The sequence below is a fragment of the Epinephelus lanceolatus genome, chromosome 6 (genome assembly GCF_041903045.1).
Source record: "Epinephelus lanceolatus isolate andai-2023 chromosome 6, ASM4190304v1, whole genome shotgun sequence".
NCBI classification, from domain to species: Eukaryota; Metazoa; Chordata; class Actinopteri; order Perciformes; family Serranidae; genus Epinephelus; species Epinephelus lanceolatus.
The window spans coordinates 29,579,687-29,837,659 of record NC_135739.1 but is presented as its reverse complement, the minus strand read 5'-3'; the positions used below and the strand labels follow the sequence as shown (position 1 = coordinate 29,837,659).

Here is a 257,973-nt window from a genome sequence, read left to right as displayed (position 1 = left end):
AGGTGTCATTCAGGGACTACTTCTTCTACGTCCCAACCCTCACCTAGAATCATAAAATTTGGGTAGTGACAGAAAGAATGAGATCATGGATACAAGCTTATAAAAATGAGTTTTCTCTGTAGGGTGGCTGGGCTCAGCAGTAGAGGTAGGGTGAGGAGCTTGGAGTAGAGCCACTGCTCCTTTGCATCAAAAGGGGCCAGTTGAGGTGGTTCGGGCATCTGATCAGGATGCTTCCTGTTAGAGGTGTTTTTGGCATTTCCAATTGGTAGGAGGCCCTGGAGGAGCTGGAAAGCGTTGCTGGGGATAGGGATGTTTGAAGTACTTTGCTCAGCCTGCTGTCCTCAACAACGGCCCCAGAAGAGCGGATGAAAATGGATGGATGGATGATTGGTAACTCAGTAAGACGTACAGTACTGTACACAAATGATTTGGTAATCTTCTGCCCATATAGTGCCGGCCTACAACAGTTGTAAAGAAGACAGATAATTAGTATTTCTATTTAGCATTTCTCTTAAAGTGTAATGAGAATAAATATCTTGGTCATTATATTGTCAATGATTTATCTGATGACAAAGAATCTACAGACAGTGAGAAAAAAGATCTTTTCCCTTTTTAGAGCAATGTACATACATATATAGTATTTATTATATCGTATTTTGGTATATAGATGATTGTTTTCATGTGGTACACTATGGACCTTTCTCTGTGTCTTTAGTACAGTCATTATATTATAATAAAGTCATTATATATACAAAAACTTTTTTTGAAATACGTATTTTTTAAAAGAAAAGGTCTGATATCAGTGTCTTTATTTAAACATGAGAATACAGTATTGTTGCCTAAAAATTAACTTGAAAGTTTGCAAATCGCCTCCACTCCTGAGAGATGACAAATCAACAGTACTGATTACAATTATGAAATTTTGGGGAAGTAGTCCCTGAATGATACTCATTATCTCCCACCTGTTGTCCCAATTACCAACTTAGGACAAACCCATAAATGAAAGTACAAAAAAGGGTCATGAAGCAAGGCTGAAAACTGTCTTTTCAAGTTTTTTTATTAAATCAATCAATCAATCAATCAATCAATCAATCAATTTTATTTATAAAGCCCAATATCACAAATCACAATTTGCCTCACAGGGCTTTACAGCATACGACATCCCTCTGTCCTTTGGACCCTCACAGCAGATAAGGAAAAACTCCCCAAAAAAACCCTTTAACGGGGGAAAAAAACGGTAGAAACCTCAGGAAGAGCAACTGAGGAGGGATCCCTCTTCCAGGACAGACAGACGTGCAATAGATGTGGTACAGAACAGATCAACATAATAAATTAACAGTAATCCGTATGACACAATAAGACAGAAAGAGAGAGAGAGAGAGAGAGAGAGAGAGAGAGAGAGAGAGAGATGCAGGACAGACGGTAATGACAGCCTTAAGTTTCCACTTTTGCATGTTTGAAGATTCCAACCCTTTTTCTTCAAGCACTCAAGCATTTTGTTTATAAGTGCATTTTAAGATTTTCTCATCAACACATCCCTTTCCTCTTGTTGGTCTTGTTGGATCAGTGAACTGGTTCTGTTTAGATGTGACACTCCACACTCCATAAACCAGCAAGATATGATAAACCATAAAGCTACTATAAGTAACCACAACAACACACATTTGCTTTACATAATTTCAGTGCTAATCTGTACATACTTACTTCGCATCATAGCTAGTTGTGTTTTTTTAATGTAGTGAAAATATGTTCATCATCTCAAAACCTTAGAAAAGAAAGAAATTATACGCTGGTTAAGTAGATGAATTCACAAAAGCATGTGTCATATGTGCATATAACTCTTCTCAACTGCAGTATTCTTCTGTCACCTTGTGGCTGCAAGAAGCAAATACATCAGATTGACAGTATGATGCTGTGTGGTGACACTTGATTAAAGTTCTGTCTCTTAATTTAGTTGTTCCCAACTGATGGATCATGGTCCAAAAGCAGGTCATGTGTCCATTCTGAATGGACAACAAGTGACTTGTAAACTTGCAAAGTTTGTAAAGAAAGCAAAGTGAATTTCTAGACAGAGCTTTTATTTTGATGTGCTGTTTCTTGCTGTAAAGACAGTGACTCAGGAACAGCTACTTGACAGAGACAGCAAACTAGCTCGATGACATGACCAAAAGCAAGCATGACACTGAATGTACTGTATGATAGTGTGTGGTCCTTGAACTATTGATTAAGGAGAAATATGGACCCCTGGACTGGACCAGTTGGGAACCACTGGTTTAAGAAGAGTATAATACCCACATATTGTCTGGAACAAGTCAACAACAATAGTCTCTGCTGTCGATTAAAGCTACAGTTGGTAACTTTAAAGAAAAATAACTTTGTGTCATATTTGCTTAAACTGTCACTATATTTTGAAAAAATTACATGAGACAGTCTATGAAAAAAAGAAAATCCCTTCCCTCCTGTTCTGTCTATTGCTTAATGGCAATCATTAGAATCGATGGCTGTCAATCATGTCAATCACAGCTCGTGAACGATGGTCAAACTGTCAAACTAGGCAGAGCTGATCAAGCATGAATTAAGTTTATTCTACTGCATAGCTTATTTCTCTCTTCAAATGTTTTCAGAAACATATCTTAGTGTAATGTGTAGCTGGAAAAAATTATAAAGATTGTGACCCAGTCTGTGACACAGCCTGGCTCTTGGGCCATGACAGCTGAGACACACCATTATGAAGGATTAAGCAAAGTGATTTTTGAACAAAAGTAACTGAATTTGCAATGATAATGAAAAAGATCACAAGGATTGGGATGTGAATGTCAGTGGGATCAGTAATGTGGGAATGTTGTAGACTGCACAAAATAAGCATCATCTTATTATCATCATCACTCATCTTATTATGATTATGATTATGTTTCATCACGTGAAGTGTTTTAAAGGCACCTTGAAGGAAAATTTCATTGCACGTTCAACTAGAAACTATGGATGACTTTAAGTGAATGTCTGTCAAGGGCATAAAGTGGGGGTGGGGAGGCAATTCTGGCCCCCTTGCTTCGGCATTCACTTTGATCTCAGCTACACACCTGTAAAATACATTAATTGACTACATCTTGCACGGCAAAGTTGATATACTGACAAATTCTGTCCACAGATAGACAGACAGACATATAAACTCCTGGCAAAATACTCAAAATGGTTTCTGTGGTAGTTCTTGCAACAAGAGATGTCTCCAGAACTACATTTCACCATGATCTTATACACACACACACACACACACACACACACACATACAGAGAGAGAGAGACTCACAAAGTGAAAACAATACCAGCTGTCATGACATTGTAGTGGCTGGTGAGAAGTGTAACATTCGCTTCAGTTCATTTTTACAGCCTCACAGAGGGTGTTCATTATCTGAAAAACTGAAGAGGTCACTTCATAGTATCCATGAATTATTTAATCATTAGAAATTATGAATAACAAATGAATATAAAACATACTGCATGTAGATGTTCCAACTACTGTACACTGGAACAAATTCCCTCTGCAGTTTAATGTAAGCTTTTATATGTAATTGATTGTGTATTAGATAGAGAATCTGACTTAAGGCTGTTCTTGACTTTTACCGCAGTGGCAGTTGACAAAGATATCTAAAATGTGTAGGCTAACAACATTGATTCATTCTCATGAGACGTTTAAATCAAAGTACCCTTTGGTGTAAATGACAAAATTTGTCTACATGTGACTTTTCTTATAGTACACAGGGAAATAGTAAATTTTTTTAAAGGGTTTCCTGTTATGTTAAAGGAACCAGCCACGCAACAAACTAAATCGTGGCTAATCTAAAAATTCAGCGACAGGCCCATACACTCCATATGACATTATAAATTGACATTATGAGGGTGTAGGCAGTGGCGTAATGTAACTAAGTAATAATACTTTGTTACAGTAATTCAGTATTTTTGAGAGTGTCTATACTTGAGTATTAATATTTCTATACTTACTCCACTATGTTTCCGAAATGAAATGTATATTTTTGCTCCAATACATTTCCCCTGAGCATCTTTATTTCTTACTACAAAATAGGGGGAAAAAAGGAGGAAGGAAGGGACGAACAGATGAATGAATGGGAGGCAAGGAAAAACTGGATATATAATGTAGGCTCTATTTTTAAGGTGGCGTCCATTTGAAGAAGACAAACTCCATAACTCTTAAACTTCTGACTGCTTGCTGTTTTATTAACAGAATTTACTTACCTACTTTACATACTTTATTACATTTAATAATATAAAAATACTTCTATTGCTAAAGTTCAGTAAATATCAGATATTGTCAGTCTTTTATTCGGTTACTATTCTAATAGGTGACTTTAACTTCTGCCAAAGTGATTTCCTGGAAAGATGTCACTACTTTTACTCCAGTACAGCTTTCAGGTACTTCATCCTCGGCTGAGTGTAGGAGTATAAATCCATCCGTGATCATTCAGTGTGTCTCACAGATGTATTTGCATTCTGCAGCCACAAGGAGACAGAAAAGCACCACTTATGGAGCTTGGTAGGTCAGCTTTTTTCAGTGATGTTGAGGGAGCTGTATCCTTAAAGGCCCTCTTTGCTGGGTCTCTTGTATTTGCCGTAGAAGGACATGATGATGCAGAGAGCTGCTGGTTTTGGAAAAGAGAGATTTGAAAGCACAGAGGCCACGCTGGGGTTAGATATGGCAATAGAGAGATGGAAACACCACAGAGAGGGGGAGAAGTCGTGTTTATGGTTACAGTTTGGGAGCTCAGGATTAAATTTTCTGTGCTGAGGTCTTCTGTGAGGTGATAATGACTTCAAGGATCCCAACCTAAAAGCCATCACGCAGGTGCTTCAAATTAACTTGCAGACAAGATTACATCCCACTCACGATCAAAAGGATCCCAAATCAAAAACCAAGCTTCCAGAGTGATGCTATGTCTAGTCAAGTGACCCAGATTCCTCCAGTCCTCAGTACCTGCTTCCTGGTCCGCAAACTTAGCAGCTTAACGCAGGGCCGTGTGATAAGACGGCCTGCAGGAGAAATGCAGCACATGTGAAAGTTCTTTGGTGCTCTGCTGATCTCTCAGCTGTGACAAATTAGCATCACCGAGGAAAGATTGAGCTCCAACCAAACACTTTGCCGTAAACAAATACAAGTATGTGGGAAATGCAGTAATCTCATTCTTAAGACTGAGCTTTTGCTCATTAGCGGGTAAACGAGTGACTTTGGTGAAAGAGTAAGATTACGCATATTAACTTAAATGTTCCTTTTGAAGTACGAGCTGCTGAATGTTTCTGGCACAAATGATTTTGTACAATGCCATGAGCTTTGCCATAACCCAAAAAGATTTATACTGTAGAGGCTTGGGATGCTAATGAGTAGAGAACATAACTGTGAAATGTTCCCACAAAACTCTCATTTCTCACTGAATATTTTGTCCTCATGGTCATCTGGGATGTTAACTGCTAAGCTGCATTAGGTGCAGTTGTGCTGCTACCCCGTCTCCCCTGGGATCTCTGCAAGGGATGTGAGGACTTCATCAGAGTCTCCCTCGGCATATAGCTGAGTAGATAATGGCTGAATTTTCATTTTTGGGTGCACTATCCCTTTAAGTAATCAACATCTCAACTTCAAGCTCCATGAAGCTCTAATGGCCATTGTTATAAAAGTAAAATGTTCATTGTAGTTATGACAAAGAAAACAAATGCCGGATAAGCGGAGGACGACGAGACGAGACGAGACGAGACGAGACGAGACAAGACAAAGAAAACAAATGCTAATAAGTGACAGAAACGTGTTATGGCATCATACAGTAATCTATGCATGATTATATTAATAAGAACTTAACTTAATTATATTAAATTTAATTATTTCTCCATCTTTTTCTCTCCCCTGGTCCTCGTCCCTGTCTCCGCCTGGATCCATCCATCTGGCGAAGGCAGCGCCGCACCTCCCAGGAAATATCTCTCTGGTTTTGCAACTTTCTTTGCAAACAAACCTGAATGTCCTGCCTGATTTATCTTCTGGATGCTGTTGTCATCTGGAAGTGATTGAATCACCTCTGGGTTGTGGAGGAAGGAGGTGGGATGTGGAAAAACGAAGAGAAAACAACCGAGGAGGCAAAGAGGACGGTTTGGAAGAGGAGTGGAAAGGAAATGCTGATTCACAGCTCTGCTGCAAAGCAAGCTTTGCTTTTTAAATGACCATGCCAGTGGCTTTGCATGTTTTAACTACAGACAACAAATTATGTCACACAATTAAACATTATACTGTGTTCTAGGTATTTGGGTGTGCTTTTTCTACTATCCCAGGAATTCACTGGTTTCCATTCATTTAACCGTATCAAAATGGTGTGAAATTCTGTTTCTGACTACTTGATAAATCCAATAAATATTCACCCTCCTTTTGGCCCTGATTTTGCTATACACTGTGCCTTGAGGGAAATTGCTAGTTCTAAAACTGTTAAATGCTCTTCTACTCTTTGCACAAGCGTTTTCTTTCTGCCATTCGACGAGAGGCATGTAATGTACATTGGTTAATCAGATTTTTTTTTGCCAAAACAGCTGGCTCCATCTGGAAATAAGGTTGAGGAAAGCAATTAGTGCACCCAAAAAAGGAAAGAAAGAGCCAAGGGAAACTGCAGAGTTAAGTGATATATTTCTGTTCTTTCAAGTGACACCTCTCACATTGCACATTGTCATTTGAATAACTGGTAATGTGAAAATACTGATTAGTGCAGCTTTAAAGGGATAATTCAGATTTTTTTCTGAAGTGGGGTTGTATGGGGTACTCATCCATAGACAGTATATTTAATGCAGTAGATGTCAGTTGGCATGCCCCCAGTTTGGAGAAGCAGGCTGGAGTCTGACATGGAAGCTAAGCAATCTGCTGCTCTGGAGGGGGTCAGCAGCGAACCGTATTTTAGCCGCCTGAAAAAGTCCTGCCTAAAAAGATCTGTATCCGTTTAAATGAAGGCTATATTAAGAATATTTTCACTGCTTTACCTCGCTGTCAGACAGTGATTTCCGATGGGTAAATGAAGCTGTTACATTGCTTTCTTCAAAGCCAGACTCCATTGAGAAAGACAGTGATTTAACGTTGCTGAACACATGAGCTGCTGGTCTACCAACTGCTTCAGACATTTGTTGTTGTTGTTGTTGTTGTTGTTGTTGTTGTTGTTTGTGTCATTGTGTGATTTCAGCTTTTCAAAGATTTAGTTCGGAGTCACCAAAGTCACATGATAACACAAACTAACTGATTAAACCAAACTAACTGATTAAACCAAACCAAACCAGTAGCCCCTGTGTTCAGCGAGATAAAATTGCTGTTTTTGTCAACGGAGTCTGGCGGCTTTGGCAAAAGCATAGATGGGGAACTGAAGCTATTAACTGTTTCTCCATTGGAACAAGCTGACGAAAAAGTAAAGCACTGAAAATGTGCTTAATATAGCATACACCTAAACTGATAATGATTTTTTTAGGTGGCTAAAATACGTTATGATGTTGACCCCCTCCACAGCAATGGATTGCTTAGCTTCCATGTCGGACTCCAGCCTGCTTCTTCAAACTTGGGGCATGCTGACTAACATCTACTGTATGTTATACACTTACTATGGATAAGTAACCCATACAACTTCACTTAAAAAAAATCCAAACTATTCCTTTAACGGCTACATCTTTGAAACACACTGGTGTGGTCCTTTGAGAAAGATCAAGATGGTATCAGCAGCCCAAGAGAGGTTGTCACTGGTTAGCTGTGGTTATCCACCACAGTATGAAAACATCCATTATTGCTGGTATATGTATAATTTACCTAAATCTTCTCCACTCTCCCAAAACATAATGGTTAGAATCAGTGAATTTGTGTAAACCAAACCAGATGTGCTGAAAAGTCACCATGTTTCTCATCCACTGGCGCTCCATAAAACATTTAGCCTATTTATAACACACTACCGTTACTGTGGTACATGTGTTCCAGTGATTATGGTGAATTCCCACCCCTGCCATCAGCAAACTGACAGCTTGACCTAAATGATAAGTGTGGGTGTCTGTCTCGACGTCACTGATCATGCTCCGACTCTTGCCATCAGCCCTGCTAATGTGAGTCAGGAGAAAGACTTAGCAGCTTGACATTGTAAATCCTTCATTGATCGCCTGGCATTAATTCGCGCAGCAATCGTGAAGGGCTTTAGCTACTGATGTTTATCCACGTCGAGCTTTGAAGGTCTTAACATCTGGGGTAAAGGTCAGATTGTGGCAAGTTCACTGCAAAACTCCACAGCCACAAAGGAAATGAGGAAAATCCGCCTTAGCTGGTTTGGAGCTGCATGAGCACGCTGCCTTTGGCTGTGCTCCCTCTTTTAAGAAACAGAGGGTAAGAAAAGAGAAACTTGGTTTGGTTGCCAGGCATCCCAGCACGCTGTGAGTTGGATAGATTTGGTTCCGTGGAAATGAAAAGCCTCTCTCTCTGTAATCTGAGTTTAACTGCAGCTCAGTTGTAGGGAAATCGATGTCATTAAGATTCATGAGGAGAAGTTGAGACAAAGAGAGGGAGAGAGGAAAAACAGAGAATGAAAAATATGAAAGAAACCACAGTGGAAAGGCTTTGGGAAAAAATGTACGAGGTAAAAGTATTTATAGCAGCAGGTGGAACAGAGCAGAGCAAACAGACAGGGAAAAAAACATGTAGACAGAAGCTGTGCTGACCCTTGGGGCCCTCTCATGAGGCCCTTTCTGTGCTGGAGGCCTCTGAAAGGATTTGGGAAGACATACAGTATTGCTCTCTCACCCCATTTATGTCAGACAGGGTTGTAAATATGAGCTATTTGATGCCTGTTGGATGATCTGTGTCATCAGACACCTGGCAGTATTTCATTGCAGAGCAAGAATTTTCCAGTGATGTGACTCCATGAATAGTTGGGAGCTTTTCATTTTGCAAATCAGGTGTGAGAGAGAAATAAGAGATGAGTGAGAAAGCAAGATTTTTGAGATTTTTATGTTTTGAACTCTTCTCCTACACACAGCCCATCCTCACCCACAAAATAGCCAAAGGGTCTATTCTTGGTTGTCTGTTCACGCAGCTTATTACAACCCATATTTAAGTTTATTGTTCGGCGGTGACCTCTGCAAGGGCAAAGGAGGGAGTCAGGTCATGTAGTATAAAGAGCAAGAAAATCCATCAGGGAGTTGTTTGGGATGGGTGGATGGGTCAAAAACACCACAGGACATTCACCCACCAGTGTTCATGCCCAGTGTGAATCAGGTCGATATGACAAATATTCTTATTTTAACCCAAACCTTGAACCTTATTTTCAAACCTAACCACGTGCTTTTTGTGTGTACAATGTTAACCATGTGTTTAATACTGAGCCCGTTACATTATTACGTGCACCTGTTGCTGGTACTCTCCAACATTTATATGTCATTTAGTCATATCTGTCGTTTTGGGAGTCACTGGCAAACAACCTATTCTGTTAAGGCATAACGATGTGTTGCCTGTACTCATGGATGGATTACTGAGCGGGCCTACCAGGGCCCAAGGGCTCAAAGTGTCACATGGCCCCCAAACCTCAAAGAGACACAAAAAGACCACAAAGAGATACAAAGAAACTGAAAAGAGACACAGAATAATGTCAAAAATGGGCAAAAAATTGACAAAAAGACACAAAGCAACTATGAAAAGACACAAAACAATACTACAAAGCAACACAAATGACCAAAAACAACACAAAATTACTTCAGAAAGACACAAAACAACCACAAGGAGACATTAAATGACTACAAAGAGATGCAAAACCAACACAAAGTCTGTGTGTCTTGCCCCAGTGTAGGAGAGGTGGTGGGGTTCTTTGCATGTCTGTGCCCACAATCAGCTCATGTCTGTGCTGGCTTACAAAGGCAGACACCACAGAAGTAACAACCATAATAGTGAAGCTGAAACAAAAAAAGTGCTAGTTTTAGTTTTCAGTTTTCTGCCTTTACAGGCATTAACAGACGCTTCACTTTGGACAATCCAAAGGGCATTTTGGCCAAGCTTTTAGCATGCCTAGTTTATCTATGTCACTTACTGTTCTTTGTTATGTATTTCAAAACTAAATTTTGACATATTATTATATTATAATATATTAATAACATATTTTATGAGTTGCTCTGTGACTGAAATGACATTGTAAAGCCACTTGTTTTGTCAAGTGGCTATTCAAAAGGAAGTAGGCTATTCTGTTGATTAAGAGGAGTGAAGAGACAAGCATGCTTTGAAAAGTTTAAACGCTTAATGTGCCTCACCGGGGCTGTGTTGGTGTGGTTGAATCAGATTTGATTGATAGTGGCCAAACAACAGTTATTATATTCTGATTCAAGTGTTGCTAAATCCTCACTGGTACATGGAAGTACATGACATCCACTTTGTCTCCTGCCCACTTCAAACCTGCAAGAATAACAATAAAAAAAACACAAATAGAGAAATTATTCATGTGAAATTAGTGTTGTTTTTGGCGGCCTGTTTTAATTTTAGTTTTAGTCTAGTCTTTGTGTCAAACTGTCATTTTAGTTTTTATTAGTTTTAGTCACGTTCATACTCTTTTTTGTCTAGTCAAGTTTCAGTCAACTAAAAGTCTGAACATTTTAGTCTTATTTTAGTCAGAATAATCCATGACTATTTTCGTCTCGTTTTAGTCGACGAAAACTGATGACATTTTAGTCTAGTTTTAGTCAATGAAAATTGTATTTTAGTCTCTTTTTAGTAATGCAATTCTATTATACCCAGTCAATATAGTATAAGTACCTAGTATAGTATAACCAAACCAAAATTTTCTTTTCTAAATTAGCTCCCAGTTAGAGCTAAATATATATTTATTTATACAACAGTTAGTTCCGACCGAGTAATTTGATTGGATGAGAGGCATTCCGTGAGTGCTGATATAGCACGTATATAACGTCACTGGGACTTGTAACAGTAAAATCATGCAGCGGAGGGGTTCCATTCCCCTGAAGGGAGTTGTTTTCCCAGTATTCACCAGCTCATTATTCATTATCCCGCTTATTACATGGCTAATTATCAGTTAAATAAATAATTTGAGACAGAATATTGATTAATTATATGATTTGTATTGATTTATAAATTAAATCGGGAGGAGAGAAAAAAAAACTGCTGGCAACGGCTGAATCTCCTTGTCAGGGCAGCGTCCCTAGCAACGCTGGGCTACATAGCAACGGTCATTACACAATAATATCAGACCTCTGAATGCTACGACTGACCAGTCAGAATACAGCATTTAATAGAGCCGTGTAATAAATATAAATACAGCCGTTAATTAACCAGCTGTCACACTCGCTACATTGACGCAAACTGACACTATAGCGTTACACCAAGAAGATGGATATTTTCCCCAAAATTACATTTGAATTAAATTATGAGAGGTCATCAGGAGAGGATGAGGAAAAGGAAAGCCAGGACTCTTCTGTGCAGACCTCCAGGTGTGTTTGTGTAACATCAGCCGACCTCGACAAACTGGAGAGGAGCAAAAATTAAGCGAACACGGTCTGGAATGATCAATGATCATCTGATGAGGTACTGGTGAGGATGAGGGAGAGTGGAAGCTGAATCCGGCTGTGCCAACATCCAGGTTTGCCAACGTTTCATCAGCCGAACTGGACGAAGTTATACAGTTGCAGATCAATGTAAATACAAAGTAGCTTGTGAGTTCCTGCTGTGTGTGTCACGTTGCCTGGCAACAGACTGGGGGAACTGTTTTCTTTTCGCGGAGCTACATAACATACTTAAATAATTTATTTCATCACCTTTTGTTAACATTTCCTTACTCAGCATTGCTGTTTAAGCTGTTGTTGAACTGTTGTATAAAAGCAATATCACACGAGAGCGAGTGATGTTGTACTGTATATCGTCATGGCTGTAATCTGTCTGCGCAGTGCGACGCACAATACTGCAAAATATTAGGCTAATAATAACGCGACTAAACATTATAACATTATTTCGTCTCGTCTCATTTTGGTCAACGAAAATGAAGAGACATTTTAGCAGAGGTTTTATTTTGTAAACCACATTTAGTCTTGTTTTTATTCGTCAACAATATTGCATTATGTATTTAATTATAGTTATCGTCACATGACCACCATTTACGTTGCATCTCGTCTCGTTTTCGTCAGGTGAGAAAGGTTCGTTGACGACGATATTTTGTCATACTTTTTGTTGACGAAAGCAATACTATGTGAAATAACCAAAACTTTTCTAACTTTGGCAGAAAATTGTGTGTTCTTGAAAAATCCCAGCACTTATAGAAAGGGGTGAAATGTTTTTAGGATTTTAAACCAACCTGGTCTTGCAGAAATATGTCAAATGACCTCTTAACACCACATTCTTCATTACATGGTGGTGGCAGGTATTGTGTTAAAATTGTGTGCCAGCTCCTTATTAAAGACGATGCAATATGTAAAGTAATAGCAGGTGGTCAATGTTTCCGACCTCATAGTATAAAGAGCAAGGAAGCCCACACAGGATGGAGGTCAGGGTGGTGGAAGGGTCAAACAAACACAGGACTTTCACCCAGGAGCCTGCTGTTCATGTCCAGTGTTGACTTCTTTTAACTTAATGAGATTCTTACATCCCATACCTAACAAATGTTGTTATTTTAACCAAAAACAAGAACCCAGTCAAGTTGGTTTGGAACTAAACCCAACTGTGCCACCACCACGTAATGCAGTGTTTAGACATCGTGGTCATTTCACTTTCACAAATACTTGATTGGCATCTCGGTCCAGCTTCTTTACCCTCCCACAAACAGACCCAACTAATAATCTGAGTGCTGTTAAATAGCCGATCTTCTGCAGTTATGTTCAGCCCACTAATTACAGACTACTGTATTACCTCATACAACCTTTCTCCATTGTTGTTTTTTCTGAAGACAGTACAACTGGGTCACCCGAGCTTGATGGTGACAAACAAACATCCACGCTGCAGTTTGCATTGAATGATGCCATCAAAGAGCTCGTCCTCGTCGATTGTGACCCATTGTTCTGCTTGTTTGCAGGACAGAGAGAGAACCATTAGCCCACATATTTATAGGGCACAAACTGACATTCAACCAAAACCATTAACCCAATCATTTGCATGGCATAACCCATTTGTCCACTTGTTTGTGGGAGGAAACGTGAGATGCACATGAATCTTTGAAAGGGACCTGGGGCGGCCTTTTTCCATAAGTGGGTCGGATGAACGAAATGCCTCCAGATCAGTCAGTACGTGTGTCACAAAGCATGCTTGTCTCTGGCTAACAGGGTGAAAGGGGCTCTGCTGAATGGCCCCCTTTTACTCCGACACTCAATTAAGGCCTAATTGGTTTGAGGTCCGCAACAGGCATGTGGCAAGGCGACACCCCGGGCTTCTGTGCACTTGTTCACAATTTTCTGACTGGAAATATTCCTTTGATCTGTGAACAACCAAAGTAGGTCTTAAGCCAAGGGGCTGATAGTCTATTTTCTCTTTGAACATGTGCAGCAGTTTTAGACAATTACTTGGATATGTTTACAGTTCATTTGGCCCACAGATAAAGTAGCTGCTGAGGCTGTGCAGTTACAGTAAGTGCAGATATGGAGCCATATGACTATGGATCCATTCATCTTTGCAAAGTATTTTTATGTCTATGTGAGCACTAAAGAGGGAGTATATGAATGGTGGCATATTTGTGCATGTATATGTGTGTGTGCAAGATATTTCCATGAGCTGTGTCAGCAGTACAGAAGAGCATCTGCATGCTGTCTTGCACTCCCTTAATGCATTACTGGAAAGCTCTGATCACTACACAGGTGTGGTCATGTCAGATACATATTTAGATACTTAAGCCTGCTAAAACTCTCAGTAAAAACAAAACCCTGAAAAAAGCTGATTTTCTGAAAAGTAAAATAATAATAATAGAAATCACATAATCAGTATTCAGCATTGTAGAAAAACTTGCATTTCAGACATTTACTGAATCTGTAAGTCAAACTTTTTGGTCACTGCAAACCCTCATCAGAGGTCTTGGGATTACACTGTCGCTATCTCCAAAATAATTCCCTATTTACAACATAGTGCTGTATATTTACTGTCTGCCATTTTTTCTCTTTTGGGTGTGATATTCACACTTAGGTGCCCTTAAAGAGGAAGGTGTGTACAGGACTTTCTGCAAACAAAATACAGATACATTGTGGGAAAATGATTCCCAAGTATCCAAAATCTCAGTTTACTGCTAACTATACAGTAAACTACTAAGTGTCTGTCGTATGGAGAAAAGCCAAAGAGTGAATGAGGTCGTAGAATGTGTTGCTCAGCCCATACATCACTTAGAGTAACAGTCCTGCAAACACACACAGGTATTTTCACTTATTCTAGCTGATTAGACCTCTGTTCAGGTTAAACTTTGGTGGAGCTACTCATCAAACAGCATGAACTACATAGCCTAAGAATGACAGAAGCATAACTGTCTGGCCTTAACAGGTGCTGATAAGAGTCACGCACCCTCCTCAAAAGAGATCTAATCAGGCAAGATCAATGAAAACACCTGGATGGGTGGACATCCAGTTGAGTAGGGTGTGTTAGCACCTCCCTTGCACAGCTGAATGCACTGATTGCATTGAGAAGCATGAGATACTCCTTCTGATCTGAATGAAGACACAAGCACAAATATATAAACAGATAAAAAATCAGCATTTAGTCATAACAACACTCTTAGAAAACTTTTGGGCCATCGTGGTGGTTTAAGTGGAAACACACAGCTTTCATGCTATTGGATTTCCAAGTGGTATTATTGTTGGTGCCACTGTCGCAAAGACAACTGATTGCTTTCTGTTGTCCTCAGGGCTTTGCAACTACAGTTCTCACAGTTGTTTCAGTTGTTCCTCCATCCGACATTAGGAATAGTAAATGCAAACACATGGCAAACACTTGGTAACTGGGGATGTCTACCATTAGCTACTAGGGAAAACAAATGTGCTATTCTCTTCCTGTTTTGGTTGCTCAGTGATTGTCAGATGTCCTTTGTGCCATAAATTAAGCCTTCATTTTCCTGGGAGATCATACCTGGTGGCAGGTAGAACTGCACAGATTCTATAGCCGTCACACAAAGTGTATTTCCACTTTAAGATGCATACCAAAGTCTACAGTGTTAGGATGGCATCCTCCTCGGCTCATTTCCTCCTGATAATGTTCTCATTTTCCTCTCAAGTAAAGGCACACAACTCCCTAAAAAAATACTTAAATGTCTAATCAAGATGTGTTTATATATGATGTGTTAAAGTGTTTTTTAAGTAAATCCTTTTACAATATTTTAAGGTGTATGATAAAGGAACTTGATTTAAATGGAAATCACCAACATCTCTGACAACAGGAAAACTAAAAACACACATTACATCTGAACATCATTATAAGGATTCTCTAGTCCTACAACCTGACATGCAAAGGGTTCTCGTCATTCAGATATTTTGTTCTAAAGATCTTGTTTTTTCAGTCCCTCACAATTTATGTGCTACGGTAAAATCCCATTCTGTGTGCTTGTTTTCTTATTTAAATTAATCGCAATCCAGCTGCCAATTCTGTTTGCTGACTCTCTTCCCAAGACATACTGTACAGTAACCATACAAAGACATACTGTACAAGTCATCTGCATCACCTGGATTTGTTATATTCTAGGGAATTCTTGCCTTTATTCTGATAGCAGACAGTTTAGACATGACAGGAAATGGGAGAGACCACCACAACACCCCATCTCACGCCATCATTTGGTAATTGCATTATACCCTTTTGATTAGACACAGTGAAAATGCATATATTAACTACTGTTATTACATTTGGTGTGGTTTGGTAGATATTACTAAGTGTGTCTCACATTAAAAAATATTAATAAATTCACATTTTAACCCAGTAACAGTGGATAGATATGATAAAACCTGAGGAAAGTGCAGCTTAGAATAGTCCTTTTGTATTATTTTTGTCTCTGCTGAACTATTCTGTATGCCTCCTCTATACTGTATTCTTGAACAGGTCTGTTTGATCTGACAACACAAGGACCTCAATGTTATATCGACCACTCAAGTGGAATAAGAATGAATCAAGAGTCTTGACTCCTTGGTCAGGGATTACACGGTCAATACTCCATTCAGTCTTCAAACAGACTGGAAGTGATATAACCTTGGGTTGAATTGTCAGTTTCATATCATCTTTTTTTCCCATGTATTTTTTATTTTAATTTGCTGTGACTTGTCCAACCGTTAGTTCGCTGCTGAGACACTTGACACTGGTGACATCTGCCTGAAAACATGTTTAAATCAAAAACCTGTTTAAATCTTGTAGCAGTGAACACAAAATGCCCTCAGTGACAACAACTCGCATGCTGCAACGGGGGAATCCTGCTGAAAAAAACAACACACACACACAAACATGCACACACGCACATGCACACGCAGTCACTCTAACACAAAACAGATGGCTTCGTCCTCAACCATGTTATGAGTTACTTCACCGCAAAATCTTCGAGTAGCCATTGGAAACTCCCAACAACCGTTCCCAAATAGCCTAGCCTCTGCTGACCTTGACCCACGTTAGATCACGTCACTCGGTGGGAACACCGCGGCCTAGATCTGCCCCTTTGTTTGTTTCCCTCAGCGTCCCATAGAGCCTGGGGACCTCTGGAGTAAAAACACAAGACAGTAGCAAGTAGCAATCCGCTCATGGCACATTCCTCTGTCTGGGAACGTCCTAACAAACTGTCACAGGATCCAAGTAGTTGTTGATGTGAGGGGGAGGAGGAAATGATGGCAATAAAATCATGAAGCTACAGTGTGAGAGTGTAGCAAAGAGAGAGTGCTGACATTATAAATCTGCACTCATTTTTAGCAAAAAAGCCTGAATTGCGCAGAAATAACTTCATTGTAGTCAGTGGTGAATAAATCTATGAAATTAGTTATCGTGAGGGCATGAAGAATTTCCTGTTATATACCAAAGCAAAATGTATGATGCAGTAGTCAAGAAGGTGGTCAGCTAATCTGAAGCAGCCACTTTTATAATAGAGCGTATGAAATGACAATGTGAAAACAATAATAAAAGGCCTGCTTGTAGTTATAAACCTGCAGAAAATTATCACATAAATCTGCAGCTCCTCTCAGCTTTACAAGCTTTGCATCACGTTTCAGCTCATTTTTTAGCTGCTGGCTTCACTGTTGTGGTTCACTCTCACCACTTTCATAGCTCTGTTTTCAGCTGAAAAGCTTTAAACAACATCTGTACACGTCTTACTCAGCACCAAATAGCAGACAGACACAGTTAGTGACTAGCTGGTGAACACAGTGGAGCATTTAGCAGCTAAAGATTCAGGGGCTGTTGCACAAAACACCTGACAGTAAGATTTTCCTTAGAGTTCGTGTTAAGGCTTTCTTAAAATAAAATCAGCTACACAAAACCAACCTGGTCTCACTCAGATGTTGGCGAAATATTGAGGTTGGGCAGTGACTTGCAGCGTCAGACACTGATGAAAAAAGCCATGCTTTAAGGTCGGCATGATACACAGCCGGTCACCCTTTTAGTTATATGCTGCTTGGAGATGTCAGGGGAAACGTGGCGGGAAAAGAACGAAAGTTGAGGCATTGAAAGTCCAAGCAGGGCGGGTGGGAGGGGTGGTGGATGTGGGTGGGTCCAACAAACACTGGCCTTCACCCAAGATGGTGTTCACATCCCGTAGGATTATAAAGCCAAACCCTGTTCTTTTTTCCTAAACCCAACCACGTGCTTTTGTTGCCAAAACCCAACCATGTGCGTTAGTTGTTGGAGGGAAAAAAAACCTGACAATTCACTTACTGACATAGTGTGTTTATTCTTAAAGAGACTGTATGTAAACAGTAAATTTCCTGTAAAAACAGAAGTTTAAAAATGAAACAGGCAGAACTTGACATGGCATCCTAGAGTGTCAACAACCAACACACCCAGAGTACCTTGCACAATATGTGACAAGGTCGGTGTGAGAATGTGTTCACAAAACACATATCTTCTTCTTCAGGTTTCCTTAAAATATTCAGTTAAGTATTAAAGGTTGTCTCCTCATCTTGGTCTTATACTTAAGGAATCCCTTAAAGTTGGATACACAGTTGCACAAAAGAGTTAAGGTATCACAAGGTTGAGCGCAAACAAACAAATGGTTATCATGGAAAGTGTATTTAACCACTGTAAAATTTTTCTGTGCAGTAAATGCCTTGACATTTTACTTAACTAAGGAAACCTTCTCAGAGGTTCTGTGCAACACCCTTAACTAAGTCCCTCAGTGTGGGAAAAATTAAGTCATAAGTGTCATTCTTAAGGAAAAAACTTGAGGTGTTTTGTGCAGCTGGCTCCACATATTTCCCTCAGGAGCTGGTAGAGACCAAAAACAGAGATAAAAGAAAGTAAATATTGGATTTACATCCACCAAATAGCATAAAACAGGACTGATGACTGAAATGAATATGTTTTAACACATGCACCATATCAGCTTAGAAGGTGATAATATGTCAGTGTTGCATTTTGTTTGTTTCTGCTGCCCCCAAGTACCCAAAAATATGTTATAGCAGGGTTAAAACAGGCTGTTCTTAAGCATGCTTAATACATTTTCCCATTTAAAGTAATGCACTTAAACTTGGACGTATCTTAGTTAATCATAACCAGTATATTTTGTGAATAAGGTTTGGGAAAGCCGCATCATGTGACCATGTGACAGGAGTGAGGAAGGAGGCAAGTTGGGGTCGTGGATGGGTCACAAAAAAACTAACTTTCCCCAGGACACTAATGTTCAGAACTGTGTGAACATCAAGTGAAGTATGAGTCAATTTAAGGTAATTTGTTTCCATGTTTCTTCTCCTAAACTTAACCACAACAACTTTACTTGCCTAAACCTAACTTCTGTAACTTTATGTCAACAACGTTACTTTACATTAGGTACGCAATTTGATCATTTGTGGGGCGCTAATTCGCTAAATTCGTAAGATATGTAAAGCAAACCATTACATGAGATTAAGATTTACATAAGATGGTTTTCTGACCTTATAATATGAAATATAGAGGAAAGACAGGTTGGATTGTTCCAATGCTTCTTTGCTGAAGAGGTGTTAAACTTTTTAGTTGAAGATTAAATATTTAAACAACACAGATGACCTCATCCCTTCCTTGGAGTCATGACTCATTGAGAGCATAAACAAGAGACGTACTCAGTATTTAAAGTAACTCGCCTCTATAATTATCTTGGTTTTCACTAAATAGGACTAAACTGGTGAACCTCAGGCGCTGAGTGGGTCAGTAGTTCTCTGTATCACTTTGTCTCTTTAACCTCTCCTAACACTATTGCATTCTTCATACCATAGCTGGAGTCATGTGAGATGATTTTCCTCAAGTCCACTGAGGTCACAGACCATGAAGTTGAAATCTTGGATCCCTGGATTGATGTTCATGAAGTCCACATCAAATTGTTTTTCATCTGCTTCAGTAAAGTTCAACTTAGTGAACTCATACTCCTTTTCTCTTTTGGCCAGGCTTCTTTATCCACTTGATACTGAACCATGAAATGAAAACAGGAATGTGACTCGCTCTATAACAGCACACCTTTCCCAATGATTCGAGACGCTACGCTCTTCTGCTCTGTGTGTGCTTTGTATTTTAAACTCCAATCTTCTGTCGCTATTTCAACATCATTCTTTTTTGTCTCGTGTAGTTTTTTTTTTTTTTTTTTTACTGACTCATGCCTTGAAAATCTTTATTTGTGCCCGCTGTGGAGATTTTTGGTCAAAAGACAACACTTGATCTGTGGTTTCCCCTCACACCACACTGAGGCCAAGGGGAGGAGGGCCTGTGGTGTTTTCTTTCCAGTTTGGGAAGACTCAAACTATTTTGAATGGTTGCTGTCAAGACAGTGAGGGGTTCTTAGGAGATTAGTGGTACTGTGTGGCTGCAGTCTGTGGCTCATTATAACCATTATCCTTAACCTGATTGGATGGCTGACAGAATGGAAGAGGTCTGAAGAAGCAGATATGTTTTCATTGGATCTATGCTCCAAGTTTGTTTATGGTGTGTTGTGTTTTATTGGAACTGATACCATCACTATCTGCTGAATGTTAATTAATAATTGACAACAATTAGAGAATTGAACATCTTTTACATTCTTTCATGTTTTTTAGAAATGTATATTGTCAAGTTTTTTTTCCACAAGCACTTAGACATATAATCTGTTGCTCATCTATTCTAATTAACTAACATTTTTTGTATAATTGTTGGGAAATACCGCATGCCTATTTGCTCTCTTGCTAAGAGTTAGATGAGAGGATCAATACCACTCTTTTTGTCTGTTAAATATGAAGCTTGAATCAGCAGATAGCTTAGCATTAAGACGAGGAGCGGGAGGAAACAACCAGACTATATAAAATAATGGATGCATTACCATGACGCTAACCATTGGTTTGTGGACTCACATTTTGAAGCCTCGACTTCAGCATTTTGGTTGTCACCATCTTGGTTTTTTGGAGCCAGAAGTGACTAGCCAGAGGTGACCGAGAGGCTAGCACTGTGAAGGAACAAGGGGTGGATCTGTCTCAGAAGCTGAGGACTCCGTTGGTAGACAGTCTGTCAATTATGCAAAAATAAAGGGGGAAAGGGGAAAATAAGCTATAGAGACAAAAAATATTTTTTGTACCACACTGTTAAAGGGGCAAAAAGCGAAATCGTTTCACCGCTAGGTTTGTTGTTGTGCACTGCCTGTAGACCAAAACAAAGTGTGTCATGACCCACACCTCCCTCTACCTCTGCTCTCCACCCCACCATTTTACAATGCTAATTGCAAATGTTAGCTGGGCTGCCCGGGCTACTCACCTAACACAACCGTAACGCCTGACCCATTGCTGGGACAGAGCCGCTAATAACTCAAGCTCCAGACATTAACCCATGCTACGATTCTAACATTAAATTTAATTGAATCGACATAGCGACATCTGCCTAACGTTACTGTAACACTAATTAAAACAGACATTAGACTTTATGTTGTTACTTAACGTTACCTGTCCAGGAGAAGAAGAGCTAGCTCCGAGTCAGATTGTAGCCCCTTTAGCTCTCGCAGTGCACTCCACCTTGGAAATGCAAGGCTAATGTTAATCCGGGTTCTGTCCCTTTCTTTATCCGACAACTTCTTCGCCAACGACCGTTGTTTCTTTAGAGGTAATGTCAGATCCTAGTCGTCTTCAGGTGAACGTTTCATTCCGCTCTCTGACATTTCGCTTTGAAAATACGCGCTGCCATTGCTCACTGGCTGTAGCTTTTTACAGGGAGGGAGGGCCAAGGGCTCCGAAAGGAGGGAGGAGGCGGCAATTCACATGAACGTACATGAAGGCGCAGCCGGACCGGCTTGTAAACAATGGGCTGGAGATCAACACAGAGAGAGGGTGTGTGACGTCATGCTATACTCCAGATGAAATTACACGTCTAGTTCTTCACATAGCGATTTTTTAATTCCTTCAATCTAGAAATGATGAATCTCTGCTTGTTGCCCCTTTAACATGTTTATTTCTGCTGTAAAGTTGGGCATTTTAACACAAGCCTCTTTGATGATCAATTGCCTTCTGGAGCCTGCCTCAAGTGGCCATTCAATGAACTGCAGTTTTTGCACCTCCATGTTGGCTTCATTTTTCAGCCCCAGAAGTTGCTGTCTGGAAACAACTGGCTTGGCTCTGTCCAAGGGTTAAAAAAAAATTCCACCAACCAGTTCATTTTAAAGGTCCAGTGTGTCAGATTTAGGGGGGTTAAGCAGTGAGGACTGCAGATAGTGACAAGCTGAAACTCCTCCTGGTTACAGTTCAGTGTTCATTTTCAGGAAGTTTTTACCGGGAGGCAAATTATCTGCAGAGGTCTCCTCCTCTCCAAAACATACAGGTCAGTTGATTATTCGTAAAAAGCGGTAAAAATACTGAATAAAGCAGTTTCACTTTACAAATCAGTGTTTCTCCAACCCTGTTTGGCATGTCAGAGACCGGCCCCTAGCTTAGCATAAAGAAATGTGTGCCCCCCTTTTCTCTCTGATAACTTGACATCCAGATGTTCAGGAGGTTTTTACTGGGAGCCAAATGTTCTGCAGATGTCTCTTCTTCTCCAAAACAAATGGATTTTTAAACTGGTAAAAACACTGAGTAAAGCAGTTTCTCGTTAAAAAAAGAAATCAGTGTTTTTCCGACACAACTAAGGTGGCCAATGTGAAAGGGTCTCTTACTCAACAAAACAAATAGATCAGGGGCTTCTAACCATCGTGGTCATTGTGAAAACACAAAACCACAAATGGCCCTATAGAGCCAGTGTTTGGTTTGTCCATTCTGGGATACTGTAGAAACATGGCAGTGCAACATGGCAATCTCATTGGACGAGGACCAGCTCCTTATGTAGATAAAAACAGCTCATTCTAAGGTCATGAAAACACAACAATTCTTGTTTTCAGGTGATTATGCACCAAAGAAAATTTACTTATTATATTATATTCCATTTCTGCCAATATTCCCCCCTAAATCCTACACACTGGACCTTTAATTTTATAACTTAACACATGTATCAGTTTAGTAAAGATACAAACAGACAGAAAAAAAACACAAGTTGTGGTTTTAGGGGGAGTTACTTTCTAGTATCATTTCTTTGCCGGGTGCAGTGTCAGCTGTTTTCAACTGCTCCCAGTCTTTCTGCTAAGCTAAGCTAATTGCCTGCTAGCTCAAGCTTCATATTTACAGTATAGACATGAGAGTGGTATCATATTTTCATGTGACAAGCATTAAGAAAGCAAATAAGTATATTTGCGAACATGTCAAATTATTCTTTTTGTCCATGATTCTCCTTGTCTCTCTTGGGTCCTCCACCCTGTCTTACAGGCAGGAAACCTTTCTCCTTCCCACTGTTTGACTGTGCTTTTACAGCCTGCTCACATTGTTTACATGCACTCCATATACTTACCACCCACTGTGGAAAAAAACACACTCAAGTGGAAATAAAAATACCCTGTCAGGCCTCTGAATAGGACGCAGGTTGAAGCCGTGGCATTTGCATAATCAGTCGATTACCTGGCAGTTAAAATGCTGCTGCTTTTCAGTCTCGCTCAACATCTGCTGGTCTCATGGCTTCTTGTGGTTGTCAGTTGTAAAAGAAAAGTCTCTGCTGACATAGGCGTCAACAACAGCCGCAAACACTTAGCCTGTGTCAATTAGCAGAGCTGTGCATTACCAGACTAAACCACTGTCTCCTGGACTGTGAAAATCAATGGCTGACACTGACACCAGCCTTGAAACACAGCAGTCCATCATCTCAACAGAGCTGCACAATGTCAGTGTGCATGAATGCTTTCCTCGTTTCACTCAGCTCAATACAAGTGTTTAGAGCAGCAATGCAAAGGCTCCCATCCAATATCTAAGTGCCTGTTTCCATTCATTATTTAAACATAACATATTGCAACATTCATGCTAATCAACCCAACTCACCATTTATACATAGATGCTGATTTTAGCTATTGTATTTTTATCAATCAACAGAAAAAAATCATAGAAACAAAGAAACAGGACTGATGATAGTTTCTGAGTGCACTCTTAGCTGTCTTTGGTGACATCATTGTGAAGCTGTTACTTTTATGAGGTGATAAACGCATGAAACACTGCACTGACAGCACCCCACCTGACAACAACAAAGTCACTGGTTGCTGGAGGCATGGGCGGATTATGAGAGAATGTGCCCCTGCACACAGAAACCAGAACCAGTGACTTTGTGGTGGCTTTGCATCTCTTTGTGAGCTTTTTGTGTCATTCTGAGGCTCTTCCTCATCAGTACATGTTAATCTGAGTGACAATTTGCAGGTGAAGGCCAGGCAAGGCCCCTGACACTTTGGGCCCCTGAGCCTGTGTCTGGTAGACAGAGGTCCTGGCCAAATCAGATTGGTGACAGTGGACAGGGAGAAACAGCCACATTCAGTTTAAAGCAGACAAAAGAGGACGACCACACTAAGCACCCTTGACTAATCCACGTCCTGGCTTTCACCCACCCAGAGGGCATCATCACACCCATCCTCCTTACACCAACACCACCTTCTCACCTCCCACCCCCTACCACCACCATTGTCACAGTAATCTGTTAACCCGACCAGCTTATGTTCAGATCTGCCAAAAACACACAAGGGCATCACATCACATCCCCCACCAGCCTCTCCTCCTTTATAATCCAGCCCAGTCCAGTTTTTTTTTTCAGCAGTTCAGTTAGATCACCCAAGGCTGATACTATCTGCCCCCCATCAGAGCAGATCAATCGCATTTCTGCTGAACTGTAACCAGAGGGGTGGGGGGACATGAATAACACTGGATTTATCCACAAACACACACGTGGGATGATGTCAGCTGATTTGAGCGGAGCTGTATTTGAATGGTAAATGTGAGGCTACAGGCAGCAGCTGGTTAGCTTAGCACAGATACTGGAAACAGGGAAACAGCAGCACAATCTGATGTCTTTGAGAGTCAAGTAAGCTCTGTAACAAAATCTCATGTGAATATATAGTTGATTTGCTTTCTCATAATTTGTCATTACTTTTTCACACCTCTGCTTGGCTTGTACCACCCATCCAAACACCATTGCAGACCAATTTCACCACGTCATGTCCACATTTCCCGAAGGCACTGTCCCCCTCCCCAGCAGGACAATGCACCATGCCACACATCAACCTGGCCTCCAAATTCCCAATCTCAATCTGATCAAGCATCTGTGGGCCAGGCAGCTACGGCTCACCGGTAGAGGGAGTCGTCCAGTAATTGGAAGATTCAATCCCCAGCTCCTCCAGTCTGCATGTCGGAGTATCCTTGGGCAAGATACTGAACTCTCAGTTGCTCCCGATGGCGATTCCATCAGTGTGTGTGAGAGTGTGTGAATGGTTACTGAGTAGCAGGTGGGACCAGGTGTGGTAGCCTCGGCCACCAGTGTGTGACTGTGTGTGTGAACGGGTGAATGTAGAAGTGTAAAAAGCAATTTGAGTGGTGAGGTACCGGTACCCCAGAGCTATGTCCCATCGAAGGTGGGGTCTCCTTGGATCAGACTTGGCTCTGTTGAGGCATGGGAACGGGACCTCTGTGGTGTCCGGCACCAGGGCATTGGCAGCGGATACTTTAAGTCATGTGTTTTGCGAGGTGAGGTACAAATACATAGCAAGGATGCTCAATCAGATTGGGATTTGGGGAATTTGGAGGCCAGGCCTTTAGCTCTTTGTGATGTTCCTTGGGCCATTCCTGAGCAGTTTTTGCAGTGTGGCATAGTGCATCATTCTGCTGGAAGGGCACTGCCATCAGGACACGTGGATGACATGTCTCATAGTTCCAAGCAGAGCATCACATTGTGATAAGACGATCAATTTTACTGACTTCACCTGTCAGTGTGAAGTCAATATTGTGGCTGATTGGTGTGCATGTGCTTTAGTTTCCTGACACCAAACTGCTCCTGATGATGATTTTAAAGTAAAAGCTTGAGACAGAAACACGGCCTATGTCTAACCTTACATTTACAAACGCTGTTACAAAGGAGATCTCCAAAAGATGAACTGTGTATATACACATAATGTATACGTATTTATATAGTTCATATTCATCCACCTGGCCTTCCCCAGTTCCATCGAACCGCAGACTCTCCCGTCGTCTTTGGAATTGTTTTTGGGAAATGGCCATTGAGTGCTCTAGTGCTAATGGATCTGTATTGATAAACCTTTGTGGGAGGGCTGAGCCAAGTATTGATTAAAAATCTCCATGAGGTTCACTGAAAGCACTCAGAGTAGTATACATTAAGAGGTCAGGAGAGAAAGGCAGCTGCTGACCAAAAGAGTGCAGGGAGTTTTTAAGTTTATTTGCTTTTTCTCGAGGAAACTGTGATACTGATACAGTGCCAGAGTTTGTCCAAAGGATCAAGAGGTCAACCTGCTGACTAGGACGTTTTCATGAACAACTTTACTGTGATCTCCCTCTTCCTTATTTGAGAAAGGAATAAACACACAAGCAAAAACATTTAAAATATCTTTAATCATTGGATAAGCTCATATAATTTACATACTGCATAATATAATTCTCCACATTGATGACCACAATCAGTTGAACATTTCCACTTTACAAAGAAAAAAACATTTTTCTCTCACATTGCATAACAAAATAATAAAAATGCATCGTACCATGGAAATAAAAACCATTCCACTCACTCAAGCAAAATATCGATTGGACTGATCCAGTGAACTGCAGTCGGTCTCTGTGGCTTTTTATTTTTCAGTCCTCTAAGCTTTGTGTTGCCCAAGTTAAGTTTTGGACCCAGTTCAGAGCCCAGTGTGCTCTCAGTGGGGTTTATTTCAATTCACTTCCATTTCTTTGAGCCGTTTTGGGATGTGAACAAAAACAACACACACACACAGAGGGATAAATAAGATTCAAGGAAAGGAAATGCTTAATGGTGCTCTTCAAGGAGCTGTCAGGTACCAAGAGATCCGCATCAGTCCTGGGATACATTGTGCTTGTGTGTGTTTGTGTATGTATAAGAGGAAGGAAGAAAACAGCAGGACACCGGGAGTGGAAGCTTCCTTTTTAGCTGCATGCTGTGTGCTACGGCGCTCAGTTTGCTGTTTATCCCTCTATTCTGCCTCCAGAGAGGCACAACCAGTCTGTCTTTTAGCTTCTTAAAAATGGCCAAAATGTGGAGGAAAAGGGCTCTTGACAGCATTTCAGGTGGCTAATAGAAAGAGTGGATGAGCTGTGTGCTAATGCTGAACAGAGCAGTAGGGAGTGTGAGACGATGGAAGCAAGACTGGCATCAGCAATGACTACATGTGCAGGGAATTACTGTGCAGAATCAGATTGTTGTGCTGCAATGACAATGAAAAAAGTAAGTTTAGTTTTACCCTGGATAGCTTGTGATTTCTCAGCAACTCTGTTAATTACTTCCTTTAAAAAATCTATTTTTACAATAGAAAACATTTGTTTAGAGCCCAAATTGGCTCCTTGTTGAGTTGTTATGTGGTAAAAATAGAAGAGTTTAAAGGGAGCGGTTGACAGTGTTGTGAGTCCTTGAGAGGATGACATCACAATTACAGTTTGCACTCAGCACCTGGACAAGAAAGATGTACGTTTGAGCTGTCCATGGCAATGAGAAATCTAATATTTTACTTCATTTCATTATTCATTTAACCAGGAAAGCATCACTGGCATTAAAATATTTTCACTGTGAAGAAAGCTTGTCAAAAAGTTTTCAAAAATAATGAACAAATACTTTACTTACTAATACTAATACAGCAGCCATATTAATTCACATTCCCTCAGTCAGCCTGCATGGCTGATTTCTGGTAGCTAATGCATTAAATAGTATTACATTTCTTTGCTGGAGCTTGGCAGATTACAATGAAAATGGGTAACACTTTGGAAAGCACCAGTTATAGTGTTTAAGTAAGTGATGGCTATGTCAGTGGTTAATAAATAATTTACCAGTCCTTTATAGATCACTTACAATCGTTAATTAGGACAAATTTTGGTTCCCGAGGTTATAAAAAATCTCATTGGATGGCGTTAGTCCTTTTTTGTATTTGGTAATAATGCAGTCAGATATTGGTAATCCATCAATCAATGCTCATGGGTGTCTAACCTTCTAAATCCATTTAGTCCACAGTTGTAAATGTTAATAAGCCATTAACAGAAGGTTTATAACTGATCAATAAAACATGAATAAACTGCCTTACTAGGAAGGGGTACCTGAAAATGTGATCAGGATTTATCAGAAATCTCCTATGAAGGAGTTAAACATCATTGTAATGGTTATTATTCAGACTCTGACTGTTAAATGCGTCACCAGTCGTCTCTTTCATCTCATCTGCCCTCATTCAAACAATACTGCCTATTGCCACTAGCTCCGCAGTGAACATTGTTTTATGTGGCAGCTAGAGCTGAAGCCTGCTTGCTCTCATTGTCATGGCAACCGTGTGGATGTCCACTCGTCTATGTAATCATGCTGTTTGTCTTGTTGCCCAGAATAGCTGGAGGGTGCCTGGCACCTGAAGCCAAGGCAAACACACCACGCACTGGGCATCTGATAAATCCTGGACATCATAAAAGAATAGGCCGGTAAGATTTGAGGGAGCGAGCCTGCCAGGCTGTGTTTACCTCCATAACCTCTAAAAAAATGCTGGAAAGCTTTGACTGAAAGGTATTTTCCACCAGCTTGCCAGTTAGTATCACTTCCATTCTCGTCCATGCACAAAGCAGTTATTATCCTTCTTTCAAAAACAATCAGGGCACAAGCTATTTGTCCTGGCATCTAGACTGTCATCACTCATTAAATCTCTGCCAATGAGCAGTTTTAAACATTTTCTAATTTTAAACTGGATCGACTGAAACAACATCTTGTGCTGCAGTGTACCTTCAGAGACACACACTACAGCTTAATGTAATGTGTTTTACAGGTTTGTTCCCAGCACTAAAATGTAGTTGTTGTTTTTTTCCATATGGCTTGGCAAATTTGGAAAGAAAACCACAAACTAGCGGAGCAGACAGTCTCTCTGGCATGCAATGTTGCTTTACAGCCAACACATATGTTAAAAAGGGAAGGAGGTTTCAAATGACTTCATGTCTGTGGCTGGATGATATACCATGGTTGAAATACTTATCCAGCGATGGATAGGGGCTATTCTTTTTGTTTTCAGAGAGATTTAGAGGGAAAGAAAAGGATTTTTTAAAATGTTCCAACTCGTCCAAGAGTTCAAGGTCCAGTCTGAGCACAGTTTTCCTTCCCTGTCTCCAGGACCAGCCTACAGTTGCTGTTTCTGTGGTGCCGGCTTTATGGTGCTGTCTCAAAGCGAGAGGGCATTGTGTGTGCATGATGTGTGTGTTGGCACAGACGGAGCATTTCCATCGAACCAGTGTGGTGGTGGTGGTGGTGGTGGTGGAAAGTAGGGTGAAAAGAAAGGCAGGAGGAGGAGGAAGGAAACACTTCAGTGGCTCAAACAAATGGAGATGCGGAGTATAACATCTTACTGTAGCTGCCTTTAATGATTTTTTTGCACTAAGACCTGGCAGAAGATCGAAGATGGACTGGCTGTAGTTGACTCCAAGTCGACACAGTATAACAACAAGTTGTGTGTTATATATTAATGCAAGCAGTTGACTCTTAACATGGAGGGAAAGAGCCAGATTCAAGCAACAATTGACCGTTCGCCAAACCCTTCTATACACTAGGCACAACAGGCCTGTCAAGTTTCAGATTTCTTCAGATGTTGACGTCTAATAGTGTAAGGGGTGGATTAAAGAGTGTGCTTAATCCATCCCCACTTTAAGGTAAACTCAATCATTAGCATGTCATCTGACAGAGACAGATGTCATTTCAGACAGCAAAATTAGCAGCTGTTGGCTAAAAATGAGAAGCGTCCTTCTGTGTACCTCTGTCTGAAATCAAAGACCCATTTTTCTCAAAACTGACTTAATATTTATTGTTGTGAATCTGCAACATTAACGTTATTAACTGCATAAATGCTAGAAGAAAAAGCTTGGCGGGCATACATAGGGACATAAACTAAAGGGAATGGAGCTTAGCGGACGGTCTATTGGGTTGGTTAAAAAAAAATGTTTTACACATCTTTCTTTAAACACATAAAACATATAAAATAGTAGGCCCAGAACAGGATGGACTAGGGCTGTGTATCAAACCGAATAGACCGATTCAAGGCGTCTTTTGGTTGCTAGGAAACGACATTGCGGTTCCACTTAGGCTTTCAGTCCAGCCACTACAGCATGAAAACAGCATGTGAAACGCCGAACCATAGTCTTCTGCAACTGAAATACACACCGTGGGAAATGGCGTGATTAGTTTTAGGACCTTGCTGCTCAATGACTGGTTATTTTCAGCTCGACAAGATACAGACTTGATGTCACAAATAAAAGTCCATTGCTTCTCTAAAGAAATAAACCAGAGCAAAGTGTCAGACGAAGATCTTGACCCCACTGGTAAACTCCAGAGTCTGTACCGCTCATTTCATGAGCAGTAAGTTTCGCAATATTTTGTAAAATAAAAACAACAAGACAGAAACTCAGCAAACACTAATACAAATGCTCCTCTTCCTCTTTTCAGACTGTTGATAAATGAGCATTAGCTTATTCAAGCTAACAACAGCTATGAATTAAATGAAAAAAACATTTCTGTGTCTTGTCATTTCCATACTCCGTAGCATTGCGAAACTTACTGGTAATGAAATCAGCGCTACAGATCCTGGATTTTCTCGATGGTGTCCACTTCTTTCGTCTGACCGCTGCAACCTACGCTTAGTGCTGGTTTGTTTCTTTAGCGAAGACATGGACCTTTATTTCTGACATCAAGTTTCAGGTCAGGAGGACTATGGTTCAGCGTTTCATATACTGCTTTGGTGTAGTAGTGGCTGGGTGATGACAATGATGTAGGTTCCTACAACCTGATCTCACTCTGAATTCGTCGAAATCCAGCGCTCGGGCAGTGACTTGCGGTGTCAGACACTGACGAAAAAAAGCTGTTCTTTAAAGTCGGCATCGGGTAGGGGGGGAAATGCGGCAGGATAAGAATGAACGTTAAGACAATGAAAGTCCAAGTAGCGCAGGCGGGTAGTGGATTGGTCCAACACCAACTTTCACCCCAGAGAGCGGTGTTCACGTCCCGCAAGATTATGAAGCCAGACCCAGTTCTTTTTTTCCTAAATCTAACCACGTGCTTTTGTTGCCCAAACCCAACCACGTGTGAGTTGTTGGGACAGACCGTCAACAACCAAAGCACCTAGGAGACGTTTCACATCGTATCAGGAATTGGAAGGTCCTTAACCAATTGTCAATATGTGATGAGGTCAGGGTGAGAATGTGTTGTTTCCCAGCAAGTGAAAGACTTCTTGAAATGGTCTATACTCCTTCCTTGGTACTGACTGCGGTATATAATCAGCACTAGAATTGAAGAGTTTCAAACAATTCCCAGCACTAAAAGGAACGATTTGAGATGGTATCCAAGGTAGGAAAGAGGGTAAGTCAGACCTTCTACAATTTTTTTTTTCGTCAAGGTGTAGGCTACTGTAGCATAAAAAGTTATGTACTGATTATGTAATATGTTCTCCTCCGTCTATCAAACGTGTCGCACTGCCCCTGCAGCATTAACATGACAAACTGCAGACTGGTAGGAGATGTAGTGACGCCGTGATGAATGAGCTGAAAACGCTTGAAATCCTTTGGGACTCGTCTATTCTTATCCAGACCTGACAGGCCAGCTGTGCTCAGGCAGGCAGTCGGCATCTGTCTCACGCACACACACACATAACACACACACACATCCTCTCCCTGTCAGTAGTTTTGGAAACTCCTGAAGAACAGACAATAATATTAGACTTTGCTGAGAAGAGGCTGCTTATGTAAGCCACTAGAAAATCTTCAAGAAATATTGCTTTTCGTCTCTGATTATTTTAGGTCCTCCACGCATTTCTAATATTTCACCAATAAAATTCTCAGCACAGGGCATGCAATATCCACCCAGCCAACGTTAACACATTTGCCAGTCAACACTCACATGGCGAGCGCACACAGACTGTTGGTCTAGCCATTTGTACACGCAAGCAAGAGGCCAGGAGGAGGCAAAAATAATAAGCATAGAATGAGTCGAAAAACTCAGATTATCATAACAGCAGTGCAGTCATCTCAGGAGTGTAAAGTACAGGCATATGTAGTTAAGGTTTACACCAATCAGGCACAACATCTGCTTAGAAAAAACCTACACAGGTTACCATAACGGTTAAAGTGAAAAAAAAAAAATTCAGCCATATTCAGTATTTGTCTACAACCAGTCACGACTAGTACCTGATGCACAGAGTAGCTGTATTGCGATTCAGTGAATATACAATATTGCAGATGGTGAATTAAGCACTGAAGGTATTTAGCTCTACAAAGACACAAATGGATACAGTATTTCGCAGTGAGGGAAACTTTTACTAACCTCAGTGCTGATATTTTAATATCTTCTACTTTTTGTTCAGGCAGCTACAAGTTTGGGGAGAAACACGCTCACAGATTTTATCAAAAGGTGTTTAATATGTATGTTTTGTTAATACTTTATCAAGTAATACTGTCTATAACCATCAAGTGCTTGGTTTTATACCATCAGAGACAAAGGGTTTGTACCATAAATTTAATTTGTGACTCAATAGAAGGGGAAAACTTTGGTCTTCCACTAACTTCAGTGCAGCACAATCGACTCTATCAGTGCTGCTAGCAGTGGAGTTGTTCCACCACAGAACATATCAAATTATATTTTAATTATAGATCAAGTTTAAACTCAAATCTTCTAATTTACATTGGTTGATATCAAGCAGTCTGAAAATGTGTCTCAGCTCTCCAGCAGATTGTTTCACTGTGCTTTAGGAAACAAAACAAAAAAAAGAAAAGAAAAGAAATCAGGGAATGCAAAGACCCTGAGAAAAACCATGACACAGGATTTCAAAACTGGTTTTCCTAAGTTTGTGTGAGGCAGCCCAGTTTGGCTAAATGTGGTCAAATCCTGAAATGTGTTTCCACCGTAATACTGACATCAATGTTTAATAGAAAGTTAGTGCAGTCACAGGAGGGAACAACAGGACAGTAATTCTTTGTCTTTCAAACCCAGTGTCTTTCGACAAGGAAAGCCTTGCTATGTGCATTTCACAACAGCAGTTCACTCCTCTTCTTCGATCTGTCAGTGATCTGGTCTTTGATGTCACAGAGGGAGCGTTCAATAGTGGCTTTAGTCCTCTCTGTTATTATCCTTCTTACAAAAACGTCACATCTTCTTGCGACTGCACCCACCGCCAGTGCGCGTCATACTCCAGATGCATTTTGCCGTTCATTTTGCAGGTATCCAACTCAATCTTTCCGTTTTTGTAAGGTTTGAGTTTGGGGCTCTGGCTGGTTCCCAGTTTCTCGTTGAGGCTGGAGCGGGTTGGGCTGCCTGTTTGTGTGACTGGTTTCTCCAGGATACCATTAGCCTTGACGGTATTGTCCTTAGAAACTGGGCTTCCTTTACCTGTCTCTGCAGCCTTGGTCCAGACCGGAGCATCTTGTTTAGGGCTTTCAGACTGGGCTTGCGGAGAGCTGACAGGAGCAGCTGGTTTCCCAGTCCCAGTCCCAGTAATAGCACTGGTAACCCCAGTCCCTGGTCCACTTTTCACCTCCATCCCATTTCCAACCCCATTTCCATTTTCATTTGGCCCAGCCCGATTCCCACTTCCAGTCCCAGTACCAGACCTCACACCTACCCCAGCTGCTGTTACCGTGGCCCCAGGGCCTCCCCCTGTCCGGCCCCCAGCAGTAGCCTCTGACACCAGCGGTGTGGTGGAGCAAATAACCGACTCCGAGCTTGAGGGGCAATACTCATCCATGTCATCCGCCAGGGTGTCCAAGTAGCTGCCGATGGAGATGTTGTCCAGCTTGTCGTTGGGGTCCTGCAGGCTGCTCCAGGAGCCTCTCCAGGAGGTGTCGGGGCCCTCGCCCAGGCTGTACTGGCTGCTGGTTAGGCTGCTGCAGCGGCTTGTCAGCGTGCTGCGCTCCTCCAGCAGCCATTTCACTGCCTCGATGCCTTCATGGACCGCCAACAGCTGCTGCAAGATCTTTACATCCACCGAGCGCAAGTGAGCCTGCGGAGAAATAAAAAAAGGAGATAGGGATGAAATTACAAAGTTTATGACTATTTTCATTATGTTCATGTTTTATGTCTGCAATGGGGAAAAAGTTATACACGAGAACCAGACAAACTATGAACCTGGGAAACCACAAGGACTCTGCAGATATTTACTTTAAGCATTCAGCTTTGGCTCCACAGGCAAGCGCAAACACCATTATAATGCTATTAAACCTTTGCAGGTTACCATAATTGGAAGTAAAGTATAACAGAAGCTGGCGGGCCCAGTATAGGCAGCAACCAATGTGGAAACAAATAAGGTAAAGGTAGAGGGGGAAAAGCTTAGAGATGTAAAGAAAACAGAGAGAGAGAGATGAACGGATGAAGGAGAGGAGAGACAGTTTGGATTAGGCTGTTTAAAAGTGTTAACAGGGAATATTGACTAAAACTAATCCTGCACATGAAACTGTTGAGAGATGGAAATGTGATGCAGTGGAAAATAGCCTATGACACACTTGTAATTAAGTTTAAAAAAACTTTAAAAAAGACTCTAAATTACCTATAAATGCTTCAAAAATACTCAGATGTTGAGTTGGTCATGATGTCATCTGGTATCATAAATAAAGAAATGATTAACCAGAAATAACAGCCACTGGTGTCTTCTAATGTGATGTGTGTGTGGGAGGTTGAAAAAACTAAACGATGAATAAGAGGAAAAAGACGGCTGCGGTCATGGAAAATTCCTCCCTAGAATACATTAGCAGAGGTCTGCGGTGAAGTGCAGGGCCAAGAGGTGATATATGGCACCGACATTCAAAGCTATCCACCCCTCTCTGCAGATAACCAGTCTCTCGCACAGCTTAAGCCTTTAGTCTGTCAGGATCTCAGTTTTCTCCACGTAATAATTTTTTTTCTGTATTACTTTTCCTGTGTCTCACTGTGGCCCCACAGAGTGTCTTTTTTCCTCAAGGCTGCTGTGGCTCTGTTTACTGGAGTCATATTGTGAAATAAATACATTTATAAACAATGGATATTACCAGACTAAATTTGTAAGAGTCCTGCATTTAAAATGTTAGATTAGTAAATCACACATATATATTATTAGAATATTATTGCTGATGCATTTTGTTGGGTACTCTAACCTAAAAAAGGCATATTATTTTATAAGCTTGTTATATGTTTCGTTATAAAATCTTAATTTGTAAGGTACTAAAGCTGACACACAAACATAGGAGAATAAAAAGTACAATATTTCCCTCTTAAATGTAGTGGAACGGAGGTATAAAATGGCATGAAATGAAAATAAGAGTACCTTAAATATATCTTTAAACAGTTGAGTAAATGTGTAAATGTAAATGTACACCACTGTGATTTACAAAACGTATACAAAATATGCAGTGTTATAATGCAACACTAGGTGATATATTCTGTATATAACAGCAGGCCCAGTCATAACAATCACAGTCAGACAAAATACACATACATAACTACACATAAAAACATAACTTTACATGGTTCTTACAGACTGTGTGAGGGGTAATTTCACAACAAAACTCACATAGACGTAGTCAAAAACTGCAGTTTTTGTTAAGGGAAATTGATCTTTGACCTTTGGAGTCTTTGTATACCTATCTTTTTTCCTATATAGGCTCCTTATGACCCTTGAGGTTATATCAATAAAACAGTGGAGTGGAACATATTGATTCCTTCAACCTGCCAAGCTATTTTCTGTTGGTCCTGCATAATGTTTGCATCGATGGGTACACCTATTTTTTATGTCAAAACAAAAACAAAAAGCCCTCTCCATCTCAGTGTCTTTAAGAACCTGAGATTCTTCAGTCTACAAAGAAGCAACTATGTACAGTACAGGGCAAAAGTTTGGACACACCTTCTCATTCAATGCGTTTTCTTTATTTTCATGACTATTTACATTGTAGATTCTCACTGAAGGCATCAAAACTATGAATGAACACATGTGGAGTTATGTACTTAACAAAAAAAGGTGAAATAACTGAAAACATGTTTTATATTCTAGTTTCTTCAAAATAGCCACCCTTTGCTCTGATTACTGCTTTGCACACTCTTGGCATTCTCTCCATGAGCTTCAAGAGGTAGTCACCTGAAATGGTTTTCCAACAGTCTTGAAGGAGTTCCCAGAGGTGTTTAGCACTTGTTGGCCCCTTTGCCTTCACTCTGCGGTCCAGCTCACCCCAAACCATCTCGATTGGGTTCAGGTCCGGTGACTGTGGAGGCCAGGTCATCTGCCGCAGCACTCCATCACTCTCCTTCTTGGTCAAATAGCCCTTACACAGCCTGGAGGTGTGTTTGGGGTCATTGTCCTGTTGAAAAATAAATGATCGTCCAACTAAACGCAAACCGGATGGGATGGCATGTCGCTGCAGGATGCTGTGGTAGCCATGCTGGTTCAGTGTGCCTTCAATTTTGAATAAATCCCCAACAGTGTCACCAGCAAAACACCCCCACACCATCACACCTCCTCCTCCATGCTTCACAGTGGGAACCAGGCATGTGGAATCCATCCGTTCACCTTTTCTGCGTCTCACAAAGACACGGCGGTTGGAACCAAAGATCTCAAATTTGGACTCATCAGACCAAAGCACAGATTTCCACTGGTCTAATGTCCATTCCTTGTGTTTCTTGGCCCAAACAAATCTCTTCAGCTTGTTGCCTCTCCTTAGCAGTGGTTTCCTGGCAGCTATTTGACCATGAAGGCCTGATTCGCGCAGTCTCCTCTTAACAGTTGTTCTAGAGATGGGTCTGCTGCTAGAACTCTGTGTGGCATTCATCTGGTCTCTGATCTGAGCTGCTGTTAACTTGCGATTTCTGAGGCTGGTGACTCGGATGAACTTATCCTCAGAAGCAGAGGTGACTCTTGGTCTTCCTTTCCTGGGTCGGTCCTCATGTGTGCCAGTTTCGTTGTAGCGCTTGATGGTTTTTGCGACTCCACTTGGGGACACATTTAAAGTTTTTGCAATTTTCCGGACTGACTGACCTTCATTTCTTAAAGTAATGATGGCCACTCATTTTTCTTTAGTTAGCTGATTGGTTCTTGCCATAATATGAATTTTAACAGTTGTCCAATAGGGCTGTCGGCTGTGTATTAACCTGACTTCTGCACAACACAACTGATGGTCCCAACCCCATTGATAAAGCAAGAAATTCCACTAATTAACCCTGATAAGGCACACCTGTGAAGTGGAAACCATTTCAGGTGACTACCTCTTGAAGCTCATGGAGAGAATGCCAAGAGTGTGCAAAGCAGTAATCAGAGCAAAGGGTGGCTATTTTGAAGAAACTAGAATATAAAACATGTTTTCAGTTATTTCACCTTTTTTTGTTAAGTACATAACTCCACATGTGTTCATTCATAGTTTTGATGCCTTCAGTGAGAATCTACAATGCAAATAGTCATGAAAATAAAGAAAACACATTGAATGAGAAGGTGTGTCCAAACTTTTGGCCTGTACTGTATGTTCAGAAAATAATCTTGTACCTCATGATGTGAGGTGGCTGACATTTGTTTAAACCAGTCAGCAATGCTGGCCGTTGGGTAAAACCACTGTAGCACATTGGGTGTCTTCCCCTCATCTCTCTCTGTATCAGGCCCACTGTGGTTAAATACTATAGATGGGTGATTTAGATCAGTGGATTCCAAACTGTGGAAACCATTGAGGGTACTGGATACTTTGACCTCTCTAGGCCTTTAAAAATTCATCAAATGATACAAACAGAGAAGGAAAAATCCCCCTTTGGTTGCCCACTGCTCACAATTTATGTCCACTTTCAGGCTATAATCCTTGAGTGGTCACAAGCAGCTTCATTTCAAGGAGATGAAAGTCACAAAGGTTGGTAACCATCAGTTTAGATGATACTGCATCCCCGTGTTGAATATGGTCGGGTTGACTCCTATCACTTACAGCCCATTATGTTAACCATGCCCATGTAATATGGGCCTACACCATCAGCTAAACACTGTTTAGTCTGATTGCCTTGAAACCTTTGAATGGGTTGTTTATGTCACTTGTGAGGACACTGACTTACCAAACCTAAACCATAACCAGTACATGCATAACCCCAACCCTTACCCAAACTTTAACCAAAGCATGACTTTAATTTGAACCAAAAACCAAGTCTTAATCCAGAAATAAACTACATGGTTGAGCTTGTGGGGACTGGGTGTTTGTCCTTAGATGAGAGAGGAGTCCCCATAAGGCTGAAAAACCAACTTTTTCAGGCTACACTTTGACACATGCTAGCATTTACTTTTATCTCACTGGAGCTCTCCGAACAAGCTTAAGCTGTGTTTTGGGAAGGATTGCACTTTCAACTGGCTTGTTTGGACCATAGACTATAAAATAATGGACATAGCCACCATGTCGTCGCCCATTGGTTTGTAGACTCCCCTTTTAAAGCCTCAAGATTGGCATTCCGGCCATCGCCATCTCGGATTTTCGGGGCAAGAAGTGACCCTATTTTGATGAGAGGCTAGAGCTATGGAGAAGCAAGGGGTGGATCTGACTGATAAGCTAAGGACACAATCGGCAGACACTCTCTAACTCTAACCCGTCATGCCCTTAATTATGCATAACTTTAAGCCTTAATAAAATGTAAATGGTTAAGTTCTAAAAAATATCACCCAAATATAGTTGACAAGAAGGGGAAAATTAGCCTAAGAGACCAAAACCATTTTGTACATGTTTATTTCTGCAGTAAAGTTGAGCATTTTAACATAAGTGTCTATGGGGATTGACTGGCTTCATGAGCCAGCCTCAAGTGGCCATTCAAGGAACTGCAGTTTTTGGCACTTTTGCTTTAGCTTCTTTTTGTAGCCCTGGAGGTTTCCGTTTGGTTTTGACAAATGCATCTGCCAAATGAATGTAATGTAACAATGTGACTGTTCACAAAACAGGTATGCACACATAATCTAACATGCTGAACAGACAGCTGGAGCAGCTGAGATGAAGCAGAATGTAAAGAAATGAGCTGTGTGGTCAGTGTGGTGCAGATCTGCTGATGCCAGGCCACACTGTGGGCCAAATCACAACTGGCAGACACAGATCTGACAACAGGAGATGAAGGACAAAAGAATAAAGAGAGTAAGATAAAAGGGAGAAATGGAATAGAGGATCAATATATAGATATCTCTATCTGCTCATTCATCCCATCCCTCCATCTCTACTGTACATGCACACACACATAAAAGCACACATTGCAGGGAGGAGCTGCCAGACAAAGAAGATCAACAACCACAGCTTTCTGTCTGCATGTGTGTGTGTAGCTGTAAACCGGCTGGCATCCCGGGTCACAGTCAGACATTTGGGGTGGGGTTCAGGTTTGAGGTTTGAGGGTTTTTTTAAGCTGGCAGAGACTGAGTGCCTAATGAGGGTGGCAGTAAAAGTAGCTAAATTCATGCTTTCTCTCACACTTGAGAAGGGTACTGTTTGCGGTGGAAACACTAAGGTCTAGGTACAATGTCTGAAGGGTTACTTCTGGTTTCAAAGGTACTGTACCGAAAGTGTTTGGTGGAAAAAGGGCTTCAAGGAAAAATGCCAAACACTCCCTGGCGTCATGACGACTTTCTTTAGAAATTGTGATGAGCAATTTTCAGTTTCAGTTCAGTTGTAAGTTTTGTTACATATTTTGATTTCATTTCATCATTTAATGAACTAATAACGAAATAATTAGTAGTCGCTGTCCTGAAAACAGATTTTCTTCCTCAAAAAGATATCCTGGTGTATCAAATTACACATTTAATCTTAGTTTTTCAATCTTATCACAGTTCCTGAGAAAGAACATTTTCAGTAGATAAATATGGGATAAAAGCAATAATGTAATGACAGGGGAAAACAAGCAGAACTGTAACAGCAATGCTTTATTTCATTTTTAAAATCATCAACCTAGATATCAACACTGTAAAACACAAAGACGATATTACATTGTGTTATGTTATTATGTCCTTTATGCAAATTGTATTTCATAGTTTTTTAATTAAAGATGCTTTCATGTCTATCCTTGTACCAACAGTGGAATCCATCCAGTTTACCTACACGCCAACTGTGTCTTACACTGTGTGTGTTGCTGCTGTTCCAGCAGGAAACGCTTTTATCTTTTCATTATTTCCGGATAGATTATAGCCATTAATTATACGATGAAGTAATGCCAACTCGTTATAGAGAGAACCCATGAAAAAGGTCAAACTGGGGCCAAAAGGTTTTTAATGTGAAACCAGTCAGGATTAGAGCAGAGAGTGGATGTCCTGGACTTTTGCAGCATTGAGGACTGAAAACACACATTAATCATCTTTTCTCATTTTTGTGCCATCAGTACACAGCCGAGCAGATTTCAGTTCTTCAGCTCAGGCATGAGGCCAAGCACCTCCCGGCTGATCCATAGGATTCTGGAGAGCTCATTTTTCTGCCTCTTACATCTGATACAGTGTGTGCACTGCAAATAGTATTCAGCTAAGTATCATTTGTAGTTCAAAATAAATCTGCTGATTGAGTGAGATTTCACTTGTTTTACTTACAGTAGCAGAGGAATCTGCTTTATTCTGACCTGTTTTCATGACACCTATTTCTACTAAAAACACAATACGGATAAATATAATACCATCACATTTCATTCATTATAAGATAAACTAGTCCATGCCCATTGGTAGCTTTGTCACCTTCTACCTATGCCAATCCTCAATGCCTATGTGCAGTTTCACATAGATTGACCACGTCAGTGAGTAGAAAAACGTTGGACAGACAGAATGACTGACTGACAGTTTCCGTGATTATGTACAGCATACCATACCATGACTATGACTTAGTCATACCAAAAATTAGTAGAAAACAAAACATTCGGCCAGCCCTGCGATAGTGTGGCGACCTGTCCAGGGTGTACCCTGCCTCTCGCCCGATGTCAGCTGGGATAGGCTCCAGACCCTCAAGAGGATGAAGCGGTTAGAAGATGAATGAATGAATGAAAAGATTCGGCCACAGGGGGAGCCACAGCGATCTGTTGCATTTTAGCCATTTTTAAGCATTTTTCTGTTGTTATAGCGCCACCCAGTTGCCAATTAGAGTTAAATTCCTCTAGTCACCTTGAGGCGACCTGTTCTACATATATACCAAGTTTAGTAAAAATCAATATGGCGGTTTGGCCTAGATAAGAAATTAGCTCTCTAGCGCCCCCATTTTGTTTGATGGGGTCAATAATGGAGGGGTCCCCTCAGATTATGTGTGGTCATATGCCTACAAAGTTGCGTGGTGATCGGTGAAACCCTTGAGATGTTATACACCTTTATGTGATGAGCCACGCCCTCCGCAATATTCATTGCCTTATAGAAGCTCAGTTTTAGTAAGTTTTCCAACTTTTGCCAAGAGGGAACTTCAGATATTGGTCCCTAGATTATGTTCACCGAGTTTCATGCAGATCGGTCAAACTTCCTAGGAAGAGATCGATTTTTAAGTGTTTTTCAAAAAATTCAAAATGGCGGAAAATCTGTATAACCGGAAGTTATGGGCTCTTGAGGCAAATTTGTTCCTCATGAGGAGAGGCATCTCTGTGCAAAGTTTCATGTCTCTACGACATACGGGGCATGAGATATGCCCATTCAAAGTTTGCAATTTCAATCGGTTGCTATAGCGCCCCCCTTTGGCCAATTGATGTAATATTGCTTCATTCGCATCCTCCCATGACCCTCTACCACTGTGCCAAATTTCACATGGATTGACCAAGTCAGTGAGGAGAAAAACATGGAACAGACACACAGACACACACACACAGACAGAGTTTTCGTCATTATATATTAAGATAAATATGATTATACGACTACATATTGTGTACATTTAAGTCAAAAACGAGTCTACTGATCAAAAACTGATCAGCTTAATGGTAAGCGATGACAGTTGGATGATCATAAATCATTTCAACATCTCATTTATCTGCTTCTTAAACTTTTGTATCACTTTAAAATGTGTATTTTTTAGGAGTTGGGTCAGTGATAAGTCAAAATAAGCAGCCTGAAGTCATCACTTTGGGATCTGGTGACAGGCATTTCCTATTATTTTTGCAATTCAACAGACTAAACAATCAATTTATTTAATCCAAAATTGCACAACAGATAAAGCAACATTGAAAACAAGTGGTTGTGGTGCTTATACGTGTCTAAGAGCATGTACTTGTTGCCTCAGTGTAACACAGCTGAGCTGCAGGAAAAAACATTGGCACAGAATACAAACACCAACAGGAGAAGATGGCTGATGGTAAGACTTCAGTGATCTCCTCTGCATGAGGGAATTTAACTGAAGGTGTGTTTCAGTCCCTGCCTTTGACTGACCTACTTCTGTGTTATTTAAACTAGAAGGAACCTGTGTGAATGTGCCACGACTCCCAAACACATCACAAGTTGCCTTCAACAGCTTCACACCGTGCACTGAGAACATTGTTGGAAAGTTTACTGTTATGGATATTATGTTGGACTTTGGGTTTCTGTCAGATTGTATTTTCCTTGGACACTTTCTTGGACTTTTTGTCCATCAAAATTTGGATTTTGTGGCGGAGCAAATTGTGGTGCAGTGTTTTGGATCACATGTTTGAACATTGGTTTCATCCAGGCAGAGATGGTGATTCAACAATTACACGAGGCACATAAACTGGGGCTGCAGCTGCCGCAAAACGTCTGACTTGTTTTAGATAAAAAGTCTGAACTGATTATTTTTAAACATCAACACGTTGTTTCTCAGATTCACAAGCGTGACTCCAGATGCTCCGTCGTCTTTACTGTTCAAACGTGCAAGATGTTACGAAATGCTGCTTTGTTAACAGATAGTTCTTAGTCATACCTGTTTTTTTAAATAGCACATTGCCTAATAGTAACTCCTTATCTTTAAGTATTAACATGATAAAATTAAGGTCTTATTTTTGTAGTTCTGGCCATCATGTCTAATCTGCAATAATATTTTTGGCTTGTTTACAAGCTGTCTTGGCTGACCGCTTGTGTGTCTTGCCATCTGTCTTCATTATAGCAGTGAACTGTTCAGTTATTTTGGGGAGTGCAATGTTATCATAACCAAAAATGGCTATGAAAATAAAACCCAACTTGTAAAAACACAGAATTGTCCTTAAAGGTTTATTTTAGATGTTATGGTAGGCCAACCTTTCCCTGTCAATATGCAAAATGAAGCAGCAAGGTGAATCTGACCAGATCTCTTTACGGGGGAACGTTTAGTGTAAGAATCATGGAAATCGAATGTCAAACACAGATATAATCATGATACAGAACACTGACTGTGATAACGTATGCACAGCTGAAGCATGATCCGTGATGCAGGCTCTCCCATGTGGGCGAAAACAGCTTCCCAATGTCACACAGCTACCCAACAGACTGCTGAATCACTGCCAGCAGGGACAGCACAAACACACACGCGTTCTCTCGTACACCAGCAAAAAAAAAAAAAAAAACCCACCCGTCTCTTTCTGCACAGTCTCTCTCTCTCTCTCGTGTCCCCTGGTGTCACTGTCTGTCATTTCACCTTCCCAGTCTAACTCTACAGACATACAGCGTCCTTGCAGAGTCCCTACAGTCTCAATGCACAGCAGAAGGCCAGCCCTCCAACTGCTCCATCTGTCTACATTCACCTCTGAATGCTCCCTAAAATATCCGCTCATCCTTGTTTTTCTTATTTTCTCTTTTGTGTTTCTGTATTTGACTGATCAAAGCATCGTTCCACCTGTTTTTTCCTCCCCTTTGTATCATGGTCTCTTCCTCTCTGTTTATTTGCTCTGTTTCATCTTTTCAGATGACCCAGCAGACATGTTTTGGATCGCAACATGCAGGATTTTATTGCTCAGTAGGAGTCAAACCAAATGAAAACAAATGTCTCACAAATGTAAATACCGCCTGGAAACACTCTACCGCTTTTATCCCAAGTAGCAACTTTAAATTTCAAGTATTCAAAATACTTTCTGCTCAATAGCTCAAAGAAGATAAAAAAGTCTCGACCACTGATACTGCCCTTTCCTTACCCTTTGTCTACCTGTTTTAATGAAAGAGGTGTCAACATATGAGTGATGACATATTCCAATGTAAGAAGAAAAAGGAATATTGAACTGCTATTGTTTTGGTTTTCTACAGGATTATCAAACTTTTTTTGTGGTTTTGTTCAGGCACTGAGAGCACTTGGTTTAATGGTGCCTATTATGCTTGGTTTCAGGTTCGTACTTGTATTTTGGGTTTGTACAAGAACATGTGTACATGAATTAATGTTCAAAAAACACTTTATTTTACTCATACTGTCTGTGGTGGAACACCTGTATTCACCTGCTGTCTGAAACGCTGTTTTAGCACCTGTCTCTTTAACACATTCTCACTCTTGTCACATGTCGCTGCTTTATCAGGAGACTTTCATGTCTAAATATGACACAGGTATCTTCAACAACTTCTGTTGGTGAAGTTCTGGGACGCCGTGTCAATTGACGGCTGTTACATGTATTGTGTCTTTTCAAAATACACTTCCATTTTCAGAGGAAATGTATAGTTTCTGCTCGTTGAATGCATACAGTGTTTTTCAAAATGAACTTACATTGGTAAAACACAAAGTGTATTTACGTTTATGAAGTTTATTACATTGTGCAAGATACACCCGTGGTAAGGTTTAGAAATGACTTCATGCTGTGGCTCTACATTCAAATGGGAAGCAAACACCAATCTCGTGGTTGAAAGTCCATTATTGGGCCCATCCACCGCCCCTCCTGCCTGTCCTATACGGACATCCCAGGTCCTTGAATTACGCTGTTGTCCAATGGCATTTTAAAACTGATGTTGTCTTTGGCATTATTAACTGACACCACCCAAAAGCGTAACATACCGCCGGAAAAGGACACCTGCTTTTCGTCAGTGTCTGATGCAGAAATCACTGACCGAGCGGCAGTATTTGATGACTTCAGAATGAGAACGTGTTGGTCTCTTTAAGCCCTCCCGCCCAAAAAAGCCTGGTCTGCTGTGATTGGTCAGCAAGTCCAGGCCTTTTGTATCTCAGCGTCTCTGCACCGTCATTGCAGGGAATGACTGTAATGTTGTTCAGCAGCACTTTCTATCGTGGAAAATCACCAAAATGTTTATAACTGGACAAGTTCCAGCAGGAATCTGATCTGAAATCAAGCAGAAAATAACCTCTGCAACCAAGATGACATGTTTCTCTGATGTAAGCATGTAGCTACATGTAGCAGTGTAGGTTACATAATATAAACAGGTGCGTGGAGCAGATGACCACGTAAAGAAATCTGTCATGAGCAGACATGAGCTTGTTGCGAAAGTAAAAATATCTGTTGGAAGCAGAGTATTCAGAACGGTCTGAAGCCTGAGGTTACAGAGATTACTTTCACATATGTTTACTTCATTATTTGAAACCTTGGCCAGGTTAGGAAATGATCATGGCCATGGTTTATTACTGAAAACGTCACAGGTCACTTGAAGCACAAAACAGTGCATGTTACCTTTATTGAGGTTCCCTTTGATCTTAATTCAAGTATTTTCGGCGAAGCACAATCACCTGCACTGTACGCCCACCTTCCACCCCAAACTCCTTATCACTTACATGCAGTTAAGAAACATAGCGCTTCCTTTACTTCAAAAAACAAACAAAATGTGAACATAATCCATCAACTACATTGCCAATCAAAAACATATTTGAGAACACAAATTTGTAGGGTATTAATACAATTTCATGGAGACAGGGCTGGTAACAACATGTTACGGAGGAATAAAGAGAGCTCAGGTCGTCTGACAATAATTTAATTAGACAGAGTCTGTGAGGAGATAGCCAGTAGCCAGAAAAAAGACTAAGAGATTAAATAGACTAGATTTCGATTCCCTACAGCTCAGCACTCAAAAGCTGACTTTGCAATGTCATTCATCTGCCCAGAGGTGGAAGACAGAGAGCGACAGGGAAAAGCAATGAGAGAGAGAGAAAGGCAGACATGGACAAAAAGGAAGAATGACATACCCCCAGCAGTAACACAGCGTTCAGCCTGTACAGTATGTCTCTCTTTGATGGCTGAAATACAGGTGCTGATCGTGTCTAAAATGCACAAAGCAGCTAGTATACAAAGGGCCTTTAGTGTAGTGTGTGGTTTTAAAGGAGTGTCTCTGTATGCAGTAAATCTCTTTAGATCACAGGAGTCTTCCATTAGACAGCTGGAGACGAATGCACAAGACAGAAGCTTTAAAACTGCTCCCACAGAGATGAACTACAACACTAAAATCATTAATAACATCATTTATCTGACTTCAGCTCACAGTGCCATAAAGTGTTCTCCACCATACTGAGTGATAAACATTGAGAAAGTGTGTGTCTCAACAGTATATAGGGTATATGTTAGCAGACAGCCTAAAGCCTGATATTAGACAGATAAGAAGATCACACAGCCTTTTCACTAATGAGGTACACTGCCCATATGTGTCAGTCATCTCTTTAGATCTCTTCCTTCATATTTCTCTGACATATTGGAAAAACTATGATGAAAAACATTATGTGATGATGCAGCATCATAAACTTAATCAGCAACATTTCTGATGATCAAATGTTTCAACTATTTCCAAAGCAGAAATGTCATTAAAAGATAATCTGGTTACAGCTTATTATATATAAGAATTTACTGCTTCCTCTGTTGAATATCATCTATAAATCCACCTTTCCCTAAGCCCCACCCCATTGTGATGGTCCAACAAGCTGTCAGAGTAAGCATGGAGCCCACACTGTAACTAACTGCACTCCCTGAAGAAATATTATCAGATTTTTGGAGAAAAAGAAACAGTGATTCCAGAGAGAAGCAGACAGAGGGATCTACAGTCTGTGTTTGAAGGATATATCCAGGATGTCAAACTGACTCAGCAGCTGGATGGGCAGCAATCTCCAGAATAAGTCAAACAATGTCAATCTGCACACAATGTGATGACACACAGCTGGTTGAATATCAGCAAAGTTTCCCTGCTTCCCTTCACTGGTTCCTGTACAGCAGGGTTGGCCTTTTATTCAGTGTTATAATCATTAAAAAGCAAAAGCAGCATGTGTATACATTCAGTAGGCTATATCTTCAGTAGCTTGCTAGCTAACCCTACACTTTTCCAACCTCTCCAGGTATCGAGTATCATTAATACACGACGTGCCCCAGGCACAACATTTAGCTCCAAGTCCATAAAACCAGCCTGAAAATGAAAGAAATCTGAAACGATTGCATTAGAGTCCTTGGAGCACAGCTGTGTTGTTGTCGGACCCTGGTCTGAGCCGGCCCAATGGTATGTTATGATAGGTCCGAAAAAGGTGTTTAATGCAGTTTGTTGTTCATGAAACATTTGATTCTGATTCAGAATACTTTATTGATCCCTGGGGGGACACTGGGAGACATTACAGTTGCTCTAGTATTGTATTGTTTTTAACATTTCAAAACCTGCATTGTTTGCATTCATGTTTGCTAAATAGAAGTCTTTGTCTTTCCTGCTTTTTGCTTTTGCATCTCCATGTATTGTGTTGTTACCACCACCAACTGTTGATCTATGAGATCGTGTTAAATCATTGGCTGTGTGTGTCATATCACCACATGCCCAAACCAAATGGCACCAAACAATTGATGGTTGTCAAAATCTCCCCAGGGTACTTTTATGTACTATAAAACTAGACATGCAAAGGGAAAGACCGTGTAGAGCAGCTGCCTTATTTAGCAATAAATTCAGCTCGACTCTCACTTAGTAACGCGGACTGATGAATGTGTTTTTGTCGTGTGAAGTTTACATAAAAGTTTAAGGCATCGTGTTTGTTAACATACATAGTAAGGAGTCTGCTGACAGCTAACAAGAAGCAGAGCGAGGTTTCATTACTGGCGATGACACAGTGAGAACATGGCCCACACACACACACACACACAGATACACACAAATCCTTGATCTTACAGCAGACAGATGCTGCAGCCCACCATCACCATGCTGTGTGGTTACAGATACAGTGCAGTAACAGATGACTGCGGAACACAACACAGACACACTCACACAAATACACAGGAAAAGTGAGAAAAAGCAGCACTTAATATGCTGTGTGTGTGTGTGTGTGTGTGTGTGTCGGGGGGGGGAGGGGGGGGGGTGTCTTATAAGCTTATAATTGGTATGGCAGAAAGTGTTCAGCATCAGAAAACAGTGAGAAAAAAATCCAGGGACTCTGCCAGATTAAGTTTGCGTGCACAAGTGTGTGTGTGCATATAAGCTTTTCCATTTAGCATTACTCTGCAGACACTCTGCACATGCGTTACAGCACATCTTACTAAGCAGAATTCTGATGACAGTGCAATGCTCAGAAGTCCTCTTATGCACTCCCATTACACCACTCTCATAGATGAATGAAGCAACCAAACACACACACTCTCACACACACACACTCACAGAGGAGTAGCACGGCTCTGTGCTGGAAGTTTCACTCCCCTCCAGTTAGGAAGAGGCTCTTTATCACTTCTCTCTTGGTCCTCCCTCCCTTGCACCAGGCCTGATTAATGGCTAAAACTGTTAACAAATCAGTCTGGCACTCTTCTCTCGACAGATTTATAGAAACTCTCTGGATATTTTGTGAATCCAAACCGGCCACGGTGGTCAACTATAACTGACTGACATCGGCGTCCGGAGGTTACAACAATTTATTTCTCTATAACATCGTATCAGTACGAAATGAATAGGCTGATGGATGGAAAGTTTGGAGACTAAATATCAGCCTGTGTCTGGTCAGATTTTGACACACCTGGGAGGGATGTGACAGCTCAACATCTACCTCCACTAGCATGGATGTTAACAGAGATGGAAAGAGTGCCAAACAGTATCTTTAAGCCCACATTCCTAAAGTGCAGTTGATAACATTTCATCAGGAAACACTCCGTTACAGTGGAGAGCACTACTTCCTCTTTAGGACTCTCCAGACTTCTAAAGTGCATCTGGGCTGCAGCATCATGAGCTGCATTACCATACTGCTGGAATGAAATAAGTCTATATCTCTACCACGGGACCAAACCGATAATGTGTTTGTGAATGTAACCAATGTTTTGGAGCAACGCTCTCACTAGACAGCTTGCTCTGGGAGTTTGGTGGCAGTGTGCATGTGCTCTGTGCCACAACCACTGGAATGTATGACATACATGATCACAGAAGGGACAAACAACAACAGTGCATCATTGCTACAGAAATCCACTGTTTGGAGGAGGAGGGGTCCAAGTAAACAAGGAGAGAGACATTTGTTTCATGGAACAATTTTGACCACTGCTCAACAGGAAATAATGTGCTGTCAAAATACAGACCAAAAGAAACAGTCAGATTGCAGTTTGTTTGCTCCTGCATGTGATAATCATTAAAAATGTGTAAGAACAAAGCAGTTTTTCCACATATCACATGAATGACAATAACATGTATTCCAGAGGGATGATGTTCCAATATATCACACTAAAACTAAACGCCAGTATGTACAGAAATTAAGTGGCGTCATAGGTTGACATAGATTGAAGTGTTAACCACCTGACAATAGACAATACATTCATCACACTGCTGCCAGCCTTTGGCAGTCAACTAATTTCCTAGCAACGACATCAATCTGTAGCTGTTGGCATGGTGCAGGAGTAGTTTGAATTACTCACTGAGTATTAAGAGCCTTTAAATGGCAAAAATCAGTGATGCATTTCATACAGTGACATCGATCAAATATATTTTTAATTATTAATGACAGAAGACAGATTTTTGATATCATTATACAGTAATTCTCTGTGTACATTATATAACTGTTTAGATACCTTCATTTATTATGAGACTAATCGCAATTAATGGTGAAAAATACACTTGTTTACTTTCTTGCCAAGAGTTAGATGAGAAGATCGATACCACCCTGTACCACTCTGTCTCCGCTGGTTGCCTGGCAACTTCATGGCGATGACAAGACTCCAGGAAGTCACAACTCCCAGCCAAGAGGTCTGGCACATAACCGCTCATAAAACAACAACTTGTTGTTTCTTCACTTTAGTTCTTGCACAGATTAAACAAACAGGATGCAGCAAGTTAACTGGTGAGCCTTAGATGTGGTGGTGCGCAGAATTTATCACCTTTGGAAAGAGCCAGGCTAGCTGTCTCCCCTGTTTCCAGTCTTTATGCTAAGCTAAGCTATTCAAGAGCTGGTTTTAGCTACATACTGACCATACAGACATGACAGTGATATTGGCCTTCTCATTTAACTTGGCAAAAAAGTCAATAAACTAGATTTTCTAAAATGTTGAACTATTCCTTTAAAGACACAATACTTGAGTATAATACAAATCAGTCCCACTGAGAGTCCCTACAGTAATACTGGTACCACTGTTATGAATAGAGTGCTCCAGGGTTGACGTTTTTCTGTAGGCTCACGGAGAAGTTAGCGCCACCTTGGATTTTTCCACTGGGATTGGGATCAATCCAGAAAATAAGCTCTGTGGCAAGCAAACGTTTATGATACCTACACTCTTTCTTCAACAAGATAATCTTCACAAATAAACACCACTTTTATGATTATTGAAGCCTAAATGCAATCGCAAAAAGCAAAAAGATAACGTTAAGCTGTACACAGACTACACCATGGTTGCCAGGTTTAGCATGATGATGCTCTGTAGTCTCATCTAGCCACATGTTAGTAACCGCCTTTTTTAACACACATAGACGGTGCTTCAAAGTTCAAGAGGGGAGTGTTTACTGACGTATTTTATGTCACAGAACAAACCGTGAAAGTCTTAAGTCTTAAGCTTGCATTAACCATAGACCTTACTTCAAGCATCTAACCAAAAACCTATTGACCGGAGAAAAGAGAAGCAGGAGTGCAGAAATGCTCACTCATTTCCAGGTTTTAGGACTGGGAGCCGCTATGGTAAACATTGGGTCTCAAATGCAGAGAAGAAGTTACAAAAAGACAACAGCGAGTTAGATTTTGCAGGGAGCTCCGATTAGAGTTAGACCAATAAATCATCTAGGCTTATCATATCGGCTGATATCATATCAGTTTATTGCAGACACATTGGTATCAGTGGATATGTTGGGCGATAACAAGAAACTCTGTACAGAAATGCCAAACCAGCTCTGAGGTCATTTAGAGGCAGTGTCACAGTTACACAGTTTGTTCACCAGAGAGCACTGACAAGTTTGTTTGTTTTTTCAAATATGTGACGCTCATGTACCTGATCACAATTCTTTAAAAAATATGGATTAAAAAATCTGAGGGATCATATCAAGATCATTGGTTTATGTTGTGTGTAAAAAATATTGTTATCATGTTTTGCACATTAGCTAAACATCTATTGGTCTTACATATCAATTTAATCATATTCAACATTTGGCTTGCAGTCATATCAGATTCAAATACATTTTTATCATAATTTTTTTACTTTTTTTTTAACAGGTATCTCTTTTCAAAATAATTAATTTTGGTGTTTTCAGTCCTGTATAGTTTTTAATTAATTAGCCTAATCTTTGTAAAACCATATGAGTGTCCTCCATAGTAGCTGCAGAATGCATAGTTTTCATCAGTCCATGAGTCATGATAAACGGATCTGCTGATAAATGTTTAAATATTTACAACAACAGAGGCCAGTGGAGCAGAGCTGGCTCAAATTCTCAATCAATACATCTCAGTTATGATGGTGACTTCATTAAATTCCACATCCTGGAAAACAAGAGTCTGCCACACGTTCAACAGCCTGTGCCACCACGCAAGCACGCGCGCGCGCGCGCGCAAGCACACACACACACACACACACACACACACACACACACACACACTAAAGCCCTCTTACCATCTCCATCTTCAATTTCCTGATCTTTTCATCCAAACTCTTCTTCCCCGTCTCCTTGCTGGTGTCGTGCGCCGTGGCCAGCTTGGCGTCTCCCCGGAGAGAGGAAGCCTCTTCCCGCATCCACCTGAGCAAACCCTCGGGGGTCTTCCGGCCAATTTTCACCTCTATGTCTTTCAGATCTGGGATGGTCTCGCTGGCAGTGCCTTCGTCCATCGTGTTGGTGTGTTTAAACCGAAAAGATCCGCGAGATTACGTCCTTGGAAATTGTTGCCTGTCAAGCTGTGAGAGTCACTTCCTATAGGATTGTATGGCATCCTATGCGCCTCCAGCTGAGAGTGACTGCGCCAGGAGAGAGCAACAACCTGACAGCATCAACACAACATCAACGTGCACAATAATGCTCACAGATACTCTTCATTTAGCTGCATTGCCATCTGCTGTCAAACTGATCCAGCCCTTAGAGACAAACTGATGATCATCAAGTGAAAGCAGAAAAACAAATATCTAATTTTCTGTTTATCTCCCGTGTGTTGTTGGTTCCTCCACAGCGGCAGAGAGAGTCTGATCCCAGGAGTCCAGTGTCCGGGGTATGAGCGCTGCAGGACGGCGGTGTGTCTTGCTGGAGATCCCTACGCTGAGCTACATTGCGCAGATTCCACCTGCATGATGACAGCGACCAGCAGCCGCAGAGTGGGAGAGGAGAGGAGACCCCAGACTGACAAGTCAGCTGCTGTGACATCATACAGCTTCCGGTAAGACTTTCAAAATAAAACTTCAGGAACACGTTGGAGTAATGTGAACTACCAAAATAAAATAGCAACTCTAGCAACCCTAACCCTAACCCTGTTTCTATAGTAGATATACTTACTATGGTAATGGTTGCAAACAGTTCAGGTATTGCAATGTAAGGTTGCAGAAGTAATGAATACTTATATGTACAGATAGAGATTTCTTTTTGTAGAAGGTGCGTAGAAGTAAAAAGGTGTTTACAGGTATACATGAATAAGGTATATTTACTTACAAATATACAGTGGTGGAATGTAACTAAGTACATTTACTCAAGTAATGTACTTAAGCACAAATTTGAGGTACTTACAGTGGTGGGGGAGGTAGGTCATGTACATAAAAGTAGCAATACCACAGTGGAGAAATATTCTGTTACAAGTAAAAGTCCTGAATTCAAGATTTTAAGTCGCTAAAGTAAAATACGCCTGATTATCATCAAACTAACATCAAACAAGTAAAAGTACTCAAGTGGTTATAAAAATACTAGCCCATATCAGAATAATGTATGTTACAATATTAGATCATAATTATTGATCGATTAAAGTATGTGTCATTTTAATGTTGAAGTTGCTAAAGATGGAGCTAAATGGGGGCGTCAGTGGCTTGGTGGTGGAGCAGGCTCCAGGTTCCAGGTTCGATTCCAGCCTGTGGCCCTTTGCTGCATGTCACTCCCTCTCTTTCTCCCCCTGTCTGTCCTATCAATTAAAGGCCCCCAAAAAAATCTTTTTTTAAAAAAAAGAAAAAAGATGGAGCTAAATGTATTACTTCATAGCTTCATAACACAATAATTTGATTTGTTAATTATACTTCGTATTGATGATCTGAAGCTGTAAAGTAAATGGGGCTGCAACTAACGATGACATCTCATTGTCACTTAATCTGTAGATGATTTTCTTAGTTAATCCATGAGTTGTTGGGTCTATAAAGTTTCAGACAATGGTGAAAAATGTTGATCAGTGTTTCCCAAAGCTCAAGATGACGTCCGCAAATGTCTTATTTTGTTCACAACACAAGATTCAGGTTCAGTTTACTGTCATGGAGGATTAAAGAAACCAGAAAATATTCACCTTTGAGAAGCTGGAATCACAAAATTCTGACTTTTTTTTTTTCTTTTGAAAATTTACTCCAATTACTCATTAATTCATTCATATTCCATAACTGAGTCTCCTGTTAGGGGTCATGGGAGGGCATGAGCCTATCCCAGCTGATTACCAAATTAATTTAACAGTTGACAACTAACTGATTATCTATTAATCGTTGTTGCTCTAGTGAATAAACTGATTAAATAAATGTAGTTGAGTAACAAGTGCAATATTTCCTTCTAAAATGTAGTAAAAGTATGAAGTGGCAGAGAAAGGAATTGCTCAGCTAAAGTCCAACTACCTCAAAATTGTACTTAAGTGTAGTATTTAGGTAGATGTAGGCTATAAAGTCAGGCTAGTTTTTAAATTGTGTTTTAAATTTCCTTGACTCCAGAGGCCGCTATGTAGGGATAGCTGCACATTCACAATGCCAAATGCCCAGAGTGTGGGAAAACATGTTGCACCTTTCCTGATTTTCGCTGTGGTTGGCAGAAGTTAGTATATACTATAAACTGAACCATATATTGTAAACCAAACTGCAGGTAAAAAATAATCAGATTTAATGTGGAGTGGTTCTGTGGGGGGGAAATGGCTAACTGTGAAGAGGGAAAACGCTTTTTTGCTTCCCGTGTGTGTTTTTCAGATGGTAACGTTACCTGGTCAAGAACAGGCAGGATCTCAAGCATCTTCCTAAGATACACAAGATATAAGATACTAGTTGCCAATTTTTTCAGAATCAGAAAACTCTAAGTTGATTTCAGATCATTTCATTGCAAATCTGTTTAGATGCAGCACAGTCCCTGTGGGGTGGGATGGATGAAGAGTCTAATCAGTGTAATAAAGTATGACAGATGTCTGTGTTACTAAAGACTATCACATTACTCTCTTTCACACACACACACACGCACACGCACACGCACACTGTGTCTCTTCATGACAACGTTCTCCCAGGCTGCACAGTCTCAGTCCAGGCAAATGTTTCCTCAACAGGCCTGGACCTCCTCATGTGAAACCATGAGCTCTGTAGCTGCCATAACACATCAGGTTAAAAGCTCACAGTTATGCGACTGGTGGGCTGACGTGTTGCACTGGCAACGGTTTGGGGCAACAGAGATTTAAATGTTGTCAGAAAAGTCAATATGGTGTGAGGTATTTTTTCCCCCCTGACATTTTAATTATAGCTAAGGAGAGAAAGCGTTTTAAAACGTGCCATTAAATCTATATCTGAAGATTGTTTTACACACAAATGCTAAGTAACAAAGACAGATGGCTAACAAGGTCTTTAAACATCCCAGTTTTACTGTGTGAAAAAGACATGAAACAAATCACGAAAAGAACTCCATTAGTCATCATTGTCGGTAAGTTTGCTCTGCTAAGGCTTCCTGAAAATGTCCAGTGCTACCGTATATGTCTATAACACAAAGAGACAGTGCAAAGAGACTTTGACTTGTGTAATCTGCAGTCGGAGAAGGCCTCTGGAGAGCTGAAGAGTTGCTTTTTGCTGCGAACACTCACTCAGGGTGCCAGAGAGAGGCTGACTCAGAATGGAAATACAGTTGTAGTCAACGGTGATGAGGTGGCTTGGAAAGGCAGAGAGAGGAGTTTCAACTATAAGCACTAATTACACGTGCAAGTGGGCCTCAGGAGAGTAAGTGATGAAGGGGGAGCAATAAAAAGAGGGGGAGGAGGAGGGTGGACATGTGCATTAAATAACAATATTTTAAAAGCAGGATTCAGGATCTGAAGTGGATTAGGGCTGTCTCTTTCTGATACGGCAGGAGAGCTGCCGAGACTACCAGAGTGAGGCTCCAGTTTCAGATGGAGAACATACAATATAATTTAAACTTAATCTTAAATCCCTCCATTTTTAATATCGCCTTGGACCAGACAAAATAGTGAAGGTGTATCAAAGGCATTAATAAATGGGGGGAGCTCAGTTTAGAGAGAAGGTATAAAGTCTAGATTAATAAGGCTTTCCTGTGATCCTCTGATCCTTTTGTATTTGGTGTCACATCTCGTGAGGGGCCCCATATTTCCTGGCTATGCTCCTGTCAATGTAAATGTAAAGTCTCTGCAGAGAAGGATTTCAAAGATCTTTGATGTTTGGGTTGCCATCTTTGCTTTTACTCTTTCTGTTCATGATATACCAGGTAACTTTTCCATTCTCATCCCTGACTCTTTGTATATTATTCTTCATCAGTTACACACTCTCCTTTTGCGCCAGGAATTAAGACAGACACCAAAAGTAGGTTACCAAGGGGTTAGTTTGAAAGCTAAAAGGACCTTTATCAGTATTTGGAACACATATCCTAATCCCACTTTACAGGGAGTGTTGCAAAGGCTGCAGGGATTATTAGGGGTCAACATCTTTCCCATAATACCTTTGTTTTGCTACTTGGCATCTGGGATGTAATATCAGCTAAACTGGAGCCTTTTTAAGCAAAATGCTGTTTAAATTCTGTTTTTGGCTGGGAGGGCGCACAGCCACACAAACAAGCATCTGTAATCATTATGTTACCATGCAATCAGCCTGGTATCCACGATGGCCACCATGGCAACGGTTGTCGAGAGGAGAAAATTTTCAGATTTCTGTACACCCACATAGTACAAATGGAAAAGGCTGCCCACGATGAGGCTGTACTAAATACACATTTATGCAACTCTGCCTAGGTGTATCAGCTCTGTTCATACCCGACTGAGGCATGTGTGTGTGGGTTTGCATGCTCTTTCAATATTTCTGTGGGTTTTGCCCCAGGTGATTCAGTTTCTGACCACATCAAGAACCAGCGTGCTTGGTATTAGAAGTATTTCTTTCATTAACCTGTGGGCAGATGATCTAGTGCTTCCAGCTGTGAACCGTTCGTGCAGACTTCTTCCTTTTCAGACAGGACTGCTGTTTTCCATTGAACTGTTCAAAAAAAAACTGGGCCTCCTCTACCTCTGAGTAACTGTCTGATTAATCTAACATCATCCTGTCCCTGTCCCTCCAAACTGTACCCCCTGTCCAACTCTGGACTGTGATGAACAGCCATCAGATGTTTAAAGTCCCCCTCCTCTCAAAAATGAGTTTTCCTTATTGGTATTTCATGTTGATGTTTGTGCAGAATGATGCATGTGCTGGTTTTGACACGCATTTATCTGCTGTAAAGGGAAAGTTTCCATGTGCTCACCTTAACTATCAGGTTAAGACTAGTACAAATGAACAGGGATTTGTGACATCACAGCTAGTTTGGAAGTCAATCACAGCCCAGTATGCTACTAACACAATGGAAACTTGAAACCTTCAATGTGCACACACGCTAAGAATGGACTTTTCAGTGATGCAGGAGACATTATATCATATCCCATTTCTGCTGATATATTCCCCTTACCCACACTGGACTTTTAATTATTGAACACAAGACAAGTATGTTTTCTTTAGTTTACTGTATAATCACCTGAAAAAAAGAATTGTTGTGTTTTCGTACCTTAGAATGAGCCATTTATATCTACACAGGGAGCAGGTCCTTGTCTACAGAGATCTCCATGCTGTACTGCCATGTTTCTCCAGTAGCCCAGAACGGCCAAACCAAACACTGGCTCTAGATGGGGCCATTCATGTCTTTTGGCATTTTTGCATCAGCCATAGTAGTTCACAGCCCCTCCATGAAAAGAGCAATGGAAAAACACAGATTTATTTTAAAGTAAATCTGTTGAATTCAGTGTTTTTACCGGTTTAAATCACTGGGTCAGTTTGTTTTGGAGATGAGGAGACCTCTGTAGATAATTCAGCTCCCGGTCAAAACCTGAACAAAGCTCACTGAAGGAATTCTAACCAAGAGAAGGTTGAGCTGGTTGCAATCTGCAGTCCTCACAGCTAGATGCCATTACGTAAATCACCCTAAATCTTACACACTTTAGCTTTTGATGATTTTTGAGAGACAAGGCTGGGAAAAGAGAACATATGAGACACAAACTATCATTCAAATCTGAGTATTTTTCAATTTCTTAAACATGTCTTGAGGAAATCTTTCAGTTTTACGTATTTAACTTAAGTGTGTTTGTAACATTGTGTGTGTGTGTGTGTGTGTGTGTGTGTGTGTGTGTGTGTGTGTGAAAGTACGACTGATAACTGTGTATATGCTGATTGGAGAGCTGCCAGGGTGCAAGTTTTTAATTGTATGCAAATATGCTCGTGACATTTTTATCTGATGACAATTCATTCTTTGAATCTTTGAATACTGACTAACAGTACTTCCTGGGACTACCCCTCTGAACGTGTTTTATATTGGTCTTATTACATCTAAGTTGCACTTACTATAATCCTCCTGGACTTTGTTTGTAATTGATTTGTTCCCACCTGCGGGTGTTATTGCTCCCCAGCTGTCAGAGCAGGGCTGATCTCTCTTTGAATTATCTCTCCAATGGTCTCTTGTGTGCTGAGGCTCTGTGGGCTTCTTCCCTGTCTTGTTAGAGAGCTTTCATTTGCTTGGGAACCACTTTTGATGTGGGCCTGTGAAGCCCATTGAGACATTGCATGTGATAGTGGGTTTAAAACACTTAACACCCTCTCCTCTTTGTTCCACTGGTTCATCATGATGCGAGTTTACCCTCTGGTGGAAGAGTTTGGATTTGTATGCAAAAGCATTTTAAAACAAAAATATGCTTATCATGTGTTTGTCTGATTTTCTAAGATAGTATTGTAACCTGCAAGATCACAAGGTTTTACAGTTAATGTTTGCTTTTGTTAAATGCTTGCAGGGTATCTGCATAATGCCTTCAGGTGTTTTAGAGTTTCTGTCAACAGCTCATCATACAGCTGCATGCAAATTTTGATGAAATGAAAGGTCATGTAAAATAAAGTTTCACTGAGTTCCCTTCAGTGTTTTCCCACTCACATTGATCCTGATGGTTCACATTCTTCTGTTAGCTGACACAGGGCAGGGGGAAGAGGGGGGCTGACTGAAACATCCTCCAAAACAAGACTTAAAAACTATGTTTACAAAATGTAAGAGACATAAATAATATCATCCTGTCAGTTGGTGTTTCTGTTAAAGAGCCAAATATGGAAAAAACAGCAACATGAAAAAAACAAATGACGCAATCTCCCTTTTTAGAAAGAAAAAAATAAATAAAAAGAGATGATGACTAAGATTTGTGTATTTATGGATGAGAATCAAAAGTGAGAGTTGATACAAAAAAGTGTGTGGGAAACATATGTATCTATAGTTATACACTATCTCCCCTTAACACTAGCTATTCCACTCCCTAGTCACTCCCAAGCCTAACCTGTTCGACCTGTCTGCATGTGGGTGTTGAACACAGTAGATTTAACTGTCGGCTAAGCAGGACGAGGTATTTTTCTTGTTCAGTATCTTAGGTCAAAATACTTAAAAAACTCTTTCAGTATAGCACTATACTTCTTGTCATTTTTAAAATAGTAGGTGGAGGTGGAGGAGGCCATGGAGGCAGACGGCACAAAGGACATCGAGTCTCTCATAGAGGACATGGACTACATCCCCGGCCATTTCCACCTGGACCTCAACCTCAACTGTGATCCCGTTGGGCCTGTGAAGCTGAGACTCAGGGACACTTACCTAAAGCAGGAGAGCCTGCGAGGTGAGCTGGAGGCCGAAGCTGGGTATCTACAGTACGCTGTCCGAAATCTGCTGGGTCTGCTGGCTTTTCACCTGGAACATTTAGACACAGCTGAGGAAATTTTCAGGTGATGATACGCTGTCATTTTTGTAAAAGGGAGAATATTCCAAATATTCACTAAGGGAGAGGCCTCGTTTTGAGACTGTTTTTGCATGGTTTCACAAGAGAGCTTGACTAGTAATGTGTGTTGAAAGCTAACCAAGAAACACCAAAAAGCATAGAAAAAGCAGCACATGACATTCTACCAACTATAGTAAAAAAAAAAAAAAAAAAAAAAAAAAAATCAAGACTATAAATCCACAGTCATCTTATACACTAGCTGACAGACTGTTAATGGCTGGGCCACAAATGGAGGTTGCAAAATAACAAACATATGTTAACATGAGCGCACACACATTTGGCATATTTGACTTAAACAAGTAAAATCAACAAGATCAACAAAACTATTAGTTGATCCAGTAAGACTTCTGCTCCCTGCTGAAACAAGATGTAACCTCCTAGCCAATTACACTCATAATTAAGTGGAATGTTGTAGTAATTATGTAATGTAATTGCCCTCCGATAACCATTAGTCTTTCATATTTACTTTTTGTAGCTTGCATATTAGAATACTTCTCTTTTTCTCTGCTACTGTTTTACAGATGTCAGTAAAGTAGGCTTGTATGATACTATTTAAGTTGGATTTTACTTCCTTTACCTTAGCTTTGCATTTTATCATGTACTTCCTCTCCGCTGTGACACTTAAAGTTTTATCTTATTTCAGTAACACCAATTTCCTGATTCCTGAGGAAAGGTCATACTGTACCAGGACACCAAGAGACTACAGTCATGCTAGCAGCTCTGTGAGGCTGTACTTTGGCACAGCGGGGCTCTGAGCTGAATGCTTATGTCAGCATGATAACATGCTCACAATGACAATGCTAACATGCTAATGTTTTAGCAGGTAATGTTTAGCATGTTCACCATCTTAGGCATGTTAGCATGCTAATGTTTACTTACTAACACTAAACATAAAGAAGGACCTGGGGCTGATGGGAATGTAGTTTTGCAGGTGTTTAGTCATAAACCAAAGTATGGTAGATCACAGTTCATCCTGAGAAGGACATGAATGTTTGTGCCAAATTCGTCGTTATTAAAACATCTCAGTAAAGACAAAAATGTCTAGCGCCTAATTCTTGTGCTAGAAAAAAAAAATCAAGGGATCACCAAAATCAGTAGGATTCATCCTCTGGGGACCATGAAAATCTTTTCACAATTTCATTGAACTCTACTCTTATTTTTGTCAAAATAGAAATGAAACATCATGGAATATTTTGAAATCAATTCCAATATTCAAGACCTTTACAGAGGGATGTTTTTCTAACTCCACTCTCTCTGTGTCTCTGCACCTTTCAGAAGCATTTGTAAGGAAGACCCTGGTAACCTCAACGCCTGGGCCAACCTGGGCTACGTGTACGACAAGCTGAGCAGAGAGTTTGATGCAGGGGAGTGTGTGGAGAAAGTGTCCCATCTCATGGGGTTGGACGGTGGAGAGGATTCTCAGGAAGAGGCCAGGATCCTGGCGGCTCGCTGCCTGGCTGAGCAGGCTTATGTTTATCCATACGATGTGGAGCTGGACAGTGAGGAAGACCTGAGAGACAGACTGACAGCAGCGTTGACACTTTACAACAGAGCCCTGGACTACGGGGGTCAGCTGGTGAGATACACAAGCAGTAATACTCAGAGTATATCTGTTAATGACTTTGTAAAAGCCTGGGATTAACATGTGAATGTAAGGAGAAGCACTGAAACAATGACTGGTTACGTAACAAGACCACAAGCATCATTCTGTGACTCATAATGTTCCAGCATTTCAGTGATTGGTATTTATGTTGGCAATCCTCAGATACCCACCTGCTATTCATTGATTTGTATTTATGTTGCCGATCCTCAGATATGTTTTAATTAATATTTCCTCTATTACTCATTTCACCTGCAAACCTTTACTGACATTAACAGATGTGACTGTGCTCAGAGGATTTATGAATATGAAGCTCACAGTGACCTGGACATGAATCATATATTTCCCCCAAATCAAGTAATGCCAATTCTACTCTTCTAATTACAAATCTTGCACAGCACAGAGTCCTTAGTTCGCTTCAAGCAATCAAACAATGCCTAAACGATCTGAAGACTTCAATATTTATGACTGCACAATTAATGTCTAGTCTATTATTAACAAAATTTGTTGTTTTTCAGATACCAACAGAGGAAAAACGAAGCTGGTATTTTAAAATGGCAACCATCTATATAAGGTACAAAACAAAATCATAAGAAGATAACCGCTACACCACTCAAAGGAGCAGTGTGTTGGATTTAAGGGGATTTAGTGGCAGTGGTGGGGACTGCAGATTGCAACCAGCTGAAACTTCTGCTCCTTCCTCTCCCTCTCCAAAACAAACATGCCAGATGGATAAAACCATTAAAACACTAAAGTGAGCTGTTTCAAATTACAAATCAGTGACTCTCCCACACTGTTCAGTAGGTCGCAGCTCGGCCACTGCAGCAGCACCTGCTAATGTCAAGTCACCTATTTTCTCTGATAACTTAATGTGTGCTCACCTTATTTCTGACCCAGACATACAGGGGGTGTTTACCATGAGCCGAATTATTCGCAGAGGTCTCTTCCTCTCCAAAACAAATACATCTGGTGATTCAAGCCAATAAAAACACTGAATAAAGCAGTTTCATGTTACAAATCAGTGTTTTTTCCATGCTGTTTGGCATGTCGGGGGTGGGCTGCTAGCTTAGCACCTGTTATATGTGCATGCCTTTCTTCTATTCTTCTATGAAAACTTAAGATCAAGATGTTCAGGAGGATTTTACGGGGAGCCAATTTATCCACAGAGGTCATTTCCTCTCCTAAACAAACTGACCCAGTGATTTAAAGTGAAAACACACTGAATAAAGTAGTATCATATTTAAAAAAATCAGTGTCTGATGCTCTTATCGCAGAGGAGCTGCTAACTATGGTGGCCATTGCAAAAAGGCAAATGCCTTTATCTGGGGCAGGTGTTTGGTTTGTCCTTCATAGGCTACTTTAAAAACATGGCGGTGCAACATGGTGATTAACAACCCACTCCCTATGTAGATATAAATGACTCATTCTAAGGGAACAAAAACATAATTCTTATTTTTAGGTGATTATACACTCTAAAAACACACTTATATTTTACTTTATTTCTGCCAATATACCCTCCTAAATCATACACACTGGACCTTTAATGTATGATTTTTATTAAGTCATTTTCTCCCTGCAGACTGGACGACATTGTGAAGACCAAAGATGACTCTGAATACTCCAGACTCTCTCACTACAATAAGGGACTGAGGCTTCTCAATGAAACACTAGAATCAGAAAAAAACCAACACAAAGGTAAAAACGTTATGTCTCTATATGAATAAAGCTGCTCTGAGATGCATTACAGCAGTGCAGCTTGGTAAAACCTGGTAAAAACTCTGATTATGATCTCCCTCCACAGCTCTGGCCTGGTGTTATGTCGGCATCATGTTAGAGAGGAAGGAAGAGTTCTCCACTGTGCCCATGTCTATACATGACTGTGGCTACTCAGCCTCCGATCCCCTATCCTGCTTTGGAACTGTAAGTTAACCCACATATTTAGATCTCTCAAAGAAATATCATCAAGCTAGGAAAAAAACTTTTGTCTCCTCTGTCTGGCAGTGGAGTAATTACACAAACACAAGTCTTTTTTTTAAAGATTTTTTTGGGGCATTTTTAGCCTTTAATGGGTAGGACAGACAAGTGTGAAGGGGGGAGAGAGAGAGAGGGAGAGACATGCAGCAAAGGGCTACAAGCTGGAGTTGAACCCGGGCCGCTGCGGCAACAGCCTTGTACATGGGGCGCCTGCTCTACCACTAAGCCACCAACGCCCCGAGTCTTTTTTGGCTTTAATCCTTCCTCTGGGCGTGTTTCTATTTTATCTGGAGCATCCACTCCAGAAACTTTTTTTTGGATGCTTTTTAGGATTTTCGGCCATAGCTTATGCCCTTTCTTTGCCCTTTAGCTCTGGCTGGTTGACATAAAGTGCAACAATTCTGGTGCACTGGCGCAGGAAAGTTGCCCCAGACACCACAATGACGGCATACTGACAAACACAGAGAGCTTTTCTGGCGCCAGCAGGCTTAATCAGCATTGTGTGAAGTTGTTTGGCAAGGTGTTTGATGTAACAGACATTCATTTACATGAAAAAGTCCTACAATCCAGCTTTAAATAAGTAATTTTTCTGATCATTATTCACAGTCTTCGAATGCTTGATGTTTTTGCCAATACTCTTTTTACAGTTTCACACTTCAACCTGCAGACTCCTGTCTTCAACCTTTATTAAATGTCTTTAGCTCACTGCTGTGCACCTACTTATACACTACTGCATAGTGAGGGCAATTGAATATTGTTATGATCCATAGATTTTTCTCATCAATGCACCGTGCCTGCTCATGTTGTTCACATGTTCACTTATTAGTCTTGTGTGTTAATATCACATTGTGTCATTAATTCTTGTGCAGATGTAGCAGCACAAAAAATGACTATGTAAAATACCCACTGTCTCAATCTACGTGACACAGTCCCTCAACTAAAATGAACTTAGCTGTTTGTTTGTGTGATCTGGGAGTTACCACATCTCATGTTCCTCCTCTGTAAGGAACTGATGGGTGTGTGTGTGTTGATGTGGTAAAAAATGTGTATTTCCGATTACAAATGTTTTAACAATCACCCACATCACCTTTGCTGTATTGCATCTATCCCCATCAAAAACCTGGTTGGAATGGACATAGAGATAATTAAAGCAGTAGGAACTGCTTAAATTTAAGTGACTTCTTTTATATATTTATATTAATATATATTTTTCACCATAACATACAGTGTAACTGTCTGTATCCTCAGGCTATAAACTTGGCCAGTGGTGATGCATTCACCCTAAACCTTTTGGCAAAGGTCTTCTTTCTACTGGGCAAACATGAGATGGCCACAGGAATCTGCAACATGGCCCTGAACGTGCTCCCAGACCCAGAGCTCAACTGGCAGGCTTACTGCACCCGTGCCAAGGTACTGCAGCCAATCAAGTTGATGCCAAAACCAAGCTGGCAAAGCTCAGTCAATTACCATGTGAAATCCCTTTAATGCTTGAGAATTTGCATGAATTGAAACTGGCTGAAAAAGCCACCGAATTCACGTATTTGTGCCGTTGGATCTAATGTTTCTAATGAGCTATGTATTTATAATCAGTTTATATGGTTATATTGAAATTTTACACATTGCATAAGGTGATGATTTTCATAAAATTAATAAAATAGGATGTTCATAAAAAGGTGTACAAGTATTTATATATGTTTATCTTTTAGATCAATATGATGCTCTATGTCAGGGACCTGGAGAAGGCAAAACATGGTGAAGGTGGAATCCCAGACCGACAGAGGCTAACTGAGGCCAGAAAAGACTTGGACAAGGTTCTTAGTGTACGTCCATGTCTGCGGACACACCTGGAGATGGCACAGGTAGTAACACAAACAACTAATACGCAATTTTTTTTACAGTAACATGGGTTTACAGATTCATGTCTCTCCCTTTAGGTGTACTACTACATGGGTGTAGATGCACTCCAGGAGAGTCTTTTGGTGGATGAAGCGTCAGTGAACAGTGCGTTGGTGAGTCTGTCCCACGCCCTACAGTTTCATCTGGGTGACAGCTTGCCTGACCTCCACGTGCTCCGAGGACGCTGCCTCCTGCTGAAGGGCGAGGAGCAGAACGCTGCAGACTGCTTCAAACGTGCTATGGAGTTGGAGAAACCAGGGAGCACAGACACCACAGCCCTGCGCTGCCTCCTACAGGCACTCTTGACTCTGTTCATGCAGGGAGGCCCTGACCCAAGCCTTGCCATCACCCAGCTGGAGTTATGTGTGCAAAAGGCAGAGGAGAGGTACCCCCAGGACATTGTTAAGTCTGAGCTGAGGTGTCTGTACAGGACTCACACAGCAGAGGTCACAGAGTTATCCAGAGCTCTGATTAGAACAGGCAGACTGGACCTAGTGAGGAGGCTACTGGAGACAATAGTGCCTAAACAACTGCATAAGAAGACACCAAAGCCTCGGTCTTTCCTCTTTGCATGAAGCCAGTATGTGACTTTAATAGACATACAGGCACATGACCTTACCAGACCAGACATGCAGTAATTAATGAACTTCTTGACAGCATTTCACAGATGAAAATGAACAGCGGCTGCATGTGCGCTATAATTAAGCTGTCTTTAATTTAATGGTTTATTTCAAAGCTGTGATTCTTCTTATAACTTCTGGAAAGACTGGATGTACAGAGTAACCTATACTTACAGTGTTACAGCACAGAGGGATGTTCATTTTAAGCTTGTTCACAGTGGAAAATTACTGAATTGAAGAGTGAGTGGTTGGATGTCTATATAATGAAATGGCTGTGGTCAGGATTGGCCCTCATTGGCCCTTCTGCAGTGGCTGTATAAATGAAATGAGTGGTTTTCAACATAAATAGTCTTATTTCTTGTAAGTAATATTTAAATAATGTCACACTACCTCTCTTTGTGTTTGAATTTTAATGCTCTACCGCTGATGACCAACAGATGGTGCTACAGACTAACAAGATGTAGCCTGGTTGGTGAGAGGTTCTGTTTATAGCTATAAATAAAGACCTTTTTTTTTTGATTACTCATTTTGTAATTTATGTGTGACCCCTGCCTCAACTTTTGCACAAGTACAGGTGAAGTTCAATAACAAAGCCAACAGTCATTGTGGGCCAAAGTGCCATAACAGGCTTTTATTACACAACAGCAATTTTACAAAAGCAGTTTAAAGTTGAAGCGTCTTGGTGCAGGGATGTGGCGCACCAATCAGCAGGCCAGTGAGCTAGAGGTATACCATCAGTGAATAACCGAAACTACACACAAGACAAACCCTGTTACCTCAACCGAGAAACACCCAAACAACTACCAGTGCCACCGCAAACCTTAAATCACCACAGCTCAACTCCCGTGACTGAGGGCCAACACCAGCTGCAACACTAAAGATAAAAACAGAAATGGAATATGCTCAGATTACTAAAACACAAACAACTATTAAAATAAACAATGTGACGTAAACAGCAGCCAGCACTTTACCTGTGAATTGAACACAGCAGGTTAGTCATGGTGTAACCACAGTTTAATATTAAAGAGACACTCAAACATTGCCACTGCCACTACTCCTGCTGTAATGACCATTTACAAAAGAAAAAATCAATTGTTGGCAAAAATCAAATTTTTGTAATAAAATTAAATGTTTTAAAAATCCAGTTCCTCAGAATCATTGGTACTCCTACATGACCTTAAAATGACTCTACTTAAAACACAAAATTTGTTTGACTCACTAAGGAAGCATGTGCAGAGGAGTGATCAGGGAGCAGGAATGAGGCTGCCACACCTGTGCTCCATGAGCCTCTGAACAGCTCAGGTGCTGTCACCTTGACTGGCCAAATAGTGTCTGGCTCCTATATTGTTTTCACACTTGGTCGTTTTCAGCCCTCTAAACGGTCTCAGAGCAGTGACATAGCAATATTTGCGTATATCCTCCTGAGACCTGAACTTTTGTTTGGTATATATTTTTATTTTCTCCTAGCTATTTAGGATCAGTAGGACCTGATAAGTATAAAAAACTAAACATTGTCAAAGATAATTAAGTCCCAATGTCCTCAAACGGGACAATAGTAAAGTCCCAATGCCTTCATACGGGTACTTCCAAATTAACAGCGTCTCAGCTTGTTACTGTTGTTTAAATTGGTCAAATTTGTTGCCATACCATACTATAAACATTATTAATCATAAATAAACAAGTTTCTACCATAAAATGTGATCAGGTGTTGGACCTTGCCCACTTTTGTGTCGGGATCAGCTGCAGACTGACTTGGCAGAGATGGCTGCCATCTTGTTTTTACAGATCAGCGTATTGTGCTCCCACTTCTACTAGATGACACAAAAATGTGTCTACAAACGAGGAAAACAGGTCTGAGTTAAGGAGAATGAAGTATAAGGTCAAGTAAACCAAAAATGTGACGTCTTCATATGAGGACACAGGGTCTCAGGAGGATATGTGAACACTCCAAGAGAACTCAGACCCCACTGAAGTGAACCGAACTGGGTTCACTTCAAGTCTGCGGCGCGGTTCACTTATCCTCTGCCTTGTGAACACAAAGCATTCCAGATTCGCTTTGCTCTTTGCCAATGAGTTTAGCCCTCTAGATCTACATCTACATGCTATTGCACTGGGACAGTTGAAAAAACAGACCAAACTATGTTGGCCTGTAATGCTTGCAAGGAGGCAGGACGAGGAGGAGTTTGAATGATACTGCACGTCTCCAGATGTGGAATGCAGAATGCATCGAATGGTAACAGTCTACAGCACAGAAACACTAAGGTTTTCCTCCAATATTAAGTTCAGTGCTGAAGTGGAGTGGACCAGAAAGAGAACTGAGTCCTCTTTCAAATGAACTGACAATGTGAACACAAAAAGAACCGAGTCCATTTTCTGTTGCTCCAATTTTTGGTGCACTTTGAGAGGACTGAGTTCAGTCTCTTTAAAAAATGACCATATGTGACTATATATATCAGGGAGTTTTCACATTTAGTCCTTTTTAAATGAACCAAACTCAGTCCTCTTAAAACGCACCATAAGTGGACTGACAGAAAGGGGACTCAGTTCTTCCTGCGTTCACATTGTCAGTTCATATGAAAGAGGACTCAGTTCTCTTTCTGGTCCACTTCATATATATATATATATATACAGTACAGGCCAAAAGTTTGGACACACCTTCTCATTCAATGCGTTTTCTTTATTTTCATGACTATTTACATTGTAGATTCTCACTGAAGGCATCAAAACTATGAATGAACACATGTGGAGTTATGTACTTAACAAAAAAAGGTGAAATAACTGAAAACATGTTTTATATTCTAGTTTCTTCAAAATAGCCACCCTTTGCTCTGATTACTGCTTTGCACACTCTTGGCATTCTCTCCATGAGCTTCAAGAGGTAGTCACCTGAAATGGTTTCCACTTCACAGGTGTGCCTTATCAGGGTTAATTAGTGGAATTTCTTGCTTTATCAATGGGGTTGGGACCATCAGTTGTGTTGTGCAGAAGTCAGGTTAATACACAGCCGACAGCCCTATTGGACAATTGTTAAAATTCATATTATGGCAAGAACCAATCAGCTAACTAAAGAAAAACGAGTGGCCATCATTACTTTAAGAAATGAAGGTCAGTCAGTCCGGAAAATTGCAAAAACTTTAAATGTGTCCCCAAGTGGAGTCGCAAAAACCATCAAGCGCTACAATGAAACTGGCACACATGAGGACCGACCCAGGAAAGGAAGACCAAGAGTCACCTCTGCTTCTGAGGATAAGTTGATCCAAGTCACCAGCCTCAGAAATCGCAAGTTAACAGCAGCTCAGATCAGAGACCAGATGAATGCCACACAGAGTTCTAGCAGCAGACCCATCTCTAGAACAGCTGTTAAGAGGAGACTGCGCCAATCAGGCCTTCATGGTCAAATAGCTGCTAGGAAACCACTGCTAAGGAGAGGCAACAAGCAGAAGAGATTTGTTTGGGCCAAGAAACACAAGGAATGGACATTAGACCAGTGGAAATCTGTGCTTTGGTCTGATGAGTCCAAATTTGAGATCTTTGGTTCCAACCGCCGTGTCTTTGTGAGACGCAGAAAAGGTGAACGGATGGATTCCACATGCCTGGTTCCCACTGTGAAGCATGGAGGAGGAGGTGTGATGGTGTGGGGGTGTTTTGCTGGTGACACTGTTGGGGATTTATTCAAAATTGAAGGCACACTGAACCAGCATGGCTACCACAGCATCCTGCAGCGACATGCCATCCCATCCGGTTTGCGTTTAGTTGGACCATCATTTATTTTTCAACAGGACAATGACCCCAAACACACCTCCAGGCTGTGTAAGGGCTATTTGACCAAGAAGGAGAGTGATGGAGTGCTGCGGCAGATGACCTGGCCTCCACAGTCACCGGACCTGAACCCAATCGAGATGGTTTGGGGTGAGCTGGACCGCAGAGTGAAGGCAAAGGGGCCAACAAGTGCTAAACACCTCTGGGAACTCCTTCAAGACTGTTGGAAAACCATTTCAGGTGACTACCTCTTGAAGCTCATGGAGAGAATGCCAAGAGTGTGCAAAGCAGTAATCAGAGCAAAGGGTGGCTATTTTGAAGAAACTAGAATATAAAACATGTTTTCAGTTATTTCACCTTTTTTTGTTAAGTACATAACTCCACATGTGTTCATTCATAGTTTTGATGCCTTCAGTGAGAATCTACAATGTAAATAGTCATGAAAATAAAGAAAACGCATTGAATGAGAAGGTGTGTCCAAACTTTTGCCCTGTACTGTATATATATATGTATATATATATATATTGATGTGGCACTGCAGTGCAGTTATGAACTTAAAATTGGAGGAAAACATTAACATTTCTGTGCTTTATGGACAGTTGCTGTTTGATGTCTTCCTTGTTTCTGGACCTATCTGGAAAAGTGCAGTTTTTTCATCGTCAGACCAAAGTACTCCTCATCCACTGGTCATGCTGTTGTTACCTGTGGCCATGGTTCCGTTGTGTTTAGTACGCGTCCCACTGAAATAGTGTGTGATCTGTCTATGGCAAGCCTGGAGGGCTACAATACAATAGCAAAAGGCAAAGTGAACCCAGAGCATTTTGTGTTCACAAGGCACAGATTAAGTGAACCACACCATGGACTTGAAGCGAACCGAACTCAGACCACCTCCTGAGGTGGTCTGAGTTTGGTTCGCTTCAGAGGATTCTGAGTTCTCTCGGAGTGTTGACATTTGCGCAAAAAATGAGTCACAGCTCTGAGTCTGCCTAGAGGACTGAAAAGGACCAAGTGTGACAACACCCTAAGAGGACTGAGTTTGGTGTGTTTAAAAAGGATTGTATGTGAAAGCACCCCTAGTTTCTCCCTGCTACATATCATATTGATCATCCAATAGGTGAGAAATTCAATTTTTTTAAAAAAAATGGTATGATTTAATAAAAGGCACCAGGGGTCAATGAAAGGTTTAATAGTTGTGAATATGCTTTAACCCTTTCAATCACAACATCGCATTTTATACCAAAGATGACTGTATGATGCAAGGAAACTCCCTGTATCAAAGTTCCCGTCTGGGAATATCAGTTGTTCATCAATATAATGAAAAGTGAAGTAACAACTAGTTCTTCTTCAGGGTAAAGAAGTTGTGAAATAATATTTCTTTTTTTCGAAATCAGTACCAAAGGAAAAAAGTCTTAATGTTAAACAGGCTGCAAACTACTGTCAGTTTTTGGTTCAGCTTCTGTTTAGATTTTTTTCTACTATGAAACATAATTATCATGTAAAGGAAAATATTATTCTACAACCAGTGAACTGCAAAAGTCCCACCAGTGACTCAAACATCATTAAACGCAAGGTAAGAAAAAGACTGAAAATCATGTACTGCCATTGTCCCTCTCTTTACATAGTTATTGTCTGACTGGTTTGCCACACCTGTGTCAACAACAAAAAAACAATGGGCATGTTATTCTTAATGTGCAAAGTTGTTTTTACCCCTGCATGTAGGTTCAGGTTCTGCAGCATTGTTTGTGCTTACTTGCCCAGTGTACATGAGGTGCCACTCCTCATACATGGCATATTCTTTCACATCTTCTGAGGTGACAACAAGGCTTTTAGCTAATCAGGTAAGATTTTTCATTTTGCTGATGAGAAAAGTAAATATTTTCATTTTAAAAGTAAAATGAAAGCTTTATCTGATGTGTTGGAAGCTTGCAGGATTTTGCAAAGAGATTTATGTGGAGCAAAACTGATCTTTAATTTTACTGAAAAGAAAAGTCAGACATCTTCATTTTAAAGGTAAAATGCAAGCTTGTTGATTTACACTTTTTTTTTGGTAACAAAGCCTCATGAACCAGTTGTCATACTGACTTTGCCACAAAAACAATGGTTATTTCTGAGGACTACCAGTTACTGTTGGTACTGTGTGACTACTACTCCCCGGTAACAAAGAGATTTATCAGTATTGAAATATGAAAACACAGTAAAAGCTGTCTAATTGATTCATATTGCTAGATTTTTACAAAAAAAAATCTGTGTTTATATCATGGCGGCTCCAACTCTCGTGTAAAGGGGCAAATTGGGGTCACTCTCAAGGCGACTATTGGTGGACAGCCACTGCACATTACAGTCCTATGTGACACAAACTCACACACCCTGGGGAGTCTTGGGAACACCCACTGTAGTAAGAGAAGATAGTTTCTCCCCCAGGTTCATCTGTTGCCACTGTCAATGTATTTTGATTGGACAATAATCAATAATTAACTTCACATACCTGTTGGATATCACACCCTAAAGTGAGGCAAAAGCCTGTAGATGATATTCAACATATATGTAATACTAAAATTCTAAAAATCTGTTGCTGGTGCAAAATTTTTGCCAGACAGGGTTGTTGGCAATATTGTCATGTTTCTAATATTTTGCAGATTTTTTACATATAAAAGAAATCTCGTCCATCTAGGCGTTCACAAAGCCATTGACACAAAACATTCCTGTAGGCACTTCCTGATTCTTGTCATTCTCACAACAGAACCCGTAGCTTAAGCACACCTCGTTCACAGGAACTGGGTGAGACCGTGAGAATGACCAGCACCACCTAGTTTGCTGCAGTCAAACTAGAGGTCAATGGATAAAGTTACAACATATTTTCATTTCAAACTAATTTCTTTATATAGTACCTGACTGTAATGTTCCATGAAATCAATAATTTGTGAATTGACTGATCAGATTACATGTTTTTTAAGTGAACTGAAACATTATTTCACACAGATTTTTTTCACTGTAAGATTGTTCAACTCAATTGTGATTGCACAGAGAACAGGTACTGAGAAAACAAAATGCATTTTAGCATCTAACCAGAGGAGGAGACTTTTATACACTGATATCTCTGTGTTAACAGGTGATTGTTCTCCATCTGTGGTACAGTTCAAGAGCCAATGGCGCACTCCATGACAGCCTGGAACTCGGGCCTCTTTGACTGTTGTGAGGACAAGTGTTCTTGTAAGAATCAAAACCACAACTTTCAATCATATTAATTCAAAATAATGTCATATTTTGTGGAGAACTTGTAAAAAGGCCTCATTCTTTATTTGTTTTTTTTTATCCAACTACTTGTCTTTCAGGCTGCTATGGTTTCTTTTGCTGCCCATGTCTTGCCTGCTCGGTTGCTGGGAAATTTGGAGAGAACCGATGTCTCCCATTATGTGACATACTCAGCCCTGCCATATTAGCAGCCTGTGGACTCCCTCTGTGTGCGCCTCCTGCAGCCTTGTCTCTACGGACTGGCATTCGACACGCATATGGTATCAAGGTATGATACGTGTAAAACTGATGCACACTGACTTCTTACATGATGTTTTGATGCAGAGTATAGTGTACATCTACAGTGTGTGTGTGTGTGTGTGTGTGTAAATTTTAAATATTAACTGAGAAACACAGTAAAAAGACCCAAACCAATACTTTGGTTCTCCACAGGGTTCTATCTGTAAGGATATCATGACTTCCTGTTTCTGTATGTGGTGCTCCTGGTGTCAGATGCATCGTGAGTTAAAATATCGCAAGAAACAACCGACTGTCGTTGTCAACATGCAGCCTGGTCCAGTACGATAACTCCTGGAAACCCACCTCCTGCTGGTTTTAGGAGCCAAGCAGGGGCTGTTAATGGCTAATTCATACTGAGCTTTGTGGTTTCTAATTGGTCTGCTCTGTCTCGTTAAAGACCTTTGATTTAGTTCAGATCAATTATCTGTGGTCTGACCCTGTTGTGATCGTACACTGTAAAAGCTAATTCCTTTTTTGTTAGGTGTGGGAAGATACAGTCCTTTTTGGACCCTTTTTTAAAGCACTGATATACAAAGATGTAACCATTTTAAGCTGTGTCCCCTTGGAATCAGAGCATGCTGGGTAAATGTCAGTCCACTAATGGAGAGCTAAGTAAGAAGAGCCCAAAAGCTCGGTCTTTCTTCTTTACATGGAGCAAATATGTGACTTTAATAGACATCAGCAGCATTGTACTATAATTAAGTTGTCTTTAATGTAACTGTATATTCTTCTATTATCAACTTCGGGAAAGGCTGGATCCACAGAATGACCTACACTTACAGAGTTACAGCACAGAATGATATATCTTTTAAGCTTGCTTTATGATGGAAAATACAATAAAATTCTATAAAATGAGATGGCCACAACTTTTAAGAGCATTACTGAATGAAATGGCTGTGGTCAGGGTGTCTCACTGACACTTCCACAGTGGCTGTTTAAATTACATATGGCTAGTTTTCTACACAAGTAATCTTATTTCTGCAAAGTCATGTTTAAATCATGTCACACAACCTCTCTTTGAGTTTGAACTTTAATGCTTTACCACTGATGACCAACAGATGGAGCTACAGACCGTTGAGAGGTCACCTGGTTTATGAAAGGTTCATTGTATTCATCATGAGATAGGTGTAATATTAAATGAAAAACTGTACTGGCTTAATGCAGGGCATCAGAGGTCAATGAAAGGTTTAGTAAGTGTGACTGTGCTTTAGCTCTCACAGTCACTAGATCACATTTTGTACTAAGGGAGTGTTCATTACTTGTTAGGGGGGAAGGGGGTGGTGAAAAAAAGGGGAAGGAATGTCAAATATTTTTTTAAAAGCACTAAGGAGGGACCTGTGTTTTTTCAAGCTTATGAGAAGGGCATACAAAGATAAATGCTTGTATTTTGTGTTTATTTGTATTTATTATTTTTATGATTACAAAAAAGAAGAAATGCTTTCTTTAAAAATCACCAAACTCTCTTCACAGCCAGACAGTGAAAACAAAGATTTTCGGTGGATTTTCATATTTCTGACAGTCCTTGGACACAGCATGTGTGACAAACGCTTCTGTCAGAAAAAATGAATACAAGAATAAGCTCCTAGTGATATTTTACCAAAATCACTTTATTCTATGTCTAATTTAAAATTTGGGCAAAACAAAACAACACAAAAAAAACATTTGTGCGAACTAACTAGTGTGCATGTGGAAAGCAGAAAAACCATGGCTTTGTTCAACTCAACTTTTAACTTTTAACTTTCAAACATCAAAGGGTTGGAGGTTTTAAAATCTAACAACCTATTTACAGTGGATGGAGGGTCGTGCATTTTCCACCAGTCATTCAGGGAAGCTGGAGATAAAACATCTTTGAGGAGGGTCAAAAAAGAAATGAAGTCACACCCCAGCCACCCCCCTCCTCTGATTCGTAAAGAACAGTCCCTAACATAATATGGCTGCAAGATGATAGGAAATTACATAAAAGTCGCACTCTGGCAACTGCAAATGCACCTCAGATCAGATTTTCTTGTAAAAGAGCCAACATTTTACAGCGCTGCATTGTTTGCAAGCTATGTTGTTGAACTACATTTACAAACATTATTTATGGGACATTCTTGCCAGGTGCAACAAATTTTTTTCATAGTGAAAAAAGCCTAATTGTTCACCTATTTGCGCCTCCTGTAGCCTTGTCTTTCTGGATTGCCATGAGACAGAAATATAGACTCAAGATATGACGCCTATAAAAGTCTGATTTCATATGTAATGTAGAACTAAAAACATCTACCGAACAAAAACCGAAGTGATACTTTTAAAAAAAAAATCTCTGCTGGCTCTTCGGGAGTTTATATATATTTATGCAGGTGGAACATCACATACATCACCAAAGGACACCTGTCTTCAGTCAGTGATATTTATATGTTGAACCTCATTCCTGAAATATCTTAATGTCAAACAGGCTACACTGAAACTAAAGTTGGTGTTTGGTTCAACTTATGTTTCTTAAAAATGTTTTTCTACTGTAAAACACATGAAACCATCCAAAGGAGTGTATTACTCTACAAGCAAGGATCTGCAAAAGTCCCATCAATGAGTCAAACATAATTACATGCAAGGTAAGAAAAAGAACACCCATGAAAATCATGTGCTGCTATTCTCACTTTTCAGATAGTTAGAGTCTGACTGGTTTGCCTCTCTGCACATAGGTTCAGGTTCTGCAGGATTGTTAATGCTTACCTGCTTGTGTGGATGAGGCGCCACTCCTCGTACATGACGTGTTCTTTCACAGCTTTCTGAGGGACAACAAGGCTTTTAGCTGATCAGGTAAGATTTTTCATTTTGCTGATGAGAAAAGTAAATATTTTCATTTTAAAGGTAAAATGAAAGCTTAATCTGATGTGTTGGAAGCTTGCAGGATTTTACAAAGAGATTTATGTGGAGCAAAACTGATCTTTAATCTCACTGAAAAGAAAAGTCAGATGTCTTCATTTTAAAGGTAAAATTAAGCATCATCAGCAAAGAGATTTATGAGGGGCAAAACTGTCTTACTGACCTTGCCACAAAAACAGAGGTTATTTCTGTGGACTACCAGTTACTGTTTGGTACTACTTTGGTAACGAAAGAATTCATCAGTATTTACATCTAAAAACACACTTGATTCTTACAGTGAAACTTGTGTTTATATCATGGCGACTCCTTCTCTGTCTATGACTGGAAGAGGGAAAATGTGGGTCACTCACAAGGAGGTTATTGGTGGACAGACAGGTATTTTGATTGGACAACAATCAATAATTTACTTCACTGTTGGATGTCACACATCACAAGATATTACACACTAGAGCAAGGCAAAAGCCTATACAGATTATGTTCACCATATGTAAGACTATAATCATATTATAATAAGTTCCTGCTGATACAAAATTAACATTTGCTGAACAGCTTTGTAGCCAGTATTTATGAGAAAGCTCGTCCATCAAGACGTTCACAAAACCGAGGGTACAAAAAAACTCCTGTAGGCACTCCCTGCTGCTTATTGGCGTTCTTGTCACTCACACTGCAGAGTCCATAGCCTAGTAATACGTCATTCATTCATACTGACAGTCAGAATGACCAGCTCCACCTGGTTTGCGCTCTGCCAAAGTCACTTTATTTTATACATGTCAAACTAATTATCTTTGTATCAGAAGTGGGACCAAGTCATTGTTTTGCAAGTCACGAGTAAGTTGCAAGTCTTTGCACTCAAGTCCCAAGTCCTAAACTTTGAGTTTAGGGTTAGTCCTAAACAAGTCATATTAGACCTTTTCCACAGCAGAAGCACAGGTGTATTCAAGAATATTGATGATGGCTGCATTCCATTTACGGGAGGCCTTGGTATTGTCCATGCTGGCTAACTGGAATAGCTTACCAGGACACCTAATGGAACTAAGCCATCGTGAATGTGATCTGTTTCACCTGTGCTTTTCCTACTGTGACAATTCAAAATGTCTGCTGTGAAAAAGGCTCATGCACTCTTCACAAAATGTAGTGCCATTTTAACATCGGAGTAATAATCTTACAATATAATGACGAAAACTCTGTCTGCCTATGGGTGTGTGTGTTTGGGTGTGTCTGTTCCACGTTTTTCTCCTCACTGACTTCAATCCATGTGAAATTTGGCACAGTGGTAGAGGGTCATGGGAGGATGCAAATGAAGCAATATTACATCAATTGGCCAAAGGGGGGCGCTATAGCAACCGATTGAAATTGCAAACTTTGAATGGGCATATCTCATGCCCCGTATGTCGTAGAGACATGAAACTTTGCACAGAGATGCCTCTCCTCATGAGGAACAAATTTGCCTCAAGAGCCCATAACTTCCAGTTATATAGATTTTCCATCATTTTGAATTTTTTGAAAAACACTTACAATCGATCTCTTCCTAGGAAGTTTGACCGATCTGCATGAAACTCGGTGAACATAATCTAGGGACCAATATCTGAAGTTCCCTCTTGGCAAAAGTTGGAAAACTTACTAAAACTGAGCTTCTATAAGGCAATGACTTTAACTATCTGCCTTTCAACGTGCTACCTCAACTACTAATGTACAGTTTTAACCCACTAACTATCCCACTATTGGCAATGGTACTACTGTACTTTCAATAAAGCAATCGTACTATCAAATTCATAAAAACTCTGTCTGAATACATTGCTCTACTTAATGGGTTCAGTTGACTATTTAATCTGCAATTTCCTATGACCTGTGAAACTGTACATGGGCTCTGTGCACTCAATGGGTATGGACTTCCTAAAATGTGTATATATTTGTTACCAATTTTGTAATTTGGTGATCCTCAGTCCCAGGAGGGAGCCCCTCTGTGCGGAGTTTGCATGTTGTGTCAGTGCGGGTTTTCTCTGGGTACTCCAGCTTCCTCCCACAGTCCAAAGACACAATTGGTGACTCTGAATTGCTTGTAGGTGTGAATGTGAGCATGAATGGTTGTCTGTCTCTATGTGTTGCGATAGTCTGGTGACCTGTCCAGGGTGTACCCTGCCTCTCGCCCAGTGTCAGCTGGGATAGGCTCCAGCACCCCTACGACCCTCAAGAGGATAAGCGGTTACGAAAATTGATGGACTTGCATCTTGGTTGGATGCTGTTAAATTGGTTCAAACAAAGTGGATCTGGAAAATGAAGTGTTTTAACCTTTGGGCTTAGTAGGAAGGTATTTTGTTGAGTCTAAAATCATTCAAATTATGACTCTGCTACGTGACTGTAATGTACTATGAAATCAAGAATGTGGGAATTCAAAGATGCACTAATGGAGGAAATACTTGTAGTAACGATTACATTTCAGTGCAATGTGACATCATTTTCTTGCTATTAGAATACAACTGTACATTCAGTTTCAGCGTCATTACACACATATACAGTATTAGCAGTGTGATCAGTATTAACAGTATGTAATGAATATGCTAGATAAATATAGTTGTAGACTTTTATACATTGATATTTGTGTGTTAACAGGAGATTGCTCTCCATCTTTGGAACAGTTCAAGAGGCAATGGCGCAACCCTTGATGAACTGGAACACGGACCTCTTTGACTGTTGTGGGGAGAGATGTTACTGTAAGACCACGTCTTTCATATCTTTCGATCATATTCATCCAAAATAATGGTATATGTTGTGGGGAACTTGTAAAAAGGCCTCATTCTTTCTTTTCTCATTTGTGTGTCCTTCCTCAGTCAGATAGTTTGCATATTACACAACTGTTACAACTTAAAACTACTTATTTTTCAGGCTGCTATGGTTTGTTTTGCTGTCCGTGTCTTGCCTGCTCGGTTGCAGGAAAGTTTGGAGATAACCGTTGTCTCCCGTTATGTGACATCTTCAGCCCCGCCATAACAGCAGCCTGTGGACTCCCTCTGTGTGCGCCTCCTGCAGCCTTGGCTCTGCGGGTTGGCATTCGACACAAATATGGTATCCAGGTAAGACGTGTAAAACTGATGTACACTGATTACTTATTATCTAATGTACTTATACAGAAAAAAGATATATATTTATATACCTTACATAGTCAAATTACAGGACACACTTTGAATAACAGACAGTCTTGAGGTTCAGGAAGACATCATGTCATATTAAAACTAAACATATGATTGATGTAAGACATTAAATAATAACTGAGAAACACAGTAAAAACAGTATAACGAATATCTTTGTTCTCCACAGGGTTCTATCTGTAAAGACGTCGCAACTTCCTGTTTCTGTATGTGGTGCTCCTGGTGTCAGATGCATCGCGAGATGAAATACCGCATGAAACAACCAGCTGTCATTGTCAACATGCAGCCTCCTCCAGTCATTTTCGCTCCTGGGATGTATCCTGGAAACCCAGCTCCTCCTGGTTTTAGGGGCTACCCAGAGGTTGTTAATGGTTAATTCAGACTGAGCTTTGTGATTTCTAAACACTGTTGGTTAGGTGTTGGTTAGCAGGATACAGTCCTTGTTTGGACCTTTTTTCTAAGCAGTGATATACAAAGATGTAATTATTTTAAGTGGTGTCTCCTCAGCATCCGCATGCTGGGTAGATGTCAGTCTAATGATATAACAATGTTAATCATGACAATTCTGTGGTGGTTGGTAACTCTCTCTTTTTAATGGCCAGGGATTTATTTTACTTAGTAAAAGTGAACTACTGTCAAAATCAGGAGAAAATTCACAAATGAGAGCAGATGTTTCCTGAACATGTACTTGTCCTGCACTGTTGCTGCTTTAAAAAAAAAAAAAAAAAAAAGCTTTATTAATCACAATAGGGAAACTGGTTTGCCATCAGGTCAAACCATACAGCCAACAAACAGCACAAACATGACACATAACAGATAATACAGGAGACCATCAAAGCGTGATTAAGAGCCACTGAGACATGATAAAGGCCAATCAAGACATAATCAATAACATAATAGCATGATGATACATAAATAAACAAATGAATACATAAAAACATAAAATCCCGCAGCGGGACAGTTAACAGTGTTCATTAAAATATCTGACTGCTGCAGGAACAATAGACCTTCTCAGTCATTCAGTTGAGCACTGAGGCATAACCAGTCGCTCACTGAAAGAGCTAGTGAGTCCTTTAAAAACACGGTGGAGTGGGTAGCCTTCAAAAAGCAGAACCATTTTGACTTTTGACCTCATTCTCTTCTCCACAGTGACCTCAAGTGAGTCTGGGGTAAGACCAATAACTGAGCCAGCTCTCTTGACCAACTTGTTGATCCTATTTTTGTCATCCACAGATATGCTGGCCCCCCAGCAAAGTACAGCATAAAAGAGAACACTAGCCAAGATACCGTGATAAAGACATTTAAGAGTTTTGTGCTGAGGTCAAAGGATCTAAGTTTTCACAAAAAGAAAAGTCTAGACTGAGCTTTCTTGATTAGGACATCAGTGTTGTCTTTCCAGTTGAGTTTACTGTCCAAATGGATACCAAGGTACTTATAAGACCCGACAATTTCGATCTCCTGACCATTAATTGTCACTGGAAGGACCTCCTCTCTTTTCTTTCTAAAATCAATCACTAACTCCTTAGTCTTCCCTACATTTAACTTTAAGAAGTTAGAGTCACACCAGCTGGAAAAGGATTGGACTTCGTTTCTATAGGCCACATCATTGCTCTGGTTAAGCAGACCCACTAAGGCGGTGTCATCAGAAAATTTTTGCACCAGGCAGGATGGCTGACTATGTCTGAAGTCAGCGGTATAAAGTGAGAATAAAAAAGGAGATAAAACTGTGCCTTGAGGTGCTCCTGTGTTGGTTAAAATGGTGTCAGACAATTTGTTACCAAGCCTGACAAACTGAGGTCGTGCCAAAAGATAGTCTAAAATCCAGGCAATTATTGTATTATGCAGTTTAAAATTATTTAATTTGTTAGCTAAAATATGTGGCTGTATGGTATTAAAAGCACTAGAAAAATCAAAAAACATGATCCTAACAGAGCTGGCAGTGGTTTCAAGATGACTGTAGATGTTGTGCAGCATAAAAAGTATTGCATCATCTACCCCCACACCCTTCCTGCATGCAAATTGCAAAGGATCTTGAAAGAAGACACCTGCCTAGTTAAGTGATTCAGGACAACCCTCTCAAAACACTTCATAATGTGTGAAGTCAGCGCTATAGGTCTCAGGTTAGCAAGATTGCTAGACACATTGGCTTTCTTTGGAATGGGGACAAGGCAAGATGTTTTCCATAAAACTGGTATTTTTGCAGAAGACAGAGACATTAAAAACATTGAGTGAAGGTCAGAGCACAGCTGGTCAGCACAGACTTTTAAGGTGCGTGGATGGACACCATCAGGGCCTGCTGTCTTATTAGCTCTAATACGCCTTAACTGCTGATGAACCTCCTCAGTGTCAAAAGAAATAGCTGGGCTACAGTCCTCACAGCTGCTCAGCCTAAGTGAGGAGAGAATATTCTCATGTAAAGAAGAAAAGTCAAATTCATCAAACCTTGCAAAGAAACTGTTGGCATCATTTGCCTTTATACCCGAACTACAAAACTTGGGATTGCTGCTCCCATATCCAGTAATAGATTTCATACCATTCCAAAGCCCCCTTGTGTTGCTACTGGACATAGGTCCTTCAACTCTTTCTTTATATTTCTGTTTGCCCTGTCTAATAATGGCTTTCAGCTCCTTTTGAGCATCTTTAATTCTAGCCTTATCACCACTGTAGAAAGCAGCCTTCTTCTTCTTAATAGCAGCCTTAACCTCACTTGTCACCCACACTTTGTTGTTCGGGAAGATTTTGATTTTTTTTTACAGGGAATTACAGACTCGACACAATAGTTGATATAACAAGTAACTTTGTCAGATATACTGTCCAGATCATTGTCACCATCAAAGAACACCAGTCAGTGCATTCAAAGCATCCTCGTAAAGTTTCACAGGCGTCCTCCGACCAGATGCGCACTGTTTTGGACGTAATCGGATGTTTCCGTATCACAGGTGAATAACTGGACGTCAAGGATATCAAGTTATGGTCAGATTGACCCAGCGGAGGAAGCAATTTAGGGACAAAACCATCCTTAACGTTTGTAAAAAAACAAGTCTATAGTTTTGTCACCTCTAGTAGGACAGGACACCATTTATTTAAAGGATGGCAGAGAAGAGGAAAGAGGGCAGTGGTTTAAGTCCCCATTTATTATAACCAGCGCATCTGGAGAGGAGCGCAGTCATGTGTGACTCTCGATATTATCTCTGTGGCAGCCTTCCCATTACCCGATGGAGGGATGTACACCACTAGGACAATCACATGAGAGAACTATCTAGGCAGGTAGTAAGGTCGGCAACTCACCGCAAGAAGCTCTGTATTCGGGTCACAGACTCTCTCCTTTACCGTGACATGTTGAGTATGACACCACCTGTCATTCACGTACAGACAGACGCCTCCGCCGCATTTTTTGCCCGTGTTTGCACGATCTCTGTCCATCCTGTGAAGTGTAAAGCCTTCCATGTCAACATGAGAATCCGATATCCTGTCAGACAGGTCTCCGAAAAACAGAGTAAACTGCACCGCCGGTTAGCTTCACATGTATGTTGAAGGAGTTATGTTTAATTAAAAACATTTACTCCACAGCTTTGTGAAGGATTTTTAAAACCCAAGTAGATTTGTGTAACTATGTGTAAATTTTAATTCTTTTTTGTTGTTATTTGTAGGAATAATCACATTAAAATTACACAAAAAAACTGGCCCGTACAATTATTTTATTTTTAAAAAAATGTGTGGAATCTTCATGCGTTTTGTGACTTTTAAATCATTCCGATGGCAAAGGGTTTGTTTGTATAAAAATGAGACAATCTCAGCAAAGTAACTTTGCTTCATCAGTCATCATGTATCAATGTGTTAACTGAGTTTCTGGTAATAAGTGAAAGCATGTCATTTGCTCCTGAGAGAAACTGGTTTGTGTCTATGTGTTGATGTGGGTGAAATAACAATCAAATGAAAATTGTGAAAAATAAATGATCATTATTATTATTAATAGTAGTAGTAGTCAGGGCAGGAATCTGGCCCTCGTGCCCTCCTAATTTGGCCCTGTGCCCCTGAAAAAATTAAGGCCACAGTGGCCTTGATGCCCCAGGTGATTTTGCGGTTTTCTCCTCTGCCTCTTTCCTGTCAACACGGCTTTGACACCTGGGTCTTTTTTGCATGCGATGACATTCTGGACTCTTATTGGGCAACATCAAATGAGACGATGAGTAGGCTACGTCACCAGTGGGGGGTTTGATTCCAGCCTGGCATGAAGCGCTCGGACGGGCTATAACGACAGTTTGACACCAGTCTATCACCGGCCAACCAGGAGACTTCATCAAACGCCCGGGCAGGGATCGGTACCGGTATTAAACAACCCAAGGTAAATTTAATCAAGACCGTAATAACAGTAAGCTCCGCTATTATCGGCGTTACTTTTTAAAGTTTCGGTTTCATGTAGCCTATCATCATTGTGCAGGGGTGTGGCCGCGGTGCAGGTGAAGGGAATATAACTTCAAGATTACTCTAGTTAACGACTTCACTTGTTACTGTGAGTAAGTGCAATAAAACCTCTGCCAGCCAAGCCAATACTTTATCAATACATGTGATCAGCATGTAGAAAGCCATATTTCAATCTGCTCTGTCCACAATCTCTCATTCGCGCTCGCGAGGCTAATATGCAAAGTATTAAAGACAAACTAAAATGAAAGCTGTCTGTACTTTATCTGAGGATGTAGGCCTACCTGAGGCAGCCGACCTGCAGACAGCGAGTGTCCTCAGTAGAGGAGGAACAGAGAGCAGGATGAATGACTAATACTGATGTTTGTCTTCATGCTGAGATAACGTGACTTTCTTCACTCAGTATTGTGATGTCAGGAGGAATATTTATATTCCAGTGAGATACTACTGGGTTTTAATTAGTGACTTTTAGACACATTGGGTTTATTAGTGCTATTAGATAAATCACATTATTACTTATTATACTCATTATTATTACTTTAGCTTGTTTTATTTATTCATTTCACATACATCCTTAATCCTTAAATTCATTATGGATATGGACTTAAAATCATTGTTTTATTTTATGGGCTTGCTGCCCTGGCTTTTGGCCTTTGTGCCCTCAAAAAAGTGGTCTTGCCCCTAAAATGACAAAATTCCAGGCCTGGTAGTAGTAGTAGTAGTAGTAGTAGTAGTAACATATTACTTTGCACAAACCTGGTATCACCCTTTCATTAGTTATAGTAAGAGGTGCCATGATATTCACACATGTGAGCCTCATGTTACTGCAGCATCACAGGAGAACAGTTTTATGTTTTTAACGCATCAAATGTCAGAAGCGAGGTCACACAGATGCAACTTGATGGATGTCTTGATCCTCACGTGTTGATATTTTCAGTCAAGTTCTTGTCATCAGGAGTTAAATACTGGGAAACACCCTGTAGCCACCTCTGTCCTGTCAGTTCATCACTGCTTCCTGGGAGTGGAGTTTGAATAAATAAATAGATAATAAATTGACAACTGAAATGAAAATAAATGTACAGACGGTGGATAAATGAATAAAATAATACACTACAGAAGCAAGTGTAAATGGTATGATGACAGCTTGCAGCAGCAGGATATGAATCAAAACATGTTTTGCTTTGTTTGTACCTAAATTTCTCACATAGCAGCTTTAATTAATCAAACCTTGGCTGACCTTTAGGTGTACTCTGAACAAAACTTGATTCATTGCTCTCATCATCTGCTCTTTGACAGTCACATCTACGTCAAAGCACAAGACTTCTAAAATAAATTAAAAAAATAAATACAATAAAGGTGTCAAGGTTCTTAGCCAATACCTCTTCCATGGACATCTTTCTTGGTGATGGCGAATGATCAATGACCCAGGTATCAGATGGGTTTCTGTATTCTATACACAGTTTAACATTAACTTGAAGCCTGCTTAAAGAAACTTCAGGTTGACCAGCAATAGCCAACTTGGTCGTATCACTTCTGTCAGATCACAGTATCCCGTGACAGTACAGCAACAGGGCCGGATAAAAGAGTGTCTGTGCTGTGCAGGTTTTAGGGGAGTCTGGTGGTACGTCAGAGGAAGACTATGTTCAAGAGCCTCACCTGGTTTAACGAGGCAGCATCCAGCCTCTTATTATCTTTATACTATTAGGTCAGTACAAAAAAAAATCTCACGTTCAATTCAAGATAGATAAATCCAGTTTGCTCAACTCTTTAAGTGTTCATTTAGCATCACTCTGTTAAACTAACAGTATTCAATGTAGCATATTGACAATTCAGTATTAACTCAGCAATTAAGCATTTAAAAGCTGCACTGAAAATGATCAGCTCATGCCAAGGAGTTTCTTACCTGTAGTAGTGAGGCTGTCACAGGCGGCTTTCAGTGAAGACACTAACACCAACTTAAATTTGGTTGCAGAGTAAATAATCTGTTTCTATTTAAAGCTTAACAATCATATAATATGGACATTAAAATTCTATGTAAAAGAAAAGAGCTTCTAATTATGCTCAACTAGCTTGCTGGTATTCAACAAAAACATTCTCCCTCGTTACCTCTAACAAAAGCAGTGAAACAAGCAAAACCAAAACCAAAGCGCCCTGCACCCTTCTGTGTCTCTCTTGGAGCACAGGAAAAACTCCATATATGGTCAAACATAAGGCACGTGCAAAACATCAGTTACTGGTATGTTAATAAATCCCTCTGGGGTCTAGGGGATAATTGGCCGTTTTTGACTACTTTTGATTTTACCTTTAAATTTCACCTTCAAAAACTGTTTACCTTGCCTTGTTTGGTATCATTCTTTTCAGCACAACCTCACCTGTGTGACTTTACAGTTATTTTTTCATTTTGACACACTGTATTAACACACTGGACCTAAAATCACACACAAAAAAACATAAAATCCGAGTAGGAAAAAGTTTGATTTTTTACTGTGAAAAACACAAACATGTCTAACGAACCATTTTTGTAACTTAGGATGGAAATATAAATTGTAAACTTCAAAAACGTATGTCCTAATTTAGCAAACAACAAAGTTATATATAACTATTTACATTAAAATGCAGGCAATGCCTCAGGCGTTTTTTGAACAAGTATTTATAGCTATTTACAAAACAATCAGATGCCACACAAATTATTTGTGCCACTCTGAAAAACAGTTCCTGTCCCCCACAACACAGAGGGGCACATCACAGGCCTGACACTTCCAGGGTGTGTCACTCCTGTTGTCCACCTGGAGCAGCATCCTCTGTCTTTCCAGGACTCAGAGCTGAGGCGTGGCTCTGCTGCCTGCAGCCAGCGGAGATCCGGACCTGGTGGGCGTGCCACACCGTTCGCTCCTCTGTGCGGACCTCCGAGTACCACTCAGTGCGGTCGTCGGAGGCTCATTTTCCTCTCTCTCCTCTTTCAAAACACACTACACCACACACTAACTATACACTCCAAACACGCTAAATGTCACAAATCCCTATCTATGATCGCGATTGTTATCGCTGTCTCTCTCGCGGCCGTCCCTCCCACAACTTTCCCTTCTCCCCCAGCAACAAATGCTGCGTGTTGCCATACATTTTTTTTGATTGGTTGACATGGCGCATTTTTTCTCCAATAGGAAAGGGGGTGTCGGGTTTTGTTTTTTTTGCTGTTGTTTTCAGCACTTTCGTATATGTATATGCATTTATATGCACTGTGGAGGCGAAGCGAGACCCATCCAAGATGGCGGCCGGCGAGGACGCGCTCAGGCACTCGATGCGGCGTCTATGTATATATGTCTATGATTTTTACCCATAGACAGATCCACCAAACACGGAAGTAAATAGTGATCAACTTCCGGTTTTTTGTGTGTGACTTCCGGTCAGCCGCTTTCCCTCATGCTTTCCCTTACCGGAGCTAACGGTGCAAGCTATGTTTTTTTCAATTTTTAGTTGTTTATGTTAGTCAATCAGTTAGTTAGTTAGTTAGTCTGTGTATTTTATATAGATAACTGTGCCCACGTTTCCGTTATAACGGAAATTTATTCTCTCTAAATGCGAATAAATTGCACATCAATCATAAACTATGAACCAAAAAAGCACAATCTATCCCGAGTGAGACAAACTGCTTGATCCCTGTCTCCAGTGTACCAGCAGAGAACCTGCAGAACCGAATCAGCGAAAAAACACACTGGGCTACACAGCCTCTCTACCTGAGCAGCTGAAGCTGCGGCTCGCACCCTCGACACACAGACAGTGCTTCTGCATGCCAGCCAAACGTGTGCGCAACAGTGAAAAATAAATATGTAAGGTGTACGCTGCTTTTCTATCTTTTTTTCCCTTTTCTTTCTTTCTTTCTGTTATAACATGATTGAGCTAATTGGAGTAGTTTCATGTTGTATCCGACAACGGGAGGCTTTTAACGGATGGCGATCCTGATGTTAGCTTTGCTGCTAGTGTTAACGTTAGCTGTCCCTGTCAGCTGCAGCCACTGATGCTTTCTAGACATCGTGATTTCCCAAAACTGAATAAATATCACACATAGCAACACAAAACTGCTTTGCTAGCTCAATCATGTTGTAAAGGCTGGATGGTTGATGCGTATATGCTGATTCAGGTGCTATCAGAGCCGATCCGCGCATCACTATGCCTTAATGATCAACTCAGTCAATAAAACAACCCGTCCTGTGTTAGGAGTGTATGTCGCTGACAGAAAGAAAGAAAGAAAAGGAAAAAAAGATAGAAAAGCAGCGTACACCTCACATATTTATTTTTCACTGTTGCGCACACGTTTGGCTGGCATGCAGAAGCACCGTCTGTGTGTCGAGGGTGCGAGCCGCAGCTTCAGCTGCTCAGGTAGAGAGGCTGTGTAGCCCAGTGTGTTTTTTCGCTGATTCGGTTCTGCAGGTTCTCTGCTGGTACACTGGAGACGGGGATCAAGCAGTTTGTCTCACTCGGGATAGATTGTGCTTTTTTGGTTCATAGTTTATGATTGACGTGCGATTTATTCGCGTTTAGAGAGAATAAATTTCCATTATAACGGAAACGTGGGCACAGTTATCTATATAAAATACACAGACTAACTAACTAACTAACTGATTGACTAACATAAACAACTAAAAATTGAAAAAAACATAGCTTGCACCGTTAGCTCCGGTAAGGGAAAGCATGAGGGAAAGCGGCTGACCGGAAGTCATGCACAAAAAAACGAAAGTTGATCACTATTTACTTCCGTGTTTGAAAATAATACAAGTAAATGGACTTAATTTCATAAAACGGCTTTCTACAAAGAAATTTACGTTAATGCCTCTCGTTTATTCATTCACACACGCACTAATATACTTGGGAAACAGTTAGGCACCAAAAATAATGTATTTGATCTTCTCAGATGGCTAAGATAAGAACCTTATTGATCCCACACAGGAGTAATTCACGTTACATCAGCTATAGAGAACAAGGTAGTGCCGAAAAACAATACACAGTATATATACATATACATATACATATAAATATAAATATATGCCTATGTGTATATATATATATGTATATATACATATATATATATATATATATATATATATATATATATACTTTGGGGGATTTCAGTTGTTTTATTAGAGACACTAATATTTTGCAGAAAATTAGCGAAGGAATTTGTATTCTATCTGCAGTGGCAAACAACAATTTGGAGCACTCCATTCTGACGTCTAAGGTAAATGCCGCAGTTTATGGAGTTTACAGTGACATTAATATATCTTACATTCATTCTAAAGTTACTATTATTTATTAAAAAAAATATGTACCAATAGGAAAGGGGGAAAATGTAGGGTTTCAAAATATGTGGCAGGAATTCACTGCCACCAAGTCAGAGCCGTCAAATAATTACAGGATGCAGTTTGTATAAAATACAATAAGCAACTTTTATTAGCATAATTAAAAATGACACAATTCAGAAAAATGGGGGAGAGACTGCAACAAGGAACCCCTACCACCCACCAAGGCACCCAACAAAAAGCCTCCACTATTATAGGCCTGACTTCTGGCTTAAGGCACACCAATGAACAGGGCACTCTGTCACCCTCTACTGGAGGCACTGCAATTCACACACAGCCTGCCAGCTCAGGCAGTAAGTCCCAGTGTCCAATCACATCACAGTATTTTCAGACATGTGCTCCTGCTGAGGTGGAGCTAAACAATTAAGACCCACAATTTAAGCTTATGCTCCAAGATATGAGCTTCCTACCTTGACTTTCTGACTTTCTATGTTAACAGATTCATTGTTGGCTGCCTGTGGCTGAAGTCTAACATCCAATGGAAACAAGACCTTTGATAGAGTGGAACACTGGTCTCTTCGACTGCTTTGAGGATGCAAGTTCTTGTAAGAATCAATACCACAAGTTTGACAAATTAGCTTTTTCAGATCAAAGTCCTTCTTATGTGTCATCTGTAAGGCCTTCTTTATCAAGTCACTTAAGATTTTCTCCCACTGAAAAGTTCCTCCCAACCTTAATATCTGAGGAACAAACAGGTTTTATTAAGGAACGACAGTTTTTTTTTTAATGTACGCACACTGTTAAACATACTCCATTCTAAACAATCTACGGTAACTCCAGAAGTGGTCATTTCTTTAGACGCAGAGAAGGCCTTCGATCGAGTGGAGTGGGGGTACCTCTTTGCCGTACTAAAGAAATTCGGGTTTGGAGATACATTTATATCTTGGATTCGCCTTCTCTACTCGTCTCCACAAGCCAGCATCCACACAAATGATATCCGATCTGATTACTTCCCATTGACACATGGGACCAGACAGGGGTGCCCTTTGTCCCCACTATTATTCGCATTAGTGATAGAACCTTTGTCGATCGCACTGAGGTCATCCTCCCTGTTTAAGGGAGTAACCCGGGGGAACAGAGAATTTAAATTGTCATTATTCGCTGATGACCTGTTACTATATATATCGGACCCAACCAAAAGCATTCCCTTAATACAGTCGATTTTGGAACGTTTCGGCTTATTCTCTGGTTCTAAAGTTAATCCACTAAAAAGTATTTGCTATCCAATAAATAACCTTGCACTCCAACTTCAGCAATTTGACATTCTCTTCAAAATTAACCCTGTGGGGTTCAGATACTTAGGGATCAACATAACACGAACAATGCCCTCTCTTTTCTCTGCAAACTTCTCCCCTTTGATTACACAGGTTAAAGCTGATGTCCAGCACTGGAGTAGCTTACCACTGACACTGATTGGAAGAATTAGTGTTGTGAAAATGAATATCTTGCCTAAATTCCTTTTTTTGTTTCAATGTATTCCGCTGTTCTTACCAAAGAAATTCTTTAAAACTATTGATGAGGTTATTTCAGGATTCTTATGGAACAATAAAGCTCCTAGGATTCGTAAATCTCTATTACAAAATTGTAAATTCAACGGTGGTCTAGCATTGCCTAATTTTCAATTATATAACTGGTCATGACATATTCAGAAGATAACTTATTGGCTTAACTGTGCAGACACTTCATGGTGTTGACTTGAGGCACAATCGTGCAATCGATCCTCTCTCAAGGCTCTACTTACATCCCGTTTACCGCTCAACCCCTCTGGCTTTACTGACAATCCAATAGTGCGATCCACCCTTAGGATTTGGTATCAATTCAGACGCCATTTCAAATTTCTGTCAGCTTCCTCTAGAACACCTTTACTGAGAAACCATTTATTTCCTCCTTCAAGTACAGATGCTACTTTTCTGCAATGGTACAACAGAGGCATACAGTGCTTTCAAGATCTGTATAAAGACAATGGCTTCTGCAGTTATACAGAGCTCTGTGCTCAATTTGGATTACCAACAACCCATCTATTTCGCTACTTTCAGATCCGACACTGTGCTACTTCTCTTTTCCCAAACTACCCCCTGATGCCCCCTAAATATCCCTGGGATGATCTTCTTGAGCTAAACCCTAAAGGAAAATCACTGATTTCAAAAATCTATGCTCAGCTCTTATCACTGAATGACTGTACCGTGTCCAAAACAAAGGTGGCATGGGAGCAGGAATTGGGCATAACATTCACAGAGGAAGGGTGGGAAAGGGCCATTAAAAGGACCCACACGAGCTCTTTCTGTGCCCAACTTGGACTAATACAGTTCAAAGTCCTCCATAGGGTCCATTTCTCTAAAGCTCGTTTATCTGAAATATTTCCAGGAGTGGAAGATAGGTGCGACAGGTGTCATCAATCTCCATGCAATTTAAGTCACATGTTCTATTCTTGCTCAAAGTTACACAATTTTTGGCAGGAATATTTTGAGACTATGTCTAAAATACTTAGTATTGAAATTAAGCAATGCCCTTTCATTGCGATATTTGGAGGCCCTCAGAACCATGGTCTGTACACCTCTAAACAGTTAGACTTCTTAGCTTTTACATCTTTATTAGCACGCCGCCATCTTCTTCTCCAGTGGAAATCAGATTGCGCCCCTTCGATCTCTCAATGGCTTCAGGATGTCATGTTTTTCCTAAAATTGGAAAAAATCAGAGATGAACTTAAAGGTGACTCTGAAAAATTCTATGGGAAATGGCAGCCCTTTATTACATATGTCAACTCACTTAAAGTCTTACCACCTAACTGAACACTTATCTTTTTTTTTTCCTTTTGTTTTACATTTATTTATGTATTTGTTTATTTATTTATATTTCTCTCTGGTTAACTTTTTGTTTATAGCTTTATTTGCTCTTTAATACAGAGAGTTTTCTGTTTAGAGACAAGGAATCAGGAGCTACATTCAGTTCGCATTGGGGGGTGGGGGGGGGTCGGTTCTTGTGGGGTGGGATGGGGGGTTGGAACAGGTTAATGAGGGGAGGTACTGCATTATATGTGAATTCTTCCTGTGATGTATATGACTAGTTTTTTGTTTTTTTTTGTGGAAAGATGTTGAGACAGGGAAGTATGAATAGTTTGAAAATGTCTATAATACCTGTAATATCCTCAATAAAGAAATTAATAAAAAAAAAATTAAAAAGAAGATTTTCTCCCACTTTGTTGGTGTATCTTTGTGTTTTTTAGGTTGCTATGGTTTCTGGTGCGGCCCTTGTCTTGCCTGCACTGTGTCAGAAAGATTTGGAGAGAACCGTTGTCTCCCGTTGTTTGACATATGCTGTGGGAAATCTCCATGCCTGCCTTCTCCTGCAGTCCTCTCTCTAAGGGCTGCCATGCGAAACAGATACGGCATCAAGGTATGATGCATGTGAAGCTGCTACTTGATTTCACATGACAAGTTTAATAATAAAGTGAAGCAATGTTGAATGTACAACTTTACATGACTGTGTATATTTTCTTTGGCTCTCTGCAGGGTTCTCTGTGTAAGGACATCATAGCTTCCTGCTGCTGTGAGTGGTGCGCCTGGTGTCAGATGCATCGAGAGTTAAAACATCGCAGACAAACTCCCACTATCATCAATATGCAGAATCAAACCATTGTACAAATGCAGCCTCCTGCAGTCATGATGGCTCCTCCATACCAACTCCAAGGTGGTTATGCGCACCAAGGAGTCCCAGCCCAAGCTTGTGCGGTGACTCAATCAGAAGTCCACGTGCTGCCATACTGAGCTCTGTGGCTTCTCATTGGTCTGTTGTATCTTATGAAGAAAGTATGATTGAGCTCAGATCTTACTGCTGTCAGGTGAATGTTAATCATTCAAAACCAAATATGTTTTAACTTTGAATTGTGTCCCCCTGGCATCAGAGTGTGCTGAACAAGTTTCAGTTTCTTAATAATTATGACAATAATTGTTCCAGTTCTTGGTGAAGTCCCTTAAATTTGGTTCTCAGTTTTTTACAGCTACCAATGACACCCAGTCAAGGATTAATGAGGCACATGTAGTTCTTTTACATCTCTATTTCTCCACAAGTAATCTTGGGAGTGTGGTCTACAGTTAAAAAATAGTTAATAATTGTTCCTATTCAGCAACATCCTGCTGCAGTTTATCCAAAAGCCCAACAGAGGGCCCTCTGTAACCACAAATGGCTGCCAAAAAATGCCATTAGCAAATGAGGATATCAGTCAACTGCAATCCTTGTCTTTGGAAACATAAAACGCTTTGACATGTTACACCAATACAGAACTACTACTGAACAAGATTTATGTGCTAAAATGGTCAAGTTAGAGAAGATATATTCATACATACATATTCTGAATGACAGATGTGTGGTCTTAAAGGGATAGTTCAGAAAACACAAAAGTGTTGTATGAGGTACGTATTTTAGCTGCCTAAAACAGTCCCACTTAAAAACATAAGCATGAATCAGTTTAAGTGTACGCTATGTAAAAACAGAATATTTTCACTGCTTTGCCCTACTGTCAGAATGCAATTTTCTATGGGAAACTGAAGCCCTTACATCACTCACTTCAAAGCCAGACTCCATTGAGAAAAACAGAAGGCTAATTTAACATAGCTAAGAGGAGCTGCTGGTCTACCACTGCCTCAGTCAGTTATTTTATTTGGGTTATTGTGTGACTTTGGTGTTTTAAAGGGTTAGTTCTGATTTCACCAAAGTCACACGACAGCACAAATGGACTAGCTGATTGAGGCAGTGGTAGACCAGCAGCTCCTGTGTTCATCGAGCTAAAATGACTGATTTTGTCATTGGAGTCTGGTGGCTTTGACAAGAGCGTAAGTGGGAATTTGAAGCTGTGGATGGCTTTCCAATATAGCGTACACTTCTCCAAAGTGGGGGTGTGCCGACAGACATCTACCGAATGTAATACAGTGACGATGGATAAGTGCATCATACAACGCCACTTCAAAAATTCTGAACTATCCCTTTAATCAGCACAGCCAGCAGCTTTTTCATGTACATTTAGAGAAATTTACAGTACAATCAATACATTATATACTTACAGTTTCTAAAAGCTAGCTAAATTTGATTGACTCATGCACACAACGTTCAAAACCAGCAACTCTTATACACAGAACATGAAGTGCACTGAATATCCCTCTAAAGTGATGAGCTGTAGTTGGCTCAGATAAAAACACAATGAGCCAGTAACAGAACATGATGCTGGAAAAACTGTTCTGCAAGGGACCTGTCCGTAGCTTTGTTAGGGCATTTTCAACCACTGTAGTTTAATTACAGTGATGCTTGATAATACATTAATAGATATAGAATTACTTTATCAAGACTTAATTTTTATCAGGCAAATGATTTTAGTTTTGGTCTCAAGTTTCCCTGTAAAAAAGAAAAATAGAGAGAAATCCTAATTTTTGTATTCCTATCCTGCACTTTGCTAACTTTTTCTGTGGAATTACAAAAACGTCTCGTAATTTGCTTGTTTCAGTCTGATAAATGTCACTCATTCATGAGGATGTGCTTGTTTGTGAAATTACTAGTAATTAAAAATTACTAGTATTTGACATCCCTAAAAGTACCATTTAAAGCTACCTGTCACTGCTGCAGTCTGTTTGTGGGCAAGTTTCATTCACAAAAATGTTCTGCAGAGATTTGTGTGCTCACTTCATTTGGGTGTTGAAGAAGTCCACCCACCTTTAACCTGTGGCCTTAGTTACTGTATATTTTATATTGTCATAAGTGATATTTTCTGACCTACTGTTCCAAATTGTTTTAACTTTTTCACTTGTGCACTGAAATAAGAAAAATGACAATTAAAGTCCTATTCTTTATGTTTCTGTGAGAAGTGTGTTTTTTTTGTTTGTTTGTTTTTTAATTTACACTTCAGGGTCTTAAGTCATTCCTATAGCAGCCCTGTGAGGCAAGTGAAGAAAAAAACTCTGGTGATCCATACCATTTCTGTTGCAAAATGTTTTCTCTCATGTGTTTATGACCTAAAAACGGGGAAAAATAGGTTTTGTGAAAATGTTTTGGCAGGTAAAAAACATCTGACAGGATCATTTGTGTTTCAAGGGTATTTGTTGTTGTAATACCGATTTTTGGCCACAAGAGGCTGAAGAACGACATGATTTTTGCCATTCAGGACATGCTTCTGCATTAACATCACACATCGCATTCCAGGACCAACATTGCCATCAAGTTATTACAATTGAACAAAATCCTCAGTGAAGTTGAACAAAAACCATGTAAGCTACTGCAGGGCTAGTGAGCTAGCTTGCTCACTAGGTAGGCTATGCTAACAAGGAAGTTTGCCAGTAGATTAAGATATTGGTCATTAACAGTCAAAGTAAGGATGATGTAATTTTGCAGTTGCAAAGACCTGAGAACGACACATTTCCCCTACTTTTTAATAACCTAGTCTAAACTTTTTTTTTTCTTTTTTTCTTTTTTTGCAAGATTCGAGTGCTTGTGTTGATCCAGGACCATCACTGTTACGTTGATGTCAACATTAATAAATTATCCAGAATTGGCATTATGATGATGATGGTCCTGGATAAACCTTACCAAATCTATCCAGGATCAATATGGAGAGCAAAAAGGGAAATGTTTTAATTGTAGGAATTTGCAATTGAAGAATGCTATTTTCCTCATTTTGTGTTACTTAACAATTTTCTACCTATTGGCAAGCTATTTGTTAGCATAGCCTACCTACTTAGCAAGCTAACTTGCTAACCCTGCAGTAGCTTACAAGGTTTTTGTTCACCGTTACTGAGGATTTTGTTTAATTTTACTAATTTTGATTTTTTAAACTAGCTTAGCTCTGAAGAAGCACAAAGGATTTTTGAAAGAGCAGCACACTGATGATGTCAGAGGGTTGTGATTGGTTTATTGCAGTGTTGGTCCAGGAATGCACTGTGGGATGTTGATCCAGGGGCATGTAGCTACTGCTTGGCAAAATCAGGTCATGCAGCACCATTATCTCTTGTTCTAAACATAACTAAAAGCATTCATGTTTTCTTACAGGAGAATTTAAACGTCTCCATGCACTCTAAACACAGATACATACAGCTAAAATATTAAAACCCAGTGGTGGGTGAAGTGAGTAACATTGATCATATTTTTACAGTGCAATGTTCTGCTGGAAGACCTTTGGTCATGGCATTCATGTGGATGCCACTTGAAGCCCTCCACCCAACCAAACACTGCTGTGGAATAAGTAACCCCCCCCCCCCTCATGGCAACAGCACTGCCTCATGGCAGTGCCCCCCCAGCAGAAAAATGCACCATGCCTGTCAAAAGAATTTCTTCGTAATGACTTTTAAAGCAACAGAGATCGGAGCCGAAGTATCAAAGTTTAACAAAGTTTTATTTTCTTGTACAAGAAGGAGCGTTTCACAGTGCAACACACAAGGTGAGGTTACAGAGAAAAAGGCTCCCTGGAGGAGCATTTGCTATCAGCTAATATACAGCACAAGTGGGTGGGTAAGCTCGGATGTTTCTATCAAGTACACACTTGTAGATAACGTCACAATCATCTTCGGTCCCTCTGTCGGAACAATACCCTGCCTGTCTGGCCATCCAAACCTGCCTGTCCTTGACTTGTCTCCGATCCGAGCCTCCCTGTCCTCCCTTACAGATACAGAGCTGATGAATCTGCTGACGTTGTGGTGTTTAAGTACAAAACAGAAACAGTATTCTACTGACCGGTACACAGCGTGATCATAATTTTTATAACAATGCCACTCCACAAAAACTGCTCAGGTATGGTCTGAGGAACGTGACAAAAAGCTCAAGGTGTCAACCTGGCCTACAAATCCCCCACACACTAGTCTGACTGAGCATCTTGGGACGTGCTGGTACCCCATCTCACAACTGACAGGTCAGCACCCTGGTGCCAGACACCACAGTACACCTTCAAGAGGTCCTGTGTCCATTCCTTGACATGTCAGAGACATGTCCACTCCAGGGAGGCCCCCACCATGGATCTGCAGTGTGGCATGGGACATTTTCCTGCTGGGGGGCCACTGCCATCGGGGAGTGCGGCTGCCATACGGAGCGAAGCGGGCGGTCGCGTGCTAAAGTTCCCTCCTGGGAGCCAAAATGCGTGCTCACAGTCACTAGATTACATTTTGTACTAAGGGAGTGTCCGTTACTTATTAGGGGGGAAGGGGGTGGTGAAAAAAGGGGAGGCATGTCAAATATTTTTTTTTAAAGCACTAAGGAGGGACTTGTGTTTTTTTAAGCTTCACAGAAGGGTGTACAAAGTTAAATGCTTTCGTATTATTTTTGTGATTACTAAAAAAAGAAGAAATGCTTTCTTTAAAAATCACCAAAATCATGTCACTGCCAGAAACTGTAAAAACAAAAATTATTGTTGGATTTTCAAATCACTTTATTCTACATCTAATTTAAAATTTGGGGGGGAAAAAAACATTTGCACGAACTAACTAGTGTGCATGTGGAAAGTGGAACAACCAAGGCTTTGTTCAACTCGAGGATTTCATCTTCAACTTTTAACTTTTAACTTTCAAACATCAAAGCGTAGGAAGTTTTAATGATCTAACGACTTATTTACAGTGGATGGAGGGTCGTGCATTTTCCACCAGTCACTCAGGGTGGCTAGAGATAAACCATCTTTGAGGAGGGTCAAAAAAAAAAAAATGAAGTCACACCCCAGCCACCCCCCTCCTCTGATTCGTAAAGAACAGTCCCTAACATAATAAGGCTGCAAGATGACAGGAAGCTCACTGCATAAAAGTCACACTCTGGCAACTGCAAATTCACCTCAAATCAGATTTTCTTGTAAAAGAGCCAACATTTTACAGCGCTGCATGTTTGCAAGCTATGTTGTTGAACTACATTTACAAACATATTATTTATGGGACATTCTTGCCAGGTGCAACAAATTTCTTTCATAGTGAAAAAAGCCTAATTGTTCACCTATTTGCGCCTCCTGTAGCCTTGTCTTTCTGGATTGCCATGAGACAGAAATATAGACTCAAGATATGACGCCTATAAAAGTCTGATTTCATATGTAATGTAGAACTAAAAACATCTACCGAACAAAAACCAAAGTGATACTTTTAAAAAAAAATCTCTGCTGGCTCTTCGGGAGTTTATATATATTTATGCAGGTGGAACATCACATACATCACCAAAGGACACCTGTCTTCAGTCAGTGATATTTATATGTTGAACCTCATTCCTGAAATATCTTAATGTCAAACAGGCTACACTGAAACTAAAGTTGGTGTTTGGTTCAACTTATGTTTCTTAAAAATGTTTGTCTACCGTAAAACACATGAAACCATCCAAAGGAGTGTATTACTCTACAAGCAAGGATCTGCAAAAGTCCCATCAATGAGTCAAACATAATTACATGCAAGGTAAGAAAAAGAACACCCATGAAAATCATGTGCTGCTATTCTCACTTTTCAGATAGTTAGAGTCTGACTGGTTTGCCTCTCTGCACATAGGTTCAGGTTCTGCAGCATTGTTAATGCTTACCTGCTCGTGTGGATGAGGCGCCACTCCTCGTACATGACGTGTTCTTTCACAGCTTTCTGAGGGACAACAAGGCTTTCAACTAATCAGGTAAGATTTTTCATTTTGCTGATGAGAAAAGTAAATATTTTCATTTTAAAGGTAAAATGAAAGCTTAATCTGATGTGTTGGAAGCTTGCAGGATTTTACAAAGAGATTTATGTGGAGCAAAACTGATCTTTAATCTCACTGAAAAGAAAAGTCAGATGTCTTCATTTGAAAGGTAAAATTAAGCATCGTCAGCAAAGAGATTTATGAGGGGCAAAACTGTCTTACTGACCTTGCCACAAAAACAGAGGTTATTTCTGTGGACTACCAGTTACTGTTTGGTACTACTTTGGTAACGAAAGAATTCATCAGTGTTTACATCTAAAAACACACTTGATTCTTACAATAAAACCTGTGTTTATATCATGGCGACTCCTTCTCTGTCTATGACTGGAAGAGGGAAAATGTGGGTCACTCACAAGGAGGTTATTATTGGACAGACAGGTATTTTGATTGGTCAGCAATCAATAATTTACTTCACTGTTGGATGTCACACATCACAAGATATTACACACTAGAGCAAGGCAAAAGCCTATACAGATTATGTTCACCATATGTAAGACTATAATCATATTATAATAAGTTCCTGCTGATACAAAATTAACATTTGCTGAACAGCTTTGTAGCCAGTATTTATGAGAAAGCTCGTCCATCAAGACGTTCACAAAACCGAGGGTACAAAAAAACTCCTGTAGGCACTCCCTGCTGCTTATTGGCGTTCTTGTCACTCAAACACAAAAGAATTGATGTGCTCGACTCACCGTTTGAAAACACTGCAGAGTCCATAGCCTAGTAATACGTCATTCATACTGACAGTCAGAATGACCAGCTCCACCTGGTTTGCGCTCTGTCAAAGTCACTTTATTTTATACATGTCAAACTAATTGTCTTTGTATCAGAGGTGGGACCAAGTCATTGTTTTGCAAGTCACGAGTAAGTCGCAAGTCTTTGCACTCAAGTCCCAAGTTCTAAACTTTGAGTTTAGGGTTAGTCCTAAACAAGTCATATTAGACCTTTTCCACAGCAGAAGCACAGGTGTATTCAAGAATATTGATGATGGCTGCATTCCATTTAGGGGAGGCCTTGGTATTGTCCATGCTGGCTAACTGGAATAGCTTACCGGGACACCTAATGGAACTAAGCCATCGTGAATGTGATCTGTTTCACCTGTGCTTTTCCTACTGTGACAATTCAAAATGTCTGCTGTGAAAAAGGCTCATGCACTCTTCACAAAATGTAGTGCCATTTTAACATCAGAGTAATAATCTTACAATATAATTACGAAAACTCTGCCTGTGGGTGTGTGTGTTTGGGTGTGTCTGTTCCATGTTTTTCTCCTCACTGACTTGGTCAATCCATGTGAAATTTGGCACAGTGGTAGAGGGTCATGGGAGGATGCGAATGAAGCAATATTACATCAATTGGCCAAAGAGGGGTGCTATAGCAACCGATTGAAATTGCAAACTTTGAATGGGCATATCTCATGCCCCGTATGTCGTAGAGACATGAAACTTTGCACAGAGATGCCTCTCCTCATGAGGAACAAATTTGCCTCAAGAGCCCATAACTTCCGGTTATATAGATTTTCCATCATTTTGAATTTTTTGAAAAACACTTAAAATCGATCCCTTCCTAGGAAGTTTGACCGATCTGCATGAAACTCTGTGAACATAATCTAGGGACCAATATCTGAAGTTCCCTCTTGGCAAAAGTTGGAAAACTTACTAAAACTGAGCTTCTATAAGGCAATGACTTTAACTATCTGCCTTTCAACGTGCTACCTCAACTACTAATGTACAGTTTTAACCCACTAACTATCCCACTATTGGCAATGGTACTACTGTACTTTCAATAAAGCAATCGTACTATCAAATTCATAAAAACTCTGTCTGAATACATTGCTCTACTTAATGGGTAGTTGACTATTTAATCTGCAATTTCCTATGACCTGTGAAACTGTACATGGGCTCTGTGCACTCAATGGGTATGGACTTCCTAAAATGTGTATATATTTGTTACCAATTTTGTAATTTGGTGATCCTCAGTCCCAGGAGGGAGCCCCTCTGTGCGGAGTTTGCATGTTGTGTCAGTGCGGGTTTTCTCTGGGTACTCCAGCTTCCTCCCACAGTCCAAAGACACAATTGGTGACTCTGAATTGCTTGTAGGTGTGAATGTGAGCATGAATGGTTGTCTGTCTCTATGTGTTGCGATAGTCTGGTGACCTGTCCAGGGTGTACCCTGCCTCTCGCCCAGTGTCAGCTGGGATAGGCTCCAGCACCCCTACGACCCTCAAGAGGATAAGCGGTTACGAAAATTGATGGACTTGCATCTTGGTTGGATGCTGTTAAATTGGTTCAAACAAAGTGGATCTGGAAAATGAAGTGTTTTAACCTTTGGGCTTAGTAGGAAGGTATTTTGTTGAGTCTAAAATCATTCAAATTATGACTCTGCTACGTGACTGTAATGTACTATGAAATCAAGAATGTGGGAATTCAAAGATGCACTAATGGAGGAAATACTTGCAATGTGACATCATTTTCTTGCTATTAGAATACAACTGTACATTCAGTTTCAGCGTCATTACACACATATACAGTATTAGCAGTGTGATCAGTATTAACAGTATGTAATGAATATGCTAGATAAATATAGTTGTAGACTTTTATACATTGATATTTGTGTGTTAACAGGAGATTGCTCTCCATCTTTGGTACAGTTCAAGAGGCAATGGCGCAACCCTTGATGAACTGGAACACGGACCTCTTTGACTGTTGTGGGGAGAGATGTTACTGTAAGACCACGTCTTTCATATCTTTCGATCATATTCATCCAAAATAATGGTATATGTTGTGGGGAACTTGTAAAAAGGCCTCATTCTTTCTTTTCTCATTTGTGTGTCCTTCCTCAGTCAGATAGTTTGCATATTACAACACTGTTACAACTTAAAACTACTTGTTTTTCAGGCTGCTATGGTTTGTTTTGCTGTCCGTGTCTTGCCTGCTCGGTTGCAGGAAAGTTTGGAGATAACCGTTGTCTCCCATTATGTGACATCTTCAGCCCCGCCATAACAGCAGCCTGTGGACTCCCTCTGTGTGCACCTCCTGTAGCCTTGGCTCTGCGGGTTGGCATTCAAATCAAATCAAATCAAATCAAATCAAATCAAATCAAATCAGCTTTATTTATATGACACTTTTCATATGACAGTAACACAAAGTGCCTCACAGAGGTTAAAAACAACAAAGATCCAAAACAGAAAACAAAAAGAAAAGAGAAAACCCAACCCTCCCACCCCACATAGAGATACATAAATATACACATACGCACACACAGACACACACAGACAGACACACACACACACACACACACACACACTAGCTATCACTAAAGAGACATGGCCGAGCACCGAGACCTGAGGCAAGGAAAAAGCCACCTCTGGGGGCCGTTCACACTGAGAGGGCCCATGGTCCACGGCCACAGGGAGCGCCGCCATAGAGACCTCCCCGACCCAGCAGACAGGCTCCACCCCGAGGTGCAGTGCCCTTCAGCCACCCAGGTCAGAGCGGTCTCCTGACGGCACCCCCATCGGGAGACCAGGAACAACTCTCAGTGTGGTAGGCCCCCATGAGGAAACACTGGATTCGACACAAATATGGTATCCAGGTAAGACGTGTAAAACTGATGTACACTGATTACTTATTATCTAATGTACTTGTACAGAAAAAAGATATATATTTATATACCTTACATAGTCAAATTACAGGACACACTTTGAATAACAGACAGTCTTGAGGTTCAGGAAGACATCATGTCATATTAAAACTAAACATATGATTGATGTAAGACATTAAATAATAACTGAGAAACACAGTAAAAACAGTATAACGAATATCTTTGTTCTCCACAGGGTTCTATCTGTAAAGACGTCGCAACTTCCTGTTTCTGTATGTGGTGCTCCTGGTGTCTGATGCATCGCGAGATGAAATACCGCATGAAACAACCAGCTGTCATTGTCAACATGCAGCTTCCTCCAGTCATTTTCGCTCCTGGGATGTATCCTGGAAACCCAGCTCCTCCTGGTTTTAGGGGCTACCCAGGGGTTGTTAATGGTTAATTCAGACTGAGCTTTGTGATTTCTAAACACTGTTGGTTAGGTGTTGGTTAGCAGGATACAGTCCTTGTTTGGACCTTTTTTCTAAGCAGTGATATACAAGGATGTAATTATTTTAAGTGGTGTCTCCTCAGCATCTGCATGCTGGGTAGATGTCAGTCTAATGATATAACAATGTTAATCATGACAGTTCTATGGTGGTGGTTGGTAACTCTCTCTTTTTAATGGCCAGGGATTTATCTTACTTAGTAAAAGTGAACTACTGTCAAAATCAGGAGAAAATTCACAAATGAGAGCAGATGTTTCCTGAACATGTACTTGTCCTGAACTGTTGCTGCTTTAGCCTCACATGTATATTGAAGGAGTTATGTTTAATTAAAAACATTTACTCCACAGCTTTGTGAAGGATTTTTAAAACCCAAGTAGATTTGTGTAACTATGTGTAAATTTTAATTCTTTTTTTGTTGTTATTTGCAGGAATAATCACATTAAAATTACACAAAAAACACTGTCCCGTAAAATTATTTTATTTTTAAAAAAATTGTGGAATCTTCATGCGTTTTGTGACTTTTAAATCATTCCGATGGCAAAGGGTTTGTTTGTATAAAAATGAGACAATCTCAGCAAAGTAACTTTGCTTCATCAGTCATCATGTATCAATGTGTTAACTGAGTTTCTGGTAATAAGTGAAAGCATGTCATTTGCTCCTGAGAGAAACTGGTTTGTGTCTATGTGTTGATGTGGGTGAAATAACAATCAAATGAAAATTGTGAAAAATAAATGATCATTATTATTATTAATAGTAGTAGTAGTCAGGGCAGGAATCTGGCCCTCGTGCCCTCCTAATTTGGCCCTGTGCCCCTGAAAAAATTAAGGCCACAGTGGCCTTGATGCCCCAGGTGATTTTGCGGTTTTCTCCTCTGCCTCTTTCCTGTCAACACGGCTTTGACACCTGGGTCTTTTTTGCATGCGATGACATTCTGGACTCTTATTGGGCAACATCAAATGAGACGATGAGTAGGCTACGTCACCAGTGGGGGGTTTGATTCCAGCCTGGCATGAAGCGCTCGGACGGGCTATAACGACAGTTTGACACCAGTCTATCACCGGCCAACCAGGAGACTTCATCAAACGCCCGGGCAGGGATCGGTACCGGTATTAAACAACCCAAGGTAAATTTAATCAAGACCGTAATAACAGTAAGCTCCGCTATTATCGGCGTTACTTTTTAAAGTTTCGGTTTCATGTAGCCTATCATCATTGTGCAGGGGTGTGGCCGCGGTGCAGGTGAAGGGAATATAACTTCAAGATTACTCTAGTTAACGACTTCACTTGTTACTGTGAGTAAGTGCAATAAAACCTCTGCCAGCCAAGCCAATACTTTATCAATACATGTGATCAGCATGTAGAAAGCCATATTTCAATCTGCTCTGTCCACAATCTCTCATTCGCGCTCGCGAGGCTAATATGCAAAGTCTCGTCTCGTCTCGTCGTCCTCCGCTTATCCGGCAAGCAAATATTACTAATATGCAAAGTATTAAAGACAAACTAAAATGAAAGCTGTCTGTACTTTATCTGAGGATGTAGGCCTACCTGAAGCAGCCGACCTGCAGACAGCGAGTGTCCTCAGTAGAGGAGGAACAGAGAGCAGGATGAATGACTAATACTGATGTTTGTCTTCATGCTGAGATAACGTGACTTTCTTCACTCAGTATTGTGATGTCAGGAGGAATATTTATATTCCAGTGAGATATTACTGGGTTTTAATTAGTGACTTTGTTGTTGTAAACATGACTCTTGCTGCCATGGACTGTATAAAACTATATCCTGTGTAACTGACCTGTAAGGAAAGCATCAGGAGGTGAGGTGTGTGCATGTGTGTGTGTGTGTGTGTGTGTGTGAGTGTGGAGGAGAGGGGAGAGGGAGATGCTGGTAGAGATAGTGTGTGTGTTATTAGATGCTGCTAATGTCACTTATTATGCTTCTGTGCATTGATAGCTCTTTTTTAGTCTGTTTCTGTATCATGTTGAGGAGGGCCATGCCTTTATATATATATACAGTACAGGCCAAAAGTTTGGACACACCTTCTCATTCAATGCGTTTTCTTTATTTTCATGACTATTTACATTGTAGATTCTCACTGAAGGCATCAAAACTATGAATGAACACATGTGGAGTTATGTACTTAACAAAAAAAGGTGAAATAACTGAAAACATGTTTTATATTCTAGTTTCTTCAAAATAGCCACCCTTTGCTCTGATTACTGCTTTGCACACTCTTGGCATTCTCTCCATGAGCTTCAAGAGGTAGTCACCTGAAATGGTTTCCACTTCACAGGTGTGCCTTATCAGGGTTAATTAGTGGAATTTCTTGCTTTATCAATGGGGTTGGGACCATCAGTTGTGTTGTGCAGAAGTCAGGTTAATACACAGCCGACAGCCCTATTGGACAACTGTTAAAATTCATATTATGGCAAGAACCAATCAGCTAACTAAAGAAAAACGAGTGGCCATCATTACTTTAAGAAATGAAGGTCAGTCAGTCCGGAAAATTGCAAAAACTTTAAATGTGTCCCCAAGTGGAGTCGCAAAAACCATCAAGCGCTACAACGAAACTGGCACACATGAGGACCGACCCAGGAAAGGAAGACCAAGAGTCACCTCTGCTTCTGAGGATAAGTTCATCCGAGTCACCAGCCTCAGAAATCGCAAGTTAACTGCAGCTCAGATCAGAGACCAGATGAATGCCACACAGAGTTCTAGCAGCAGACCCATCTCTAGAACAACTGTTAAGAGGAGACTGCGCGAATCAGGCCTTCATGGTCAAATAGCTACTAGGAAACCACTGCTAAGGAGAGGCAACAAGCAGAAGAGATTTGTTTGGGCCAAGAAACACAAGGAATGGACATTAGACCAGTGGAAATCTGTGCTTTGGTCTGATGAGTCCAAATTTGAGATCTTTGGTTCCAACCGCCGTGTCTTTGTGAGACGCAGAAAAGGTGAACGGATGGATTCCACATGCCTGGTTCCCACTGTGAAGCATGGAGGAGGAGGTGTGATGGTGTGGGGGTGTTTTGCTGGTGACACTGTTGGGGATTTATTCAAAATTGAAGGCACACTGAACCAGCATGGCTACCACAGCATCCTGCAGCAACATGCCATCCCATCCGGTTTGCGTTTAGTTGGACGATCATTTATTTTTCAACAGGACAATGACCCCAAACACAACTCCAGGCTGTGTAAGGGCTATTTGACCAAGAAGGAGAGTGATGGAGTGCTGCGGCAGATGACCTGGCCTCCACAGTCACCGGACCTGAACCCAATCCAGATGGTTTGGGGTGAGCTGGACCGCAGAGTGAAGGCAAAGGGGCCAACAAGTGCTAAACACCTCTGGGAACTCCTTGAAGACTGTTGGAAAACCATTTCAGGTGACTACCTCTTGAAGCTCATGGAGAGAATGCCAAGAGTGTGCAAAGCAGTAATCAGAGCAAAGGGTGGCTATTTTGAAGAAATTAGAATATAAAACATGTTTTCAGTTATTTCACCTTTTTTTGTTAAGTACATAACTCCACATGTGTTCATTCATAGTTTTGATGCCTTCAGTGAGAATCTACAATGTAAATAGTCATGAAAATAAAGAAAACGCATTGAATGAGAAGGTGTGTCCAAACTTTTGGCCTGTACTGTATGTATGCAAGAAAAAAAAAAAAAGTGGATTGGCTGCTTGCTGCTAACAGTGTGGCCCATCAACATTATCTGGTTTTGAAATGCGGCCCAGTTGAAATAGTAATTGAATAGCCCTGCTGTAGTTTGTTTGTTTGTTAGCTATCTAACAACACTTTAAAAAATAATTGTTAGCCAGTCTTGTTCAGTGAATCAGTTTATCATGTACACTCAAAAAATATTTAGGCCTTATATTTAAGATTGTTTGCTTATAAATACATAAATCTGGTTGTTCTATATTTAAAACACATTGGGTTTATTAGTGCTATTAGATAAATCACATTATTAGTTATTATACTCATTATTATTACTTTAGCTTGTTTTATTTATTCATTTCACAGATAGTTATACATCCTTAATCCTTAAATTAAATTCATTATGGACATGGACTTAAAATCATTGTTTTATTTTATGTCAGAAGCTAGGTCACACAGATGCAACTTGATGGATGTCTTGATCCTCACGTGTTGATATTTTCAGTCAAGTTCTTGTCATCAGGAGTTAAATACTGGGAAACACCCTGTAGCCACCTCTGTCCTGCCAGTTCATCACTGCTTCCTGGGAGTGGAGTTTGAATAAATAAATAAATAAATAAATAAATAGATAATAAATTGACAACTTAAATGAAAATACATGTACGGATGGTGGATAAATGAATAAAATAATACGCTACAGAAGCAAGTGTAAATGGTATGATGACAGCTTGCAGCAGCAGGATATGAATCAAAACATGCTTTGCTTTGTTTGTACCTAAATTTCTCACATAGCAGCTTTAATTAATCAAACCTTGGCTGACCTTTAGGTGTACTCTGAACAAAACTTGATTCATTGCTCTCATCATCTGCTCTTTGACAGTCACATCTACGTTAAAGCACAAGACTTCTAAAATAAATTAAAAAAATAAATACAATAAAGGTGTCAAGGTTCTTAGCCAGTGATGGCGAATGATCAATGACCCAGGTATCAGATGGGTTTCTGTATTCTTTATACACAGTTTAACATTAAGTTAAAGCCTGACTGACCAGTGTTAACCAGCTTGGTCGTATCACTTCTGTCAGATCACAGTATCCCGTGACAGTACAGCAACAGGGCCGGATAAAAGAGTGTCTGTGCTGTGCAGGTTTTAGGGGAGTCTGGTGGTACGTCAGAGGAAGACTATGTTCAAGAGCCTCACCTGGTTTAACGAGGCAGCATCCAGCCTCTTATTATCTTTATACTATTAGGTCAGTACAAAAAAAAATCTCACGTTCAATTCAAGATAGATAAATCCAATTTGCTCAAATCTTTAAGTGTTCATTTAGCATCACTCTGTTAAACTAACAGTATTCAATGTAGCATATTGACAATTCAGTATTAACTCAGCAATTAAGCATTTAAAAGCTGCACTGAAAATGATCAGCTCATCCCAAGGAGTTTCTTACCTGTAGTAGTGAGGCTGTCACAGGCGGCTTTCAGTGAAGACACTAACACCAACTTAAATTTGGTTGCAGAGTAAATAATCTGTTTCTATTTAAAGCTTAACAATCATATAATATGGACATTAAAATTCTATGTAAAAGAAAAGAGCTTCTAATTATGCTCAACTAGCTTGGTGGTATTCAACAAAAACATTCTCCCTCATTACCTCTAACAAAAGCAGTGAAACAAGCAAAACCAAAACCAAAGCGCCCTGCACCCTTCTGTGTCTCTCTTGGAGCACAGGAAAAACTCCATATATGGTCAAACATAAGGCACGTGCAAAACATCAGTTACTGGTATGTTAATAAATCCCTCTGGGGTCTAGGGGATAATTGGCCGTTTTTGACTACTTTTGATTTTACCTTTAAATTTCACCTTCAAAAACTGTTTACCTTGCCTTGTTTGGTATCATTCTTTTCAGCACAACCTCACCTGTGTGACTTTACAGTTATTTTTTCATTTTGACACACTGTATTAACACACTGGACCTAAAATCACACAAAAAACATAAAATCCGAGTAGGAAAAAGTTTGATTTTTTTACTGTGAAAAACACAAACATGTCTTACGAACCATTTTTGTAACTTATATATCACCTTTATTTATTCAGGGAGGGCCAATTGAGAGCGTGCTCTCATTTCCAATGGCGCCCTGATTACAGTACAATAAAATACAATTCAATACACATTACAATACGTATCAACAATAATACACACAACAGAAGCATATAATGAAATCAACAAGTACATGTGCATTCAGAAAGCATGAGGTCAATAAGAAAGCGTTTAAATGATTAAAAGGAATCAATGTATCCAACTGAAGCTGAGACAGCAGATCATTCCATTAAAGAGGAGCGAAATAACCAAAAGCAATTTTTCCTACCTCCGTTCTAACAGTTGGGATATTAAGAGCCAGTGAGTTTTGTGCATGAGTGGGGTAGTTAGAAGAGCGAAAATTCAGTAAGCTCAATAAATAGAGAGGAAGTTTTTTAAGCAATGCCTTATAGATAAATAATATACAGTGTTGCTCAAGCCAATCAAGATTTAGGTCGCCCATTAATATGACTTCGGAGGAAAGGCAAGAGGAGATCAGATGAGCTAAATCAGAGATGGCAGTTGACAGAGCAGACGGGGGACGATAAACACCCAAGACAATTCATTTTCCACAGAGCTAATGACAGTTACAGAAAAACTTTTCTTAACAAAAATGGCCACACCACCACCTCTTGTAGGCTTGCATCTATCAGTTCTGAAGACATTATAACCATCAAGAGCAATATCATTATCACTCACTTGATCAGTTAGCCAGGTTCCAGAAAATACAAAAATATCTGCCTTTGTTTGTAGAGCCCAGATGTTAATGTAGTCCATCTTAGAAATCAGACTCCGTACATTGATATGAATAAAACTCAGTCCTTTTTGCAACCTAAAATCTGCCTGAGATTTAAGGACTGAATGAGAGAATACCTGCTGTGACTCATAACACTGTCTAGCTATTGTTTTAATCTTAATTAAATTAGTAGGGTTTCTGGTCGGGGTCTGATTCATTTGATTATCAAACCACTTTGCGTTCGAAGCTGGAGTATCATAAATAGACAGAGGGGCAAAAACGGGCTCAGGCCTTTCAGAGATCCTAAACAGGAATAAAGGAATCAGAAATAGATTTGGGGACAGCGCCACCATTTGTAGCAGCAGCAACAAGACCCACACTGTCAGGGACAGGGCTGTGAGGTAAGCAGTATGTGGACTGGGCAGGGTCTTGCTGGAGAGAGCATCATTGTAAACTAAAAGCAATGAAGTTTATAAAGTTGTGAGTCAACTTTTCAGCCCCCATCCTGTTCAGATGTAATCCATCAGATTTGAACAAGTCACGCTCAGTCCAGAAACAGTCAAAGTTGCTTATAAAGCCAAGCCCAGTGGCAGTGGCAAAGTTATGCATCCAGAGATGTAAACTAAAAAGACAGCTGAAACGTTCTGAACTTTTTAACAATGTGGGTATTGAGCCAGACAAACCACAAGTCTTCCAAGACTTTCAACTGTGTTGACTAGTGATTCCAGCTCATAATGAAGTTTAACAGACTGTCTGGACATAATATCATTCATTCCCGTGTGTAACATGACAGTGTGAACAGAGGGATGGAGATCAATAATGGTAGGAATGAGCTCTATAAAGTCAGTGGTTTTCCCACCAGAAAGACAGTAAGTGATGGAGCCTAGGAGATGCATGTTTCTAATGATGGAGTCACCGATTCCAAGAATTTCAGGAGGCTGATTTTTACAGCCCTTATCATAAACAGATAATCTAGGCGAAAGGGATAGATGGGTGATGACAGGGACACCCGGAGTAGTAGAAGAAGAATTAGAGTCACCTGCACAGATGACGTCATCACTCACCCTCGCGGTGACCGGCTCCACTTTGGCCGGGGGAGCGAGAACTGCGGGACAGGGAGAGAAGGCCACGATTCAGTGTCGGATAATGTTGGAGGGGGTGAACATTTAGGACTTTTACTTTCGGACAACAGTGGACTGGTTGGAGGAGTATGACGCTTTCTGTTACGGGATTGGGGCAGGGCTGGATGCTCCAGCGAGGTGTGTGAGCATGTAGCCGGTAGCTCAGCAAGCTTCTCTGGGGTGAAGAAATTGGACAGCGGGATGGGACCATCGTCATCATCTTCTATATCTGGAGTAAACAGGGGGAGAGAAACCCGTCTCCCCATCCTAACAACAGACGTCCAGGAGGAAGAGAGAGTGTCCAATGTGCCGGGAACAACAGGGTTGGCAGATGCAGCAGGGACAGCCGCGGACTCAAGACATGACAGCCAGGAGCATAGCACCGACTGCCGCTGGAGGAGATCCTCAATGAGCCGCTCAATGGACCTGAGCTCAGTTTTCAGTTCAACAACCTCAGCTGACAGGGCCATCAAATAATAAAACCACAGACTGTCCCCCACACATAAACTTTAACAAGCTACAACAAGCACTAATCTCACTAATCTAAACACATCATCTGTAGAGGATAAATGTGATACACAAATAATATTGTAATAAATGTAGGGTTTCAAAATATGTGGCAGGAATTCACTGCCACCAAGTCAGAGCTGTCAAATAATCACAGGATGCAGTTTGTACAAAATACAATAAGCAGCCTTTATTAGCAAAATTAAAAATGACACAATTCAGAAAAATGGGGGAGAGACTGCAACAAGGAACCCCTACCACCCACCAAGGGACCCAACAAAAGGCCTCCACTATTATAGGCCTGACTTCTGGCTTAAGGCACACCAATGAACAGGGCACTCTGTCACCCTCTACTGGAGGCACTGCAATTCACACACAGCCTGCCAGCTCAGGCAGTAAGTCCCAGTGTCCAATCACATCACAGTATTTTCAGACACGTGCTCCTGCTGAGGTGGAGCTAAACAATTAAGACACTCAATTTAATCTTATGCTCCAATATATGAGCTTCCTACCTTGACTTTCTGACTTTTTGCTGTGTTCTGATTTCTATGTTAACAGATTCATTGTTGGCTGCCTGTGGCTGAAGTCTAACATCCAATGGAAACAAGACCTTTGATAGAGTGGAACACTGGTCTCTTCGACTGCTTTGAGGATGCAAGTTCTTGTAAGAATCAATACCACAAGTTTGACAAATTAGCTTTTTCAGATCAAAGTCCTTCTTATGTGTCATCTGTAAGGCCTTCTTTATCAAGTCACTTAAGATTTTCTCCCACTTTGTTGGTGTATCTTTGTGTTGCTAGGTTGCTATGGTTTCTGGTGCGGCCCTTGTCTTGCCTGCACGGTGTCAGAAAGATTTGGAGAGAACCGTTGTCTCCCGTTGTGTGACATATGCTGTTGGAATTATCCATGCCTGCCTTCTCCTGCAGTCCTCTCTCTAAGGGCTGCCATGCGAAACAGATACGGCATCAAGGTATGATGCATGTGAAGCTGCTACTTGATTTCACATGACAAGTTTAATAATAAAGTGAAGCAATGTTGAATGTACAACTTTACATGTGTATGTTTTCTTTGGTTCTCTGCAGGGTTCTCTGTGTAAGGACATCATAGCTACCTGCTGCTGTGAGTGGTGCGCCTGGTGTCAGATGCATCGAGAGTTAAAACATCGCAGACAAACTCCCACTGTCATCAATATGCAGAATCAAACCATTGTACAAATGCAGCCTCCTGCAGTCATGATGGCTCCTCCATACCAACCCCAAGGTGGTTATGTGCACCAAGGAGTCCCAGCCCAAGCTTGTGCGGTGACCCAATCAAAAGTCCACGTGCTGCCATACTGAGCTCTGTGGCTTCTCATTGGTCTGTTGTGTCTTATGAAGAAAGTATGATTGAGCTCAGATCTTACTGCTGTCAGGTGAATGTTAATCATTCAAAACCAAATATGTTTTAACTTTGAATTGTGTCCCCCTGGCATCAGAGTGTGCTGAACAAGTTTCAGTTTCTTAATAATTATGACAATAATTGTTCCAGTTCTTGGTGAAGTCCCTTAAATTTGGTTCTCAGTTTTTTACAGCTACCAATGACACCCAGTCAAGGATTAATGAGACACATGTAGTTCTTTTACATCTCTATTTCTCCACAAGTAATCTTGGGAGTGTGGTCTACAGTTTAAAAAATAATTAAGTTGTATTAGAATATGAACAGCATTCCTATTCAGCAACATCCTGCTGCAGTTTATCCAAAAGCCCAACAGAGGGCCCTCTGTAACCACAAATGGCTGCCAAAAAAATGCCATTAGCAAATGAGGATATCAGTCAACTGCAATCCTTGTCTTTGGAAACATAAAACGCTTTGACATGTTACACCAATACAGAACTACTACTGAACAAGATTTCTGTGCTAAAATGGTCAAGTTAGAGAAGATATATTCATACATACATATTCTGAATGACAGATATGTGGTCTTAAAGGGATAGTTCAGAATTTTTGAAGTGTTGTATGAGGTATGTATTTTACCTGCCTAAAAAAGTCCCTCTTAAAAACATAAGCATGAATCAGTTTAAGTGTACGCTATGTAAGAATAGAATATTTTCACTGCTTTGCCCTACTGTCAGAATGCAATTTTTTATGGGAAACTGAAGCCCTTACATCACTCACTTCAAAGCCAGACTCCATTGAGAAAAACAGAAGGCTAATTTAACATAGCTAAGAGGAGCTGCTGGTCTACCACTGCCTCAGTCAGTTATTTTGTTTGGGTTATTGTGTGACTTTGGTGTTTTAAAGGGTTAGTTCTGATTTCACCAAAGTCACACGACAACACAAATGAACTAGCTGATTGAGGCAGTGGTAGACCAGCAGCTCCTGTGTTCATCGAGCTAAAATGACTGATTTTGTCATTGGAGTCTGGTGGCTTTGACAAGAGCATAATTAAGCAATATCACACGAGAGGGAGTGATGTTATACTCGTATATCGTCACGGCCTGCGGCCTCGTGCCTATGACCGAATCACACCCATGACGATATACTAGTATAACATCATGAGCTCTAGTTTGATATTGCTTTTATACAACAGTTCAACAGTTAAATAAGCAAGGCTGATTAAGAAATGTTGAAAAATGAGGACAAAATAGATAATTTAAGCATTTTATTTGTCTTCCGCCAACAAAAATAGTTCCCTCAGGACTCCGCTGTCACCGTTGCTATGTAACGCAGACATGGTGCGCCAGGCACTTACTTTTTATACACATTTATCTGCACATTTCCATTAATTGTGCAGCCGGTGAAATAAGTCTCTGGTGACTGCATGGTGGACTGTCACTTCACAGGCACAGCCAACTCTGCCTTCTGATCTGACAGTATGTTGCTTTTCTCCAAGTCATTGAGCTCCGCTGATGAAACACTGACAAACCTGGATGTGTGCTCAGATGGATTCAGCTTCTCCTCTCCCTCATCTTCCTCTGATGACCATTCATAGTTCAATTCAAAACTTATTTTAGGAAATAAATCCATGTTTTTGGCTGTTTGACAGTAGATGAATTAATTAGCCTATAACGCAACTGCTGACCTAACTGACACTAACCGTCAGTTTTGATTTGATTGTTGATTGCAATCAGCTGTGAGGCGGAGTGATACATACACAGTGAAATAACCGTGATGTTGTACTCCAATATCATCACGGTTTTACTGTCTTTTGACCAATCAGATTGCAGGGCTGGAACTAACTGTTGTATAAGTGGGAATTTGAAGCTGTGGATGGCTTTCCAATATAGCGTACACTTCTCCAAAGTGGGGGTGTGCCGACAGACATCTACCGAATGTAATACAGTGACTATGGATAAGTGCGTCATACAGCGCCACTTCAAAAATTCTGAACTATCCCTTTAATAAACACAGCCAGCAGCTTTTTCATGTACATTTACAGAAATTTACAGTACAATCAATACATTATATACTTACAGTTTCTAAAAGTTTCTCTAAGGTGATGAGCTGTAGTTGGCTCAGATAAAAACATAGTGAGCCAGTAACAGAACATGATGCTGGAAAAACTGATTCAGTTCTGCAAGGGACCTGTCCGTAGCTTTGTTAGGGCATTTTCAACCACTGTAGTTTAATTACAGTGATGCTTGATAATACATTTCCAGATATAGAATTACTTTATCAAGACTTAATTTTTCTCAGGCAAACGATTTTAGTTTTGGTCTCAAGTTTCCCTGTAAAAAAGAAAGAAAGAGAGAAATCCTAATTTTTGTATTCCTATCCTGCACCTTGCTAACTTTTTCTGTGGAATTGCAAAAACATCTCGTAATGTGCATGTTTCAGTCTGATAAACGTCACTCATTCATGAGGATGTGCTTGTTTGTGAAATTACACTGTTTTCCGTAATTCACACCCCTAAAAGTACCATTTAAAGCTACCTGTCACTGCTGCAGTCTGTTTGTGGGCAAGTTTCATTCACAAAAATGAGAGATTTGTGTGCTCACTTCATTTGGGTGTTGAAGAAGTCCACCCACCTTTAACCTGTGGCCTTAGTTACTGTATATTTTATATTGTCATAAGTGATATTTTCTGACCTACTGTTCCAAATTGTTTTAACTTTTTCACTTGTGCACTGAAATAAGAAAAATGACAATTAAAGTCCTATTCTTTATGTTTCTGTGAGAAGTGTGGTTTTTTTGTTTGTTTGTTTTTTAATTTACACTTCAGGGTCTTAAGTCATTCCTATAGCAGCCCTGTGAGGCAAGTGAAGAAAAAAACTCTGGTGATCCATACCATTTCTGTTGCAAAATGTTTTCTCTCATGTGTTTATGACCTAAAAACGGGGAAAAATAGGTTTTGTGAAAATGTTTTGGCAGGTAAAAAACATCTGACAGGATCATTTGTGTTTCAAGGGTGTTTGTTGTTGTAATACTGATTTTTGGCCACAAGAGGCTGAAGAACGACATGATTTTTGCCATTCAGGACATGCTTCTGCATTAACATCACACATCGCATTCCAGGACCAACATTGCCATCAAGTTATTACAATTGAACAAAATCCTCAGTGAAGTTGAACAAAAACCATGTAAGCTACTGCAGGGCTAGTGAGCTAGCTTGCTCACTAGGTAGGCTATGCTAACAAGGAAGTTTGCCAGTAGATTAAGATATTGGTCATTAACAGTCAAAGTAAGGATGATGTAATTTTGCAGTTGCAAAGACCTGAGAACGACACATTTCTCCTACTTTTTAATAACCTAGTCTAAACTTGTTTTTTTCTTGCAAGATTCGAGTGCTTGTGTTGATCCAGGACCATCACTGTTACGTTGATGTCGACATTAATAAATTATCCAGAATTGGCATTATGATGATGATGGTCCTGGATAAACCTTACCAAATCTATCCAGGATCAATATGGAGAGCAAAAAGTGAAAATGTTTTAATTGCAGGAATTTGCAACTGAAAAATGCTATTTTCATCATTTTGTGTTAACAATTTTCTACCTATTGGCAAGCTACTTGTTAGCATAGCCTACCTACTTAGCAAGCTAACTTGCTAACCCTGCAGTAGCTTACAAGGTTTTTGTCCACCGTTACTGAGGATTTTGTTTAATTTTACTAATTTTGATTTTTTTTTAAACTAGCTTAGCTCTGAAGAAGCACAAAGGATTTTCGAAAGAGCAGCACACTGATGATGTCAGAGGGCTGTGATTGGTTTATTGCAGTGTTGGTCCAGGAATGCACTGTGGGATGTTGATCCAGAGGCATGTAGCTACTGCTTGGCAAAATCATGTCATGCAGCACCATTATCTCTTGTTCTAAACATAACTAAAAGCATTCATGTTTTCTTACAGGTGAGTTTAAACGTCTCCATGCACTCTAAACACAGATACATACAGCTAAAATATTAAAATCCAGTGGTGGGTGAAGTGAGTAACATTGATCATATTTTTACAGTGCAATGTTCTGCTGGGAGACCTTTGGTCATGGTATTCATGTGGATGCCACTTGAAGCCCTCCACCCACCCAAACACTGCTGTGGAATAAGTAACCCCCCCCCTCATGGCAACAGCACTGCCTCATGGCAGTGCCCCCCCAGCAGAAAAATGCACCATGCCTGTGCTAAAGTGCCCTCTTGAGAGCCAAAAGGCGTGCTAAAGTGTCCTCCTAAGAGCCAAAACGCACGCTAAAGTGCCTTCTTGGGAGCCAAAACACGTGCTAAAGTGCCCTCCTGGGAGCCAAAACACGCACTAAAGTGCCCTCCTGGGAGCCAAAACGCGTGCTAAAGTGCCCTCCTGGGAGCCAAAATGCGCGCTAAAGTGCCCTCCTGGGAGCGAAAACGCACACTAAAGTGCCCTCTTGAGAGCCAAAAGGCGTGCTAAAGTGTCCTCCTGGGAGCCAAAACGCACGCTAAAGTGCCCTCTCTAGAGCCAAAACGCATGCTAAAGTGCCCTCCTGGGAGCCAAAACGCACGCTAAAGTGCCTTCTTGGGAGCCAAAACGCACGCTAAAGTGCCCTCCTGGGAGCCAAAACACGCACTAAAGTGCCCTCCTGGGAGCCAAAACGCCCTCCTGGGAGCCAAAACGCGTGCTAAAGTGTCCTCCTGGGAGCCAAAACACGCGCTAAAGTGCCCTCCTGGGAGCCAAAACGCACGCTAAAGTGCCTTCTTGGGAGCCAAAACGCACGCTAAAGTGCCCTCTTGAGAGCCAAAACACACGCTAAAGTGCCCTCCTGGGAGCCAAAACGCACGCTAAAGTGCCCTCTTGAGAGCCAAAACACACGCTAAAGTGCCTTCTTGGGAGCCAAAACGCACACTAAAGTGCCCTCCTGGGAGCCAAAACGCACGCTGAAGTGCCTTTTTGGGAGCCAAAACACACACTAAAGTGCCTTCTTGGGAGCCAAAACGCACACTAAAGTGCCCTCCTGGGAGCCAAAACACACGCTAAAGTGCCTTCTTGGGAGCCAAAACTCACGCTAAAGTGCCCTCTTGAGAGCCAAAAGGCGTGCTAAAGTGCCCTCTTGAGAGCCAAAACGCGCGCTCACTGTCACTAGATTACATTTTGTACTAAGGGAGTGTCCGTTACTTATTAGGGGGGAAGGGGGTGGTGAAAAAAGGGGAGGCATGTCAAATAATTTTTTTAAAGTACTAAAGAGGGACTTGTGTTTTTTTAAGCTTAGCAGAAGGGTGTACAAAGTTAAATGCTTTTGTATTATTTTTGTGATTACTTAAAAAAAGAAGAAATGCTTTCTTTAAAGATCATCATAAAAGTCACATTCTGACAACTGCAAATTCACCTCAAATCAGATTTTCTTGTAAAAGAGCCAACATTTTACAGCGCTGCATTGTTTGCAAGCTATGTTGTTGAACTACATTTACAAACATATTATTTATGGGACATTCTTGCCAGGTGCAACAAATTTCTTTCATAGTGAAAAAAGCCTAATTGTTCACCTATTTGCGCCTCCTGTAGCCTTGTCTTTCTGGATTGCCATGAGACAGAAATATAGACTCAAGATATGACGCCTATAAAAGTCTGATTTCATATGTAATGTAGAACTAAAAACATCTACCGAACAAAAACCAAAGTGATACTTTTAAAAAAAAATCTCTGCTGGCTCTTCAGGAGTTTATATATATTTATGCAGGTGGAACATCACATACATCACCAAAGGACACCTGTCTTCAGTCAGTGATATTTATATGTTGAACCTCATTCCTGAAATATCTTGATGTCAAACAGGCTACACTGAAACTAAAGTTGGTGTTTGGTTCAACTTATGTTTCTTAAAAATGTTTGTCTACCGTAAAACACATGAAACCATCCAAAGGAGTGTATTACTCTACAAGCAAGGATCTGCAAAAGTCCCATCAATGAGTCAAACATAATTACATGCAAGGTAAGAAAAAGAACACCCATGAAAATCATGTGCTGCTATTCTCACTTTTCAGATAGTTAGAGTCTGACTGGTTTGCCTCTCTGCACATAGGTTCAGGTTCTGCAGCATTGTTAATGCTTACCTGCTCGTGTGGATGAGGCGCCACTCCTCGTACATGACGTGTTCTTTCACAGCTTTCTGAGGGACAACAAGGCTTTTAGCTGATCAGGTAAGATTTTTCATTTTGCTGATGAGAAAAGTAAATATTTTCATTTTAAAGGTAAAATGAAAGCTTAATCTGATGTGTTGGAAGCTTGCAGGATTTTACAAAGAGATTTATGTGGAGCAAAATTGATCTTTAATTATACTGAAAAGAAAAGTCAGATGTCTTCATTTTAAAGGTAAAATGAAAGCATCATCAGCAAAGAGATTTATGAGGGGCAAAACTGTCTTACTGACCTTGCCACAAAAACAGAGGTTATTTCTGTGGACTACCAGTTACTGTTTGGTACTACTTTGGTAACGAAAGGATTCATCAGTATTAAGACCACTTCTTTCATATCTTTCGATCATATTCATCCAAAATAATGGCATATTTTGTGGGGAACTTGTAAAAAGGCCTCATTCTTTCTTTTCTCATTTGTGTGTCCTTCCTCAGTCAGATAGTTTGCATATTACAACACTGTTACAACTTAAAACTACTTGTTTTTCAGGCTGCTATGGTTTGTTTTGCTGCCCATGTATTGTTGTATAGTGAGAGAACTGATGTCTCCCATTATGTGACATACTCAGCCCCGCCATAACAGCAGCCTGTGGACTCCCTCTGTGTGCGCCTCCTGCAGCCTTGGCTCTGCGGGTTGGCATTCGACACAAATATGGTATCCAGGTAAGACGTGTAAAACTGATGTACACTGATTACTTATTATCTAATGTACTTATACAGAAAAAAGATATATATTTATATACCTTATATAGTCAAATTACAGGACACACTTTGAATAACAGACAGTCTTGAGGTTCAGGAAGACATCATGTCATATTAAAACTAAACATATGATTGATGTAAGACATTAAATAATAACTGAGAAACACAGTAAAAACAGTATAACGAATATCTTTGTTCTCCACAGGGTTCTATCTGTAAAGACGTCGCAACTTCCTGTTTCTGTATGTGGTGCTCCTGGTGTCTGATGCATCGCGAGATGAAATACCGCATGAAACAACCAGCTGTCATTGTCAACATGCAGCTTCCTCCAGTCATTTTCGCTCCTGGGATGTATCCTGGAAACCCAGCTCCTCCTGGTTTTAGGGGCTACCCAGGGGTTATTAATGGTTAATTCAGATTGAGCTTTGTGATTTCTAAACACTGTTGGTTAGGTGTTGGTTAGCAGGATACAGTCCTTGTTTGGACCTTTTTTCTAAGCAGTGATATACAAAGATGTAATTATTTTAAGTGGTGTCTCCTCAGCATCCGCATGCTGGGTAGATGTCAGTCTAATAATATAACAATGTTAATCATGACAATTCTATGGTGGTGGTTGGTAACTCTCTCTTTTTAATGGCCAGGGATTTATCTTACTTAGTAAAAGTGAACTACTGTCAAAATCAGGAGAAAATTCACAAATGAGAGCAGATGTTTCCTGAACATGTACTTGTCCTGAACTGTTGCTGCTTTAGCTTCACATGTATATTGAAGGAGTTATGTTTAATTAAAAACATTTACTCCACAGCTTTGTGAAGGATTTTTAAAACCCAAGTAGATTTGTGTAACTATGTGTAAATTTTAATTCTTTTTTTGTTGTTATTTGCAGGAAAAATCACATTAAAATTACACACACAAAAAAACTGTCCCATAAAATTATTTTATTTGTGGAATTTTTATGTGTTTTGTGACTTCTAAATTATTTTCATGGCAAAGGGTTTGTTTGTATAAAAACGAGACAATCAGCATGTCATTTGCTCCTGAGAGAAACTAGTTTGTGTCTATGTGTTGATGTGGGTGAAATAACAATCAAATGAAAATTGTGAAAAATAAATGATCATTATTATTATTAATAGTAGTAGTAGCAGTAGTAGTAGTAAGTAACACATTGCTTTGCACAAACCTGGTATCACTCTCTCATTAGTTATAGTAAGAGGTGCTAAGATATTCACACATGTGAGCCTCATGTTACTGCAGCATCACAGGAGAACAGTTTTGTGTTTTTAACGCATCAAATGTCAGAAGCGAGGTCACACAGATGCAACTTGATGGATGTCTTGATCCTCACCTGTTGATATTTTCAGTCAAGTTCTTGTCATCAGGAGTTAAATACTGGGAAACACCCTGTAGCCACCTCTGTCCTGTCAGTTCATCACTGCTTCCTGGGAGTGGAGTTTCCTCCACAATCTTATTAGTAATAAGTAAAATAAAATGACAACTGAAATGAAAATAAATGTACAGATGGTGGATAAATGAATAAAATTATCCGCTACAGAAGCAAGTGTAAATGGTATGAAGACAGCTTGCAGCAGCAGTGTATGAATCACAACAGCATGCTTTGCTTTGTTCATACCTGCAGTGTGCTGTGTCTTTATAGAGGCTATCACTGGAGAGAGCCCAAGTAAAAAGTTTCCCACATAGCAGCTTTAAGTAATCAAACCTTGGTTGACCTTCAGGTGTACTCTAAAACAAAATCTTGAATAACTTGATTTTTTTGCTGTCCCATCTACGCCAAAGCACAAGACTTCTAAGATTCTCTAGATTGAGAAAATAAATATAACAAAGGTGTCAAGGTTCTTAGCCAATACCTCTTCCAGGCACGGACATCTTTCTTGGTGATGGCGAATGATCAATGACCCAGGTATCAGATGGGTTTCTGTATTCTATACACAGTTTAACATTAAGTTAAAGCCTGCTTAAAGAAACTTAAGACTGACCGGCGTTAACCAGCTTGGTCGTATCACTTCTGTCAGATCACAGTATCCCGTGACAGTACAGCAACAGGGCCGGATAAAAGAGTGTCTGTGCTGTGCAGGTTTTAGGGGAGTCTGGTGGTACGTCAGAGGAAGACTATGTTCAAGAGCCTCACCTGGTTTAACGAGGCAGCATCCAGCCTCTTATTATCTTTATACTATTAGGTCAGTACAAAAAAAAATCTCACGTTCAATTCAAGATAGATAAATCCAGTTTGCTCAACTCTTTAAGTGTTCATTTAGCATCACTCTGTTAAACTAACAGTATTCAATGTAGCATATTGACAATTCAGTATTAACTCAGCAATTAAGCATTTAAAAGCTGCACTGAAAATGATCAGCTCATCCCAAGGAGTTTCTTACCTGTAGTAGTGAGGCTGTCACAGGCGGCTTTCAGTGAAGACACTAACACCAACTTAAATTTGGTTGCAGAGTAAATAATCTGTTTCTATTTAAAGCTTAACAATCATATAATATGGACATTAAAATTCTATGTAAAAGAAAAGAGCTTCTAATTATGCTCAACTAGCTTGGTGGTATTCAACAACAACATACTCCCTCATTACCTCTAACAAAAGCAGTGAAACAAGCAAAACCAAAAACAAAGAGCCCCACACCCTTCTGTGTCTCTCTTGGAGCACAGGAAAAACTCCATATATGGTCAAACATAAGGCACGTGCAAAACATCAGTTAGAGGCTCAGCCTGTCTACTGGTATGTTAAACATGAAACCATAACTGCCATGCATCTAGCATATAGGTCAACAGGCTTTGATGTTGGTTGAAGTGATGCAACAAAGAGGTGGCCACAGGGACCATGGCCACCCTGATAATATTTGGAGGCCTCTTTGTGGTGGTACTAAACTTGAGTAGGCTTGATTTCAGTAAATCTTTTGTTACTTACTACTCAGTGCTCCTTCAAATTAAAGCCATTTGTCTTTTTAAGGAAAAGTACAACCTGCATATTTTGAATTAAAGAACAATGAATTGTGTAACACATGTATATACAGATACATCCATCCATTTTCGTAACTGTTTATCCTCTTGAGGGTCGCAGGGGTGCTGGAGTCTATCCTAGCTGACACTGGGCGAGAGGGTACACCCTGACCCTGGACAGGTCGCCAGACAATCACAGGGCTGACATATAGAGACAGACAACCATTCACACCTATGGACAATTTAGAGTTACCAGTTAACCTGCATGTCTTTGGACAGTGGGAGGAAGCCGGAATGCCCGAAGACAACCCACGCTGACATGGGGAGAACATGCAAACACTGCACAATAGGGCTCCTTACTGGGATCGAACCAGGAACCCCCTTGCTGTGAGGCGTCAGTGCAAACCACTGCACCACCGTGTCGCCCTATATACATATACATAACACATTAAAACGGGATTATTGTGGAGCTTAAAATGTTATCTATGCACATCAGATAATTAGTAATATCGATTGTAAATAATAATAATAATAATAATAATAATAGCAATAATGGCATCACTTTCATTTACCTGTAAATATGTAGGTGTTCTTCAGTTGAAAGTAGCCTAACACAGGATGTTGTGAGACACTAAAGCTGTGAAAAGCAATGGTTTCACATCCCTAACACTGGTGCTGCGAAGGGTGAGACAGGATGCTGTGGTCAGGTTAGAGCTGCAGCTGCTAATACAAAGGTTGGTACAAGTCAGTATCAGTCACAACAGCAGACCGTTGAACAGAGATTTACGAGGTTTTTTGTCAGTGAGGCTTCATAAAGCAGTGAGCCTTGACCATTTCATGCAGCTGGATCTCTCAACAAAGGTAATTCTGTTTTTTTAATTTCTCTTCTTTACCTGACCAGTAAAATAACAATTATTATGCTTTGATGATAACTGTACTTTGATTAAACACAATCAAAAGTGGAAAGTTTCCTTTTTGGGACACTTTAACCATGTATGTTTAAATTTACTTCTTTACACCATCTTTTGAGTTAAGCTGTCTGACACACACAAGATGCCACTTCTATTTCAAGCCATAGCAATTTTTGACAATACTAACCTCACCACAAAAACAGAGGCACCCTAGGTCTTCCTAGGGTAATGAAGTTATTCTTATCGTGAGTGTACTGAAATTTAAAAAAAAAAAAAAGGTAACAAATGTCAGGGGTTTTTTTTGGTTACGTTTTGTTTTTTGTTCTATTGACACTGTAATAATTTGTAGGAAATGTCTGCAGTGGCAAACAGCATCTTCAAATCTGGAGTATTACTTCATTTTGTTTGTCATGTCATGCACTGTGTTATAATTCCTATCACTTAATGTAAATGGTAAATTTTATGGACTTAACAGTGACATTAATGTATTTTACATCCATTCTAAAGTCACTATAATTGAAAAAATATAGTAGAATACTTAGTATTAGGCTCGTACCTGGAGACTTCATCTAATCTTTGGGAACTACCACAGATGTAGTTTAAAGTATTTTGCCAAGCGCTTTTTTTATACGTCTGTCTGTCTGTGGACAAAATTTGTCAACGCAACAGTGTCACAACTGAGCAAGATGCAGTCACAAACTTTATGAGTGTGTTGGTGAGGTCAAAATGAAGGTGTAGTTTGAAGATTGATGTGGTTTGAGCATGGGGGCAGGAAGTAGGGGGGCAAGAAGTAGATTTGTAGGAGGTAGGGACCCTCCCCCCACTTCACACCCCTGGCCCACAGAACACTGTGTCGTGGCTGGAATGATTCCACCAGACGATGGTCTCTACTAGTTGTTTTTTTTTATCATGTAATTTGGCAGCATACTTTGTGGTATTTATCAAAATGACAACTTTTGGGGGATTTCAGTCGTTTTATTAGAGACACTAATATTTTGCAGAAAATTAGCGAAGGAATTTGTATTCTATCTGCAGTGGCAAACAACAATTTGGAGCACTACATTCTGACGTCTAAGATAAATGCCGCAGTTTATGGAGTTTACAGTGACATCAATATATCTTACATTCATTCTAAAGTTACTATTATTTATAAAATGTAATAGAATACTCAGTATTGTACTTGTGCTTGTACCTTAACAATTGTTTTCAATTAGGTTACTACTTGCTATCATTTAGAAGCATAGTCTGTTTTAGGTTGTATATGCTTTTTTGCATATGATATCAGTTTGGGACTGTTTGAATTTTATATCCAATGTTCCAGGCTTTTATTTAGTTGTATCTTGCCAAATCAGTCTGCAAAGAAACTGTTGCTTGACCACCAAACACCAATGAACAGGGCACTCTGTCACCCTCTACTGGAGGCACTGCAATTCACACACAGCCTGCCAGCTCAGGCAGTAAGTCCCAGTGTCCAATCACATCACAGTATTTTCAGACACGTGCTCCTGCTGAGGTGGACCTAAACAATTAAGACACTAAATTTAATCTTATGCTCCAATATATGAGCTTCCTACCTTGACTTTCTGACTTTTTGCTGTGTTCTGATTTCTATGTTAACAGATTCATTGTTGGCTGCCTGTGGCTGAAGTCTAACATCCAATGGAAACAAGACCTTTGATAGAGTGGAACACTGGTCTCTTCGACTGCTTTGAGGATGCAAGTTCTTGTAAGAATCAATACCACAAGTTTGACAAATTAGCTTTTTCAGATCAAAGTCCTTCTTATGTGTCATCTGTAAGGCCTTCTTTATCAAGTCACTTAAGATTTTTTTCCCACTTTGTTGGTGTATCTTTGTGTTTTTTAGGTTGCTATGGTTTCTGGTGCGGCCCTTGTCTTGCCTCCACGGTGTCAGAAAGATTTGGAGAGAACCGTTGTCTCCCGTTGTTTGACATATGCTGTTTGAAATCTCCATGCCTGCCTTCTCCTGCAGTCCTCTCTCTAAGGGTTGCCATGCGAAACAGATACGGCATCAAGGTATGATGCATGTGAAGCTGCTACTTGATTTCACATGACAAGTTTAATAATAAAGTGAAGCAATGTTGAATGTACAACTTTACATGTGTATGTTTTCTTTGGTTCTCTGCAGGGTTCTCTGTGTAAGGACATCATAGCTACCTGCTGCTGTGAGTGGTGCGCCTGGTGTCAGATGCATCGAGAGTTAAAACATCGCAGACAAACTCCCACTGTCATCAATATGCAGAATCAAACCATTGTACAAATGCAGCCTCCTGCAGTCATGATGGCTCCTCCATACCAACCCCAAGGTGGTTATGTGTACCAAGGAGTCCCAGCCCAAGACTGTGGGGTGACTCAATCAGAAGTCCACGTGCAGCTATAATGAGCTCTGTGGCTTCTCATTGGTCTGTTGTATCTTATGAGGAAAGTATGATTGAGCTCAGATCTTACTGCTGTCAGGTGAATGTTAATCATTCAAAGCCAAATATGTTTTAACTTTGAATTGTGTCCCCCTGGCATCAGAGTGTGCTGAACAAGTTTCAGTTTCTTAATAATTATGACAATAATTGTTCCAGTTCTTGGTGAAGTCCCTTAAATTTGGTTCTCAGTTATTTGCAGCTAACAAGAACACCCAGTCAAGGATTAATGAGACACATGTAGTTCTTTTACATCTCTATTTCTCCACAAGTAATCTTGGGAGTGTGGTCTACAGTTTAAAAAATATTTAATAATTGTTCCTACTCAGCAACATCCTGCTGCAGTTTATCCAAAAGCCCAACAGAGGGCCCTCTGTAACCACAAATGGCTGCCAAAAAAAATGTAATTAGCAAATGAGGATATCAGTCAACTGCAGTCCTTGTCTTTGGAAACATAAAACGCTTTGACATGTTACACCAATACAGAACTACTACTGAACAAGATTTCTGTGCTAAAATGGTCAAGTTAGAGAAGATATATTCATACATACATATTCTGAATGACAGATATGTGGTCTTAAAGGGATAGTTCAGAATTTTTTAAGTTTTGTATGAGGTATGTATTTTAGCTGCCTAAAAAAGTCCCACTTAAAAACATAAGCATGAATCAGTTTAAGTGTACGCTATGTAAGAATAGAATATTTTCACTGCTTTGCCCTACTGTCAGAATGCGATGTCCTACGGGAAACTGAAGCCCTTACATCACTCACTTCAAAGCAAGACTCCATTGAGAAAAACAGAAGGCTAATTTAACATAGCTAAGAGGAGCTGCTGGTCTACCACTGCCTCAGTCAGTTATTTTGTTTGGGTTATTGTGTGACTTTGGTGTTTTAAAGGGTTAGTTCTGATTTCACCAAAGTCACACGACAACACAAATGAACTAGCTGATTGAGGCAGTGGTAGACCAGCAGCTCCTGTGTTCATCGAGCTAAAATGACTGATTTTGTCATTGGAGTCTGGTGGCTTTGACAAGAGCGTAAGTGGGAATTTGAAGCTGTGGATGGCTTTCCAATATAGCGTACACTTCTCCAAAGTGGGGGTGTGCCGACAGACATCTCCCGAATGTAATACAGTGACTATGAATAAGTGTGTCATACAGCGCCACTTCAAAAATTCTGAACTATCCCTTTAATCAGCACAGCCAGCAGCTTTTTCATGTACATTTACAGAAATTTACAGTACAGTCAATACATTATATACTTACAGTTTCTAAAAGTTTCTCTAAGGTGATGAGCTGTAGTTGGCTCAGATAAAAACACAATGAGCCAGTATCAGAACACGATGCTGGAAAAACTGATTCAGTTCTGCAAGGGACCTGTCCGTAGCTTTGTTAGGGCATTTTCAACCACTGTAGTTTAATTACAGTGATGCTTGATTATACATTTCCAGATATAGAATTACTTTATCAAGACTTGATTTTGACTTTGAGTATCGGGTTAAACGATTTTAGTTTTGGTCTCAAGTTTCCCTGTAAAAAAGAAGGAAAGAGAGAAATCCTAATTTTTGTATTCCTATCCTGCACTTTGCTAACTTTTTCTGTGGAAGTGCAAAAACGTCGCGTAATTTGCTAGTTTCAGTCTGATAAATGTCACTCATTCATGAGGATGTGCTTGTTTGTGAAATTACACTTTTTTCCGTATTTGACACCCCTAAAAGTACCATTTAAAGCTACCTGTCACTGCTGCAGTCTGTTTGTGGGCAAGTTTCATTCACAAAAATGTTCTGCAGAGATTTGTGTGCTCACTTCATTTGGGTGTTGAAGAAGTCCACCCACCTTTAACCTGTGGCCTTAGTTACTGTATATTTTATATTGTCATAAGTGATATTTTCTGACCTACTGTTCCAAATTGTTTTAACTTTTTCACTTGTGCACTGAAATAAGAAAAATGACAATTAAAGTCCTATTCTTTATGTTTCTGTGAGAAGTGTGTTGTTGTTCTTTTTGCTTGTTTTTTAATTTACACTTCAGGGTCTTAAAGTTACAATGTGTAATTTACGTGGTTGTTTATTAGCAAATATCAACTATTGCTTTCATAAATATATATTTACTAAAGTGTAATGCAATTCACATACAAATGGCAGCTTTCTCATAGGCTTAGATTGATTTCTCTTTATATACACAGGCAAGGCGCAGTCTGCTGGAGGCTGCCTTCTTGCGTCGCCATATTTAAATACAGTGGCCGAAAGAGATACACGCACTTCGCCTTTCGCGTTTACCTAGAACTTGCCGTCACTGGAGACAGTTAAGGTGAAGCTCAATCCGGGCCGCTTCTGCATGAACCTGCTTTGTACTTCTATGATTCTGTCACACTTAAAATGGAGGACCACACACATGTTTTGCCCCGAGGGAAACCACGCCACCAACTAAAAGAAAAAGATCAGATATCGAGGACGGGACAAAACGCGAGTGAATATCGGCGTTGCTTATTCCATGTGGAAAGAACTCCTGTGGAAGAACACTCTGGAGACGCATATATTATAATCGTACCAACCTATATTTGCCGCACTGTGCCATGACTATCACATAAATGTGTTATTTTAGCATTACTGTGCTAATGTTTGCTCGTGTTACCAAAACAATTAGAAATAAAACACTCCTAACATAACGTTATATCTCACAGATAATCTCACTGGTAAGCTATAACATATTGTAGCATCCGCCAGGACGTGTGGAAAGGATGACGCAGTTATTCGGCAAACCACTGTTTATTACTGAACAGTACAGGTTACTGTTGGCTGTAACTACGCCAAAACAACCAACAAACAAGAACTTAGCTGTAACTCCAACTGTGCACTCCTGCTCTCTCCTCCAGCTCGCTCATACACACACCAGCACGCGCACTCACACAGCCCTCATTCCCGTCACACTCGCACCCCATCCCCCTACCTATACTCATTCAATCCCAAACATGCCATTAACTCACAGAACATTGACATTATAACAGAACATTTACTGCAGGGTCGCTACAATATCGTAACATGGTTTAGATTCCTAAATAAATATTCACCTTATCGCTAGATAGGCCTACTCCTGAAAAACTTGAAAAACTCTCGGATGATGCCATCTCTGTCTGCGCAAGGCTTTCTGTCCTACGAGGCCACCATAACTTACCCAACGGGGAGGGGTGAGCAAGTGAGCGTGAGTGAGCGCTGCAATCTAGAATTTGACCGCTGATGTCACTGTTACTCACCATTTTTACACACTTAGGCTTTAAGTCATTCCTATAGCAGCCCTGTGAGGCAAGTGAAGAAAAAAATTCTGGTGATCCATACCATTTCTGTTGCAAAATGTTTTCTCTCATGTGTTTATGACCTAAAAACGGGGAAAAATAGGTTTTGCGAAAATGTTTTGGCAGGTAAAAAACATCTGTCAGGATCATTTGTGTTTCAAGGGTGTTTGTTGTTGTAATACCGATTTTTGGCCACAACAGAGTGAAGCCACAGGGACCATGGCCACCCTGATAATATTTGGAGGCCTCTTTGTGGTGGTACTAAACTTGAGTAGGCTTGATTTCAGTAAATCTTTTGTTACTTACTACTCAGTGCTCCTTCAAATTAAAGCCATTTGTCTTTTTAAGGAAAATGACAACCTGCATAGTTTGAATTAAAGAACAATGAATTGTGTAACACATGTATATACAGATACATCCATCCATTTTTGTAACTGCTTATCCTCTTGAGGGTCGCAGGGGTGCTGGAGCCTATCCCTGCTGACATTGGGTGAGAGGCGGGGTACACCCTGACCCTGGACAAGTTGCCAGACAATCACAGGGCTGACATATAGAGACAGACAACCATTCACACCTATGGACAATCTGGAGTTACCAGTTAACCTGCATGTCTTTGGACAGTGGGAGGAAGCCGGAGTACCCGGAGACAACCCACGCTGACATGGGGAGAACATGCAAACACTGCACAATAGGGCTCCTTACTGGGATTGAACCAGGAACCCCCTTGGTGTGAGGCATCAGTGCAAACCACTGCACCACCGTGCCGCCCTATATACATATACATAACACATTAAAACGGGATTATTGTGGAGCTTAAAATGTTATCTATGCACATCAGATAATTAGAAATATCAATTGTAAATAATAATAATAATAATAATAATAATAATAATAATAACAATAGCAATAATGGCATCACTTTCATTTACCTGTAAATATGTAGGTGTTCTTCAGTTGAAAGTAGCCTAACACAAGATGTTGTAAGACACTAAAGCTGTGAAAAGCAATGGTTTCACATCCCTAACACTGGTGCTGCGAAGGGTGAGACAGGATGCTGTGGTCAGGTTAGAGCTGCAGCTGCTAATACAAAGGTTGGTACAAGTCAGTATCAGTCACAACAGCAGACCGCTGAACAGAGATTTACGAGGTTTTTTGTCAGTGAGGCTTCATAAAGCAGTGAGCCTTGACCATTTCATGCAGCTGGATCTCTCAACAAAGGTAATTCTGTTTTTTTAATTTCTCTTCTTTACCTGACCAGTAAAATAACAATTATTATGCTTTGATGATAACTGTACTTTGATTAAACACAATCAAAAGTGGAAAGTTTCCTTTTTGGGACACTTTAACCATGTATGTTTAAATTTACTTCTTTACACCATCTTTTGAGTTAAGCTGTCTGACACACACAAGATGCCACTTCTATTTCAAGCCATAGCAATTTTTGACAATACTAACCTCACCACAAAAACAGAGGCACCCTAGGTCTTCCTAGGGTAATGAAGTTATTCTTATCGTGAGTGTACTGAAATTTAAAAAAAAAAAAAAAAGGTAACAAATGTCAGGGTTTTTTTTGTTACGTTTTGTTTTTTGTTCTATTGACACTGTAATAATTTGTAGGAAATGTCTGCAGTGGCAAACAGCATCTTCAAATCTGGAGTATTACTTCATTTTGTTTGTCATGTCATGCACTGTGTTATAATTCCTATCACTTAATGTAAATGGTAAATTTTATGGACTTAACAGTGACATTAATATATTTTACATCCATTCTAAAGTCACTATAATTGAAAAAATATAGTAGAATACTTAGTATTAGGCTCGTACCTGGAGACTTCATCTAATCTTTGGGAACTACCACAGATGTAGTTTAAAGTATTTTGCCAAGCGCTTTTTTTATACGTCTGTCTGTCTGTGGACAAAATTTGTCAACGCAACAGTGTCACAACTGAGCAAGATGCAGTCACAAACTTTATGAGTGTGTTGGTGAGGTCAAAATGAAGGTGTAGTTTGAAGATTGATGTGGTTTGAGCATGGGGGCAGGAAGTAGGGGGGCAAGAAGTAGATTTGTAGGAGGTAGGGACCCTCCCCCCACTTCACACCCCTGGCCCACAGAACACTGTGTCGTGGCTGGAATGATTCCACCAGACGATGGTCTCTACTAGTTGTTTTTTTTATCATGTAATTTGGCAGCATACTTTGTGGTATTTATCAAAATGACAACTTTTGGGGGATTTCAGTCGTTTTATTAGAGACACTGTAATATTTTGCAGAAAATTAGCGAAGGAATTTGGATTCTATCTGCAGTGGCAAACAACAATTTGGAGCACTACATTCTGACTTCTAAGATAAATGCCGCAGTTTATGGAGTTTACAGTGACATCAATATATCTTACATTCATTCTAAAGTTACTATTATTTATAAAATGTAATAGAATACTCAGTATTGTACTTGTGCTTGTACCTTAACAATTGTTTTCAATTAGGTTACCACTTGCTATCATTTAGAAGCATAGTCTGTTTTAGGTTGTATATGCTTTTTTGCATATGATATCAGTTTGGGACTGTTTGAATTTTATATCCAATGTTCCAGGCTTTTATTTAGTTGTATCTTGCCAAATCAGTCTGCAAAGAATATGTTAGTAGTAGAATATGTTTTATATATTATCTGATCACATCCTGGGTATGAAATCAACACAGAAACTGTTGCTTGACCACCAAACACCAATGAACAGGGCACTCTGTCACCCTCTACTGGAGGCACTGCAATTCACACACAGCCTGCCAGCTCAGGCAGTAAGTCCCAGTGTCCAATCACATCACAGTATTTTCAGACACGTGCTCCTGCTGAGGTGGAGCTAAACAATTAAGACACTCAATTTAATCTTATGCTCCAATATATGAGCTTCCTACCTTGACTTTCTGACTTTTTGCTGTGTTCTGATTTCTATGTTAACAGATTCATTGTTGGCTGCCTGTGGCTGAAGTCTAACATCCAATGGAAACAAGACCTTTGATAGAGTGGAACACTGGTCTCTTCGACTGCTTTGAGGATGCAAGTTCTTGTAAGAATCAATACCACAAGTTTGACAAATTAGCTTTTTCAGATCAAAGTCCTTCTTATGTGTCATCTGTAAGGCCTTCTTTATCAAGTCACTTAAGATTTTTTTCCCACTTTGTTGGTGTATCTTTGTGTTTTTTAGGTTGCTATGGTTTCTGGTGCGGCCCTTGTCTTGCCTCCACGGTGTCAGAAAGATTTGGAGAGAACCGTTGTCTCCCGTTGTTTGACATATGCTGTGGGAAATCTCCATGCCTGCCTTCTCCTGCAGTCCTCTCTCTAAGGGTTGCCATGCGAAACAGATACGGCATCAAGGTATGATGCATGTGAAGCTGCTACTTGATTTCACATGACAAGTTTAATAATAAAGTGAAGCAATGTTGAATGTACAACTTTACATGTGTATGTTTTCTTTGGCTCTCTGCAGGGTTCTCTGTGTAAGGACATCATAGCTACCTGCTGCTGTGAGTGGTGCGCCTGGTGTCAGATGCATCGAGAGTTAAAACATCGCAGACAAACTCCCACTGTCATCAATATGCAGAATCAAACCATTGTACAAATGCAGCCTCCTGCAGTCATGATGGCTCCTCCATACCAACCCCAAGGTGGTTATGTGTACCAAGGAGTCCCAGCCCAAGACTGTGGGGTGACTCAATCAGAAGTCCACGTGCAGCTATAATGAGCTCTGTGGCTTCTCATTGGTCTGTTGTATCTTATGAGGAAAGTATGATTGAGCTCAGATCTTACTGCTGTCAGGTGAATGTTAATCATTCAAAGCCAAATATGTTTTAACTTTGAATTGTGTCCCCCTGGCATCAGAGTGTGCTGAACAAGTTTCAGTTTCTTAATAATTATGACAATAATTGTTCCAGTTCTTGGTGAAGTCCCTTAAATTTGGTTCTCAGTTATTTGCAGCTAACAAGAACACCCAGTCAAGGATAAATGAGACACATGTAGTTCTTTTACATCTCTATTTCTCCACAAGTAATCTTGGGAGTGTGGTCTACAGTTTAAAAAATATTTAATAATTGTTCCTACTCAGCAACATCCTGCTGCAGTTTATCCAAAAGCCCAACAGAGGGCCCTCTGTAACCACAAATGGCTGCCAAAAAATGTAATTAGCAAATGAGGATATCAGTCAACTGCAATCCTTGTCTTTGGAAACATAAAACGCTTTGACATGTTACACCAATACAGAACTACTACTGAACAAGATTTCTGTGCTAAAATGGTCAAGTTAGAGAAGATATATTCATACATACATATTCTGAATGACAGATATGTGGTCTTAAAGGGATAGTTCAGAATTTTTTAAGTTTTGTATGAGGTATGTATTTTAGCTGCCTAAAAAAGTCCCACTTAAAAACATAAGCATGAATCAGTTTAAGTGTACGCTATGTAAGAATAGAATATTTTCACTGCTTTGCCCTACTGTCAGAATGCGATGTCCTACGGGAAACTGAAGCCCTTACATCACTCACTTCAAAGCCAGACTCCATTGAGAAAAACAGAAGGCTAATTTAACATAGCTAAGAGGAGCTGCTGGTCTACCACTGCCTCAGTCAGTTATTTTGTTTGGGTTATTGTGTGACTTTGGTGTTTTAAAGGGTTAGTTCTGATTTCACCAAAGTCACACGACAACACAAATGAACTAGCTGATTGAGGCAGTGGTAGACCAGCAGCTCCTGTGTTCATCGAGCTAAAATGACTGATTTTGTCATTGGAGTCTGGTGGCTTTGACAAGAGCGTAAGTGGGAATTTGAAGCTGTGGATGGCTTTCCAATATAGCGTACACTTCTCCAAAGTGGGGGTGTGCCGACAGACATCTCCCGAATGTAATACAGTGACTATGAATAAGTGTGTCATACAGCGCCACTTCAAAAATTCTGAACTGTCCCTTTAATCAGCACAGCCAGCAGCTTTTTCATGTACATTTACAGAAATTTACAGTACAATCAATACATTATATACTTACAGTTTCTAAAAGTTTCTCTAAGGTGATGAGCTGTAGTTGGCTCAGATAAAAACACAATGAGCCAGTATCAGAGCACGATGCTGGAAAAACTGATTCAGTTCTGCAAGGGACCTGTCCATAGCTTTGTTAGGGCATTTTCAACCACTGTAGTTTAATTACAGTGATGCTTGATAATACATTTCCAGATATAGAATTACTTTATCAAGACTTGATTTTGACTTTGAGTATCGGGTTAAACGATTTTAGTTTTGGTCTCAAGTTTCCCTGTAAAAAAGAAGGAAAGAGAGAAATCCTAATTTTTGTATTCCTATCCTGCACCTTGCTAACTTTTTCTGTGGAATTGCAAAAACGTCGCGTAATTTGCTAGTTTCAGTCTGATAAATGTCACTCATTCATGAGGATGTGCTTGTTTGTGAAATTACACTTTTTTCCGTATTTGACACCCCTAAAAGTACCATTTAAAGCTTCCTGTCACTGCTGCAGTCTGTTTGTGGGCAAGTTTCATTCACAAAAATGTTCTGCAGAGATTTGTGTGCTCACTTCATTTGGGTGTTGAAGAAGTCCACCCACCTTTAACCTGTGGCCTTAGTTACTGTATATTTTATATTGTCATAAGTGATATTTTCTGACCTACTGTTCCAAATTGTTTTAACTTTTTCACTTGTGCACTGAAATAAGAAAAATGACAATTAAAGTCCTATTCTTTATGTTTTTTTGTTTTTTGTTTTTTTTAATTTACACTTCCACAAGAGGCTGAAGAACGACATGATTTTTGCCATTCAGGACATGCATCTGCATTAACATCACACATCAGGACCAACGTTGCCATCAAGTTATTACAATTGAACAAGATCCTCAGTGACGTTGAACAAAAACCATGTAAGCTACTAGGGCTAGAGAGTTAGCTTGCTAGCTATGTTGGCTATGCTAATGAGTAAAGTTGCCCATAGACTAGAATATTAGTGAGCTATTTTGCTATCTAGGTAGGCAATGGTAACAAGGATGTTTGCTAATAGGCAAAGATAAAATAATTTTGAAAGAAACACAGGAGCAGCACACTGATGATGTCAGAGGGCTGTGACTGGTTTATTGCAGTGTTGGTCCAGGAATGCACTGTGGGATGTTGATCCAGGAGCACGTCCTGCTTGGCAAAATCACTTCATGCACCATGATAACCCCATGTTCTAAACATAACTAAAAGCATTCATGTTTTCTTACAGGTGAGTTTAAACGTCTCCATGCACTCTAAACACAGACACATACACCGATCAGCCAAAATATTAAAACCCAGTGGTGGGTGAAGTGAGTAACATTGATCATATTGTTACAGTGCAATGTTCTGCTGGAAGACCTTTGGTCATGGTATTCATGTGGATGGCACTTGACGACCTCCACCCACCCAAACACTGCTGTGGAATAAGTAACCCCCCCTCATGGCAACAGCACTGCCTCATGGCAGTGCCCCCCCAGCAGAAAAATGCACCATGCCACTCCACAAAAACTGCTCAGGTATGGTCTGAGGAACGTGACAAAAAGCTCAAGGTGTCGACCTGACCTACAAATCCCCCACACACTAGTCTGACTGAGCACCTTGGGACGTGCTGGTACCCCATCTCACAACTGACAGGTCAGCACCCTGGTGCCAGACACCACAGGACACCTTCAAGAGGTCCTGTGTCCATTCCTTGACATGTCAGAGACATGTCCACTCCAGGGAGGTCCCACCATGGATCACGGATACCTCTGGGGTACCAGCACGTCCCATGGATGCTCAATCAGATTTGGATCTGGGGAATTTGGAGGCCAGGTCGATGCCTTTAGCTTTTTGTGACGTTCCACGGGCCATTCCTGAGCAGTTTCTGCAGTGTGGCATGGGACATTTTCCTGCTGGGGGGCCACTGCCATCGGGGAGTGCGGCTGCCATAAGGAGCAAAACTTGATCTGTAGAACTGTTTGGGTGGATGAAGCACATCAAGTCGCATCCTCATGAATTTCTGGACCAAAAGTTCCCAAGGAAATCATTGCATTGTAACAAGATGATCAATGTTACTCACTTCACCTGATAGTGATTCCAATTTGTTTGGCTGATTGGTGTATATTGTGTGTTAGCAAGGTATGTAACCTTACTGTCATGTCCATCTTTTGGCTAGAAATGTATTTCAATTAGATCTAGAACACAAGTCAACATGAGTTTTCCAATATCGAAAACTTTCACACAGTCAATGAGTCACATAGATAGCATTGTTAAAGAGAGGGTAATGATGTTGTCATTGAGTAGGAGCCACTATATCAAAATGAGATGTCCACTTTCTCCACTGTAACTAATAAATTTGTTCATACATAGATTCAGGGAGAAAGTTAGCTTTTCCATGTTATATATTTCTTTTACAATTTCAATCCATTCCACTTTTGTTGAGGGCTCTCTAGTTCGCCATCTTGTTATAGCCCATTCGTTATCCCTAGAGTTAGTTGTGACAAGAAAGAAAGATTAAATAGCTTAGAAAAATCATCATGACAAAGCCTTGTTGTACCCGTTCTTACACAAGAAAAAAAATTAGACTTTAAGATTTAGAAAATAGATCACCAAATTTTTTCCTTTACATAGTCTCATCGCTGTATTGTCATATAAATATCAGCTTATATAAGTAAGACATCACTGCACAACCCTGGTATCAGTCTTCCTTCAGTGATACCAAGACAAGGTCCCTAAATGTTCACGGAGAGGCTCATGCTGCTGCAGTTTTGTGTTCATAAGGCCTCAACTGTCATCAAATGTCAGAAACTCTACCACACGAACCCCTCCTAGCTTGATGGATGTTTTTATCCTGTTGACTTTTATGGTCAAGTTCTTGTCATCAGGAGTTGAATCCTGGGAAACACCCTGCCGTGTTGTTACTGGTACTGGTATCAGTGGGGAGAGCCAAAGACTGTCATGTAATTAAATCTTTGATGAACTTTAAAGTTGGCCGTAAACAAAACTTGAATGACTTGATTGTGCTGCTCTCATTATCTAGACACATCTGTGTCAAAGTACAAGACAAGGTGCTTCACGTTAAAATTAAATAAAATAAAGATAATTCTGATAAGCAGCTATTTCCTGAAAAAAACATTTACATCTACTACTTCTTTAGCTGACCAGTGGAAGTACAATGCCATGATTATAACTGTCCTGTAATCACACTTATAAAAAGGAAAAGTTTTGGGACATTTCAGCTTCATGTTTCTGTGTTAAATGGAAGAACCTAAAATTTTATTGGGTGAAGTAATTAAAATTTGTTGACCACGCTATTCTTAGCATATAGTTTCGCTTTCATTTGTATCAATAGATTCAGGTTTTACAGCATTGTTTGTGTTTAAGTGTCCGACACGCACATGGCTCCGCTCATAAGCCAAGACATATACTTTCATCCATTCTCAGCTTGTGAGTCGCAGAGAAGGCATCCAGCTCCATCAGGTAAGACATGTTATACCTTTATCCTAACAGTTAAATGGCTTTAATCTTACATGCTGTAAGAGTTAAATAAGGAAATACAAGACAAAGAGAAGTGGACTTTCTGCAGACTTGAATGATTTAACTTCACTTTCTTTGGAGCAGCCATACACAGCAGGTTTTAATAATACATATTAACCTCCTGCTGGATTGTTTTTAGGAGCTACTGTGTGACTTCATAGAGTGATATACTGTTGGATTATATCCCTATAGAAAATACGCATATGGGGATATAATATATATCAAGTGATTTTTAGCATATTAAGTATAGTGAAAAATATAGGTATGAAATATTATCAAAATGACAGACTATTGGATATTTTTTTTAATTGTTACGGGACATTGTAATATTTTGTAGAAAATTATAAAAAAAATAAATGCATGATCCGCAAAATACCCTACCACCTCTTCAACCAAGGAGCAGGACACAGGCTTTGTGGTGATTTTGTATCTCAATATAGTCATTATGCAACTTTTTGAGGTTTTTTTTTTTTTTGTCTTTTTTGTCATTTTGTGTCACACTGTGATTGTTATGTCTCTTTGAAGTCATTTTGTGTCTCTTTGATGCAATTTTGTGTATTTTTTTTGGTAGTTGTGTGTTGCTTTGTTGCTTTCTTCATTTTGTGTCTCCTTGTGGTTGTTTTGCATTTCTTTGTAGTTGCTTTGTCTCTTTGTTGTCATTTTGTGTCTCCTCGTGGTTGTTTTATGTATCTTTGTAGTTGTTTTTGTCATTTTGTGATTGTTTTATGTCTCTTTGAAGTCATTTTGTGTCTCTTTGTTGTCATTTTGTGTCTCCCTGTGGTTGTTTTATGTATCTTTGTAGTTGTTTTTGTCATTTTGTGATTGTTTTATGTCTCTTTGTTGTCATTTTGTGTCTCCTCGTGGTTGTTTTATGTATCTTTGTAGTTGTTTTTGTCATTTTGTGATTGTTTTATGTCTCTTTCAAGTCATTTTGTGTCTCTTTGTTGTCATTTTGTGTCTCCTCGTGGTTGTTTTATGTATCTTTGTAGTTGTTTTTGTCATTTTGTGATTGTTATATGTCTCTTTGAAGTCATTTTGTGTCTCTTTGATGTAATTTTGTGTATTTTTTTTGGTAGTTGTGTGTTGCTTTGTTGTCATTTTGTGTCTTCTTGTGGTTGTTTTGCATTTCTTTGTAGTTGTTCTGTGTCTCTTTGAAATCATTTTGTGTCTCGGACGTAATTTTGTGTCTTCTTGGGTAGTTTTTGTGTCTCTTTGTAGTCATTTTGAGTCTCTCTAGCCCATTTTTGTCGTTATTTCATGTCTCTTTGCATCTTGTTGTGTCTCTTCCTGGTATATTTTAAGAGTCTTTCTAGTCAGTACTTGTAAATTTGAGTAATATTTTGCAGATTAAGACCAGAAGACCCCCCTGATACTTTGGGTCCCTGGGCCTGTGCCCAGTAAGCCAATTCGGTTATCCATCCATCCATGGGTGAATGGTGCAGTTTATGGACTTTATGGGGTATTTTACATTGATTCTTAAGTCACTATAATTTAAATGATATGATACCAAGTATTGTGTTAATAACAACTTGCTATCATTTAGTAATATACCTTATGTTGTAGCTACTTTTTTGCATATGATATCAGCTGAATGACACAGCCAATGCTCCAGGCTTTTACAGTCTGCACATCATATTCAGAGGTTTTCCAAGTAAAAGGGGGAAGAGATTTGTTTCCCCATTAACTGTTCTACTAAGGATGGCAATGCGTTAGTCAAATCAAGAAGATGGACGGTCTGAGTTCAACAAATTTTGCAACAAGCTGCTCCTAAATCTAATCAGATCATCTAATACAGAGGATAAATGAAATGTGGTGCAAGAATGATATTTTAGGACATAGGCTCCTATTGAATTAATGGTAAAAAAAAAAAAAAAAAAAAGATTAAGACACAATGCAAGTCTCCATATCTCATGTTCCTAGATATGAGCTTTCTGTAATCTTTTTTGCTGTGCTCTGATTTCCATGTTAACAGGTTCACTGTTCACTGCCTCTGCATTAAGTCTAACATCTGATGGCAGTAGCCGGGGCCCCAGCACAATCCTTGACAAACTGGAACACTGGTCTGTGTGACTGCTTTGAGGACTGCAATACTTGTAAGGATACCACAACTTTGACAAATTTGTAATTTTTTGGGATTAAAGTCCTTATTTTGTCTCATCTGTAAGGTCTTCTTTATCAAGTCAGTTAAATGTTTCTCCCACTCTGTTGGTGGATCTTTGTGTTTTAAGGTTGCTATGGTTTCTGGTGCTGCCCTTGCCTGGCCTGCACAGTGGCAGGAAAATTTGGAGAGAACCCTTGTTTCCCGTTGTGTGACCTATGCAGCCCTGCCGTTCTATCAGCAGTCTGTGGGATACCTCTGTGTGTACCTCCAGCAGTCCTTTCTATACGGGCTGGTATGCGACACAAATATGGTATCAAGGTATGATGCATGTAAAGCTGACGTATATTTGATTTCACATGACAAGTTTAATAAAAGTCAAGGGCTGTTGAATTTACAGCTTTCTGTATTTTTTCCTTTGGTTCTCTGCAGGGTTCTCTCTGCCTGGACGTCCAGATTTCCTGTTTCTGCTCCTGGTGCTCCTGGTGCCAGATGCAGCGGGAGTTAATACATCGCAGTAAACCTCCCACTGTCATCAATATGTTTAATCAAAACGCCATACACGTACAAGTACAGCCTCCTCCAGTGATGTTGGCTCATGGACACCCAAATCATGCTTTTGTGAACCACAGAGACCTGGTTTTTGTGAACCAACCACACGGCATCAGGGCAGCATACTGAGCTCTGTGGCTCCTCTTTAGTCTGATTTGTCTTGTGAAGGTCTGTGTCTGTAATCATATTAGATGACCCGAAACAGTTGGAAAAAAATTCAAAGTACAGCTGTCAATAAGCAGCTCTGCTCAAAACTTCCTTCTAAAAGCAAAACATGGTCACGTCTCTTGCTTTCACTTCTTAATTGTTTGTCAATAGAGCTTTGAAGATTGAGGAAGTTTTCTTATGACGTCCAAATTAATTGTTAGTTGTTGCTGACTGATGCTGAGACTTGTAGCAGACATACTGGTATGTTAAAGAAGAGACTGATTAGTCTTTGAATGTCAAGGATAAAGTTGGTTGGTTTCTAGGCGGTGTCGTCTCTTGGTCTACATGTTTTGTCCTGTTTAAGTTTGGTCATTTTGTTTATATCTCATTTATCAAATTAAACACTTCAATAAAGTGTATTTTCACTGTTTTCAATCTGCAATTTATATTTGTACAGACAGAAACAACAAGAATCCATATGCATTACTTTTAGAGATCTCATTTGTTTTATATTCATTTATAGTGATACAAATGTGTCCTGCTCTTATCCACGGGAGTCTTTCATATTCTCCACTGTCTCTTTCTTAAGGGCGAAGTCTCTGGGGTTGAAAAGAGAATTTCGTCCCAAGATTTTACAGCCGATGTTTTCACAATCCTCGTATTTTCCTTCCTGTTAAAAACTGCTTCCAGAAAGGCGATCCCTTTACAAGAACGATGAAGCTGGGAGTGCCTGCCTTGACAAAAAACCTGACAAAAGAACAGAGAAGACAGTGAGTCAGTAAATGAGTGTGAAGGAGGTTAATGACAGGGAGTGTCAAGGAAGTTTATATAGGGAAATACCCAAAATTGAAAAGTAAAAGTGAAGAAGAAAGTAAAGAACAGTTTCCTGCTCACCAATATGAAGAATTCTTTGTGGTATAAATCAGAATAAAATCACACTTAATGAAAAACAGACTTCATATTAATGGACGTACCTTTTATGCTGCAACACCTTTAAAAGTGGCGTCTCTGGGTTAACTTGGTAGAGTGTCTCCTTCTCCTCATCTTCAAAGTAAAGCTAGAAAGTGAAAAGGGGTCATATGAGGTTAATTGAGATTAAAGTAAAGTAGGTCACTTTATTTATTGATATGTGGCAGTTTTTAGTAATGAAATATGACACTTGTTTGACTGAACAAAGTAATTACACATCACACTCAGTTCATCACAATGTGGCGACAATGCAGCGCTGCTATAGTTGGTAGGAGAAAGATTATTTCATAAGTTTAAGGACGCAGAACAAAACAACACAAATAACACATTATGTCGACTTATTGAGGATGGCGGTGTGAATTATTCCTGATTCCTTTGGTGAAAAGTCACAAGACAAAATACACAAAATTATAATCTTAGTGTCTTTTGTTTAACCTGCTGCACCAGTCATGAGTGTAGAGCTGACACCTTCTGGTTGGTTGATGGACATGATGTTGTGCAGCTTAATTCTCATTGGTCAGCCAGTTGCAGTGTTACTTTCATGTGTCAACCAAAGTGTTTTTACCAAGCTGAAAACATAAGGTGCTATTCTTCAAAACGCCCAGCTGGGAGCGCCATAGCGCTTCAGAGGAGCAGCTTTTTTTTTTTTGGCTAAATCGCGTCAGGTGTATCTGGTTACAGAAGCTCAGTGAGAGTAAAAACACAGAGTACTTTCTCTGGATGAAGGGAAGACTGAGGCACGTAGGGGGAGAGGATGGACCCGCCGGACTATGTGGGTTCATGATATGTCGTGGGTGAGGAATTGTGCAGCAGTTGTACATGTAGGATGTGAAAGCCTGTGTGGTGGGCTCTTTGTCCTGACTCTCCTCCGCTGTGACTGGATGGTAGGGTAAAAAGTTAACACTTACCACCACAGTGTTTTACCCAAAGACGAACATTTTTCTAACTCTCATTGACTACAGCCCTACATGAGAGACCAATAACTTTCAGGGAAACACACAAACCTGCAAATTCTGTGGATGGTATTTTCTGTCCACGTCCCAAGGTGGAAGTTCTTCTCCGAACATGACCGCCAGGTGGTCTATGAAACTGAGACAAATCAAAAGATACAGACACAATATTATAACTGCGTTTTTGATTAAAAACACTTAAAACTCCTAACTTATTTAACTTAATTTAAATGAATTGGAGAGAGGTTGGTGTATGGGGTATCCCACAGAAACACAACAGACCAAGATAAATTCAGGGCCACAGTTTACCAGTTGTTCTCACAGAACGCGGAGATGAAGTCAGTCTGCTGGTGTTCAGGATAGAGGAAGAGCACAGGCCAGTGCAGAGAGCCCTGCTCATCCAGGAAGACCTGAGCCCCCGTGGCCTCCTGGGAGCTGAGGCCGTCCAGGTTCAGCTGTGACATCGCTGCTGAAGAGCCCTCATCCTCATCCTCGCTGTCTGAACCACGCTGACAAGGCTTCGCAGACTGGAGGAGCTTGATGCCTCGATCCTGCGGAAAACACACAAAAATGTATCTGATAATCATTAAAAAACAGTCTTGCTGGAGATATTATTAGTGTCAGATTTGACTGATTGTTTCAGGTATAGAATAATAATTTTCCAACACAAGTGCTTACCATACAAAACAAATAGCATGTTTACCTTTATCGCAGCCAGAAGAGCTTCTTTCTCACCATGCAGCTTTTTTTCTTTGAGCTTGGCCTTCCGGGCGTCTCTGTCTGCTGCTCTCTGAGGTGCGACAAATAAACAGGGCTTTATGCTTAACTGAAACTAAAAAAACCTCCACCCTCAAAAATCAGCTGAACTCAGAACAGATTGTACCTTGTGTTTATCTGCGGCTGCTCTCAGCTCCTGCAGCTTCTTGTCAGTGGGATGAGCCTTGAGCCCCTCATCACACCACTGGATGGCCTCTGCAAAGTTACGCAGCTCTATACAACTCTGAGCACCTGCAGAAACACACACACAACATACACACGTTTGTTTCTGCCATTATTTTAAGCAGGGGCTTTTTTTTTTTTTGCTTTTGCTTTCATAAGCTCAGGTCAGACCAAAGATTTGCGACGAGATGAAACCATTTTAAAATGTTGCGTTGAAAAGTTGCAGCAGTGTGAACTGGCCGGTCTGAGCCCGACTCAAGCCGGCTGATGACGTCACCTGCAACTCAGCTGGTCATATTCGCCAGCATCAACTTGTCTCATCATGAACCTTCAGCCTGAACTGAGCTTTATGATTATTATTCACTATTATACAACTGAAATATAAGAATTTTTAACTACATTCATTTGGATATCCTATGCTTATGTTACATACCCCTGATCAAGGCTTTAAGGTGGTCCGGTCTGATCTTCTTTGCAGCCGTAGCATCATTCAACGCAGAGCGCATGTTACCTGTGTCAATATAAACCAGAAACATTAGGATAAATTTAAGCAAGAAACCCATGCAGATGTTTTTACATGGGAAAAATATTCTCTAATAGTCCTGTAATTCACCTACCTGACAATAAAAAAACTTGAACTTAATCTTTGTAAACCACCTTATTATTCATAAGCATACAATCATATTCCTTCACGCATCTGTCAGGGTGTGTAAATAAGAGATCTTTACCCAGGTGGAAGTGTGCTGCCGCCCGGTTGGTGAGGAGGACAGTGTCGAGGTCCTGGTCTCCACATTTCTTCTGCAAACCCGCTGTGTAGCAAACTACGGCCTTCTTGTAGTCCTTCTCTTTGAAAAACACATTTCCCTCATCTTTAAGGCTCTTTGCCTGCTCTGGGGAGGAATGAACCGAATCATTAAAAGATTCTCAAGTCTTCAAAGGCCATTCTCAAACAGGTGTTTCAAAAGCTTGAGGGACTTAAAGCCGTGGTCGACGTACCTTCTGGGGGTCTATCTTCATCGTGGATGATGGCCTGCAGACAAGCCAGCTCAGGGTGTTTCTTTGGATCAATCTCTTCAGGGGCTTTTTTCATGAACATTGGTATGTTATCAAACTCCTGCATGAGACAAAAACAGAGGGATCACTGCAGATGGAGAGAAAGTTTATCTCTATGAAGCCGTGGTGAAGGAAGTGCTCAAATCTTTTACTTAAATAAAAGCAGAATGCAATTATCTGCGAATTGTTCTTGACTTATATTCAATTGAATCCAGTAGGAAGACAAGATATTGGGTGTTTAAACTGACATACTTAATTGTTTTTAGTGCATAAAAGCATTTGATACCTGAAACATGTTCCTTTAAAGTTGGGACAGGTGCAACAAAAGACTGGGGAAGTTGTGAAATGTAAAAAAAAAAAGACCTGTCGGGAACGTTTCACAGGTAAACAGGTTACTTAGTAACAGATTAAAGTATCATGACTGGATATGAAAGGGACATCCTCAGAAGGCTCAGCTGTTCCCAAGCAAGGATGATCACTATGTGAAACACTGCTCAATATCAAAAGATTCAGAAAATTTCTGCACTGAATGACCGTGACCTTTGACCTCTCAGGCTGCACTGCATTAAAAACTGACTTGATTGCATAAAGGATAGTACTACATGGGCTGGGGAACACCTTGGAAAACTACCGTCGGTAAACACATCATTGCTGCATCTACAAATCCAAGTTAAGACTCTACCATGCAAAGCAAAAGTCCTAAATCAACAACATCCAGAAACACCGCAGACTTCTCAGCAGTCTGACGAATCCACATTTCAGATTGTTTTTGGAAATCATGGTGGTCGTGTCATCCGGGCTAAAGAGGTAAAGGACCATCCAGATTGTCCTTTACCTCTTTCTTGTAACCTGCGCAAAGTTCAAAGCCAGCATCTGTGATGGTATAAGGGTGTGTTAGTGCCCATGGCATTTTTGGTAACTTCCACATCTGTGAAGGTCTTATGAATGCTGAAAGATACACACAGGCGTTGAAGTAACATATGCTACCATCCAGATGACGTCTTTTTCAGGTACATCCCTGCTTATTCAGGCAACACAATGCCAAGCCACATTCTGCAGGTGTTACAACAGCGTGGCTTCATCGTAAAAGAGTGCAGGTGCAAAATACAACAACGGAGAGCCTGAACTGTTGGGCAAGTCTTCTATCAAGCAGGAATGGGAAAGAATTTCACTATCAAAACTTCAACTATTAGTATCCTGGGCTATCAAGAGTGTAAAGGTGATGTAACACAGTGATAAACATGCCCCTGTCCCAGTTTATTAGAATGTGTTGTAGGTATAAAATTCAGAATGAGTGTATATAAACTAAAGACAATAAAGTTGATCAGTTTGAATATTAAATATCTTGTCTTTGTACTGTATTCAACTGAATAAAGGCCGAAAATGGTTTGCAAATCATTGCATTCTGTTTTTATTTACATTTTACACCGTTTCCAGACCTTTATTGGACTTGGTGTTGTATTAATCTGAATGTGAAATGTATAATGTTAAAGGTATCAAATAAATGTAGTGAAATTAAAAGTACAATATTTGTGTCTTAAGTTAAGCAGAGTATAGAGTGACGTCGGCAGAAATTCAGATGGAAATCAAATGACAATACTTAAGTTAAGTATAAGTACCTCAAATGTGCACATAAGTAACTGTTACAGTACTTAAGTAAATGTATTTGGTTGCTTTCCACCACTGCTATGAAGTTAGCAGTTAGCTTGCTAGCTAACATACTTATACTCATTGACGGATAAGTATCCTTCTTTTTGTAATGATGATAACCGATAGTTTCTACATGCTGGTGTTACCTCCTCCCAGTTTTTCTCACTGAAGGCGTTTTTATATCTCTCAGTCTTGAATTTGTCCATGAACTCGTCCATGCCATCGTCACTGTCGTGTTGAGCCTGCGGGGCCGCCATCTTTGGATCCAGATGTGTTTATGAAGCGCTGTTATGCTGTTTATGAATCTTATATACAGTGTGACATGAGGTCACGTTAGTTGTAATAACGCTATCGCTTCTTCAAGTCACCCAGCTCCTTGTTTACACATGTGCACGGGCGGTGCTACGTGAATAACGATCCGTGCGGAAACCCAGTACCGATACCTTTGTTCCGCCGCCGCCGACCTACAAATAAATGATAAATATTATAAATTGTCATCAATCTGCCAGAGATGAAACATGATTAATTACATTTACTTAGGTTTAGTTTAAGTGAGATTGAAAGGTAATTGGACTTCACTTGAGGATTTTAGTTTTATGCTTCTTTATTGTTCAAATGTAATAAATATGCAAATAAAAGACATTTTTTCCACCACACAAAACAGCTAAATTGACTAGTAACTTTGCAGGTTATTTTTTTAATATAATATTTTTCATACAAAACTAAAGATTATTGTATTAAATACCATATATTGTTACAAACTTAACGACACAACAGAAAATAAACTATAACTTAAACCAGTGACAATAACTTCCTGCTTTTTAATTTATAAAAGATGTCTCTTAAATGATCAAATCTCCATAACGAGATAATCTTGCTTTTATGGTTCTATTTTTTTTACATGCAAAATTTTGAATGCAGGACTTTTACTGCAGTATTTTAATATGAGGATATTGGCATTTCGCTTGAGATTTAAATGCTTCTTCCACCACTGTAAATGATAATATGACGAGGAAGTGGTAGAAAGTAAATCAATACATTTAAACATAATTATACTTTATTTTTATGGTATGATACTTAACACAAGTACTTTTTAGCCTACTTGATTTACTTGACAGTTACTCATGTATTTTTATTTTTTTGAAGACAATATGATGCAAAATGTAAACAGTTGAAAGTGACTTTTAACAGCAACAATATAATTCATCAGAATAAATAAATTACACATAATGACTCTCTTCAGTGTGGCTAACTTGCATATTTAACTTTTTGACCACTACTTTTGTAAAGTATTCAGTGCTTACATACTGTGGTAATACTACTTTTGCTTAAAAATCTGAATAACTCCTTTCAGTGGAAATGGTTATGTATGTAGTTTTTGCTTTTCCCTAACTTTAAAGGACATGGTTGTATTTACAGTATTTACCAAATGCCAGCATTGACTAAGAGGTCAGTTATATGTTACTATTGCACATTATAACATGACAAAAAATGGTCATTTTTTTCTGTTCACCTCACCTCATTTTTATTTGTACTGGAACATGAAAAGCCACAAAAATTAATTGTGTATCACATCATGGTAACCAAATGCTATCTAATATCCTGAGGTCCATTATCAAGCAAATTCAAGTAAGTCATAGTCTTTATAACTTTGCAAAACAAAAACAGATCTTGCAGTCCTTTTAGACAAAACAAAACACACAAGGCTTTTGTGTTCTCTTCCCACCACCTCTTTGATTAAATCATGCACACAAATATAAAAACTTTATTTCCACATTGAGAGTTGTTTTTCATACAGTTTCCACTCTTCCCAGAAGATCCAACAGTCCATCTTTACTGAGAAAAATTGTCTCACCTGTCTGCTGACAGATCACCTCAAACCTGGGTGTTTCCTCCAGAGCTCCCTGTCCTACTACAATGACATATGGGTAGCCCAGTCTGCCTGCATCCTTCAGCCTCTTCCCAATGGTCATCTGCGCACGGTCATCAAGAACAACCTCACCTCTTAAACGTGGCAGAGTGTCTCCCAAAGTGTGAACCAGCTCCTCAGCTAAGACTGCTGCCTCATCCACCTTACTGCCCTTCTTTGGGGGTAAAACACACACCTGGTAAGGGGCGAGAAGGCCTGGCCAACGGATCCCCTCTTCTGTTGACAACACCTCGATGGCTGCGGCAAGAATACGGGTAACCCCAAGACCATAGCAACCCATCTCTGATATACTAGGCTTGTTCTGGGCATTGCTGAAGGTGGCATTGAATATGTGAGAGTATTTTTTACCCAGGTAAAAGGTGTGGCCGACCTCTACACCCTTTGACTCTACCAGTGTGCCAGTTTTACACTGTGGGCAGTCAGTTCTGTCTGATGACATGGTCTCTACGTTAGCAGAGAAGGAGCAGTTCCCACAAACCAGTAGCCGGTCCTCACCGATGTCGGCTGGCAGCTGAAACTCGTGGGAGAGTTTACCGCCGATATTTCCTGTGTCTGCCTGCACCTGAACGCATCGCAGACCCAGCCGGGCGAAGAGCCTGGTGTACGCCTGGCACACAGATTCATAGGTCTCGTAAGCTGCTTCTTCACTCACATCAAATGAGTACATGTCCTTCATGTAAAACTCCCTCCCTCGAAGCAGACCAAACTTTGGCTTTGGTTCATCTCTGAATTTGCGGGTGATCTGTTTAAAAAAAAAAAATAAAAAAATCATGATGTAAAAAAATGCAGCTTATTACAACAAATACACTGCAGGCAACAGGATTAAAGGCTACCTGATAGAGAAGCAGAGGGAGTTGTCTGTAGGAGAGTGTCGCCTGGTGAGCGACTAGAGTTGTCACTGCCTCCTCGTGTGTTGGACCCAAGCAGTAGTCAGCTCCATGACGATCTTTCAGGCGGAACAGCTCCTTTCCCATCAGGTCCCAGCGCTCACTGGTCTTCCAAAGATCAGCTGAGCACAAACTGGGCATGTCCAGCTTCTGCCCGCCAATCCCCTGCATCTCTTGGTCAATCACTCTCACCTGTTGATTTAAAACAGTAGTTATTACATGTTTCAGACCAAAATGAGAACATTTACAGTCAACCTTGTCTATTGGAGGGGACAGACTTTTCTTTATTTTTCTCAAAACATTTGTTTGTGGACATAACACAACTAGATTTACCATTTATAATTTCTTTAACAAAAACTAGTCTCACCAGCTTCTCCATGGAGCGGACAGTGGCAGGAAGGTAGTAGTAACAACCAGGATTTGACGGATGGATGAGCCCGGCCTTCTGCATGAGCCTTTGGCTCTTACAAGTCATCTCTCCTTGCAGCCGGCTGTCCTGTCCCATATCACGCAGGTTTGAGGGCTGGTAGAGGCGGGACACCAGGAGTGTGGGCTTTATACGTTTGGAGTTGGTGGAGGCAGGGACATTAGCATGCTCAGCACATCCTGAATGGTTCCTGCGGGGAAGTACTGAGGTTCTGTGGAGCCGCTGGAAGACTCTCGGCCAAATCTGATTCATTATGGGCTCCATGGTATGTCCAGACCTACAAGAGGGGACAAATTGGTTGGCAATGGAACTATTAGCTAATCAACAGCGAGTATATTATCAAGATTACTGATTAATCATTTTAATCATATTTACAGTTTTGGTAAGACAAAACAAGACATTTTGAGGCCATCATCTTGGGCTTAGAGAAACTGTAATGAGCATTTTCTCAGTTTTCGGATAAAAAAAAAATTCAACAGATTAGTAAATAATGAAAATAATAACAACATGATATTTGCTCATATCACAAAGTCTGCCATGATACAATTTCAATTCAGGGGCCTGTGATCGAAATGAGACAATATATAAAATATCCTTAATGTCTTTTTCTTAGCTGCTGCCTAAAGGCTTTCTTAAAGATGGCAATATAAGTATAACTATGTTTATTTAAGTACTTTCCTTAAATACAATTCTGAGGCACAACCACTTTACTTTTTTCTATTTTGCGTTCAACTTTCTGTATTATGTTAAAACCCCTTGAGATGTGCCATCTTACCAAAACTGATCACAATCACAACAAAACAACAGAGGAATTACAGAATAAGTAAGTAATCATAAAATGATAGAAATACAAATACAAGTGCGTCAACAGACAGACAGACAGGCAGCAGACAAAGAAACTAACTCACAAACGAAAACAAAAAAGACAAACCACAAACATAGATTCATAAAGAACTGCAAACACATACAGTGCAGTGTGAGTGGATCGTCAGTTACAGTCAGGTGTAGACATAATATATGAACATTAGATAAAGACAGCTTCATTGATAACAAGAGTAGTCCATCCCAAAGTAAGATGACAATGCATGCTTACAAATACCAAGTTTTTAAATGGACATGGACTATAGAAAATACATCTAGTATTGACATGTGAATATTAATCTACTTCATGATTTCAGAGGGACATATCTACTTTATACACTATAGACAACACAATGTGTACTTTAACCTTTTATACAACCTGCTAATAATACTAATGCACTTTTATATAGGCAGTATTCTCAATGCCTTTCACTTATAACATATTTTTAAAGTGGAGAACTACAGCTGAGTAAAAGGATCTGAGTGCTTCTTCCATCACTGACACAAATACACATGATCTATTGGTGAAGTTAAGGTCGTCACAACTCAGAATTTCCTTTATATGTATCTATTTAATCTTTGGAATAAGCTGCAGCTGTATTACACGAATGCAGAGGTTTGGTTGAAAGTATAGATGCTACAGATAGAAGGTGTCCACAACAGCGACAGTCCACAGAGACATGTTAACCAAACCCTGACAGTTTAGCACTTAAGCTAGCTGAGGTTAGCTTCCTTAGTTAGCACACAACGATGTATCTACGTACGCAGAACAAGCAAACAAGACTCACTTTGAGAGCGGCAACTACTGTCTGACTGTTCCGAGTAGATTATCTGAAGATATGTATAAAGACTTTCATTTCTAAGAGGTTGACAGACTGCACAACATTGAAGGTCCCCGCACCATACTGTCTTCTTCAGCGACAGGACCAGAGGCTCGTCGCGTTAGTGTCACACCGCCACCTGCAGGTGTGGAGGAGTAGCGACGCAGAGCCGGAGGCAGGGAGCGGGATGGCGACCCTCTGATGGACGTTTAAGGTGGTGTTAAATTGTTTTCCTTCCCTGACACATACATGAGAATATTAGAAACACATCTGAATACAGTGCAGTCCAGTAAAACACCATCACCATGACCACAATGCCACAGGAAAAAGTCAAAATATGTGACACTGTGGTGGGCAGTAATTTAATGAATATATGAATTAAAAATAGGAAAAAAATGTATAAACACGATTATAGTTTTTTAAAACACATTATTAAACTGTGGGTCATGTTAACCCAGGAAAGAGTTTGTACAATCAGTTCACAGAATTGGATTGATTGTATAACCCATCTTAGCTTGGTTAGTGCTGGGCCAAATATGGACTTACACAGCACAGGGTTGCTTTGACCCAGCATGTTAGGTTGTACAATAAACTCAATATTCTGCGTTAGGTTGCAGAAACAACCTAAACTGGGTTAAATTCATCCCAGCATTTTTCATAGGGTACATGACTGAACTAACACCTGTGATAATAAAGTACCAACAGTGGTGGATATACCTTAAAGCCATAGTAAAAGTGCAGATATCTAGTAGGATATTACTTTAGTAAAGTCTTAAAGTATCTGATATTAGCTGTATTAACTGTATGTCATGTCAGTAAATCGTAATATTAAATTTACTTAAGTATTGAAAACAAAAGTAAATTCTGTTAATAAAAAAGCGAGTGTTCAGAATTTTAAGAATTCAGTTTATTCTTTTTTAACATGTACACTACCTTAAAAAAAGGAGCCTACATTACACTTAAAGAAAAACAAAACCTCATAGGATTTAAAGAACAATTTTTTTCCAAGAGAGACCAAGCATTAGGCATCAGCTTAGGGAAATGTCTTATGTGTTTTCCTTTGAAAAAAAAAAGAAAATACATACACAATCAAAGATGAACAAGAATGGTTTCAATGTATCTGGGGCCCATTTGTAAGATATAAGCCTATCTTAGGGGCAAGGGTTTATCTTGTATGCAGGGGAAGCATAATTATAACCTCTGCAAAAAAATTAAATTTGATGTGTACAAAATAAATGTAATATACATTATGCAATGAACAACTTGTTATGGTGTCTGTCATATATAGAACCCCCAATGTTAATTAAATTATTCTTAGTCTTTTCCTTTTAATTCAACATCATTATTATTATTTTTATTTCTTCTTGTCGTTTGTGTGCCTATTTATTTATTTCTGTATATAGTCTACGTGTGTGTGTGCGTGCGCGTGCTATATTTTTTTCAATTATCTAATACAGCTTGTCACCATGTATGTAGTTATTTTAAAGACATTGCAGGACTTTGTAAACATTCATACATTTTGTATTTTATATGTTCTTTTCTTTTTGAATAATGTTGAAAACATAATGTTGAAAACTTAATAAACAGATTGCTGAAAAAGAAGATGCTTAGGGTAAATGTATTGGAGTAAAAGTAGGACATGAAGTGGAGTGAAAATTAAAGATGACAGAAATATAAAACTCAAATAATGTACAGATACTTCCAAAAAAAAAAAAATACTCAAGCACTGTAGTGAAATGTTATTACTTCATGACATTACACCATTGAGTACCAAAAATACATTTAAAAAAAAAAAAAAAGCAGTTGTATTGGATGGCATAAGACTGAAAAATAAAGCGAGTCAGCTCCACATAAAATGAGTGTTTCCTGTTGATCCAAAAGTTGATGACGTCACTGAGATGATGACTCTCTGGCTGGACCTTCTGGCAGTGGGCTTCAGGCCTGTGGTGAGTTTGACTACAGACCTGGCGTGACGATAACATCTTTATTATTTGCCACAAGGGCAAACATTATCTTGGAAGAGGACAGTGACAGACAAATGAGCCCAATCATCTCAAGACATCTGTGTGGGAGAGTGTAATGAAGCAAAGCTGCTAAGGAAGGGAGGCTGTGGGCTAAGATACAGTTGGACATAGACATAACAACATTGTCTCTGATGGAGGTGTATATTAAATGTAACATGGTGCAAAACATACAAAACAAATATGGGTATTTATTGGCTATAAAATTGGAGACAAAGAGGAGGTACATTACATTCGTTTGATAACCTTTGCTTACATTGTTTGGTAGAAAGAGAAGTCCCTATAAAGGTTACTTTTGTTGAAACCAAACACAGCATATGTAGGGTATACACTGTTGTGGTGTGACTGACTGAGTTTTTATTGACTTCACTATACTATCACATGTAATCTTTGCCTTTTGTTGACATTATACTGTACATCAGTCCAGTCAGTGCACTTTTGCGGGCTTTATAGCATTTTATGTTAGCAATTTGAAACCATTACTCCCTCAGTCAGTCGATGACACACAGACACATGACCATCAGCCCACACAGCAAACACACTGTCTCTCTGACTCGTCTCCCTTCAGGTGGACACCGTGGGGGGACATCGTTCAGTCTGCAGCTAACAGATTGATTGAAGAGGCATACACACACACACACACACACACACACAGATGTATTCCCAAGCCAATTAGGTTTGCGCCTGTTTCATCCATTTATCTAGAGCCTCTTGTTGTTGTAAGATTTGGTTCTCAGAGAAACAGACGACTGAATGTCTCCTTGAGATACAAACAATCTCATTAGGACAGATCTTATCAGTAAATGTTGCATTTTCCCATTTGGTTTTGTACAGAATATTTAATATTTGCTGTTACAAAGACTTAGTCCAAGGTTTCTGGGAATTTCAGTGTAAAATAAATAAATGAATCTGGCAGGTTATATATGATTTCATAGATTATTAAAGGTGCAAGTTTGGTTTCAGAGGTGAGGAAAACACAGTTAAGTCAGTTTTTCAACCAGAACATAAAAAGTGAATGCTACTTCATGTAGATCTATCTAACAAATAATATTTCATGGTGAAATTTGTTATCAGGCATCATATTAATGATGGCATGTAAAAAATGCTGCAATTATCCTCCTTCAAGTAATCTTAAGGTTCCCTGATCGATTATTTACCATTGTTTCCGATAAATAATGTATTTGCATCATTACCACAATGACCAGTCCTTTACTGTCTTTGACTTATGTTGTAGCATTTTTAGGAGAACATAAACTGTAAATAAAAAACTTTTAATAAAGTTAAGTTAAATTTTTTTCCTCTTATTTTTCTCAGGATGAAGCAATAACCTCCACAACAAGATAGGCAAGCCCACCCACAGAAATTGCCGGGCCCCTGAGAGGAACTTACTGAGTGGTGGTGGCTTCATAGGCTGTCTGCCCGTTTTTGATTTTTTTGTTTTGCTTTATTTTCTAATAAAAAAACAACACATTGCCCATTAATGTAATTTAAAATAGTACATCAGCTGCATATTTCTAAATCTAAGAAAAATAAATGTTTCCCTCTGTTTCTTCTCTGTGTGACAAGTGTCTAATGAAGCTACTCTAATACGCTGTTTTATAATGTGTATAAAATTTCCATACAATTTCAGACATTCTTGATTCAAGAACTGAACCTCAAACTATTACTTTTAATATTCCAGAGACATTTACCAACTTCACATCAGCTCAAAGACGACTTATCAACTATTTCCTTATGTCAGCTAAGAAATGCTTGCTGATGTTGTCGAGGGGTAAAAACATCCCTTATGTGAATATGTGGCTTGATGATGTTGTCAGTACTCTTGAGGTGGAGAGGATCAGATATATTAGAAATGAGCAGGTGAACTTATTTGACACCATCTGGCAACCTTTTATTCTATATCTGGAGAAGGTAACAGTGTAATGCTCTTTGCAGATACTTGTTATCAATTTAATGTAGGATCCTTTGATTTTGTTTTGGGTATTTCTTGTTTTTTTTAAAGATTATTTTGATTGGCTTTTTTCCTTTATTGACAGGACAGAAGGTGAAATGGGGAGACAGAGAGAGTGGGGACTGACATGCAGCAAGGGGCCGCGAGCTGGATTCGAGCCTGCAGCTGCTGCAGCAAGGCAGTGACTCTGTACATGGGGTGCCGGCACTATCCACTACGCTACCGACCCCCCCGAACATGGTTATTGCTGGCCTTTATGTAGTCTGAGAGGTGAGCATAAAAAGTCCAAATCAGTCTAAAAATATTTTGATCAGCTCCTCTCTTCTCTACTCCCGTACATTGGATTTTAATTCAACTCTATTGCCATTAAACCTGTGTACAATGAAACATAACCTTCTGTGATATTCATTGATGTAAAAATAGCCCTTACTTACAGTCCCTGACCTTCATGTTTTAGTGTCAGTTAAATTCTCAAATTCAGGCGTGACATTATGGTGGGACATTGAAGACATGAAGCCGCTTTGTAATTTGATAAAAGCTAACAACTTCCCAAAGCGATGGGAGGAAACCTTTTCTGGTTCACTGCAGCTGCTGCTAATTTTTGTGCCACATTTCTGTCATGTCTCTGTTAAACTGCACCAACACTGATCTTGTTTGAATTCAAGTCAGTTACCACTGATTTGGCTCAACACACAGCACAAACAAACAAAGTCAGTTAGATGTTATTTATTTATTTAATATAACAGAAGCACTTGTTTTCAGTTGGTTGCTCCAAATGGCATTTATTCAGTAATCAGGGTGGTCAGACAAAATTGAGGTCATTAGGACAAAATAAGTTGTAGCTCTGATTACAGCCATCAATGCTCATCAGCTCCAGGCATGTGAGGAAGGTGGTGAAACAGAAATGCTGTTATATCTCCATCAAAATCCTTTACATGTAACATACAGCAGTGAAGAGAATACAGACAAAATATCACAGAATTGTGTTTTAGCTCTCCTGAAAAAATTAAGAACAATCAGTGGAAAATGCAAGTATTTGATGAAACATTAAAAAGCACTGGTTGGACTCTCGTTGTGGTTTTGCCAAGATACCATAAAGAAAACAGGAGCCAGAGCAGCATCAAACAGGCACTGTCAGGCTAAATTAATAAACCTGCGTCTGCTGATACTGCATGATAACCTCACCTGAACTAAATAAGATCATTTAATCTGACAAAACAACCCGAACTCAAGGTTCACTTTTTGAACTATATATAAATATAAATAAGAAAATTGATGTTTTATGTGCTATAAAAAATATATTTTTTAATGCTGTTAAAACCACTACTGTTCAGTGCCTGTGCAAAAGCACTGAACCTTGCTTGTGACTCCTCAGCCTCCACCATCTCTCTTTCTACACCTCCCTCTTATACCCCCTCCACCAGTCAGCTCCTTCCTCTTGACTCCTCATCCCCCACATACACCTCCTCGTTAAACTATATATATTTTTTCAATGCACATGTTCCACAAAAATCTTGTCAAAAATATTGTTATTGTTAAAAACTGCAAGTTACATTCTAATAACACAAATCAATTCATTTACAGCCCAAACAGTCACTGCAGATATAAAATATAGCTAGCAATACATGATGTCCAGTTTGGTGGACAAATGATTAATTACATGAAATCAGTGCTTGGAAATCTTAACAGCCGTATAACTTCTTAGATGTTACCTGATGTTAACACATTTTATTTACCTGCATGGTCTCATATTATAGTAGGACTGTGATAAATGTCTAAGCTGCACAACATTTTTTGCGTTCCATCGGCCATCTTGGTTTCCAGAGATTTGTGTTGCACTTACAACACCTGGCCAGTGAGTGGCAGTGTATGATAAGATGCACTAGGGTCCGTAGCAGTGGCTTTTATGCAACTATAGCATCAAAACCCATGCATAGACAAGAAAATGACTTTTAAGTACCTGTCCCCTGTAGTGACCACTATGTGTAAAAGGGTTAAAACTGGTAAAACACTGAATAAAGCAGTTTCAAAAGAGCTTCTTGTTGCAGAGGGGCTGCTAACTTCAGTGGCCACCACAGAAATGCCAATGGCCCTATCCAGAGCCAGTTTTTGATTTGTCCATTCTGGGCTACTGTAGAAACATGGTGGTACATGCAACCATCTCCCATCTCCTCAGGTGTTCCCCAAGGCTCTGTCCTTGGTCCCATCTAGTTTATCATCAATCTCCTTCCTCTTGGTCTAGGGCTGCATGGTATATGCAGTAGACGGTAGAAATGATATAAATTTGGCCCACGGTAGAGATTTGCGCTCTACCGTCCTATCGTCGATGATGTCATCGCACCTGCCTCAGTTAGGGCTGGGCGGTATTCGCGGTGACGGTAACTTAACGCAGTAAACATGAGCCGCTGCTTTTGTGATTAACGTTACCTTCATACCGCAGTACTCCGGCTACGGCGGCAGAACGGGGCCCGGCGGCCAGCCGGCCTCACACACCTCCCTCGCTACGTCATGGAGGTGGCCTGGCCGACCACCAAACCCAGGCCCGCAGGAGAAGGGGGAGCCGCCGGCCCTCCCTCTTCCCTCTAACGTTTATATATACTATATAACGTTTTATACACAATAATTGATGGATTAGCAACCGTTTTACTTCTGGCAATAAATAGTTTCCATCCAAGACTTGTATGGCTTTTTCAATTGTTTTATTTAAGGTGTAAAAAAAAGAGAGAAGACAATACCGCAATATCATACCGTCACTGCATCCCCCCAATATAATACCGTGATATTGATTTCAGGCCATACCGCCCAGCCCTATCTTGGTCATATATTCTCTAAATACAATGTTGATTGATGTGTCTTTTACCCCTCTTAAATTTAACTGTCTGTTACTTGTTCTGTAAGGTGACCTTGAGTGCCCTGAAAGGTGCCTTTGAATAAAATGTATTATTATTATCATCATTATTACAACATTCTGATCTCCATAGACGAGGACCCACTCTGTATGTAGATATAAATGTTAATTCTAAAGTAACAAAAGCACAATGATTCTTATTTTCAGGTGATATTCAAAGAAGATAACATACTTACTTACTATAGTAATTTCTGCTCATATATAACCGCATAAATCCTGCACACTGGACCTTTAATCTTGTCTTTTATTTATATGGTGGTTGTACATGTAGCATTAGAGGAACATGATGTTTACTGACTCTGTGCCATATTGTTGACAGAGGTTTCCCCAGTCTCTTAGTGAGGTTTGGTTAGGCTCCATCAATCTGTTGAACTTGTCATTAATCAACTTTTTATTTTAATTAAGAAAAAGAAAAACAACAAAATACCTTTGATGTAGAAGTAAATTTGGTCCATTCTATTTTTATATCTTTGTTTTCTGCTCCCATAGGGCCAACCACACAGCACATCCAACTACACATAATATAATTTCATTGACATCCTAAGTGGGACCTCCACCGTTAATGATGGGACTGAAATGACACGCTGAGTATCACATCGCACCATCAGCAGCACCGTAATGACCTGCATGATGGGACTGTCAACATTGACTCTTTTCCTCTCGTATGGCCCAACCTGCTCGTAAAGACAAAGACAAACGGGCCATCAGAGTGTGGTAAACAGACGAAACATCTGTTTGGGAATCACTTTGCATCACTTAATTAAGCATGCGGTGCAGCGAAGGTCAGTGCAATCACAGCCTCAAATCACATTATCACAGAGGAGGATGATGTGAGTGTCAGCTGAAGGTTGTAAAAGGTTGATGGTCGTCACTCTCTCTTAGACGGCTAAAAATGGTGATGGTGGAGATGACCGGAAACATAAAATGACAGACAGAGTGAGGACTGTGTGTGTGTGTGTGAGTGTGATTGGGATGGGCTAAAGAGAGGAAAGGTGGATGGTATATAACACAGGGAGATGCAAGCCGTGGATCAAGACAGAAGACAGGACAGACAAGACGACAGAAAAGAGAGCAGCTGAAGTAGTTTCAGGAACAAAGACATAAACCTCTGTCAGGTATCCAGCATGCGTGCTCTGGGGGTTCTGCCTCTGCTGTTGTGTGCAGTGGTGTGTGTGGTCCAGGTGAGAGCAGAGGTGAAGGCGGTGAAGCTGTGCGGTCGAGAGTTCCTGCGGGCTGTTGTTTACACCTGCGGAGGCTCTCGTTGGAGGAGATTCCTCAGTGAGTCAGACATGGACGGTGAGACGACTTCTTTTATTCTTAGATCTGTCACAGACATGGTGATCAGTGGTATTTTTAGGTACCTTTTTCCTCCTGGATTCAGGATGAAACTTATAGACAGTTTCTTGCATAATGCAGAATAAAAAATAAAAATTTTCTTTCACTGTGTAGATTTAGCTTACTGTTTCAAGTCTGTCCTAAAACAATACACAAGAGCCCAAATTTTGCTAGCTGTAATCATGGCTCCTGTTCATACTGACCATTTAGAGGTCTGTTTTCAGTGTAAGTGATGGGGAACAAAATCCTGAAGTAAATATGAGGCTTCAGCTGTCTGAGTTAGACCAATCAAACTGATATATTACTACTGTCCCTCCGCTGCAGCTCCACAAGGAGACACATAGAGGGAATTACACACTAAAAAAACTGGAACTTCTGGAATATATTTTGCACAAAACTAAGATTGTGCATTTTTATCACTTACATTGGATCAGTGTGAGCAGGAGAAATGATGATGGCAAGATAAAGTACTGGTTAAATGCACATATGAATCTTGACTTGTTTTGAGACAAATTTGTAAAACTGAATTTATCCTTCAAACCTTTAAGGTAGATGTACCTCAGCGCTTCTGCTAGTTTGTACTTTTTATTTATTACTATCTGTTTTATGAGTCTCTAAATGAGACTTCCTGAATAAAAACCTCTTAACACTGAGTAGCTATATGGTTGTTAAATGATCCTATTCCACACTGTACGTGTCTCATGTACATGTTCTGTATCAGCTTATTTTAGCTCTTTATGAAAAGTTATTTTGTGAAATATTTCCTCAAAATTCAGCCTGACATAACCAGTTGTTGCCTAAACTTTGGGTTCTCAACTTGATTCTAAATTACAGTTCTGTTGATGTGAACAAACATAGGATCTACTACTACTGCTTGTTAAGGGTTTAACTACTCTACAACTGAGTCTGGTAAGGGTGAGGAAGACATGAAGATAGTGTGGGATGTCCCTGCTTATTTTGCAGATTTTTAAAAAAAAAAAAAAAAAATGAATCCTGCAGTTTGTATCCTTGTGTTTATTAATTTCTTTAGGTTTTCTGCAAAAGTTGCCCTTTATAAAATCTCATCTTATTTATCTGACTAAAACTCCTTTTTTTCAGCACCATTTATATTTTGGTGTTAGTTTCACTGACTCAGGCATCAAAATTTAAACCCACTTAACGGCTGAGTATTTCTGCAAAGTCGCATATTGTTTCTGAATGTGACCGTCAGCTTTCTACTGATTCTGTGTACACACTGGAATATACTGTATACCAGTGGTTTTCAAACTTTTTGTGCCCATGATACACCAAAGGACAAGCCAAAATCTCAAGGCACACCTATATTTATATCTGTGCACAATAGCTTTTATAAGGTGTGTTATCACTCTTATCATGACATCAAGGTTTGTTTTTCTTTACTAATATCAAATAACAATTGACAACCAACTATTACTCAGGAAATATTGGACAAAATTATTCAAGAATTAATTTTAAACTTTACAAAATTACATCAGAGCACCAATAACACATCCATTTAAATGGGAAATAATGTAAGATAATGTGATGTGCCACACACTTATCATTCCCATGTGTGAACGGTGACAAATAGCTTCCCAGTGAAGGTTTATTGAATTAAATTACATTTTTGACTTTTTACACAGTCAAGTAAAAATCCATTTATAACTTTTTGTATAGCCCCAGCTAAATATCGCAATAATAATGTGCGGTTGTCACAAAATCCCACGGCATGCCTGGATTTGCATCACAGCACACTATTTGAGAACCACTGCTGTGCACTATTAATTCAGTGGCTGCAGTGCAGTGGGTGTGCAGGCAGACAGGTGCCCCAGCACAGAGACACTGTCTGCTGTTTTACCTTATTAGGCTTCAGGATCCCACATATTATGATTAAATGCTGCGGCGGTCTGTTCCCTGGGCAGCCGCCTCTCTCTCTTGCTGTCACATACAAACAAACCCAGTTAGCCTATCAGTTGTGCTGATTAGAAAGAGAAAAGTGACACTGTAGAAGACAAATAGCACCGAGTTAATCTGCACAGTCATTTAGAGTTTCCTTTTTTAATGGGCACATAAACCTCATTTACACAAGAAAGACTGATCTGAAAACAGTTGGTCATCCATCATTCTGTTGGAGAAAAATGTCAAACAAGTTATTTTGAAAAGAGTTAAAGTGTGTAAAACTTGTTATTGGACTGAATTAGAACAATGTATTTTATGTTACGAGTGTTTCTTTAGCATTTGATGTGATTTGTTGCTCCAGGTTTGCCCACAGGGGAGCAGAACAGTTTGGAGAGCCTGAGCAGCAGCAACCCGGGCTCCGAGCTGACCAGACGGGATATCAACAACATACTGACCACCGTGTGCTGCCAGGTGGGCTGCAGGAAGAGCGACCTCACCTTCCTCTGCTGAGAACAACCCCCCCTTCTCTCTTCTTCTCCCTCCAAAAGGACTCTGCTCTCTCCCGTCTCGCCTTAGTAGAAACCAAATCTGAATCAAAACCCTGATATGATCAATGTATTGTATGTACAATAAAGCTCTACAGTTTTCCTAATTGCTTTTGATATTTGTTTTGGTTATTACTTTGATGTGAATGTGGAACACATCTGTGAGCATGTTTCTGAACCCGAGCTGGAAGATATGTGCAAATTTAAAAAATATATTTTATTATAATATAAATGAACCTCTGAGAATGAGGAAGCTAAGTTCAGGTAAAATCACTCAGGAACTATATCACTTCCCACTCAGAGAGGACAGATGTCTCAGCCTGGGCTTGTGTCCTGTGTGTAGCCAGAATCCACAGGGTTGAAGGTTTGTACAATTTCCATCTCTGCTTTATTGTATTTAGAGGAAACTTGAGCTGTATTCTATCATTTTGCTGTTTTTGTCAAATAAATGTTCTTGCATGGGGCTTACACTCTAGCATGTTTCTTAAAACTACAGTCCTGACCACTACTGAACAATATTAGCGCAAACCTAGCGTCAATAAGATCATCACGACATCAACATTAGCACAAGCCTATGGCATTTTACATTGTATAAATTAGCCTAGCAACAAGCAGATATTTCCTTTGCCCATATGAAGCCAGGATAAATCACACACAAGACTTAAAATGCTATTTTGTGGAGGCTTTATTGTCTTCACAATCTATTGTTTCTTATCTGTGGTTTCAGCTGACAAGAATAGAAATGAAATCTGTGTAGCTACAATGTGTAGTTACCTTTTTTGGGGAGATGAAAGTCAGGCTACGGCAAAGGGTATGGTGAAGACTTTACATCGACGGAAAGCCTACACTGTAGATACGGCGTCGATTCAACGCAGAAGTATAAATCCCGTAGGCATAGGCTCTACGCTGACACAGCGAGAGGCGGGGTGGAGTATCCCAGGGCTGACGACAGACAACCATTCACGCTCACATTCACAACTACGGCCAGTTTAGAGTCACCAATTAACCTGCATGTCTTTGGATTGTGGGAGGAAACCGGAGCATCTGGAGAAAATCCACGCTCTCATGGGGAGAACAAGCACCTCAGGAATCAAACCTGCCACCCCAGGTTCGAACTAGGAACCCTCTTGCTGTAAGGTGCTAACCACTGCATCACTGTGCCACCCAGTTTTGCAGGTATTTGGTCAGAATCCAAAGAATAGGACAAATAAGAATTCATCCTGAGGTGACTGATACATTGATGTACTTTGCAATTTTATGGGAATCCATCAAACAGTTGTTGACACAAAACCTTACCTCATGCTGGTGCCAGATCATCAGAGTTGTTGTGATAGCCTACATCGCTTTAAAAACTTTGAATATCTGTAAAAATGTTGGTGCTGATTTTGCCCGATATTTTACAAAGTTAAAAATTTGACTTGGTGGTACTAGATGAAATCCAGTGGATCACATCAGTCACTAACATTCATCCTCTGGGGACCATGAATATCACGACAATCCAATTCACAAGATATTTCAGTCTTGATCACATTAATGGACCATGCTGCTACTGCCTAAGAAATACAGTCAGGTCCATAATTATTTGGACAATGATACAGTTGTCATCATTTTGGCTCTGTACACCACCACAATGGGTTTTAAATGAAACAATGAATACCTGCTTAAAGTGCAGACTCTCAGCTTTCATTTAAGGCTTTTTTCAAAAATGTAGTATGAACTGTGTAGGAATTACAACCATTTCTTCACACAGTCCCCCGACTTTAAGGGCTCATAAGTATTTGGACAAACTAACATAATCATCAATTAAACAGTCAGTTTTAATACTTGGTTGCAAATCCTTTACAGTCAATGACTGCCTGAAGTGTTGGACACATAGACATCATCAGATGCTGGGTTTCTTCCCTGGTGATGCTCTGCCAGCCCTTTACTGTAGCCGTCTGCACTTCCTGCTTGTGTTTTGCCCTCAGTTTTGGCTTCAGCAAGAGAAACGCATGCTCAATTGGATTCAGGTCAGATGATATGACTTGACCATTGCAGAACATTCCACTTCTTTGCCTTAAAAATGTCTTTGGTTGCTTTTGCAGTATGCTTCAGGTCAATGTCCATCTGCACTGTGAAGCATCGTCCAATGAGTTTTGAAGCATTTGGTTGAATCTGAGCAGATAATGGTGCCCCAAACACTTCAGCTTTCATCCTGCTGCTCGTCAGCAAGACAAGACTTCACTAGAATAAATACAGAGGGTTTATCACAAGATGCAAACCATTGGTTAGCCTTAAAAATGGAAGGCCAGATTAGAGTTAGTCAAAAACCATCTAAAAAGCCTGTACAGTTGTGGAACAGCATACTATGGACAGATAAAACAAAGATCAACTACCAGAATGATGGGAAGACAAGAGAAGGAAGAAGGGAAGGAACTGCTCATGATCCAAAGCACACCACCTCATCAGTGAAGCATGGTGGAGGTACTGTTATGTCATGGCCATGTATGGCTGCCAGTGGAACTGGTTCTCTTGTATTTATTGATGATGTGACTGCTGACAAGAGCAGCAGGATGAAAGCTGAAGTGTTTGGGGCACCATTATCTGCTCAGATTCAACCAAATGCTTCAAAACTCATTGGACGATGCTTCACAGTGCAGTTGGACAATGACCTGAAGCATATTGCAAAAGCAACCAAAGACATTTTTAAGGCAAAGAAGTGGAATGTTCTGCAATGGCCAAGTCATATCATCTGACCTGAATCCAATTGAGCATGCGTTTCTCTTGCTGAAGCCAAAACTGAGGGCAAAACACCCAAAACACAAGCAGGAAGTGCAGACGGCTGCAGTAAAGGGCTGGCAGAGCATCACCAGGGAAGAAACCCAGCATCTGGTGATGCCTATGTGTCCAACACTTGAGGCAGTCATTGACTGTAAAGGATTTGCAACCAAGTATTAAAACTGACTGTTTAATTGATGATTATGTTAGTTTGTCCAAATACTTATGAGCCCTTAAAGTTGGGGGACTGTGTGAAGAAATGGTTGTCATTCCTACATGATTCATACTACATTTTTGAAAAAAGCCTTAAATGAAAGCTGAGAGTCTGCACTTTAAGCAGATATTCATTGTTTCATTTAAAACCCATTGTGGTGGTGTACAGAGCCAAAATGATGACAACTGTATCATTGTCCAAATAATTATGGACCTGACTGTATATAATACAGCTACTTCTTGGCATATTATGAGAAAGACTAAATAATACAAAGAAAACCATAAACAGAAACTTCCAGTTATAACTTTTATTGGTTTTGGAAAGAAGCAAACTAAGTTTCTCAGTTCATCTTAGCGTTGTTATGTACTGTACAAACAGCTTGCACATGTGTTTGAGGTTAACGGTACAGAACCAAAAAGCATTCTGGCTTATAGCACACATAAACACACTCCCTGCTCTCTTCTCAACATTAATACAGGTAACTGACACTCAGCACAACACGTCAATGCAGCACTACCTATCATCATAGATGCCCCACCTTTTACTGCATGCTCTGCATCCAATAATGAATTACTGCAGGACAAATTCAGCACAGAGATGAAGATCTGGAAAAGTTTTGTTCCTTTTTTTCCCCCCCCAAACTGGATGATGCAGCAAACAGACTGAGAGTGACTTTTGTACTGCAACATGACTTCCAAATGGAAAGACATTTAAACTTAGTGTAGTGGTGATTTAAAACAGATGCATGATGGGGGATGTTTGTGGTGGGCCTCTGTAGATAATGCTGTAGTGACTGTTGCGCTGGAGCTTTAAGATTCACGTAGAAGGTTACAGCTTCCTGTCAACCATGTTGATCCAACTAGATGAAGGACTAACATGACTGAAAGCAAAATGTTACCAAACTAATGTGGGAGCTAAATGGCACCAATCATCATCACCTTGCATTGATAAAATAAATGCAACCTCAGAGTAATCCACATGGAGTCTGCACAGGAATAAATCTGTTAAAAACAAGTCTTTTATTTGAACTGCACAGCTCAAATCTGATCTTTTTATTAGCCAATAACTATGTTAAAACTTTGTCCAATTAAAAATACGCTATCATTTAATAGGAGTATTGACACGTTGCTAATAACCTGCTTGTCCTACATTCAGCCTAACATGGTTCTACGATGGCTCTGAAAGGATTCTGATTGGTTGCATTTAGCAGAATGCCGACACACAGTACAGTACGGAGATCTTCGGCTACGCTTCACACACACTTTTTGTTCTTCATGTCGAGTGTCAGAGCATTCAGGAAGTTCAACATCATCAGCACAGTGTTTATTACACATTAAACAATATAATATTTTTTCATTTTTATCCGTTTTAAAAATATTCAGCTTATTCTCCTTAACAGAGGACTGACTGTCCGGGGTACACACACATAAAATACAAAAAAAAAAAGAAAAAAAAAAAAAGAAGAAGCATTTTGGTCAACTTAACCTCGCTCCACAACCTCATTCAACTCATGTCATCTCACAGAGACCATTACGATTATGCAAAATAAAGCCATGGATTCAAGCGCTGGTTGGATGATCGGGGGATGTGCTCATGATATAATCAGGGAGTTTAGGTACCACTGAGGTGAATGGAAACAGGTCAGAAAGCAGTTCAGACATGTGGTCCAAGTTGAGGAAATAGCTGAATGTGGGAACTGAGAATGCTGGATTAATATAAGAATGTTTTCTGATGAGGTCTGAATTAAAAAAACAACAAAAAAACAAAAAACAAGCTGGTCCCAGTAAACAAATCCTGTTCCAGTGGTGGTACCACAGTCACCAAACGTCATCACTGCTGTTGAGAAAAACTGATTGCTTTTGTCTTGACCTTATTAAAAGGAAACGTTTGACAGTTTGGGAAGTTTGGACGCAGACACGATTTCGTGATGCGAATATCAAATGTTTAGCTGGAGCTATGAGACGGTTAGCTTAGCTTAGCATAACAGACTGGACACACACTGTTAGCCTGGCTCAAACTAAATGCTACTGCTAACGATGCTAAAGTTTAGCAGGTATAATATTTACCATGTCCACCATCTTAGATTAGCGTGTTAGCATGCTAACATTTGCAAACTAGCAAAAGTAAGCTGAGCCTGATGGAGAAGCATTTAGTTTTGCAGGTGATCATAAATGTATTGGACAAGTAATATTTGACTGGATGGTGGCGCTGCAGGAAATGTTAAGAAATCTTCAAACATTTTATATCTTGTTAAAATCAGGCTAGCTGCTACCAGTCTTTATACTAAGCTAACTGTCTCCTGGCTCCAGCCTCGTGTTGAACAGACAGATCTCCCAAAATGTCAAACTAACTCTTTGAAGTGTGGACCTTGCCCATGGTATAACTAACTCTACATTAACACTGCTTTCACGAAGCATAACACAGCATCCAGGAAGATATTTATCTTTTTTCTTTAAATTACCCCCCCCCACCCATATATAGCTCAAATCTTCTGTTGCACTCGAGTTAAAAAATTATATCTGAAATAAATTCAAAAATTATACCTCATACTGTACACAGGTTACCCAACTACACAGATAACAAAAAAAGAGAGTTCAAATATTTATACCTTTAAGGGTTCTGAGTTGCGTGATACCATTCAAATTCTATTCGTATACAGAATCACGTTTTATACAACAAAATCATTGTCATCAATAAATAAAAATAGAATGCTGTCATGTACTCTGGAGTCTATCACTGCTGTCCTGGGAACAACAGAAAAGGCTATCTGACAATACGAGGAAAACACCAAACGCCCTTTAAGATATATATTATTGATTTAAAATGACACTTTGTACACTTCTTTTGTTCTGACGGGAAACAGATTTTTCTTATTTTGCAACCAATAAACTGATTTATCATTGCAGCTGCCTAACTAGCTAAAAACTTCTCCGCCACTGTATCTTCCAGAGAAATAAAATTAACAGTTTGATTGACTGATCAGTGCATTTATATTAAAAAGGATGTGATCCAAAGTTGTGTGACCCTGTAGTACCAGTAGGTGATGCATGAAACATCTTTTATTCAACTGCTTGTGACAACATGAGTCAAAATGCATCAGTAAATGCGTTCACCTGCTGGCAAAACGCGCAAATGGCTGCCGTCAGTGCGAGACAGTGAGGACTGCTGTCTCAGGCTTTGCGCTCAGACTGTGACAGAAGGATTTTTTATGTAGCTGATTTCTTTGTCTGGTAATCGTATATAGTGCTTCAACTTAAACTAGTCTAACTTTGGGAAATCAGACTTTGTCAGAGGTTGAGGTGAATGTCTGACTGCAAGGATCTTATTCATGGGTGTTTTTACAGCCAAATCTTCCTGGACTCTAGACAACAAACAGCTCGTCACCAAGAGTTCAAATCTGGCCCAGACTCTTTCTGTCCATGTCTTCTGTCAGGCAGCTGCAGTGAAACTTTAAAACAACACCACCACACATTGACCAGAGGAGGATGGAGACAGAGGCACAGACTTCAGAGGGAGGAAGAACCCAGGTGTCTAACTGCAGCAATACAGATGTCATGAAATGAATACAAATACGATAATTACATGACCTAAAACAGTTTCCACGATGCTATATGCAAGTTATACAATACTGCTGGGTAGGCTGCGGACCTGTCGTGTGGGTTCAAAAAAGGTTTACGGAAAGTCTGTCGTCTGGTGTCGGTTCGTCCTCTGTCCTCAATGTCAACCTCAGTCCACTGCGATTGTTTTTTTACAACAGTGCTGTTCTCAGTAGCATGGGTTAATTGTCGGCCAGGTATTTTCCTGAAAAACAACGATGAAATGTTTAGGTTATGCTTCAGTCATTTCTGGATCTTCTATAGATGTACTATTGAAGGTGGAGTCTGCGATTCTAATCCAGTAAACTTTTTAACTAATCTGGCGAATATCTCCTTAAAGGGGATTTATACTTGTGCGGCAGACCCTACGTTGTAGCCTACGCACGTGGCCTATGCAGTTATGAGCATTTATACTTGTGCTATGGTGTGTCTGTGTCACTCTGCAGTAGGGCTGGGCGGTATGGCCTAAAATCAATATCACGGTATTATATTGGGGATGTGGTGACGGTATGATATCACGGTATTGTCTTCTCTCTTTTTTTTTTACACCTTAAATAAAACAATTTAAAAAGCCATACAAGTCTAGGATGGAAACTACTGTCAGAAGTAAAACGGTTGCTAATCCATCTATTATTGTGTATAAAACGTTATATAGTATGTATAAACGTTAGAGGGAAGAGGGAGGGCCGGCGGCTCCCGGGCCCCCTTCTCCTGTGGGCCTGGGTTTGGTGGTCGGCCAGGCCACTTCCATCACGTAGCGAGGGAAGTGTGTGAGGCCGGCTGGCCGCCGGGCCCCGTTCTGCTGCCGTAGCCGGAGTACTGCGGTATGAAGGTAACGTTAATCACAAAAGCAGCGGCTCATGTTTACTGCGTTAAGTTACCGTCACCGCGAATACCGCCCAGCCCTAACTGAGGCAGGTGCGATGACATCATCGACGATAGGACGGTAGAGCGCAAATCTCTACCGTGGGCCAAATTTATATCATTTCTACCGTTTACCGCATATACCACGCAGCCCTACTCTGCAGTTACACCTCCAAAACACTTGTTGGCAGCAAGGTTTCTGTCAAGTGCTGTAAAGTTTAGTTGATTCAAAACACCTAAAAGACACTTTAAACATGGGCTGAATAGAGACAATTTCAAACACAAGTACACAAATCAGCTTCACTATAACTCACAGCATTCACAGACAAACACTTGACTGTTGCTGGACACATTTTCCCCACAAATAAAACATGCTAATGTATTTAGCACAAGCCTACGGCATTTTACATTGTATAAATTAGCCTAGCGGCTAGCGGACTTTTCCCCTACTCATATGAAGCCAGGGACAACAGCAACATTATGTAATATTACAGAATTCGGTTTTCCAAACAAATACAACATGCTATTGTTTTTAGCACAAGCCTATGGCATTTTACATTGTATAAATTAGCCTACTGGCTAGCAGACTTTTCCCCTACTCATATGAAGCCAGGGACAACAGCAACATTACATAATATTACAAAATTCGGTTTTCCAAACAAATACAACATGCTATTGTTTTTAGCACAAGCCTATGGCATTTTACATTGTATAAATTAGCCTAGCGGCTAGTGGACTTTTCCCCTACTCATATGAAGCCAGGGACAACAGCAACATTACGTAATATTACAAAATTCGGTTTTCCAAACAAGTACAACATGCTAATGTTTATATCACAAGCCCATGGCATTTTACATTGTATAAATTAGCATAGTGACGAGCACAGTTTTCCTCTGCTCACATGAAGTCTGGATAAATCCTGACGTATAAATCCCTGAGGGATAAATCACACACAAGACTTAAAATGCTATTTTTGTGTAGGCTTTAATGTCTTTACAATTTATTTATTTTTCATCTGTGATATTCAAGTAAATAAAAGCTTAGGTTCCACTGAAGGAAATGGTTTTCATCTTAGAAAAATAGGCAGGAGGTTTACGTTGCCACGACGCGTAGTTACATTTCTGAGGAGGTGCACGTCAGGCTCTGGCAAAGGGTGAGGCATAGATTCGACGCAGAAGTATAAATTCCACCTTACACTCTGCTAGCTGACTACTCTGTGTGGTGAGATAAAACTCTGGTGTTTATACACAGCCCTGGCTCCGTAAATGGGATCCAAAATGGTTAGGATCAAGCTACACAACACTATGACAGCTACTTTCCGTCTTCCATGTCCTCTTCTATGAGAAATGGAGCTACACCATGGTAGTAATAAAAGATAAATAACAGTGGAAATACTACCAGAGTTTCTGAAGGAGCACTGATGGGAGGGTGTATTTGTTTATATGTTGGGTTCAAATATCACTGATCTTCCTCCAGGATCACAGACTCCACCTTTAATCTCAGAGACAGTTACTACAGTAACCACAAGCTGCATTTCTACATAATAATGGAGGTAATGACAATTAACCTAATGTATAGAAAGATAATTTGAGCCATACACACAATCTGTAGCACAGAAACATTTTTTGCAAGTATAACATAAGAAAAGTGGCTGGACTTAGTTTACTATTTGTAAAACAAAATACATACACCAGTTGACTGACCTCTAACTAGTTGGAATAAACTAAAAGATACCTCTCCTAACAAAATAAAAAATAATGTATAATTTACCCCTACACAAAGCATTTTAAAGTATAAATAAATAAATAAATAAATAAATATTCCTCATCTTATATTGGTATTTAACATCAAACAATAATGAGTCAAACGATCAAACAATTTAAAACATCACTGCAGGTTTATGAAGGATTGATCTACTGGATGAGATAATGCTAGTTGCTGTGATCATTTGTGTTTGGTTTTAATATGTTGTTCATAAAATGCTTAACTGACCTGCGGCAAACCTCTTCTTGATGAGAGAGAAGCGGTATCCTGGCCCAGCCAGTTCAATGTCACAGCCCGACAGGGTGCTGCCCTCACTGGTGAACTGCACCGCCAGTGGGGCCGGTTTACTGGGACCTTCTGTTAGCTGAAAGCGTGCTAACAACGATCCCACACCTGAGGGAAGACAGCAAAATTAGAAAGACATCTGTCAGCCACGAGGAATGACTTCATGGACAGTGACGTGCACAAGGGAATCAAGTTCAAAGATCCCAGTGAAAACAGCTTTGGAAACTAAATGTTGGCTCTGATTTAACAGTATGAAAGATGAACATAGCAGCTCTGGATGACGACAGACGTTGCTATATTTAATCTCTCATTGCTGGAACAGGCTTTTGTATCAAAGCCTGTTCAATGTCAAAATATGTGCTAGATAAAGACTCCAAGAAAACACAGAATGAAAACCATTTGAGAAGAAAATTACAAATCATACGAGCGATACAGATGTAGAGTATTACATTTAAAAATCATCCTTGTTGAAAAGAAGCCAGGCTAAACTGATCATATTTGAGCCTGGTTACGTTTTCTATCTTAAACATAAGTCCATAATGTAGTTTACTGTCCTTGTCCTGGAAACCAGGTGAGCCCTGGAGGCTCTCTGCTTTGTAATATATGAAACAGGCAACTGACAATTTAAAGTACATCAGATGACGTCAGATTGCACAAATAAAACTGGGCTTTATCAGTTGAAAACGTGTGTACATATTCCACTGTAGCTGTTATACCAGACACCGATTTGAAACATTCAACACACACACACAAAGCCACAGCGCAGTGAGACGTCATGCTGAAAAAACAGTCATAAAACAGCAAATCAAGAGGTTTGCTCAAGTAATTGTGAAACAATTTGTAGACAGAAGAGGGCGCTGTTTACTTCAAGCAAAGCTGACAAGCACCCATCTCTTTCTGAAGGGCATCATGTGCTATACGCTTTTTTTCTCCATAACCTGCTTTATTGCATCTATGGCTCCTCGTGCAGGTCCTAGTTCAGTGTTAAATGCCTGTAGGATCAGAAGAATGTCTGTAGGCTGTACGGACTTTTCTTTTTAACCTCGGTCTCTTTCCACCTCATTTCTCCAATCTATGGTCGTCTCTTTTCCAGTTTTTGATATAACAACAGCAGTACATTTATGAGAACAATTACTAATTCTGTCATGTTTGAACACACAGGGCAAACTCTGAAATGTGACTCAATCTCTTCCAGGCTGATACAATCTATAGATATAGATGATATAGATACAAAGAAATGTCAATCCCAGCCCTGGAGGTACTATCAGATGATTTTAAAGCCAGGATTATGCTTCTAATATTATAAGATTTCAACACAATACAATAAACAGAATTCATCACAAGTCTATTTTGAATATTACTAAGCGATATGTGTTACTTTTATTTTACTGTACGTACCTCCGTTTTCAGATTTCTGTGAGATATCAGGAATCTTCCACAGGATTCTTTGCTGCTCAGCATTCCTGTCAAATTCATGAGGACAGACAATCCATTTAGGAAGCTCCTGATGTGACCAATTACAAGTCAAAGTCCAACCATCTTAAAGTAAAAACATTTTTTGCAGATACTATGTACAAATTTGTGAGTTATAACAAAGTGAAGACTGTACCATGCAGCAGGAGGTAAGACAGCCTGTAGTTTTGAAACCCCTCCGTCGACAGGGACGAGGAACTGGACGTTGTTGAGGGCCATCGGCGTCGTCATGGCCTCCCCGTTGTATTTGTAGTCTATCCTCAGGTCAGTGCTGGTGGGCTCACATCTCCAGCTCACCGCTAGATTCAGAGGAATCGACTGGAGCCCCTCCGCCGATACCTGCACACAGATAAGCAAGAAAATAAACATAAATAAATAATAATAATTTGCCAAAGTTGCTGTGTAGCTCTCAGCGTAGTGAAGTCAAGTCATAACTCTTGAGGAGGAGAGGGCAAATTCACCTGATACTTGAGCATGTCCACGTTGTAGTATGTCGCCTGTGGCTTCTGCTCTGCCACCTTCTTTAAGTGGGATATCAGGTTTGGCATGTTCACCCAGAAGTCCTTGGCATTGGCCTTGGCTTGTGTGGTGGTGTCGCTGATGGGGGAAGCATGTCGAAATAAAAATTAAGAGTGCAATGAGGAATGTTTGACAAGAAAAACAAACTTATTTTGGCTTTAACAAATTTGGCAACATTGACTTTCACAGCTTGAGTTTGACAGGCTGTGATCAGCATTTTTAATTTTAACAATTCACCACTAGGGGGCATGCTTTACACTTGTTTAAGTAAGCAAGTTTACGAAAACAACATTTGATTGACTTCTTGCAGAGGTTACCCTGCATTACTGTAAAAGGGTGATATTCTATGAATTTAAATTAGTGCTGAATCATAATTTAGTGACAGCAATAATTATTCAGCCGAGGCAATAAACATCTAGTGTTAATTCATTTATTATAGCTTGTTAACATTCAAATGAGCCTTTATAGGTATTTATTAGGTATTTTACAACAGATGCAATCATGAACTAATTTATTTAAACCAAGGACGATAAAAAAAACAAACAAAGAAAAGCTGACCTCTGAAAGGGTGACCTCATAATGACTCAGTATGAAGTCAGCATTAGTGTCAGAGATGATCACACTGAAGTTTACTCATACTCTCTGGTCAGCACTAAACAAACCAAACTGGGAGAGCTATATGGGATACTGAATGTTTTATGAGCCATTTCTCAGATAGTTTTACCCATTTACATCTTTATTAAAAATACAGAAATACGTGCACAAGTACATCTAAAGCTTTGCTAGTTTTTGGTTTTGAAAAGCAACAAATTATGTATGTTTGCTGTAACTTTTACTTCGTTTCTATGCCATTTTATGTTCTTTCTTCCTTTTAATTTACACACAAACACATCAAGTTTTCCTTGTGTATGATTCAAGTTAGTAGGATATGTTGTGTGGACACAAATATTATTAAAATGATTATTATGAACAATGAATTGGAAACAAATATAGTTGATAAAGAGTTTGATTTACACATACTGACACAAAGTGACTTCTTTTGATCATATGATGCCACATGCTGTTTAGCTTTTATCTTACATGCTCTTTATGTAACATTAATGTTGTTAAAACAAATTATAAGGCACAGTGAGTGTTTGATTTGGTTTTGATGAAGTTTGGTTAAATCATAAACACTCCTAACACATAAAAAATGAGGAGGAATTTCCGAGCTGCACAGTAAAGCACTGAGACTCTAACTACGCATGTGAGGAGGATGCAGTAATCTTTTCACTTCTTCACTGCCTCCAGTGAAAAACAGTGCATTTATTTTATGTTTCTAAGAGTGAGGTGGTGAGTTCACAGCGATGTCATTACCAGCAGAGGAGCTGGGGGTTAGGCAGCACATGCTCCAGTCGGCTGTAGTTGGTTATGCTGAAGGTTAGCACGGCAGGGGATGGGTTATTGGCAAAGTGCCGCGTGATTCCCGCCGGAAACGACAAAACCATCTCACCTATGATCTTCACAACACACCTGAGAGGAAGAGGAAGGCAAGGAGTGGGTTAGAGACAGAGCAGAGTAGACATCTTGATAAGCATCCGATGGGACTGTTGTAAACCCAAATTTGTTTCACATACTGCAATATCTTCATAAAAGTTTGTGCCCATGAGCCTGAATCACAGCTTTATGTATTCAACACTTTGTAGATCACGATTCACACAACCCTAGTTAATATTAAAAAGGCCTAACTCAATAATTCAAACCTATTAGTTTATTCCTCTTTGCTCCTCAACCCACCTCAAAGCAGTGTAAACAGAAAAAACTGAGCATGCTCAGTGAGGTCTGCCTGACATGAGGCTGCACTGCAGAGATGGGAATGGAGACACAAATTATACAGCCCATATTCACTATGATAAAGGAGTACGTTACCAAGTACAACCGCACTGATTTTTTTCATTTGTTTGCTTTAAAAGTGGGAACACTTTAAACCCTCTATTTACAGTAGCATGTACGAGAGGTACATGGTTTTCACCACACTTTAATTTAATTTTTCTGTGCTTATTAATGCATTAATCAACATCAACAAGCATTTGTAACTGGTGTATAAACAGATGTTTGACAATACAACTTGTAATTTGTAAACAATATGTCTTCCTCACTCTCCCTGATAACCAAGAAAACTGTTTATGAAGGTTTTAGGCGTCAGAAAACATACATGGAGCTTCAAAGTGTTAAAAATTGAAAATAAATGAATAGAATTAATAATAATTAACATAAAAAATACATAATCATAATTGTAATATACTATTAACAGTGTTAAACCTCCCTGTGAATGATGTGTACATGTATATAAACTGTAAATAACAACTTTCAATACACACAACAGGATCTGTTCATGCGTATAATCATACATATATTGTTAAATATGATTACAGCTATGTCATACTGTGTTATCAATCCTTTATATACAGCAGTTACAGATGCTTCAGAAGTTATAATCATTGACATATATATATATATATATATATATATATATATATATATACATATACATATATATATGTACATATATATATATATATATATATATATACATATATATATATATATATATATATATATATATATATATATACGTATATATATACGTATATATATATATATATATATATATACGTATATATATATATACATATACATATATATATATATATATATATATATATATATATATATATAAATAAAACACTTAACTGCACAGTACACTAAAATATACTTGTATATGTGACTGTTTAAAGAATTCTTAGAAATGTTAAATAAGAAGGTGATTAATTTAAGCATACTAGCTCCAGCGTTATCCTTTAAGTACTGCTGTATAAACTGAATGAACACACACTTTATATCAGCAACACATGGGGAAAAAAAGCCATGAAAACTGGTCGGGGAATCCCACTGTCATAAGTAATGTCAGGACATGTTGTGAATGTGTGAAGCTGTTTGTTGACCTACTTGCTGGGGTCAGCTCCTTTAAAGAAGGCGTTGACCGTCTCTGTGAATGCAGCGGCCACAGGAAGAGTGTCCTGAGCCCCCATGGTGAGAGGACTGGGTCCTCTGGAGCAGCCTGGAGGCAACACACACACGTATAAATAGTCTGAATAGGGCAACACACACACTCAGACGACGTCCATACTTGATAATCCAATGAGCTGAATTTGTTGCCATTAACTATCCCTTTCTGGTGTGTTAAAGCTTAAGACAGGACTACATGAAACATCAATGTATTGTAGCTTTAACCCAGTTTAAAATACATAACAGATAACAGAGGTCAAACACATTAATAACAGATACATGTTCCAACTTCCAAACCAGGACTCTACACTCTTCCTAACCAACAGTGTGTGGATGAAATGAAGAGCACATTGTGTGCATACTGCTGGGATGAGATGAAACCTAAAAACAATTTGAAATGAGGACAAATATCATTCTTAGTAAGGTGGCATGAAAACAGCAGGGTTATGTGTGACAAGGACACCCATTTCTCTCTGCTCTTTGACTGTGAAATTGTAGCATCAAACACAATTACCTCAAATATCTCCCTCAAATTAATGAAGTTTTGCACACTGACAATTGCTTTTAATTGAATGAGCACAGATAGATGAGAAGGGAAATGCAGAGGCAGACACAGAGAGAGGCTGAGAAAGACGTGCATGCTTATTCTAGACATGCTGTTAAAGCTGAGTTATTCTGACAAGATCCAAGAAGATCAGAGAGCCTGAAGATCAAACCAAAAACCAAATGACCAAAAGGACAGAAGTGACGACAAAGAGATTAGTAAAGTACACGAAGAACGATGATTCTTCGGGGAATGGAAGGCGGTCAGCGCAGACGAAATCAGAATGAACAATGTCAGGAAGAGAAGGTAGAGAAAGATATGACAAGACGGTATATGGGGGGGGGGGGGGGGGGGGCTCAGACAGGAGTTAGCATGGCGGGGGTTAGGGTGATGGAGAGGAGAGGGAGGGAGGAAAGAAGGGGGCAGGGCAGGGGAAGGGGACAAAGCTTGCACAAATGAGCCTCACAATAGAGTGTGTGCGCGCTACCCTGGTGCAGAGAGAACTTACCTTCAAAGGTTAAATAAAACTTCCCTCTGTCAAACCATACAAGGGATGGCTGGTCATTCTCTGTGTGGGGTTGAGGGGTGGAGGGAGGAGGGGAGGTGGGGTCGGGAGAAAGGGACGAGGAGGAGGGAGGAGGAAGAGGAATGAAAGGGAGGGAGGTGGGTGAGGAGAGGTGAGAGGAGGGAAGGAGAGAAGGACAGTAGCGTGAGTCTCACATGGCAGGTCTATCACACGTCACAGTGGGGTGAAACGTGGAGGTGGAGGCCAAGGGTGGGGGGACGAAGAGACACAAGGCGAGACAGAGCATGTGACAACATGGGTGGTGTTTTTTTTGTGGGTGCTTGCGTGCGTGAGGAGAGGCAGGAGCCAGGTGGAGCGAGGGCCAGGTGTGTGCTGCTGGATGCTGGCAGTGGAAGGACTCAATATGGAATACAGGAGAGAGGAAGTTGAGGCTGCCAGGAGAGACAGTGCGGTGGTTGCCAGTTTCAGGGGCAGCAGCCAATGTTTTCTCTATTGTGCGATAAATAAAATGGGAACTCCACACGAGCTGATACTCTAATTCGTGGCAATTTAGGTAGCACTAAACTGGCACTACTGTCTCCATCAGTGGCAGATTGTTCATATCGCATTTATCTATTTTAGGCTTTCCTCTCGGCATCTTACTGTGCTCACATTTTCCTCCAGGCCTCCACTTTTCAAATTATGAAACAAATGGAAGTAGAAGACACCCTGCAGGGGGCAACCATGATACCGAGAGAGCAGGGACTGTGGTGAGACTGTGGTGCACAGGGAGAGAAATGCTGCGTCCCAATTTCAGGGGTTGGCTCCTCCAAGGAGCACAGACTATGAAGGTGAAGACAGTCTTTCCTCACAGACGGTCCTGGTTAACTGGATATGCCAAAGATATATTTCAGGTACTATATAAATAGTGTCTCCATTACAAAGTATGTTCATCAAAGCGCTGTAGCAATTTTTCCGACTGCAAAAAAGGATCTTTATCAAAGATGCCTTCTGTGTGTTCATTCATAAAATCAGCCAGGTCATTATTATCAGATTTACACACTCAAATATCTACAAACATTGGTCTAAAATGTCCCGTATTGTTTGAGCTATACCTCAAACAGCTGACAATATTCAAGTACCAGTGGTCAGCTCAGCTAGTTAGGAGTTAGGAGGAGCTAGAGTTAGGAGTGCACGCTGGCAACTTTCACTTCAATACATGATGGACAACTGGCATAAAAAAGGACCAAGTGGGGCGTCCTGGTGGCCTAGTGGTTGCGACGCATGTCATGTGCGTCCAGACCGTCCTGGTACACAGCAGTGTACCAAGTTGATGACCTTATGAGTTTATAGTGATTGCCCCAGTATGCACTGAACAACTAAACAGTGATCAACATGGCCCCTTTTGTTTGTCACACGAAGAAGATACTTTGATTTGGGGACACAAGTGAAACAGGAGGATTACAGGATATTACAGGTTGCAAAAAATACACCAGATCTGTCTTTAAACTTTGGGCAAAAGAAGGCCTGATTCATCAGATGTATTTTGATGAGCCTCTCAAAAGAGACAAGCTTTTTATGAGTCTATGAATTCAAACTTTGGAGGATCTGGCCCCTGAACTGGGATGCAGCTCCAGTTTGACGAGAACAAGCCTCTCCATGGATTGTGTTGTGAACTATTTCACTAATGACAAAAAAGCAGCAAAAATATGATTCTCCCAATGTCAAATATTAGCTTTAACTCATGTCAGTGTTTCAGTGTGACACAGAGCAGAGCAGTTTGGGCTCGTTCAAGTCCATACTATTGTCTTGACGTAGGATCCCAGCAGTGAAAGTGTGTTGTTGAGTGAGTGCACTAGCAGAGTTGTTGGATGATGGAACGATGAGAGTAGCGTGGTGCTTCAAGAAGAGAACAAAAGGGCAGGTGTTCAGATGGGAAGGGCGGGTTTTGGGGTTTGTGTTTCTATGGCTTGAGAGTGACAGGTGTGACAGGTGGGCGTCAGGGGTCGAGTGTGGGAGTAGACCGAGGCTTTGGGGCCAGGTGGAGATTGGTTGAACTTGAGGCTGTGTCGTGCTACTCCAGCGGTAGAGAGAGGATGACACGAATACCAAACAGCTGCTGCCTGTCTAATTCGGCCTAATTCTCATGCCAGACTTCAAACGACTCTGTGAGCAGCAGCTCTGATCTGACAGCATGTGTGAGAGTGCGTGTGTGTTTGAGTGCGTGTGTGAGAGAGTGAGAGAGAAAGACAGACAATATGGATCTCAAGGGCCCACAGATCAGGAGCTCTTCAGACATGCTCACTGAACACACAAACACTCAAACACACTCTTGTGGTGCAGACTGAGAGTAAAGGTATCTGGGAGGGACTGCACTGCACTCTGCACGCACACAATGTGTCGCCAAGAGAAGAGACACGAGGTTGCCATGGTGACATGGCGAGACAGCACTTGGTGCACAGTCATAAAACAGAGAGAAAAGTCTCACGAGCGGGCAGATGGGCAAAGGGGAAGACACTCAAACTTATTCGTAAAAAAAAAAAAAAAAAAAGTTATGCAATAGATGCAGTTTTTTTTATGTCACCACAGTTTTCATTTTTTCTGGTAAATTTTGTCTGTGGGTAACAAGAGATACAAGAGAGTGAGGGATATACAGATAGGAGAGACAGAGAGATACAGACTATCATACCTATTAAATGCTTGGCAAATGTGTGGAAAGGTATGAGTCCACAAAGCAAAACAACAAAACAGCAAAAAATTATGTTTTCACTAAACAAAAAAAAAAGCTGCCACATTTGAAAAGAATAAAATGAACGTGTGGTATGTCCCTACATCTGTTAGCAGACCCTGAAGTAGACTAGTCAAATGTGTAGGTATTAGGATAATGACACGTAAATGGTCTTTATATCTAATAATTTGAAATGTGTTGAATGCAAAAACAGGCTTTCTGAAACTGAGCCAGAACGTGGAAAAAAAGTATCTCGCTGTCCCAATACCTCAACACTTTGACATTCATTGAGAAAGCACAAAAACACTCAATGATGGACCTTTACCCTTCTGTGTCAAGTGCACTCTGGGTAAAGAACATCAAACAGACTGAAAAATGACACAAGAGCACTCCCCCCCAAACCCGACCCCGTTCCTCTCTTTGAGGGGATCTGTACTGTACCTGCAAACGAATCAAAGTGTCTCTCAAAGGTGGGCAGTTTGTCTACATAAGCATCGTCTTCTGACAAGCCAAAAGGACAAATAAAGAGACGAACAAACAAATGGCAAAAAACAAAACAAAACAGAAAGAAAATCAAACCAAGGAAAAATAATTCAAAATAAAAATCAAAAAAAGTACTGTCATGCACACAAAAATGAAACTGTGAAGAACAAAAAATGTCAAATTTAGAAAGCAGTGAAACTGGAATAACTGTGGTTTATAATTAAAACAGTCTCAGTGACTTTTATATTACTGTCAAGTTCATCAGCTTAAAGACTACTAACAAAACAACAATGAATAAATAATGTACATTTAGGGCTGTAATGGAGACTTAAGTGAAATCTCCAAACAGAAATTATATTTTCTACGTCACAGTCTGAATGTACTGAAGCCATGTGCTTATTATTTGTCCCTACAATCTGTTTTAAAAAAGCAACCACCAACCAGGGACTATATTCTGTTTTTATGTAACTGCTGCTGCCTCCAGAGCGCGTATTTCTTAAATCTATTATGACTCAGTCATGCTACAGTCTACTGAGAATTGCTGTTATCCACTCACAACTCTGCACTGCAAGTCCTTCTACACCAACTCTAAAGTTAAATCAAGGAGTCGTTGTTGATGTTGTGCCATTAATATACACCCCTGCTTCACCAACCACTCATACTGTGCGTGTGAGGGTAAATATAAATTTGTTTGTGTGTGTCAACCTGAAGCCTTATCTATCTGTATCTATCTATATTAATAGAAATCAAGACACCAATGTCATGTTTTACATTTGTTCCCATCTATCTCCAGATACTAACAGCTGACAACATGCATAGGTTTTAATGATGTGTGGTAATTAGATGCCACAACATGTTTTGGCACTCTATTACTGATATTCATCAATGAGTGGACCGTCATTGGCAGGAAACTGTCACCCTTTCCAGAAAACACACATCTAAAAATGAATAAATAAATATAAAACGCCGTGACTCATTCCACAAAAAAAACGAGCATAAGGAAGGACAGGGCCAGTGCATAAAATCAAGAATGAACTTTTAATTTTAGACATGAAAAGTAAAATTCAACCATGACTGCTAGCCTCTGTGAGCACAGCTGTCAGATGGCCGTTGAGGGAGCACACACCTGACACGGACACGGAGAGCTCTTTACTGACGGTGGGGGTGGTGGCGGCACTCAGGGAATTGGTGGAGGAGATGGAGGAGGTGCTCTCGGCCCGCGCCAATGGGGCAATAGGAGGGGGGCTGGCAGAGTGGATCGGCGGGCTGAATGGACGATTCTGAAAAGATAAAGAGATACAGACAGATTGGACTGATGCAGAGGTGGGAGTAAAATTACACATGTGCAAGTCATAAGCAAGTCTAAAGTCACAGCCTTCAAGTCTCGAGCAAGTCACAAGTTACTGTGGTGAAAATCATGCAAGTCAAGTTGAGTCACTGGTCAGGTCAAGCAAGTCAAGTTACACTCACAAACTCAAAGATAATATAACATAAGCTGCACCCAGTGGTGGAATCTAACTAGACACATTTACTCAGGTACTCTAAGTATTGTATTTTTTAACAGAGTGGTATTAGTTACTTTTACTAAAGATTTAAATAATTCCTCTGCTGCTCCAAGCCCTCTGGTCAGGGTGACAGACTCTACTCACATAATGTACCTGCTGCTGCTGAGCAGGTGAGATAATAACACACTGTTAAAATCCCCAAATGGGAGCAGAGCAGGAATGGAAAGCCAAAAAAAAAAAAAAAAAAAAAAAAAGTCACTGGGGAAACCATCTCATGGTGCACGGATGCACACGGCAAGCGCACATACACACATTCACAGATGGTGAACTTATGTTGGGACAGCAGGAAGGAACATTCATTACGCACTGTGGCAGTATCAAAACCTCGTACAAATAAGAGGAGAGCCTGAGCACATAAAGCTAGCAGTGACATGTATCGGCTCTCACGGTGACAGTGAGACGGTGTGTCACTGGTTGCAAAGCAGGTTCAATACTGAATGAGTTGTTGACAACTTATCTGACATGTATCACGCAGATAGAACTGAATAAAAGCACATGATGCTGCTATACATATTGCCATTCCTCCGAGGAGAGCTGCGGGCAGGAGGAAGTGGTAGTGTGGGCACGAATATCAGCCGGTGGATCCTCCCCTGCTGCGACATATGCGTTATCATATTTCAAAAACAAAATGTAACTTCTCAATGTCTAGAAAAATGCAAATATTAAATAAAAAAGTCAAGCCCTTTCAAGTCATCTGTTTCAAGTCAAACCCAAGTCTCAAGTCATGAATACCAAGTCAAAGTCGGGTCCTTCATCAGTGTCAGTCAAGCAAGTCTCAAGTCCTCAAATTTGCAACTTGAGTCAGACACGAGTTAAGTCATATGACTAGTGTCCCCCACCTCTGGACTGAACAAAATGAGAGACATTTTTTAAGTTCAAGGATTTTGTATCTTAAACTAATGCTTATTATGGTTACATTTAGGCATCAGAAGTTATTTTGAGTAACCACGTTAAGCTCTGATGATCACCTGAAAAACTTGTACCAAAGTTAATTTTACCATAAGCAAGCTCTACAAGTGGGTGTGCTCTGTTATGGAATATTCCTGCTTGTCCATGTAAGGATGCAGGTGAGCCAAAAACCAGGTAGGCAGTGAATTAACCCCCCCCCCCGGGTATTATCTGACCAGCACTTGTTGCAACAGTGACACAGTTTGATATTGTTAAGTGGGCACTAAATATTAAACAAGGCAAAACACATAAAATATGACAAACTACAACACTTACTACATCTCCTATAGTGGGTTTCCCTGGAGGAAGTTTGGGCCGTGAAGGGGGACGAGGTGGAGGTGGTGGTGGGGTGGGGTTCGCTGACGAAGGAGTGGAAGGTCGCACTGGAGAGGAGGAACCTGCAGGGCAGAACAGAAACATATAGACACATATGTTATTTTATTAAACCCTACTGTTCTTTTTAGATGTCTAAATGTGGAAAAAACTCCAATGTACATGCAGAATAAATGCATGATGGAAAGGATCATTTTTAAATACACTGGCAAGCATATTTCCTACGTTTATTTTCGGAACATATTTTCATACTCACAGTGTAACAGGGGACAATATTAAAGGAATACTTCACCCAAATAAATGACCATTCATGTGTCAGTTATTCGTGCCTTGTTATCTTGAATTCATGAAGATCACTGTTTTTCTCATATGCCTCCAGTCAATGAAGCATCCAAAAGCAGCAAACAATTTTTATTAATTTAAGTATTGGAGAACCTTATAACTGCAGGAGTTGTGTGAGAGATTCTTAACAGATTTGTAATATAGTTGTGCTGTTGTTAAACGCGACCCCAGTTTGCTTTATTTTATCAACATTAACCATTTTTGAATTCCTTTCTCCACCAGGGGAATGAAAGAACAGTTTTCTTCACCAATTCAAGGCAACACGGCATGAATAATTAATATATAAGTGGTCGTTGTGTGGGTGACGAGTTTCTGTAACAAGGAATGTGTATACTCAAGAATTGGTTTCCCTTTTGCAAATTTAAATGCGCTTTTCATGAAAAGAGAGACTAAGTTTTCATATTATTGTTTCACTTCAGTTGAAATTGGGTTTTTACTTCTGTCATGCACACCTCTATACAGGATTAAGAGAAGACAGCCTCCCATTTTAGCTGCCTTGAGTATCTGTTACCACTGACAATAAGGATTTTCCGTAAGCTTCAACCACACAAAATTACTTCTTAATAACTTTGGCTTGTTACAGTTTATGCGCAGCTCTTAGTCACACACTTTCTTTAGTGAACTACTAGCCTAAATTTGGTCAGTGTTTTCCCCTTTATTTGGACTATTTCTTCAAATAGTTATATATTCCGTATTAAGTCTGGCTTATTAAAATTTACCTGAAGAAAAATGTTAGTTTTCTGCATAATGGACAGCTGGAATGTTCATACTTTTAAAGGTAGAAGTCCTTCTGGCAGGACTAGCTGACAGCTCCTACAGTAGACAGTGTATGTGCAGTAAAAATGAAACTGTTCTACCAAACTGAAGTCTGACCTTTAACTACGAGTCAGTCAGAACAAAAACCTGCTCTAACATAACACAACTGTGCAGTAGAATGGTGGTGTATATACAACGGGCCAAAACATGACCTCTTTCCCAGGAATAAATAAAAATGCAGATGCACAGTTCACTTTGTGCAGGTTTAACAACAATGATGGTGCAATCAGCTGAAAGGAAAACTGGAAATGGTGCAATGCTGTAACACAATCTCTTCTCAACTCCAGTCAAAACAGTCTCCACCTAACCTTATTTGTATGGATGCTGTTAATATAACTAGTTGCTTGGCTGGTTTGATGATGAGGAAATTGTCAGAGTGTGACAGTCAATCACTGTCCTCTGCACACAGTTATTATCTAGATGTGATTCAGGAAATTATTTTCACCAATCTCAGCTCTAAAAACTGGTCCTCTATAAACTGTATTCACTACCGTCATTGGTCACTCACCGCTATTTGTGCCACCAGCTCCTGATGTAGGACCTGGTGACGACACCACTGCCCGATATGTCGGTGGAGGAGGTGGGGGAGGTGTACTCCGACTGCCCGGGCTAGCATCGTTGGGCGAGGTGACAGTTTCACCTCCGTCCTCTTTGGGTTGGGTGACGTCTGTGTTCTTGGACTGCTCCTCCTGAGACAGGGTAAGTGGCGGAGGGACGGAGCGTGCTGCGGGTGCCTCGGCAGGTGGAGTCACCGCTGGAGGGGTGCTTGCTTTGGGAGCAGCAGCTGGTGGGTTGCTGGCAGGTACGTCAAGAGGAGGGGGAGAGGAAGTGGGAGGAGACGCGAGCTCCTTTGGTGGTGCAGGGGGTGGAGAGGTGGCAAGCGTGGGAGGATTTCGGTCCTCAGGTGTAGGTGGACCCGAGGGGACATGAGGTGCAACAGGCTCCTCTGAGGGAGGCGGGGAGGTTGGGAGAGGGGGCACAGGTTCTTCTTTTGGGGGAGGGGAAGTAGGAGGAGGTGGTGATGTTGGTAGGGGTGGGGCAGGAGATTCAGGTGGAGGCGGGGAGGTTGGTACTGGAGGTGCTGGTTCCTCTGGTACAGGCGGCCGGTCAGGAGATTCTGCATTGAAGCAGACCCACGAGTCGCCTGTGTCCTCGCCAGCAGGGGGAGCCTCTTCTGGTCCAAAAATGTTGTCCAAGTCAGCTATTGAGGGCTTTCTGACAGAACTGTCTGCGTCTGGTGACACTTCTGAAACACAGACAACCAATGGACCAATCAAAGGCTGTGGGCTCAGTAAGTTTACACACAGAGATAAAACATGACGACAGAGAAAGTTAGAGCCAGAAAGTTAGAGATGAAGAAGCTTTTGATATCTAAAGTTACAGTTTGTCTCATCCCGATGTGACAGTGCGATATATCAGGAGGCAGAAATAGATGAGAAGACCTCTTACCAGCGTTATCTCCTGAGGGAGAGCCAGTCGATGGGGGAGAGGTCGGGACATTCTTGGGGGGAAGTGGAGGTGGAGCTGCAGTCAAATCGAAAGTGCAACAGTTAATATTCCTATAGCAGATAATTCCAGGAGATTACTGCCTAAACAATCTTGGGAACCCTTCGGCTCTCATCTGACAAACATAAAGCCTCTGAACAGCCAATATTTCGGGAGATCTGGTGTTGCCAGTGGAAAACCTGGTGAAGATCCTCTACCATGCACTGCTTTTTGTCTACAGATCCGACTAGCGACAGGTCCACACAACATCTCAGCTCATCTCTATGAACTGATATCTACATATGAATACAGATATATTACACAAAGCTAATAAAAAGCGAAATCTTCATCAGACAATAGCTGATGGGTTCCGAGATTGCAATTTGACCGATGTGTTCAGCCTCTTTTGCTTACCACATCAATGACTTCCCTGTGCACAACAGAAAACCTACTTAAACATGATTGGTCAATACTACTTGGATGACAAATGGAAACCACAATGCTTCTGATACTAATATCTTGTACCGTAACCTACAGATTCTGCATATGTATATATGTGTGTGTATGTGTGTGTGTGTGTATATATACAGTACAGGCCAAAAGTTTGGACACACCTTCTCATTCAATGCGTTTTCTTTATTTTCATGACTATTTACATTGTAGATTCTCACTGAAGGCATCAAAACTATGAATGAACACATGTGGAGTTATGTACTTAACAAAAAAAGGTGAAATAACTGAAAACATGTTTTATATTCTAGTTTCTTCAAAATAGCCACCCTTTGCTCTGATTACTGCTTTGCACACTCTTGGCATTCTCTCCATGAGCTTCAAGAGGTAGTCACCTGAAATGGTTTTCCAACAGTCTTGAAGGAGTTCCCAGAGGTGTTTAGCACTTGTTGGCCCCTTTGCCTTCACTCTGCGGTCCAGCTCACCCCAAACCATCCCGATTGGGTTCAGGTCCGGTGACTGTGGAGGCCAGGTCATCTGCCGCAGCACTCCATCACTCTCCTTCTTGGTCAAATAGCCCTTACACAGCCTGGAGGTGTGTTTGGGGTCACTGTCCTGTTGAAAAATAAATGATCGTCCAACTAAACGCAAACCGGATGGGATGGCATGTCGCTGCAGGATGCTGTGGTAGCCATGCTGGTTCAGTGTGCCTTCAATTTTGAATAAATCCCCAACAGTGTCACCAGCAAAACACCCCCACACCATCACACCTCCTCCTCCATGCTTCACAGTGGGAACCAGGCATGTGGAATCCATCCGTTCACCTTTTCTGCGTCTCACAAAGACACGGCGGTTGGAACCAGAGATCTCAAATTTGGACTCATCAGACCAAAGCACAGATTTCCACTGGTCTAATGTCCATTCCTTGTGTTTCTTGGCCCAAACAAATCTCTTCTGCTTGTTGCCTCTCCTTAGCAGTGGTTTCCTAGCAGCTATTTGACCATGAAGGCCTGATTCGCGCAGTCTCCTCTTAACAGTTGTTCTAGAGATGGGTGTGCTGCTAGAACTCTGTGTGGCATTCATCTGGTGTCTGATCTGAGCTGCTGTTAACTTGCAATTTCTGAGGCTGGTGACTCGCATGAACTTATCCTCTGAAGCAGAGGTGACTCTTGGTCTTCCTTTCCTGGGTCGGTCCTCATGTGTGCCAGTTTCGTTGTAGCGCTTGATGGTTTTTGCGACTCCACTTGGGGACACATTTAAAGTTTTTGCAATTTTCCGGACTGACTGACCTTCATTTCTTAAAGTAATGATGGCCGCTCGTTTTTCTTTAGTTAGCTGATTGGTTCTTGCCATAATATGAATTTTAACAGTTGTCCAATAGGGCTGTCGGCTGTGTATTAACCTGACTTCTGCACAACACAACTGATGGTCCCAACCCCATTGATAAAGCAAGAAATTCCACTAATTAACCCTGATAAGGCACACCTGTGAAGTGGAAACCATTTCAGGTGACTACCTCTTGAAGCTCATGGAGAGAATGCCAAGAGTGTGCAAAGCAGTAATCAGAGCAAAGGGTGGCTATTTTGAAGAAACTAGAATATAAAACATGTTTTCAGTTATTTCACCTTTTTTTGTTAAGTACATAACTCCACATGTGTTCATTCATAGTTTTGATGCCTTCAGTGAGAATCTACAATGTAAATAGTCATGAAAATAAAGAAAACGCATTGAATGAGAAGGTGTGTCCAAACTTTTGGCCTGTACTGTATATATATATATATACATACATACATACATACATACATACACACACATATACACAGATATCTGTTTATTGAGATTACAGCCTAGTGTTTATATAAAGTAAATGGTGTTTTATGTTTATTTAACACAGAAATTCCTGTAACAAAAGCTTGGAAAGTTTGACTCCATACATGGCAGGGATTACCACACCTGCAAAACACAACCACAACAACTCGAGGAGAAGGGATCATCCCATAAAGCATTAACCATGCAGAAAAGCACATTCAGTCACCGCCATGCCAAATGCAAGGAGGAGGCAGTGAGGGAGGATGAGGTGGTGCGATATGGGAGACAGGTACTGACCTCTCCCAGAATAAACTACAACCAAAGCTGAATCATTTGTTGTGAAACGGCTGATAAAATAAAATGGGTTACAGCTGGCTGTTTGTAACAAGGAGCAGAGCGTTGTGGTCACACAAGTGTTGGACTGGGTCAGTGTGCAGGCCTGTTTGTTAGTCAGATGATGATGAGGTTCATGAGGTTAGCAGATGGATCCGTGCAGTCATTCCAGGGAGAAGAAGAAATGCAGCACAATATGCAGGTTATTAAACTTACTTCCTGTAGGGAAGGATCTTGTCAAAGAGGATTCAGACTCTGACAGAGGAGCCCCCCACGCATCGGACCCCGAGAAACCCACTAAGTTCAGAAGGGGACAGAACAGGCCGTGGCAGCGGCATTAGAGCCAACATATTCAAAAGGTTTCTCATTCTGTGAGGCTTAAAAAAGCATTAGGTGCAAGAGAGGAAACAACAGAGACCAGCATGTCAATAAAATCTTTCATTACAGAAGACCGATTTCCAGCCTCAGTGGCAAACAGCAGTCAGGATGTGTTGTAACATTTGCCAACTGAATTTCAGTGCCACTGTAATAGTGGGATACAGGGTTCAGCACAAAATGTATCTGAGGACATGGCTACAACCTTGTTCACTCAAACTGATTTCTAGAGGCAGAATAAGAAATATTTGGGAACGGGGTGACCAAGACAGCCCACTTGTATCCTGTGATTAGTTTTTTGAAATTGTGCAATAGTAAATAGCATTATATAAATTCAACATGATGAGAGTTAATGTGAAATCTACACGTTTATTATTACCTTTACCATTAGCCTGCCTATGTAAAAAGTAGTTAAACACCATCCTCACTACTTTTCTCAATAACAAATCACATGATGCCAACACCCACATTATTAGGGTAGGGTAACATGACAACACACTGTATGAGATCTTAGTAAGATATTCTTTTATACTGCTTATACCAAACTAGCTACCTGCCTATGTTACTGTACTATTTCCGGATATACGAGTAAAAGTTTTGCAAGAGAACTTTATGAAAATACTGGATTTACAGGATGTAATGTGATGGATTACCTTGATTTTTCAAACATTTACTTCACAACCTTAACCAAAAACAACATCCCCATCATAAATTTAACAAGAACCTAAATTATTAACACTCAGTTGCAGTTTATTATATAACAGAAATACAGCAGTCAACAGTCCTGCAATAAATACAACCTTCATAAAGGTTATAATGTTGAGTATTTGGTAAAACTGTTATGGAGAGGTGCTGATTCAACTTTATGGTAGTTAATTAGGATGCAGCTCAGATGCAGGGTGGAGGGTGACTTTTGGGGCTCAAGCCTGAATGTTTTCTCAAGAGCATCAAATCTTTTAGGTTTCTAGAATACCTTAAAAACTGTTTCATTCAGATAATAATATGTGCCCATGCTGTTTATCCTTCTATGCTATTCCTTAAAGAAATCTATTATATGTGAGTAAAGGTTCTTCTGTATTAAAGACCACATTTACCTATCATTGCTGGGGACCCTTGATTTGCAAATAGAGCAGCCCAGATTATTATGGCATTGCTTCAAATGTAGCAGATTTGTCAGCTGTGAACTTCATCTGTGAACTCCAGCAAAGTATAACAAGCATAAGTTTCAAGATCAGTAACGCTGTTTACACCAGACACCTGCCTATCTGTGTTACGTACCTTAAAAATAGTAATATCAGACAATTTTCACCTCTTTTTAGGTGGCAGAAGTGAAATGAGTCACCCTCAACATTTGCTGTGTTAAAAGTGTCAGAATAATGAAGACAGTTGGAAATCAATTAGATATAAGATAGGATGTAGGCTCTGCAGGATGACTTTCTTCCTTTGCAACAATCATGTTTTTTCCCCCTAACGGTGTACAGATTTTTAGGCATTCTGTTATCTCAAATGGCTCAAAAATAGTGCATATAGCTGCTGAAAAAAAAAATCTCAGAGGGGGGATCATGCCATCAGACTCCCTACTGTAGGTTTGGGCTGAGCCTCAAATTTATTTCAATAAGCGTGGGCTAAATAACAGAAACACCTCTCTGTATAGTGCCGTATAGTTCAACGGCACCTCAATACATCCTCCAAGATTACCATAAAGTTGAATCAGCACATTTATTATCAGCACATTTATTGCAGGACTGCTGTATTAGACTGCATTTGCTTTCCATGCACTTAATAAACTGGAAACAAAATGAATAATAGATACATTGTTACTACTATAAATGGAGGGAACAAAATATTGGAATCACCTCAAAGCAGTCTCTCTACAGCAAACACTGATCGTTACTGTGTAGGTCTCGTGAGGGTAGGATTTATTGTAGGGCTGTTGTATTAGACTGTATTAGTATTAGCAAACTGTACCTAATCGACTTGAAACTAAGTGTAAAATTACACCAGAGAAAAGATTTTATCTTTATCACACACCCCCACTCTTTATGATCTTTTGAAGATAAAACCACAATGAGTAAAAAGTTGTCACACACATTGAGATGTTTTATATGTCTGAATAACTGTATAAAGGGAATTTGTGTCAAGTTGATGTTAGTTATGCCTGACATGGCAGTTGCGTAACAGCTAAGAGCTCTCCCACAGCCTGTGCTGCTAAATCCTACTGGATTGGCTGAGAGCGGGTGGCAGCAGAGTCTGCATATTAACAAGCTGCACTGTGCACGTGAACATGACCCCCCAGTGCCAATTTCAACTTTGACCTTTGCAAAGACAGATGGAGAGAATCCACAACTGCACAGAGAGCCTGAGGGAAGAACAATGATGTTAGAGAAATAGAGAGGGAGAGGAGAGACAGAGAGAGGGAGAGAGGGAGAGAGACAGAGACAGAGACAGAGAGAGAGAGAGAGAGAGAGAGAGAGGATATCTGCTATGACAGCCAAGCAGGGCTTAGCTGGCAGCCTTAAAGAGACAATAAGTGTGTGTTCAGAAAGCCTTTTTTATTGTGTTGCTATCACAGACAAAAACAACAACGCTGGTAACAACAGTCAACACGGATGTATTCTAACAACAGACACAAAGACGTACACAGAGACGGAAAAACAGTGACAAAGACACAGAGACGAGGGTTACCTTCAGTTTTCTGTTCTCCAAAGGCTGTTTCCAAAGGAGGCCCAAATAAGGCTGTGGTGTCTTCAGAGACTGGTGTTTGTTGACTGCTGAAACAGACAGAGGACAATGTGAAAGGGGAGGCGCTGTGTGACAAAACAGTTGCAGAAGGTCATTTTAGGAAACAGCCACACTGTGTTAATATTGTCATAGCTTCCGTCATCGTGTCATGTACAGGAAAAATACCTTTTAACACATACTTATTCCACTTAGTATGTGGATAAATGGTACTTTATTCCTAAACCCATGCCTACATTCTTAAGAAATAAATGCAAATTTACAAAAAACACTATACTGTTCAGATAATGTGGCTGAATACAGTTTTATTATCTTTTTTTTTTGGTTGTTGGCTTAGTTTACATGAATTTGTAGCTGTATTATTGCAATTACTAGTTATCACACTCTCTGCAAGTATTATCCATTTTAAAATTATATGAGGTAGTTTGACCCATTTGTTAATATTTCTATTTTTATGATTTGGTAATGTTAAGATATAAAAAAAAATGTAAAGCTGCTTGGATTAAAAAAAATATATATTTACATCTTTTTCTTTTAAGACTTCCCTTTCTCTAATGTATTATGATTATATTTGGACATCTTTAAAGGACATGTGTGGATGGAAGGAAGGTTAGCAACTGCTATGGTGGGGGGAATATGGAATCCAATGAAACAAATAAACGTCTTTAATATAAGTCAAAATTATAACGAATTTTCAACAGTTATTAAGATAAGCAAATTATGAGGATTGTGCTGTATTTAAAACACAATGAACTCTAGAGGTAGAATATGTTGTAATGTAAAGATCAAAAACAACTAAAGCAGGAGACTGACAAGTAGTTTAACCAATGACTGATTACAAATAAAATAATAAAAACACAAAGTTGCACTTGCATATTTCTTTTTCTTACTCACACAGACACGTGGACACTAAAAACTAACATTCACACAAACCACAAAAGCATAAGTAGAAGAATAACAATAAGAATGACCCAACAACAACAATGAATACAATACAAACTATAAAGACAAGCATTCATGCTAGAAGACAGCATTTACACTAGAAGAGCATGTGTTTATGTTCCCACAGCACACAAAGCATCACAGTGTTGTTGAGTGGATAAACACTGTCACAGCTCCGCAGATTCACCAAAGCCTCAAGTGGCCCTCCAGCAGAATAAACACAATGTTTGAATCAAACTTCTTATGTTTTTGCAAGATGGCAAAGGTTGTGCGATATCTAAACAAAATCTTGTTGAGTTTATTGGCCATTATGTTAGAAGCACAACATAATGTGTTTATCTCATAGCCTTTGGTTATATCAAGAGTGTTGGCTACAGAAGTTCCCTTCTTTCAACGATATTAAGGCTTCTTTTAAAAATATTTAGTGCTGTTACCAACTTTTCAGTTATACTAAAGTAGATCAAATCCCAGTTAGGGTCCCTGCTTAATTAAGCCAAGCTAGACAGCCTCAGCACATGTGAGAAAAGCCTTGAGTCATATGCAGAGGGTTTCAGTGAGACAACTAAAGAGGTGACACTGGATGCTGGTAGCCTTTGAGAAAGAATATAAAAAGATGTGACTAATAGAAAATTCCCCCTTTCACCTGACTAATAGGTGCTGCAAGTTGTTGAACCGCTGATTAATGTGACTCCAATCCCCAGTCCATCCGACCATGATAGAATGCATCACGGTTGGATGGACTGACCAAACTCCCAAAAAGGCCTAATGATGCTTGATGGTGACATTTGAAAGCTCCACACTGTGTAAGAGATAATTATTTCAAAATATGACACTTCTGACCTCCAAAATGAAAACTATCATGCAGATTAAAATCGAGCTACATGTAGGATTTGAACACTAATAAATACAGTTTGAGACATGACTGTGATTACTGTAACCATGCCATCAGCTCCATTAGCTTGTGCACTGCATTAATACTGTGTGGCAAAAGAATACAGCTCACAGCAGATCTACTGCACTGCTTTACAACTCAAAGGTCTATCTTTGAATGATACAAAGCAGTTAAAGGGAGTGAGTGTCTCAGACACAATAAAACCAGATACTGTTTCTCAAAACAATGTGCAGTGGAACAAGTGAAAATTCCTTCTTCGGAAGGCATGTTATGTAGTTAGGTGTAAATGTAACCCCAATTCCAAAAAAGTTGGAAAGCTGAATTTTTAATTGAATACAGTACAAAGACAATATATCTGTTCCTACTGATACAATTAAGTGTTTTGTGTAAAATATACTCTCACTCTGAATTAGAGGCCTGCAACACATTTAAAAAAAGTTGAGACAGGGGCATGCTTACCACTGTGTTACATGACTTTCCCTTTCAACAAGACTCAGTAAGCGTCTGCGAACCAAGGACATTAATAATTGAGGTTTTGAAAGTGAAATTCTTTCCCATTCCTGCTTGATAGAAGACTTGCCCAACAGTTCAGGGTCTTCGTTGTTGTATTTTGCACTTCATAATGTGCCACACATTTTCAATGGGAGACAGGTCTGGACTGCAGACAGGCCGGTCTAGTACCTGCACTCTTTTACTATGAAGCCAAACTGTTGTAACACCTGCGAGTGTGGCTTGGCATTGTGCTGCCTGAATAAGCATACATACCTGAAAAAGATGTCATCTGGATGGCAGCATATGTTGCTTCAAAACCTGTACCTTTCGGCATTTGCGGTGGCTTCACAGATGTGAAAATTACCCATGATGCCATGGGCACTAACACACCCTTATACCATCACAGATGCTGGCTTTGAACTTTGTGCTGGTAACAATCTGGATGGTCCTTCTCCTCTTTAGCCCGGAGGACATGACGTCTATGATTTAAAAAAACAGTCTGAAATGTGGACTCGTCAGACCACAGCATACTTCTCTACTTCTCTACTACTTTGTTTCAGTCCATCTCAGATGAGCTCGGGCCCTGAGAAGCTGGTGGTGTTTCTGGATTTTGTTGAAGATATGATTTTTGCTTTGCATGGTAGAGTCTTAACTTGGATTTGTAGAGGCAGTGATGAACTGTGTATACGGACAATGGTTTTCCAAGGTGTTCCTGAGCCTATGTAGTTCTATCCTTTATACAATCAAGTCAGTTTTGATGCAGTGCAGCCTGAGAGGTCAAAGGTGGCGGGCATTCAATACTGTATTCTAGGCTAACCTGTTTACCCGTGGAACATTCCAAACAGGTGGTTTTTGGCCATTTCACAACTTTCCCAGTCTTTTGTTGCACATGTCCCAACTATTTTGGAAGGTGCTACAGGCATCAAATTCAGAATAATTAGTTAGTTTGAACATGAAGTTTATTGTCTCTGTACTGTATAAAATTTAAAAAAAAAAAAAAAGGTTGAAAAAGATTCTCAAAGCATTGCATTCTGTTTTTATTTACGTTTTACATGGAGTCCCAACTTTTTTGGAATTGAGGTTGTATACAGATTTAGCAGCAAAATGCCCTTAAAACGAGCAAAGGAATCAGCAGTGACACATACAGTATGATACAAATAGCACATTTACATTGAGTGGCAGTGGCTTGTCCCTTGACAGTGAGGTACATACCTGGGAGGTTGTGGTGCTGGAGCTGGAGCTGGTGTGGGGGCCACAGTGGGTAAAGTAGGAACAACACGTCTCGGTCTGGCGATCTCCTCACCTGGAATCAGAATTAAATCTGTTTAGCAAATGCGGCTCTTGCATCACATCCTTTGGAAGTCACTATCATTAAAAGTGAACCTGGCCTAGGGATTAACATGACTAATACTTACTGGATGTGTTCCTTTTCAAACCCTGTAACAAGACAGAAATGAGACTAAAATCAGCATCCTACATTAAAGCCTCATCTATGTACAACAGTTGCGAATACACTGAAAAATGTTAAATGTAAATGCATGGCAGTCAAAAACAACAACTTTTCTTTTAATATAAAAAGCTGTGTGGTTTAATCTGTGCAGTAATATAGGTTGTACAGTGAGGTCAGAGGGAGAACCTGAGCCACAGGCTGACTCAATCTGTTGAGACCTGTGGAAGTACCTGACCAGCTACAAGCTACACAGGAGCAGGCATTAAAACACAGCAGCACAGGGCAGGTTGTAATACAGAAAGAAGTTTGCTAGTATTAGACAGTAGACAGAAGAGACATGAGAGGACATGAGGGAAGAGAGATTGGTAATGAGATACAAAAAGGTCACCAGCTGGACGTTAACCAGGGGCACTGCAGTCCACAGTCAGTGCCCCAACCCCTCGGCCACCAAGCCACCCCCAAATGAAAATACATCTTGCAGCTATTTAAGTAGCTACTTTGCATTTTAATAAACATTTCTTATTTCTATGTCCAGGTAAATTTTAGTGGTAGACTTACTGAAAGTCTTTCTTGGGTATTCACCAACTACAGTACGGAACTGTAAATGACATTTCTTAGGCTTTATAAGTGAGCCACTGAACAGTGCACATTAGGTGATATATGGCACAGAGAGCTCTAATAAATCACCTCAGTAGCTACTGTGTATCAGATGCAAAAGCAAAAATATCTGCCATTAGGGATTCACTTTAAAGTAAGGTGAGTAAGTAACCCCAATAAATAACTCCACAATTCAATTACAATAACATTGTTAGTGTCACATTAGAAAATGGCAATTGCTACCTGCAGTGAAGTAGCCTAACTATGCTGTGAGCAGTAGTTTGAGGTGTCAAAGCAAAAAAAAAAAAAAAAAAAATATTGGAAAGCTTTCAAAACATGCTTTTGAAGTCTTCAGAAGTCCCCCCTGATACTACAGAGGGTGTCAGGCTGATAGAGCTGAAGCGCATGGAAGTTAAAAGCAAAATGAGTTGTGTTGTTGGAGAAGCAGCAGCACAATAATATCGCCTCTATGCTGTGATCTTAAACACCCTGTGTGTGTGCGAGCATATATATGAATTCATCATGTGGAGGCCGCAAAAGGCCAAAAAAGGCAAAGGGCAGATGAGGAGAGAGGGGGAGGAGAGGGAAGAGAGGCAGGAGCCAATGAGACGAGAAGACACGACGATGGGGAGTGACTGAAGTAAGACATCAAAGGGTCCAGCTGTCAAAAGTGCAAATTTTCTCTCACTGGAGAGGCCAAGCATGAAGCCATTCAAGATGAAAAACAAGCACGCTAGTGATCTTGAGAATCTAAGAAAAAATATATCTATTTTTATGTTTAAATATTAATGTCAAAGCAAATTAGCTAACAGATTTGACCCGTCGCCTCAGCCACTGAACCCACCTACGCATTTTCTATCTTATTCAACCGACACCGAGGACAGGGTGAGGAGCAAAAGGGTACAAGAAGCATGTGACATATTTTTTAGCCTGACCCCAGGGAGACAGAAGAAAAGGACACTTACCGGGCTACGTCTCTGTGACCAGCAAAAAGGAAGAGAGAAGAGACACCTGGTCAGAGAGTGACAAATCAGTAAAGCAGACATCATACATGAGGAGAAGAAGAAATTTGGCCTGGTCGGTCAGATTAGGGGATCAGGAATATAACATATCCATAAAGACGGCATTATGTGCTTATCTGTTTTAGATTTTGTGAGGTTTTTTTCATGCAGCCTTGTGTGGTGTGAGGTTTTTCTGAGCATCAATGCAGATAGTTCAATAAGCCGCTGAATGATAAGGCAAGAGGATATCAGGACTTTTTCAAACTGGTCTGTGTTTGTGTTGATGCCTACACCCCCTTCTTCTGTTGATGGTGAGAAAAAACAAAAGTCTAACAATTCAAGGGCGTCAGATAAGTAAGGATGTCTGCCTGAACCTTTCATGTCATCTCTGAACCTGCTGTAACTGGACATCATCCAAAATATCTTGTGGAGCTGCTTCAATCCCCTCCCTTATCTTTATCTCTTTCCCTTTATTTGATAAGTTAAAAAAAAAAATGTCATTTTTTTCCATCTAATCCTTTTAAGTTTCCTTCCATTTTCCCCTCTAGTCTCGTATCTGCCCCCTTGGTCTCTTTCATCTCAGCTAAAAACTCTCCATGTGCCTGCGTCACCTCTGTCTCGCATCAACCGTCTCTCTCTCACTCCTCCATCCCTCACTCTTGTGCTTGTTCCAGTTGTGCAGTGAGCCATGAGTGATTAAAGTGATGCAACAAGGGGGTGGGACGTGCTGGTGGAGGGGATTCATTTCATTGGGTAAACTGGTGCAGGACACAGCTAAAGCCGTGTTTGTCGTGACCAATCATCGTCTCTCTGCTGTATGTAAACAGGAAGAACGTCAGGAAGCATGTAGAGTCACACACTGTGACCTTTTAGCCTCTGTCAGGGACTAACATTGGTCTTTAACACACTCATAGTAATCATAAAATACAAAATAAATAGAGATACAGTTTTTTTGTTTCATTTTTGAAATTCCAATATTGCATTTTTGCTTCTGGTGCAAGAGTAATGAAACATTTTGTAACTGAGGCAAGTCATGTCTGAACAGAGAGTCAGCTGAGCTGTAAAGTGACTGACTTCGCTTGAGGGGATTCTCTGTGTCGATCTGGCTGCACAGTGGCTGGCTACAGTAATGGCACTTTATAAAATATGACCAATTCAACATAAAAATAAGATGTTTGTCTTTAAATTAAGCCGTTCTGGTTGAAATGTTAGAACACAATAAGAAAACTGAGGAATAATATGGGACGTAAGGCCTATTCTTTTAAATTCTTGCATCTTAACTCCCTCCCTGACCTTTTCCTTGCCTCGTCTGCTGCTTGCAGTTGTGTCATTCTGACCAAGAGCTGGAAGCTCAAGACTCCAGAACCAATTAAAATCAGATTTAAGACGTCTTACTCAGCGGAAAACAACATAAAAGTCGGTGCGCTTGTACTCCAAGTACCAAGGCAAACAAATCAACATGTGGCATAAAAATGCTGTGCAGTCACACACACATGCACGTACTGTAATCTGCCTACATACAGTAGAACACCACAATGAAACACACTCACATCAAAAGACAAAGTACATAGCATTAGCCATTTGCCCTTTAAATGCTGGGCTAATAATAAGCCTATAGTTATTACACTCTGGCATGATATCTTGCTTCACTCGTGGTTCTATTTTCAGCAGCACAGAGCTGATTTTATGAGCAAATAAAAAAGAGCACACAAGAAAAGAAAGACATAAAACACATGAGCATGCAAAGCAAAGGCTTACCGGACTCCTCTACAGAGGTTAGCATCATTAGAGGCAGCAAATGGAGAAAAAAAAAAAAGATAGGAGAGAAATAAAAAAGAAGAGAAGGGTTGAACAGTTAGAAGACTAGTAGGGATAGTATATTAACGCTGGCAAAGCAAAACATCTGCATACAAAGTAGGCAGCCATCTACATCAACAGCAATCATTAACACAGACTGATAAAGCTGGCGTAGTACTATGGCTCCCTTCAGCCCTCCACTTACACATTACCCACTACTCCTCCTAACATGATGTCAACACCGAATCCTGGCTAAGGCTTTATGTGAAATAAGCTGCTAAAATGCATCGTCATGTCCCTCTCATGAGTTTGTGTACATATGCATAATTCATACAGAATATGCCAAATATTACCACAGAAATTAAGCTCACGCAGTCCTCTAAATACGAAACTCCGTATCAAGGTATGTATAATACTCGGTATGCATATCAGGTTTTTCAAAGCTGGGCTGAGAGCTTGTCAGTGTCTTTTTAAATGAAATGTCATCTTTACTTGCAGAGACCCAAGAGCAAGAGCATTAAAATGTAGAGCCTCGGTTATTAGTCGAGGGAATCTCAGCGATATTTAATTGGCTGGGAGCTGTTGTCAACTGTGAGTCTTGTTTTTGAAAATAAGAGGCGAGTCATAATTTTTTTTTTAGTCTGGGAATAACATTTTACAGGATCAATTTAGGGATAAGGGAGAACTAGAAAGCAGTGGAAAGAGGCAGCGTTTGCCTTCGGAGGCCTGTTAACACTTGGCCCCTCTTCCTCTTTTCATCAGACCATTTTATTGTCAGTCCATAGCCAAGGTTACCCAGAGTTGCCAGGGACTGGGAGTGACTGTGTGACTCATGTAATTTATCTGTGGGGGGGAAAGCGGTGCCCCGGCAAACGTGATGCTAATTCGAACTGGTAGAGGTGAAAGTGCCAGTTTTGTAATCGCAACTATAGGCCAGTAATTCCAGTGGCATGACTTTGGTTAACATTCAGGTGACTTGACTGCACGAGGTGAATTTTTAGATGATGTTGGGGGAAACTTATTTCAGATGACTCAAGGTCTAGAAAAAAACACACATCAGCACATCTGGATAATACTACAATGAATAATAGCCCCAAAACCAAATCTGTCATATTATCAGAGCTGTTTTCATTACAGATCCATCTGTTTGTCATTGTTCCGATAAATTGATTAACTGTTAATATACCAGGAACTAGTGACAAAATGTCTATCATTATTCCCCGAGTCTAATGTGATGTCACCTCAGCGTAGGTTGAGAGCAAAGTGTGGCAAAAACAACCGATGTGTCCTATCAACTCCAAACGTGCACACAACCATTAACAGCATGGAAAGACCTTCACACCTGATCAGGTTATGGGAGTCAGTAGGTAAACACGGGGAGGCTGGATTAAATTATTGAGTCCACAAGCTCAAATGACCACAAGCAATCTCACTGTACAGCGGACCGACACACCGGTTCATTGTGCCTCACTTTCCTACCTGAATTATTTAAGGCGGACACCCAAGCTAACTGTCCTCACTGAAGAAGAAAGGGATCATGGGTACGCAGGGGAGGCCAAAGCCTGTTTTAGAGTCCCACTACTGATTACAGGCTACATGAAGAGGATGTGTGCTTAAATTTGGATTCATTAACTCAGCTGCATCGCTTCAAACAAAAGGCTTCACGCCCTGTTATTCTGTGGTTTCTGTCATGGCGGGACATCTGTCTTGTGTTAAAGGACAACGGACAAAATAGGAGAACAGCAAGGTCGCTGACAGCGCTGACCAAGTATCACAAGAGTTACAATTTAATTTGTTGAATTCAAACAACCATAAATCAGCTGATATCACTGATCACAAAGACATGAATTGTAATTTTAGTCTAGGGTTTAAACCAGAGACATTACGCAACATTCAATACTGGATTATTAAAACAAACTAGTTGTGTTGTAATGTAAAGACCAGAAAAAGGTGAAGCAGTGATCCATCCATCCACTGCAGAGAAAGATAGTAGCTCAATAGATACTAGCACACACAACATCATGCAGCACCTTAGTTGGAAAAACGTGAACAACTCACATGCATGCCCAACATATCTGTGCACAAAAAACAATCTAATTTTACATCTTCAGAAGCAGGAGTGATTCACACATGCACATAATAACCACCGAAACCATCTAATACGCAGCCATCTGTTAATGAGAGCCAGCAGTGAGAGGGCAGCGACGTCAGAGCCACTCACCATAGGAGACGGGGACAGGGCTATGTTGCCTATGGAGGCTTTGAGCTCGTCGACCGAGGGCGCCGACACTACACGATCGGCCGGCAGTGGCTTGATCTTGATTTTGAATTTCTTCCTGTGGTCCTCCTCTTCTTCCGACTCATCGGAGGAAAAGAAGTGGGGCTTTTTGGTGATGGGTGGTAGCGCGGCGTCAAAGAAAAGCAATGTTTCTTTCCATCCTTAAACTGATATCTTGACGTTCAACTTGCCTAATATTATAAAGGCCATTACATGATTATTTCAGTAACTACATCCCTAGTAAAACTAGCCTCCCTGGTCTACACTAGAAACAAAAATAACCTCTCCGCAAGGCTGATAAAGTGGAGTACCCATTACCTATTGAAACCTAAATATTACCGCTAAACTAACTGACAGGTTGGGCAATCCTAACCTTAACCTAATACAAGTTACAACTTAAATTTGGTGCATGCCTGCCCACAGGATGGAGGTGCATGGCCTTAATCAGATCAAATTTTCAACCCACTGAAGAGGGTTTTGCAAAGTGATGAATACAGTCTCATCATCGTAACAAACAGAGCATCACCTCTGCTCAATATGAGACGACTGTCTGGGGAATCAGTGTATTGACTAGAGTGATATTTTCACGCTTCAGAAAGACGTTATGGGGCTCTTCTCAAACACTTCTCTGCAACTTCCTGCTCACATCTGGTGCATCAATGAATCATTCTTCTGTAGCTGTGTTACGCGTTGCACCACATTACCTTTATTTAGATCTTTGTTAATTGAATGTTTTAACATTTTGATAAGCAGTTGACGCACTTTGACATCATTGTACATCGAGTGAAGTTTTTTTTTGTGAGTGGATTTTTTTTTTTTTTTTTTTTTTTAACAACATGAGGATAATTGCTTTTATAGATTTGTTTCCACTGATTTGGCAGCCGCAGCAGAATGATGCACCACACAAACTGATCTCTATCAGTGAGCACCAATGTAACAAATCCTGTACTAATAATGGAAGCAATCCATTTTTGGTGGGCCAGAGTAAATTGGCAGAGAAAAATAGGACAAATTAATTCTATCAGATGACAAATCAAGCAGTGCAGAGGATATCTCCTTCTTCCGAGTCCTCGTCAGGTCTGATGCTGTAGCCCTCATCGTCCACCTCAGGAGAGTTCTGAAACACAAAGAGGGACTCAATATAAATCTCTTGGAGAGTGTGAATGATGTTATTAGTTACACAGTGCTGTGATATCACTTCGGCCAATACAATGCTAACAAACAAAATGCAGTCACCTCAAAAAGTACTGTCAGTTAATAAGCTACAGTTGACACATTTAATCAATATGTTGTACTGAGGCTTCTGGTCCTAATAAATGCTATGTTCCCTGCTCAATGAAACACGACCACATGCATATTGACAAAGTCATGATCTGGATCTAAAATGTATGTAATTGAAGGTTGCAAATAGTAAACCCATTGACTTGACTTACTATCTGTAACCACTTTTAACATGCTATGTTTACAGAGTTGTCAATAGCAAATTGATTTTACAATAATATGGATCAATACAATAAGCCCATTCACTGCAAATTAAAACAAAGCAGCAGTTTTCAGGGTGAGCTGGTGCCGACCATGTTGAAACACTGTTTAAAATCAGCAGAAAAATAGTAATCCTATTACTTACATATCTGTCCCAGTCGATATCTCCATAGAAGCCATTAGGGGCCCCGTTGGTCTTCTTCTGAGACTAGGAAGAAAGAGACACTTTGATTAAAATCCCACCCGGACAGTGAGGGTACGTTATGTTCTACTGCACTACCAATGAATGTATTTTTTACTGTTCAGTGAAACTGTATTGCAACTATTTCTGCCCTATAAACCTTGATGCTGCGTACTCTGGAAGTCATGTCATTTGAGACTCAGTTCCCTATTTCCCTTTTACAAGGTCGTAATTTGTTCTGTTTTCTGCACTTGGTCACTAACGATCTGATGATGACGATGATTACTGTTATTATCCAGCACGCTGCAAATTGTCCAACAGTGCTGGATAATATTTCAAGATTTAGGTCTCTCTGAGCTACCCCAAAGGATTCAGGGGAATATCCTGTTGCCCTTTATAGTTTTTTTTTTCTCAAAGCCTTCTCAGAGAGCCTGCTAATGAAACAATAGCTGAAACAGCAACACTGGCGGTTGACTGAGCTGAAGATAGTGCTGTGATGTCTCCAATCAGTCTAACCTCTAAGCTCTAGACTAACTAATCTAGAGATTAATCTACTCCAAAGGACTACAGACTACAGTTCAGTACCGATTCAACCTCGTGGGGTTCCTGGCAAGTAAAAAGAAAACACAAAATAAATAATCAACCTCACAATCACCAGTCTTAATTTCCTCCAGTAACACACATGTAGTGAATAGTTAATTTATAAATGAAATAACTGGCTGATATATATTAAATATTTTCTGTTACTTACACTGCCGTCTCTGTCTGGGGACCCCCTGTGAGAATTTAAAGAAACAGAGAAGAAAGGAGTGCATGAAAGTCACTTAACACATGAGCTCTTCATCTTGAAATCAAGTGCTTTGCTAATTAGTCAAGCCGAAATATTTAAAAGGGGGTATTCAAGGAAAACCTTTTCACGCCACCAAACTCAAACACTTATTCACTCACACATCACACTCTCAGATATCACAGCACACAATCCTTTAACAGCAAGTCGAAGTGTCTCATGCACAGTCACAAACTGGCTGTAAAACCATTGAGCTTACAAAGATTCTGCAAGCTGACCACGTACTTCATGAGTGAACTAACTGGTCTATTATGTCTCATTTTGATTTCACTGTATTTCATTATTTCAGAACTATTTTTTTTTTTTTTTTAAGATTATTTTTTTGGGCTTTTTGCCTTTAATGTACAGGACAGAGTGAAATGGGGTGAGAGAGAGAGCGGGGGGTGACATGCAGCAAATGGTTGCAAGCCGGAGTTGAACCTGCGACCGCTGCAGCAAGGCATCGCCTCTGTACATGCCGGCACTATCCACTACGCTACCAACGCCCCCAGAACATTTTTTAAATTACAGATAATAGTCTAAATTATGGGATATTATGGATTAAGTCTGGTCATTATTTTGTGAAATCGATAAAAACATGCCACACAGGATTCATACTGGGAGTTTAACAGATCCATTGATTCAGTACAATACACAATACACCACTGTGGCTCATAATTGACTGGCGGACTCTCAAACTGTGCATGTTCAATGGAGGCAGCTGTCAAACACTGACTTGATGAAACCTGCACTTAATACTAATCCTGTAAATCTAGGCTAATCCTTTCATTCTGCCGTAACGTATATCCAAGACCTGCTGCCATACAATATTTGTTCCTCTTAAAATAACTCAAATTCAGAGGTTTCAGTCAGCTCTCTGCTCCACTGCACAGCATCATTGTACTTTCAGCAGTGGAACAACTGATGTGCTTGGCGTTCATGCAGCACACCAGTTAGGAGCATCAGCACTTACGTGGAGTCATTGTCCTTTTCTTTCTTCCGTATCCCGAAGGCCTTCCTGGTACGTTTTTTCAATCCTGAGAAGAAAGAAGAGAACGAGGGGTGAATTATTGCATGAAGAGAGACTGAAAGGTGGTGTCTGTGGGTGGGCTAAAGTGCAGGTGGGGTCAGCTGTGCTGCATCTGTCATCCAGGAGATTAAAGACAGTGTTTTTATGTATTATTGAGTGACTGGCTGCATCCCTGTGAAGGTAAACACTTGCTTTTAAAACTAAAATTGTGTTCATGGTCATCCCAGATGGACAGACAGCCTTGCAATCCTCAAGGCATCTTTTTTGGAATGGAAAAATCATTAGCAGTGAGAAATCAATGCGCCAAGAATTTAACAAGAATCGCTATGGAGAGCAGTGTAGCACAGAGGAACCTGTTGTTTGGTCAGACAGCTGATCATATACAAAACTTCAATCCATAATGCTACAGAAAGCAGGGGAGATCCCTTATGTGCTGACTCGCCTGAGTCAGCAACTGACCCACCACATCTACTGTAAACACGACGGTGTGGTTTAGACCAAGGCAAATGATCGACAGCTGCTCTAATGGAGCCACTCAGCAGCGCTATCATTAAGCAACAAGTCTGACAGTGTGTTCTGGCCTTGAGAAAAGTTTCGGTAACTTTTCAGGGGGAAAAAAGCCTTAAATGCAAAATCGGGACCTTGAAACAAACACTAAATTTTCTGCTGTAAAGAAAATGGACGGTATGCACATCCAACCCCAGGTGGGTGCGTGATAAAAGCTGCTTCCAATGAAAAGAGAAGTAGTCCGTCCACACATGGAACACCACAACCTCCCATTTCAGAGTTTGAGCTTAATTTTCTCTGCTCAACAAAATGAAAAATGTAGTTTTCACTACAGATTTGAAGACATGGTTTGTTTTCTAGTTTTTCACAAAATCTTTTTCAACAACAACTCAAGCTTCACTACACTATCAGGACAACACTAGACTGAAGCAACAATCAACTCCATTGTATTGAGCAAGGGAAACTTGAAGAAAGTCAAATCACAATCCATCTCTAGTTTATTCCAGTTCCAAAACAAATTTAGTATGATTAATTTGATCAAATTTAATTTAATTTTTCTCTACAATTATGCCAAACAAACAGATCTCACATGCTCTTGGCTTGTTCTTACCCCAGATGAAAGCCCAGTTGTCCCCCTCCATTTCTTTACTGGTAATTCCTTCACTCTCATTCTTTCATCACATCAGCTCATGACCAACCTATCTCTTCCTCATACCATATGCAAGTATACACTGAGCCTCGAAGCAGGAACCTGATGCTACCTCTCACTACCCCCCAACACACACACACACACACACACACACACACACACACACACACACACAGTATCATGATCCTGTTCTTGATCTGTGTCTGTCTGGTGCTCAATATTCAACACCAGTGACTTCATTCATGAATTAAAGACAAATGTCATCATTTCCTAAATTTCATGCAATTTCCTTACTACGCTAATCTTTGCATCAGCAAGGCTGCAGCCAAAATGGGAAATCGATCCAGAAAGACCTGCAGGCCATGAGGAGTCGCACTGAGACGTACCCTCTCATTGATCTTGCTAACATATTCCACCTTGTATCCTGTGAACAGACATTGTCACAGCTCAAGTAAATAGCCACCTTCAGAGGAAATGCACACACATAAATATGTACAGCATGATGGCACATTCACAAATACAAAGGCTTATCCCTAAATACATAAAAGGTAGGCACACACGTTCCTGCAGACGTTTTGAGAGCATGGGCTCTAGTTTCCCGGCGCAGTGCAGGGTGGCGAACCCTGTGCAGAGCTAGTTTCGAGCAGTGCAACCCGAGGCGTGCTCAGTTTGGTAGTTTGGCAGACCGAGGTGCACTGAGATGGGTGTGGCGGCGCAGCAGGGGGAGGTGTCAATGGATCCAGCTTGGTGCAGTGACAGTTTCGTGCCAAAAGGCTTCGCCAAAGGTGCGCTAAAAGCTTGCCAGCTGAAACCAGGTCTACTGTCAGTGCAGGCGGAGCGCAGCCGGTGTTAGCCGAAGTTTGGCTGACCGGCGGACAGCGCACACACGTCACCACAACCTCACAGGCAGGTTTCCAGAATATCAGGCACATTAACAATGCAATAAATACCCAAAAAACCACTATTCTATGCAACTATCTGCAATCAGCACATAAATGTATCTCTATATTGACTGTCCCATCACATCTGATGTCAGATCAAAGGGGATTGGCACTGTTTGGCACGTTTGGCACGCGTAATGGAAACCCAACCTGATTTGATTAACACAGTTGCAAACTAATGAGTTCACACCCCTCTCAGCCAACCACAAACAGCCACAGCATCAGATAGGGAGTATATATTCAGCATCTGTCATCTTAGAAAAGTCAAAAGAAAAGAAACAGAGTGAGACTGCGAGAGAGAAAGAGAGAGCGTGCACGCATGAGAGAAACACAACATTGATTTACAATTGTGGTGACCTCCTCCCAGGCTACCTTTGCATCATCAGCCCGTGGAGGTCTGCTCGCAGTTCTGTATATTCGGACACTGCAAGCTTGGACCTCCCGGACCAAAACATCAGTTTCCTCCTGGGAGAAGTTTGGCTGTCTGAGCTGCTGCTCTCTTCTGCAATGGCGAATTGAGACTGTCATTACGCCTTCGCGCGGCGCATTTAAGGGCGAGGAGAGGGGCTCATTTGATTGGTGTGATGTGTGTAAAACCCACTCCACGCCTTCTCTCCTACCTCTTTCCGACTTGCACAGGTAGGAGGGACGGAGGTGGGAAAGAGGAGTAGCTGCAGCAGGCGCACGGTGTGCCAAACTTACAAAATCCGTCTGGCCACACCCAGTTGGCAAAGCGCAGGTGCGCTGCGCCCCCACCTCGCCCGGTCTGCGAAACTAGAGCCCCATATGTTGACATGCACTCATATCAGGAAACAGAGCTTGATGAATATTCTTGACACTATAGGTGATCAAATATAAGGAAGCAGCACCTGTCTCTATAAAAGCTACCAGTCATTTCTCAGACGGAGGGTAAATAGATCATAAACATGTGAGACGTGCAACATATCTCACAAGTTGGACAGTTCCAAATCAATCATAAATTGGGAAATGAACGAGGCAAATAATGACTAAGTGCAATACTTTTTTCAGTATCTTTTAAAGAACAATATTTTTGTAGGGAGAGTGCAAAAACTATCATACTGTCTGTGTGGGTGCTTGTGAGTACGTATGTGTTGTTTGGACATTCTGCTGTATTTTACTGCTACTGCACAAAGAAAATTTGCACACTCGTGCTTACATACAGACACCTCCTCCCCATAACTGAGATCAGGTTTTATCCCCAAAGTAGTGAAGGTTTCATTTCTGTAAAGCCAGACCACAGATTTCTTCTTTCAGTCTGTGGCTTGACAGTTTCACTTTTACTGATCTTGGCGAGGCATCTGTCAGAGGTCTCAGGATGAGGACGCAGTGTGCCCTCTCACTCTGAAGCTTAATAGAGGGAGGGAGCTTTAATTGGTCCTTCAACAGCTGTTCTGCAAAGCCATAAAATTTCGACATTTCAGTGACAGCTTCTATAGATTCTTTTTGACATTGCTAAGTCAATTATCTCAACAGCTGCTTCATTTTTTTTTAAAGTTTATTCATTTATTTTGTGCCTGACATCATTCATAAGAAACATCTTTTTCCTGTCGTGGCAAGTTTAGATTCTGCATGAGGCCTAGTTTTCTCCTTGCATCATAGCAGCACCTTCATTTTTACCCTAGGGACCATCGAGGCAAACCAAATTGAACGCATTTTTAAGATTCCGAGAGCTGTCTGTTTTTAAAATGTGCTTCCATTTCAGCAGGCTGCGTTTAATCCAATTTGTCAGAAGCACATTTCTTTATGCTGACATCTTGTTTCAGGCTTAAGTTGATGTCTTCAGTAAATATTTCTCTATATTTCTTGCCCCTCTATTGGCCTCTCTTCTTTTTTCCTTAGGTCTGTTTCCCTCTCCTATAAATCCAGTATTGCCCCCAAGCTAGAGCTGACAGGTTTACAGCTGAACTAATGAAAGAGTGGTTTGTTCCGAGGTGACAGTGTGCACACTGCAGTAGGACCATGGCTACACAAAGTCTATATTCTGCACAACATGGGATTAAAATCTGCATTATCATTACACTTTATTTCATTGTAATTGTCTTTACCCTTCCCCCCACTGTCTTTGTTTATCGATATTTTCCTTTCATTTTATTGTTGAATATACTTATGAGAAAATTAGAAGAACAAAAACAGCTGGCAGACTGCCAAAAATTATGCAAAAAAGAGGCATAGGAGCAGAATACAGACAACAGACATCCTACTGACTTGCCTTATGGCGTATCTGTTTGCTGCTCTTTTAAAAAGTCTATTGTCTACAGATTTTTATTCCTCTATTTGGCTATTTGGAGTTGGGAAAAACTCACACTAATGATACAATTTATAAATAACCAGAAAAATGTAACCTGAATTCTTCAGATCATTCTAAGGCTTAATATTTTAATCTCTCTCGTTTTCACAAATGATTCAACCCACCAGCGTACTTTGAAAATAATGCAATAAATTATTATCCCATGTCCAAAGTAAAGCAGGACCTAAATGTGATTGGTTGATGTTGATGTGAAAGAATACATGAATGTGTATGGCAGGGGTTAATTAAGCGGAGAAGGAAATAACAGAGCGTGCGGTACACACTGTTTAATGACTTAATGGCTTCCGTTCAGAGGGATGCTAGCACAAGTGCTAACGTAATTAGTGGTCTCATCTCAAGACACAGTAATGTAATTCTAGGAAAAGCCAAAGGACATAAAGCCAAACAGGACAGGACACTGCCAAACCTAAAAAAAACACTACATGACAACTGATGAGCAACAGCACACTGACATTCAAACATTTAGCTCTGGGAAGCACCTACAAAAAAAAACACAAAGACTATTATTTTATAGGACTTAACAGTAATTTCTGAGGACTTTTTTTTTTCAAAATAATGTTTATTTGGTCTCTGAAAAGAGTTTAGAATGAGGGGATAATTTTGGAGGAGTGGGAAGCTAACTTTAGAGAGGATCCAAGAAGTGAAAGCAAACTCACAACAGGAGGAACTACACCCAGAGCAGCAAAGAGTGTGTTATTATTTTAACTGTGAGGTCCACCCTTCAACCTACAGGAAGAGGTTGGCATTAACACTGCCTTTAATGAAAAGGACCATCTTGAAACACAGCAATTATACCTTTCTCCCTTTGTTGAATCGAGTGCATATGCACATCGGCTAATTTTAAGCCTTAGAAAGTCAACTTAGACAGCACTCCTCCATTCTAAATATAGAAAATACTTAAAATATTACTACTTATGGGCAAGCATATATTGGAAATAATGTCAGGCAGACAATCCAAATAAGACAGTTAGTGTTGCTATATGGTGGCATGCCACTATGTGTTTGGTGGTTAATTCGGCCCTTAAAAATACACTGATAAAAAAAGCAGCAGTTGGTTATTTTGGTGAAAGAAACACACAATAAAATCCAACACTGCAATCACATTTATGGATTTGATTTAGGAGGAAACTTCCTGCTGTCCAATGCCCAGTGAATCTGTCCAATCAATCAACTGTAGGTTGTTTTCCTATTGGAGTACCATAAGTAAATATTGCTTTAAATCAGTCTACAACTAAACGATGTAATTGAGTATGTGCACTATAGTTATCTATGATTGTGATTTCCTGTGGGTTTGCATATGTCTGCTTCTGCCAGGAGTTTCTGGTACATTAGCCTAAGCTACATTAGCCACAGAGTCAGAGAGTTAAACTGGAAGTGAATTTGTATTTCCTAGGATAGCGATGGCATGACCTACCCTACTCTCCCTCTAAATGGCCAGTACTTGTTGTATTTGTTGGTTGGGTTGGTTAGGTTTAGGTAAAAAGACTGGTTAAGGTTAGGGTAGGAATGTCAGGGTAAGCTAATCAGAGGCAGAAGAAAGAAGAGTAGGGTGGGTCATGCTTTCGCTATCCCAGAAAATGCAAATCCGCAAACTGTAAGGGACATCATAGTCTGGGTACATACAGTCAGGTCCATAATTATTTGGACAATGATACAGTTGTCATCATTTTGGCTCTGTACACCACCACAATGGGTTTTAAATGAAACAATGAATACCTGCTTAAAGTGCAGACTCTCAGCTTTCATTTAAGGCTTTTTTCAAAAATGTAGTATGAACCGTGTAGGAATGACAACCATTTCTTCACACAGTCCCCCAACTTTAAGGGCTCATAAGTATTTGGACAAACTAACATAATCATCAATTAAACAGTCAGTTTTAATACTTGGTTGCAAATCCTTTACAGTCAATGACTGCCTGAAGTGTTGGACACATAGGCATCACCAGATGCTGGGTTTCTTCCCTGGTGATGCTCTGTCAGCCCTTTACTGCAGCCGTCTGCACTTCCTGCTTGTGTTTTGGGTGTTTTGGGTGTTTTGCCCTCAGTTTTGGCTTCAGCAAGAGAAACGCACGCTCAATTGGATTCAGGTCAGATGATATGACTTGACCATTGCAGAACATTCCATTTCTTTGCCTTAAAAATGTCTTTGGTTGCTTTTGCAGTATGCTTCAGGTCAATATCCAACTGCACTGTGAAGCATCGTCTAATGAGTTTTGAAGCATTTGGTTGAAGACATTTTTAAGGCAAAGAAGTGGAATGTTCTGCAATGGCCAAGTCATATCATCTGACCTGAATCCAATTGAGCATGCGTTTCTCTTGCTGAAGCCAAAACTGAGGGCAAAACACCCAAAACACAAGCAGGAAGTGCAGACGGCTGCAGTAAAGGGCTGACAGAGCATCACCAGGGAAGAAACCCAGCATCTGGTGATGCCTATGTGTCCAACACTTGAGGCAGTCGTTGACTGTAAAGGATTTGCAACCAAGTATTAAAACTGACTGTTTAATTGATGATTATGTTAGTTTGTCCAAATACTTATGAGCCCTTAAAGTTGGGGGACTGTGTGAAGAAATGGTTGTCATTCCTACATGATTCATACTACATTTTTGAAAAAAGCATTAAATGAAAGCTGAGAGTCTGCACTTTAAGCAGGTATTCATTGTTTCATTTAAAACCCATTGTGGTGGTGTACAGAGCCAAAATGATAACAACTGTATCATTGTCCAAATAATTATGGGCCTGACTGTATGTACAAAAATGCAAATCACATACCCATTTTGGTAAAAAAAAAAAAAATAAAATCATATGGCTTTCGTATACGTGTTTAGATATAAAAGTATTCAATTATCTTCTTAAACTCTCATTTGTTGCTTCAATATCTTCAGAAGCTGATCACATTTTCCAAATCTAATTCAGTGCTTGTATCATTTATATTTCACCCTAAAAGTGTAAAACATGTTGGTGTTTATAACCCTATGTAGTATGCATGTCAGAGCATGCTCAGGTAGGAGAACGGCATGACAGAATTAAAGTGTCAAAGTGGTGCGCTGGGTTGTTCTGGGTATTGAGTCAAGCTGTTGACTAAGCACGAGGAGAAGCATGTGGATCCACTGACAGGCAGGCAGACAAGGAGACAAGTAATTAGTAGAACAGGACGAAGGCTGGCGGGCCCCTAAACAAGCAGACAGAAAAGAAACCTGCAGACAGACAGGCTGGAGGAAACAAGGAAACGGCAAGCACTAAGACAGGCAGACTGAAACACAGTAGACAAATGGAGAGACAGACAGGCATATTGCAAACTAGAGGTTTAAAAGGCTTTTTTGTTGGAGTGACTCATCTCTCCTCCTGGCCCCGAGAGGCAGGAGGGGGAGGCAGGTGAGGAGAGAAAAGCTCAACACATGTATGTTACAGAAAGACAGAGCAGAAGAGAGTGAAGATATGAATATGAAGCAACATTTTAATATTTCATTTATGCAGAGAGATGTCAACTAATCTCATAGACACAAACACAGTGTCATAGAATGTAACTCAAACAAGGCAGGGCACAGAGTCTCCCACTGTTGGTCACATCATATCTCTACTGGCACAGGAAGGAAGAAGTCATTTAGTCAGTTTTCCCCACCTACATTTTCCCTGATAGTCTCAGGATTTAAGGCACCACTTTTCCAACCTTTCTGCCTTTCTGACAGAGTAGGCAGAGAGGCGAGGCGCTGTCTATGGAAATGTCCCCCTTGTCTCATTACCTGGCAGCACAAACAAAAGCTAGAGACGACATAGCATAAGAAAACCTCCAGAAATGGCCATCGACAGCCATCACCTTCAGCCTCACTGTGTGTTTCAGCCTGTGTCAGTGTGGCAGAGAAAAGACAAAGAGAGAGTGTCAGTTTGCGTTTGTGCCTGTGGATGCTAAAATTAGGCCTCGACTGTACTGTCCAGGTGGCTGCACTGTGAGCTATCAACTGAAACACTTGCAGAAACAACGTATAAGCGACACATACAGACACGGACAGGATTTAGATGGTACACGTCTATTTTGCTGCACGGATGCACCCTTTGAAAACAAAAAGAGATATTTCATCCAGTGACGTCAGCCACCTCTAAGGAAAGTGGGTCAGGGCCAGAAACTATATAGCAGCATTCTGGCAGTGCAGAGATGAACAAAAGATGTTTGAGTGTGCCAGAATGGTGATGATGCATCCATCTGTGCACTTGCTCTGATTCCACTCTTTATGTGTGGTTTCATTTATTTCTGCTTATTTTATATGGACGGATAAATCAGCATAAGCATTTAATGATGCTGTGGATTATTATCGCTTGATCTGTAATTATGAATTTGATTAATTGATAAATATCTGCTCTATGAAATGATAGAAAGTAAAAGTAAGTAAAAGTGGCCATCATAGATGCGCTTGCTTTGTCTGACTATAATATAAAGCAGATTAATTAAGACTTTTTTTAAAACAAAAATGCAGAAAAAATACAACTACAACTAATTAAATGTGAATTTTAGTTTTCTGCATTTTCCATGACAGTAAACTGAATAATCTGGGTATTTTGACTGCTGGTTGGTGGGGGGAAAAAGAAATTTAAGTATGTCAGTTTGTACTCTGGCAGAATATGTTTGGCATATTTCACCATTTTTTGATAAAGACCAAGTGATTAATCAATTTATCGTAACAGTAACTGGCAAATCAATGAACAATGACAATAACTGATAGCAAGCCCAGCTGGAAACAGTGCATATTTTGACTTCAACTCTTATTCGAATATCAGAATTGTCCATCAATACCCAAATTATTTCAGACTACATGTTACAGCATTGGCTGTAAGATTATTTGCAGCACATGTCCGTCCATCTTGTCTTCCACCCCCATCATTGTTCTTCATCTCTTCCCCTCATCCTCCCTCACTCCCGTCTCTATAAACAGCCAGCACTCATGGTTCCCATCCCCAGGCTCCAAATAGCATCCACCAAGGACTGTGTGGCAAACGACCCAGCTGCCGAGCCAACAAAGTGGCTTTTAACATGGATTTTCACCACAAAGACACGGGGTAAAGATGTATTTTCCACCAGTCAGTCCATTTATTGACACAAGACTTCCATAGATCAGAGGGGCAGATATGGGAACCAAGTGCCCTCTCCACCTCCAGCTGGTACTTAAAGCGCTCCTGCTCATGCCACAGGCTGATACTTCCATTATTCCCAACAAAGTCTGCCTGTCACATATAGACAGCAAATGAACTATTTCTTACTAGATAATGTGACTCATAATGAAGTTATCTTTTCAGTGCGTGACTATTAGTTTGCAAGATTCAGTTAAAGATACATGCTGTGTAAGTATAAGCATATCACTCAAAGCATTAGCAAATCATAAATGGGATTTTTAGCTCTTGAGAATCAGCAGAGATCATTGCTCCGAGCTCTTTTCACAACACTCATAGTTCATTGTTTTGCCAATTTCAGTGCCGTCTTTTCTACATTTACAGACACTGAATGTCGTTTGAAGCTTCTAAACTTCACGCTATCTGGGCTACAACTTCAGGGCAGCCTATAGTTGGTTGGGAACACTTTTTTTTTTTTTTTTTTTTTGTTAACACAAGCTCCTTCAAATGTCTCCATAAAAAAGTGTCTGTATGGGTGTTGTCAGAGTACAGTTGTCAAAACCCCTGCTAGGCCTCCGACTCTCCCCTGGAGATGAGTCCCCGGCTATTTCAGTCATGTCGTCCTATCAAAACAGATCACCACAGCCGCCACTGAGGGGAAAAAACAAAAAGTAGAAATCCTCCCTTCTTCTTTCATCCACATTAATCTGACAGTACCCAGAAATGTCATCTGTAGCCGCCCAGCTGAAACCCATTACCATAGGAAGATGAAATAGCAAGGCGAGAAAAATATCCTCTTTTCTATGCATGCTGCATTTCATAGCCACAGTCACCTGGCACATTGGCTTAGGTGTGAAGTGATGTTCAACAATCAGTTCAGCTACAGCAGTCATTTCAGAGACGCTGGGCAAAAGTAAAGCCATCAGTCTTATTTGGGTGTCTTTTCCCAAAATGTATGCTCTTTGAGCACATTGGCCTCTATCACCAGCGTGCTGTGTGCTCGCTAAATGGGCCTGCTATTGCTCATTCCTCATGATAATGGTTCTACTCCCATACAAGTTTTTATAGAGATGCATAATGCTGTTTTAAAATGGCATAACAAAGTTACAGATGAATGGTTTTGTGCATTTTGAGATACATTTGCATTTACTAAATAAATACACATCCCTCTCCTGCATAATCCAACACACTGAAATGGATAGAAAAACACTTGATGGTTGATGGTTACCGGTAAGGTGCTAGTTGGCTGTGCGACAGCAACCTGAAGATCAGCCTCCGAAAGATAATTTGGCAGAAATGTTTTCTTGCCTCCTTTGGGACAGTGAGGCCACATATGATGTCAGCTGGTGTGATATCGTCTGGTTTTCAAGGCTGTTTAGGCGGGCGTTTAAGCTGTTGGCTAGACAGCAAATAACAAATGTAAGACACCTCCCGGTCGAGTGGATTCATCAGCCCACGGGGATTGTGACAAGTTCACCTTTTTTGGCATCGCATTGTCACATGTCTGTCCCTGCTTTATAATCATCATTGCAGATGCAACATCAGTAAACAGCAGTTCAGCAGCAGGAGATGTGATCAAATAGCTGTGTGTTAGAAATTCAGAGACATGTTAAATTATGTAACACATCTACAAATATATTACACAAGATATTATACAAGCACTTCATTGGGCTTCCATTCTGTTGAATTTCTTTCAGGCCACTGCAGCCTTGTCTTTCTGAAATGACTGAAAGCACACATTCCATTTCCAAAACTACAGCAACCTTCTTATGTCTGATGTAAAATTTAACATCCTGAGTCTGGAACGTCTGTAACAGGCAGAAAAATTAAGTTGTTTATCATGATACAAAAAACTACGATGCTACAATTACTGCAGTGCACAGAGAAGGTGGACAGAAGCGCTACTTGCACTTAAAAAAGTTTTCCTGATATGTCTGTCGACCTTCAAAGACGAATTCGATTTAAATATTTCCTCTTTCTCCTGAAGGTCCCTGCTTGTGTTCTGGCTCAGGACTATGACTACAAGGACCTTTATTATCGCTCCTCTCATTTAAGTGAGGCTTAAGATAGACATGGAGATGAGTTCTCAGTGCTTCATTCTGGCTCAGTTACAATCACATATTGATGCAAAGTTTCCTGGTTTTCTAAGATGAAGTACACAATATACTTTACACTGAACAGACTAGGCAGCTTCATACAGGAAAGTACAGTATAATAAGGTAAAATGATGCACACTGTTGCCAACAACTTATATTGCAGAGTGCTAACAGCAAACCAAACTAAGTCAATCAAATTAATGTCAAATATTTTTATACAATACAAGTGCTATATGTACAAATATGAAATGAAAAGATAAAAAATGTCGAAGAAAGACAAATTGTTTGTGAAAATCTGTGTGAGTAAATGAAAAAAAATCCTGGTCACTAATCAACATGATCCCTCTGTGTTTATTGACATGTGATCTGTGTTTACTGATCAATGTTTCGATCCTACAAGCATGCTTGTCAGGATTATCTGTCTACTACAGCACAGCAGCGCAGAGGAACCAGCATAACAACAGTAGAAATGAGACACATTATTTCAAGCCACTTCTTTGTTTTTCAAAAGACTGCAAGGGTTGCCAATACTGCTGATTTCACTGAGAATCCAGATGTAGCTCTATGTTGCTTTTGGCCACATTCAATACAACGTTTTGAATTGCTGGTTTAACAACTCTCATAAAACCTCCCAAAATACTAGTTCATACAAAACTGTTTACATTTGCTCACAGCCCAGGGGTTACAACAAGCCAGATGTATTCTAGCATCCTATCACAGGACGGTGGAGAGCTGGAATAACTGGTCAACAATGTCAAACAACTGGTGAGCAAAGGACAGTTTCTGTAATTTACAGACCAAACCAGAGCCAAGACATTAACAGAAACATTAACAGATTAATATTCTTTTGCCACAAGTGTCAAAAAGGGTGATAAAACTAGGATGTCCATGCCGTTGTTGTTCACTAGAGTCAGCAACAGTTTGCTAGCATTTTAGTCATAAAAGGACAATAAGGTAATACTAATATAAAAGCATCTTGTTGTACGTTTGTTTTGGAGTTTTTCTGCCTATCATTTGATTCACAGAATGTATTCTAAGATTGTTGGAAAGTAAACATGCTAAATACATAAATGACTTAAGTGTCCAGAGATTTTTCTCCTTTTAAATATCAAATGCAGTGATTCAAAGTAAATGAGCCAAAAGGCAAAAGACAGTGTGGGTGTACAATGAAGTGTGATTCATAGATGAGAGGATGGCTAGTTTTTATTTTTTTTAAAACCAGGAGATCTGTGTTTGCACTGATGTATGAACTCTCCATTGTGCTGAGAAGGAGCTGGAGAAGGAGGAGGGCGAAAGATGGAGGGTCTGTGGTGAGAAAACATTATCCACACACACACACACACACACACACGAAGCAAACACAAGCCCACATTTCATATGAGTCACTGATGAATCAATTTTACAATTTTACAGAGCAGACTGGGCAGATTAAGATTAACCAACAGAAACATGAACAAAGCCCCCTAGCAGCTGTTCACACACTCATAATGTTTCTAATATCTTACAGTATCAAAGCGTTGGACACAATTTCAAGTTTGTCCTGAGGGTGGATGGTCTACAAGCTAAAGAGAGCAATAAATAACATAAGAAAAGGCCTGCACACCATAGCTCCCTTGAGTGCAATTTATTAGAACATCCACAAGTGATGTTTCGAGCTAATGCTTTTCTTCAGACTTAGCTGTATGTATAAAGACATCTTAGTAACAAGCAAAAGAGGAAAGGCTATAATGTCACCAAAATTAAAAACTCTCCTTGTGCTTAACTGACCAACTGACCTTTCTGAGGCCCCACAACTACTGGAGCAAAAATACAAGGAGAAGATAAACACAAAGAGCTTGTGGTGAGTTTTGTCACAAAACTGTGGAGTGTCTCAGTGGCCACATAAAGGAAAGCAAAAAGACCAAAGCACACACAGTGGGGAGAGCAGGGGACACCAAGCAATACTAGATATAATGCCATTTACGGAGCCTTATTATCATCAAATATCATCAAACACTGAGCTCTAAATAATGTCAAGTACGTTGACTTTTTTCTTAAATTTTTATCAAGTAGACCAAAGCTGCGTGTGTTCATCTCTCTCGCGCCCTGTTTAGATACCACAGACTAATATGTATAGCCTATATTCCTGCCCGACTTCACACATTCGCTCGCAGCTCGCGCAGAAAATAGACCAGACGCCGAAACAATTGCTGCAGCGCCGGCCGCTGAGCTGCGCGGATGACACAATCGGTTAACATGGGCATTAACATTCGCTTCTTGGCGCTTTGAGGCTATTCGCAGCGCAGCGGTGTGGCCCTGGCGTTATGCTTTAAAATGATTTTTGATTAATAATCTGCTAACCAACATCTCAGATGCAATGTGACCTCATCCCTCAGACAGGAAGAGGATCTGGATCAACCGGTCTCCTGTATCTCATGTGTGAATGGATCAACCTGATTAAATGCTCTCTCTCTACACACACTCACAAAAACAAGTCTTGTTACTTTGTTGAGGGAAATAAAATGACTGAGCGATACATGACGATTTCAGGACACCTCGATCAATAACTGTTAAGAAGTTCAATGCGCTATTCCAAAATTGGGAATGAGATAGCCGAGACTTGAAGCATGTGGACATGTGGTCTTAATTGCTAATAATCTTTCTGAATTTGCCTGTATTTGTAAGTGTTTTTGTCTTCTATTTAAGATTTGATACTGCAGTATCTATGTGGAAAAACTAAATATGCCTTTATGTGCATACAAGTACTTAACAAAATATGCAGCCCGGTGCTATAATGCAATCTGACACAAAAGCCCTGCATTATTCCCTCTCCGCAGCTCATAAATGTTAAATCCCTGCCTTACAAAGGTAGTATTTGTTGCAGGGCCATTGTGCTGGATGGCATAAAGTGTTCATGATGTTCCAGGCAAACCTGTGTGAATGGGCAGAATTAAGCCAGTTTTAGAGCAGTTGGTTGGCATCAATGAATCAGCTAGGCTTCAGCCCAAAGTAACAGTCCAAGACACGATTAGGATCTAGGAACAGCACGTTGAGTGTTATTTGCCCACCTTGATTGCTTAAATTGTAAAACTGAGACTTTATGGGGAGACTTGACATCATAAAATCAAGCCTGTCTTTTACAACAGTGAATCGGAACGTTATGCTTCAGAAACTATGCTTCTGCCCATTAAACATTTCCTTTATGATCTCAAGAACAGCTTTACATTAAAGTCCCCTAAAGTAGGTGTGTGTGTTTCTAAGAGTGTGCGTGTGTTAGTAGATATAATCCTGGGAATTTGTCTTGTCAATGTCCTGTATGGAACCTCCTCTGAATGCCAAATCCCCTTTCTGTCAGCCAATGCACTAAGTAACCAATCAGGTTAAATGGCTTTGATTCCATCCAATAAACTCTTATAAAAAACGGGGCTGGGCATTTACTGGTGAAACAGGGATGAACCAATTATTCATAAATACCATAAATACTGCTACTAATTCACACAACACAATGCAACTAAGTTTACAACCCTTTCACTTACATATTTTTATGCTCCCTACCCTGTCCTTTCCGTCTCCTCCTTCCTCTGTTCCCTTTCTTCTTGAACTCCATGTGTTTGCCTGCTTTCATGTGTGCACACAAAAGTAATGGTAAAGCAGAGAGTAATTAATAAACTGCCTCTCCTCCCACAAGTCCTGTTTGTAAGATAAGACCATTCATCAGAGTGGCAGTTCCTCATAGGTCAGCACTGCTTCAGTGCTCTGCAAAGAGCAGATAGACTGAGCACTTCAGAGTCCCTAGGGACTCACTCCCTCAAGCCCCACTCATCAAATTTTCACTTTTTGTATGGACAGTTTGGATTGCTGTAGTGATTGAAGTATTTGCTGATTAACTGATTAACCAATTAGTCGGCTCATTGATTAATGGTTGGAGTAATGTATCTAAAACAAAACAGCTTCCAATTTAAGAGAAATTGAAGAAAATTTGGTTTTGGGCTGTTGGATTTCGACATTTAAAAAAATAACTGATGGAAGAGTTTACAATTATTCCTTGATTGCAGCCATATTTGGTTATGTGACTTAAAATATAAAGATGCAAACACAATGCATCTGTTCTGTCCTCTATATCAGTGGTTCCCAACTGGTGGGTCATGGTCCAAGGGTGGGTTGAGTACAGTGAATCTGTGGCACAGAGCTTTTATTTTGAAGTGCCATTTCCTGCTGTAGACTGATGCTGTGTCTCAAATCGCGTACTTCTGTACTTACATTTAATATTTTGAGTGCGTTCACACTGAGAAGTATGGAAAAATGCAGTGCACTATGAGTACCCGGATGGTACACTCAAAACGGTCAAGAAGTTGAGTGTGGAACTATCTTGGCTACATAGCGGAAGGGGAGGGACCACTTTTCAAACTGGAAATGGCAGCCGAGGACTATGCGACCATGAATGTCACAGCATTGTGCAAATGTAAGTTATACATGTGTTTTTTTGCACTAAGCATCACTATACTGTTGTTGGATATAAGCCAGCAGTATGTTTATTGGGTTAATTCAGCAGTCTGTAATGATTTGGTACCGCGAAAGATTACTTGAATGCTAATGCTAGTTTGCTAACTAGGTAACAGCTGCACAACAACAATACAATACAGTCGATGGATATTTTAGTGGGTGAAAATTCGCAGGCAAATGGTGGCGATAATGCTTCACTGGTCGGTTACAATTAGGCATTAAAAGAAGAAGAGGTCGAAATTTGCGGTCGTCATTTCTGATAAGTGCACAACGGCTGTGTTTGGTTTGAGACAACACTACCCTGTCAAAATTTACGCACTACGCCAATAAGTACATAGTGCACATGGTATACTACATGGAACCGACAGAAGTATGTGATTTGAGACACACTGTGAGTGACTAATGGAAAGCTACTTGACAGAGACCACAAACTAGCTCAACGAGATTGCCAAACACAAGTATGACACTTTATGAATTAAACTACCTGGACCTTGAACTAATGACTAAGGAGAAATCTGGACCCTGAGGCTGGAATAGTTGGGAACCACTGCTCTAAATTAAGTTAAAGGGGAAACTCTGATCTATACATAGCGACAGTTTACTAGTCATAGGAGTACTGCTCAGTCTGTGAACATAGCCTGTGGTTCTGAAGGAGCTTTGTCAAGTCTGCGAAAATAACTCCAACAATGTCATCAGGGGTTTTCTCGGCTTGACCTTGGACACTACAAATGTGTAACAGACAGCATGCAGTACAAACTGAGGTTAGGAGTATCTTATAAAAGGTGCTGTCAAATTGCAGATGCTGTCGTTTATAGATATTAATTCATAGAATGGAACCAGTAAGTCTATTGTGAGTCCTCAAATTTTACGCAATTGGAATATTGAATTGCTCATTGCCAATTAAATAAGACTTTAAGTGTGGATGGCAGATGTCATATGCTAAAGAGATCCTCAGCAAACCTGGCTGCTGCTACTACCTCAAACCAGCAACTTTTCAAATGCTCCACATGTTTATCCATTTTGTCTCTGTTGACTCTTTGTCTGTGTTAATTCAATAAAAAATCCATGCACTCCAAGAGAAATAGAAGGAGAGAACAGCAGGATTAAAACAAAACAAGATGGATGAAGCTACAACTGAGAGAGACACGCGGGATGTGGACAGACTCCTGCATCACTTCTCCTCCGGGCACTGCTTTCCCTGTGGCCAATCAGACGTCTCTCTGTTACGATGCCAGCTACATGATTCGGCTACGAACATGGTGTGTTTGCCAGTGAGAGAGACATGCGAGTGTGTGTACATGTGATGTGAGAGAGAAAAGAAACAAGACAGGCAGTAGAGACATACAGTAGATTGCCAGTCAGATTATGAGGCTGCCCAGAATGAAAAGTTTCCACATGAGCAGTAAGCAGTGCTGCACACAATGTGCAACCAGGCTCTGTGTGTGTGTGTGTGTGTGTGTGTGTGTGTGTGGTCTTGTCCAGATGAGGCTCGACAGAAAGTTGATATGTATCAGTAGACCAGATGCAGCCTGGTCACGTCCTCCTTCCATGTGCCCCAGGGGAACACAGGAAATTACTTCGTTTGTAGAAAAAAAAAAAAACAATTATGAAAATGAGGACAGAAAAGGGTGGAGGGAATGAGAAAATGAAGAATACAATTGAGTGTCAACTCTGCACTGTGAGGCACAGAAGTGACAAACCTTAAGTACAAATGGATGAGGTCAGCAATAAATGTTCTCTCATCTCTTGTTCTTCTCATTGAGACAGGATCCAAAAAAACTGGCCCAAATTCCTGTGGATTACATCTGTCTTATTTCCTCCTGAAAATCTAATCTCAGTTCATTCTGGTTAAGGCAGACCGCTGACTCCACCCCTCCCCTGTTCACACCCAGATTATAGGTTTGGTCAGCTTTTTGGTTGCCAAAGGAATGTCCTTACTGTCAATGGTTCATTAAGACAAGGGCTTATTAAAAACCTCTGACTGTATCGTCTCACACTCAACAGCCCTAAAATATAGAACCACTGACATCATCAAAAGGTGGAGTGCCATTTGTCTCTAAAAAGAAAGGAGGGGGTGTGAAAGTGAGAATGACACACAGAGGGTGAGAAGCAGAAAAAGAGAAGGGATGTGGAGAAACCACAATGAACCACAAGATCTGGAACCACTTTGAGGGAACACACCATCAATTCCAGTGTCACTCTAATGGCCAGCAATCTGGTGTTGGGGAAAATCTTATATAACCTGCAGGTTGACTGAGACTACACATACAGACTGTATCTACCAACCCTCATGGTGTAGGTAGATACAGTCAGCTCCCGAAGATATAATCTTGACTTGACATAGTAAATTACAGTGCAGAACCCCCAGCTAGGAACATGGGTCATCCTGCTGGCTCTGTCACACAACATGTGCAGCCCTTGCAGAGGCATCACTTTAAATTATGACTCATGAGCTGTTGTTTTCTTCTTCTCCCATGCTTCTCCTGCAATGCTTGAGAGCATGAATTTGTAAAAAGCAACAAAAATAGGTGAGTAGAGAGTGTGAGGAAAGAATACAAATGTTTAAATAAATATATTTCTTTTTTTTTGTGGAGCTTAAGGAATGTGCACAACCTGCTCAGCACGTTTCTCTTATCTCAGGTTGGACATGTTTTTGTTCAGCACTTGTCAGTATGTGCTCCTAACCATGTGCACACATGTTGTGTAAGCTGCGCAAAAGGTACTGAAAAAAGACATTGTTCTTAGTGACGGCATGTTATGTAACACGCTGGTACTTCTTAAACAACAAAAGGGGCCATTGCAGGAGAATCCTGCTACAACTGCTGCACTTAAGTCATGCAAAATGGAGGACAGTGTGACTCTACTGTATATCAAGCAGCAGTCCTGAAGCAGTTGCATGCATGCACAGACACACAAATAATAATGCACACAGAAATGGATGCATACAAGCTTGCAACATGCAGGGCTGGATCTGTGTTCCAATGAGACAGTGTAAAGGGTTAAACTGCTGGATTACATCCTGCTCCCCTCTCTGACTCACACTGTGATTAAATAAATAAATTCATATTAAAGAATATGAAACACCCTTTCTTATTGCTGATGTTTTGGAATAGTTTAAATTTTAGGTCAATGAAATGAAGCTGAAAGATTGAATTCTAAATATTTTATTGAGGAACTAAATTTCAGCGATGATTATAAGATTAGTTTGCTTTGGGAAAACTTAAATTAGAAACTTGAGATGGTACATAAAGTAAACATCTCTCACAGTTCAGTTTCAACGGAATATTACGCAGAGAGCAACAGGGACTGCTTAATAAGTGCGGGATACAAACACAGTAAATACAATTTTGAATCCTATAGGGACGTAATAAAGCAAAAGAAAAAAGAAGCTAAAGAGATGCTGATGTTGCTTTCAAACACCGGGGGGAATACTTGACATGAACACAAATGTTACTGACAACAATCTCCATTTTAGTTCCCAAATGTTAGCAAATAAAACTATTTGCAGAAAAACCTCATGACTTGCCAGAGGGGAGAAAAGAAAGGACAAAACGAAACTGTGTGATTCTGGGGAGGAAAAAAAGCCTTCAGCATGGGTGGAGAAAAGTTTGTCAAATGCCCTCTATTTGTCTTGAATGCAAATCAGGCTCAAACAACCCTGAAAGATGACACATCTGCTGATGTTGAAAGGCATATAACCCATGAGAAATAAGACATTAAGACAGTCTTATTCCTGCATCGCCCCAACCAGCTATGGATAGTGGTTAACATTGTGGTAAAGTGAGGGGAGTAACTTCCTTTTCCACCAATCTCCCTTTTTAATTAAGACAAATTGCGCTCTATTCACATGGGTCTGCCTAGCTCATTGGTTTTGGGAAATGATGCTAAATGACCAAACATGAATCTCACTCAGCCCCTGAACAATAAGGTCAATGAGGTACTGAATCTCTGAGAAAATGTTTTACAGTTGGCAGGAGTGATAAATCTGTGGTGTTATGAGAAACACTGCAAATCATCTTCAACTCAGTTCACATCCTCTCCCATTCATTTCTCCCTCTTCTCCAACTGTTACTTTCTCCTGTACCGTCTGGCAAAGCACAAAAGTGTCAAATAATTTTGGCTTATAGGCTATATGTTGGTTCCAGGTTATTTTGGCAATCCTTCAACCAGTGAATTAACAGTGCTCTGTAAACGGGTGGAAGCACTGTGATATCAATCTGTCTTTTCTTGACTCTGTTTCTGTCTTTTTTAAAGTCTGTCACTTCTCCAATGCTGATTTCAGAACAATGCATAATAAAGTGAGCTGTCTGACAAAATAAAATAAAGCCTGGACTCTTGGATGACATCAATACAACAAATTAAAGGACAAATAAATAAATAAATGAATAAATAAAAATAGAAGGCATCACTTAATTCATGGTGCAATATATGATCCCCTTAGTCATTCTGATGTCACATGACACAGCATGACTATGAGGAGGTTTACCCTCTGGGGTGAGATTAAAAAAAAAAAAAACAAGCACTGTCATTACTAAGTCACCCTGAAGCTGCACTTACAACTGACATTCAACATTTTTCCCATCACTCCTTTTATCAATACTCTCTGGCAAATAATCACGTCATAGTAGAAATTAATCTGTTTGAGTCAAGCCATTTCCTTTTGTTTATGATTGTGCTTGAAGTCTGATTATTATACAACCACACAAAAAATAAAAGTAATTGGAATCATGATAGGTTACAGGAACAGTCTGAAGGCGTACGTGGAGGAACTCCTCTGAGAAATGCAGGCTGTGGAAACAATTATTGCTATGCCAAACTGTAATAGTGAATGTCAAAGACCCAAAACACAGGAGCTGCAGAGCAGCAATGATTACAAACTGTGCTCCCCATAAGAGCAACAGTTTTCAGGAGAAACGTCCAGGAAATTAAGGGCTCCCTCTCCATCCTGCCCCTGGTGAAGCTTAACAATTGGCTGAATGATATTGCCATAAAAAAGAACTCACAGGCTAACAGAATATCAAAAATCTTTTGCAGGCATCTTTCATCACTGAAACAGTGTACAGTCGATGCTTCTCTCTGTTCTCCTCAGCAGTGTCTTACAGTGGGACTATGACAGGTGCTTTGTGTCGTGTGCTTTAGTTTCACTGATGTGCAGTTTTTCTCTCTGTACCTCTTCCTCCAATGCTCTCCCTGCCTCCCCTTTCTCTCCCCCTCTGCCTCTCTCCCTGCTGATATGGTGAAAATCAATGGCTCCTCTATTCTGTGGAAGGTCTGATGTCTGCTAATGAAATCCTATCTGCTATGAGTCACCCATCTGATAGCTGCCGGGACAACAACTAGCAGAAGGACCGTCTCTCCACCATCATTTATGATCTCTCTCACACACAAACATGCACACCTTTATGGGCACAGCCATTCACGCAAACTTAAATGTGTTGTGTGCAGACTGAAGTAAACCCTGATAATTGAGGTCAGTGTCCAAATTAAACTGCCCGTGTTAAGTCGACTGTGAGACATACAAACACACACATTACCTCAAGCAGTGGCTGGGCTGTTACGGTCTGTGCTGAGTGTTATCATACTGAGGTTTTAATATAGTTTCTCATATCATGAAAAGTGACAGCTCTATTTTTGTTGCAATACTAAGAATGTGTATTTTTTACACTTAGTTTTGCAGTAGTTTTGTTTGGATTGATAATAAGTTTACACTTGTTTATGTCACAATAAATACTTCTCTGTTGGGTTTCCGTTGTGGTCACTATTTGGTTACTTAAACATTGCACACTCATGGAGACAACTAAGATAGAACAATGAATATGGAGTTAGCCTCCTGTGTTGTGCCGGATCTTGCCAGGCATGTTTTATCTCTAGCTGAACTGACAGTGTCAGACATGTAGCCAAGCTTCTACAAACTAGTCATCTAAAAGCACACAGCGCTCTCATCTGAAAGCAAGCCAAGAATATCTGTTAAGTCATCGTGCAATTACTATTCCTGCTCTTATCTTTTTAATCCCTTACTTCATTCACACAATCGTAAATTAGGGACAGATAGAGCCTGACCAAAAATAGATTTCTGAGGCTGATATCAATATTTAAGTGATTTTTTTAACATAAACATTAAATAAAACTTGTTGAAAAAAATAAAACTGTCTCATGCTCTCTAGTGGACAAAACTATGTGGTTCTACCCCAAACATATCTTTAGAATCTATGTGCTGTGTAAAAAAAAGAAAAAAAAGAAGTGAGATTGATTAAGATCTCCAACATCATATGATTGCGTAAGGTCTCTGACTGCTGTGAGCTGTCATGACACCTCAATCACCAGTGTTTCATTTTCTGTGTCTGAGACAGAGCAGACTCAAGGGACAACTACCTCAGATTTGTCACCCGTGACTCACACACACATATGCACACATACTAATAATGACTGCTTGGTACTCTTAGGTGAAAGTTATAGCGTTAGAAGACCAGTGGTTGTCTTGTGATGTCTTGGAGCCCAATAACAGTTACCTCAACACGACCCTGAGAGTCACACATGAATTCATCCAAGAATGCACTGGGATTATTCTTCAGCTCTTTCACATAGGTCTGAATGTTAACTAGGCCCACAGCCTTATGTACACAGAGAGTACAGACACGGAAAGCCTCACACTCACACAAACAGATGCTGTCCATGCTAACAGCACAAGCCTGAAAACATGTCACACACAGCTGGCGAGACACTTCACATGCTGCTTCTCTCTTTAATCACATCCTCAAAACACTCGGTTTATCCCTCTTTCATGAATCACATGCAGCTTTCCCTAAATACCTACATCTCTCTTTTTATCTCGCTCTCTCTCTCTGCAACCCTTCAATTCCTCCCTCATCACTACGTCTAACATCTCTCAACCCAACCAGTATCACTCTAAACGCTGCTAATCTCTTCCTGTGGCTGTGTCTCTGCGTCACTGTGCTAGTGCATCCTCCGCTGATTGAAACTGACATCTGTTTGCACTGGTCTGGCTCGGAGCCATACAGTACAAATACACAGGGAGTGCTAGACCTAGACACATCCACAGATATGGCAAAGAGGGAATTTGTCACACACACATAGACAAAGACACTTTTTCTAATAAACCTGCGCTGAAAGAACATGTTTTCAAAATCGAAGGAGGAAGGAAGGAAAAAAGGGACATGAAAACTGAAGCCCAAAAGGAAACGTCAAAATACTGATGTCAGCAATCTATCTTGTATTTCATGACCTATTTTGTACTTTACAGCTATAGTTGCCTCACTCCCACAGACACAGGGTGGGGTCATGTTGAAAATACTTCAGCTAAGATATCAATGCAGGATTTTGTGTCAGCTTCACTGCAAACCCCAATCCATCCATGACACAAAACTGTAATGTAAAGTCAAATGTAAAATGACACTTAACACAAAAACGTATCCCTTGTGAGCTTGACATAATTCTTTTATTTTGAGTCAACAATTTATGAGTTTTGAGTTAATTTGACTAAAAATGTATAAAGCCAATTTCACCTAATTAGTTAAAGGACAATAAACAACATTACCATTGTGCCCTTGACATATTGTGGCATGTTGAGGCTAAATGGCTGGAGTTTCCCAGCATGCTGTGAGAAAATGTGTTTAAGGCCATAAGCCGAAGAAAACTGTGTTTAAATGTGTTCTAAATCACTCATGTTTCCCATTATGCAGTGATTAATGTTTATGAATTTTACAATGGTTTTAATTGGTTACAGTTAATGTTGTGGGAAAAGACATTTTGCATCATTTGTTAAGTTAAATACTAGGGATGCACCGAAATGAAAATTTGTGGCCGAAGCCAAAGCCGAATAATATTAAACACTTGGCCGAATACCAAGTACCAAATACCGAATGCCGTTTTTTAGTTTTTCATTAGTTTTTGCAGATGAACCCCTTCCAGATTAGTGTTGTCATGGTACCAAAATTGGGACCCACGGTACGATACCAGTGAAAGTATCATGGTTCTGAGTAGTATCAGGATACCACAGCAAAAATGAGGCAGATGTGCCTTTTGTCATTTATAAAAAGATAAATCACTTTTCTATAATACATCAATGATATTTCAATGGAATAAATTACTTATTGACTTATTCATACTTCAAAAACAGCATCAATAAGTGATGAACATAGGGTGGATCAAAATAAAATAAATAAATGAAATAAAAATCAACCAGCCACCCTCCTCCCCTGACAAGTAAAGAACAGTCCCTTCATAAGTAAAGAACAGTTCCTAAAGTGCGGTGAGGTTTGTGGACCGTTACCTGCCACAAAGAGAGAAATGTGAACGGCTTGTTTCTCCTCTGATACGCCACATACTGTGTGCCGCCATGGCTCTGCTGTTCAGGTACTTTTGGGCAGTCATGACAACAAGTTATTCACCTGGAGCTGGACTTCTCCGTCGCCGGTAACCCGTTATCATGCGCCGCCGTATTTGACAGGAATACGTATTCCTGTCCGTGTCTATGACCCCTGTTCAACCCACAACCGGTGGGATTCGCCGTTTCGTTTCTGCTGCTGGTTGAAATCTGTACTCACACAGCCTGCTGAATGATTTATTTTGCCCGCACAAAACTATTTTTAGTCGCAAATGCGAGTGCGGTGACGGACGAAGTAAAATATCACCACGCTGCCGACATTTTACTCCGTCCGTCACCGCACGCTGTTTGATTGCGTTATCAAAACACGCCGCTATTATTCGGCCTTGCTTTTCACTTATTCCACCGAATACCGAATGTGTGGTGTTTTGCAATATTCGGCCGAATATATTCGGTTACCGAATATTCGGTGCATCCCTATTAAATACACAAATACTGATCTCCCCACTGTGTGGACATTAGAGTGTCTAACATGAAAGTGTGCTAAGGTGACATAAAGAGCACTTCCTGGTTCAGAATTCATCTCGTTGCCTTATTCTAGTAATTGAGAAACCTAAGCTCACCACAATATGTTTTTATAGTTCAACAGATTTCATAAAAACTGAGAAATGAATGAATGACTGAACATGAATATTGTAAAATGTGTAATCAATGTTTTTAGTGCTCATATGACAGAATTAAATGCTCAAACAACACTGAAAATGTTAGGTTAAACTGACATACAATTCATGTCAGACAAGGGTCACATGACACATTTGTTTTGTGTCTGGTGTACTCAAAACTCTTATGTTACTGCATTGTACTAAACTAAAAATTTTGATTGCAAGCCGTTCATAAAAAAAAAAAAAAATTAAGTTGAGTCAGCAAATTGTGGTGTACAGTGCAGAATCAAAGAGAAGAGATTTCTTTCTAGAGACAAAAATCAGGAAGACACTAATTTAAAAAAAAGGGATCAATCATATTTTCTTCACCTTTAGTGGAAACTAAGACACGGCATGCTATGGTTTGAAATATGGGGGCATAATTATCAATTTATCATTCATTATCATCAGCATTTTGAACATGTCTAATTCCCCCCTTACAGTATTTCTTCTCATGTATCACACAATAGGTCATGCTGTTTCCCTTTGGCTTGTTGAAAGGTATTATGGGAAACTAAGGAAATCACTAATTAAAGTAGATGATGCAAGTTGAAGGCATCTCATCAGTACATAAATACTCCTAATGATCATGTATTTGATGTTTATCTCACAAACAAAGAAGAAAAAGGCCACACAAATTTAACTGCAATAAGATTTCATGTTCATTTATTAATTAAGTGGAGTCAGAAGAGATTGAGCCAAGCACTAACAGTCAGCTTGGGAGCTGAATACATTACACGGAGAAGCCCATTAATATTATATGGCCAAATAAATCCAACTTCCCTGAGGGGGTTTTCCTGCCACCATGTCTATCTACCCCTCCTTCCATAATATGAAAGACAGTGTGGGAGGAAAAGGTGCCGGAAATTAAAGAGGAGATCCACATCAGCGGGACAGCAGGTCATAAGGATTGCTCTGGGGATGAGATGAGTATAGGACCTTCCAAGAAAGAGAAAGGTACTAAGGTAGAGAAGGGATCAGGTATAAGGGATAAGATGGTGGGCCACCAGAGTGCTAATGTGTTTGAGAAAGAACACACTGATCACCAGTCATCTATGGCAAAAATTATGGTGAATGGGGACAATGATTTTCCTGAAATCGCCATTTTGAACCATGATGCAAAATCCAGATAAAGGAAGGTACCATCAATTACAACAAAGCAAAATAAAATCTAGGCCACGAAGACTTCGCATCCCCTTAAATAATTTCTTAATCCCCCTTCCCACCCCATGAGCTGATCAGACTCCAAAAAAGCTACAAACGAGGAAGTGACTCAACAAAATACGGGCCTTTCACGATGATTGTACTGTCCTCTACCCTCTCCCTCCGGGGCTCTGACACGCATTGCTGCTCTCTATGCATCTCTTCCATTCTCACGCTATCCTACCAGGACATTTTAACTCACTTCATCTCCTTTCCTATCTCCAGCAGTCCTCATTTTGTTTACCTTCTTTTTCCTGGCAATGGCTTTCCAGCATTCTCTTCACTCTCCTTTTCTATCTCCCAGCTTGTGTCAGCTTCTTTCTCCGTGTGTGCGTCTCTCTCATTGTCTGTCTCTCCTCTAATTGGGTACTGTGAATTGCTCTCCTGGCTGCATCGCTATGGACTCTGTAAAAGACACTATTATGAAAGCGGCATTTTTTTAAGAAATGTGTGCCTCAGGACTTAGAGAGAGACACAGGGAAACCTTGTAATCCTCAAAGTTATGTTCACAGAGGATCTAAGCTGGTGACCTGAACACATCCTTGTGGTGTGTGTGAAAGGACGCACAGATGATGAGTCAGTCACACAGATATTCACAAACATTTGTACACATTAGACATAAAGAAGTATTTCACTGCGGGAAAGATGATCTTATCATAAAACCTGGCTGTCTATGCAGTAGAAGGACACAAATACTGAACTACTACTACTGAATTTGGTGCTACATGACCAGAGACAACTGAGAACAATGGCTGGGGCATTTGCTATTGCTCTAGATGTAGAGAACCTACAGCCACAGTGACAGGTGTACAAAAAAGTTAATTTCCTACCTTGGATACAAAGCTTAAAATGTATCCCTTTCACATATTGTTTCACACAACAACACAATAGCATAAAGATAATCACCGGGGCAATGAACTACATTTAATTGGTTCTCTGAATTCTGCTTGCTCCCTTCACCTTTCTTATCATAATCAACAACACAAAAGCTCCCATGGTGCCATCACAGTGACGGCATTAGTGTTATGGCAGCAGCCACACCACAAGACAATCTTTTTTTATGATAAAAGTAGAGCCGCTGATTAAATTAGACCACACATCTTTGACAGCAAATCACCTACTGTTTTGACGGCAGGATCCTCTAATCTCTGCGTGGGCCCTGTCAGGCTGAAAACAGCATCCCTCGTCTGTTAGTTAACAGTCTGTGCTACTTCCTGTTTGTTTTTGATGTGCTACGTGTAACATTTCAATCTAAATAAACCAGAGAAGCATCGATGGGAAAGATAAGCAGAACTTACTGCATGGAAAGTTATTTTTAAAAGTGTGAAAACATTACTTAGTCAAGGAAAATTATCTGCTAACTTATGTGCAGTGTAAAGGTTTACCCTGCAGTTTTTTTTTATTTTTAACTACTCTACACCGTTAAAGCAAGATCCTTCCAAACACACAAATACAATTTAATCTTTTTTTTTTTTTTTTTATCTGATGACATTTTTGACAGAGACATTTTTCAAGCACTATCTGATATGTCATTCAAGAACAGTTTGATTATGCTGTAAGAGAACCTCATCACCCCCCAGCTGCCACGAGATTACACAAACATGTCTGTTTATCTGGCTTTGAATCTTGGGCATCATTACATAAGCTCGTCTATGTGTGTGTGTGTGTGTGTGTGTGTGTGTGTGTGTGCGTGAATGGGTGTGTCTGCACAAAGAACAAGATGGAATTTGAACGGGCTGTTGTGAGGATGTTGTGCTGCTGTGTCTATGAATGAATGGGTGAATAGGAAAAGTGTGTACAAGAACGAGCAGATTGGGTTTGACTGCTTTCCCTTCGCCCTCCTCCTCTCCCGAATCTCTGTCCCTGTGTGTCTTTGTTGTGGGAAAGTTCATTTGGGTCTCTGTCAAACAACTTATTGTCAAGCACCGTCACAATGTACCCATTCTACTGTGACACATTCAACAATGAGGAAGAAGCACACAAGCACTTTGAAGACTGAACAGACATATACATGTGCGCGGTTTTTATGTGAGCATTGTCCGATGACGCGTTAGCATCCGTGCACTTGTGTTTTTATTAGAAAACGCCAGTGACTCAGATGTGGTACATCTCCAGAATACATACCAATGTCAAAAATAGCCTTGTCTATCACATCCCCATCCTTTGCACATTTTTCATTTAATACAGAGTCCTAAACTAATTTGTGCATTCATTTTTTCCACATAAGACAGTTATTATTTGGACAGACACATATACAATCACCTTAGTAAAGCACTAACAGGCCACTCCTAATTTGCTCTATTGTAGGAATACCCACAGACATACAGAACGACCTATTACTCATTACAACAACCTAAGACCTGTGTATGTATACAGCTTTTATTTGCTGTGAAAAGTGGATGTATAGATTCGTGAGTCTATGCATGGCTGAGTCTATGGAGGACCAGATTAGACTAATAACACCTAGAGAAACATGGACTCAAACTGTGACTCAGGATAGAGAATAATTGGCACAAGCACCAATCATAAGGGGATGGCAGGGAGATACAATTCTGCATTTCACATTCACAGACGGCGTGCTGCTCTGTTTCATACCATCATAAAATTTCTGCTGGGCCACTGAGGGCTGTTTCCGATGCATCAGCCCACATGAGTTATGTGTTTTGGCCAATGGCAAGACATTAAATTACTCATTTGGGTCTGCAATGGGGAGCAACGCAGCAATTCTTGCACAGAAGGCTTCAAGGGGAAACATGTACCGTTGACATTGTTTTCACCAACATGGACAGACCTGGTGCACCACCCTTTATGCTTTTGTGTCCACAACAACCCACCATATACACAATTATTCAGAAATCAAAGAAATGTGAACTTGGGAGCCTTTGCTGAGCTCATTACCAAAACAGACATGAGTCAGACTCATGGTCGTTACCCAGGAAACCATATGGCAGCAGAGTCCTTCAAGAATGAGAGCCTATTGGATGCCATTGAGCACAGCTGACCAGAGATATGCTGACTCATGCCAGCAGGCCTTGAGCAAAAAAGATGCTTATAATAGTGATGGGCTAATTTTAAAGTGTAGTCCAAGTACTGCCACTAGACCCATAAGCAACATACACTGGTTATTCCACAGGGCTCTCAGCAGCAATGTAGTGCTGTTTTCATTACAACTCAATTGAAAGACTCAACTCAATTGTGGATATGACCCTGCATGCCTATGTGCCGTGAGCCAAGCCAGATTGACAGGGAATTTAATTGTATCATAGCAAAACCAACATAATAATACCAATATAATTCACTATTTGAGAATCCCCCTTCTCAGCCATCACACAAAAGCAAATAATCATCAAGTTTCATATAAAGTTAGCTAATAGACCCTTAAAGGAATGACCATATGGCCCCGTGTCCTCTCTGCCCTCTACTCTGCGGCATTCCAGTCAAGGATTTATCCAAGTTTCAGCCAGGCAAGCTCTAAGTACTGGGCCTCCCTGTGACAGTCTGATTCCTACAGCTACTAACTAGGATTAACAAGACTACAAGTCTGAAGCCCTGCTAGTGGCCATGAGAGACTACAGTGCTCATTACAACCCACAAAATTGTTGGAGGGAGTCAACAAAACTCTGCAACAACATGCTGAGGATATACTAACAACATAGTGATTCTGCTATTCTTACAGCCTTTTCAGTGCCGGGTCTGCAATGTTAACTACAATGTTAATGGTGGTGCTACAGAAAATGCCATGGGTTCTTTAAAATCTAAAGGGGTTTTTCCCCATTGGGAGCATCAATGTCCACAGAAAATTCTTATCAAATCTACCAATAACATTATGAGATACTTGTGTACACAGTTTACGATTTGGCTTGAAGGTGGAACAGAAGGAAGTGTCTGAAATGCTAAATGTTTAGGCTCTGGGGAGCGAAAGAAAATGTCATGTCATTTACATTTTGATGTTGTTTCTTAAAGGGGAAGTTTTGGCTTCATGGTAGCGCTACATGAAAGGTCAGAGGCTCAGTTAAGGCGTCACTGATATCATCTTATTTGAGCTTGCTAGTGATATGTTGCTTTTATACAGTTAAAAAATGCATGTATTAAACTGCACTTTTGTGTTGATGATGTCTGAACACCCTCCTTAGAGCTCCTACTCTCAAAGTCCAGCGGGATCAGGAGTCCCATGCTGCACTTATGTGATTACATTACGGAGAGCTGAGTAAACCACACAAATGCAGGCTCTCATGAATACAGAAAGGCATGCTGGAGATTTGTTACTTTAAATGACATCTGCCTAGCATTGGTGTATACACAGTGTGCACAAACACAGTTGCAGTAATCCCACTTGCAGTAAACCCAGGAAATTCACAGCAAATGATCATGGTAAGCACCATTAGACTGTTGTAAATTATAGGGGGAGAGAGTCTTTTATGGAAACACACAGAACAGACAAATGCTTTTTTGAAAGTATGTTTCATTTTTAGATTCACTGTAGCAAATATGTGTTATTGTCATCATCATTTAGAGGCCACAGTTCACCAACAGTTACATTTAGCACAACATCCCTTTTTTTATCCACTATATATTGTGTCCAGTGGGAAGGAGGTTATCATCACTAGTACGAATACTGCCTCTCTCCCTTTGAACTAAAATGACATGATCACCCCACGTCTTCTACCCTGTGTGTTACCCAGGGACAGCCACGCTGCCCATGACATGGAGCTTTAAAAAGCAGAGCTAACAAGGATTAGCATCCAATTTTAACACCTGACTGTAATCCTGCCCTCACACAGTCCATGCTAAGCCTTTGCTAGCCATGCTAATGGATGGGAGGCGGTTGCAGACGGTCTATTTTTTTTTTAGTTCACAACTGTTACCTAACAACTTGGCTCGTGACAAACGCAGTAGATGACAGGACGGCACACTTGCAGGGGAGGGGGAGAAACAGATAAGCTCATCAGTTCTACTGTCAAAGTAAAGTTGGAGAGTTCTTGGGGGAAAAAAAAAAAAGAAAAGAAAGAAAGACATCACCGAGATTACCTGTCAACACATTTCTTATACCACACAACTATTACATTATTTTACTGATTACTGTGTAGAGCTAATCTTTACCTTCAAGTCACATACTGAATCATAGATCAAATACCAAAGGGAAAGCAATGAATCACTTTGGGTTGATCATTAACAATTAGCTATTGTGTTGTCTGTTATTATCACCCTGAGAGATCCAGTATTTATAATTACATATTGTGCAAATTCGTGTGCAGCCAGCGTGAGCTTATCTGACATTATTGTGCACAAGGTGGCTGTTTGCTACAAACACAGCTCTGTCCAAACTCTGACAAGGGCAGAAAGGGTGTAGCATCATGTCTCATGATCATCTAAATTATAACCTACTATACTGAGCAGTTTGTAGTTTGTACAATGACGCACGTGTGACCAACAGTGTTGCTGTTATGGTTGCTGTCATCACAACCTGCTCCAGGCCAAGTGTTGCCTTTTTCATGACGCAGTAGCATGGCAGTTTAATACACACATTCAGGGGTCATTATTGTTGTATCTGGCATTTCAACTGATTAAAATGTCATTCATTTAATTTCAATCTAGATGTGCTCTGACTTCACATAGCAGACCAGTAATCACAGCCCTTGATTCATCATGCATGGTCAGTTAACAAGGGGAACGGAGATGGAGAATAACCTTAACTGTGGTCTCTTACAAGTATTAAACTAATCATGAGACTTTTGAAAAGATGTTAAGTTCAACAGATCTACAAACCCATTTGGCCACACAGCCATTTCAATTCATTACACTGTCTAATTGCACCTTTTAAAGCATTTTTCACTGCATTAAATGAGGTAAGAAATTCCTGTTTGTCATGTGGCAGTGATCTATGGAGACTTTATTTTGTTGGTTGTTTATTTCTGTGTCTTACGTAAGTGTTGAGTTCTTTATGACAAACCAAATTCTCCCTATAGTGCAATAAAGTCTAAATGACTGAATTAGCCTTTGATTGTTTTTACACTCCTCCACCAGCTGGCATGGTGGTCGTGATAAAGCTACTGACAATTTTGTAAAACTTGGATATGTTGTCTGAGCAAATTATATATAGCTGAGATTTATTTTTTTTTACTAAAAATTCAAACTGCTAGAAACTATCTGAGATCTGTCACTTCAATATCAATACATAGGTGTCTGTCCATCCTTTCAATTCACTCCTGGCTACTGGCACACACCTTTACAGCCAAGTTAAAAACATGGTTTACTGACAATTACACCTGCACACACTAACCTATGGCTGTGTGTTACTGCGACATGATCATAAACGCTGCATGTCTATATGTGCTGTCTGTCTGCATCCCTGAATGTGATTGTATGTGCTGACGTTTTGTGTGTGATTATATAGCATGTGCTGCTTCTGTATGTTTTGGTTATATGTGCTGTCTCTGCATGATTGTATTGATGTTTTACTGGTACTTTTTATCTTTATTGATCTATCTTTTTCTCTTCACTCTTAATTCACTCTTTTTAATGAATGTGCTGTAATGTACTGTTCTTTTTAGGGTGCCTATTGTCATCAGGCCGGGGACTACAGCTGGATATTAGCCATGTTGGCTAAAGCTGCCCTTTTTACTATTATTTCTACAGTCAATTAATTGGGATTGTCCACGATACTATAAACTAATAAACTAAACTAAACTAGTATGTCACTATGAAACAACTCAAGTCAACAACACATGACTGGGCAGCAAAAAATATCATTTCATTTGAAACACTGATAGACACACACATATGCACAAACACAACCAGAAAAGCATGCTAATAAGATTCTTCCTGTGCAGCAGAGACACTGGCATTGAGTTTATTTATTAAATGGACCAGAATAAACAGACCTGAGTGATGTCTCACTTTTTTAAAGCAAGGACAAAAAATAAGAATAAAAAACATGTTGAGGAAATATACATAACTTCAGGAGGTAAATATCGTCAGCAATAGTAACGGACACATATTTTCCCATGGTCACTGCCTCAGAATGTTGCCTATGTATCGACTCTGTAAGCTTACATAATCCAAGGTTGCCTCAGTCACAGTCAACATTTTTCAGTTGCTCTGGTCAAACAAATGGCCAGAGGCCGTAAATATAAGATGCCTGAACAATATGAAAGATAAGAAATAAGAGATATCATGTGAAACAGATGGATGGATGGAGGCTTTCGTGTGCCAGCTGCAGAGCTGTAGGGATTCATCCCTCCATCACTGGCCTTCCCCCCCGATGATGTCATCAATTAAAGGGACATGCAACTAAAACAATCATCATTACACTTTTTCCTCACTACACTCAACCCAACAGAGATGGATCAGCCTGACCATGGGTGGGTACAAATGTACGCATGCACCCGCCTGTACAGATATGCAATCCACACGCGAGTGCTGGGTAAAAATGGCAATGTCGTGCGTGGAAGATACACAGCAGAGTCATGCGGTACTGTGAGAGTGTATGCAGATACAGAGCAGAGTCATATGGTGCTGTGAGTGTGTATGCAGATACAGAGCAGACACATACAGCACTTTAAGTATGTATGCATGTGTTAGTGCATGTCTTTCAGAGAACACCATACAAAGAGAATTTATACAAGTGAGCCAGCTGGGCACATAAGCCCTCCTGCACAATAAATCCAAATAATCCTTTACGATGGGAAGCGGGAAAGGGGGGGGGGGGGGGGGGGGGGGTACTCAGACATATGCACACACACACACGCACACACACTCACAAAAGGTACACACAGTTCAATTAGCCTCGCCATTGTGCCTCTGTGGTAGACATTCAGTGGCTGTGCCCTTTTCCTAAGAATAACATGCAAGTCACCAGAATGTATGCACTCAAAATAGCAGGGCAGCTTATGACATTTGAACCTCCTAAACACTCACACACACATACACACTTGCCAGCAGATGAAGCGCTGTAGTACAAGGACATGAAGGGGGATTACCCTGAATAACAACAGAAAAGGGGACAGCACAATAATAATAAAAAAAAATCATCTTACCTTCCATCATGGTTGCAGATTTGCATTCCTCTATCTCCAAAGAGCCTGAAATTAAAACAGGAGGCGTGGGGAGGGGGAGATGAGAAGAAGCCCCCGGTTACCAGAGAGATACAGTAGAATTGATGGGCAGCAGAGCAGCCGTGTGCATGTGGCTAACGCCCTGGCTAACTGTGAGCCTTCGACACCCCCAGACGTCGCCTGTCAACTAGCCCAGGAGGGAGAGAGAGAGAGAGAGATACAGAGAGAGGTAGAAAGAGAGAGAGAGGAGGGGTAGGGGCCTGGCCGGGCTAGCTGCCGATCAGAGCTGGGGCTTAAGCCATGGATGCTGCTACTGCTGCTGCTGCTGCTGCTGCTGCTGCTACTGCGGCTCTAACCTACACATTCAGCCGAGGATGCTGAGAGGTGGGGGGAAAAGCTAACTGGAGGAAAAAAATAAATAAAAGAGGCAGGGTAGAGAGAGGGAGGGAGGGAGGCGGAGAGATCGAGAGGGAGGGAGGGCTATGTGTGTGTATGTGTGTTTGACAGAGGGGGTGGTAGTGCTGAGCAGGGGCGGAGGGACTTTGCTGAGGTCAGTGATGGCCTCAGCCAATCCCTGCAGCTCTCTGTGGAGTCACATGGCTTACAGCTTGAATCTCCTGACACCACAGCCCAAGAGCACTCTACATTAGTGACCGCTCTTGCTTGACAAATGCTTGTGCGCATACACTGAATACACACACGTTTACACATCCAAATAGAGGCACAGAAAAAGCCACCAGACATGCACAGAGTAAATACAGAGCATACACAAATCCGTTAAACACACATGCATACAGACACACGCACCCCCTTCCCTGCACCCTACCTTATGCCAGTGCAGTGTGCCGAACCTGCTCAGCGGTGAATGACATTACTTATTTGCTCGCGGAGAGAGTAATGTGCAGGTGTGAGCCAAGTGACAACCCATGTTGAGGACACACACATACACGGACTCTATAATAACACAGCACTGCACAAAATATTTGCCCTGCACCCTCCTGCACAGGGACTATTCCTGTAGTAGCAGCTTGTGTGTGGCTGCCTGTGTCCCGCCCTCTTTGGAATAAGGTGTGGTTTCACTCTGCCCTCTCTTTCTCATCCCCTTTCCCTCCCACCTTTCCCTCTCTCTGCCAGTCTGCTTCTCTCTTGGCTGTCTTTTCCTGTCTCTGTGCTTTCCCACTGCACTGGGATGAGGATCGATCAGCGTGACGTCATGGCAACGCAGGCTACAGCTGCAACCAACGAGCAGGAAAGGCTGATGACAGAACAGCCCCCGGAGAGGGGTGTGCGCTTGTGTTTGTGTGTGCGCTGATTAATTTTCTATGAGAGGGTGCACAGAGAGAGAAAGGGAGGGGAGGTGGAGGGGGTGAATGTTTATGTGGACAAACCAAAGAGCAGAGGAGACTGACAATTAGGCAAGCCTACAAAACAACAACAACAACAAATGAAACAGCAAAGTTATATTTCACCAGAAAAATAAAAAATCTGGGTATGAAACAGGGATGAATGCTGCAAACAACTTGAGTATATTGTAGTTTAACTATTGGTTCAAGGAACATTACTTTTTATTGTTTGTGGTAGTGGCTGAAGTAGTGACCGTAGTCACAGTAGTACTCCTAGTAGTAAATCTACAGGTTTTCCTTATATTGCAAATGTAATTGTAAGTTCCACAGAAAGAGAAACTGAATTGACCTTTTCAACACTAGCTAAGAGTTGTTTATAACACAAAAAAAAACCACTACTGGTTCAAGATTAGTTTTTGAAAGCCACCGATCTGTGCATTGTTTTCTTGTTAAGAATGAGATTGTGGATGTCTCACTAGCAAATCACAGCCATTATTAATAACTGTCTGAACAGTCGCAGCTATAAAGACATGGTAAAAATGTGCCAGAAGTTGGCTGAGCATTCCTATGCTAGTGGGTCTCAGGCTGTACTGTCATAAATCTTCTGAAGCAGGCAGAGAGCATGTTCATAACTTTGTTATATTCATACTCAGATACATACTGTGTGTTTATGGGAAACACTAAAACCTGTGACTAATTTCCCTCAGAGGGACAAATAAGTTTGGATTTTCCCTCTTTCTATCTGTCTGTCTGTCTTCAGTCATGCTTTATCAAGAGCCAGCTGAGTGCCTCTCCATGCCCCATGAATCTTCCCCAGTCATGCTTAAGCCCATGTGATGGTGACTCCCTCCCTCCAAATCTCTTTCTTCCTCTCATTCATTTATCACTTCTTCCCTTTTCATTTACTTATTTCTCCCTTTTCCCTGTTTGTTACCCTTTTATGTTTGTCAAGCTACCTCTATGAGGCTCATTCTGTCACTTGCCTCCTCCCTCCTGTCATCCTTCTGTCTTTACTTGCCCAGCTCCTCTGTCTTAACACCCAGCAGATGCTCCCAAAGAGAGGGTCCACACCCTCCCACCCTGCCCCCTGCTTTAACTCCCTTCCCCCTCACCCCTCCTTCTCCCCCTCACTCCCAAAGCTGTATTTGACGACTTCCATGCCCTCTCCCCTTTTTTGATTTTTTCTGCTGCCTTCTCTTCTTTTGTCTTTTTTATCTACTTCATCTTTTCTGTTCTGTCCACATCTTTATTTCCCATCATGTTCCCTCTCCTGTTTTCTTCCACATTACTCCTCTTGTCTCACCACTGCTCACTCCCAATCTTTTCCTGCACTGCCATCTAGCGTTCACTGAGAATCATGAGTGATGTTTACCACTGTGCTGGTGTTGATATTCTGAATATTTGCTCAGCATACTGTGATACCATCAATACACACTGTACTGAGCATGTCCGTGGCAACAAGGCTGATATTTGGCCAAAGAGATAACATATAAATATGCATAGTGATTTTGCAGCTGACAAATGCTGGCATGCCAGCTAGTGGAGGAGTGTAGAATAAGGGAGGAGGAAGGGAGGGGGATTTGCTAAATAAAGCCTAATGCCCTATAAGCTCTGTTTTGGAGCCGCAGGAGTTTGAGCAGCCTCAATAAAGACACACACTTATGTCATTTACTATGAAGAGGATGAAACAATCACACCCACACTGCTGTACAGTACATAAGTGGGCATATTCTGCATAATATACCAGAGAGAAGTGCCATTTATGACCATCTTGATGAGGAGTTTTAACAATGTTTTAACATCCCACTCATATGCATGCTGATATTGTCCAAACTGCAGAGAAATCCAATTATACAACATTACATACATCAAACATTGACGTTTGAAGGGAAAACTTAACATATGGCATCATAAAAATTGTGATGCAACTTTAATGTTTTTATTATTTATAATTTATAAAAAAAATTATTAAAAAATGTCCTCAGTGTTACTTGATATGGTTCAGTGAACATTTCTTGAAGTAAAAAGGTTTTCAAGTCTTTGACATTTTGATATAAATACACAAAGATGACCATCGAAGTTTAAGTCAAAATGTAATTTAATTAAAAACACTGTTTTTAGTCTTCAAGCTATTTTCACATCTTAGAATCCCCCAGAGTTTATTTGCTATAACAATAAATGGCATTTCATAAAATTGTCTATTGTGGGTGTTGATTTATGGAACAATTGGGTAAGATGTCAGTAGGTCACTTCATTTTTGAACTACGGTACTTTCAATAGCATTAAAAACAGTGCAACCACAGCCACAACACTTGTTAGTGCACTTCAGCATGTCAAGTGACTTAAACGTCATGTGACACTTACTTAGAAGCAGACGCTCAAAAACTACAAATCAGGCAACATCTCTCTATACTGTCACTTAGTGAAAATTAACAACCCTACAATGTCACTGTTACAGGATCTAAATGACTGCACAACATTGCAATGCAGTGGATTTGACATGCGTTCTCAATGGCATACTCATGTTGTTTGAGCAAAATGAACGAAGAAAAAAAAAAGACAGTAAAGGAAATCTAGAAAGGGTAGATAGAGCATGCAGCTTTAGGGAAATGAATAGTTTGAATGCCATGAAAAATCCATATAATTCCCTTCATCTTTCTCATTCTCTATATTTGTTCCTTACAAATCCTGTCTACCTTTTTCTATTTCTCTATCTAAACAACAGATTGTTTCCTGGTGCACTTTCTGAGAGGACGCATACACTCACAAGACATAACACAACCCATTTTAAGACAGAAATCAGATAATCTAGAGTGAACCCCCCGAGAAAATCAAAAAAAAAAAAAAAAAAAAAGAGGAAGGAAAGAGAGTGACCTCCTCCCTCATTTTTTTAAGCTACAATCACAATCCACAATCTCACTGCTGAGGAGGTGCTGTGCTGTATGGATAGGTCAAGAAAGGGGTTTTACCTACTGTACCTGCAACGATGCGAAACCAACCGGTACACAACTCCTCAGCCATTTAAAGCTCTCTCCATGGACCCCCTTGTCCTCACTCCAGCCGGACAGAGGGATGAGAAGGGAGAAGACGAACAGAGGAGAAGGATGATTCGCTGGAAAAAAAAGAAGAAGGAGACGAGAATGAGGAGCCACTACGGACTCTGCCAGACTGAGCTGCTCACAGGACGCGCACGTATGCTGATGCCGATGCCAGCGCATAAATTAACAACTGCAAGTGTGCCAGTGAAGGCGTACACATGACTACACGGGGACATAACCTGTGGAGAATAGTAATGTGGCACAGTAGGCTAGACAAGTCGGGCAGCGAAGGTCAACATGTCCTTTGCTGCAGTGCAGGGAGACACACATCGTGAATGGGTTTTCCTAATCAGCAGTACAGACAGATGGCAAGTATTTGTGACTGTAGGTATGCATACAATTTATGCACACCTACATTTATTATAAATGTTGTTACTCTGTATCTTCAAACTTTTATCTTATATCCAACATCCCAGACTTTTCAATAGTCCGAAAGTTTCTTAGGTGAACCTATATCTGTGTATTACATTACTAATTTTATGGACTTTTAATTTTAGGTTCTAGCAAGTCCTTCTGAATGTGAAAAAAGCAGTCTTGGCCAATTTCACAGAGGCCAACACAATTCTATTCAGCCCACAAATATTCACGAGTCAAACTTTATCAATTTTGTTTGCTCTGATGAAGACTAATTTAGTGTCACACTGTTTGATGAAACATCTGTTGACTCTATTAAAGGCTGAAAAAAAATCAGTGCAATTTACTTATCTCTCTCACCTCTGAAGTTTGTTATCCTGAATTTTAGAAGTGTCTGATTCACTATGTAAGTATATTTAGGGACAATAAACAAACCAAATATATGTTTGATTAAATATCTTTTTTTTTTAACTATGGTAGTACACTTAATATTATAAAGACAGAAATGGCATTTGGCATTGGCAATTACAGATAAACTGTACCAAAAATTTGTTGATTACATCCCAACAAGAACCCAAAAATGACAAGCTGTTGGCGCCATCTACTGTTCACTTTAACACGGTGCGCTTTTCCTCTCCAAACCCTCTATCTCTGCTCCACTTCTACAGCTGCTGTCGGTTTCCTTTTTCATCAACAGTACAGTGACAGTAAAACATTTTGTCACAGGCATCAGCAGCATCACAAAGACACAAATATACATGTTTATTAAACATAGTGAAAGGAAGGAAATCAGGTAAAAACCTAATCCATTTTTGATTTCCCAATATCCAGATACAGCATCAATCACATACAAACAGGTTCACTGTAATACTACTCCCTGTGTTAGCTATGACAGTCTCTGGTGGCACAGGTTGGCTATTATAATAATGTAGCATTAAATAAGCTTGATTCCTGCAGTGACACCAACGACATTTCACTTCATTGTCACATTCAAGTACTTGGCTTTACACGTTCTCTGGTCCTTATCTCAGTAAAACACTCTCTCCTAAGAGCAGCGCAGCCTCCCTGGCATTTAGACAGACACTTTCTATTCAGAAATAGACTATGGGCAAGGATGCTCTTATTTCTGGCACATTTCATATACCTCCCAGATGGCAGAAACTTGTGAAAAGTGAGCCTGTTTACTTCAAAAGATGCAAAAGAAAAAGCAAATCTTCATCTCTATCCCCTCCCCATACAGCTCTTTTGTTCCCTTTCTCCTACCCTCCACCTTGTCTCTATTAACCCCCCACCCAAACACCCTCCCGCACGCTCACACCCTCCACCTTCCTCCCTCTGACCTACTTTCTCCCCACCTTTGCTCATGCCTTTCGCCTGTGGGGTGCAGTGTTGCTCTAGTCTGGCTACTTTGTACTGTACGTGATGTCTCTCTGCATCTGTTTGCAGGTCCAGGACTGTCTTCGCCACCAGCAAAAAACGCAAGATATTTTCAAATGGGTCATCAATCTGTTACTGTATGAATACAGTTCAGAAGGGACATCTGCATTTAGCAGCAAACTGCCTTTATCATCTGGCAAGCAGAAAACCACTGGGAGTGGAGGATGAGGTATGGTGATGCCACTTCAGGTCCCTGAATTGCTGATCGTTTATCAAATGTGTTCTAGTTACATCCTCAATCTCCCCATGAAGCAAAAACAGCAATCTTGCATAAATAGCGCTCTTCCCTCAGCACCAATAACAGCTAGTGCAGAACATTTTTGTTGATTAATTCATAAGACATATCAACAAAAGAATAAATCAGTGGCAATTGTGATACCTGTCGAAAAATACTGAACCTATTCTGGGTAAAAAATCTGGACTGACTGCTTTTCTCCATTTCATATCATGGTGAATTATAACAACTTTTCCAGTTTCCTAGCGGTTGGTCATGAGCAATCTGGAAACATAAAAGGATTCTAGGATATTTATTGACAATTTAAAGACTAAATAATTAATCATTAAAGTCATTAAAAGATTAGTCATTTTATCCTCATGCAGGTCATCATCTCATGATTCTTCAGACAGACAGGCTGCAGGCCTCAACAAGACCAGTTAAAACAGACAGAGAGAGTGATACTAGGTAATGTGCCTGGATGCAAAACTCAAGTCACCTTTCCACCTTTAAAAAGCACTGGAATTTGTAATAAAAAAAAGAAAAGAAAGACAAAAAATGCTGAAACCAATCCAATGAGGTTCCTTCTCTTGCCATATTTACTGAGGTGAAAGTGAGATGACTCTAATTCAGTGCTACAGGAGCAGGGCAGTGAGGAGCAGGGAAAGCCCAATGGCACATGACCATGCAGTGATGTGAACCAAACCAACAGGAAGAGAGAAGGGTGACTTTTCTCCTACTATCAAATCATCAGGTTCACTCACAACTACCCATCACTGACACACCAGCTAGTAGGGATGCATCGGTTGTGAAATTCTGAGCCAATACTGCGCTTAAAATAACAATTTGGCTGATAGCCGTTGCAGATACCAGGTTTTTTTCCTTGTTTAACTTGTTTCTGTTGTTATTCAATCCCCCTTTTATACTTATAAATCTTAAGTATTAAAAAAACTGAACGGGTTTAAAGTCAGTCAGTGCTTCTATACACTATCTTTAAAAGAGCAAAAATTCAATCATAGAAAATCATGTAACAGCCTTCAATATAACCTTTTTTATAAGAATAATATCCATTCTTTTCTGCTTCAAAAGCCTTTTTAACCTGCTATAAAACTACCTATACCTAAACTTACTACAGTTACTAAAGATGAGCATCTATGCCTTGTTTCAGCTGAGTTTATTTCTCTGCTGATCCATGATGTGAGACACAGAACTGATCCGCTCACTGCCTGTGCTAGTGCATGGAGCACATATGCCTCGGTATTTGCATGCCGTGCAAGTGCTGGAAAACAGAAGTGATTATTTCTCCAACATCTAAGTGTGGTGTGGTCTCATTTCTGGCAATGGGGCCTCTGCAAAGAAATATGTCTTAAAAACCACATGTTGCTCATCTTTCTCCAAGACAGTGTAAAACTCCCAACATGGCCAACTTTTTTTTTTCTCTAAACAAATCACACGTGCATACAGCACCCACTGCCTTCTTATGTCACGCCACAGTGTCAGAGTCATATCCAGCCTGTGGTTTTTTCTCCGAATCAGCAGCTGGGCATGCTAGTTACTGTTGTTTGAGTTGACCGCAAATAATCAACACAACATTTGGGCAGCACAAAATTGCCTAAACATCTCCCATCAGTGAATGTCATCTTATTTTGTAGATAAACCGATGGCAGTCAACAAGATGAAAATTGTCCAGAACTGATGTTCGGCTAATAAATTGGTTCATCCCCTCCACTTAGCAGTAAATATGTATTCATTCATGCACTTTGTTTACATTTTGTCACCTTCCACACTGTCTAACAAAGCATAAATGGTTTCACTTGGACAAACTGAACTGGATTTATGATGAACAAACATTGCATCCCAAATGGGTTTTAATAGTGGTATTAATATGATTACTTTCACTTCCACAGCAAAGGTTTGTGCACTGATGCAACATTGTTTCCCTTGTCAGCTAAAAGTATGCGACGCCCTTGAGTACCTGGATCAATCTACACTAAGCTTGAGGAATGTCAACACAAAGCAGGAGTATTACAGATATGATGCCTCTCAGTAAACGTCATCTTCATGCTGCATGGGACTTCCTTTGGCTCATGTTGCAACTGTCACGTCTCATGTCTCAAGGCCTCCTGCCATTTCCTGCACATTGCTAAAGCAACATCCCTGCAAACCTCCGCCCTGCTCCAACTCTGCCCACCCCCAAAATGCCCTGATGAAGGATGATGATTAAGCAGCAGTCATTAAATGTACACAGACACACAGCCTCCCACAGATTAGGCAGCAGTGAGTGCAGTCAAACCAAAACAACTCACTCTCCACTTAGAGGCAGGGGAAGGCATGCGGGCCGATAAGGCGTGGCGGTGGCAGGGTGCCATGTTGAGTGCCTACGTGCCATCCAGCCACTACTGATACTCTCTGTCTGTTAGTACTGCCAGACGCACTGTTCTGTCATTACCCCACTTGCTGCCCTGCCCAGGGGGCCAGGCACACACATACACACTACATCAAGCAGCAAGGTTTTCTGTGTAATTAGCACCCACTTCCTAATTACTTGATGAAGCTGAGGAGGCTGACTGCCCGCTCATAGCTGGATTTGGCTTGTTTAGTCTGTTGCCACTGGGGGTATTTTGATTCAGAGATTTATATTCTTATAGCAAGTGATGGGAGTAAGCTTGGACGGAAATGTATGCCAAGTCAGGTGATCAGTCAGTAGTCAGCTGTTAAAAAGCGTTGTATGTAACATAGTTGATCATACTGGAAGATATTAGGTCGGAATTTGCACCAGCCACCCAATGGCCCAGTTGAAAGTGGTCAGTTGAGTACAAAATGAAAATCAACTTGCAGAGACTTGAATTGTGAAATTACAATCTTGTATGACTACATTTGCCACTGCCTTCCTGCCCTGTAGCACCAGTTTAATAGCAAACACTGTCAGCCTGCACTATTCCCTGACCCCAAACCCCATCCAGAGTCAACCCCATGTTAAAAGCCCCCTCTGAAAACCAAGTCCACCCCTCCAGCCCCAGAGCAGGGGATGGAAAAGATGAGCTCATCCCTCTGACACTGGGCCGGTCTGGTCTGTGGTCTTCCTAATGGTCTCCAGGATGTCAACACCGGTCCAATAAGTTCCTCTTACTCACACCAATTACCATTTCCACACAGGGCCCAAGCCTAAATAAACAGAGCCCAAACTTGCTATACAATCAACTCATATCTATAAACAGTGGAGAAGTTTAAATTAGGCCACTCCCAAGAGTACCGGCCTTTGCTTGGACAGCATGGCTGAGATGACAGAATGGAGCCAGATGAACTCACTGCAGGGAGTTTCAAAGCAGTATTTTAAAGACAACACAAACAGCGCAGGCATGAGTTTGTCACTCCCTAACAGGAAATAACATCAAGTTAAATATTTCAAAATATCTTTTACTTGATATTAATTTGATTTAGTAGGTTTGGCTCTGTTTAACTGGTGAATGACCTCAATAACGGAGAGATTGAGCTGAATGACTGCACAACCTAGAGCTTAGGTGGGAACAGAAAACCCCATAGTTGAATTAGTTCTGGACCAAAAAAAGAGAGAAAACCTTGCCTACGCTTGCTTACTGGCTCACTCTAGGTTGGCTGGACACCCACGAGAATGTTGCTAATATAGGTTATGTGTGTGTGTGCTGTGACGTGCCAGTAGGAGCCCAGATAGGCCTCCCAGTGACGCATTTAATACTGAACCCATAATTCATGAGGCATCTTAAAATAGGAGTGTAGATTTTTAAGATCTGCTCTATCTGACAGCGGTGAGAACAAGGAACCTGCCTCTGACATACTATAGCAGGTTATGAGGCAGATTCATTTCATGATGTAGGAGGTATATGTTGTCATAGTACGGTCCACAAAATGATTGATGATCATGGTTCACCCGTTCCGGTGGTTGGTTCATGGTTCCTGTTCTCCCTTCCTTTACAGGCCTTTTAAATACATGTAGGCAGTGAACGCAACTAGGACCAACCACATGTCCTGAGTCAGGAGGGAAGAGGATCCGTAACGGAGTAGGAATCTTCTACTGTGGTGCAAAATTCGTGAAAGTGTGTTTTCATGTATGTCTGTGTAATGGGTGGGAGTGGATGGGTAATCCTCGAAGTATACAGCAATTTTTTTTGGCATATTTCAGCTGTGTTCTCACTGCAATTTCATTATATGTAACACTAAGATCCTCACTACAGCTGAGTGCAATGAATCGGTAACAATAGGGGGATTCAACAGATAGTAAATGTTTTTCAGATGCCATAAGAGGCAATCTGGATTACACTTTTTACCCGTCCTTTTATCTTGCTGAGGAGCTGATTACTTCAGGGTGTTAACAGGTATCATAAACTTCAATTGAAAGCTTTAAAAAAATAAAAAGACAGTTTTGGGTTCAGTGGTAGGTTTACAGATTCAAACATAAACATCAGAAATGTAAGTTTCACACAGAAGAGCTTGATTCATTTTGGCAACAACACTAAAAGACTGATAAATGAAATAAATTAACATGTTTATGGTAAATGTTTGGGAATAGTAATAGATTGTATAACAGTGGAATATCACTCAAAATGTCATTGTTGTGTTCCTCTGTAACTAAACCTGCTCTGTTGTAAATGCAACCCCCCTTTGTTATTTTTAGTTTTGTGTTTATTTAATTTAATGTAATTCTTTTTTCATTGTCTGCAAGTATATTGTTATTGTATATTCTCTTATTGTTATGCTTTGCTTTGTTCTGTTTTGTTTGTTTGTTTTTAAATATATAATTTTTAAGAGATCCTATCTCAGGGAATCTTCTGTTATCTGAAAAACTGAACACTAAATAAAATGTTAAAAAAAAAAGTTTGTGAAAAATTTAAATTTATGACCATGTTAAAAAATAAAGGCCTAATATTTTTTTTAAAAATATTTTAAGAGCTTTACTTGCTTATTTCCTACCTAACGTCACTTTGTAAGAACTTTCTGCAGAGAGGATAAATGGTCCACTGCATGCACGCTGCTAGGGCAAAACTGTGAACCGTAGAGCCTGGCTGATTCTAATATACATATTATCTATTTCTTTTTCAACAAAAACTATTGGCAAGATCCCTTAAATTTGGCACTTGCAAAAAGACATGTTCAGGACAGGATATTTTTACAGTTAAGTTATAAATTTATCTGCTATACATTTACAGCAACAAATAAATCAGTCGGGCGTTCTACTGTGACTCTGAGACTCTGAACTCTCTTGGTACTGTCTGCATTTTGCCTTTCTGGTCTGAGCTATGTTGAGGTGTACTAAGAGGTGTCCTGTGGACCCACCTGGGAGTGTGTGTATGTAGGACATGCCCTTATATATTCCCACCATGGTAGAGCTGTTTCTTTGCCAGAATGCAGCAGCATCAGAAAATATAAATGTATGTATAAAAACACTCCAATATCCATGTGCATGTACATACACATACATGCAGAAGCACTTCTACCAAGAAGGCACAGTATGCCTTGCTCTTTGTTACTCGTCACTGACTTGCTTCCCACCATCTCCTTAATGTCACATACTAAAGCATACGGTCTCTTTTCCTCACAGAAAGCTGCAGCTCACCCCCGCACACACAGCTCAACCAAACCCCTCACACACTTCAGGTCTCTTCATTAAGCTGAGCTTCATGATGCTGACAGATGCACAAATACTGCACACCATCTAAAATTCCATTTTATACACTGGCAAAATACTGTATCTGTCTTTCTTTGTAACTGCACCTACCTCAATGTGAAAAATCTCATTCGAATATCAGCTGGAATTTGTAGTCTCAAGATGTTTTGGCTTTTATCTTCAGGTCTTTTTAGCCAGCTACTGCTTCACAGCAGTCCATTTGTGATCTGCAACACAAAAAAAAGATCAGATTAAATATATGATGATATGCATCTAAATATATATCATCTGACTTGTAGTCATAGAGGTCCTAGAAATTGTTGTAAAAGTACACCTTGAAATGAACTAACTGATCAGACACCTTGCAGACTAACCTGAACAAGGTGACTTATAATTAATGTCTTATACTTAAACAGAAATGTACAAATAAATCATAATACAACTCATGGATTGGTTGGTGAAATGGATGGTGTTTTCCTGAGCATGCAGACATATCTAAATGACTGATACTCTCAGGAAATACTTTGCTCCTCCACACAAACACATACAGAGAGGCTTCCCCCATTAACAGTCCATGGCAAACGCAGCATGAATGACTCACCTTGTCTCCTACAGCACAACAACACTTTCTTTATTTAACCATGAAAGTCAGCTGAGGATACAATCATTTATTTTTATTTGCTTTAGCATTCAGGGGAGACGCAGGTATCATTTAGTTTACTTGCACAGCTTTTTTGCGATGTTATAAATTCATTTGTAAATATCAAAATCAGATTAACACTTTTAACATTTTTTTTTTGCATTTTAAATGTTTTTTTTGCTGTGCAAACTGGGATAAGGATTTTGTTTAAAAAAAGAACAGTTTTCATGTTCTTCAAGTTATTTATTTATTCAAACTATTCTAACTTGTAAAACTTTAACAGGTCTGAACAGGTTTGTGCTCCCTGCTTGTCTCTCTCCCAACAGGGCAAAATAACAGCTGAATATGTTTTTAAGTATTCATAGAAATAAATGTTAAATATATTACAAAAACTTCACAGATATTCTTATTAAACATGGTCTTGGCACCTGAGGCTGCTACAGTATTTGAAACACCTTTAAAAAATTTGTTTCCCTTAAGTGTCCTCTGTGCTAGAGTGTGTTAGTGACACATACTGTCTTCTTGACAGAGCGCACAATCCTTTGTCTCATAATGCTGCACGCAGCTCAACACAGGAAACTGAGATCTGAAATTTTCCCAGGCTGAATTCCCAGGCAAAGTCCCACCTAAAATTGAAACCTCATTCCTCAGTCATCAATCTCAAGCTTGGCAATGCCTTCTCTCCCCCACAGCTTTTCCCACATATCATGTACCCAACCTCTACATGAACTTACTTTACTTGTACTCTCACACATGCAGTAAGCCTCTGGGGTGGAATAGCTGTGCTTCCATGACGCCCCCAAGGCTAGAGCTAACAAAGCTTTTCTTTAAAGACAGCTGCTAAATGTCATTAGCCACCGCCTTAAAGGACACCATTTCTAAAATCAGTCTTAAAACAATGGTCAGAGGTAATTTTGAGCTAACAGAAAGTTTAGAAGATGTCCAGTGGATTTATCTAAGTCAGAAGTAGGCAACCTATGGCTCCTCTCCAGTGGCTCCCTGTGGCTATAACAATATGTAAATGAGTAACAGTCATCTTTTATCCATAATCATAAAGAGCTCACTACAGAGTAGCCACCCTGTGGTAAAACATATTAATGAATGCTCATTTAGACCTATTAATAATGTTGATAGGCTAAATTTAGACTTATTAGGCTGTGTTACCCTCATATAAAGCTTAAATATGTTTTGCGGCTCCAGACAGATTCTTTTTTTAATTATTTTGGTCAAAAATGGCTCTTTTGATAGTAAAGGTTGCTGACCCTGGTCTTACTCAAGAAGACAAAGCCTCATGTTTATAACAGATAAACTGGAATGTGTTTTTGCACATATGTGGATTTTGTCCCCCGTCACGTACACTAAAGAGATCTCTTCGGTGTACGTGATGGGGGAAGAGATCTCTTCATGGCCAGTATGAGCAGGAGGAAAGATTACAGTCAGAAAAACCTGTTGCAATGTGGGCATGTGACTGTTGTTTTAAGGCAGATTTCACAAATTGAAAATGTATCCTCTAATTTCAGTTGAATTAGTTTAAATAAACACAAAGCTGTGTCAACAGTATCTGACCTCATTACTGTACACCATCAACACACAGCATGTAGGGAAAATATCCTATTAAAGACGGAACATGCATGAGCTGAACGTGACTCAGACTGCAGTAATCACACTGTGGCTGGTCCATGCCAGGACCACCGCTGTTACAGGATGGAAATGCTGGAATGGAAGCAATGCCCAGAACTCAGGTGTAGCTCCATGTGAATAACAAAATCAAAGACAATATTTTAGCTGGACACAAACATCACATGCTGATACTGCAGTCTCGCCACTGATATTTGATTCAAACCTCCCCTTGGCATCAACGAACAGTTCTTAGAAAACATACACTGTATAATTAATCAAATTGATTATTAATTCTGTAAACAAATGGTAATTATTTTTCCATTGAGCAAAACCCCATGATAGAGTGAGTTTTGCCAATCCACCTGAACGAATTGACTGGAGAACACTTACACCAAAACATAATTACTCGGCTGTTTCAGATGACAAAATTTAAAATGTTCTCATCCCCTTCTCCTCTCTCGACTCTACTAGAGCCCTTACTAACACGTGCCAGATTGCACCATTTGGTAATAAACTTTAACTAGCTGCTAGATGGTCTTGACTGTATTTTCAGCATTGTCAGGGGTTCCATGATTTCAAAGCCCTTGGTGACTGATGTCAGGACCTGACTGTGTCAAGACCACAGTGGCTTGTAATCCCGAAAATACCCCCTTAACTTTCATAAAAGAACTGCAGACTGATGAGAAACTAATGTTATACATTTGAAATCTAAGACTGTAAACAAGACTTAAAATAATGACTCATAGCTTGTGTTCACACTGCAAGCAGCATCCACAACAAGTTACCTAACATCTTTTTGATCTCATTAAGATCTCAGCCAAATGTAAGAACTGAGTGGAAGTATGGAGTGTCAAAAACCCTCTGCAATTATTTTCTGGCAAACACATGTCTAGTCTTCCTGGTTGTGCAGTCGGTGTGATTTCATTTCCTGAACAACAGTGCACCACCTGGCAAGTGCAAAATAGCTCTTAGTCATGAGTTCAGATCAAGTGGCAGCAGCATGCGCCAGAGATTTGGGGTTTACCACCTTTATCAGTTTCATTACTCAGACAAGTATGATAAAAGATGATGTACCAGTTTCCTGTTTCATTTCTAGGATGTGAGCTGTTCTGCACAGGATCTCCATGGTTACGGGAACATTGCTAAAGTCCAAAAATACACAGAGCAGCTATGGGGGAAGTACATCATTTACTGTAAATTAATTTCTGGCAAATGATTTTAATTACCATCATGAAATTATATCTATGATATCATTTATCACAAAGGACTGGACTCACTTTCAATTTCAATGTTCAGATGTGGTCAAATTATTGAAGCTGAACAGTAGTGGTGGAGTAACAGTAAATTCCCACCCAATATGAGTTTTATAAAAATTAGTAAAATTAGTTAGCTCATGAAATAATTTCTGGGAGTTCCTCATGTCTTGTTAAATATCACATGTGACACACATAGTGTTTAATGTTAAGCTAGGATTAAGTGCTCTCACTCTACAGAAAGGCCCACCTTTACTTCTCTTCTTACACACAAACTATTAATACACTTTGCAAAGTTAATTTAATGTTTTTTGTTGATGCCATTATCAGTGTAAATGGTTTTGTGTCTGGACCTGGCCTGATGAAAGGCATGGATGTATCCACAGTGACAGGCTGTGTCAAATGGTTTCCCACACCACTTTACATGTTAAACCATAGTGGATTGCTAGCGTTACTGTATTTGTGGCTGGCAAGATTTTACCTGAGTTTGCTTTACACCTGCCCATTCATGACTTCAGACAATAACATTATAGGAGTTTTTTTTTTCTTTGAATAAATTTGAGGCAAAACATTGTACAGAAGTTTGAAATAACGTTACAATGTGGTAAAATGAGTTCACATTCATTTCGGGAGTGTCTAGCAGCAATTTGGATTTCTCATACAACGTTAGCTCCATTTTGTTTTTTAACACTGTTACAACGGTTACATTGATGTTTGAAATAAAGCTAGCTAATTAACAGTTAGCCATTGTTTTTTCTCAAAGATTAAAAAACAACCCTTACCGCTTTTTGGGCAACCTTTTGACCCGTCAAATTGTTATTTGTTCAGATAAAACCAACGTAGGCTACTCTGTTTTCTGTAGCGTAAAGAATAAGAAATTTTAACTCTTGCTCGAGCTCCTGACTTGCGCGCGACGACTTTCCTCAGCCATCGAAAGATGGACGCCGGAAGTGACATAACGTAACGTCACGGTAGCTCTTATCTCCTTAGTCGATTCAAGTTTATGCAAACACGTCTTATCAAGATACATTTAGATTATAACCTGTATTACATAAATATCAAAAATTTAAGACTAATACTAATACTATACTAATAAACAATGTTTATCTTCTAAAAAAGAAAATCACGCCAAGAGGGAAATAACTGTGGAATTCACAAATATGTGACACTGAATGGCAGAAAAGATTTCTAACAAGATGAAAGAGATTAATTTTGAATTTTTGCCCATTTTCTAACGTTACCTTTCTAAGATAATGGTGTCTAGGTTTGCTATGACTTAGATGGACAATGTACATTCTGCAACAATTAACCCATTTGTCTTATAGTTGTTTACAATTTTGCAATTTGTCCACTATTTGATTTTAAATGTTGTTTGTCTGTTTTTTTGTTCTTATTAATCAGATTTCACTCTGTAATTTTTTGGACAATTTCTATGATGTCTAACTTTGTATAAATTACTGTTTGCAATAAAATTGGAAGAAGAAAAATCCTTACTCGATGCAGCTCCCTGTTTCTTTTTCACCTCTACCGGGATTATTGTAGGAGCCATAAATGATCTGTGTTCAAATGTAATACCCCGCCATGCCACTAGGTGGTTTACGGTACTATCTGAGGCAGGCCAGTGTAAGCAGTGTAAGCAGCACAGGTGTTTTTGATTGAAGGAAGCAAACAGTTTTCGACTGAGCTCGGATAGAGATGTCTATGTCCGTATTTATTTTAACTTCGTGTTAAAACGCATTGGAAGTTACACATACATTCCGGATACTGGTGAGTGATAAACTATGATGATAGAGTTGGTAAAAACTGGGAATTGTTTTCTGAGTAACTGTTAACGTTACACAACCAATTAGCAGCCAGTAACGGCTAAAGTATATGATTTATAGTTAACGGTTCTATCGCGACATAATGTGGGACCATTGCTGTTGTTGTCTAACGTTAGCTGAACAAAGTGGAAAAACTAATTTAGTTCACTGACGAACAAAGTATCAAGTAGGGTAACTTAAGTGATAAAAGTCAGGGTGTCTAATGCCACCTCCTGACAAAAATATAAAACAATATAGAGCTGGGTGACGTTAGCCCTCTTGAATATTATTAGCCTAAATATCACTGACAGTTTGACGGTTGGTTGGTTGTTGATATCAGTAAGGCTACATGTAAGTTAGCCTACAATGCTAACTGCTAACAGCAGCTAGCTTAGTTATTAAGGACTTTTTTAAAACATAATGTTTCATTAACGTTTAATTTACATTTGTTTTATATATTTGTATCCCTTTATGACAAAATGCGCAGAGGTATGTCACCTGGAAATGTGTTAAATATATCTGAATGTGCAGTGTGGAATATTTAAGTCTGAACTGACCTTTAGATGTCATCTAATCAGCGGTATGTGTTATCATATTACCTGTGGGGTTGCATCAAGGGAAAATTTCAGGGGGAAAAAGCAGACACTAAAGGTAGCTGTCTTAAGTGTCATATGTCAAAGTCTTAAACGTTACATAACTGAACCTCAGGGACAGTGTATAGTTACATGTAGGACACCCACTGCAGCATGTAATACACACAAGAAGGAAAGAACCTACCAGGTTCTCTTAAATCACAATGTTACATCATAAGTCGTATTATTGTGGGTTATTTATTATACTACTTAACTAATTATTCATACCCATGAGTGAAGCTTAATGGCCATATGGGGATTTAAATGCCACGTGTAAATGTGTTTTCCTGATTAGGCTGATTTACACACCTGACCAGCCCCTCACTCACCCTACCCCTTGGTTAATAATTCAACGAAACTGTCCAGGAAAGTAATTTCCTCCGGCAAACCACGACATTTTGACTTGCAACCCAATACTGTTGCATAACAAGGACGCCTCTCCCTGTTCGCTTTGATTTTTTCCAGACGTTTTTAATAGCGTATGAGACCAAACTTGGCCCGAGAGCATGCACACTGTACCTGATCCGCGTGATGATCCTCCTCTTTTACGAGAATGCAGAAATGTTGTTTGTTTTGCAAAAGTATACAGTGTCTTATGAATGGTGTGCCGACTACAGGTTACTGTTTTGGTCTGCACTCATGGCATGTATGTTAGACTACGCCTAGAGGCAATGGGTGTGTGTGTGTTTGTGAGAGGGGACCTGCTGGGACTCTTGGCAAATGTGTTCAATATTTTTTTTCCTAAACCAAAAGGCCTTCAGAAACCCCATTAATCAAACAAGAAAATGTAAAGATTTGCTCAACATTATTTCAGATTTATTGTTGCTATAAAATGAAAATGAGATCTGACTGTCAAAGGCTATGATATACAGCAACACTATTATTTTTATAATCCATTAATCTGTTGGTTATTTTATTAATGAGACCTTTGCTCTTTAAACTGCTAAAAAAAAGTAAATATATTCCCAGAGCCCCAGGTGATGTGTTTAAATTGCTTGTTTTGTCAGACCAAATTTAATTTACTATTACAGAAGACTGAGAAAATCTACAAAGTTTCACATATGAGAAGCTTAAACCATTATTTCATTTTAATTTATATTCTATTTTTCATTTTATCCCTGTACTGCAGTAGTAGGCTAATCTATACAAGTTCTGTAATCAGTTGCAATCCATATTCACAGTTATGCTCTTCAGAAGCATGAATTTGTGTGTGTCTGCATGTATCCGAGTTTATCTGTGTCAGTGCCGACTGTATGAGATGTTTCCTGCATGTGACTGTGGCGATGTTATCCCACAGAGAAATGTCTAGAGAGTGTGTCTCAGTATTCAGCTCAAGCCCAGTTGCCATGGCAACCCGATCGACAGAGACGACTTGGTCATCCCTGTGATAGGATGTGAAAGGAAAAACCCTGTCAAAATCCCACCTTGTTGCATCTCTCTTCCGCTCGTGCTTATATTCTCACTCTGCACGTGTACTCATTCACTTAGAGAACTGAACTCATCCTAATAGATTTTTTTGCGTGGATCAGCGCCTGCCTACCAGGGCCAGGTTAATGCTAGTGAGGCTGTTCAATATTCTAACGTCAAACAGGTTAATTCTAGTTGAAGTCAAAAAATAAATCCCCAAGATCCCTATTAATTTGTTTATTTATTTATTTGTGTGTGTGAAATCTTATGTGCTATAAAGTTATTGCTGTTTCTTCCACGGACCACTTGTCAGTCGAGCAGTGTGGTCCATACTGAGATGTATTTTATTCCTATTTCAGGTTTGACACTCTCATTTGTTTTACTCACTCAGGACTCTGATGATGCCACTGCTGGATACATGAAAAGCACCACTTCCTGTGCCTTAGAGGAAGGCCAGTCCAAGACCTTCAACCATTACTTTTACCCAGGTTAGTCAGAAACATTCACTCCTCTTCTCTCCTTACCTCTCATCAGTGAGTCCAGACCAGGCCACTGCACGTGCTAAGTTCAACTTGTCGGAATGAATCAGAGGAGGAGGGGGACAGAAATAATACATAATGTGAGAACAGAGGGAATGCAGTATTTAGCTCAGAAAATGAGTAGAAAATGGAGCTTAAA

At 40.2% G+C, this 257,973-nt stretch overlaps 9 protein-coding genes and 3 long non-coding RNA genes across 27 annotated transcripts; 8 read left to right on the top strand and 4 right to left on the bottom strand.

Moving 5' to 3' along the window:
• Positions 1-32,593: 32,593 nt before the first annotated feature.
• Positions 32,594-52,215, bottom strand: lurap1 (leucine rich adaptor protein 1). The gene is made up of 2 exons (XM_033621894.2): positions 51,523-52,215; positions 32,594-33,694 (listed from the first exon to the last, which is right to left on the bottom strand). Exons 1-2 carry the CDS (start codon positions 51,733-51,735, stop codon positions 32,831-32,833), a joined length of 1,077 nt encoding a protein of 358 aa, XP_033477785.1. The 5' UTR covers positions 51,736-52,215; the 3' UTR covers positions 32,594-32,830.
• ttc22 (tetratricopeptide repeat domain 22) lies at positions 52,137-65,759 on the top strand. 3 transcript variants are annotated; one of them, XM_033621892.2, is made up of 9 exons: positions 52,137-52,274; positions 58,811-59,094; positions 60,423-60,723; positions 61,266-61,321; positions 62,327-62,442; positions 62,549-62,667; positions 63,970-64,131; positions 64,428-64,580; positions 64,656-65,759. In XM_033621892.2, exons 2-9 carry the CDS (start codon positions 58,832-58,834, stop codon positions 65,190-65,192), a joined length of 1,707 nt encoding a protein of 568 aa, XP_033477783.1. In that variant the 5' UTR covers positions 52,137-52,274; positions 58,811-58,831; the 3' UTR covers positions 65,193-65,759. The 3 variants fall into 3 exon arrangements, with proteins under 3 accessions (XP_033477783.1, XP_033477781.1, XP_033477784.1); XM_033621890.2 differs by lacking the exon at positions 52,137-52,274 and adding an exon at positions 58,679-58,724; XM_033621893.2 differs by lacking the exon at positions 52,137-52,274 and having other exon boundaries at positions 58,732-59,094.
• A 4,951-nt stretch (positions 65,760-70,710) lies between these two features.
• LOC144463683 (cornifelin homolog A-like) lies at positions 70,711-73,382 on the top strand. 2 transcript variants are annotated; one of them, XM_078168933.1, is made up of 4 exons: positions 70,711-70,834; positions 72,106-72,206; positions 72,329-72,516; positions 72,681-73,382. In XM_078168933.1, the coding sequence occupies exons 2-4, from the start codon at positions 72,143-72,145 to the stop codon at positions 72,813-72,815; spliced, it is 387 nt and encodes a 128-aa protein (XP_078025059.1). In that variant the 5' UTR covers positions 70,711-70,834; positions 72,106-72,142; the 3' UTR covers positions 72,816-73,382. The 2 variants fall into 2 exon arrangements, with proteins under 2 accessions (XP_078025059.1, XP_078025060.1); XM_078168934.1 differs by having other exon boundaries at positions 70,751-70,834; positions 72,132-72,206.
• Positions 73,383-74,803: 1,421 nt separating this feature from the next.
• Positions 74,804-78,048, top strand: LOC144463684 (uncharacterized). The gene is made up of 3 exons (XR_013491723.1): positions 74,804-75,118; positions 75,209-75,326; positions 78,029-78,048. It is a non-coding gene; the product is annotated as an uncharacterized LOC144463684 (long non-coding RNA).
• Positions 78,049-97,181: 19,133 nt separating this feature from the next.
• Positions 97,182-102,491, top strand: LOC117254009 (uncharacterized). The gene is made up of 5 exons (XR_013491722.1): positions 97,182-97,706; positions 97,797-97,914; positions 100,602-100,702; positions 100,875-101,571; positions 101,816-102,491. It is a non-coding gene; the product is annotated as an uncharacterized LOC117254009 (long non-coding RNA).
• A 15,121-nt stretch (positions 102,492-117,612) lies between these two features.
• Positions 117,613-119,874, top strand: LOC117254011 (uncharacterized). Its single transcript, XR_004501447.2, has 4 exons — positions 117,613-117,731; positions 118,216-118,388; positions 118,633-119,733; positions 119,794-119,874. It is a non-coding gene; the product is annotated as an uncharacterized LOC117254011 (long non-coding RNA).
• Positions 119,875-122,114: 2,240 nt separating this feature from the next.
• LOC117254007 (cornifelin homolog A-like) lies at positions 122,115-125,510 on the top strand. Its single transcript, XM_078168932.1, has 4 exons — positions 122,115-122,252; positions 123,923-124,028; positions 124,167-124,336; positions 124,449-125,510. The coding sequence occupies exons 2-4, from the start codon at positions 123,962-123,964 to the stop codon at positions 124,698-124,700; spliced, it is 489 nt and encodes a 162-aa protein (XP_078025058.1). The 5' UTR covers positions 122,115-122,252; positions 123,923-123,961; the 3' UTR covers positions 124,701-125,510.
• A 3,575-nt stretch (positions 125,511-129,085) lies between these two features.
• Positions 129,086-133,761, top strand: LOC117253323 (cornifelin homolog A-like). Its single transcript, XM_078168931.1, has 4 exons — positions 129,086-129,242; positions 130,981-131,086; positions 131,225-131,394; positions 131,507-133,761. Exons 2-4 carry the CDS (start codon positions 131,020-131,022, stop codon positions 131,756-131,758), a joined length of 489 nt encoding a protein of 162 aa, XP_078025057.1. The 5' UTR covers positions 129,086-129,242; positions 130,981-131,019; the 3' UTR covers positions 131,759-133,761.
• A 6,084-nt stretch (positions 133,762-139,845) lies between these two features.
• ttc4 (tetratricopeptide repeat domain 4) lies at positions 139,846-145,338 on the bottom strand. Its single transcript, XM_033620675.2, has 10 exons — positions 145,070-145,338; positions 143,217-143,334; positions 142,949-143,110; positions 142,654-142,731; positions 142,165-142,289; positions 141,985-142,071; positions 141,591-141,832; positions 141,336-141,420; positions 140,337-140,419; positions 139,846-140,109 (listed from the first exon to the last, which is right to left on the bottom strand). The coding sequence occupies exons 1-10, from the start codon at positions 145,178-145,180 to the stop codon at positions 140,010-140,012; spliced, it is 1,191 nt and encodes a 396-aa protein (XP_033476566.1). The 5' UTR covers positions 145,181-145,338; the 3' UTR covers positions 139,846-140,009.
• A 1,083-nt stretch (positions 145,339-146,421) lies between these two features.
• Positions 146,422-149,964, bottom strand: pars2 (prolyl-tRNA synthetase 2, mitochondrial). Its single transcript, XM_033621102.2, has 4 exons — positions 149,817-149,964; positions 148,108-148,444; positions 147,687-147,932; positions 146,422-147,595 (listed from the first exon to the last, which is right to left on the bottom strand). The coding sequence occupies exons 2-4, from the start codon at positions 148,429-148,431 to the stop codon at positions 146,714-146,716; spliced, it is 1,452 nt and encodes a 483-aa protein (XP_033476993.2). The 5' UTR covers positions 148,432-148,444; positions 149,817-149,964; the 3' UTR covers positions 146,422-146,713.
• A 7,783-nt stretch (positions 149,965-157,747) lies between these two features.
• On the top strand, positions 157,748-160,973 carry insl5a (insulin-like 5a). Its single transcript, XM_033622512.2, has 2 exons — positions 157,748-158,025; positions 160,322-160,973. The coding sequence occupies exons 1-2, from the start codon at positions 157,854-157,856 to the stop codon at positions 160,468-160,470; spliced, it is 321 nt and encodes a 106-aa protein (XP_033478403.1). The 5' UTR covers positions 157,748-157,853; the 3' UTR covers positions 160,471-160,973.
• A 6,022-nt stretch (positions 160,974-166,995) lies between these two features.
• Positions 166,996-256,551, bottom strand: sgip1a (SH3GL interacting endocytic adaptor 1a). 13 transcript variants are annotated; one of them, XM_078168936.1, is made up of 27 exons: positions 256,408-256,551; positions 250,053-250,168; positions 242,167-242,309; positions 237,837-237,881; positions 203,392-203,455; positions 202,344-202,368; positions 202,178-202,198; positions 201,557-201,619; positions 200,983-201,046; positions 199,873-200,051; positions 195,819-195,830; positions 194,222-194,243; positions 194,019-194,109; positions 190,427-190,512; positions 187,583-187,663; positions 184,739-184,813; positions 183,798-184,535; positions 182,075-182,196; positions 180,412-180,565; positions 176,078-176,137; positions 174,966-175,077; positions 173,334-173,489; positions 171,920-172,055; positions 171,595-171,797; positions 171,384-171,448; positions 169,929-170,093; positions 166,996-167,277 (listed from the first exon to the last, which is right to left on the bottom strand). In XM_078168936.1, the coding sequence occupies exons 3-27, from the start codon at positions 242,216-242,218 to the stop codon at positions 167,255-167,257; spliced, it is 2,814 nt and encodes a 937-aa protein (XP_078025062.1). In that variant the 5' UTR covers positions 242,219-242,309; positions 250,053-250,168; positions 256,408-256,551; the 3' UTR covers positions 166,996-167,254. The 13 variants fall into 13 exon arrangements, with proteins under 13 accessions (XP_078025062.1, XP_078025063.1, XP_078025064.1 ...); XM_078168937.1 differs by having other exon boundaries at positions 190,427-190,509; XM_078168938.1 differs by having other exon boundaries at positions 242,176-242,309; positions 256,408-256,542.
• Between the last annotated feature and the right edge of the window lie 1,422 nt (positions 256,552-257,973).

Bases quoted from the DNA above. Each gene is read 5' to 3' on its own strand.
- sgip1a (XM_078168936.1), bottom strand. From the start codon at position 242,218: ATGGCTGAGGAGTTGTGTACCGGTTGGTTTCGCATCGTTGCAGGTACA. The intron at 173,490-174,965 runs GTAGGTCAACAA...TCTTCCTCTCAG, and splicing joins AAAGGAGCTGACCCCAGCAA to GTGTGTTGTGAAGATCATAG. The intron at 167,278-169,928 runs GTCAGTTAAGCA...GTTGTTTTTCAG, and splicing joins CAAGAAGAGGTTTGCCGCAG to GAAAATACCTGGCCGACAAT.
- lurap1 (XM_033621894.2), bottom strand. From the start codon at position 51,735: ATGGACGAAGGCACTGCCAGCGAGACCATCCCAGATCTGAAAGACATA. The intron at 33,695-51,522 runs GTAAGAGGGCTT...ATTTCTCCGCAG, and splicing joins GGAAATTGAAGATGGAGATG to GCTCACTTGCGCTCGGTGGA.
- insl5a (XM_033622512.2), top strand. From the start codon at position 157,854: ATGCGTGCTCTGGGGGTTCTGCCTCTGCTGTTGTGTGCAGTGGTGTGT. The intron at 158,026-160,321 runs GTGAGACGACTT...TTGTTGCTCCAG, and splicing joins CAGTGAGTCAGACATGGACG to GTTTGCCCACAGGGGAGCAG.
- LOC117253323 (XM_078168931.1), top strand. From the start codon at position 131,020: ATGGAAACAAGACCTTTGATAGAGTGGAACACTGGTCTCTTCGACTGC. The intron at 131,087-131,224 runs GTAAGAATCAAT...TGTGTTTTTTAG, and splicing joins CTTTGAGGATGCAAGTTCTT to GTTGCTATGGTTTCTGGTGC. The intron at 131,395-131,506 runs GTATGATGCATG...GGCTCTCTGCAG, and splicing joins GAAACAGATACGGCATCAAG to GGTTCTCTGTGTAAGGACAT.
- ttc4 (XM_033620675.2), bottom strand. From the start codon at position 145,180: ATGGCGGCCCCGCAGGCTCAACACGACAGTGACGATGGCATGGACGAG. The intron at 142,072-142,164 runs GTACAATCTGTT...GTCGCACCTCAG, and splicing joins CAGCCGCAGATAAACACAAG to AGAGCAGCAGACAGAGACGC. The intron at 140,110-140,336 runs GTACGTCCATTA...TTCTTTTGTCAG, and splicing joins AAGGTGTTGCAGCATAAAAG to GTTTTTTGTCAAGGCAGGCA.
- LOC117254007 (XM_078168932.1), top strand. From the start codon at position 123,962: ATGGAAACAAGACCTTTGATAGAGTGGAACACTGGTCTCTTCGACTGC. The intron at 124,029-124,166 runs GTAAGAATCAAT...TGTGTTTTTTAG, and splicing joins CTTTGAGGATGCAAGTTCTT to GTTGCTATGGTTTCTGGTGC. The intron at 124,337-124,448 runs GTATGATGCATG...GGTTCTCTGCAG, and splicing joins GAAACAGATACGGCATCAAG to GGTTCTCTGTGTAAGGACAT.
- ttc22 (XM_033621892.2), top strand. From the start codon at position 58,832: ATGGAGGCAGACGGCACAAAGGACATCGAGTCTCTCATAGAGGACATG. The intron at 64,132-64,427 runs GTACTGCAGCCA...TTTATCTTTTAG, and splicing joins CTTACTGCACCCGTGCCAAG to ATCAATATGATGCTCTATGT. The intron at 64,581-64,655 runs GTAGTAACACAA...CTCTCCCTTTAG, and splicing joins CACACCTGGAGATGGCACAG to GTGTACTACTACATGGGTGT.
- LOC144463683 (XM_078168933.1), top strand. From the start codon at position 72,143: ATGGCGCACTCCATGACAGCCTGGAACTCGGGCCTCTTTGACTGTTGT. The intron at 72,207-72,328 runs GTAAGAATCAAA...CTTGTCTTTCAG, and splicing joins TTGTGAGGACAAGTGTTCTT to GCTGCTATGGTTTCTTTTGC. The intron at 72,517-72,680 runs GTATGATACGTG...GGTTCTCCACAG, and splicing joins GACACGCATATGGTATCAAG to GGTTCTATCTGTAAGGATAT.
- pars2 (XM_033621102.2), bottom strand. From the start codon at position 148,431: ATGGAGCCCATAATGAATCAGATTTGGCCGAGAGTCTTCCAGCGGCTC. The intron at 147,933-148,107 runs GTGAGACTAGTT...TTAAATCAACAG, and splicing joins TCCGCTCCATGGAGAAGCTG to GTGAGAGTGATTGACCAAGA. The intron at 147,596-147,686 runs GTAGCCTTTAAT...TTTTTTAAACAG, and splicing joins TCCCTCTGCTTCTCTATCAG to ATCACCCGCAAATTCAGAGA.